General features: G+C 38.3%; 5 protein-coding genes and 1 pseudogene across 6 annotated transcripts in view; 2 read left to right on the forward strand and 4 right to left on the reverse strand.

Annotated features, from left to right (window-relative positions):
* Window positions 1–1,969: 1,969 nt before the first annotated feature.
* LOC111152205 (adhesion G protein-coupled receptor G7) lies at window positions 1,970–69,748 on the reverse strand. 2 transcript variants are annotated; one of them, XM_022510603.1, is made up of 16 exons: window positions 69,634–69,748; window positions 49,169–49,282; window positions 47,418–47,522; window positions 45,080–45,192; window positions 42,769–42,918; window positions 42,174–42,280; window positions 35,889–36,028; window positions 35,669–35,776; window positions 30,126–30,286; window positions 29,241–29,396; window positions 24,698–24,810; window positions 20,290–20,636; window positions 19,525–19,615; window positions 14,487–14,642; window positions 12,291–12,447; window positions 1,970–2,230 (listed from the first exon to the last, which is right to left on the reverse strand). In XM_022510603.1, exons 1-16 carry the CDS (start codon window positions 69,746–69,748, stop codon window positions 1,970–1,972), a joined length of 2,394 nt encoding a protein of 797 aa, XP_022366311.1. The 2 variants fall into 2 exon arrangements, with proteins under 2 accessions (XP_022366311.1, XP_022366308.1); XM_022510600.1 differs by having other exon boundaries at window positions 49,169–49,280; window positions 69,626–69,748.
* A 10,238-nt stretch (window positions 69,749–79,986) lies between these two features.
* LOC111146520 lies at window positions 79,987–81,045 on the forward strand (annotated as a pseudogene).
* Window positions 81,046–86,953: 5,908 nt separating this feature from the next.
* LOC111150779 (transmembrane protein 45A) lies at window positions 86,954–152,019 on the reverse strand. The gene is made up of 6 exons (XM_022508379.1): window positions 151,840–152,019; window positions 103,083–103,274; window positions 101,596–101,808; window positions 99,624–99,808; window positions 92,240–92,385; window positions 86,954–87,448 (listed from the first exon to the last, which is right to left on the reverse strand). Exons 2-6 carry the CDS (start codon window positions 103,270–103,272, stop codon window positions 87,355–87,357), a joined length of 828 nt encoding a protein of 275 aa, XP_022364087.1. The 5' UTR covers window positions 103,273–103,274; window positions 151,840–152,019; the 3' UTR covers window positions 86,954–87,354.
* Window positions 152,020–178,144: 26,125 nt separating this feature from the next.
* LOC111152062 (leukemia NUP98 fusion partner 1) lies at window positions 178,145–192,596 on the reverse strand. The gene is given in 5 exon segments (XM_022510350.1): window positions 178,145–178,620; window positions 183,041–183,271; window positions 191,050–191,238; window positions 192,478–192,542; window positions 192,545–192,596. Coding segments are annotated over 5 exon segments (687 nt in total). The 3' UTR covers window positions 178,145–178,470.
* A 21,665-nt stretch (window positions 192,597–214,261) lies between these two features.
* Window positions 214,262–246,017, forward strand: LOC111151676 (translocase of outer mitochondrial membrane 70). Its single transcript, XM_022509813.1, has 12 exons — window positions 214,262–214,785; window positions 225,304–225,477; window positions 227,702–227,828; window positions 229,413–229,522; window positions 233,355–233,503; window positions 235,218–235,425; window positions 237,619–237,753; window positions 238,697–238,804; window positions 239,678–239,794; window positions 242,453–242,550; window positions 243,113–243,235; window positions 245,469–246,017. Exons 1-12 carry the CDS (start codon window positions 214,459–214,461, stop codon window positions 245,620–245,622), a joined length of 1,830 nt encoding a protein of 609 aa, XP_022365521.1. The 5' UTR covers window positions 214,262–214,458; the 3' UTR covers window positions 245,623–246,017.
* Window positions 246,018–271,157: 25,140 nt separating this feature from the next.
* LOC111152144 (nitrilase family member 2) overlaps window positions 271,158–288,358 on the reverse strand; it is a 17,516-nt gene continuing 315 nt past the window's right edge. Inside the window, exons 2-10 of the mRNA XM_022510468.1 lie at window positions 284,972–285,090; window positions 283,361–283,481; window positions 282,052–282,140; window positions 278,618–278,711; window positions 277,962–278,036; window positions 276,571–276,649; window positions 275,023–275,121; window positions 272,887–272,942; window positions 271,158–272,554 (exon numbers count right to left, since the gene is read on the reverse strand). Of these exons, the coding sequence (XP_022366176.1) occupies window positions 272,463–272,554; window positions 272,887–272,942; window positions 275,023–275,121; window positions 276,571–276,649; window positions 277,962–278,036; window positions 278,618–278,711; window positions 282,052–282,140; window positions 283,361–283,481; window positions 284,972–285,090 (824 nt within the window). The 3' untranslated portion in view covers window positions 271,158–272,462. The remainder of the gene's footprint in view (window positions 272,555–272,886; window positions 272,943–275,022; window positions 275,122–276,570; window positions 276,650–277,961; window positions 278,037–278,617; window positions 278,712–282,051; window positions 282,141–283,360; window positions 283,482–284,971; window positions 285,091–288,358) is intronic.

The raw sequence follows: 288,358 nt of genomic DNA on the forward strand, positions 1-288,358 counted from the left end.
TTATTTATTTATTTGACAGACAGAGATCACAAGTAGACAGAGAGGCAGGCAGAGAGAGAGAGGGAAGCAGGCTCCCCGCTGAGCAGAGAGCCCGATGTGGGACTCGATGCCAGGACCCTGAGATCATGACCTGAGCCGAAGGCAGCAGCTTAACCCACTGAGCCACCCAGGCGCCCGAGAAAAGGAATCTTAACACATTCTTTGAACTCCTTGCTTTTGAATTATAGACCTAAAGTTTTGTATTATCATATATTTTATGTCCTAAACCAGGACACTTGAGAGTTAAAGGAACTGCTTGTAATACATAAGTCAGGATAACAGGTACAAATCAGAACCGGTTCAGGCAAACTAGGACATATAGTTACCCTACCTAAAACCAGCTCAGCCATTGGACTTGATAATTAACCGAGCCATTAAATTCTCTTTGACCCTTAACCTACTTTGAGTTGATTTCTATCACTAAACTTCCTGACCACTGCACGAGGCAAAGGTTTAAATCAATAAGAATTACTTCCAAAGTGGTAGGATTTCAGGGTAGGCAGACAAACATCAATGTCTGCTGTCTTATCCCCTATAATCTGTATGTTAGGTTTTCAAATTTTTGGTATAGCCATCCCAGGAAAATTATAGGGAATTTTGGTTGCTGTACTCCCAAGAAGACTGAAAAAGTGCAAAGAAAACTAAAATCACCAAGGGAACACATATACTCCACTCTCAGGCTAAAGAAAGCTCTTTGGCAATCTTTCTTTTCACTTTAAAGTGGCTCTTATTTAAAGTTTACTTCCATCCACATATAAATTTTGGGATATGGAATAGGTCAACCACACCTTATAATTTTTCCAACCCCTATCTAGGAATATTACTATACCATTACTAAAAACACTAACCTCTGAGAACTGCTTTTCTTCTTTATCCTTTTCCCTTTACTTTTTCCCATTAACCTGTAAGGCCTCAGTTATGCCACAGATAAAATAAGCTCTCAGCTTGTCTAGGAATCCAACAGTCATTTACAACCATTTCTAGAAAAAAACAAAAAACACATGTCCTTTAGGGTCTGGTGAGAAGGGTATGACACAGCTCACATGGCATTTACTAGTCCCTTAGTTCAGGGCACTCATAGCACTTGCCTAGCTTGTGACAAGACAAACACCACAATTCAAAAACTGTATCTCCTAAGTTCAGTGGGAATGCTCCCCAGTCTTGTAGAGGTCATTTTTTATTCAGGAAGCCATTCATAATTCAAGTGTTTGAAATTCCATCAACAGTTATTTTTTTTTTTTAAGCCGTAAGTGGTGCTTGTGACTAACTTTTCATTTTTTGAGTCTCAATGTCTCTTCATCAATAAAAGGACAGATGCATCAAGAACCAGAAGGAAATACAGAGAGGCTTTCATAACCAGCCCATCTTTTTGTGTCTCACTGTCCACTTTTTATACAGCTAAACCCTCTGGTCACCAAACATGCTCTTTTTTGAACAGAAAAAAATATCCCTTTCCAGAGGTTAAACTGGTGCAAAATCCTGAAGCAGAAATAAAAGTATAAGCACATATAAATTAAGATAGTCACAGATCAAAAGTATTATATATATAAGCAACTCCCTGCAGGGTTCATTAAGAGTCATTTTGTTCTGGAAGATACATTTTCTCCTCATGTTCTTTTTAGGAAATTGTAAAAGAATTTGTTTTATCAAAGTTTGTCACATTTATGATATAAGTAACAATGATATTTTGAATTATCTTGAATGCTGGGTGGAATTCAGGTGAGACTCTATTGAATAATAGAAAAAAACTACCAAATCCGTTATCCCGGACGATAACAAACAACAGGTTTTACCTGATTCTTAGCCTTGAGCAAAATATATTGAGGGAGACTTTCTGGGAGGACTGAGTAATAAAGGAAAGAAAAAGAATAAGCAAAACTTAACATGAGTTATGCAAAAAGAGGATTACAAAAGGTACTAATTTCACTGTCTAGATGCTTGAGTCGGCTTGGTCACTTTCAGAGGGTGTCATTTCCTCCATAATAACAGATGGCTCCAGCAGCGTAAAGCGTTCATTCAGGGCTGGAAATGACGTGAGCAAGTTATACATCCTCAAACGCAGCCTCAGTGGGGTCACTGATGGCAGTAGCTTCACTCTCCCAGTGGACTCTGACAGCGACTTCAACACTTTGGAAGCTTCACTCTGGAAGATTTTTGTTTTGACAGTGTAGAGGATAAAAATTTGCAATCCCTGGCAGATAGAATAAAAGGTTGATGTTAGATCAGATTGAAATACAGAATCAGGGAAGAGATTTATTTAACTGTGCCATCCACCCTTTTCATCATGCACAACAACTCCCCAGCTCGAGTTTGCACCCACAGCGGCTGAGCACTTTATTGTCTCAGAGGGCTGAGGTGAGGTTCTTCTCCTATGGAAAGTGCTACATGTAAGCAGTAGAGTTAGAGTTGGAAAGTGCTACATGTAAGCTGTAGAGTTAGAAGACCTTAATTCAGATCCCAGTTCACCACATGTTGGCTATATCACTGAGAGGCTCTTTCTCTTCTTGACACCAAATGGGTGTTCCTATAATTCAGCTGAATTCTGACACTAGAAACCCAGAGGTAGTGTCAGATTCTACAGGTTAAGCCTCAGTCTTACGACTGCCTTCACTTCAGATGCTAGTTGGAAATATCTGGTCCCCACATTACCCACACTTCTGTCTGACTTGACTACAAAGTCGGGAGTTCCCACAACCCACCTCGCGGCTTCAGGTTTGATAATTCACTAGAACTACTAACAAAACTCAGGAAAGATCTTTACCTGCTATTACCTGTTTATTATAGAGGATACAACTCAGGGACTACCAAACAGAAGAGATCCTAGAACAAGGTGTGGGCTAAGGGGCACCACCTTCCCAGCTCTTCAATATGTTCACCAACCTGGAAGCTCTCCAAACCCCTTCATTTAGGGGTTTTTACGGAGGTTCCATTATATGGGTTTGGTAATTATATCATTAGCCGTTGGTGACTGACTCAATTTCCTGCCTCTCTCCCCTTCCTAGAGATGGCGTTGAAATTTCCAAGCTTCTAATCCAGGTTTGGTCTTTCTGGTAACAAGCCTCCAGCCTGAAGCTATCTAGTGACCTCAGCCACCAGTCATTCATTAGTATACAAAAGACACTCATATCGCTCCACAGATTTCTTGAATTTTGGGAGCGGTGTGCCAGGAACTGAGGACAAAGACCAAATATTTACATGTTAGTATACCATAGTAACTTCACTTTTTTCCTCACATCTTTTATCTTCAATTTCTGAAGGAGGCAGATGGACTGTGATTCACTTAATACTTCTTCCAGTTCTAACATTCTATGCTTGTACAGTACTTGGTATTTTGACAAAATAACTAAAAATTTGGTGCATTTAAGAACAAAACAAAAATTGCAAGTACTTCTATTCATTGTTTTTCTGTCCTTTATATACAAAGATCAGATGTGCATGAGAAATTAATCCACAAAAGCTGAATACATTTTTTGTACACATTTAAAATGAAAACTGCCACTTAATGAAGTCTTACTGGTATCAGACATTGCTTGTCTTTTAATCCCATCATTTAATCTTTCTCATTTACTCCTAACACCAACCCTATAAATAAGCCTTACTATCCCCATGTTACAGATGAGAAAACTATAGCTCAGATAAATTAGGTAACCCCCTAAGATTACCCAACCAATAATCACTGGCCTCTGAAGTTGGACTCAACTCCATTTTGTTCCAAAACTCTTCTAGCCAATATATTACTCTGTCTCTTGCTTTAAGAGCATTAGAAGGATATTATAAAGTATATGACAACTTCTAAGAGTCCCTCATTAATTTCTCATTAATATCCTTCATTGGAAATAACAGACTAACATCTGTAGTTGAGTAACAGTATTGTGCCAATGTTCACTTCTTGATTTTGATGATGAATTAAGGTTATATAAGATATTATCATTAGGGGGCACCTGGGTGGCTCCATCAGTTAAGCAGCTGCCTTCATCTCAGGTCATGATCTCAGCATCCTGGAATCGAGTCCCCACTGGGTTCTTTCTTCAGTGGGATGCCTGCTTCTCCCTCTCCCTCTGCCTGCTGCTCCCCCTCTTTCTCTCTCAAATAAATAAAATCTTTTAAATAAACAAATAAATAAATAAATAAAAATTTTTAAAAAGATACTATCATTGGGAAAGCTGGGGGAAAAAATACCTGGGAACTCTATATTATTTTTGCAACTTCCTGTTTTAAACTATTTGAAAATAAAAAGTTACTTCTAAAAATCCATAATGTCTCCAGATTAACATCTCTAGGGCCCAAGCCTTATAAGGAATTATTTCTAGAATCATATCCTGTGAATACTGTTGTAGAAGACTCTGAGGCTCTGGTAAGATAACCCAAAGACCCTGTGACTTTAACTAATAAAATCAGTACATATTGACAAGAGATGGACCAGTTCTCTGATCAAAAACAGGAAGATTAACTTGATCATTATCCAACAGGTGGGATTTACTTCTCTGATGAAGGTCTTGATGATGCAAGGAAGGATGGATAGGACATAGGTTTCAGAAGGGCAAAAGTGGTCACTGACCATCCTGATTGTTCAAGGGAAAGAGATTTATTTTGAGGACATGAGAAATCTGGTACTCTTTGTGGAGTACACTCTTTCATTTTTAATTCTAAAGCAAAGACAGACTGGATAAAATTTCTGGTTGTGCAACTATTAAAAAAAGACCTAGACCATGGAGAATTCATAAAGACACCATCGTGTGAAACTGTGTGAGTAGAATCCCAATACTTCTATACTCCCTAAAATCCCAAAGATGTTATTGAAAAACACAAAATGTATGGATCAAACTAATTCTTTTTAAGTAGTATCTATAGCACTTAGTAAATGTCTGTTAGAATTATAGCATTCTAAATCTAGAAGGAGACTTACATGTAAACTATTCACTTTAGTGTACATAAAAATCAAATTCTTGTTTAAAGTGAAGATTTCTAGCTCTTAGCCCATAGATTGTGACTGACTAGGTAGCCCAGGAATAATTCTCACGTAGACAATAATATTCAGATCCACAGCACCAACTTTAACAACCCCCCTCCATTTTATATTTTACATAGTTCACTCAGAGAGGTTGTAAGACTTCCCTAAAAACATATAATCATTAATGGTAAAACTGGAAGACAGCCTGACTCTCCTTTTAGCACAGTGCTCTTGCCATATGACCATGCTCAATTTTACCAGATAGTACTAACATTTTGTAATGAACCTCTATTTTATAATGTGCCCTTCATATGCATGGAGGACAGAATATCCTTGATTATAATTCCTTCCAGGTACTTTCCTTAATTCTTCATCACTCTAGGCTACAAACCCATGAGTCACTGGCAATCCAGACTAAGATTATCCTATTTATTTCCCTTCTGGGGAGTTTCCATTATGTGTTAACAACAGAGAAACATTGCCTTATATTCATTTAAATTTAGTGGCAGGTACACATCCATTGCTTGAGGCAGTAATTCTCAAAAGACACTGGAAATGGGCCACCAGGAATAGAGGGTGAGGTGCTTACAAACGTAAAACGTTAAATGAGGCAGTTACAATTTAAACAGCCAAGCAGCTCCCACACCTGGCTAGACAGACTCCTAGATATTTGTGGTCCAATCAAATACATCTAATGCTTTCCAGTAGTTTCCATTTTGTATCAAAGACTTGTCTCCTCAGTGATATTTGACCAGGGCCAGAAACAACCAACATGATACCAACCACCCACAGCAGTTACTACTCTCAGTGACAACAAGACAATCATCAAACACTGCAGTTTTGTCACAAAATATTAGACAATTATAGCCCATCCTGATATCAAACAAGATGTTATCTACAATGAAAGATACACAGGAACATATTTCTTGCATGAGAGAACTGGAAATCTAGTTAAGGAAATGAAAATGGAATGCATAAAAAGTTAACTTCTGAGTACAAGAAGAAAGGGGACAAATGAAATTACAAAACTATAATAATTCTATTTAATTTGATAAGTTATATTTATTGATTTAATTCATAGTAAAATGAACAAAGCTAGAATTAAAGTTATCACTTCAAGGGTTTAAAGCCCATAAGTGAATAATCTATGTGGATTATACCAATGTCAGTTTCCTGGGTTTGACAGTGTATAATAGCTACGTAAGATGTTATTGTTGCAAAAGCTGGGTGAAGGGCACATAAGAACTCTCTGCACTATTTTTGCAACATCCTAGGAGTCCAAAATTATTTTTTAAAAAATTTTAAGGAATTGCATAAGAATGGGAAGAATAAAAAACAAAAGAATTTTGACCTTTTTACACAACATAAAATCTCAGTAAATCTACAGAATTTCAATAAAAAAAGATTACTGACAATAATTAAATTCCGGGGCGCCTGGGTGGCTCAGTGAGTTAGGCCGCTGCCTTCGGCTCAGGTCGTGATCTCAGAGTCCTGGGATCGAGCCCCGCGTCAGGCTCTCTGCTCAGCGGGGAGCCTGCTTCCTCCTCTCTCTCTGCCTGCCTCTCTGCCTGCTTGTGATCTCTCTGTCAAATAAATAAATAAAATCTTTAAAAAAAATAATTAAATTCCAACCTAATTTGTGGTTTATGTGTCATGGTACCTAAAGAAAAATTACCAGGGAGGAAAGTCCTCATTAATATTTACCAGATTCCTATAAATAATTACTCAAAAATATACCAGTGAGAGATTCATTAAGATAAAAAGTCAAAATAACAGGACATTCCAATATAAAAAGACTAGCAAAAGGCATTGAGACTATTTAAGCATAATAAACTGTAGCTGAGTGTGTCAACTATACTTTGATAAAAAAATTTTTTAAAGAAAAGAAAATATAATTTAGATAATTATCAAATATAATCAAAGTATTATAAATGTCTCTTGAAATAAAATAATGTACACACTCTAATTTAATAGTTGCAGAGTAAATTTTAAGTTGTACCAATAAAACCAAGAGACAGGAAGCAGCAACATTGTGTTAATGTTTTTACCTTAAAAAGGGAGGAATCAACATACATTGTTTTATTCTGGAAATTGAAAATTGTATCTTACAAAGCTATAGTAATGTTTTATAAACAAAGATAATAATTAACAAAATGGAAATGTCCTAATAATTAGAGAAGTTTAAGTAAAAGCATACATAAGTTTTGTAGCAATATATATATTGCTACATATATATATTATATATATTATATATATAGTATTATATATATATATATTATACAATATATATATAATTTAGGAAGAAATGGATTGATGTGAAAAAAGAAAATAAGATGACAGAATTGTGGAGGCCAAGAAAAACAAGGCTGTACCCATCTCGAGTCTAGCCCTGACATAAGTACAGCCATCTTGGCAAAGCGGAGGCTGACACCTTGCACCCCCTCTCCAACCGCTCCCCTCCCCTCGGTAGTACCGTGTGACATTCCTCAGCCACCCCTGGCTGCCCTGGGGGAAAAGCAAATAGTTAACTTTCAGAGATCACAATCCTGCAAGACAGGAGTCTTCCTTGGTTTACCAATGTCCCAGAGATTTACAACAAAGAAGCTATCTTAACAATAGCACAATTTCCAGAGGCAAATAACTCAGTTCCTCAAGCCCTAAATAAAGTTAAATTTCTCCTAACCTAAATCTCATTAACAAGGACACTTGATAGGATAAATGTGAAACTTTATCTCTAAACCTCCAAGATAGTGTCTGCGATCATTCCCAAGCATATGACCCACTGATATACATCTAGAGGGTCTCATGAGAAGATTTTTATTATTGGTAATGAATAACCTTTTCCCCAGACAACAGGTAGCCCCTCAAGGTCCTAGAGACCTCACTTCCAAAATTCCTTAGAGACTTACATCATCCATAACCCCCTTTGTCCTCACCCACCACCGAGTCCACCCCTACTCTGCCTTTAAAAACTCTGACTGTAATCTGGCTCGGGGTCCAAGTCCCTACTCCGCTGTGTCGGGTAAACTTGGGCCCAAGCTTAAGCTTGTCAAATAAACCCTAGAGTGATTGCATCGGTGCTTGGCTCCTTGGTGGTCTCTCTGATGCGAAAACTCAGGCATAACAAGAAAAAGATCAAACATATTAGTTTTGATGGCTAAAATTAAACTAGATAGCTAAAAATTTAACTTTTTTAATAAAATGAAAAAACAATGAGAAAATTATTTTAAAATACAAATCTAAATATATAGGATCTAAAAAGAGGTAAAACAAAATCAAAGTGATAAAGAAAGCTTAAAGATAAAAAAAACCTTATATAAATAGATAAGATCAAAGAAAAACAAATCTGAAGTTGCTGCATTAATATATGGAAAATCAGATTTCAAGACAAAAGGGACCAAAAGTGACTTGTTATAATGATGAAAGATGTAATATACCAGAAATATACAATACCCATAAATTTCTAGGAACATGATAATACAGCATTAAATTGTATAAAGACAAACAGTAAGACTCTATATACAGAAGGAAAAGTCTTTGTAGTATTTTTTATCAGAGTAAAAGCCATTATTCACCATGAGAGGAGGCACAGAGTTAAGAAGCAGAGAGAGAAATTCTGATTTCAAGATAAGTCTTTCAAAAATGCATACTTGTTTTATCTTAGAGTTTGACGTTCTCCATGCATATATACAAACAAAAATCCCCTAAGGTCAAACAGGATTATCTTCATTTTTAATCTAACATTTTTGTTCATTCATGTCACTATTTTTGCCATGAAAAAAATTAGAAGGTGACCATAATCCTTAGTCTAAATGTTCTGCTTCTTAGAATAAATGCCCCTAATATATTAATAGAATAGGTTACAAAAAAGAAAAAGAATATAAATCTGCATTTCCTATTTTAAAACAAAATAAGAATGGAATATTTTTTAAAGATTTATAATTATATTTGAGATAAGACTCAAGGAATAAAAACACCTTCAGTCTTATGTATAATGTTACAAAAACAACTTCATAAGGTTCTGCTCTTCAAATCAACCCTCTTGCAGATAGCAACTATAAACTTTAGACAAAATATTTTTTAAAACCGACCTGAATACACTGAAGAACAACTAAAAGCAGTCTGAAACTGGAAGGAGAATCTAGGAGTTGGAATTTGGGAAAAAGGGAACTGTAACTGGGTAGGATTCCTGTTTTGTTTTATTTTTGATATCTTTTAGCCAGAAAACACAGTCTGATCACCCCACATAGGGTGAATAAACCTGGAATTAAAAGGCTGTCTTACTAGGTTGAAGAACTGCAAAACAGGGTTTAGGGAAACTATAGAATCTGAAAAGTAAATAAGAATATTCAGAATATCCAGGAGGAAACAGAGAGGGGGAGCTCCAGATTCTGCTTATAAATTCTGCCCAAATCTCTTACTGACCTCTGAACTATAAATGCATGGAGTGAAGTCTAAGAAGCATGTCTGAGACTAAAATAACTAAGCAGAGATTTCCACTGTTGTCTTCCCTAGGAGATATAGTTTTCAGTTTTAGTCCAGCTAAATTAATTATATGCTAACTCTACTCTTGGTAGGAATAAAACAGAATGAAGAGTTGCTACAGTGTATTATTTAAAATGTCCAGGAAACAACCAAAATTACTAGACATATGAAGAAACAGGAAACATGGCTCATACTAAAGAAACAGGAAAACATGGCTCATACTAACCAAAAAGGCAAACAATGGAGATTGACTAAAATAACCCAGATGTCAGAGTTAGCAGACAAGGATTTTAAAGTTTTATGATGATATGCATAGTGTGGTAAAAGAAAATATACTCATAATGAGCCAAAATTAGGAAATATCAGCAAAATAAATCTATGAAAAATAATAAGATAAAAACTGTGAAACTAAAAAAGTACAATATCTGAAATAAAAATCACTGGATAGAGTTAACAGCAGACTGGAAATGACTAAAGGTAAAATAAATGTCCTTGAAGATGGATCACTAAGATAATCCAATCTGATGACTAGCAAGAAGGAATGAGAAAGAATAAACAGCTCTGAGACCTGTGGAAAAATATCAAATGGTCCAACATACATATAATTAAAGTCCCCAAAAAAGAGAAAAGTAAAAGAACAGGATAGGAAAAACTATTTGAAGAAATAAAGATTAAAAATTTCCACAAATTTGGTGAAAGATATAAAAAAACAGATTCTGGGAACTCGGCAACCCCAATCAGAATAAATGCAAAGGAAAATGCTAAAAGTCAGAGATAAAGATAAAATCTTGAAAGCAACCAAAGGACATAATTCATTACATACAGGGGGGGAAAGAATATAAAACATTCAGGATGTCTCATCAGAAACTGGAGCAAGTTTGTGAAATGACTTCATAACACTAAAAGGGGAAAAAAAACTATCAACCCATTATTCCATATTCATGATAATATCCTTCAAAAATGAAAGTAAACAGAGGAATAAAGAACTAGAATGGCAACAGAAAACAAATAGTAAAATGGTAGATATAAATCACCCATATTAATAATTACATCAGCTTTAAATGTACTAAACACTCTAATTAAAAGACAGAGATTGTCAGAATGAACAAAAGGGTAAGACCTGCCTATTTGTTATGTACCAGATACATACTTTAAATGTAAAAGCACAGGTTGAAAGTGAATGGATTTAAAAAATATATACAATTCAGCCAATATGCATATGAAGGTTGAAGATCATATAAAATGGACTTTATGACAAAGAGTACTCAGAGTTAAAGAGGAACATTTCCAAAGGATAAATGGTCAATTTACTCAGAAGACATCACAACCATAAATGTATATGGATCTAACAGCAGAACTTCAAAATGTATGCAGCAAAAATTGACAGAATTAAAGGGAAAATAGACAAATTCACAATCACGGTTAGGGATATTAATACTCCTCTTTCAGCAATTGAGAGAAACACAAAAATATTGGTAAGGATAGAAAATCTGTACATTACTAACAATCACTTTCACCCTACTGACATTTTTAGAACACTACACACAACAACTGCAGAATGCACATTCTTTCCAAGGATAAATACTTTATCAAGATATACCAATTCATGGCCATAAAGCAATTATCAATAAATTTTAAAGAAATGAAATAAAACATTCACACACAACTTACCAACACTGAATAACAAAGTAACAGAAAAACTGAACAGACCAATAAAAAGTTTGGAGATTGAATAAGTAATCAAAAACCTCCTGATAATGAAAAGCCCAGGATCAGATTACTTCACAGGTGAATTCCAACAAGAATTTTAAAAATAATTAATACCGGGATGCCTGGGTGGCTCAGTTGGTTAAGCAGCTGCCTTCGGCTCAGGTCATGATCCCAGCGTCCTGGGATCGAGTCCCACATCGGGCTCCTTGCTCATCAGGGAGCCTGCTTCTCCCTCTGCCTCTGCCTGCCATTCTGTCTGCCTGTGCTTGCTCTCTCTCCCTCTCTCTCTCTCTGACAAATAAATAAATAAAATCTTTAAAAAAAAAAATAATTAATACCAATTCTTCTCAAACTCTTTCAAAAAGACTGAAGAGGATGGAACACTTCCAAACTCATTTTATAAGGTCAGCATTACCCTGATACCAAGCTAGACAAGAATACTACAGAAAAGAAAATTTCAGGCCAGTATCCCTGATGAACGTAAATGCCTGAATCCTCAACAACTACGTGAGGTGATGGATGTGTTAATTATTTTGATCTTGGTAATCATTCCATAATATATATGTATATCAAATTGTCATGTTATACACTTTAAATATATACAATTGTATCTGCCAATTAGTCCCAATTGTTCCTCAATAAAGTTTTTTTTAAGATTAATGACATACTCTTACAAAATTTTTAAAAGAGAGATAAAGAAAAAAATTCAGCTAACCCCACAGGGGTCTAAGCTCCAACAGTAACCATAACATTATCCATATCAACCATATCAACTACGGTGAAGAGCTGCCATGAACCTATTACATGAGAGAAAAGGAGTCAGGAGGTGTTTGCCAAGCCAGTTGCTGGACAAAACCTCTTCTGCTAAGAGAAGAGGGACTAACGTGGTCTAACCATACAGCAATTATATCCTATGAACTGTGCCCATGAACTGTACCTTATGAAATAAGTCATAAAGAGCTTTCTTTCCTCTTCAAAATGTATTGAAAATAGTCTCCTAAAGATATCCAAGCAATGACCTTTAAAGTCACCTTTAGTTTAGCCCAGGGTAATATCATGCCTACTACTGTATGATCTGCTACCTTCAGACTAATCCACACCATACCTGAGTAGTGTTGAAAAGGCAGAACATGTAGCTGAAGATCTCCCTGACGTCATCATTACCAATCAGCATAAAGTATGCCAGAATCCAGGTAACTCCAAAAACAACTGTAATAGATAACGTACTAAGAATCTTCTTTAGGAATGAAACCTTTTTTGTGCTAGGTAAGAGAAAGCAAGAAATAAAACATGGTTTTATTTATTAATATCATTTTACTTATTAATATCAGTGTTACCCTCTAATTGTGAATATTCAGATGGCCATATATACTATTTAACAATATTATGCATTAGGTAGAAAACCATGTTAGACCTACATCTGGGTAAAATCTGATTTAGCAAGCTTCATTAAGGAATACAGTGATACTTGCTTAAAAGCTCAGGCATAAATAGTCCTTTACACTCTATTGCAAGCAAGTACCACACACACAAACATACACACACACACAAATCAATGTTTTCTTTGGAAAGGAATTTTATCTTGGTGATTATATTGTGGATCAGCCAATGAGAAACTCCTTTTCTGGGCATCTGGGACCTTGCCATGAAGTAGGTTGATATGAGAATGAAAGGTTATTAAGATATAGAAATGTAGGAATCTGAACTCAGCCATATGACTTACCAATGGGATCTTAGCAATTATTGGCACAAGCAGAAGCTTGAAAGCATTTTGCTCAGCAGAGCTGGCTTTTTTTTATTGTTCTTTGGCACCCTGACACCACTATATTGAGAAGCCTGTACTGGCCTTATTGTTGATGAAAGACTACACGGAACAGAGATTAGCTTTCCCAACTGAGCAGCTTCCACTCAAAATCAACCGCCCAACCACCACCAGCACAAAAATAAGTCATCTTAGACCATCCATCCATAATCAAGTCTGTGAAGACAAGAACAAGTACCTGACCAACACTCAAACTTACAACAAATAATAAATATTTGTCACTTTAAGCTAGTAAATTCTGGGGTGGTTTGTTATGCAGCAAAAGCTAACTGATACATGAAAGATAATTTGTTAAATTAAGTTGTAACCTGCTTTTTACTGTGACTAAGCCAATTTAAGAACCATGAACCGTCAGCCAAAATCTAGAAATAGAAATTTGTTGCTGTCTGTGGCCAAAATGATACTGTTTTGTATAAAGGAAATATAACTTACTCTGCAATTAGGCTAAGAAGATTTTACCAAGATGTTTCTGCACTGCTAATAAAACAAAGGTTTGAATGATTATCAGTTATAGTCTTTTCCCCCACATTTCCCTTCAATATGGATTACCATTCATATCGGAAAGATGATACTCACTCTTGATCAGTAAAGCACATAGTTACGATGATATTCCCACTAATGTCAGTTGTTTTCACCCAACTGTTCATACCAAATGAATCCACTTGGTGACCAACAAAGCTCACAGATGTGCATATAATAAATGTACTGGGGGTAAATGGAGTCTTATAAAATTAAACCTGGATTCATGGCCTCATTAACACTGTGTTCTAACCAATTGTGATGTTGAAGGTATGGATAAGGAGAGTATACCTGTTTAATAGTTTCTGTTCTTTACCTCTCCACCGAAAGCTTTTTGTTTACCAGGGACAACAACGAAAAGGCTTATTGAGGTCAGGAAAGTTATATTAAGAAGAACACATGGGAACTGATAGACCAGAGTACACATGTCCCACCTGCAGATATGTGGACACAATGTTGCCAGAAGTTCCAATTTTTTCAAGAGAAAATATAATTTTTAAATCTCCCAATTTTTATGTTTTAAACTAATTTAAAAACCTTAAAGCCACTATCAGATTCAAGAAACACATGCAAAATATAACCTGAAGCTACTAGTTTGTAAAATGAAATGCAGTTACCAGCATCTTCTCACAACCTTCTCATTTCCTTAATGATTCAAATCTGATTTCTTGCATATTTGGGATTGGGGGAGAAATTTTCTTTTTTTGAAGTCTTTGGATTTAGTTTTTAGTTGGGCTCATACAGCACGAAAGTGTGTTAATGCAGTTCTATATTATTGGAAGATGAGAAGATTTACTTTTCGAGACAAAATTTAAAAGAAAATCCACCCTGCAAACCACATATCCTTGTCATTGTCCCAGAAGTCTGAAAACCCTTTTAGAATCTGTGGATGCATTGTGGTGGTGTATTATGTACTGCATGAGTAATGCCTGGGAGCATCCCACTAATGGGTAATCTTACCTTGTCAGATTCTGGTTAGTCTTCCATATCACTTTGACTATAATGATAATAAATATAACAATATTGTTGATGAGGATAATGGTGATAGGCATTATGAATGACCACAACAATGAGCTTGTTATAAGACCATTTTTTCCTGAAACTGCCAGCCAGCAGCTATGAGGAGAAAAAAATGATTTTAGTAGATTAAAAAGTTATACGTACTGATTCTCTGGGCTATTAACGTTACTGAGAGAACTGCTAAAACCCAATATCTCTTTGCATTCTATATATTTGAAATGACTTCCAAGAATTCATCCACTAGGGGGAAAAAAAATACTTAGTTCTACCATATTTCCTGATATATGGGCTAGTGAAAAGAAAATACTTTTAAATCAGGCAGTCCCAAATGTAAATGTCATTCTATCACTCACTAGGTGTCTGACTTCAGGCAAGTTACTGTTTTCGCTCATTTGTGAACATGTAGCACATCAAGGTGACTCAAAATTTTAAAGGTACAAGACATCATAGAGATACAACTCTCCCTATAACTATCTCTCCCTACAACTATCCCTAGTCACCTAGTTTCTATCACCAGTGCTAAACAATGTCTCTTGTGTATTCCTCTGGATTTAGATTATGCATATGCTAGCAAATATTTTTTTCTGATTTTTAAACAAATAATAACATATTGTACTTTTATCACTTAACAACATATCTTGAAGATCACTCTAGATGTGATTATAAAGACTGTCATTATTTTTTATAGCTGAATACTACTCCATTATTTTGTTTTGGTTATTTACATAGTCACTTATTAGTGGGCATTTTTTAAAGTTTAATGTTTAAGAATATTTTAATAGTTATTTAACCTCACTGCATCTGTTTTGAGGTTTTCGTTGTTGTTATTGTTGCAAATGTTTGGGTGGTATTTTGGGGTTTTTTTTTCCCTCATCAGTAAAGTATAGTAATCACTTCTTGGCATTGTCACAAGAATGAATTCATCTATTTGGTAAGTATTAACAGGATACATGCTATGTGATATCTAGTTCTAGATATCAGATATTAGCAGTGAACAACAACAACAACAACAAAAACCCAAAAATTTCTTCTTTGTGACATGATGCTATATATAGAAAACCCTAAAGACCTCCATACTGTTTTCCACAGTGACTGCTCCAATTTGCATTCCCACCAACAATGTAAGAGGGTTCTCTTTTCTCTGCATCTTTGTCAACACTTGTTGTTTCTTGTGTTTTGTTTTAGCCATTCTGACAGATGTAAGGTGATATCTCATTGTAGTTTTGATTTGTATTTCCCTGATGATGAGTGATGTTAAACATCTTTTCAAAGTATCTATTTGCTATCTGGATGTCTTCTTTGGAAAAATGTCTATTCATGTCTTCTGCCCATTATTTAATTATCTATCTTGAGTTTTGGAATTATTAGTCTTGCTAGATGCAGGGATAATAGAAGAGCACATGCAAAAGTAAGAAATCGGCTAGGAGTTTATTACAATAATCTGGTGGCTTGGGTGAGAAGAGGAAATGTTGGGAAATAGTCTGACTCCACATATATGCAAAAGTAAGGCAATGGATTTATTTCTAGGTTGGATGTGAGACGTAGGAGGATTAAGGCTGATTCCAAATTCTTTGACCTGAGTACCGGGAAGGACAGAACTACCATTAACTGAAATAGGAAAGATGATAAGAAGAGCAAGTTTGGGAGGGAAGACCACAAGATGTCCCATTAGACACTCCAGTGCCAGTATCAGGTGGGCATTTGGGTATTAACAAAATGACATGAGAAGCCCTGGCATGTATTTGGCATTCAATTAATGTATGTTTTCTTTCCTTGCAGGTATAACAGTATTATTATACACATCAAAGGATTTCTAAATTGTCTTGTATTGGAATGTTGTTATAATTTAAATTATTAGAAATCATATTTCTAATCTGAATGACCTAGAAGGAAACCAGGATGTTCAAGTCTCTATAATGAAATAAAAAGTAAAAAGGAATGCCTATACTCTATTAACAGACAGAATAGGTCTATCCTTAAATAAAATGGTGAGAGCTAGTGAGTTTATCTTCAGGACTTCTGGCATTCTTTTCATTGCTAACTGGAGAACAACCTTCCTGTCATTCTCCATTCTGCCATCTCCTACGCAGAAGAAATGGGAGGGCACTTGATGAGAATTTAATGAAATCCTTCTGAGAAGTACTTTCAGAACTCTAGAAGCTTCTTTGGTGACTAAGTAAGTCAACATCAGAAGTTTCAAATGAAGAAGATGAACACATTTCTTATCTATGCAGCTTAGAGGGTTTAAAGGAGGAAGAAAAGATAGAGGAAGAAAATAGAATAATACAACTGTATTGGATAAAGGCAGACTTGTTAGTTATCAAACAATTAGACAAATATTTATCCTTACCTGCATGCTTCTTGAGTTGTTTCAACTTTAGACAATACCATTTCTTAGGATTACTGATTGTACTATAGATGTGTGTGTGTGTGTGTGTGTGTGTGTGTGTGTGTGTGTGCGCGTGCGCGCGCATATGCGCGCGCCTGCATGCCCGTGAATGTATGCAGGATTCCTCAGCCACCTCTTACCAGTAGGTAGACCTGGAAGGAAATTAGCTTAGATATCCATAGTGGTCAGGAACTGTGCACTAGGACAGGACTCCTTCTCAGCCCCTCTATCCTTTGTACCACTTGGAGAGATAGTCATGCTCAATTTGTTCTCATGACAGCCTCTCCTACGGTTTTTCTGAATTTAATAACTCAGATTTGAGAAATAGACTGTCTAGAAGATGGATGGATCCGAAGTCAGACTAACCCTTATAGGTATAAAGTGGAATTTCTAGAGTTAAGACTGGAGAGCACACAGTGGAGGCTAATCTGACAAACAGCTATGGAACTGACATCTAGAGAGCATTACAAGTGGAGGTCAGATGAAATGTTTAGCTACAAGTGATTTTGCCCCATGAAAAAGATCATGAAGACAGTGTTATCCCATATATAGCATACACTTGGAAAGAATTTCCCCCTCAGGCATTATAATTTCCCATGTGACCTCAACCTTTCAGAAAAGTCTGAAACAGGTTATGTGATGGTGGCACCAACAATCAGGGGAGGGAGCATTAATGAAGAGTAAGTCCTACCTTGGAGTCACCCCATAATTGGGTTCTTACAGAGGTAGCAAGTGGGTTAGGGGTTTCAGGTATGACTGGCAGAGCTGGGAGCAGTTGGGGGAAAGCATGGTATATCGTGGTGCAATTGCTGGAAGGATAACTAAAAATAATAATAATAATAATTATTATTATTATTATTATTCCTCCTTTTTCTATATATATTCCAAAGAAATGTGATCTTTGATCCACGTGTATAGGATAAAAGGTGGGGAATATGGGTCTAAGAGGAGGTATGCTACATTAAACATCCTTCTTCTCTTCCCAACTTCCCTTATTATCATCACCTTGTGTCTTCCCTAACATTTAACAGTGTACTCAGGAAAGAATCTGCTCTCAATTATTCATAGTTCAGTGTGAATATATTTAAGATGGTAAGCTTCTTTCTCCTGAAGGCTTTTTATAGGAGTAGATCTAGCTCTGTCCCAAAGTTAAGGTAGGAAATCAGTGATGCAGTTTGAACAGAACTACCTCTCCTGTGAGATGCATCTTACTCCTGATCTGTAATTGTGGAATTAAATTTTTTAAATTTATTAAAAGATATTTAACCATAATTAAACAGAAAAACTGGTACCTGGAGTATTTGGCTCCTAAAACCAAGCCAGATAGATAGCCTCTTATTCTTAAGTTGGGCATGGTCAACCTTGAAAATAGGTATGCACCCTAACACCACAATCTTCCCTTGGCTGTACTGGCACATTTCCAAGAGTTTTGTTTTGTTTTGTTTTAGTTGCTTTTAGATTTAAGGTGGAATCCAAGGGGTAAGAATGGTTGAATTATAAAAGGAGAGGGGATGATAAATTATAGAGCAGTTGCCATTTGGTAGCAGAAACACACATAAAGTGGTACCTGGGTGTCTCAGTTGGTTAAGCCTCTGCCTTTGGCTCAGGTCATGATCCCAGGGTCCTGGGATGGAGACCTACATTGGACTCCTTGCTCAGCTGGGAGCCTGCTCCTCTCTCTCATTGCCTCTCTCCAGCTTGTGCTCTCCCTCCCTCTCTCTCTCTCTGACAAATAAATAAATAAAATCTTTTAAAAAAAGTAATACTCATAAAGAGTTCAACTCAGATCTCTTCTTTCTTTTTTAAGACTTTTATTTATTTATCTGAGAAAGAGGGAGAGAGAGAGAGCACAAGGAGGCGGGAAGAGCAGAGGGTGGGGGAGAAACAGACTCCTCACTGAGCCAGGAAGCCCAATGTGGGGCTCGATCTCAGGACTCTGAGATCATGACCTGAGCCAAAGGCAGACCCTTAGCCCACTGAGCCACCCAGGCACCCCTCAGCTCAGATTTCTTCTCTCCTACCTCACAGAAAAAGCAAACACCATACAGTTGGGTATTTCCATTAATAACAACTATTCACACTATAATCTCAGGGAGAATTTTTTTATGTGTGATAAATCATCATAAAACATTCATTCTAATCATATCAACATAAAACCAGTCATAAGTACAGATAGTGCTCTTCAAATTATAAAACATCTTCACACTTTCTTGACCCTAACCATGACCTCAGAGTGGACATTACTATCATTGTTATTCCTATTTCCTAGATAAGAAAACTAAGATAAAGGGTTACTAAGGAGCACACATATTGTGTCCTATGATTTTTAGCCTTAATAAAAGAAGACAAATCTAACAAAGTTTAGGTTATAAATTTAGAAGGTAATAACTAGCTTTACAAAAGGATTTATCTTAGGAAACTTTCATGTCACTACATTTAAAATATAATGTGTTGTTTGAGAATTTGAAATACTTATGATACTTATAAAGTGGGACACATACATACAGTGACACTTGGACTCAATATCACTGAACAGTTACACTCTTATATCAAATAAATGGACATTTAAAAATATATATATAAACTCACATTTCTTCTTGTCGGTAATCTAACTCCCATTGTGAACCGCTCTGAGAAAAAATAATTCCCACTGTTACAACCACTACTATAGCCGGGACACCTATGTGGTAAAAGAGAGCCATTGAATTAATAATTTACTCAAGACTGGAATTAATTATAGGAGAACATTAATGAGTTACACATCTGACCCTTTTCAAGACTGTACTCTTCTTCCACTGTAGCCAACATACCAAATGATCTACAGATGTGGGCGGATGGAGGACATAATTTTTCGGTAACTGCTGGCCTCTTTCTTTTATTTTTGGCTATACCTACTAATCTTACACATTTCTGATTTCTTTGTAACTCTTACCACAATTTCCATTCTTAAACTGCCTAATTCCTCTTTCCCTTGAATAAATTTAAATTAGATATCATTCACACAATTCTTTGCTGGAACCCAATAAATTTTTCAAATTATTTTTGTTAGAGTCACTCTTGATGTTCTCGAAACTTTTTTTTTAAGTAGCTAGAAAGTTAATCATATATGGTCTAAATTTCAAATGAAACTAATAGAGATGTGAAAGGAAATTAACTTCTCGAGGTTAGCTTAGGATGTGACTAGGACAGCTGCGTGATCACCTCTTCCTCCTTCCCAGGAGTGTAAGCAACCAGGCAGAAGGCGCACTCCTAGTGACTGCTGGATTTCCATCTCCCCTTGTGCCATTAGGTTGTTGAAATTAGGTTATTTCAACAAAATTAAATTTCTGAGTAAGCAGAAAGGCAAATGCTTACCCCATCCGATTAAAGAGATGAACAGAATGAAACGTTGAGGAAGAGGCCTCATGGTCCTAATAAGAAGGAAATAGAGCTGTGCAGCACTGAGGCCAGTCCAGCTAAACGTCACCAACAGGAAATAGTGCAGCAACGCGGCAACCACAGTGCACTTGGGATTCGGGATGTACACAGTGTCTTGGGTCAGCATTTCATTTCTGTTAGAGTCAGGCTTATTGGTGTCACTATCACTTTCCTTTAAGTTCTTATTGGAGTTTTCAATTCCAAACACAAAGAGGAGGTTAAAAATCAACATGGATACACACAGACTGACCAACACCCAGGTTACTGAAGTTTTTCTGACGTTCCTAAAAACAAAGAAGTATATATGATTAAACAAATAAACAAATCAGCCGCAAAAAATAAACTCTAGTGAAACTGTAAGAGGACACAGAAATATTATTATCCAATGGAAATCCAACTTGTAACCCAGTGGTCCAGCTGGTAAGTCTACCTTCCCAAGTACATCAGAAGAGCTCGCTGTTGTCGCATTTCCACAAAGAGGTGAGTTAGAGAAAACAGGTTGATATATCCTTCTGTCAAACTGTGTTGTAATCAAAGGTGACAGCTAGTTTTCAGAGAGGACCCCCAGAGAATGCTACTTTCAGGTATCCATACCCTGTGTAGGCCCTCCTGGGGCCAGCCTGTGACTTCATCTAACTAATGAAATGCACCAAAAGACCAGGCCACTAGGGCGAACTTATTCAGCAGATAAAGCACTACTGGGGCCAGTGATACTTTTATGACCCACAGCAAAGTTTTAACTCCTTTTAAAACCAGAAGGGAATTGGGTGCCTGGGTGGCTCAGTTGGTTAGGCAACTGCCTCTTGTTCGGGTCATGATCACAGAGTCCCAGAATCAATTCCTGTGCTGGGCTCCCAGCTCCATGGGAAGTCTGCTTCTCCCTCTAATCTTCTCTCCTCTCATGCTCTCTCTCAAATAAATAAAGAAAATCTTAAAAAAAGAAAAAAAAAAGGGGAAAGAATTAACTTTTATAGGTCAAAGTACAAATAGGAGCATATATTAATATGTTCACCTTTATACCAGTACAGTTGTAAAACACAAGTTTTAAAACTTTCAAAGTTTTTAAATCTTTTTTTAATAGAGGAAGGATCCCATAAAGTCACTTTTCCCATGAAAGTATTAATAAGCTTTCCCCTTGGTTCTCCTGGGAGTTCTGAGCCACCAGGTAAAACATTTAGCTAACCTGCTAAAGAAACCACATAGCAGTCCTCTGGGATGATGTGGAGATGGAGAAAGACCCAGATGTCCCAGCATCCAAGATATCCAAGTGAGTCCAACTCTACCCACCACTTGATTGAAGCCTCACAGGAGACCCACGAGAGACCAACAGAAGAACCATACAGCTGAGCCCAGTGAAGCCACAGAATCGTTAGAGATAAGAAATTAATATTTTAAGCCACTAACCTTTAGGACAGTTTATTCTACCACAATAGACAATAGGTTCTCCTCCAGATTTACAAACATATACAAAGGCTATATACAGAAAGGCTCTAAATGGATTTTTTTACATTTCAAAATAGGAAACTATTGCATATTAGTAGATGAATCCATGTTCAAAGGTAGAGAAAGTCTCTTGCATTTTAAGAAGTATTTTAAATAAAAAAAATCAAGTATGGATTTTAAAACAATAAAGCCAAATATAATTTTAAACTACCTTATAAGTTTAAAACAAAATGGTATAATATTTAGCTTACATTACATTTAAAGAGTAAGGCTTCCATAAACATTTTAAATTAAGTAAAAATATTTAAAATTTGTGTCATGGTCTATTGCTGCTACTAAAGATATTTTGAGCAGACTGATGATTACTATTTCTCTGAAAAGCTTACACTCAACAAAATTTCACATGTGTCTTCTGTAAGACATTTCATAACCATTTTTCCATGGACTACCTCCCAAGGATTGGTATCTTGAGGACCATACTTTAGGAAATAACTTGCTGATAGTAAAATGGTCAAGATGTTTTGAATGAACTAGTTAATATAAAACTTGCTTGGACACTGTTCCTTCATTTGAAGAGGTAATTTCTGGGTGTGGAACCAAGTGCTCTTTAAATTTAAAGATTTAAATTTAACTTAAATTAATTATTTAAATAAATAAAATAAATTTAATTTAAATTAAAATAAATTTAAAAATTAAATTACAAATATAATTTGTAATTATATACTTAATGCTGTATATATTTGCATAACATCAGTCTTCCCCCTGGAATGTAAATACCAGGAGAGATGGAGCTTACTTGTCTCATTCATAATCATGGTGCTTGATTTGCACATGGTGCTTGGTCCATAGTTAGCATTCAGTATAAAAACTTAAAATGAATGACAAGAGACTCATTAAGTATGATAGGTAAAGAAGAAGAATCAAATGGAATTCTGGCTCTTTGAACAAAAAGCTGATTCTAAGTATGAGGCAGAGAAAGTAAAAAATGTGCTTGGGTCATCTTGCTGTATCTGAAATAAATAGGCTAATAGGGACATGCTGAAACAACATGAAGAAAGATTCCCTCTGATTACAGTGAAGAGTACACTTCTTTACAAAGGAATACAGTGACTAAATGTAGAAAGAATAATAGATAAGAAAAATCATCATTTTCAGCCATCAGTGTAGTAATATATTCCAGTAAGGACAACTGGTGGACACTGAAACCGTTGAGTAAGAATTGAGGAACAGGACAGTCACACAATCATAAGGTTTCATCCCACAGATTATCTATTACTTACAAAAGGAAAAATGTGAACCTTTAGTGTGTAAAACTCCAGTAGACACTACTGTAAACAAGAGACCAAACGTAATAGAACCAATAATGGGACAAACTGACATTACGTGCTTCTTGCTCTATCACACTGAAAAAGACTTAATGATTTAGTATTCTCATCAAAAATATTTAATCTGTATCTAATTATGAGTAACATTTCAGACAAAGCCTAAACTTAGAATATTCTATTTTACAACATAACTGACCTGAGCATCTCAAAAGATTTAATGTCCTAAAAGACCAAAATACACAAAAATCAGAGGAATTATTTTAGGCTAAATGACACTAAAGAGACATGAAAACTGAATGAATTGGAGGAAAAAAACCCAGCTATAATGAACATTATTGGGACAACTGGAAAAATTTTAATATAGGATATATATTAACACAGTAATATTAAATTAGTGGTAAAAATGGTAAATTGCTTGAGCTGAATTTCCTGAGTGAGGAATGGTATTATACTATAGAGGAGAATACCCCTGTTCTTAGGAAATACTTGAAGAATTTAGACATGACAGTCAGGATGCCTACAACTTACTTTCAAAATTTCAGGACAGAGTAGAAAGAGAGATAAAGCAAAATATTAATAATTTAATGAATCTAGGTGAAGGGTATATGATTGTTCAGTGTTCTCTCGACTTTTCTGCCAGTTCTTAATTTTTTAAATAAAACTTCAGGAAAGATTTTTAAATAGCAATGCCTTTAAAATAAACTCTGAATTTACACACCTGAGAAAACATTTATAAAGGAATTTGGTAGGGAGAAACAATTCTGAAGGAAAGATGAGTTCACCTTGAGACATCTTGAGTTTAAGAAGAAAACCAGGTAGGAATGCACAATAGACCCACTTACTCCACAGATATCCCTCCACTATGGGCCCAACACTGTACTCAGTCCTGGGGATACAGTGATCAAAACAAACAACAACAGCAATAACAAAATCAGAAAAGGTTACTGTCCTCATCAGTTTTCACAGTGAGGGGGAGAATAGTTGGACACAAGTAAACTAAAAAATAACAAGCTTATATTTATATATTCTTAAAATATAAAATGAAAAAAACACACAAGTGCTCCTTTAGTGAGGAGGTCAAGGAGGAAGGAAATATGTGTTTATATGTAATTTTTTAATTAGATTTTTTTGAACTATGGAATTCAAAGACTTTTTTAAAGTTTCACCATTTGAAAACTTAATATATATTTTAAACTAGTTGAATTTTCAAAAACTTGCTATTTAGCAATGTTTTATTCTTTGGCAAACACAAATTGGTACATATGGTTCTGTTCAACACAAAGGAATTATAGCATTAATGAGCTTTGGGACCATACTAGTTTTACACGAGAAGCTTATAATTACATGGTGTGCAATTTTTCTTCAAGGCACTTGCCACAGTTTTAATTATATATTTATTTGTATGTATTTCTTAGCTTCTCCGGAACTGAGTGTCCTCTTCTATAAAAGGAGCTTGTGGAACTAAATCTGATTTCCCTTGTAGTTCCAAAAGACTGTATTCTGATGAGAATATGTGCAGAGGACATAATATCAGGATAGCAATTTCTCTCATAAGAAGAGCATGCATCCTTTCTTACCTGGTGGCAATCTGAAATATAATTGTGAGAACCAGACCAGTAATGGACAGGGCACATCCAACGCTGGATAGTATGTTTAGTGATTCAGGATATTTATAGTTCTTTTTGAAACTCTGGAAAATAAGTTAAGACTTATATTTGTAAATAACCATTCCTGAAATGTCTATGAAAGTCATCATAAAAAGTTACATTGGTCAAAATACCAGATAGTTGCCAGATACATCTTTTTTTTTTTTAAAGATTTTATTTATTTATTTATTTGACAAAGAGAGATCACAAGTAGGCAGAGAGGCAGGCAGAGAGAGAGGGGAAGCAGGCTCCCTGCTGAGCAGAGAGCCCGATGCGGGGCTCGATCCCAGGACCCTGAGATCATGACCCGAGCCGAAGGCAGAGGCTTAACCCACTAAGCCACCCAGGCACCCCCAGATACATCTTTTTATAAAACTTGAGAAGTTTTAAAAGAAAATAAATGAACCCCTTATCTCTAAGCAGTCTATATGAAGCAGTGTTGAGAACAGTTATCTGTCAGTTAGGGAAAACATATATACTTCTCCTCAATGTCTAAAATCAAAGTTGTTTGGATTAGATTTAAGTTGGCTGAAGTTATTTCATTTATCCCTTACATTATTTTTATGTGTAATTATAATCTAAGAGGAAATCTGCATATGTAAGCTAATGCACTAAAAATAAAGTTGCAGAAATATTTTTTAGACATGGAAAGATGTTTATATGATCCTGTAATATTTTTTTAAAAGGAGATCTCATTTTTGTCTAATGTATCTATGCCAAGTATATATTCATAGATAAGTATACTGCATGTGAGTATGTACTCTTAGAAATCTGGTGAGGTAATAATCGTGGCCATTGAGTAGGATATATATTATTTCTTGCCTGTCTTTAACAATTTAAAAAATTAGAAAGTAATATTTATATAACATGAAAGTAATATAGAAGCATTAAAAAAAGCCCATAGTTTTCTCTTACCCCCATATCATACCACCCTATCTCTTAAAATCCTATCTCTTCTCCAGAGGTGATCTTTTTTATAATATATCTACAAATATTACCTATGTCTCTTGTACAAATATATAGCAGTTTGTTAACATATTTTAATTTGAATTGCCATGTTAATTCAAGATGTTATAAATGTTTTTCCATATTAGTATGTTTCTGTTTAATAGATAAACTTTCATACCTTATGCAATAAGTATGTACTGCTTTTATAGGAAGAAAACAAAAATAAAACAAATTTCATTTTAAAAACAAAGATTTCACATTACTTCCTGTGTACACTATATTGAGTAAATACCAAAAAATCATAGAATATATATAGATCATCAGACCTTAGAAATCATCTATTTGTTTAGAGCCTATCTGCTCCTACTTTATATACAATCCTAATCAGCCTTTTAAAAAATTTGGCAACCCAAAACTAATTACAAATGTAGGCACTGAGGCAGACTCAGATATTAATGAGAAGAAACAGCTGAAAGTTTGACCTCAGGAAGGAAGAAAAATAACTATGACAATGTAGTCTGTATCATTTAATATATATAGCAACCCAAGCTTTACACAGCTAGTGGATGATGCTAAAGATCTTTAAGATATCAAAAAAATTAAAATTTTATCTTTATTATTTTCTTATTAAGAAAGCAGATCTCTGGCGGCACCTGGGTAGTTCAGCCTGTGAAGCATCTGCCTTTGGCTCAGGTCATGATCCCAGGATCCTGGGATCAAGCCCCATATTGGGCTCTGCATTCAGTGGGAGTCTGTTTCTCCCTCTGCCCTGCCCACTCCTCATGCTTGCTCTCTACCTCTCAAATAAAGAAATAAAATCTTAAAAAAAAAAAAGCAGATCTCTCTGTAATATGTTAGAAAATAATCAGAATCAATTAAGAAAGGCTTTGATCATTAAAATAAGAAAAGTATAACCTCACACTTGTCAGAATGGCTAAAATTAACAACACAGGAAATAAGAGTTGTTGGCAAAGATGTGGAGAAAGGAGAACTCTCTTACAGTGCTGGTGGGAATGCAAACTGGTGCAAACACTCTGGAAAACAGTATGGAGTTTCCTTGAAAAGTTAAAAATACAACTACCCTACCATCCAACAATTGCACTACTAGGTATTTACTCCAAAGGATACAAATATAGTGATTCAAAGGGGCACACACACTGATGTTTATAGCAACATTATCAACAATAGCCAAATTATTGTAAGAGCCCAAATGTTCATCCACTGATGAATGGATAAAGAATTAAATGGTGTATATACATAATGGAATATTACTCAGCCATCAAAAGGAATAAAATTTTGCCACATGCAACAATGTGGATAGAGCTAGAGTGTATTATACTAAGCTAAATAAGTCAGAGAAAGACATACCATAGGATTTCACTCATATGTGGATTTGAGAAACAAAACAGTTGAAAATAGGGGAAGGAAAAAAATGAGAGGGAGGCAAACTATAAGAGACTCTTAACTATAGAGAACAAACTGAGGCTTGATGGAGGGGTGAAGGATGGGCTAGATGGTTGATGGGTATTAAGGACAACACTTGTGATGAGCATGGGTATTATATGTAAGTGATGAGTCATTAAATTCTACTCCTGAAACCAATATTATTCTATGTGTTAACTAACTAGAATATAAACAAAAACTTGAAACAACAACAACAAAAATTTGTACTGGAAGTTAAATCCAGTGCATTAAAAGTAAGAAAAGGAAATAAATGATAGGAAGGAAGGAAAAAAGGAAGGAAGGAAGGAAAAAAAATTTATAAACCATGGTTCTATATTGGCGCACCTGGTGGCTCAGTTGGTTAAGCATCCAACATTTGATTTTGGCTCAGATCATGATCTCAGGGTTGTGAGTTCAGGCCCTGTGTTGGGCTCCACACTGGGCATGGAGCCTGTTCCTGCTTAAGATTCTGTCTCTCTCCCTCTTCCTCTGCCTGCCCTATCCCCTCTCAAAAACAAAACAAAACAAAACAAAACAAAAACCCCACAAGTTTCTATAATTTGTTATTATATGTTGTATCAGTATGTTCTGATCTCAATTGGCTTCCCAAAGATGGCTACCTCACAGCTCCTAGGGAATGAAAACACCTGCTTTTCTCAGGAAGATTCACAATATTAATAAGTGTAAGATACTACATCCCTCCCCATTCTACTGCATATAAAATCATTCCATCAAGTATAAAAACTAACACTTTTGGATTTATAAGAATAATAGATTTCTGGAAACAGAACAAACAGGTCCTTCTCTTCAAAGAGCCGGCCCAAAAACTTTCAGAGGTGCACTTATAGCTACACACCAGAACTAAGTGTTATCAGTTATTTGTACAGAGTAGCTTTGTAGTCAAAAGGTATAAGGAGGAACGCCTGGGTGGCTTATTTGATTTTGGCTCAGGTCATGATATCGGGGTCATGAGATCCATGCTGAACATGGAACCTGCTTAAGATTCCCTCTCTCTCCCTCTCCCTTTGCCCTTCCCCCTCTAAAAAAAGATGTAAGGAATACATTGATAGATGAATGCCTAAGGAAGATGTGGTAGATACAAGTGATGGAATGTTATGCAGCCATCAAAAGGATGAGTTTGGGCCATTTGCAACAACATGATGGACCTAGAAGATTATATGTGAAGGGAAATAAGTTGGACTGAGAAAGACAAATATCATATGATTTGACTCGTATCTGAAAGCTAAAAAAAAAAAAAAAATGAATGAACAAAAAGCATAATCAGATCTGAAAATACAGAGCACAAACTGATGGCTGCCAGAGGGAATGTGTGAAGGGGAGTGGGAAATACAAGCTTCTGGGAATAAATAAGCCACAGGAATAAAAGGCACACCATAAGGAATATAGTCAATGATACTGTAATAGCATTGCATGGTGACAGATGGTAGCTACACTTGTGGTGAGCATAGCCTAATGTAGAAACTTGAGAAATCACTATGTTGTACACCTGAAACTAATGCAACATTGTGTGTCAACTATACTCAAATTTAAAAAAATTTAAGATATAAGGAATACATAAAGGAACTATGGGACAAATTGGATGAATTCAAGAGCTATTCCTCTTTTATCTTCCAGCATAAACTTAGCAACATAGATTATTCCAATGGAAAAAGCTTTGGGTAACAGGTTTCAACTGCCCATCCATAATTGAGTATGTACTGAACCCGTACCCAACACATAGCCATACAGTCTTACCTCTGGATATAACAACTTCAAGCTTCACAACATGTGAGTTAGTTGAATGGAGTCTATCAGCTCTTCTTTGCACATGGGCTCCCTTCTCATTATTAAATACACGGTACTGACCTCATCCACCCTGAGACCATACTGCAGGAAGCTCTATTTCCTTGCTGTTACCAGCACTTCCTTTTTTAGTCTTATCCCTCCATTCCCTGCTTATTCATTTAATCTAGATTGAATATCTATGCAAACTAAGCCCCAAAATCATCTCCAATTAGCACATGCCAGAATTATGTATAAGGGAAATTTGTGTCTGGAAAGAGACTACTGTGTACATCCTTACCATTAACACAGCAAAATTAGTAGTATGGTTGCAGTGACAGTACAAGAAGTCATCAGCGTTCCCATTTTTGTAACACCCACGTGTGTCCCAATCCTTTGTTGAAAGATTCCAATAGACACAAGCATAGGAATGGAGCTGGAATTCTTTTTGGTTATACTGTAAATTGAAAAGACAATTGCAACTGATCTCTTTAAAATGCTGAATCAAGTTAAAAAATAGGATAATCTAAGATAATATAAGTGTATGAGAAATCAATTAGGTAGGTACTAAGTACAACATCTTCATTAGAGATTGGGGGGGAGGGAAGGATGTAAAATTCAAATTAGCTGATTTTGCATTTAGCTAGCCTGACCAAAAAACATGGATATTTAATGGTTTCACTTATTTGTGGAGCATAACAAATAGCATGGAGGACAAGGGGAGTTAGAGAGGAGAAGGGAGTTGAGGGAAATTGGAAGGGGAGGTGAACCATGAGAGACTATGGACTCTGAAAAACAATCTGAGGGGTTTGACGGGGCGGGGGGTGGGAGGTTGGGGGAACCAGGTGGTGGGTATTGGAGAGGACATGGATTGCATGCAGCACTGGGTGTGGTGCAAAAACAATGAATACTGTTACGCTGAAAATAAATTTTAAAAATTTAAAAAAAAAACATGGATATTTAAATGAATATCTTCAAAGAATTCTTAAAAAAATTTTTCTGTTAAATCAATATGTTATATGCCTAAAACAAATATTACACTGTTTGTTAACAAACTGGAATTTAAATAAAAATTTACATAAATATAAAGAGTTCTCCTGTGGATTTCTTTTGCCCAACCAACCCCCCTTTTGTAATCAAAAGTGGCCTGAATTATTTTGTTGTTGTTGTTAGTGGAAAAACTCACCTTTGGATTAAAGACAATGTCAACGGAAGCTCCCTGACTGTTATTTTCATTAGTACTGCCTGAGATAATTTTTTGACTAAAATCTGATTTAGTATTAAAAGTTTTTGATTGGAAAAGCTTGTTGTTTTGATACACTACAAAGCCACATGCCGTTGTGTTACCTGTGAGACCAAAACAAACAAATAAACAAAAAATCAACAAATGAAACAAATGAACCCTAGGGCAACAAAAAACAAAGTCCCATGTCATTATTCAACCGCATGACTGCTTACTGTTTGAGTAAAGTACAGTAAAAATGGTTTGCTAGCCTAATATTTACTTAATTAACATGTATAACCTGTGCCTGGCCATTCTACTCACATTAATTTTTTCCAGAGGTTCAGACTCCTTACCTTCTAAATGGCTACAAAAATTTCTGCCTAATTCATCTCAAGGAAGAATTATAAGGATTTCATGTATAAAATAAACATCTTGCTTTCTTTTCTTTTTTCTTTTCTTTTCTTGTTTTTTTGAACATCTTGCTTTCTATGCAGTGAAACAGTGAATATGACATTCAGGTAGCCCAAGGCCGTGTGGTTTTCCACCCACCACTACCCAACTGTCCACCAATAAGACATCAGACAAGAAAGAGCAAAAAGTAAATAGTGAATACCGGGTTGGCAGTGCCTAGGAAAGTGTTATGAGACCTGTTTCCTATTACAAGGTACTGAGCAGGGGCGCCTGGGTGGCTCAGTGGGTTAAAGCCTCTGCCTTCGGCTCAGGTCATGATCCTGGAGTCCTGGGATCGAGCCCCGCATCGGGCTCTCTGCTCAGCAGGGAGCCTGCTTCCTCCTTCTCTCTCTCTGCCTGCCTCTCTGCCTAATTGTGATCTCTGTCTGTCAAATAAATAAAATCTTAAAAAAAAAAAAAAAAAAAAAAAAAACAAGGTACTGAGCAGAAGCCAGTCTATTCGGTCACAGAGCCAGGAGTTCACATAGTGCATATCAGGGACTGTTTCAAGGGAGATACTTTCCATTATCTCCTGAACCACTGGTCTTTGCTACTTCATGATGATCATGGATTTTTCCCAAGGCTGGGAGACTATTGTGACATATTTCTTCAGGACCCTGGGAAAAAGTGGTCGGCTGTTCCTCGGATATCCTAGAAAAACATGGCCACAGCAGAGGGTTTTACATGGAGGCAGCCATGGTGGTTGTCAAACAGAAGACCTAAGGAATGCCCCTAACGCTTTACCCAACTGCTGGTCATATTTAAGACAAAAGCAACTATAACAATTACAGGTTTGAACTCAATTAATTTTTTAAACTCTGCGTTTACAAGTGATATCAAGAAAACTGAAACAGTGGCAAGATAGGCAGACAATGCTTTGACAGTTCCGACCATCCTCCCAGACAGCCACATTCTAGCCTCTGCCTGGAAATAAAGACATTGGTTTACGGAGCGTTCTCATGGCACATTGGACTTGCCAAATTATTCCTTCTGGACACTAGATGACAAAGTTAGCCTGAAATTTGCAGCAAAGCTTCTTTTCATTATTATTGTGGGTGGAGTTTTTTTTTGTGTGTTTGTTTGTTTGTTTTTTGCTGTCGTTTTTTAAATAAAAGAAGGACATGCTTGATGTAAAAGTCGAGTCCTGGGTGGCTCAGCTGATTAAGTACCGGACTCTTGACTTTGGCTCAGGTCAATCTCAGAGTCATGAGACAGAGCCCCATGTCAGGCTCCATGTTCAGCAGAGAGTCTGCTTGAGTGTCTCTCTCTCCCTGTCCCTCTGCCCCTCCCTTGCTCATGCATGTGCACACATACACACATACGCGTGTGTTCTCTCTCTCAAATAAATAAATAAATCTTTAAAAAAAATAAACAAACAAATAAATAAATAAAAGTCAAATCCGTAGAAATATAGAGGTTAAAAAATGAAAGTACCTTCTTACCCCTCTCCTCATTCCTACAATATTTTGGTCATTTATTAAAAAATAATCACTTTCATCTAGAGATAAAGATTCATCAGAAAAAAATTCTATTTACCATTTTAATTTTTGTTAAATCTTCAAATTTCTAGATATACCTTCTTGACATTGATTTATATTCTTTCACTCTCTCCCTTTTTGTAATCAAATTTATTAGAATCTTGACTATTTTATTAGTCTTTTCATGGAAATGATGGGGGTTTTTTGTTGATCAAGCCTAGCATTTGTTAATTTCTATTTTTATTAAGTTTCTCCATCACATTTATTATTTCTTTTTAGCTTCTTTACATTCACTTTATTTTTATTATTCTTTAGTTGAATGCTCAGTTCATTTTTTAACAATTTCATTTATTTTGTAATAAATTTATTAAAGCACATATATTTTTTTAAAAAATTTAAATAATCTACTTTAAATAATTTACTTTAAAAACTAAAAACATGCAGAAGAAAATATATGAGACTATCATTATGACTTTAACATAGGGAAGAATTTGAAGAATTCTTTGTCCACATCCCATAGGTGTTGATATGTGGTATTCTCATTGCCATTAATTTCCAAGTACTTTGTAATGTACACTTTAGTTTCCTTTCTAACAACATTTATTCTTAATTTCTAACTGGGACAAAACTTTGGCTATTCTTTTGTGATACTTTCTAGTTTTATTGCATTGTGGTCAGGAACTATGTCTTACGTAACTTTTATTTTACAAAATGCATAAGCTTTTGTACATGGTCAGTAGCAAATGACCATGTAGTGACTAATGAATAGATGGTCAATTTTTGAAGGACCTGATGGCTATGTGAAAGAATTTTTATTATCTCTTTTTGGCCTACAAACAAAATTAGACACACACTTAAGTGTATATAAAGGTCAAGTCCATTAATTTTTTTTGTCTCCTTGCTCTTTAATTTCTGGGATAGTTGCACTAAAATCTTTACTTAGAAGAATGGTTTGTCAGTGTGCCCCTATATTTCCAACAACTTTTGTTTATATATGTCAAATGATGTCTTTCTAGGAGAAAAAAGAATTAAAATACAGATAATTTGGAGCTTTAATTTCTAAAAATCGTATAAAATATGTCCCTTTCAGAGGTGTCTGAGTGGCTCAGTGGGTTAAGCATCTACGTTTGGCTCAGGTCATTATACCAGTGTCCTGAGATCAAGTTCTACATCAGGCTCCCTGCTCAGTGGGGAGCCTGCCTCTCCCTCGCCCACTTCCCCTGCTTGTGTCTCTCTCTGTCAAATAAATAAATTTTTTTAAAAAGTCCCTTTTAGTCTAATCTGAGTCTCTATCTCTTAACAGTGTGTTTTAGCCCATTTGAAAAGATTGATAACTTATAAGGAATAAGAAGTTAGATCCCTATCTTTCACTAAACATATAAACTCTAGGTTCACTGAAGACCTAAATGCATACACAAACACTAAAAACATGCAGAAGAAAATATGGGAGACTATCGTTGTGACTTAAACATAGGGAAGGATTTCTCTTATAAAGTACCAATTATAGGGGTGCCTGGGTGACTCGGTGGGTTAAGCCTCTGCCTTCCGCTCAGGTCATGATCTCAGGGTTCTGGGACTGAGCCCCACATCGGGCTCTCTTCTCAGCAGGGAGCCTGCTTCCTCCTCTCTCTCTGCCAGCCTCTCTACCTACTTGTGATCTCTCTCTCTCTGTCAAATAAATAAATAAAATCTTTTTTTAAAAATTACCGATTATAGAGGAAAATACTGATACAGTGGACTACCCTATAAATTAAAACTTGGGTGCGACAAAAGATGTAAAAAGCCAAGCAAAAGAAAGCTACAGACTGGAGGAAAGATATTTGCAACTTTATAACCAATAAAGAATTAGTATCCAGAATACAAGAACTTCTAATGACCAATAAGAGAAAGACAAACAATTCAATAGAGAAATGATCATAATGTTCAAATAGGCAAGTCGCAGAGTAGAAAATCAGAATGTCTAATAAATACATGAAAAGGTGTACAAATAAAGGAAGAAAAAAGTCTAACGTATCATTGAATTTCCAAGCTGCCAAAGGAATATAACAATATTTGTAACATATTTATCAGATAGACAAAGTAACAAACAAACAAGGAACAATACTTGTAACATGTTTATCAGATAGACAAAAGTTAATAAGCTTATAACGTATGAATAAATCTCCCAAAAGTGATGTGTAGTTTAAAAAAAACAAGTTCCATGCACCATGATACCACTTAGGTAAATATATAAAACCCACAAAATAGAATATTTTATGTATGGATATAAAAACATGTAGCAAAAGTCTAAAGGCAATCATAAAAATGAAACATACCAACTTAAGAAAGATATAAGTTCTGAGAGGGAGGGATGGGAAAAAATTAGGACATGGACCTGTAATATCCTCTTTTTTTTTTTAAGAGGTCTGAAGCAAATAGCAAAATTTGACTTCTGTTTACCTTGCTCTACCTGTGGGCACACAGGTGCTACATACATCTATACTTTTCTATATGCATGAAATATTTAAAAAAAAAAAACAACAAACTTAGATTTGGTCTCTACCTTCACAAAGCATGTAGCCAAAGCAAATGGGAGCAAAATTTCACAGCACGCCAGATCCATGAATAATACCCCTTCTTCTTTATCGGAGCTATTATGAATTCTAAAATATGCACTTTCTAATTGGAGCGCTTTTTAAGTTTTATTCTTTTTAGAGGAGGGGGGGCAAAGGGAGAGGGAGAGAGAGAATCTCAAGCAGACTCCTTACTGAGCACAGAGCCAGACGCAGGGCTTGATTTCACAACACTGAGATCATGACCTGAGCTGAAATCAAGAGTCAGATGCTTAACCAACTGGCCACCCAGCGCCATACATTGGATTTTTTTTGTATTTGGGAGAGAATAAAAGTAAATGTGTGCACTTGCTTGCTTTATTATTATTGTCAAAATAATCATTATTTTAGACTTCAAAAATTACAAACATTTCAAGTTAGACACAACATTTTCTGAAGGGCTATATGCAAGATACAGGGAGCCCACGGTGAGCACCATATTAGTGGAGATAACTAATATCTGTTGCTACAAGATGATGACTGTGCCAATCATATAAAATATCCCAAGGCAGGTCCAGAGGATGAATCTGAGCCTGCAAGTGCCATGCCAAGAGTAAATATGAGCAAAGTTTATGACTGAAATTTTTAAATGTATTTTTAAGTGTAAAATTGGCTTGTATTAGCTAGATTTTTCTTAGAAAACAGACTTGTGTCCATGACCAGAGCATTTCAATTCTGCTCCAAAGGTTTTTGAAAGGGGAGGGGGGGAGAAGAAGAAATTCATCTCTATCATCTAGAATAATAGAGTTGAGATTACCATAATTTTAAGATTTTATTTATTTCAGAGAGAGAGCATGCAGTGGGCATGAGTGGGGGAAGGGGCAGAGGAAGAAGCAGGCTCCCTGCTGAGTGGGGAGATGCACATGGGGAGCTCAATCCCAGCCGAGGTCATGGCATGAGCCGGAAGTTAGATGCTTACCGATTCAGCCACCCAGGTGCCCCCAATTTGAGTGTACTTTTTAATGTAACAAAGTCTGAGACCTACTTGTTGAGGTATTGAGCAGGATTTGAAGTTCAGTCTGCCCATTTGGATTAAGGGCTTCCACATCTCTCTCCACAACTGTGGAACCAGGAATGAGAGAATCACTAGATCCTGTCAGAGGAAAAAAGTAGAGTTTTAAAAGTCTACATTTTCTTAGAGCATTATTCATGGTTGATAGCAGAATGCTGTCTGCTACGATAAGTACATGAGACAAACAACTCACCTTTCTTCACAGAGAAGCGAACACTTGTGGAATGCCCAGTGCTTTCTGAAGACAAATCTACAGACTGTACTGCCACATTGGGCTCCACCACTGTCTTGTTACCCAAAGACGTGGAATAAATTTCCATTTGCTTAACAAGCCTGTATAGGATAAAATATAACAATATAAACGTTCTAGAGATTTGTCATAAAAAGGTTTGTGTTCTCTCCCTCATTCCAGTAGAAAGGCATAACCACAGAACTCACATGATCACAACATTGATACGATCCACTTAAAATAATTTATGTTCTTCACCAGAGTCTTGCTTTGTTGTATATATGTTTTTTTCTAAAGTTCTGATGGACTGAAGGATACTGTATATATAGATGCCAGAAAGCTGGAACTCAAGAATGACAAATTTCCCCACAGAAATAGTCTCTATTGTGCTTCTCTTTCACATAAAGGATGATGTTGCTATCCGTCATTGGCCAGATATGTGCTTCTTGTTTCTCCAAGGATGAGAACCAATTTCCCCTTATTCAACTCTCTCCTCTCACCCAAACCCCTTGGGATCTAAACCATTTCCTGTCAGTTGTTTGTTCAAGAGGCAACAATTCATTTGGAACCATGCAAGAATAGAGCTCTGAGCTCACTGCCTCGGTTATTATCTCTACATTGCAGGTTTCCACAATGTTCTTTTCTACTTTGGATAACTTTGAAGGCAGATTAGTTGGAAAGTGGGATGGAGTGGGAGAGCCTGTCAGTTTGGTGTTCTACAAAGAAAAGTCATAAGACCTTTTCTTTTCCTTGTTTCCTACAAGAAGTATTTGCATTATTTCTGCACCTGATCAAACAAAATCTCTATAGCTAAGATAACTGATTCAATCAAGTTTTCCCAGAAGTGAGGAGATTTCATTAAAATGTAGTTGTTCCATATTCTAAATCTTTATTTTGGCCACTAAAGTATTTTTCACTTTTCCCAACTGACATAATAAAGAGACAAATTTTAAAATAATTGAAGATTGCTTTTATAAAGAGAATATGATAATCATTTATATGGAAACCATTTGAGTTGGCTTGTCTGTTTTGAATGTTTTCCTTTCATAACACCATTTTCTGAATTTTTAGCAATTCACACTATATATTTCCCACTTAATAAATAACAATCATATTCCAGAGCTGCTTTCGACAGAAAGAATACCTAACAGAATTCTAATCTTCTAAGAACATATTTCATATGTTTGTCAACAAAACAATATCTGCTGAGCACCAACTAAGAGGTCATACTCTATGAAACACTGGAGATACCAAAAGGCACTCCCTCAGGCATTGGAAGGCTAAAGGGAAGGACATACTAGATATTTGGGAGTGACTGCAGGGTTCACAACCACTTTTATAGGGCTGCTCTAGCCACAGCCACTTTCAAGGCCATTTTTTCCTTCCATATGATTCTTCCCTGCCCTTGCCATAACTGATTCAATTAGAGATGAGTGCCTGCTTCAGAGTACCCAGTGCAGAGGTTGGCCATTGACCAGCATAAATTCTTGGAAGAAGCAATCAGATTCTTTTCATTCAGGAATTTTCAAGTTAGTGCCATAGTTATATCAGGAAAGTCATGATATAGAGGGGACCAGAGAGGTCATTCTGTCATTTTAAGAACAAATACAAGTTTAAAATAAAATGCTTAATTTTTCCTGTTGAGAATAAAAGATGGGATGCCTGGGTGGCTCAGTAGGTTAAGTGTCTGCCTTCTGCTCAGGTCATGATCCCAGGGTTCTGGGTTTGGGTCCCTCATTGGGCTCTCTGCTCAGTGGGGAGTCTGCTTCTCCCTCTCCCTCTGCCTGCCGCTCCCCTTGCTTGTATGCTCTCTCTCTTTCTCTCTCTCTCTCTCTGTCAAATAAATAAGTTTTTTAAAAAGAAAAAAATATGTAAGTAAATTCTTTTGAATTTTTTCATGGTGCTTATCACCTTCTAACTTCTTACGTAATTTACTTATTATGTTTATTGTCTCTTATCCTTTCTCTGGAGTGTAAGTACAATTGAAGACAAGGATTTTTGTATGTCTTTAATCAACAGAATGTATTCCCAGCACATAAAATAGTGCCTGGCACATTAAGGGCTCAGTAAATACATCATTGAATAAACTTGCTTTCCTACCTTAAAAAAAATTGTCCACTTTATGATCTAGGAATGTCTCTCTCAAGGACATGGAAGCCATCCCTTTAAAATGTGAACATCAAGGGAGTTAGTTTCTCTATTTCCCAGTTCCTGTGGGGCTAGGAGCCTGATTTTAGTGGGTGGGTACCCTGGTCCAAGTTGCAAGGCTACCTCTTGTCATAAAGATATGAGAAGTTTGTTCTTCCTCTGGATAAAGTCAGTTAGCTAACACAGATGGCCACCTCAAGTACTGGGTTAATTTAAGATGAACTATGTGTGACAGTGTTGTCAAGTTCTCTTAACTGAGGACTAGTTATTGATTACCTGAAAACATATATGTAATAGATTATATCTGCTTGGCTGTATAAAGAGGTGAGATTTCTCTCTGCAATCTCTTAGTGTTTGCCTGTGATACACATCACATTCTGGTTTAGTGCTTATGCAATAAAAAGTGTTTTCTTTTTCCACTATCTTTGTGGAGAGCATTTCTGGACTGAGAAAAGATTTTCTTTTTAATTATAGCTCCCCAATGTCATAAACAGGGTTAATTTATGAGAGAACAAAATAGAAGTAAAGATGAAACATACATGTTTATTGAGTCATATTAATTATAAAGACCAACTGCTAACATTTCTTTTCAAGACTAACTATATGAAAGTCAGGTATTCTGCTAGTGATTTACATATATTAACTCAGTTGAGCCTCACAAGAATCCTACTGAAGTGAGTCTCAAAGTTACTCCTTTATTATACTGAAGAATCTGAGGCTCTTCCAAGAGAAATGAATTTAGCCAAAATCATGTACCTACTAAATAGCAATGCTAAGATCTGAACCCAAGACTGTCTGACTCCAAAGGCTGTGGCCACAACCACTATATTATCCTGGATGGAAGGCCCACAAACTCCTCTCTAGGGACCTTCAAAGCTGCCTTGGATGTCCTTCCATCTCCCTACTCCAGAATCCATAAAAGCCTGCCATGTTATGATACTGTTTTTAGGTTCCCATGAGATTCCATAAGGCTCTTTGCAATCTATCTCTTGTCAAGATAATTTAACCAGGCATCTTTTAACCAAAGAAGGCTGGCTGGAACAAAAATACAAATAGAAATATGAAACATAAATATACAAGATGGTCAGTGTTAGGGGAAGCAGTTTTGCATTCCCAAGGATAGGTAAAGATGGACAATTACGAGCCCTGAATTTGACAGCAAAGTTACAGGGTGATAGCTCAGTCTTCACAACAAGTAGTCAAAATGGTGAAAGGAAGTCTTAGATTCACTGACTGTAGTAGGATGCCCTTAACAGCAGAGACCTTGCCCAGGGCTCCTCCCAGCTCAGACCAAGAGAATGGATGAATGGATGCCAGAGAATTTCACTATGACTTGAGCCAGCTGGAGCTGGGCAGGTTTTTTCCTCCCTATCACCATCCTGTTTTACTCTCACACTGTCCACTTCTCCCCATGAGTGGAGAAGGGGAGTCCAGTAGCTTAAGAATGCAAAGAGGAAATTGTGAAGGAAAGAAGGGAGAAGCCAAAGTGAGATAGACAACAAAGGCCCAGGGTCTGTCAGGAGACAGCCTGCAGGTAGGCCCAGGTTCAGGAGACAGAGTTGGGGAAGGAAGATTTCCCCAGGGCAGCAATTAATTTTCTTCTCCAGGGAGACAAGAGTGATAGCATGACCTCTGCGGGCAGTTAGCATGACCTCTGTGGGCAGTTCCAGAGGCGTACTAAGAGCTTGGTGACCTGATCTGAGGGCTCAAGTATGAGGGGACAGCCTTATCTAAGTGAATAAGGCTCCAAGTCCAGGAGGGCTCTGCTTAAGATCACCTGGGAGAGTCAACTGCCAGGCCAGGATTAGAGAAGTAAGCAGACTAGAAATCCAGAGTGGGAGGAATTACTATGAGTGCAGTTGTAACATTTCATATTTCAGTGTGTCCCAAATTGAAAATTTTTATTAAATAAGATAAAATATAATATAATTTCTATTCACTCTCTAATCACCTCCTTTGAAGCCATTTGGATCAATCACACAGAATCAAGTTTTTCTCCATATCCCTTAAGCCAGTAAAATTTGTAATTGCTTATTATCAGGACAATATTTTCCTCTGTATCATGATGTGTGATTTTCTCAGCCAAATCTCCTACTTGCAAAACTGCAAACACAGAGCCTCCAGGTTGAAGGGAGCCCACTCCCACTCTCAAGCTCCATGTTCACTGAACAGAGACTCTGAATCCCACGGCCACCTCCCTCTCCAACTACAAGAAAAATGGGAGTCTCCACACTCCCAGTGAGAAGGGCCCAGACTCCTATTGAAATTTGAAGCCATAAAATACCAGTTAAACTATTGAAACAACAACCTCTACCGCCATCTCTCAGAATTATAATTTTTTGAATGTCCTTATCCATTTCATGCTTTTGTACTTTTTCAAAAACTTTGAGGGCTCAACACTATAAAAGTTAGAAAACTGAGAACTACTTCTAGGAATTTCTCCTAAAAAAAAAAAATAATGGGCCAGGCAAACAGAGATTATGTATAAGAATGTCCATTGCTCAAAATATGAAAAGTCTTGAAGCAATCTAAATGTCCTTCAACAGCAATTGCTTAGATAGAAGTTCACTCAGTATCTAAAATTTATGATGTATATCTATAGGTATTTATATTGAAAAGATGTTCATAAGTTATTACTAAGTGACAAAAACTAGCTATAAATCAGTAGAGTATGTAATGTGACACAAACACACACACAGAGAAAAAAATCTGGAAGAATATATATCAATAGGTTAATAAAGGTGGGACATAGAGAAGCTCTATTTTTCTTAAGGAATCTCAACACTGTTTTCCAAAGTGGCTGCACCAACTAGAAATTAAAAAGAGCGCTTCCCTATGATCCTGCAATTGCACTACTGGGTATTTACCCCAAAGATACAGATATAGTGAACAGAAGGGCCATCTGTACCCCAATGTTCATAGCAGCAATGGCCACAGTCGCTAAACTGTGGAAAGAACCAAGATGCCCTTCAGCAAATGAATGGATAAAGATACGGTCCATACATACAATGGAATATTATGCCTCCACCAGAAAGGATGAATACCCAACTTTTGTATCCAGACGGGACTGGAAGAGATTATGCTGAGTGAAATAAGACAAGCAGAGAGAGTCAATTATCATATGGTTTCATTTACTTGTGGAGCACAAGGAATAACACGGAGGACATGGGGAGAAGGAGAGGAGAAGTGAGTTGGGGGAAACTGGAGGGGGAGACGAACCATGAGAGACTGTGGACTCTGAGAAACAAACTGAGAGTTTTAGAGGGCAGGGGGGTGGGAGGTTGGATGAGCCTGGTGGTGGGTATTAAGGAGGGCACATATTGCATGGAGCACTGGGTGTGGTGCATAAACAATGAATTCTGGAACACTGAAAAGAAATTTAAAAAATAAATAAAATTTTTTTTAAAAGGTGGGACAATTTTTTAAAATTTTGCTCATCTATATATTTTCTAATTTTTCTATAATGAGCATACAGATTGACTTAATTTTTTTTTAAAAATCAAGAAAACTATATATAAAATAAAAACACAATGAGTCCTAATAAGGGACCTCTATAATAAGGTACGTATGTTTTATTATAAATATACAACCAAAAGTATGCAGAAACATAGGAATCAAAAAGAGAGAAAGCAGGTAGAGTTGGATTTTTTTTTTCTTCAATGTAGCCTTGGGAAAGCTAAAGAAAGCTTTTACCCAGATACACCAGGATCTTGGGGTTAGCTGAGTTGTGTGTAGGGAGCAGGCAACATGTCCTGCAAAGTTATTCTATTATTTTTAGCTCTGTACATTGAGCTCCTTTTGTGCATGCAGGCTGACCCCTGGCCATGCCAAATGAAGGCTAGGAAAGTAAGTTCTCATCTAAATCATCCCAGCTGGTCTCTATCTCCCAGATCATGGTCACCCCAGGAGCCAGGAGTTAACATATAACACTGTCTAGTAAATGAAAATCAGGCGGAAAGTCAAGGCTTCAGTCTGCCTTCCAGAGGACTCAGCCAGTTAGCACAGCCAGGAGAGAACTAAAGACACCATTCCTCATGTTTTAACCTAGGAAACTGGATAGCACTTTGAAAGGTTTTCCTTCCCAACAGGAATTGCGCTTACATTGCAAAGGTGTTGACATCATCAGTACCAGCTGCAGCAGCTTCCTGAAAAACACCTTCCCCGGCATCTAGAAGTTGACTCACTGTGGTTACCGCAATTTCTTTTGCCTGCCAAGAAGAAGGCAGCAAACGATCATCATAGAAGACATAGATCATATATTCTCCTCACCATTATTATCATGCACTACTACGGTATCAAGAGGCACCATTAGTATGGTCATCGAGAGGCAAGTATTTTTCAAACTTGAAGGTTTAGTTTCAGAAGGCAGAGAGAATAAAGATAAGGCATGGGGAAATTTTAAATTCAGTCGGTCAGGAAGCTTATGTTTCTGAATTTGGCCTCCCCGCAAGGTCTTTCACAGAACCTCGATCCCACCCCCAAGAACACAAAAACAGATGCTTAGATACAGAGAAGCAGAAACAAAATAAGCCTGCAGGGCTCTGACTGCAGAAACATTACAGCCCATAATACTTAGTGTAACTATTATACTCACTATTGAACTAAGTAAAGCGATTTCTCGTTTTGTCTTTCTTTCTGTGTCTGTTTTTTTTTTTTTCCTTCCCCTCCCTCTTTTTAAACACCTTGTGAGTTTTACCTCAAGTGTAGCGTTTCTCTCTGGGTTAAAGATCTCCCCGACCACTTTAGTGGCAGAAATGACGCCCTCAGGAGTTATTCGATTGACATCAGATGTTAAGATCCGCGCTTCATTAGAAATATTCAGAGACTGTGTTGAGATATTGCCTATCTGTTAAAAAAAAAAAAAACAAAAAAAACCTACGTTTATAGGACTATGTCTAAGCATTTTGCAAGCAATTGCAGGTGAATAAACTGGAATTTAGCTGACCCTCAGTCTCCTGCATCTACTCAGTTTTTCATGTTTGCTTCTCTCCTCGGGCAAAAGACAAAGTTCATGCAGGCTGGTGGCTTTTCCAGCCTTTACTATCTGCCAAGATTCATTAACTAAGACTGTCTTGGGTAGATCAATGCCACTCAAGGTGGGATCCATGAACCCTGTGACAAACAGTAACTGTTTGTTACAGGTTTCAAAACAGTAACTGTTTGTTACAGGTTTCAAAACAGGGTTTATTTGTTTGTTTGTTTGTTACAAGTTTCACAGGGAGATAAGCTCAGAAACTGACTGTAACTGGTCAGAAACTTACACAACAATTGTATGTTGTTGAATCTAATGATTTTTTTCAGGGACTTATATTTGGATGGTAGCTACAATTGCATGAGCATAGCATAACACATGGACTTGTTCTAATTACTATGTTGTACACCTGAAACTAATGTAACACTGTGGGTCAACTACATGTCAATAATAAATAAATAATTCAAAACTTTTTTATAAAGAGGGGAAAAAATGATTTGTATTTTATATATCTTTTTCTCATCCTATTTTCCTAGGAATTCATTATTATTACATTTTTTAAAATTATCAGTCTGCAAGGGGTTGGAAATTTTTAAAACTAGCTTTTCAGCACAGATTGGGAAACACTGACCTTGACCATATCTCTGGATACCAACTGGCCCCCTAGCTCTGGTGTTGTGAGGCTAAAACATCTTTAGGAGAACCAGGGGTTAACGTGTGTGCATGTGGCTTAGTTTTTCACTAGATGGCAGCATTATTTCAAAAATTATTTCAAAAATCAAACCAAGGTCACAGGCCATTCACACTTAGGGGAGGGTTGAAAACAATGTTCAAACAACAGACAGAAACAACAAAAGCTCTCATTCAATAGCTAGGTCCCTGCTCTGTGCTAGGCACTTTGCTGGATGTTTTATAAGAGCTCTCCCATTTAATACAAAACAATACTGTGAGTGGGGCATTCTCATCCTTCTTTAAAGGTGTGGAGAAGTAAAGAAGTTCACACAGCTTACAAGTGTCAGAGCTGACAGCAAAAAACTGGCTAGTCAGACTCCAGAACATGACGTCTTTCCCCCAGTCTGTGTAATTGGCACAAACTAGGCAGTTGGCAGCTATCTCCACACTCCACTCCTAACCCCCGCTCTACCGCTAACCCTGCCCATCTACAACTGGAGAGCCAGAGTGATACAATGTGGGCTTTAAAATAAAAAGTAACTCCATCACTCTTTGGCTGTGGTTCACTGCATGTGTCAGAGATAGTTTCCTCATCTCTAAAATAGGTACATTAATATCTATCTATATAGTTATAAGAATTAAATATAACATAGGTAAAATGTTAGCACAGTATTTAGTACACAGTATGTGGCTCAGTAATCACTCTAATTATCTATGAGAATAACTGAGGTTCTATAAGGACTAAATATATTTAATATATATAATATATATATATATATATTAAATATATATAATATATTTAACATGCCCTGCACTTAAAAGGACTACTTTAAGTTTCCTTTTCTCCCCCTTCTTGGCCTCAGATATTAGTAATTCCATGCATTTGCATTTAGCTATACACTGGGTCAAAATAATTTAATCTGCATGAAAAAATATCTAGTCATATATATTTCCCACTTCACCGGCTCATGGATACATCCCTAAGACTGGTATTAGGTTTTAGGTTTTCCTGTCTCAAAAGATCTCTGACGGTGGTTGTTTTTTTCTCTTTATTGTGATTCAGTTAACCAACCAAATACCTTCCTTATGGTCTCAAATGTCAGTGATCTATTTTCAGTCAGAACTTCACTGCTCTAAAAAGATGAGGCCATTTAAAATGTGTTATAGATTATCATTTGCTAAAATGTGCTGAACCAACAGGTCCAAAAGTCCTTTTTCACAAACAGATGTCAACTTCAAAAAAAAAACTTTTGTTATTTCTAATTTGAGAGTTTTAAAAGCATTGATTTGACCATTAGGTAACCAAAGAACAGAGACTTCACACAGAATCGGAACTTTTCCAACTGCCAAGCACATGGCATACCTGATCTTCCAGGGCTTCCAGAGTTTGATTGCAATTTCCTATTGTCACATTTTCTAATTTTATCTCTCCATACATAGTAATATTGCACAGCCGGGTTGCTCTCGGATTGCCCTCTTTGGTAAAAAGAAGAAAAAAAAAAAAAAGACAGCATTTGCAAAGACGGCTACTAGCTCCTGTACACATCCCCTTCTCGGTGGGATTGTGCTGCTCCTCCCACCAAGGAGTGGAGTCTGTTCCTCCATTTTCTGGATCTGGGCTGGACATAAACTTGCCCTGACCAACAGAATGTTCTGTGAGAGTTCCAGAACTTGGGCCTCAAGAAGACTTGAAGTTTCAGCCTTTGCTCTCTTGGAACACTGTCTCAAGACTATTGTAGGAGGAGGCAGCTCTGATCTATGGGAGGATGAGAGGCTATGCGGAAGAGAACAGAGTCAGTCCAGCCAGCACCAAAGTGCCAAGTGAGTAAGGATGTCTTGGACATTCCGGCAGTCCATCAACCTACAGAACTATGAAAAATCTAAATAATTATTCATTGGAGCCACAAAATTTGGGATGGTTTAATATATAGCAATGGGAAGTGAATCAAGCAGTCATTACAGGACAGTTTTAGGCAGATGTCCTTTGTCTTGATTTTTAATCTGAAATTCAAAAGACCATTCAACTATTTCCGACCTTTGAAGTCTACAAGGAAGGTGTGCCTTCCAACAACTAGAGGCATAAGGCTTTGATTTAGATGTGACGAGGGCTGAAAGATCAGAAATAATATGAAAAATTGCTACTAGATATTAAATTATATATTGATCCTTCTTTATCCAAATCTGAGTAACACCTGAAAGGCAAAGAGTTCTATTTTATTGTAGCACTTATCTGATATCTGGTTGACTCTCAATAAAAACTTTTTGAATCATTGAGTTTATATCCTGTAATTATCACTGAGCCAACCTACCTCAGTATCTTCCTGTGACTAATGCTTAAGAGCCAAAAACATAATCTGTATCAAACAAATGTGATGCCCCTTAATGAATATATTACTGATATTTTTTAACTATTCCTGATTTGGTAGCACACAGTTATTTTTTGTAGCTATATCTCTTATAAATTTTAATGAAATAAGGTATAGAAACATGAAAAATTAAGACAACAGGTATCCATAGACACACCATACAGTGTAAGAAGTAAGTACCAATAATATGAATCCCTGCTGCCTTTTACCTTCTGAGCTTTTAATCAAGAGGCTAGAAGAACCTATGTAAAGAACAGGATCATGAATATTGGAGTAGGCCTGTTTTTATATATGGGCCAAGGAAATTTGAATTCTGCAAATGAAATACTAGTCTACATAATCTCTTAGAATAAATAAGATAAAGAAACACAATGGGAAAGACCAATACCTGTAAGTAAGTGTTTCAAAGAGCGTTTGACATACACAAAAATAAATCTCTAAATAAAAAGTGAAATTCTCCCCCAGGGTTATTACTGACAGAAGATCTATCAAACGTTTTCACGAATGATCTAGAATTAGCAGTATTATTGAGATATCCTGTTCTGCAGGAAATCATGGTATCCTGCAGGGAGATGTGAGAAATATGAGGACTGGTCAAATGAAGGTCAATGCAAACAAAGTTGAGATAATACATTAAGTGAAAAATCATACAGCATAATGGGCTCTAAGCTGTCAGGAAAGGAATCTGTGCATTTTTCAGGACTACTCTCAGAAAGTATTACCCAGTACAGCATTGAAATAAGTCACCAAAATCCTGTATATCATCAGGGAGCATATTGGAAGTTTAAAAATGTTATTTGCTCCTTTATTCTTAGAATGTCTCTATGCAAGCAAGGTTGTCATGCCTCAAGGAAGGTATGATGAACCTGGAGAATGTTTCAAGATGGATAACTAAAATGACAAAGGAGATGAAGAATGACCAAGTGTGGACAGACTTAACTGAGAATCTCTACCTAGAAAGTTGAAGTCTGAAAGTAGATATGGTACTAATCTATAGTTAATGTTTAAAATTCAGACAAATTATATGACTCAATGATCAGATATTTAATATGTTCAAATTCTAGGACATAAATGAAACTGGGAAAATAAACCAGTGGAAGAAGAATTAAAAGGAATTTGTAACTGATCGATATAACAGTTTTTAGGGGAATTAGAATTATATGAGGTTGCATCCTAAACTTTGAACATGGGCATAATGAAAGGGAGCCAAACCCTTCCACTAAACCTTCTTTGATGCCTCTTCCAGGGACTTAATACTAGTTGGAGGGATGATAGGTATGACCCCCGCATAGTGATTCATATGCTTAAATAGGAGATGTTTGGAAAAACACATACCGTTTAAAGTGTCCTTATCACATCTTTGTCGGGAAGGTCCATATTTTCCTGCTGGAATTCTATCAAAAGTAAAAATCCCATAGGTACTGTTTTCACAGAAATTAGCTATCATGAAAAGAAAATAAATTTTTCATCATAAATTATACTTTTCTTTTTAAAATTTCAAACTAGATAAAAATCAAAGTTCAAAACCTATTCGGTATAATTTGAAGGCTAATAGAAGACTTTAGGACTCACTGACTCACCTGGGACTTTATACTTTATCTGGTTGAGTTGATACCATTAGAAAAACTAGTGTGTTAGATAACGGGTTCTAGTATATATAACCTAGTAGAGGTGGGATGTGATCACTAACACATCAGAAAGGATAGTGAAATCAGATTAGTTGAAATCTTGACAACTAAAGGTAAAGAACCCATAGTACCAAAAGGCATCATGAGGAGGTGGGTCAAAGCAAAAGACCAAAGTCATGGAGCATTTGAGATATACTCGCTTGTAGAAGTATAGGAAATTATTTCTAAGGCTCTGGATCCTAAGCATCCAGCATAAAGTGTACAGAGTATTGGGAAGTATACTGCAGACTGCAGATGAAGATGCAGCTTTGAAACATTATTTACAATATCCAAGACATGAAAGCAACCTAAGTGTCCATTAAAATATATATATATATATATATATATATATATATATATATATATATATATAAAATCTGTGTGTGTATACATATATGATTATTATCCAGCCATTAAAAAAAATAAGACCTTGCCACTTGGAACAACATGGATAGACTTAGAGGGTATTATGCTAAGTGAAATAAGTCAGATCGAAAAAGAAAATGCCATATTATTTCACTTATATGTGGAATCTAAAAAACAAAACAAATGAATAAACAAAAAACAGAAACATTTTCATAAATGCAGAGAACAGATAGGTGGTTGCCAGAGGGAAGAGAGTGGGGGGAATTGGTGAAATGAGTGAAGGGGAATGGGAGATACACGCTTCCACTTATGGAATGAATATGTCATGGGAATGAAAGGTACAGCACACAGAATGGAGTCAGTGGTACTGTAACAGTGTTGTATGATGACAGATGGTATCTACACTTGTAGTGAGAAGTTGTTGAATGATTATGTTGTACACCTGAAACTAATGGAACATCGTGTGTCAACTCTACTTCAATTAAAAAAAGAAATGGCAAATAAATAAATAAGAAATAAAAAAAGAAATGGCTTTGAACATTGATTCTGAGAGAGGACAGTCTGAAGTCAAACCACTAATTTAATAACATCTCATCCAGAAAAAGGATGAAAAAACAAAGACTTCATCTAAATGTATACTTGGATGGGAAGATGTACCTTGATTTCAGAAAAGTGAAATATGATAGAATTGTGATATTTGAAATGGGGTAATATAATGTATCACCAACTGAAAAAAGTGGAGGGAACCATACCACCCATTTCCCTGAAGTAGACACTAGAACCAGAAGGAAAAACATCTTTCAGTTTACAGAGAAACTTGATAGCTGGGAAATATACTAAGGGTATTGAACATATAAGTAAGTAGCCCAAAAAGAACACTACACTTTTACTATTAAACTAACAATCACATCTTAAAGCCACCATCATTAAGCCCATTGTTACTAAATCATTAACAGAAACTTCAAGAAGCTTTCCTGCTGTCCTTATTAACACAAGTCACCTAAACCTCATAGTACCAGTACCTAGTACCTAGTACCATCTCAAATAACTTACCAATTGTACATCTCCATCCTTTCCAGAAGTCTGGACAAATGCACCTGCCATTTTCCCAGGTTCCACCATTCCTGCAGAACTCCATAGGGATACTGGGTGAGGAGGTTGATAGCTCTAAAAAAACAACACAAATAGAATAGTACTTAGTACTATTAGTACTGGCTAATTAGTTTCTCTTCTGGGTCTGTGGTCCTTAATTTCTATATGGAAAACAATTACTTCGAGTACCACTGGAGAAATACTTTTTGTAAGATTATCATCAACAAAAATATACATTGAGAATCTACATAGGATATATAATGCCTACGAGAAGTTATGAAGACCAAAAAACTGTATTTGAAAGACACAATACTTTGATCAAGGAGATTAGGATCTACTGGGGAAAACAGATTATACAGATGAGATAGATGGATGGATGGATGGATGGATGAATAGACAGACTGGCCAACTAAGTCAGCATGCAGATTTGTAAATGCTATAAGAACACAGAAGAGAAATGTTGAGGACAGAGGTAATTTACCCAGGAAGTCTTTCTAGAAGAGGTGGTATCTGAATCAGATTTGAAGACTAAATCTAGAAAAGCCAGATTAAAAGGGATAGCCCCAAATAGGCAGGATACAAAGTGCAAAACCACAAAAATACATAAAGTTATGATATGTCCAAGGAACATGGCAAAGTTTAACAAATCAGGAACACTGGTTCTACGTGGAGCAGCAGGACACAAACTGATTGTGAGTGGGTTTATAGACTAAGCTAAGGAGATTTAGTCCTGTAAGAGTCTAGAGAGAGATTAAAACAAGGTAGTAACATAATAAGGTATGTGTTTTAAAAAGATACTTCAAGGGAGATGGGAAGTGACTGAGGGTAGAAGGCAAGGAAGGCCACTTAAACGGGGAGCAGATCTGGAGCAACGACTCTAAGGAAGTTAGATGTCAACAGATTCAGGAAGCATGCCTGGAACAGAATTGTAAGGATATCATGACCAAGTTATTTTAAGCTAGGCACACTGGGACTTTTTGTTTCTTAAAAAAAAAAAAAAGAAAGGTAGAAAAAAGAGAGCCAAACCAGAAACAGACTTAACTATAGAGAACAAACTGATTTTCTCCTAATGATTTTCTCAACATTTTTTTTTTTGTCTAGCTTACTTTATGGTAAGAATACAGCATATAATACATATACCACATAAAATATCTGTTAACCTTTACATTTGTTATTAGTAAGTGTTCTGGCCTACAGTAGGCTGTTAGTAGTTAAGTTTGGGGGGAGTCAAAAGTTATACACATATTTTTTTTTAAACTTTTCTCTTTTATAAATTTTTTCTTTTTTTGAGGGAGAGAGCATGTGCTAAGCAGTGCAATGGGCTGGCACCTCCTACCCTCACGTGGTTCAAGGTTTAACTGTAGATACAACATATCTAGTCATCTGATTTTAAAAAAAAAACTCCAAAGCAGGGGCGCTTGGATGGATCAGTCATTAAGCATCTGCTTTCAGCTCAGGTCATAATCCCAAGGGTCCTAGGACCAAGCCCTGTATTGGGCTCCCTGCTCAGTGGGGTAACTGCTTCTCCCTCTCCCTCCGCCTGCTGCTCTCCCTGCTTGTGCTCTCTCCTTCTATCTCTCTCCTCTTCTGTTAAATAAATAAATAAGTAAAAGCTTTAAAAAAATCAAACAAAAAAACAAACAAACAAATGCCAAGGCAGTTCAATTGGAAAGAAAACTAAAGATATACCTACCTATGACACAGAAATTCTACTTCTAGATAAATATGCACAATAAATGGCAACACATGTCCACAAAAGGATTTATACGAGAATGCAGGTTCTAGAAACATTGCTATTGTATGCCACTTAGATCCTTCCCTTCATATTTGAAGTATTCATTCCTCCAGCCTTTGTGAATTTTGGCAACTGAGAACACTTATCTGAGTCCTTTTCTAGAATTGATCTCTACTAAATAGAATCGTTCATCCAAGATCCTCATGATATGTGCCATGGCTGGTCAAAGCCAGAGAATAAAGTTTCATCCCCCTGACTCAAGGCCTCAAAGAGTATATTTTCCAAAGACATCTACACTACATATCTCATCTCTCATACTCTCCTTATAATATGATGATGACTTCTCCACTGAAAGATGGAGTTTGTGTTCCCTCTCCTTGACTTCAGCGGACTTTTATATCCGCCCTGACTAACAGAGTGGCAGTAATGATGTGACTTCCAGGCTAGATCACAAAAGATGATTTGTCTTCTACCTAACTCTCTATCACTCACAATCTATACCTTGGGAGATCTGAACCTACAGGTATCACATAAGAAATCCAGCTACTCTGAAGCCTCTAGGCTAGAGACATCAAGAGGAGAAACTACACAGAGACAGAGAAGACTAAGGAGTTTCAACTGTTCCAAGTTTTTGAATCTCCCTTGTCTGGGCACCACACATGACTGGAGAAAGCTCAAGATAACCCCAGCTCCAGCAGCCTTGTGAGGGCTACTTTATGGAAGATCCTAATCCAGAACCACCCAGGCATGCTGCTTCCAAATTCTGGGGCCAGAAAAACTATGAAAGATATTAAAATGACAATTTTCATTTTAAGTCACCAAGTTTTGGGGTAATTTGTTCTGCAGCAATAGATAACTAATACAGACATCAACACTGGAGGGCTTTCTCAACTTCAGCTTTCTTGTAATCTCCTTCTACCCAATTCTGACTCCATAACCACTCCCCCACCCTACAAGTATTGATCCCAACAGCACTTGTTGAAACTTTGATGCAGATAAATCTTCAATTCAGAATTTATCTTCCAGGGAACCCAATCCTGGCAGTTTTATTCATATTAGCAACTGAGTGGCTCAGTTGGTTAAGTGTCCAACTCTTGATTTTTGGCTCAGGGTATGATCTCAAGGTCCTGGGATTGAGCCCAGTATTGGGCTCTGCACTCAGCAGAGAGTCTGTTTCTCTCCCTCCCTCTCTCTCTCTCTCTTTGACACTCTCCCCCAAATACTCTCTCTCTCTAAAAATAAATAAATAAATCTTTTTTTAAAAGTTCATCAACTGAATAAACAAATTATGTGTATTCATATAGTAGAATATGATTATTTAGCAACAAAAAGCAATAAACACAACAACATAAATCAATCTGGAGAACATTACATTAAAAAAAGTATTCAGACATACAAGAGTAAATACTATTTAATTTTATAGATATAAGGTTCAAAAATAGCAAAACTAATCTATGGTGATAAAATCAGAACAGTGTTTGCCCAAGGGGGAGGGGGTAGGGGTGGGGTGACTGACTGGCAAAGAACACCTGCAGCTACAGCACAGAGAGAACACCGCCTAAATTTTAGCCAGATAAACATAAAACTTCACAGTAAAGGCCTGTGCCTCAATTCCTTTTACATAATACATCATGTCTGACTTTTAACCAAAAAAGTACAAATCATGTTAAAAGGCAAAAACACAGCCTGAACAGACATACCAAGCATGAGGACAGACTTGTATGTGGCAGATATTTTGGAATTATCAGACCAGAGATTTGAAATAATGATGGTTAATACGCTAGGAGGTCCAATGAAAAAAGTAGACAACACGCAAGAACAAGGGAGTAATTTATGAGATGGAAGCTCTAAGAAAGAACCAAAAGAAATGCTAGAAACCAAGAACACTGTAACAGAAGTGAAGAATGTCTTTGACAGGTTCATCAGTAGACTGGACAAGTCCAAGGAAAGAATCACTGAGCTCAAAAAAATGTCATTAGAAACTTTCTAAACTAAAAACAAAGACAAAACAGAGAGAGAGAGACAAACCATAAGACACTCTTAATCACAGGAAAAAAACCAAGTGTTGCTGGAGGGGAGGGGGTTAGGGGGATGGGATAATTGGGTGATGGACATTAAGGAGGGCATATGATGTAATGAACACTAGGTGTTATGTAGGACTGATGAATCATTGAACTCTACATCTGAAACTAATAATACATTATATGTTAATTAATTGTATTTAAATTTAAAAATAAATAAAATTTTAAAAAAATAAAAACAAGGAGAAAACAAGAATGAAAATTATAATGGAATATCTGAGAACTATGGGACAAAAGGTGTAACATACATCTAATGGAGTTACCAGAAGGACAGGAAAGGGAAGAAGGAATAGAAGAAATATTTGAAGTTTGTTTGTTTTTTTGTTTGTGTATAAAATTTTGTTTATTTATTCGAGAGAGAGTGTGTGTGCACATGACCACAAGTAGGGGGAGCAGCAGAGGGAGAGGAATAAGCAGACTCCCCACTGAGCAGGGAGCCCGATGTGGGGCTCAATATCAGGACCCTGAGATCATGACTTGAGCCAAAGGCAGCCACTTACCCGACTGATTCACCCAGGTGCCCCAAAATATTTGAAGTTTTATTGTCTGAAAATATTCCAAAATAAATGATAGACACCAAATCACAGATGTAGGAATCTCAGAGAACACCAACCAGGATAAATGTCAAAACCAAACCAAACCAAACAAACTTAAGCACATTCTATTCAAACTACAGAAAATCAAAGACAAGGAGAAAATTTCAAAAGAAGGATTAGGGGAGAGAAAACTTATCTGCAGAGAAACAAGTATAAGAATTAATTTCATTGGAATTCTCCTCAGAAACCATGCAGGAAATAAAAGAGTATAGTGAAATATTCAGTGTTGAAAGAAAAAAAAAACAATAAAGAATTCTGTATCCAAGGAATTATCCTTTAAAAGCAAATGAGAAATAAAGACCCTCAGAAAAACAAAAATTGAAGGAGTTTGCAAGAAATTTTAAAAATTCTTCAAAGAGAAGGAAATGATATAGGCCAGAAACTTAAATCTATATAAGAAAAGAAGAATATTAGAGAAGGAATAAATGAAAGTAAATAAAATTTTTTTCATTCTTAATGATAAGTTTATTCAAAATAATAATAGCAATGATAGATGAGGTGATTATAGTTTATGGAAAAATGAAATAAATGGCAAAAAAAAAGTTATAAGGGAAGAGAAGGAGGAATTGGAAACACCATATAATGAGGGCCTGGTACTATTCATTAGGCCATATATTGTTACTAGAAAGTGGACTTAGATTAGTTGGATTGGTTTTTTTTTTTAAGATTTATTTATTTATTTATTTATTTATAGAGGGAGAGAACACAAAAGTGAGGGGAGAAACAGAGAGAGAGAGAGAGAATCTCAAGCAGACTCCATGCTGAGTGCAGGGCCAGTGCAGGGCTCTATCTCACAACCCTGAGATCATGACCTGAACTGAAATCAAGAGTTGGGTGCTTAAGCAACTGAGCCTTCCAGGCACCCCAGACTTAGATTAGTTGTAAATGTATATTACAAACTCTAGATTAACCACCAAAAATTTTTTTAAATATAAAGCATATGATAAGAGAGGAGAGAAAGCAGAATTATATAAAATGCTCAATTAAAACCAGATAAGGCAGACAAAGACAATAGCAATGGAACAAACAAAGAAAAGAACATTAAAAACACTTACAAATATTATAAGATGGGGGGCACCTGGGTGGCTCAGTGGTTAAAGCCTCTGCCTTCGGCTCAGGTCATGATCCCAGAGTCCTGGGATCGAGCCCCGCATCAGGCTCTCTGCTCAGCAGGGAGACTGCTTCCTCCTTTCTCTCTCTCTCTCTGCCTGCCTCTCTGCCTACTTGTGATCTCTGTCTGTCAAATAAATAAATAAATATCTTAAAAAAATATTATAAGATGGATACTATACAGTGAATAAAGAACAAAACACAACTATATGTTGTCTATAACAAACCCACTTTAAATCAAAGGACACAGATAGTTTAAAAGAAAAGTGATAGAGAAAGATATACCATGACAATACTAATTAAGGGAAAGTTAGAGAAGCTATATTAACTTCACACAAAGCAGATTTCAGAGCAAGGAAAGTCATTAGAGATAAAGGACATTTCTTTCTTAATGATAAATGGGCTAACTCTCCAAGAACTAACAATCTTTGATAAGTGTGTACCAAACAATATAGTGTCAAAATAAGTGAACCAAATCTGACAGAAAGAAAAATAGATAAATTTGCTATTATAGTCTGAGACTTAAACATCCGTTCTTAGTAATGGTCAGATCCAGCAAACAGAAAATCAGTAAAGATAAAGTTGAACTGAAAGCACCATCAACTAACTATATCTATTTGACATTAAATTATAGTATACTTCATCCAACGATGTCAGAATACACATTCTTCTCAAGCACCCATGGAGAAGTCACTGAGATAAACTACATTCATATACCATAAATTACATCTAAACAAATTTCAAAGAATAGAAATCATTCCAAGTATGTTTTCAAACCAAGATGGAATTAAACTAGAAATCAATAATAGAAAGATAGCTGGAAAATACCCCAAATATTTGGAGATTAAACAACACACTTCTAAATGGTAAGTGGGTTAAACAAATCTCAAGAAAGCTTTTTAAAGTATTTTTCACTAAATGAAAATGAAAGTGAGATGCAGCAAAAGCAATGCTTAGAGGGAAATTTATAGCATTGAATGTATGTATTTAAAAAAAAAAGGAAGAAAGATCTAGAATTATCATCTAAGTTTCTACCTTGGGAAACTAAAAAGAAGAGCCAAATAAATTTAAAGGAAGAAAAAGAAAACTAATAATAAAAAATCAGAGCAAAAAATCAATGAAGTTGAAAACCAGAAGTTAATAGAGAAAATCAATGAAACCAAAAGATGGTTAGTTGGAAAGATCATTAAAATTGATAAATCTCTACTGAAATATAGAATATTCCTTTTTTTAAGATTTTACTTATTTGAGAGAGAGAGCATGAGCAGGGAGAAGAGCAGGGGGAGAAGCAGTCTCCCCATTGAGCGGGGAGCCCGGTGTGGGGCTCTATCCCGGGACCTCAGGATCATGACCTGAGCTGACGGCAGACCATTGACGAACTGAGCCACCCAGGTGCCCCAAGATACAGAATGTTCTGGAACTATAGTTTTCAAATCCCCCCAATTTTTTTATTCCTATATTTGTATTTAAAATACTTACCAAGGGGCGCCTGGGTGGCTTAGTGGGTTAAAGCCTCTGCTTTCAGCTCAGGTCATGATCTCAGGGTCCTGGGATCAAGCCCTACATCGGGTTCTCTGCTCGGCAGGGAGCCTGCTTCCCCCACACACACACCTCTCTCTGCCCTCCTATCTGTCTACTTGTGAGCTCTGTCAAATAAATAAATAAAATCTTTTAAAAAAATTAAAAAAAAAACTTACCAAAGTATCTAAATATGTGTTTCTAATTTAAGGCTGTTCTCTCACCATACTCTGAATGATATGTATCCTTCGAATGTAACCAGATTTGTTTTAGTCCCAACATATGGTCAATCATGTGCATTTCAATATCAAGATTATTCTGAAATGGTTGATTATGTTGTAGGTCAATGTGGTTGACAGTGTTTTTCAATCATCTATGGGTTCTGACTTTTTCCATTTATTCTATCAATTTACTAAAAGATGGGTTTATAATCCCTAACAATGATTATGGTATTTTCTGTTTTTCCTTTTAACTCTATTTTTGCAAGTGTAGTGAAATTTTGTGACTAGTCATATGTACATATACAACTGCTACATCTTCCTGATGAGCTGACTTTCTTATCATCACAAAGTATCCTTTTCCTCTATTATTAATCTTCTTTTTGACATATGTCACTTTTACTAACATAGCAACTTCAGGCTTCTTATGTATACTATAAACATGGTGTATCTTTTTACACCAATTTATTTTCAAAACATTTGTAGTTTTTTATATAACATGTGTCTACTGTAGAAAACAGTTAGGTACTGATTTTCTTTAAATCCATTCTGTTAGTCTCTTCCTTTTAATTGCATTATTTTGTCTGTATCATTTAGTGTAATGGTAAAATATAGATTCAATATCATGTTAAAAAAAATTGATAAATCTCTAGCCAGTCTAACCATGAAAAAGAGAAGGCACGAATTACTAATATCATATATGAAAAAGGGTCATCACTACTGGCCTCATGAACATTAGAAGAATAATAAAGGAATATTATGAATAGTTCTATGCCCACAGATTTGATAACTTAGATGAAACTGAACAATTCCTTGAAGGACAGACTCTACTGAACTCAAAAAAGGAGAAATAGATTTCTGGAATAGGCCTATATTGATGAAGAAACTGGATCAATAACCTTCCAAAAAAAGGCACCAGGCCCCATCTGGGTTTACTGGTGAATCCTACCAAATATGTAAGGAAAAACCGATATCAATGTTTAACACTCTCTTCTAGGAAAAAAAAAAAAAAGGCAGAAAAAACACTTCCTAACTCATTCTACGAGGCCAGTGTGACTCTAATACCAAAATCAGACAAAAGCATTACAAGAAAGAAAAATTACATATCAATATCTCACATGAATATAAAGGCAAAATTCCTCAACAAAATATTAGCAAACCAAACCCAACAGTATATAGAAAGAATTAGATACCACGATAAATTTATTCCAGGTATGGATTTATTCCATATTTATTTATTTTATTTATTTATTCCAGGTATGCAAAGCTAGTTCAACATTCAAGAATCAATTAATGTAACAATAAGAGACTCTTAATGATAGAGAACAAACTGAGGGTTGATGAAGGGAGGTGGGTGGGAGATGGCTTGATTGGTGATATATATTAAAGAGGGTCTTGTGATGAGCACTGGGTATGGTATGTAAATGATGAATCACTGAATTCTACTCCTGAAACCAATATTACACTGCATATTAACTAAGTAGAACTTAAATCCATTTTAAAGTCAATTAAATTAAATTATCATAACAGGCTGAAAAAGAAAAATCACATGATCACATCAATAGATACAGAAAAAGGATTCAACAGAATCCAATTTCCATTCATGTTAAAAATTCTTAGCAAATGGGAAACACAGGGGAACTGTATCAACTTGATACAGAACATCTACAAAAAACATAAACCCAATCTCATACTTAATGGTGAGAAATTAGATGCTTTCCCTTAAGATGAGAACATGGCAAGGATTTCCCTTCCCACCACTCTTATTCAACAATACACTGGAAGTCATAACTAATGTAGTAAGATAAGAAAAGGAAATAAAATGTATTTCAGATTGGGAGAAAGAAATAAAAGTCTTTATTCAGAGATGACATAATTACCTATGTAAGAAATCTCAAAGATTCACCAAAAAAACTTCTGGAACTGATAAACAATTAGAGCAAATTTTGAGATACAAGGTTAATATGCAAAAGTAAATTAGACTTGGATTTTAAAGCACAATACCATTTACATTAACACCAAAAAAAGAAATACATGAATATAAATCTAACCAAATATGTACAAAATCTATATGAGGAAAACTATAAATGTCTAATAAAAGAAATCAAAGAAATTCTAAATAAGTAGAGAGATATTCCATGCTCATGGATAGGAAAACTTATTATTATTTAGATTTTCAATTTTTCACAGCTTGATTTATAGATTTAATGCAATTCCAATCAAAATCCAAGCAAATTATTTTGTGAATATAAAAAAACTAAAGTTTATATGAAAATGTCCAAGTCCTAGAATAGCCAACACAATTAAAGAACAAAGCTGAAACACAGAATATGTAACTTCAAGACATTCTGAAACCTACAATAATCAAGACACTCTTGTATTGTCAAAAAAGAGACAAATAGATCATTAGAACATAATAGAGTGCCCAAAACAGACTGAGGCAGATAAAGTCAACCAATCTTTGACAAAGGAGTAACGGCAACTCAATGGAGAAAGGATAGTCCTTTTAATAAATGTTGCTGGGAAAATTAGACGGACACATGCGAAAAAATAAATCCAGACTCAGACTTACAGCTTTCTCAAAAAATATAACTGAAAATAAGTCATAAATCTAAATGTAAAATGCAAAACTATAAAACTTTGAGAAGAAAATACAGGAGAATATCCAAGTGACGTTCAGTTTGATGACAACTTTTTAGATATAACACGGAGAGTACAATCCATGAAGGAAAAAAGGATAAATACAATAAATAAGTGGAACTTCCTCAAAATGAAAAACTTCTGGTCTACAAAACACGTTGTTAAGAGAAAGAAAGAACAAGGCACAGAATGGGAAAAAATATTTCTAAATCATGTATCTGATAAAGGACTGGTATCCAAAATACACAAAGAACTCTTAGGGTGCCTGGGTGGCTCAGTGGGTTAAAGCCTCTGCCTTCGGCTCAGGTCATGATCCCAGTGTCCTGGGATCGAGCCCCACATCCAGCTCTCTGCTCAGCGGGGAGCCTGCTTCCCCATCTCTCTCTGCCTGACTCTCTGCCTACTTGTGATCTCTGTCTGTCAAATAAATAAATAAATAAAATTTTTAAAATAAAAATACACAAAGAAGTCTTAAAATTCAATAGTAAGAAAGCAAGCAATTAAAAGTGGGGGAAAGATCTGAACAGACAGCGCACCAAATAAGATATACCAATGGCAAATAAACATATGAAAATATGCTCAACATCACATGTCATCAGGGAAGTGCAAATTAAAACAACGATAAGATAACACTACACACCTATTGGAATGGCTAAAATCCAAAACACTGTAAACATCGAATGCCAGCCGGGTTGTGGAGCAACCAGGGCTTTCATCACTGCTGGTGGGAATGCAAAGTGGTACAGCCAGTTTGGAAGACAGGTTAGTAGTTTCTTATATAGCTACACATGGTTCTACCACACAACCCATCAACCACACTTCTAGGTATTTACTCAAATAAGCGGACACTTATGTCCACGCAGAAAGCTACACATAAATGTATACAGCAGCTGAATACATAATCACCAAAAACCGGAAGCAAACAAGATGTCCTTCAATAGGTAAATGGATTAAAAAAAAAAGAAGCAGCAGCTGTGGTCTATCTAAACAATGGAATATTATTTAGCCATAAAAAGAGATGAGCTATGAAACCCCTAAAGATATGGAGGAATCTTAAATACATTTAACTAAGTAAAAGAAGCTTTCAGAAGGCTGAAAAGGCTATATGCTGTATCCTTCCAGAGAAGACACTCTGGAAAAGGCAAAACTATAGACAGTAAAAAGACAGGGGTTTGGGAGAGAGAGGAAGGAATGAATAGGTGAAGCACAGAAGATTTTCAAGGCAGTGAACTATTCTGTAGGATGCTGTAACAGTAGATACTTGCCATCATGTATTGGTCAAAATCCACAAAACTCTACAACACAAAGAATGAACCCTAATGTAAAATGCATTTTAATTAATGATGTATTGATATTGGCTTATTAATTATAACAAAAGCAACCCACTAGTGTAAGATATTAAGAATAAAGAAAGATATGGAGGAGAAGGGTTGATGAGAGAGGGAAGAAATGGGAACTCTATACTTTCTGCTTAATTTTACTGTAGCCTGAAACTTCTTGAAAAATAAAGTCTTTTAGTATTAAAAAAAAAAAAAAAAAAAAGATACAGATCCGGACCTCAAAGAGCTTAAGTTCTACCAAGAGAGATTTAATTTTAATTGTTATGTGACAAACTTCTCTGTGTAACCAAAGGGAATACCTGAATCTTTTTAAATTGTAGAATGTTTCAAATACACAACATACAGAGTATAAACATCCCCCACTACCCAAAGCCAGTTTTAAAAGATAGTAACTTTCTCTCAGATTTGCTTCAGATTTAAAAAAAATATATGTAATAAAACTTTACAGAAAGAACTGAAAATCTTTGTACTCCTTTCTGTCAACATTATTTTTCCTCCATACCCAGAGGTAATCCTATAGGGAAATTGTCATTTATCTTTTGCAACATATTTCATACTATTACTATATGTAGTATAATCTATATACAGCATTTGCATGCAGTTTTGTTTAGTTTTTTTACTCTTAATTCAATTACTTTAATTGTTGCAGTTCTATATAGGTTTATTCCCTTCTTCTGGGAGTAAATTTGGTCTTTTATATGTGTGTGTGTGTGTGTGCGCGCGCGCGCGTGCATTTTTTTTTTTTTTTTTTTTAGAAAATTCCCACCTGGCCAAAATTTTTATATTAGCTAGGGTAAGGTTTGCCATGGTATTTGCTTATTATTTTATTAGGGTTTTTTTTAAGATTTTATTTATTTATGTATTTTGACAGAGAGAGATCACAAGTAGGCAGAGAGGTGGTGGGGAGGGGGAGCAGACTCCTACTGAGCAGAAAGCCCGATGTGGGGCTTGATCCCAGGACCTTGAGATCATGACCTGGGCTGAAGGCAGAGGCTAAACTAAGCCACGCAGGTGCCCCTTATTAGGTTTTCTTAATCACTGATTTATTATATATTTTAATAGGCAATACATTCACAGAGTTGGAAAATAAACATAACATACAAAGGTATATAATCTTGCTCTCATCCCTAAATAAACACAACTATTCATTTTTTCCCAATCTTTCTTTTTTTCAGTACAAGCAATTTGAATCTATAGTCTTATTTTCTTCCTCTCTTTTCTGTAGCTTGCTCTTGCAATTAACAATGAATGTTGAAAATCTTTCCACAACAGTTGGTAGAGAATTTCATCTCCTTTTACAATTGTATTATAGGCCATTGTATGGAAATACCCTAACTGATCTATTTAACTGACCCCTTATTGACGGACACTTGTGTTGTTCTCAATTGTTGTTCCAAAACTGCCCTGTACATATTCTACCTTGCAATTGTACAAATTAATCTAGAGAATACATTCCCAGAATTGGAATTCTGAGCCAAAGAGTATACTTTTGTCATTCTGACAGTTATTTCCAGCTTACCCCTTAAGGGTTATACTAATCTGAATTTTCACTAGCAAGGCAACTATATGCAGAGTCTGGGACAAACACAATGAAGATCTATATACCATTATATAAAAATAAATGTAAAACTTATAAATTAAGCTAGGCTGCCAAATAAAGTCTACGTGCTTGATTCTAATGCCATGATAAACATACCTTCATAAGGACCTGGAAGGCGGGTTTGAATTTAGGAACTGTAGATTCCTTGGAGTTCTAAATCAGAATGTGGCAAGGAACCCCAGCTGCATCTGCCCCCTTTCTCCCCAGCCTGTCTCAGTCCCACTCCCAGGATGCTTTGTGCTCATACCTGCAGATACCCCAGATTACACCACCAGGCCATGAATGGCCACTCCTCAGGGAACGTGCTGCTGTCCCCTGAGAGGCCAACCTTGGGGTGAGGGGTAAGCACCCACAATCCCTGGAAGCCCAGCAGAGGACCCAGATGCAGAGGATCACTAGAAGGGGAGACGCAGGCCCCGGGTGGGAATTCCCACCTGACTTTTGCTTAAATCTTTGTTATCATACCTGTGTTGTGACCCCCTTTATTTTTGTACATATTGCTTAATTACGCCTTTTTGTCTTGACAAATCTCACCAGATATTTACCTACTTAAATTTATCTTTTCAAAAAACTAGCTTTTGGTTTCCTTTCTTTTCTTTACTTTTTTAAAGATTTTATTTATTTGTCAGAGAAAGAGTGAGAGTGTACAAGCAGGAGGAACAGCAGGCAGAGGGAGAAGCAGGCCTGATGCCGAATGCCCGGCTTGATTCCAGGACCCTGGGATGGTGACCTGAGCTGAAGGCGAATAATCAACTGACTGAGCCACCCAGGCACCCCTAGCTTTTGGTTTTGTTGATGTCTGCTCCTGTTTTGTTTTGTTTTGTTTTTAATTTCCATTCCATTACGTTGTTCTTTTCATTGCCGCCAAATAGCCTTCCTTAGAATTGACTTTCTTTTATTTTATTTCTTTTATCTCCAGGCCTAGTTCGATGACAGATGCATGGATGGTACTCAGCAAATGTTTGCTGACTGGCCTCTTTGGCATTTGCATTTTGGTTGAGGGTATCAAGCCCAGGCTGAGCTACCATTCCTCTGTCATAATCACAATTTTAACACCTTTTGCTCCACAGTTCAAGACCCTGTCCACTGAAATACCTGAATTACCCACAAAATATAATAAAGGTAGTATTGGTATTTTTAAACCTCTGTATTTTAAGTAAAGAAAAAATCAGACCCAGAAAGAATAAGAGCTTTCTTTCTTTCATTTAACTAGTTTTTAAACCTATGGACTCATAAAAATGACATTAGCTATTCATTAGCCCAACATCCCCATTCTACATAAAGCCTATCTTCTATATAAAGATTAACTTGTTCCAGACTAGTAACTAATTGATAGCTGAGTGGATTAACTCAGATCCCTTCAGCACTAAGTGCTCCCGCCCTCTCCTAATAGTACTGCCTTTACCACAGGGAAACACAGAGGGTAAGCATCAGCTTCAAGTTACTTAAGGATCAACACACTGAAATATGTTTAATAGTAGTATTTTTCTTTTATAACACCAGTATAATATTAATATTTCCCTACATTTTCTCAAATTATAATAAGTAATATTTCCAGAAATATTAGCCTTATTTTCAATATCTTTACCACACAACATGGACAGTTAAATGCAGAACATAATGTAAAACACTTCATGCTGCCTGAGAAAGTAGCATAAAATACTAAAAATTCCAAATGGAAAACATAAATTTCATTTCCTCTCCTAAACTAGACAAATTAGAATCTGTTGTGAAAAGTCTAGTTTAATTACGTGCAAGATTAAAAATATCTTTCCTTAGTCAAAGAAATTCCATCAGAAGTCTCGAGAATCTGGCTCCAATTCTTAGGGTTTTAACATCTTGGCATCTGTCATTTGTCCCAGACCAGGAATTTGAAACATTTGGATGAGGAAGAAGATTCCTTTTAAATGAGAAGACAATATTCAGGAAAGTTATTCCATTGTGAAAAGGAACACTAAAAGTTTTAAACAAACAAAATACATAAGATTTCATTTTTTCCTTAAGGTAAAAGCTATTCAAAAAGAACTACATGGTTACATATTTCAATAAACTGGTTACGTATTTTAATAAAATTTTTCCCTGATGATGTAGCATAGTATAAATATTTTTTTAATGCAGGATGATATAGCAGTTCATAGAACTGTTTCTGTTTTAAACTGATCAGTTGAGGGGCACCTGGGTGGTTCACTCGGAGCTGGGTCTGACTCTTGGTTTCCGCTCAGGTCAGCTCAGGTCACAATATCAGGGTGGAGAGATCCAGCTCCACCTCAGACTCCACACTGCCTGTGCTGAAAGGGGAGTCTGTATCCCTCTCCCATTCACTCTCCTTTCCCCCATGTGCACGAGCTTTCCCTCTCTAGCTCTCAAATAAAAATAAATAAATCTTTAAAAATATTTTTTAAATAAATCCATCAGTTGAACCTTCAGTTTGAAAAGCTGAGTTTCAATCCAAAGGTCCAATCTAAGTCAACGGCATCTATTCAAGGTATAATCAGGGAATGGAGAAAACTATGCACTAAAAAAATTTAAAAAAAAATAAAAAAAAAACTATGCACTAAATTATCTAAAAATTCATAAATTAAAAAACGGATTTAACATTTGTTGAGTGCTTATAGTGTCCTATATGTCATCTTAAACTTGTAATTAACTCATTAAATCATTTAATGACAGCTCTGTAAGTTAGGTATATTATTGCTCCCTTAATAGGAAATCTGAAGTTCAGAAATGTTGAATAACTTGCTCAGATTTATTCCGTTGGTAAGTGGTGACATTTGAGTTTCAACAAGGCAGTCAGGATCTAGAACTTTTCCTTTCTTTCTACATCTGTATTTCCCCCCCACCCCAATTCTCAATGTGCACACTCCTAACCACCATATTTTCTACCAAATGTTCTTCAAGAAATATATTATCAAAAGATCTATGGGTGGTTATTGTATTCAGAATTTTAAGGAAAACTAATACCTGTAAATCAAGGAAAAATCCACTAAGCCAAGGTCCTAGCCTCTTAGTTTAAGAAAGTGACTTTGAAAACGGGATCAGCAATTTAAACGTCAGTGATGTTAAAATAATTCATGTCCCTTAGCCAATTACATAACAACATTTATTCCTTCCAAAACAACTCCCTTCCCTTTCGTAGTAATTGATTTATTTGTTTTGTTTTGTTTTGGTTTGATTTGGTTTGGTTTCGTTTAATTTAGATAGTGGTTACATGAGGAAGTGAGAAGGGAGACTGGTAAAGGAGCAGAATAGAGATTAAGACTAAGTAATGCTATAGCTGTCTAAAACCCAACCTTTTCCACCTGGACCTTTTTTTTTTTTGAAACCCCAAATGCAAACTGTACTCCAGGAGCAGTTCCATGAGTTTGATTTATTATCAAGTTTGCCTCTTGAGGAAGTACTGTAATTGAGTAAAACAAAAGTCAAGCATCTGTGTACAAATTATTTTCTGAGAATCAATAAACTCTCCTTGACATTTCCGCACAATCCACATTTCCTGCTATGCAAGAATTTCAATGCTATGAAGTTTGACCTTGGGGTTTGGGAATATTACAACCTACTAAAGTCTCTTGTTGGCCTGAAGCATAAGTGAATCCTGTGATAGGAAATGAAGGTCAGAGCATCTGGAGAGAGTTGGAAAGGCACTCGGGATGGCAGAGAGGAATTTTATAATCTAGAAGAGAAACAGGATATGGTTCAATAAGGCATTGTCATCAATGCTAATATGTTATGAAAAGCTATTCTCCCTAAGAGTTGAGGAAAACATCCCCTACGTTATGATTATGGACATCTGTCTATGTTTACATCAGGCCTAGTTCAAGTTGGAAAATGTCAAGAGAAAGATGTACAATGAAACTTAATTATATTTCATTTTACTTTCATCAAGTATGATTGGACCAAAAAGCCATGCTGCTTCTTGAATTACAAGGTTACATTGCTACTGGGAACACAAAGGCAACATAGATAGAACACCTTATTTTTGTCCTTTCTGAAAACACATTACTCACAGTGCATATTATTTGATAAAATGCTTAATGTGAAAAGATTAGAGCTCTGGCAAAACTTTGATTTGCTCCAACATGAAAGTATCCTACAAGATTGCTGATCACACTGCCAAACAAAAGAGGCCATACACGACTGGAGAGATCTTAATGAAGCCCAAGTTCTGGAAATGGTTAGAGTGTTGCATGGCTTGGAACAGAGGAAGAAAACTAAAATGGTGGTTGCTTAACTGCTGAAAACAAATCCATAATAACATTTATCTTAATATTTTGACACAAATTACAAGGAATTGGGAGCAATATTCTTTCATTTCTGAAGGCAACTATTTGACAATGTTTAGTCCAGTTTCTTGTTTTCATGTGATTCTTTCATTTGCTCATCAGCTATGTATTGGCAACTATATTCCAAGTACTCTGCTTGGTGCAGGGAATGCAGATTAATAAGTCAGTTCACTGCTTTCTTGGGGCTTTTATTCTAGGAATGGGGAGACATTGAGCAAACAGGTAGAATTAAGTGAGAGATTATCAGATGATAAAAGCCATGAACAAAGTACACATAAAAGAGAGCAAATAGAATGACAACCTTAGACTGAGTGGATAAAAAGATCTCTCTGAGGAGTTGACATTTTACCTGAGACCTATATGATCAAAGAGACAGCCATGCGAAACTCTGGATGAAGAGTGTTCCAGTAAACTGACATCATCATAGAAGAACTACAAGACTAGAGCTTCTTTTGGAAATTGCAAGAGTCATCAATAGTTTTGAAAATTTTCTTTACCAAACAAAACTTTAGAAGCATAGGATATCTTATTCCTGAAAGCCTAGATGGAGAAAGTGTTATACCTGACAATGTATCTCATTGTGATGCTTTGGTGGAAAAAAAAAAAAAAAAGATCATTATTATTTAATATTTTCATCAGTGGTATAAAAATGCCAAATATTATTCTGGCAATTCTGAAAGAAGTCCTCTCTGCTTCCATGAAATGCTATCAACTTCATTTGCACTAGGGCTTTAAATCATGACCTTTCACCAGAGGCCTTATTAAGCAGGAGGAGGAGAATAAAAAGCTTTTCTATACTACACAGAAGATCATTGGCATTCTAGAGGTTATGTCTCGAACCACTTGTTTGATATTTAAATGAATGATTCATTTTAAAAAATGAATAATTATACTTAGGATAATTAAAGATAAGTTCATTCATGGCTTGTTTGATGGCCAGTAGATATTGGGGCTTATGTGAATATGAGAAATCTTTCCATTAAAGTCAGTCACCAGGAGGAAAGCTGTTAGAACATGAGCAGTTTTCCAAGAATGCAGTCTGAATATAGTCTCTTTCACTGTTCTAGACTAGAAGTTTAACAGCAGATAATCTTATAATTTTGCGAAGCTGAGGGAATTATTTTGGCAAGACCTAAAAGAATGTGGCAAAGTTATAGCAGTTACTCCAAAAGTCTATAAACACCATTTAAAGACTCAGAAAACCTGAAAAGTTAACATATTAATCTACATTTTATAAGCAGCATTAATAATGTAGATCTTATTGACTTTGAAGACAAACAACGTGACTTACCAAAGTGCCTAACCTTGCCTAGCAAAACATTCTACTGGTTATTGCTTATCTTTATAAATTAGGGTTTTTGGGCAAAGATTGCCCCCCCCCCAAAAAAAGGAGAGACAGACAAATTCATTGATTGAGTTACCCTTGTCATCCCTCTAGGAAGACAGAATATGCGGGAGTGAAAAGGAAGGAACTAAAGTCAGAATAATCTAGATTTAAATCCAGACCCAACACTCTCTAGCTAAGTAAGTTTGACAACATTTTCTGAGCCTTTTCCCCATCAATTTCATGGATATAGTAATAACTGCCTCAAAGGTAGTTGTTAGGATTAAATGAGATAAGCATAAATCATAAACTTGTCAAATCATTTGTACACCTGAAGCTAATGTAATAATGTAACATTGTATGTCAACTACAATCAAATAAAACATTTTTTAAGAAAAATTCAGAGCAAGAACACATTTATCTCTTTTTTGAGGAGCTGATATGCTTTTACTGTTAAACAAAAGGGTTAAACAAGGGGTTTTTTGTTGCTTATTATGCTTCATTTGAAGTCTTAGCCCTCAGGAAGTTCAGAGATATGTCTCAGGGATTATGTTTTGTATTTGTTTTTAGCAACTCCCTCTGTTTTCTTCCTTATAATGTTTTATATGTTGGTCCTTATTTTAATGGTTCTATTGTACCTGTGTCCTTTATTACTCACCACAAATTTCCCTTTTAAAGTAGATGTCATATAATGGAAAGGAAGGAGAGAGGAAGGAAACAAAGATTCCTTGAAAATATACTCTTTAAATAAAGTCTTACAAATTTAGCAGCCTTAATAGGGTGAAACCTCTAGTTCAGAAATTTTTTTAACTGTAAACAAAACTTAAACCAACAAATAAAGAAATAAGCAAATCAAAAACACATTTTCTCAAGCTTAAATTTTATTGTTTTTGTTCTGGCAAATTTTCTCATGCTAATTATCCAAATCCTGTTAGTACAATATTTTGTAAATGATGTTCTGAGGGGTGGGGAGAGGGAAGGACAATCAGATCCCTTCTCAGCTACCACTCCATCAACAGCTAATATATTTACCTTCTTTTGTCCCCAACAATGGATCTTTGCAGCTATCCGTTGGACTTCTGCCTGCTCTCCCAACCTTCTGTCCTCCTCAGTTACCTTCTCGAGGGCAGATCACCCCTCTTTCTGCCCTGCGGATGGGTTTTATTTATCCATATTTATTGAGTTTTATTAGAGTCTGTCTCTGTTTGTTTCAGAAGGGAATACTCAGCAGACCCAGCTTTGAATCCCTTTATGGAGAACCTGTGCAGCCCAAGGGAACCAGCTCTGGGGTCATAAAAAGTCTTTGTTGTGAGTTTCGGGGGGGGTCCCGCTAACACCATTGTTTTACACACCACTGCTCCCCCTCCCACCTTCCAGGGTCAGCTCTAGCACATAGCCGTTTACTAACAAGTATTTGTTGAACAACCAGAAAAAATCATTTTCTAAGTAATCTTCATTTTTGAGTCATTTTTCACACTTGGAAAGTGAGAACTTTGTGCACAAACCATAAGATTTTATTTACAATCCTAGTGAGAACATTCCTAAACTTTCTTCTTGAGATGAAATTCCATTCTGCACATGTTTGATTAGGTGCGTCCATCTGTGTGTGTCCATAATTATTTCTTTCTTGGATTTGGCTAAACAAACCCAAACATGTGTTCTTAATGATTTTAATTAAGCTGGTATCCAGTCAGGAGTTAAAAGAACAAGAAGAGGCTAATTAAAGTAGGTAATTCCTCACCCTGCCCACTCACACACAGATATTCATAGTCATGTGTGTGCCACTATGTGCTAGCCATCCATGGACCCTTGCCTGTTGTAGTTCACACATTACACCTTGGTGGGCAGCCTCAGCCCAGACATGGCTATTTGTAGTACCGGTGCCTTAGGTGTCAGGAACAGAGGCTCAATACCTTCTCTTGACTTTAGTTCAACGTAACAAGTTAAAGATAAACATAACATAGTTAACCATAAACAATATTACCTTTCTGGATTCTAATCACAGTCGTCCAGATGCCCAGTCCCAAAACAATGGTCGTCAGCAGTCCACACACAATGGCCACTAGCACCTTGAGGTCACATGCCCGGCAGGAAGCCATGGAAGCCACAAATCTACCCCTGGCAAAAAACAACTAGTGTCTTTCTTCTTGAGCCAAGAAGGTGAATCAGAAATGATTTTAAAACATAAAAAATAATTCCTCCTTTCAGCGATCTGTCAGGCAGAATTCCTCATTTCTTAGGACTTTTTAGGTTAATCAGGCAGGATGCAGTTTGAATCATCTAATGAAAGGTACGTGCTCTCACTGCTATTTCCTCATCCTTCACTGAATGAGAATATGAAAGAAGAGATTGGAATCATGGGAAGAGAAGATAACTGAGCATCATAAAGAAGAAAGGGAGGGTATAGTTAACAGGGTCAAAGTATAAATGTTCAGATAAGCAAGAAGGTGGGGAAGGGAGCAAAAAATAAAAAAAGAAACCAAGTCACCTTCTTACACTTTGGTTTTAGGGAGATCTAGCAGAAGTAGACTAACAAGTGCTTAAGGCCACACAGAACCCTCTTGTCAACAAGGGGTTTAAGCAGTGCCACACACACACACACACATTTGTAGTCCTTGCACCTTTTTAAAGGAGCCCACATTTTGAAAGCTGCAGTTGGTGACTGGGCTTTATTAGCTCAGGTGAGTTTTGAAAAGCACGAAATCCCAGTACTGCAATCCACCTATTAAGGGCTGAATTGCATCTCCCTAAAAATTCCTATATTGAAATTCTAATCCCTGTGACTCAGGATGTGACCTTATTTGGAGATAGAGTCATCACAGACGTGAGCAAGTTTAAATGAGGCCATGAGAGCAGGCTCTAAACCAGTGAAACTGGTGTCCTAAGAAGAGGAAATTTGCACAGAGATATGCAGAGAGGAAAGAATTTAGGAAGACACACAGGGAGAAGATGGCTGTCCACAAGCCAAGGAAAGAGGCCTGGGACAGAGCCTTCCCTCCAAGCCCTCAGAAAGAACCAACACTGCTGGCACCTTGATTTTGGACTTCTACCCTCCACAACTGTGAGACAATAAATTTTTGTTGCTTAAGCCACTCAGTTGGGTTTGTTGCAACTGCCCTAGCAGCCTAGTTCACCATCTAGATCAATGTAAGTGGGTATCTTGGAAGCTGCCGCTCTGATCCTCCCCTGCCCAGGCTCTCATGTTCTCTCCCCCGACCCCTGCTCCATCATTAACTGAAAGAATGGAAGAATGAATATTCTTCACTTCAATCAGAGTCCTGTTCCTGGTGGATTAAGAAATATTTTACAAAAGAGGACACATTTAAGCTGACTTTTTCAACCCCCAAAACAACTATATGTTTCCCTATTCTCTCTAATACTTCCTTTATCAAAATACTGCTTTAGGGGACATGAACGTAGGTTCTAACCTTTGCCCCACCCAAGGAGTTCAGAAAAACACATCGATTTACCCTAACATGGAAGAACTTAGAGGTACTGCTGCAGCTGCACAACATAAATGAATTCAAATCGTTTCACTTGCTGTGAAGAGATTTTTAGAAATCTGTTTCTGGGCTGTCTGCATGTATATGCACTGAAAATGTTGGGAAGGGTACATTTAAAATAATTCCTCTTGGTGGTCTGAGCGGAGTCTGAAACTCATTTTTCATTTTATACCCTTTATGACTCGAAGTTTTTAACTTTTGCATTTATTATTTTTTCAATTATAATAATAACAAATATATCTATTATTCTTTCAACAATAAAATGGATCATTTTAAATAAATAATGTCTAAGAAAGGAAGTAGCACTTACAAAGTACCTAGAATATACCAAACACTGTGCTATGCACTTTCTGTATCTTTATCTCATTTATCCTGTAACAGGTATTTTTGCCCATTGTATGAATGAGGAAATGAGACTTGGGCGGGTATTACTCTAAACAGGAGCTCTCAGGTTATGCAAATTTGAATGACATTGGGTTACATAAAGGTTATAGTTTTCTTCAACTCTAGAATTTCCTAGAGTCTTTATTTATTTATTTATTTATTTTTAAGATTTTGTTTATTTATTTCAGAGTGAGAGAGAGAGAATGAACACAAGCATGAGTAGGGGGTGGGTAGGGAGAAGCAAACTCCTCACTGAGCCCGACACAGGACTCGATTCCAGGACCCTAGAACTATGACCTGAGCTGAAGGCAGACTCCCAACTGACTGAGCCAACCAGGAGCCCCTGTGAGAGCCTGTAATATGTTCACATACATTGTGAATTGTTGAGATCCCAGTGTTGACCACAGAATCCCCTTCTCAAGAATTTTGCAGAGATAGCAATTTTTCAGAATGTGTTTTGGAGACCCTGACATGCATGATTATCTGCAGAAAGGTCTTACTTAGTTGAGTGGAGTAACTAAAGGAACTGATGATCATGGTGCCCACGTCAGCCATATGGTGATGGTATTTTTCACTTGCTGTATTTCAAATATTTTGAAAGGGCTGTAGTCTGGTGACTGAAAAACTGACTTTAGTGGTTCTCAGACATTTTCTCTTCCTTACTCAATGGAAGTGCTGGAATCCTGAGATGTTATAATGGCTGTAGCTTCTTAGTATTTTTATATTTTCATTTATATGCCAACTATCCAGCTAGGAACTCAAGAAATTTATGGAATAGAATAAATTCCTAGGAACAGATATTTAGATGTTGACATTCATATAAGGGCATGAATTTCTATTGGTTATAAACAAATATATAGACATCAATTTTATGCCCACACACATATATCAAGATCACAAAAAGGAACAGGAAAAGGAAAAGATCTGAACAGGGAATAATTCATTTGTCATTTGTTCTACTCAATGCAGACACTGTACTAGGTACTGAGGATGACAGAGTGAACAAGAGAGGCAAGTACCAGCCCTCACACAGCTTATACTCAGGAATACCTGAATTTGTACTGACAATGTCTCATTTGCTCAGTGACCCTGGACAAGCCACATAAGCATCTGAACCTCCATTTCTTCATATTTTAAACAACCTAGCTAAGGCCTTCCCTTCCTGAAAATTTCAGCCCTAAAGTCATTAGTTGAAGAGGAACAAGGCAGTGTCTATAGTGGGGGTAGAGATGAGCAATAGACCAGAGCAGATGTCACAGCCCAATAGGGGAGGGCAAAGGGTGTTAGAGATCCTGTCATGAGATGTCAGATTCCAAGAAGAGTGAATGAGGCATCTATGTGATGGGGAGGGACAGCCTCACAACCAAGGGGTGAGGAAGACCTTCCGGCAAGAGAGAGCCAATTGTGGGAAATCAAAGCCAGAGCAGGGAGAGGAGGGCATTCCTTTAGAGACCAAGAAGGGTCCCAGGGCATCTGCATGCATGGGCTGGTTGGTGTGGGAATTCAGAGCCATAGTTAAGTGAGGAGGGTATCCACATGGAGTTGCAACCTATAATAAGGAGCACACCCCAAGCAAAGAAAGAAGAGTGTCCACATATAGGTAGGGTAGGGCTGAAGATCAGAGATTAGTTACATACAGGATGATAAATCAAATAGGTAAACATATAAGAATAATGAGAGCCAAGTTCCTTACTCTAAGAGAAGGGAGTCACTAATTTGGAAAGAAACAAAACTTGAATTCCGTAAGAATTTCAAAACAGGGGGTACCTGGGTGGCTCAGTCATTAAGTGTCTGCCTTCAGCTCAGGTTATGATCCCAGGGTCCTGGGATCGAGACCAGCACCGGGCTCCCTTCTCAGGGGGAAGCCTGCTTCTCCTTCTTCCACTCCCCCTGCTTGTGTTTTTTCTCTTGTGGTCTCTCTCTCAAATAAATAAATAAAATCTTTAAAAAAAAAAAAAAGAATTTCAAAACAGGTCATCAGAAACATGGAGAAAGAAAAGCTACAGGGAGCTAATTCTGAAGGAAACAGTATCTTTTAAGGGAAATGGCTATCAGATAAATGCATGAATATAGTCATGAACTTCTTATCCAAAAGAGGAAAACTGATGACAGCAACAAAGTCAAGTGTTTCAAGGGAAAGAAGGGGTGTGATATTACTTCTTATTTCTAATTTTGAGCTAAATAACTTTGTTGTGACTTAAAAAAATAGAAACTTACAGTGTTGTCTTGGAAATGGATATATGTATCAATACAAACTCTTGGTTTTCTATATATGTTAATAATAATATCTATTTCAATATATATTTAATAAATACATTTTACATAAAAATAAATAGATGCAAAACTGTGTATATACACATATGTATATGTGTGCCTGTTTGATATATATCATACATTAACATACATATATTCTCTAGTTCTGGCCTCCATAGGCCCTGAAACAGTGACATCCCATTAATCTTAAGCACACATATTGTACACCTGAAAAAAATATAATACTGTGTGTTAACCATAGTAGAATTAAATTTTTTAAAAACAGGGAACAAAAGAAGCTAGAATTCTTCCTTTAGAAAGAGAACAAAAGCTGCTGGTTTGATCAGGTTTTCCTTCCTTTCCCATCAGTGGATAGAAGCGGCAGTGAGTGATTCAGATGTATGTAGCTGATACATGCTCACGGCTAGTGCTCAAGTGTTTGGAACAGGGCGGTTGTACAGTAGTCTTTGGATCTAGGCCAGCTCCTGGGGCATATTACACATGTGTGAGCAGTCTGCTCTTTGGAATGAAGGTATCTCAGTCAGCCAGGGGTTGGAGACATGTTAGCCAACCATTACAGCACTTACTCCAGCAAGCCAAGCACCAAGCCCTCAGTGGCAGAACTGCAGTCTTTCCCTTGGTATATCAGAACCTGTTGGTTCTAGGTTAACACATCGTGAGCGCTCCCCACCTCTTACTTGGGTACCTTCTGTGTGAGTGATAGCCCCATCTCCCCTTTCTGGGACTCTGGAAAAAATTAGAAATACAGCAAGGGGATAGGAATGCCAACACCGAAGGCCTAAGTTTTTCGTTCCACATGAGAATTGGATAAAACTGAATATCAAGGAAACAGACAACAAAACTAAAAGGCAACCTATGAAATGGGAGAAGATATTTGCAAATGACACTATAGATAAAAGGCTAGTATCAAAGGTCTATAAAGAACTTCTCAAATTCAACACCCAAAAAACAAATAATCCAGTCAAGAAATGGGCAGAAGGGGGTACCTGGGTGGCTCAGGTACCTGGGTTAAGCCTCTGCCTTCAGCTCAGGTCATGATCTCAGGGTCCTGGGATCGAGTCCCACATCGGGCTCTCTGCTCCACAGGGAGCCTGCTTCCTCCTCTCTCTCTCTCTCTCTGCTTGCCTCTTTGCCCACTTGTGATCTCTCTCTGTCAAATAAATAAAATCTTTAAAAAAAAAAAAAAAGAAAAGAAATGGGCAGAAGACATGAATAGACATTTCTCTGAAGAGGACATACAAATAGCCAATAGACACATAAAAAAAAAATGCTCCAGGGGCACCTGGGTGGCTCAGTGGGTTAAAGCCTCTGCCTTTGGCTCAGGTCATGATCCCAGGATCCTGGTATCGAGCCCCGCTTCGGGCTCTCTGCTCACCAGGGAGCCTGCTTCCTCCTCTCTCTCTGCCTGCCTCTCTGCCTACTTGTGATCTCTATCTGTCAAATAAGTAAATAAAATCTTTAAAAAAATAAAATGAAATAAAATAAAGTAAATTTAAAAAATGCTCCACATCACTTGCCATCAGGGAAATACAAATCAAAACAATGAGATACCACCTCACACCAGTTAGAATGACTAAAATTAACAAAACAGGGAACGACAAATATTGATGAGGATGTGGAGAAAGGGGAACCCTCTTACACTGTTGGTAGGAGCACAAGCTGGTGCAGCCACTCTGAAAAACAGTATGAAGATTCCTCAAGATGTTAAGAATAGAGCCACTCTATGCCCCTGAAATTGAACTACTATACCAAAGATACAGATGTAGTAAAAAGAAGGGGCACATGCACCCCAATGCTCATAGCAGCAATGTTCACAAGAGCCAAATGTGGAAGAAGCCAAGATTCCCTTCAACAGATGAATGGATGAGGAAGATGTGGTTCAGGTATACAATGGAATATCACTCAGCCATCAGAAAGGATGAATACTTAATGATTTACATCAACATGGATGGAACTGGAGCATATTATGCTGAGTGAAATAAGTCAATCAGAGAAAGACAATTATCTTATCGTTTCACTTATATGTGGAATATAAGGAATAGTGCAGAGGATCATATGGGAAGGGAGGGAAAACTGAATGAGGAGAAATCAGAGGCGGAGAAAAACCATGAGAGACTCTTGACTCTGGGAAACAAACTGAGGGTTGCAGAAAGGGAGGAGGTTGAGGGGAGGGGTAACCAGGTGATGGGCATTAAGAAGGGCACACGATGTGATGGGCACTGGGTGTTACACACAACTAATGAATCACTGAACACTACATCAAAAATTAATGATGTACCACTATATGTCAGGTAATTAAATTCAAATTTTTAAAAAAACACACACTAGAATCAAGTGTCTAGGTCCATTTTCTCTTGCCCCCAAAGTGAGGCAGCTTTCTTCCAATACCTCTGGCAATTTGAACATCAAAATAATGTTCTAAGATTATAACCCATTAAATAAGATAGGAAATTACTGAATCTGAAAGTCTGGGAGTGGGCTAGCAATCTGTGTTTTAATTAGTCCTCCAACTTGATGCCCGCTTAAGTTTATAATCACTGCTCAGGGGTAATTTTCCCAAAGAAAGAGAATCAAGTTTGCAGTAAACCAGCAAATGACTGGATATTAAATGGCCTGTTTGTGTCCTAGAACATTCCTTTGTTAATGTTTATGGAAATCTTGCCAGATTTTCAGATAAGCTTGCCCAAATTCACAAAAAGCCTATATTTCTGTCATCTGTGAAACCACTGAAATTCTTCATTTTATCTTATTTAACAGATTCTTAGTGACTTTATACCCAGAAGCACCAAGAAATTCTGAAATCTCTTTTCTTTCCCTACCGTCTGGACTGTGACCCCAACAGAAAGTTAATTACACAGAAACCTACTTACCTTACCTCCCGTGACACTAATGACAAAGGCCAATCTCAACTTCCCCACCTGCTATTCCTTAGAGAGGAGCCTGAGTTTCTCCACTGGAAAACCTCCCAGTGGCCATTTGCCACCCCTTTGTTAGTGAAAACTCTGAGCCACTGCTAACAGAGAAACCCTTGAGCTCACCCATTTGTTTATCTATACAACCTTACCCACCTCTGTTTCTACGAGGTGTTCAATGGAGGGTGGGGAGAAAGTTATCAAAAAAGCTTTCCTGGGCCAAGTGGAAGTCAACAGCTCACAGACCTTTCTTTGTGCCTTTCCACTCTCCTCTCCTCTAGATGCCTTTGTTCTTCAGGTGCCTCCTATGTTCTCCAGACCCAGGTGTTCTAAATCTTGAGGCTCTACAAGGTCTTGAGGGCTGATTGCTCCATAGAGGAAAAATCAGCAATCATTTTGTGGAAGTAATTCACTTAACACTAGCTGAAGTTTGGTGCCTTTGAAACTAAAATATGTATCCATAGAAGATTCTGGACTCCAATTAATGTAACTCTGAATTAACCTTTTGTGCTTCAGAAGATGAAAGAAAAGGAATCCTCAAATTCTTTTTTAATTTTTTTTTAATTTTTTTTTTAAGATTTTATTTAGTTATTTGACAGACAGAGATCACAAGTAGGCAGAGAGGCAGGCAGAGAGAGAGAGAAAGGGAAGCAGGCTCTCCGCTGAGCAGAGAGCCCAATGTGGGGCTCGATCCCAGGACCCTGAGACCATGACCTGAGCCGAAGGCAGAGGCTTAACCCACTGAGCCACCCAGGCGCCCCAAATTCTTTTTTAATTTGAAGTTTACTTCATCTTGATCCAAAGAACTTCAATTCCCCTCTTCATCCCTTCTGACTAGTTCCCTTATCCTTCTTCTCCCATTTTCTCCTCTTTTATTCCTTACCTTCCATATCCCCCAAATCTGAGCTGATAGTCACAGGTGTGTGTTTAAGATTGAAAGAGGAGAGAATCGGTCAGTTATGGGTCGGTTAAGAGGCATAGTGTAGGAAATAGTTTAATTTTCTTCTTTCCTTTCCAAAAAGCCTCATTCAGATGAAAGGCAGACCCAAAATTTACAGTAAATAAAAAAGAGCCTCTGCCAAAAAACACTAGTCCCATGTGAACAGTAGTCCTTCTGAAAATAGTAATATGAAATCATAAGATTATCTGAGGGGAGATGACTTGGTATTTTCAATATCCTGCATAAAATCCCACTATTTTTTTAAAGATTTTATTTGCTTATTTGAGAGTGAGAGGGAGATGCAGAAGGGAGGGGGCGGAGGGAGAAAGTGAAGCAGACTCCCTGCTGATCAGGGAGGCCGATGTGGGACTCAATCCCAGAACCTTGGGATCATGACCTAAGCCAAAGGCAGACACTTAACTGACAGAGACACTCAGGTGCCCACATCCCACTATTTTTATCTTGACAAGATAGTATTCGGGACCCTAAAGCTCTCCATTTAGTATAATTATTTTTATTATTAATATTTAATTAATGATTATTAATTATTAAATTATATGACCTATATATCCTTTTTTTTCTGGAGAACTCTGAATAATACAGGAGTCACTTTGCAACAGGAACACACATTTTCCAGATAAGCGCGATAATCCCCAGAAAGTTTAATAATAGTATCTGATACTCAAGGAGTTTGTGATCTAGTTAGAGAACAGGCATATAATATGTTAAAGCACATCAAAGATAATAATGCAGAAGTCACTACTTGGTAAATGATTTATTCCACGAGTGTTTACTCTACATTCCAACCTAAGGAATATTGGAATGAATGACAGACCAATTAAGGAAATTTGCCAACCTGTGTGGGGCCATAAAACAGCATAAAGGTATTAACCAAGCCAAATTATCAGCAGGTTTCTCAATAAGCTGACTATATTTTATAGCTCGTGATACAACTTGGGAGAGATAATATTTTCATCCCTGGCATTTGCCATGTTATGTTCAGCATACATTTGCCAGTTCAAATATATGCCTTTTTTTGAAGTCTAAAACATTACGCTTAAAACTGATGTTAAGCTTAAGCGCAAGTAAAGGGCATAGTTTTTTTAATTTTAAAGTTTTTAAAAATTAAGATTTTAAAAAATTACCCAAACTCTACCTCTAACAATGTTTGTGGTCTGACTTGTTCTTTTAGGATGTGAACCTGGTACTTTGTCTTATGAGTTGTGTTGCCAAGCTCTGCCACTAGAGGGTAGCATCATTGTGAGTGTCTTTTCTGCTGTTTATTATACAGTATATTCAGTATTTAGCTGTTCATCCAGTCTAATCCCCAGTGTGATTCTATTTGGAAGTGAGGCTTTTGGAAGGTAATCAGATAATCAGAGAGGGGCCCTCATACTGGTATTAATTCCCTTATAAAAAGGTACTAGAGGGAGACAATTTCTCTCTCAACATGAGAAAACGAGACAAGTCTTCAAACCAGGAAGGCATTTACCAATTTTCAGAAGGACTAGTGTTCACGTGGGACTCATGCTTTTTGGCTGAGGCTCTTTTTTACTTACTGTAAATTTTGGGTCTGCATTTCCTTTCCTTTTTGGAAAGGAAAGAAGACAAACTATTTCCTACACTATGCCTCTCAACCGACCAATAATGGACCAGTTCTCTCCTCTTTCAATCTTAACCACACACCTGTTGGTACCTTGATTTTGGACTTCCCACCCTCTGGAACTGTAAGAAATAAATGTTTGTTGTTCACACCACACAGTCTATGGTGCCCTGTGACAGCAGCCTACACTGACTAACACGATGTCTGACCAAATATTTGAACAGAAGCAGTGTGGGGAGCGGGGATGGGGGAAGATGGTCTTTAAAATGAAGCAGGTCCTTCCAAGAAGGAACCGAGTTATTCACTATGCAGTAGTATCCCCTTTAAAGTGGAAAGATCTCCAATTCTTGGTGTCAGAAGACTTATACTCCATCATGGGCTCAGCAACGAATCGACTGCACGATCTTGGGCAAATCACTAACTCTCTGGTCTCTGAGTCCTCACCTATAGGCAACATTTTAAGACCTATTTTCTCTAAATAATATCTTCCTTTGATTTTTCTCTCTTTATTTTGTTCCTATAGCTCACTTTCCAAAGCTACAAGTTAAACAGGATTCCTTAGGAGTTACAGAAGAGACAAAAGAAATATGGTTGCTGCTGGTGGGCCGGGCCAGGCTGGGAGTAGGAGAGCAAGCTCAGGCTCCCAGGTGCCCTGATCCCACCGTGCCACAGCACGACCCGGTCAGTGGTGGTCATACTGGTTGCCCAGTGTGGATACCAGATGGGCTGCTGCTTCTGGGATCTGGCACTAAGGGAGCATGCCAAGGCCATCCAGAAAGGAATTTATAATGAGGCAATAACCAGCTTCTTTAGAAATGTGGATGCCAGAGAGGCTGGTAACGGTGGCAGTATTTCCAAGGGGAAACTTTGTTCTTTGAAAGCGCCAGCTGTCTTGATTGACATGGAGGAAGGAGTAGTAAATGAAATTCTGCAGTCATAACCTTCCCTTATAACAGGATCTTGGCAATGAAGGGACTTAATGAGCATGCAGACTATGTGTTGCCCACTGACAACTAATCTTTATTTGACATCATTAGCAAGATTGACCTCATGTTGAATTCTGGAAAGCTGGGTACAATAATAAATAAAGTCTGGTTACTTCAAGTGCCAGGGCTTTTTGAAAAGTGGACCAGAAGAGCTTAGATGCAATGAACACCACTGCGGCAAATTTGCTGCTGAACTTAAGAAGTTCTGCAAGGCTGGAAGGGTCCCTTAATATGGACTTTAAAGAAATCAGCAGGAACTTAGTACCTTTTCCTTAAGTGCCTTATCTTGTGTCAAGCCTAACACCTCTATATACACTGGCAGATATGAACATTCCCACTGGAAGGCTCAATCAGATGTTTTCAGATGCCTTTAGTAAAGATCACCAACTCATCAGGCTACTTCCATAGTCTCTACCTTGCCCGTGCCTTTATGGTGAGAGGAAATGGACGGTTTCAGGTCTTCACAGACATATGGACCATTAAAACCTTCTGTGTGGTTTGTCTCCTGGAATCAAGAAGGCTGGAAAACCAGACTGTGTTTGGGACCTCCTGTGAGCCATTCCCATTATTAGCTTCAGCAAATAACCCATGCATGAAGCTTACCTTCGTGGAACTGAGAAATTCATGAGGTTCCACAAGAGCAAGGCTCATCCCCACCCACTGGAAGGGATGGAGGAAAGCTGTTTCGTGAAAGCTGTTCATCTTTATCAGGGCTCACACAGGACTAGAACCAACTGTATGCCGCAAAACGCATGCCTGTGGAAGGCTTACCTAGACGAAGCATAGATGTGTGAAAAAGAATCCCCAGAAATACAACTTTCACTTTTCTTAATTTCACATTGGGATTTTTTTTTTTTTTTTGGCCACCTTACCTTTCTGTTTCAGAACTCTTGTGATTCAGAAAGCCTAATTTGTACTTTTCCTATTAGAAAGCATTTTTGCCTTAAAAAGAGTAGTAGTTTCCATTTCATCACAATCTGTTGATGATACCAGCGTGTGAAATTAGTGAAGTCCTTGTACTTGAACTTCAAACATTTGTCTTCAGAAAATTCCCCTTTTCTCAAATTGAGAAAACCAAGTCCTTTACTTTATTTATAGTCTCCCTGTCAGGCATTTATGCAATGGTAATCATGTCTTCAATAAAAATCTTATACAGGTATATTTTTTATATTTATTTATAATAGCTTTTTTCTTTTTTCTCTTTTAAGATTCTATTTATTTGACAAGCAAGAGAGGGAACACAAGTAGGGGGAGTGGGAGAGGGAGAAGCAGGCTTCCCGTCAAGCAGGGAGCCCAATGCAGGGCTTGATCCCAGGACCTTGAGATCATGACCTGAGCCGAAGGCAGACACTTAACGACTGAGCCACCCAGGGATTCCATTGATTTTTTTCATAATCTGTTTAAATTCTGATTCTCTAAAAGCAAGCATGAGTAGTAGAACACAATATAAATATTTTTGTGTAATACCTTCTAACTTTTCAGGGATAGGTTTTATTACAACTATTAAGGAGATCTTGTTTCTCCTTTGGGTAACCACTCGTTTGCTCTCAAAAGAATCACAATTTATATTTATTTTAACAGGCATGCATATTAAATTATCTTTAAATATAATGCTTTTTTATTAAACCAGTTGATTTTATAATAATAAGTGTCCATGTTTTTAAACACGTACACAAAAAGAAGTATGATTGTCTTCAGGGATTGTAAAATACTAAGAAGGAAGAATTTATGTATAAAGATAACTACAGCTGGGACACCTGAGTGGCTTGGTCAGCTAAGGGTCTGCCTTCGGCTCAGGTCATGATCCCAGGAACCTGAGATGGATTCCCACATCAGGAACCCTGCTCAGCGGAGAGCCGACTTCTCCAGACTCTGCTGCTCCCCCTGTTTGTGCGCTCACTCTATCTCTCTCTCTCGCTCTCTCTCTGTCAAATAAATAAATAAAATCTTTTTTTTAAAAAAGGTCACTACAGGACTGGATGGAATATGATCTGAAGTCACTCTGGACTTAGTACTGCGGGAGTACACAGGCAGAGAATAGTGGGATGAAGCAGTCGAAAAGAAAAATTTTGAACTGAGCCTTAAAGAATCTCCAGAAGTCAGTTGCAAGGAGCCAGGAAGGTAGGGTAGTTAATAAAACATAGTTACGGAAATTAAACATATTTGGGGGAACAGAAAACAAGTCAACCAGCGGGTCCAAGGGTTTTGTTGGATAGTATGACAGCATAACTGCATAGTGAATTAAGCTCAAGAGAAATGATTTTATTTGAACATGATGCTAATTAACTTGGACCTGATCTGAGAGGCAAAGGAACCCGGGGCAGTTTCTCATCAGAGGAGAGAGCTCCATTTTAAATTGCTAAGCAACTTGTGTACTCGGGCGAGCTATGTCTATATGTTTTGGAAACTGTATGTATTTTAGCTTAAGACAGAAATCCTCAAATAGGGACTATTTGCATTCCATCCCAAGCTTCTTACTTAACTTCTTAATCCTCCCCTAGGACATCTGAAAACAGGCAGAACATGTTTATGAGAGTAACCAGGAAAAAGGTATATTCTCAACTATTTAACATTTCCTGTTAGTCATAGTAATTCCTCCCACAACACATAGACGCACTGCTCTAAAGCAGTGAAGGTTAAGATACACTGACATCTAATCTCAGAGCTGTTAGTTGGAATTGCCTTTAAAGAAAGTGACCTAGAATTCATTAGACTATCACCTTAATATATGTAAAAATTGAGGAGTCATATCCAATAAGAAATATATATTTTTTAAAAGTGCAGGATAACATCAAGTTCCAAAAGTCTTTATACTTAGAAGGAAATATATTTAAATATCTTTAGAGCTAAAGAGTAATGAAATTCCATCAAGTGGCATGACAGACTGGGTGAGGGTGGCAGATTTTCATGAGTAGGTGGAAAAGATGGATAATTTTAAGGATGACTCTAGCTCAGGATGGTGCCTTCCCTGTGCTTTAAAAGGCCGGGAGACAGCTTGTGTGGAGAATCTGGTAGAGAATGACCATAAATAACAGGATTCAGCATGTGCTGTTTGGGCCACTGTCGAGAATCCTATTCCATTCAGTATTCAGGTTCGAGAGCTCAAGGAGTAGACTAGGTATTTCCCAACATTGCCTATCATAAATATATCACTTCCTTGGGGCGCCTGGGCGGCTCAGTGGGTTAAAGCCTCTGCCTTCAGCTCAGGTCATGATCCAAGATCCTCCTCTCTCTCTGCCTGCCTCTCTGCCTACTTGTGATCTGTCAAATCAATAAATAAAATCTTAAAAAAAAATATGTCACTTCCTTAACAGTAAGCCTATCTTATCGTGGAAAGTCTTAGCATTAAAGTACGGTAATTTAAGAGAATCAAACTCATAAAGATATTTGTGTTAAGAAACTGTACATGCGTAATATTTTAGGTATTTATAATTTTGAAAATAGTTTTATCTACACTGATTACTCTTGCAGGTCTAATTTATAAATGTTTAATTAACAGATTTAGGCTTGTGATTTTCACTAAGTTTACATACTACAGCAGAACATTTAAGAGAACTTATGCTTTGGGGCACCTGAGTGGCTCAGCCAGTTGGGCATTCAACTCTTGATTTCAACTGAGGTCATGATCTCAGGGTCCTGAGACTGAACCCTGAATCAGGCTCCGCACTGGGTGTGGGACCTGCTTGAGATTCTCTCTCCCTCTCCCTTTGCCTCTCCCCTCCACCCCCCAGTTTTTTTTTTTAAAGACACTTATGTTTCACCACATTTATAAGCTTAACACATTAGATTTGCAAGAATAACTTAACAACTTGGGAAGATTTGTCAGTTAATTGAAGTTTCCTTCTTAAGAATAATACAAAAAATATTTAATTCATAGATACAATTCAAGATGCTTAAAGGGAAATCTAATTATCTAAATGTAAAATTGTGCCCTAACCTCAAAATCTCCTTAAAATCGAGTGTTTAAATTTACAAGACTCAAAAATAGAATAATATTTATAAATTGAACTCAAAATATAAAAATGATTAAGTTTTCCCATTTTCACTGGGTTAGTCCAGAAACCCAGTCACTCATCACTGCACATCTCTTGAAGTACCTCCTTAAGCTTAAAACAAAAATCTCTCCTCATTGTCATTTACATGGGGAAAATTCTTTTATTCTATGCTTGTCCTCAATTCTCTCAATCTTCTCTAGACTTCACTCACATTCAACAGGATATAGAATTTCTGGATCTGTTCTCCATGTGTACAAACTTTTCTTTCATGGCTTTTTAATCTATTCACTCCTTGAATTTTAGGAGAATTCATCACTTCTCAGCTTTTATTTCCATTATCCCTTAGTCCCCCAAGTGACTCCTGCACCACTTTATGAATCCACATCCCACATACAAACAATATAGCCTCAGTTAATGAGCCCTGTAGTGACAAAATGATGAGGAGTATACCACAATGGTCATGACCCAATCTCCCCTTTCAACAATGAGCTGGAAGGTAATGCAATCAGAAGTTGTACTGCACATTCCCCAAGCAAAGGAGCCTGGAAGTTATAGAAATCACTGATGAGATGGTGTCACATCAGCAGCCAATGTTGATAATGGACTGGATTATATAAGAGTTTCTTTACTTTGTTTATGGCGAATGAAGCATGAGATACCCATAAAGGAAGTTTGACGAAGGCTTAGGAATTGAGATTCCAGGGTGTTGGAGGAGTTGAGATAAAATACAAATAGAAATAAGGAAGGGCATCCTCTCCTATTCCTTCCTTCGTGAAGGCTTCCTTAAAGTTACAGCAATGGTGTTCAAATGTATTGTTCATATCAGGGACTAGAGGCAGATAGCCTCAGGCTGTGGCCTTGCACTGGAACCAAATGTTCCTCCACAGACAACTCACCGAGTTGCATCTCACTTGCATTCTTTCCGTCCAGAGACGGGAGGAAAGGATATTTCTGCTCTCTCATAAAGACTGCGAGAATATTTGCTCTTATATCAGTTTTCAAAATTGTAGCCTTAATATGGTTTTGACTCATTATTCTTAGAGTCGGACCTATATCCCAGCAATGCCATTTTCATGAACTGCAGCTGACAGCTCACTCTTTTGAAACACAAACTTGCCAAAGTTCTAAAAGCTTGCTGGACTAGAGAAGATAGAGGATGACATGGGGCAGAATGCCATAATCACATGCTGCCATCACGTTCTTGTGGGCAATTCATATGCCAGAATCAGCTTTATCGTAGGATTCAAAATTAGTCTTCGGGCACCCACATCAGTTCTTTGCAACCTTTATGTAAAAAAAACAATGAATGTGTCCAGTTCTCTGGCCTGAAGAATCTACTCACCTCTCTCTCCAGTATCACTGTGATAATACCAGACAGGCTTCTGCATTTGTCAGTGTCTCTAGAATGCCATGGAACTGCAGGATTTAATTGCCCACATTTCTCCTCCAGCTTCCCATGAGGCTGCTTCCTTTCTTCTATATTCAATCAGCCCTCAAGGATTCCTGAAACCCTCCTTACCTTTGGTGTCATGTCAGAGACTGGCCTTTCTGACTAACATGGTACTAAATCAGCTGTCAGCTTCACTTTGTCTCAAAGATTCTAGATTCATAAAATGTGATAGCCAGAAAGTGCCTCATGCAGCTCAATTCCCTTACTTTAGAGAGGACATGGTGATTGCTAAAGTGCTAGAGGCCGGTTAATTGTAGAGCCAGAATTAGAAATAAGATTTCTTGACTCTCCACTAAGGGCTATTTAGTGCAAGATGAGGTAAGAGCTCTGACTTTTTACCCAGGTAATCTGTAAAATATCTTTCCTTATTTTAACCCTCCACTATTTCAGCAGAGGGGATAGTATGGTGGCCATGCTATGCTGTGGTGATGACTTTTTGTTCTATAGATAACATCATAACTCCCCTTTCCAATCTCTCATAGCTTTGCATCCACGCTAGGGATCACTTCTCTCATCTTCTCTAAAAGACTGCACAACTCAGGATGACTGCTGTGTTACTTTTCTCAGGGCACAAGTCAGGTGCTACAAAAGGAGATGTCTCACAAAAAGGAATTTGTCACACTGCTCCTTCTTCATGATGCAAGGGTGAGGTGCAGCTGAATTTAAGAAACACATGAATGAAACAATATGATAATTATCTTTCTCTGATTGACTTGTTTCACTTAGCATAATACCCTCCAGTTCTATCCATGTCAACGTAAATGGTAAGTATTCATCCTTTCTGATGGCTGAGTAATATTCCACTGTAGATATATACCACATTTTCTTTATCCACTCATCTGTCAATGGACACCTCAGCTCCTTCCACAGTTTGGCTGTTGTGGACATTGCTGCTTAAAACAGTGCAGAAGATCATAGGAAAGGGGAGTGGTAAAACTGAATGGGAAGTAACCAGAGAGGAAGACAAACTATGAGAGATTCTTAACTATAGGAAGCAAACTGAGGATTCCTGTAGGGGAGTTAGTTGGGGGGATGGGGTAACTGAGTGATAGGCATTAAGGAGGACACATGATGTGATGAGCACTGGGTGTTATATGCAACTGATGAATTATTGAACTCTACCTCTGTAACTAATGATGTACTATATATTGGCTAATTGAATTTAAATAAAAAAGAAAGAAGGAAATGAGAATGTAAAAAAAAAAAAAAAGAAAAGAAAAGAAAAAGACTCGAGATGTCTCTACCAAGGTTCCTGCATTCATTTATTTCTCATTGTAGCAACAGGATAAACAGGTGTAATTTCATGTTTAATGAGTTACAAATGGTAGTAAGCCCAGGAACCTTGAGCATATCTATAATGCAAATAAAAAATTTTTCTTAGCGTGGATTTTAACTTTAGATGATCTGAGAATAGCCGCTCCAGGCCCCAAATACCATGACTAATGTGCAAAATGCATTTTTATCACCCAAAGTACTTACAAACCTAAAAATAAAATATTTGAATTCAAATACTTTAACCAAATTGGAAATACAAACAATATACCAAGAATCACCTTCAGCTGTCTGTTCTCCAAGCAAAAGGCCAAAAAACAAAACCATGAACAAAACTAATCCAGAAAAGAGAAGTTCATCCAGAAAAACTAAAATGCCCATCAAAATCACATCTCTTCTTCTGATTCTTGTTCTCGTTCAGCATTTTTCAGGAGTCCAACTTCTGAGGGGCAGAACCTCTGAAGTCGAGATTTAACCAACCTGAGGAGAATGAAAGGTATCTCATGTTATGCTGTTTAAGAAAAAACCAGAACAACGTCTATCTATAATACAACAAACTCCCAATTATCTGTGCAAATGGGAGAGGCGATCCAAAAGAGAAAATCACTTTTATTTGGCTTTGGAGCTACCTGAAAACTTTTTGTGGATTGAAACAGGGTATAAGTAAATAAGTAAAATCAGTTTTTAAATGTACAACATGATTGTTCAGGTTTCAGAAAATGCCCAATCATTCATAGCTTTGATCATTTCTAAAACAAACAAGAGAATCTCTGGGCAGCAGCAAGCCAAGATGAAACCAAGTTCAGCTGAGAGCTTTTCCATCAAGTCCGCACCTAGGTATGTATTGCAAAAAGGAGTCCTCTCTTGGAAAGTGTATAGAGGCATCTCCTTCCCCGTGTCAAGCCCCATGTCCAGTCCTTCCCAACGTGTGCCTTCAGAGGAGTGATTTTGTGCAGGCCACGGACTGCTCAATTGCATGTGGTCGATGGTCCGTGTGTGATCCATGGTGAACTAGGAAGTTGGAAGAGGTGCCCTCCCCCAATGTGATTGTTTTCATAGATTAAGAGATCTGTAGGTCTGGGGGAAATCAGAGTATCATTTTTGACCCTGGAAGATACGAAGGTTCTTATTCCCAGAAACTCAGCAGACTCTCCACTTCTCTGATGTAATAAAATCTAAGCAAAGCTTTCCAGTGCATAATTATTCGTAAAGACACAGTATTACGACCATATTGATAGAACACAGTTAAATTCCAGAAGTACATAGGAATGTACAAACAAATTTGATACACCAAGTCATCACAATCATTCTCATTTTGTGAAAAACTTCACCAGCCTATCTGCATCCCTTATCTTCTGCCTCTCTTTTTCCAGTGAAGGTCTGGCCTTCCCCCATAAATATGCAGTGACTTTATTGTGCTCTGGATCCTATGGGAATATAAGCTTCGTAAGAGCAAAGACTATCTTATTTAGTGCCCTACCACTAGCCAGAGCCTAGACCAACTGGTGCATAACAGTGGCTCAACACACATCTGACAAATCAATGGCCTTCAGAGCAATCTGCCAGGAGTCCACATCACTCACTTATTCATAGAGGTTAATTCTTCAGTCACTTTCAACTCAGCATTAACTCCTCCAATATATAACAACTGAGTAGTACCAGTAACAACTATTGACTCATCAAGATCAAGGAAACCAATTGAAATAATTTGCCTTGATTATTAATTGACTACTGACATTGCTTCTGATGTCCTCAGCTCTTCAAGGCATTGTACTCATGAAATACTAATAGGCTTAAACAATTTGAAGGCGGTAACAGTGTTTGTGTCATATCTCAGATCCACATGGTTATCTCTACATTGCACAACCTCAATACATGCTCAACAAAATGGATTAACTGTTAATTCAGTAATTAGATACATTCCTGATGGCTCATGTGGAAATTAAAACAAACATATGGTTACTTATTACAAATTAATTGTTAACACAGGCCCTTCCTGTTTCCCACTCCTCCTTCATGGGTGACTCTTTCTGTTTCCCACGTCTCCCTCCTGGGTTGTGTCTGCTGTTACTATAAGCTCCCAAGCTGAGACATGTTCAGGCTCTGTCTGCACCCTGTAGACCTGGGTATTGGCACATGCATAAATGGGTGCTGGAGACAGATTAAAGGCTGGAATGATAAATAGGAAGTGCAAATAATTGCTAGTTCCTGGAATGATGTTAGTCCAGGATACTAAGGTTAGCATGAGTGAGTCTGAGGTTGTGCTCCCATAGGTTTTCTTCAATTAATAAGAGAAAGAGCAGAACTGACACTCTGGGTGTACTTCCAGAGTCCATCTGGAAATCAAACTTCCAGAAGGCAAACTGTCATATTCCTGGGATTTGGACATCTCTATTTTGTTCTTCAAAATGAGTCACCTGGATTATTGCTTAGGAAACCAACCTGAACGTGGGCGTACTTCTCTACCCATAGAAAGGGGCTTTTGAAATATTTCTATGAACAGTAGTGTTTAAATATGAAATACAGTAGAATATCTAACAAAATTTCCAAACAGGTCAGTCTCTCTTACAAATTGTTATTTCAGAACTGCAGGTATGGGGCTGAATGAGGCAATCTTTGAACCATTATTCTGGAAAGCTGGGAAGTACAACTTCATTTTTCTGAGATTTGGGGGGTTGTGGTTCCATAACCTAGTTTTGTTTCCATCATGGTCTTTGCACTTTGTCAAACAAATTCTGATATAATGTCCTAAAAATCCATCACCTGTGACTGACTTAGAAACTACTCCGGTCAAATCCTGAAAAATAGATTGTCAAAACTCCTTATGATTATACAACTGAATTAGCCTGCCATGTGACCTCACTGAAAGTCAGTACTGAATCTTCATTATATTTTTTAGGTTCTTGCTTAAGTTTATATCAATATACCTCACAACATGAGCTCTTGTTTTTATATTTCCAAGAGCATTATGAGAGCAAGACTGAAAAGCATCTGAAACATGATTTCCAAACAAACAAAGCCCATATTCATGTAACTCTGAAGCAGATCTATTAAAACAGTAAATAAATGTTTATTGAGTACCTACTCATTAAATGGAATGCCATTTGACAACATCCCAAGATCTGTGCAAAACATGAAAAGGGTATTTTCCTCAAGCTGCTACAATCTAGCTAACAGGTAAGGCTGACATGAGCTAACAGTAAAGATAGATTGCGATTACAAAAAAGGGTAGTAGTGACTAATGTGCTAGAAAACTCATGAAAGGAGATGAGTCTAGAACAGTCACAAAGTTTTCATAGAAGAGATAAGCATTTAATTTGAATATGCCGGGTAGAGGGGACTAAGTGGTCAAAAAGGTAAAGGCTGAGGAAGTCAACATGGACTTTCTGGTTTCTAGAAAACTGTAAGTGGATAAGAGAGGTCTGAAGCTTTTTGAAACAGGAAGAGACAGTAGTCTTCTTTTGACTCTGGAAGGGAGCTGACATGAGCTAGAGAGGCTCCTTGAATGTTGCCATTATTCTTGGAGGCTTCCCAGCCCCTAAAGAGATGAGGCCCAGATGTCAGCCTAGAACAACAGAGGAAGAAGCCAAGTTTCACTCAGTGGCAGAGCCAGTCTTACCAACCATGTGCATGCTTTGGAGGAATGAAATAGGACTAATAGAAATCAGTCAATGAGAAGCTAGAATCTCCTAGTACCCAAAGCACTTAGACCTCTAGAAGGAGGTATATACAGATCAAAGTAAGCTGACCCAAAGCCTAGCAGAGACATCTGGAGCTAAACAAGGAAATGGTTCTCTTACTTAGAGACCCAGCACCAAAGCTGCTTCAGCAGTGAAGCTCAAAGAAGCACAAGGCAAGAGAGGTGACCTGGGAGAGAAGAGTAGAAAGCTAGTTTTTGAAGAGGCTGAGACCCCACTGAGCCTAAAAGCAGTTACCACATTTTAGGAATCCAGAGAACCTACTAGACATATACTGCCCAATATGCTAGACACTATGCATTTACAGATATTTAAGTTAATTAATATTAATGTGACATTAGGCACATGCCAAGTGCTCAGAAACCACAGTCAAGTAGCTCATGGTCACCAAAATGAAGACTGCAGATATAGAACATTTAGGTCAGTGCTGAAGTCTGAAGAATTAAGTGTGGATCCTGCATGCCTAGTAGTTGGAACTAGCCAGACCCATTATGACTTGGTATTAGCTACCTTAAAGACAGGAATCATGTTCAGCTCCTTCTGTTTCTTTTCATCCTTCAAGCTAAGGCTTAATTCTCAACTGCGAGGAAGCCTCCTCTGGGCTCCAACAGTACTTTCTTCTACTATTTCCACCTACTGCACTGTATTTAAATTGTCTATCTCTGGTGACTAACCTAACATAATAAAAATAATAATAAAAAATAAAAATAAATTGTCTTTCTCTCTTCCTTAGGGTCTATACATTATGTCTTTTGTGATACAGAAGGAGGAGGAGGGGAGGAAAACAAGAAAAGTAACAAAAAGAACAAGATCAACAAGAAGAAGAATAACCTCCGCTGTGCCCTCGTTATGTCCTAAGCAGTGTAAACACCTATCTCATTTAGGTACTGTTATTATTCCCATTTTGTAAACAATAAAACTGAGACTTAATGTGGTTGCATAATTTGTCCAAAGTCATATAGCTGATAGGTGGCAGACCTAGAAATACATATTTTATCAATCTGTTCTATTGTTCTTCATCCACTGTGAGACATTGTATTGGGGTCTAAAAATATGATTTTTCTTTTTTATGATAATAAATTTTCTTTTTAAAAAATATGATTTTTCAACTGACTCTTACTTTTAGAAATATTAAAGCAAATGTCAAATTAATCATATACTCAAATTTAATGGGAGACATAAATTTTGGTCAAAAAATGACACCAAGCTTGTGAATTGCTATGATTAATGTACATGTGAGCAAGTGGAGGGCTCCCTGAAGGTATGGAGAGGACCATCTGGAAAAGGAGACAGCATATGCAAAGAGACAAAGGCACAAAAAAGTGTGTTGAAAGGTGACCCACAGGTCAAAGACACAGCTGAGACACAGTTGAATGAGTCTAACTTTAAACCAGCATTTATTCTTTCAAGGGGGACTTTCTGGGTTTGCAGATAATTTTCTGCTGCATTACCCTGTCTTGTGGAATACTAAGGAATGGAGTCCCCCTTCAAATCTAAAGTTCAATACTTTTGAGTCTTGATGATCATATACCAAGAAATAGAACTTACATGAACAAAAAAATCACTAACTTACCAAGTGACAAAGGCATAAATCATTCCAACAACAACAATGTTTAATGCATAATGCCAACAAAAGCATATGGTAAGAAACATGATGTTGTCATGATCCATTGCATCCCATGCAGGAGCTCCACTGGGGGGATAAAGGACAAAACCAATCTGTAATTTAAAACAAAAAACATATATTAAAATAATCAGCCGCATTCCCAAAGAGAGTATATTTCAAAATGTTTGGTTCTAAGATTAATCTTAACTAAGGTAACTCCAGTTATCTGAGATGTTACAGATAAGACATTAGGTCTTACTGCCTGCTTTAGTAATACAGATAGCATCTACCAGGCCACAATTTTGAAAAAAAAAAAAAAAGTGTTAAGGGCATTTGAAGAGCAATTTTCAAAATATAAATAGTAATCATCTCTGTGGGTTAGTGGACTTTCAGAGAATGTGCCAGGTTTCTAAGCTGTGCAGTTTCACTCAGTTATTTCAAAATTGGAGTACAAAGAGGTTTGTAAATAAATAAATGCTCACAGCTAACATTATATTCAGTGATCAAAGATTGAAAGCTTTTCCCCTAAGATCAGCAACAAAAGGAGGGTGTTGGATTCACCACTTTTATTCAACATTGTCCTAAAAATTTCTAGCCAAAAATTAGTCAAGTAAAATAAAAGGCATCCAGATTATAAAGGAAGAAGTGAAACTATCTATATTCACAGATGATATGATCTTATATATAGAAAACCCTAAAGAATACACACACACACACACACACACACACACACATCCATTGGAGCTAATAAATGAATTCAGCACACTTGCAGGACACAAAATCAACACACGAATTCAGTTGTATTTCTATACACGTCTAATGAACAACACAAAAATTAAATTAAGAAAACAATGTTACCTACAATAGCACTGAAAAAAATAAAATACTTAGGAATAAATTTAATCAAAGAGGTTTAAGACTTGTACACTGAAAATTGCAAAACATTGTTGAAAATTTTAAGACCTAAATGGAAATACATCTCATGTTCATGGACTGGATGATTTAATATTGTTAAGATGGCAATAACACCCAAAGCAATCTACAAATTCAGTGCAATCTCCATCAAAATCCCCATGGTCTCCTTAATGCCCATCCCCACTCACCTCCCCTTCCTCGATCCTCAGAGGGCACGTGATGTGATGAGCACTGGGTGTTATATGCAACTGATGAATCACTAAACACTATATCAAACACTAATGATGTACTATACACTGGCTAATTGAATTCAAATTTTTAAAAAATCCCAATGGTCTTTTTTTACCGAAATGGAAAGCTGATCCTAAAAATCATATGTAATTACCATGAACCCAGAATAGCCAAAACAACCTCAAAAAATAAAAACAAAGTTGTAAGACCCATGCTTATGAATTTCAAAACTTATTATAAAAACTGCAGTAATCAAAATAGTGTGGTATAGACATCATGAAATACAGATTGATGAGATAGAACTGAGACTCCAGAAATAAATCTATATGTCTGTAGCAAATTCATTTTGACAAGAGTTCCAAGGCCATTCAGTGGGTAACTCGGTAGTCTCTACAACAGTGCTGGGACAACTGGATATCCACATGCAAAAGAATGGATCTGGACCCTTGTCTCACACTCCATATAAAAATTAACTCAAAACAGATCAAAGACGAAATATAAAACTAGGGGTGCCTGGGTGGCTCAGTGGGTTAAAGCCTCTGCCTTCGGCTAGGGTCATGATCCCAGCATCCTGGGATCGAGTCCCACATCGGGCTTTCCGCTCAGCGGGGAGACTGCTTCCCCTTCTGTCTCTCTGCCTGCCTCTCTGCCTACTTGTGATCTCTGTCTGTCAAACAAACAAATAAAATCTTTTAAATAAATAAATAAATAAATAAATAATACTCTCAGGAGAAAACATAAGAGGAAAGCTTCATGCCCTGGGATTGGGGATTTCTTCTTAGATCCTACACCAAAAATACAATCAACCAAACAAAAAGTAGATAAATTGGACTTCACAAAAATTAAATAACTTTTGTACATCAAAGGACACTATCAAGAAAATGAAAAGAGAGCCCACAGCGTGGGATAAAATACTGCTGTGTCATATATCTGATAAGGAATTAATCTTTACAATATATAAAGACCTCCTACAACTCAACAGCTAAAAGACAAAAAACAAATATTTTTAAGTGAACAAATGAGTCGAAGAGACATTCCTCCAAAGAATGTATGCAAGTGGTAAATAAACTCATGAAAAGATGATGAACATTGTCACTTATTATAGATATGCAAATCAAAACCATAAGGAGATACCACTTCACACTCACTAGGATGGTAAAAATAATAAATAACAAGTTTTAGTAAGAATATGGAGAAATTAGAATCCTTGTAAATTGCTGGTAGGAATAGAAAATGGTGCAGTCACTGTAGAAAACAACTGGTCAGTTTCTCAAAAAGTTAAATGCAGCATTAATTATCATATCACCTGGTGATACCATTCCCAAGCATATACTCAAAAGAACTGAAAACAAATATTCAAACAAAAATTTATAAACAAATGTTCATAGCAGCATTACTCATAGCAGTCAAAAGTTGAAAACAACCCAAATTGTCTGTCAACTGATGATGAATAAACAAAATGTGGTATATCAATATCATGGAATATTGAACCATAAAGTCATGATGCACTAATATGTGATATAACATGGATGAATCTTGTAAACATTATGTTAAGGGAAAGAAGGCAGACACAAAAGGTCACATATTGTATGATTCTATTTACATGAAATATCAAGAATACATAAATTCATAGAAAGAAAAAGCAAATTAGTGGTTATCAGGGGTTGGGAGGAGAGCGAAAGAGAAGGATTGCTTCAGAGTTCCAGGGTTTTCTTCTGGGGTGATGAAAATGTTTCAGAACTGAATAGCAGTGATACTTGTACAATATTGTGAATGTCCTTAAATGGCACTGAATTATATACTCTAAAATAGTTAATTCTGTTATGTAAATTTTATCCTAACCAAAAACAAGATAGAGAGAGAGAGGGAAGAATGATGGACAGATGGCGGGATGGTGAATGGACATAGGTCAGGTCTCTAGAACTAAATAAAATATAATACCAAGATAATTACAAGGATAATTGTATGAATGTCCACTGGCTAAAAAGAACGGTAACTGTCAGTTACAGTGGTTGGGAGTTTCCTGACAATGGCCTTTAAATGACGTATTATTACCCCCACTTTAATGTACTATTGTCTTCATCATTCAGGTGAGAAAATTGGGTGGTTTTATAATTTGCCTAGGATCACACATCTAATAAATGAAATTTTACAGGAACAACAACAAAAAAAAGCATTTAGTCCATAGTTATGAGTGAAACTTTAATTCCATTTCTGTTTGAAATTTCACATAACCTGATTAAATTAGGAAAAAATAAGACTTGGGTCTTAATCACTTGTTCCTATTTCCCATTCTAAAGAATTCTCTTTGTACCACCCAATATATGTATCACTAGGTGTGGGGCACCTTAACCTCATTCATGCACATAAACTTCACAATAATTCTCAGTCCTCATCATAACCCCAAGAATAAGATATCATTATCTTCATTCCCCTCATGCCCTCCTTTTGAAGCAACTTATGAAAGGTAACAAAGAAATTGTGTCAAGTAAGTTTCTTTAAGGGAGAGTTGAGTGTAATGAACTATGGACCAGCTCCCCAGTTCTTACCTACTGGTCCCACCGATGTCCTTCCAATGCCATCCACCCATCTATCCCTGCTTGGGGAGTGATTTGCTACAGCTCCCAGAGGTAGAGGTTAGCAGTTGTTGTGAGTTATGTTGTGTGCCTCCAAAAGGATATGTTGATGTCCTAACACTTGGTGCCTGTGAATGTGACATTATTTGGAAATAAAGTCTCTGCAGATGTCATCAACTCGAGATGAGGTCATAGTGTTTTAGAACTGGCCCTAAATCCAATGACCGGTATCCTTATTATGGAAGGCCATGTAAAGACACAGGTACACAGAAAAACACAGGCGTGACTCTGGAGGCAGAGGTAGAAGTTACGCTTCCATAAGCCAAGTTATGTCAAGGATTGCTGGCAGCTCTCAAGGAGAGAGGCATCGCACAGATTCTGCCTGTGGGCCCCCAACACACTGACACCTTGATTTCTAGACTTCTGGCCTCCAGAAGAGTGAAAGAATAAATTTCCACTTGAAATATAGAATCAGCCACTACTCTCTCATTGGGTATCCTAATTTGCTTCCTAATGTAAAATTCTAACCAAAAAAAAAAAAGGTCTGAAAAAGATTTTTTTTCTTGCTGTATCTTCTATGGCATTCCTGAATATCTGGTTTTGACTAGTTCAATATCACATTTAAAATGTAAATAATTATCTTCCCTAATACACAACAAGCCAGGGGCCCATTTCCCATAGGTTAAAGATAGAATTTCCTGGTGTATTATGTCTTATGCTCCAATCACTTATTTTAACACTATTAGTCTTAAACAAGTGTATGATCTATCATACCAGACTTCAGACCATTACTGCTTAGTTGGGTCTTTTTAACATCTCTGAATGAACTTTTATCTTTTCTTTTTTTTTTTTTTCCAGTGTTCCGAGATTCAGAACTTTTATCTTTCTTAAAGACAAAACAAAGCTGCATTTACTTTAGGCTCAGGATCTGGGAAGTCATGGGAGGAGTCCCTGGGGCATTAATGAGGGGTGGGTGATGCATCAGATACTGTTCAAAGTAATGGGAAGTAAAGACAACAGAAGTTATCTTCCTCCTGCATGAAACAGTGATGGGGAGGAACTTGGAAATGACAAAGTGCAAAAATGAGCTTTAAAAATACTCTCCCACAGGGGTGTCTGGGTGACTCAGTTGGTTAAGCATCCGACTCCTGATTTTGGCTCAGATCGTGATCTTGAAGTTGTGAGATTGAGTCTTCCATCCCGCCAGTACCTCTAGTCTGGGCTCGGTGCTCAGTGGGGAATCTGCCTGAGATTTTCTCTCTCTCTCCCTCTCCATCGCCCCTCCCCCTCCCCCATTCATTCTCTCTCTCTCTCTCTCTCTCTCTCTCTGCCTTTCTCTCTCTCTCTCTCTCTTGCTCTCTCAAATAAATAAATAAATCTTAAAAAATAAAAGTATTTTCCCACAAAGAGTCTCAGATAAACCATGTTTCATGGAATGAATGGGCCTGAAGGATATCTTTTTCTTTTTTAAATTGCATGATATGGATAGGTTTTCAAAGAGAGCAAAATGGAGTCCCTCATGACAAGCAGGAGCTAGGCAGTATGGCGGGGACCCCAGAACTGATAGCGAGTAGAACCAGAGGAGGTCTGCAGGGACCCAAAACCAATTAAATCCCTTTAAAAAGGGAAGGATTTTGGCAGCAAACTGTCAGACTCTTCAGATATTAATCCCTCTCTGTCTCACCATTTTAAAAAGGCAGCTGCCATGGAAGGCTCTGCCCAGCGGATCTCCAAACAGAACCGAGATCCTTCACTGCTTGAACATAAGCAGTTAAGTGCGGAGAGCTGACACGGACCAAACCGAGGTCGACAGAGGCCTTATCTCAACTGTGTGCCCACAGACTGACATCAAGTTTGGTTCTTTAATCTCCTACACCCTTTTGTTATCTTGCTTGTTGTGTGATTTGTCTTGTCCTGCTTTGTGTGCTGTGTAACAAGCCAAGTTTAATCTCACGGTGAAATGTCATCAAGTTTGGAATCCCGAACCTGCTTTATCATTGCGATTTAACTTTGCTTCATGATTGAATAAAGCTGACATTGTGGAAAGACACAACTCCTGTGTGTGCCTTCATAGTGTGCTCATGACAGTCTCTGAGAAAACATACCTGACTGTAATGAGCTTCGGGAAAGAAACCATTCTTAAAGATTGGGAGCATAGTTCTCTTGAAATTTGCCTATTACCCCATCATTTACGTATGAGTTATTAAAAAATGGCCAATCTGAACATTTGCCTCACTCATTTCCCAACTCCTTTATAGTTCCAAGAATCTAGGTGTGCTAATCTGTCTACATATTGTTTATGCACTAGTATTAACCACCTGTGGACAAGTAGAGAGAGAAAAAATATGGTGAAAAGCAATTCACGATGTCCTATTATTAGCTTATGACAGAGTTTTGGCCATAAACATTCATTTACCACACATAACATCAAAATAAAAGCAGAATAAATTCATCTACGTCTCCAGACATTTTTGTTTCAGAGGAATCTGAGGGTGGAGAGAGGTACTACAGCTAAACCTTCATTTCCTGCCAGTGTGTGTGTTTGTACTGGTATTAAATGTTCATTTTTCTTTAAGCCGCCAAACGTTATTTAGTCTAGCCACCAGGTAAAAAAGGAAACTAGTCTAGACATACTCATAGATGGAAAAGATTTTTAAATAGTCACAGATTTATGCCCAAAGATTTTTTAACCCCATAGCTCTTTCCTAGAAAAGCTTTTGGTAAAATGTGAAAACATTATTTCTCTGGTCTCAGTTGTGACAGCCCATGCTTCTTCCCTCAGATTCTTAATAAATCATTAATTATTAATGGAACACTAATAGCTTGCAAATCCCTGCGATAACCTCATCCCAAGTTTCTGCTTTCTGATGACGAAATATCTCCTCTAAGAAGTCATCCCCTATTAAACCACATTTGCCTTTCATCTCAGGATTTCCTTATATCTATATGTGCATATTAGAGTATGATTTACCAGTGTCTATAAAATATAAGTTCACTAATTGGAATATATGTTTTTGACAACACGCCAAGCTTAGGTAGTCAACAGAGTAAAATGGAAAGAGCCCGGGACTTGGGGTCAACCAGACCCACATTTAGATGCTAGTTCCATTACTGTGTGAGTCTGGGATAGTCACATTGTCTCCTGGAGTCCTATCCATAAATTTGGGATGATAATACCTAACTTCCAAGTCACTGTGAGGACAAAATTGAAACAACATGTATGAAATAGTCCTGTAGGGTCCTTGGCACATCATTGTTTCTCAATAATTAGTCATTTCCTCTCCTTTCTGCTTTTCATGTATTTCTCAAGCCCATTATTCATTAGGCTGTAAATTGCATTAGCATTAGCACCTGCTGCCCACAACAAGCAATGGCCCAGAATTCCTACATTATGGATATCCAGGTGTGTGAGGAAGATGGCCACACCCCACTTACTTTCCAGCCGCTCTATCAGCACTCCCACTAGGGCCTCTGGTCTACTCAAAGAAACATCACCTCTCAAAGACCCACATTCTCCCTACAGGTGGCACATCAGAAGGAAGTCCCTGATTCTGGATCAAAATACCCCATTAAAGAGAGAAGAGTACAGATGGAAACACCAGATGCCTTCACTGGAGGCCCCGACTCACCTGCCAAAACCAGCTCCCCTGAAGCAGGATAAAGCTTGTCCGAAGAAGTTCCACAGTGACATTGGTCCGTATGAAGAGCTCCAAGAAGGCAATCAGGCCTGCCACAAAGACAGCCAAGACCAGCAGCTGGTGCACAAAGATGTCCAGCATTTCCCGGCCATGAGTGTGATTGTACAAGACAAAAGCTGATAGAGAGGGAAGAAACAGTTTCTCTTATTCAGTGAAACCAAGGGACATCTACCATTTCTCTGTCAGAGAGTGAGCACAACCAGGGGGAGAAGCAGTCTCCTTGCTGAGCAAGGAGCCTGATGGCAGGACTCAATCCCAGCACCCTGGAATCATGACCTGAGCTGAAAGCAGAAGCTTAACCCACTGAGTCACCCAGGCCTCCCAACATCACTACCTCTTAAGAATAAGGATCAATCATTCCTTTTCCCTTTCCTTGTCTAACATATCATACTTTTTTAACTAACTATATTTCAAAGCATCTTCTATGCAGGAGGATGAATAGTAAGGGTGATGGGACAGGAGAAAGAGTTAGGGTGAACACACAGATGAATGAAACAGAACCTAGCCTGAAGGAATTCAGTCCATTGGAGTAAGCAAATACATATATGTACAAATCATAAGAGAGGACTTTGCTAGGTATGAAAAGATGCTCTGGAAGCTCCCAAGAAGTAGTAACTACCTATATTTTTTAATCCCATGAACAGATTCCAGCTTTATCTTCAACCTTTTCATGTAGATGAGGAGGAAAAGATGTTCACCCAAAATATGGTAACACCCTGAAATACTGAGAATCTTGCTGTTGGTTTTTGATGCCCATATTTTAGCTAGCCTTTGTTTTCAGAGAGGGGTTGGCAAAAGTCCTTATATTCAGATATGGGAGGGAAGGTGATCAGTTAGGAAATGGCCCCTTCTGATAATCTGGGGCCTTTTAGTTCTTTTTTTTTTTAAGATTTTATTTATTTATTTGACAGACAGTGAGAAGGAACACAAGCAGGGGGAGTGGGAGAGAGAGAAACAGGCTTCTTGCTGAGCAGGGAGCCCAACGAGGGGCTTGATCCCAGGACCCTGAGATCATGACCTGAGTTGAAGGCAGATGTTTAACAACTGAGACACCCAGGTACCCCATGGGCTTTTTTAGTTCCATAATTAATCTATTCCTTAAAAATACAATAAATGAAAACAAGTTACTAAACACCTATTTTCCCTACACAGTAAGAGGGACATCAACTGAATAAAAAGTATTTTTCATTAACCTTTCAAAAATAGGACCTCCTATTTTTAGTGACTGATTTTTGACTCCACTTATCATGTAATGGTGAAGCTTCATTATATCAATATGAAAATAGCTAGTTAGCAGGTTAGTAGGTTGCTGTGAGTGGTCTCCTTGTTTCAAGATACTCATGCTACGGGGTGCCTGGGTGGCTCAGTGGGTTAAAGCCTCTGCCTTCGGCTCAGGTCATGATCCCAGGGTCCTGGGATGGAGCCCTGCATGGGGCTTTCTGCTTAGTGGGGAGTCTGCTTCCTCCTCTCTCTCTCTCTCTCTGCCTGCCTCTCTGCCTGCTTGTGATTTCTGTCTGTCAAATAAATAAATAAAATCTTTAAAAAAAAAAAAAAAGATACTCATGCTTCACTACCCTGAACTCAGTTTCCCTTGTTAAAACAGAAATAATAATTTTCTCCAGGATAACCTAGAGATAAATAACCATGGCAGCTGGTTCTTTAAGAATGATCTGAAATGTGAATAAAGCACATCAAATGATGGTGCTTTTCTTATTTTACCGTATGAGTCAGTAGGGAGGGAAAATCCTTGGCATCCTATGCAGGACATCTGACGATCTCCCCATGGCCCAACCAGATGGCTCAATTGATCAAGGAGGCACCAAGACACTAAAGGAATATTATTGTACAGGCCTAGATAAGTGTCCAAGGATAGTGAAACAGGAACATACTCACTTATACTTACCCTCCACGAATAAGCCATTCGACAACATTAACTTGGTTAAGGAGGTGGGAAGTGAACTGATGATAAAACACAAGATGTTCGCCACACCCAGCAGCCCAAAGAAGAAATACATGGTGAAATGATGCCAGCTCAAGAGTTCGACCCACTGGCCCTCTTTATAGTCATATAAGGCTAAGTGGGGCCCACCAGGAATAAACTGCTCCCCGAGCATGCCTGCAAAGGAAGATATCACAGTTTTAGCAACCCTTTCCATGACTTCACAAAGAAAGCAGGAAGATACCAGATGAACCCATGGCTTATCAAATCTAATGTCCTTCTATAATGCTGATTCTTCATTCTGGGCTGTTCCTTAACAGCTAAGTACTGGTGCTTTCAGCTGGTTTTAGAGGTTCAAACACTGGTTTGGATGATCAACTTTTAGTCAAAGATAACCAATTTAGTCAGACAGCTAGTTATTTCAGATCTTCAAAATTGATCATTTCAGTTCTTCATAGTTCCATGACCAGTTCCACTGATGGTTTTAGTTCCCATTTTCATGTAATGACTAGGTAAATTGTACAAAGTCTGATTACTTCCTTCTGACACATCCTACATCTTTGTGTAGCATCTTTGGGTAGCTACCACGAAATGGAGAGTTGTGCTTGATTCAGAATCAAAAGACTAGGGTTCAGCTTTTCCTCAATTAAGGATAACTGAGAAAACACAGATTATAGCACACAGTCTGGTCAGGTACAGAAACAATAAAACTTTCTTTAAAATACTGACGTATGTGTCAATCTATGGAATCTGGCAAGGCAATTCCTCTCTTTGGAAATGGTTGCTCTGTAATTTCATGTCCATAGCAAAGACCTATTGCCATGAATAAAGTATGAAGAAATCCAAAGGGAAAGGAGAAAGTTCTGCTTTTCACAAAGGAGAGGCTACCAGGGAATTCTAAAACCACAGAAAATTTTCTCAGAACCTTATAGTCAATGAAAAGTCCTTAGAAGTCATCTGGCCTAACTTCCCTTTTCAATTTAAGAATAACGCAAAAAAGGATGAGTATATAAAGCAAGGTCTTCTTCAGCCTGACCCCTCTGTACAGTCCATCAGCAACAACTTACGACTAAGACTTTCCCACAATAACTTGATTATTTTGGCATCATTTTGAAAAATGGTTTCTGATAGAGTTTACTCTTTCAGGCATCAGAATAAATATTATAAAAGTAGTTCAAAGGTTCCAACTAATTCGATAAAGGAAAGTCACCTTGAGTGGTCAGGCAAGTTAATATCCATGACTGACTCATTAAGGAATAGGCTTCTGTGTAAACATGAAGTATCCCCTTCTAACAAATTATAATCAGATAGAAATTACAATTAGAATATGTGTTCAGAGATTTTTTAAATAAAAATTCATTTTAGCAATTTCTTGATTTGATATTTAATTTTCTCTTTGCATGTAGAAATACCCAAAAGGAGAAAACAGAACACAGAAATGGTGCACTCACCAGTGATGGCCATGCCAATTAATACCATTCCCTCAAAAATTTCTATTCGATGGAATAATGCTTTGGAGCCAAGGTAGGAAGTCCTTTTGTGCTTTTTGAAGGCATACTTCAGAATGCACTTGATGGTCCACCAAATACCCATGATAATGAAGAAGGTTCCAGGGAGGGCATGACCTTTGAAACTCCCCATGTCTACCAAGATAAGAACATATAGAAGATGAAGACATTTGGTTTCCAGAACTTAGCCAAAACATCACTCATTCTCATAAAATACACTATTTTCTGATGATAGTAGATATACCGTTGATTTAAGAGGAATTGATATTACTGTCAATCACTGCAACGTCAACAATACCAACAAGAAAAACATGCATATTCATTGAACGCTTACCTTGTGCAAGGCACTATGTCAAATATTCTGCACACAATCTCTACGACACACAATCTCTCCATTTTCAATTGGGACACAGGATTAGACAGGTAAGTGAATTGCCCAAATATCACACTATTAAGCAAGAGTTATGTTGTTTTTAAAAGGGAGCTCAAGGATTTCTTAAAGTGATAGCATGTGCAACACCGTATATTTACACTTTAAGCATATTTGGAGGAAAGTAATATGAAAATTTTATCTGTATGTTTAAAACTTGAAATGATATAAAATTGCCTACAATTTTTTAAGTAAGTAATTTCAAAGTATCAAGCCTTGAGTATACAAAAGAGACCATTAGTGCTCATCAAATATTCAAGCATTTCTCCTAAGACTTTTCCTAGCCTCTTATCCAGGTGAATCAAAACCATGTTTCTAAACAGTATGGAGGTGCCTCAAAAAGTTAAAAATAGAGCTACCCTATGACCCAGCAATTGCACTACTAGGTATTTACCAAAGTGATGCAAAAATACACTCAAAGGGGTTCATGCACCCTAATATTTATAGCAGCATTAGCAACATTAACCAAACTATAGAAAGAGCACAAGTGCCCATCAACTGGTGAATTGCTAACAAAGGTGTGGTATTTTTCTACAATGGAATATTACTCAGACATCAAAGAGAAGGAAATCTTGCTATTTGCAACCATGTGGATGGAACTAGAGGGAATTATGCTAAGCGAAATAAGTCAGTCAGAAAGAGACAAATACCAATGATTTCACTCATATGTGGAATTTGAGAAACAAAACAGATAAACATAGGGGTTGGAAGGAAAAATAAAATGAGATAAAAACACAGAGAGAGGCAAACCATAAGAGACTCAACTATAGAGAACAAACTGAGGGTTGCTGGAGGGAAGGTGGGTAGTGGAATTGGCTAAATGGGTTGATGGGCATTAAGGAGGGCATTTGTTGTGATGAGCACTGGGAGTTGTGTGTAGGTGATGAATCACTGGATTCTACTCCTGAAACCAATCCACACGGTATGTTAACTAACTGCAATTTAAATAGAAACATGAGAAAACAATTTTATCCTACCTAAAGAAACAAACAAAAACCATGTTTCTAGTTCTGGCCAATGGACAATGGCACGTCATTTCCAGGCTGAGTGAGTTAAGGGCCTACATGACTCTTTTAACTCACCTGTCCCTGCCGTGGCAACCTTTGCATGGCTTTTCCAGAACATAGTGGATGGCCAACCAGTCTGCTTCAGATTAATTGTGCCAAATTAAGCTGGCTTAAAGAGCTTAACCCAGCCTATCCAGATGGATACCAAGCCAAATCAAACTGTAAATGGTTTATACAACTCTTATGTTTACATGGTGCAGCAAATAATAAAAAGAACTATCCTCCATTTTTGGTCAGTGCTATAGAAAATCAGTCTTGAATTATGTGAGCAGTGCTTTGTTCACAAGTACGGTACCATCAACAGAATAATGAAGAGAGAATGCAGAATCCTCTTAATGAATCTCACAGTAGGCCAGACGTAGGAGTACTGATGAAAGGAGACTTCAGGTTCCTCTGGCCCAGCAGAGGGCTTTATCTCCTTGAGTGGGTACCAGGCATCTCAGCTCAGGGAAGACCCCTTTGGTTGACTTCCACATCCTTCACAAGTGTGAAGTTTCAAGGGGGAACTGTGAAGTTAACTCAAACAGTGTGAGTCTCTTAAATTTCTAGTCGAGCCTCCTAGCAGACATTTTGGCATGCCTCTGAGTCAACCAAACCTTCTAAGAGACTCTGACTCAATATAGTTGACTCTTAGACAACACAGGGTTGAACGGCTTGGGTCTACTTAGATGCAGAATTTTTTTTACACATCCTGGAAATGTATTTTCTCTTCCTTATGATTTTCTTCATAACATTCTTTTTCCTCTAGCTTAGTTTATCATAATAATAAAGTCCATGATATATATAGCAAACAAAATATGTGTTAATTAATTGTTTATATTATCAATAAGGCTTTCAGTCAACCATAAGCTGGTAGTTCAGCTTTGCGGTAGTCAGGAGTAATACATGGATTTTTGACTGTGCAGGGGGTTGGCACCCATGTTATTTAAGGGTCAGTTGTATATCACATAATGCCAAGTGCCCATTCTTGTCCTAACTCTGACTCTAATTAGGGTTGTGGTTTGGGGCATGTCCATTAACCTCTCAAAGCCTTAGTTCTTAATAAAAGAAGGAGGTGGCCTAGGTGACACCTGATGTTCCTTTCTGCTTGAACATTCTGTGATTCTTCATCCTAACCACCATATTTAGCAGCGTCACTGAGTTCTCCTCTTTGCCTTGGCTTATGAAGCCATATGGTGTTAAAAAATGCTTTTATGTGGGATTGAAAAATACGTCCAGACTGTAAATTATTTGTACTTTTCTGGAGAAGAATTTGATATGTCTTAAGAAGACTTGAAGGTTTTATATTTGTTGGTATAGGAAACCCATTTCCAGGAAGTTATCCTAAACTTATTAACCAGAAATACAGGCACTAAATTAAAAATATACATTGTCTAAAATCAGAAGAATGATTTAAAAAATTTTTACAGCCACTTAACCCACTGAGCCACCCAGGCACCCCTACAGCCACTTAAAATAAAGTTTTCAAATAACTTAAGTGATAGGGGCTATATTTAGTGAAAAGAATAGCATTTTCAAACCTGAGAAGGGGCTTTGGATTCAGGCTGACTAGAACTGAATCCCAACTTTATTATTTACTAGCTAAGTGACTTAGGCAAGTTATTTAACTTCTCAGTGCCTCTGTTTCCTTTTCTGTGAAATGGAACAAAGAACAATAGCTAACTCCTAAAAGTAAAATAAGTTCCTCTAAAGCAAATAACCCATAGCAATAAGCAAGCTCATGTTATCCTCAACTCACCTCAAACTACCAAAGTAGAATAAAAGTAAAATCAAATGAGGAATTCTACTTGGACAAAACTGCTGAAAAGCAACAAGCATCTCTTTAATTCTCTTGGCAGTCATGCATGTACTGCTTGTAACATTTCTCCAACTATTGTCTTAGAAGGTTACTGGAATCTTCTGTAGTTATTTAATTCCTTGACTGCATTTAAAGAATGAGCTTCTTGAAAGCAAGAAGAAAGACCATAAATCTATTCTTTCTACCCCCTACCATGAACCTGGATAGCATCTTATACACTATGAAATTCCAAATTAACAAGAGTAACTAAGTCCTTCTTATAAGGATCATATATTTATAAAACATCTCTACTCTGATGTCTCAAAACTTGCTCATACTCAACATACCCACAAATTGAACTAATCATCTTATCTACCCACCCACTACCAGAAAATAATTTTCCCCTAGTCACTGATTTTGTAACACCACCACTACCATTCACTTACTTGCTCAAACTCAAAGTATGAAAATCATCATAGAGGCCACCTATGTCTCTGAAAACTAATTGATTATTAAGAACTATTGCTTCTACTGTCTTAAATCAACACTCCCTTGCCCCAAATCTTGCTGACTCCCTTGCTCTTTCAATTTCATCTGCTTAGGGAAATCCTCCCTGATGGTCCAAAGAGAAGACTTCCTTAATACCTTCTCAAGGTACCCAGTTCTTCTTTTAATGAATTCTTTGTGTGATTAGTTAATCAAGATCTGTCCTCTTCATTAGTCGTTATGTCCATCACTATTGAAAGCCAGTGTAGCACTCCACTGGGGCCTCAGAGGAGGCCCAGGAGCCTGGGATATCCTCCATTTTTAATGCCCTGATAAATTTTTAAAAGGTATAAGATGCCAAAACAGAGTTACATAAACCACAATTGCTTTTCAGTGTTTAGATTTACCTAATAAATACCTTCTTTTTAATTTTTTTTATTTTTTTTATTTTTTTATTTAAATTTAATTTAGTTAACATATACTATTATTAGTTTCAGGGGTAGAATTTAGTGATCCATCAGTTGTATATAACACCCAGTGCTCATTACATCAAGTGCCCTCCTTAATGCCCATCATCCAATTATCCCTTCCCCTAACCCACCTCCCCTCCAGCAACCCTCAGTTTGTTTCCTAGAATTGCCTAGAGTTCACTATCTCTTGTGGTTTGCCTCCTCTGTTTTTATTTTATTTTTCCTTCCCTTTCCCTATATTCAGCTGTTTTGTTTCTTAAATTCCACAAATGAGTGAAATCATATGCTATTTGTCTTTCTCTGACGGACTCTGCTCAGCATAATACCCTCTAGTTCCATCTATGTTGTGATAAATACCTTCAACTCACATGCAAAACATATTGCCCATGTTGGAGCTAACATGAAAATTTAAATTTGGGGCCCTTCTTACATGTGTGGCTCTGGCCAAATAATTTTCTCGATCCACCTCCATGACCAGCATTATAATAGGTTCCTGCTGCCCCAAAAGCTGAGTGAACCAATATATCTCAGCACAGCCACTGGGACATGACAGGGAGGCAATGGGGAGTAGATGAAGGTTTTTGAAGAGAGATATGGGGTGATCAGGGTAGCGAAAGAAATGAGGCATTGCTCCTAGCTCAGTTATAGAATTTTTGCATTTTAGCCTTTTAATCTGAAACAATGTGATGGCTCAATTTTTCTCTGTTTTAAAAAACTCAAACAAAATGAAGTCAAGGCAGGCTTGCTATATTTGCCTAGCTAAGGGACTCAACAGACCCAGTTGCTCCTGGCAATGAAAATGGCATTCTTTTTTTTTTTTTTCGGTTTCATTGTGGAAAGAAAAAACTGCTCAAATTCTCAAATATCACTCCATTGTGATCTCCTAGAACACCATTATCCATAAATTTATCTTTTGTTCCTTGCTTTACTATTGCCTGAGATTGTAATTTACTGATCATAAAAGCCAAGTAGTCCAGAGTTTGATTCAATCTAAATCCAAAAAGAAGACACATTTCCCTTGGAAGAAAGCTTTTCTCACCCACAAAGCAAATCATACTTGCCTGAAAACCAGCAGATAACTCAGGAAGATCACCAAAATAGGAAACAAGAAGGTCCTTCCTCAATATATTTCTTGCCTGATCTTGGCACTTAAAATAATCTCATGGGGAAAGTGGTTCATCCAGGCCTGAAATGGTGGGTTGCAATTCAACACCAGCTTCCAGCTACAATTTATCCTAAAAATTCATACTCCTCCCCCATCAAAAACAAAACAAAACCCTCTACGCTTAATGACACCAAACACCATCCTCTGGGCTAATGACAAGTAATGGCTCCTAATATACTGGTTGACCTCTTTTTTTTCTCACTGTCCTCCAAATTTACACACTCACTCACCAGCCTAAAGGGAAATATTTTAAAACTATAATACTTAGAGATAATAATGGACAAATCCCAAGATCTAACTTAGGTGTCGCGTGTTAATGCCCAGGGTTACAGACACATAAATCATAGACCAGGCCAACGCACAGAAAGAGGAGAGAACTCAAAATAGTTCACGGAAAGAGATCCTACAGTTTTCTTGGTGGAATCTCAACCAAATACTAACTTCAACATAGAATGAATACCATGGGGAAAACTTAAATTAAAATTTCATCCTGAGCCACCACCAAAATAAAGTATACCTAAATCTTAGTGACTCCTTTCTAAGCACATTTATAAATCCCAATACACTAAAAAAATTTTAACTATTTCTTGAACTTCATTTTACCATTTGCTTGACACTCAAAGCAAAGTATATACAAGCATTTGTAGCTTTAAAGTTCTCCATCACTCCATCATTCCATACCAGTACATTCTCTCCCAAATTTCAACTATTTCAAGTTTCCTTAGTAAAATTACCCTTACCTTCACACTTTCCTCAATGTCAAATCCAACTCAGTTCCCTTCTCCCAAGAACTTATAATGGTTCCTGCTTCAAGAAGAAAAAGCAGATACTGACTGGTCTAAATCTAATTACTCTCCTTCTTAGAGACGAAACCAATGTGCTTATGTTTTTCCAGCATGAAGGCAGCAGATAAATCTTCAGAATATGTCACAATGCCTCCATAAATGTAAATATTAGGGCCACACCCTTTTGAAATCCTACTTCATATCCAAACATTGTGCCATAGAGTAATTCTCAAGAACTCACCTTGCACCCACCCACATGACCACTAGCCTCACACATGTGTTCCCTGCTGTGAGAACCAAAGCCCAATAGAGCATGTGTGATCTTTGCTATCTCTTCCAGGTCATCAAGATGGACAGAAGACAAGCAGAATGGTATGGGAGCAGTAACATACAGAGCAGATCCAATAAGTCCTATGAAGACAAACCATTCCCTAATAGGCAGTGCCTTGAAGAGAGATTGTCACAGGGGGTAGGGTTGGAGTCATAGCCAAAACCAAAGTTATAAGAATAAGAAAAGATGAATAAAATTGCTGTAGGTCATCAGTGAAGCTCAGTTGCCCTCAAGGAATACACAAACTAGTAGACAAGAGCATTCTAAAACAACATGAGGTTTACACAGAGTGAAACGGGAAGAAGCAGCAGCAGTTTGACTCTAACCTGAAGAGCTAGCACCTGTTATCCTGTCTGTATACAAGTCTTATTTCCCCTCTCAATGATAAACCCATGGTGAGTGAGGGCCATATCCTCTATCATGCTTTGTACCTAATTAGCACTCAATAAATCACAATGAATGATGGGCTTCTGCCTGGAACCCCATCACCCCGAATCACTGACCCGGGTGGCAACCAGTTTCAGAAACAGCTGATGTGGTTAATTAAATGCAGATTCTTGGAACCCACTTTAGATCTACTGAATCAATCTGGGGGAGGCCCATGAATCTGCATTTAAAATAAGCACACATCAGTTATTTTTTTATATTCTTAAATTTTGAGAACCAAAGGTTTAGACCATGTGGAGACAAGCAGAATGACACCAAGACACTGAAATTTAAATTGACTTCCCTATCACCATACCCCAGAGGCCATCTGTCTCCCATCAGTGTCATAAACTCTGCTGGGCTTGTTCACATCAGCTTCATACTGAGCGGAGTTGGGTGGCTCAACAACTGTTCCTGAGGCCAGAATGATAATCTGGCTCCAGAAGAAGATAATAACCATTCTACACTGCTGCCATCCTGTTCTATTTTATTTTATCATATATTATTAAGATATTTTATTTTATTTGGATCTCTTTTACACCCCAGCCTCTTACACCCATACCCCTATCAATCTTTAAATACTAAAACCACCCATGTCACATGGGCTAGTCTTAACCAAACACCCAGAATGACAAACAGAAATCTACATTAAAAAAAAAAAGTGACACAGGATGAGCCAATCCAAAGACATACGTATTGAAAAATAAAACCAATGAACAGAAAACAAGAACAAATGTTATATTAAATCACCTGCCTGTGATGAACTCTTCAAAGTAAATAGTGGCCTGGACTGTTTCTGTTAGTAGTGGTGCATCTGAGATGGGAAGGGAAGGAAGTTAGCATTCATGGAACATCTACTTCATGTTAATAACTTCTCATCTATCTGTTTATTCTATTTTTGAAACAACTCAAGGAAGTATTATTATTTCCACCATAGGTCTGAAGAAACTGAGACTCCAAGAGATCTTCTGACCTACTCTAAGTCACAGAGTTAGTTAAGATCAGAGGCAGGATTTCAAGGTCCTTATCTCAGACTAATCCCCTAGATAAGGGCAAAGACCAGAAAAGGTTTGCGAATAAACCCAACAGTACTCACCAAGTTCCTTTGACTAGGTTAAACACCAGAAGAAAAAAGGCTGCTTCTTTTGGGAGTTTCTACCATTGAGGCGTCTCTGCATGTAAAGGAAGTGAAGATCTGCACGTAGCTTGAATAATCTGCCACTATTATAATCAGAGTCAGAGTGCACAAGGATGCCAACCAAAAGGAAAGCTGGTCTGAGTAATCTGCCATGACTTCACTTGACAAAATGAAGATGCTAGAGATATGATTGGTGCTGTGATAAGAACCTAAAGAAATCATTCTATGGTTCCCAGCTTCATACCGCTTCACAATTCAAATCAATGAACAATTTCTGAGCACTACATACACATCCAACAATCTCCTTCAGGTATTAGGGGACTCCATGTTAAACAAAAGTATCTACAGCTTAGCTGGCAAATGTTCTCTAATTTTAAAGACCCAGATGATTATACTGGGCCTGACAAAATAATCTCTTCATTTCAAGATCACTAATTTTATCGCCTCTGAAAAATCCTTTTTTGCCACATAAAGTAATATAGCCACATGTTCCAGGAATCCAAATGTGTTGGGATGAGGACATTATTCTGTTTATAACAACACATAAATGTTTACTGTTTGGCAGAACAGAGAAGGCAAAAACATATGACTATGATACCAAGGAGACGAGCCAAGATTTATGGTAAAGGAATAAACCACTTAAGGTATGCTGAGCCCCTCCATTTGATTCAGAGGAGTAAGAAAGGCATATTGCAGGATCCTATAAGACTATAAGGGACATTTGAGCTGGACTTTGAAGAATGATTGGGATTTTGAAAGGTGGAACTGAAAGGGAAGAGCACTCTAGACATAAGAAACAGCATGAATAAACTCTTGGTGGCAGAAACTTATAGGAGATATTGAAGTCACTTCTACTACAGGAGTTGAACACAACAGAAAATGCATCTGGAACTGCTACATATATGGGAAGTGGGTAAAAGGCAAAAATAACAATATAAATTACCAATCAGTAAAAAAAAAAAATTACTAGTGTTTTTAAAATTGAGTCTCTAGTAATGAATAAAAATCAAACTAGATCCCCACCTCACACCAGATTCAAAAATATATTCCAGGTGGATTAAAGACCTAAATGTGAAAATAAAACTTCAAAATTTTTAGTAGAAAATATTTGAAAATATCCCTATGACCTTGGGATAAGAAAGAATTTTTTAAACAAAATACATAAAAGGAAAGTAATGAAAGAAAGGACTGATAAATTTGACCTCTTCAAAAAATAAGGTTTTTAGGGATGCCTGGGTGGTTAAGCATCTCTCTTTAGGTCAGGTCAGGATCCCAGGGTCCTAGGATTGAGTCCTGCCTTGACCTCTTTGCTCAGTGGGGGAGGGGGGATGGTGGTGCTATTTCTCCTTCTGCCTGCCACTCCCCCTGCTTGTGCTCCTCTTACTCTTTCTCTCTGACAAATAAATAAATAAAATCTTTTTTTAGAAAAAGTATTTTTATATGCGAATGGCAAAGAAGTGTAGGAAAAGATGCTCAATATTATTAGTCTATTAGAAAACGTTAATTAAAATTACAAATACCCATACTCATCCACCAGAATGGCTAAATTTAAAAAGACTGACAATACTAATGATATTTGCAAGGCTGTGAACCATCTGGACCTCTTATGCACTCTAAGTGGGAACACAAAGTTGTACAGCCCATCCAAAAGCAGTTTGTCACTTTTTATAAAGTTAAACATGCACTTACCATTTGACCCAGCAATTCCACTCCTAGGTATTTATCCAAGAGAAAATGAAATTATGTCCACACAAAGACATTTAAATGGCTGCTCACAGTAGCTTTATTCATAATAACCAAAAACCCAGAAACAGCCCAAATGCCCATCAACTAGTGAGTGCATGAACAAACTGATACATCTCTAAATAAATTTCTTCATCTGTAAAATCAGAGTGATAAAAGTATTTATTTCAGAGGTTTCTTGGGCAGATTAAACAAGTATAATGCAAAGTACCTGAATGGAAACTGGTAAACAAAAAGCAACCAATAAATATTAGTTATTATTTTGACATCTGAAGTTTTAAGATTTTTCTGTTGTCACACAAAATAAATTTAAATATTTTTGCTGACAGCTTTGTGGATCTACCGTTCTATCCGTGAATACTCCATTTTCGTAACGATTTTAATGTGATATGGAAATGAAATTCTATCATGTGTAAAAGCCTCTTTCAGTTTCCCTGATCCTCCCTCGCCTTCAATATGGGGTTTATCCTCATAATCTAAGATAGCTGTCAAAGCCCCAGCCATCACAATCATGTTCCAGGCTGCAGGGGAGAAAAAAGGGCACAAGGAGACTCTGTGTCTGCTTTTCAATGAGTTTTATTGAAGTATAATTTACATGCAGCAAAATTCACCCTTAAATTTTACAGAGGAAGAAACTGAGACAAAGTTAGAGATGAACTAAAATGTCCAAGGTCATGGAGATGATAAGTAATGGAACTGGGACTGATATTCAGCCCTGGGTCTATAGTGCCTCTACAACAATTGTACCATAAATAAAGTTGAACGACACATGGCAGACATAGAAGATATTTGTAATAAAGTTAACTGATAAACACTGAGTAGTCACAATTCATTTGAGTAAATACCTAGGAGCATAATCTCAGCTTATATGGTAAGACTATGTTTAGCTTTGTAAGAAACTGCCAAATTGTCTTTTTATTTTTATTTATTTATTTATTTATTTATTTAGAGGGGGAGAGAATCCTAAACAGGCTCCACACCCAGTGCAGAGCTCTATGTAGGGCTTGATCCCATGACCCTGAGATAATGACCTGAGCCAAAATCAAGTCAGATGCTTAACCAACTGAGTCACCCAGGTGCCCCTGAAAAATTGTCTTCTAAAGTGTCTGCACCATTTTGCATCCTACCAGCAATGAATGAGAGTTCTTTTTTTTTTCCATATTGTCTCTAACATTTGTTATTGTCAGTGTTCCGAATTTTGACCATTCTAATAGCTATGTAGTATGTAATGTTATTGTTGTTTTAATTTGCAGTTCCCTAATAATATATGGTATTGAGGAGCTTTTCATATGATAATGTGTCATCTGGATATCTTACTTGGTAAGTAAACTGTTCAGATCTTTTCTCACTTTTTTTTTTTAAAGATTTTATTTGTTTATTTGACAGATAGAGATCACAAGTGAGAGAGGCAGGTGGTGTGGGGGGGAAGCAGGCTCCCTGGGTGAGCAGAGAGCCCGAAGAAGGGCTCGATCCCAGAACCCTGGGATCCCGACCTGAGCTAAAACCGGAGGCTCAACCCACTGAGCCACCCAGGTGCCCCTTTTCCTCACGTTTTAATTGAGTTATTTATTCATTGTTGACTTTTAAGAGTTCTTTGTATACTTCAGATGTTAGTTCTTCACCAGATGTATGGTTTGAAAATATTTTCTCCCAGTCTGTGACTTGTCTTTTCCCTTTTTTTTAAAGGGCCTTTCAGGGGTGGCTAGGTGGCTTAGTCAGTTAAGCACTGGACTCTTGATCTCAGCTCAGGTCTTGGTCTCAGTGTCATGAGATCCACCCGCACACTGGGCTATGGTCAGCACAGAGTACGCTTGAGTTTCTCTCTCCTTCTACCTCTGCCTCTCATGCTTGTGCTTCTCTATCTTTCTCTCTTTCTCTAAAATAAATAAATCTGTGCCTTTCACAGAGTGGAAATTTGAATTTTCGTGTGATCTAACTTACACATATTTTCTTCCATTTTTAAAAAAAGTGTTTTTCACAAGTGGAAATTTTTAATTTTCATGTGATCTAACACATACTTTCTTTCAAGAATTGTGTACTTGACACTGCACTTAAAAACTGACCATCCTACCCAAGGTCTCACCATTAAGCATGATGTTAACTGTAGGTTTTGTGTAGCTATTCTGTATCAAGTTGAGGATTTTCCCCTATTTTCCTACTTTGCTGCTTTCCATATTTAAATGTTTTTCTTAAAAATACAATGACAACAACAACAAAAAAAAAAAAACCTGAGAAGGTGGTTTAGAGCCAGATAATAGAGGACTTTAAATGCCAGGTTAAAAAGTTTAACCTTTATTCTATGGGCAATAAGAAGCAACTGAATGTTTTGAGCCTCAGAGCGTTTAAATTTTACATGTTTTGAGCATCAGAACTTAAAACTTTTAAAAAGTTTAAAAGTTTTATTCAAAGATGTAAAGATGTGGGGTACCTGGGTGGCTCAGTGAGTTGAGCCTCTGCCTTGGGCCCAGTTCATGGTCTCAGGGACCTGGAATGGAGCCCTGCATCAGGCTCTCTGCTCAGTGGGGAGCCTGCTTCCTCCTCTCTCTGCCTGCCTCTCTGCCTACTTGTGATCTCTCTCTGTCTGTCAAATAAATAAATAAAATCTTTGAAAAATATATATATAAATATGTAAAGATGTCCAGAAAAGGTGATTCCTCCAACTCCTTCACTAACCCACTCTGGTGAAATACAAATCTCGGTCTCCATTAAGCCTGCTTCATAATAAACTTGAATCTCTTGGAGTCCAGAGGAGGATGCAGAACACTCACCAATCTTGCTGACTGTTTCAGCAAAGACATGACTCCCACCCGAGTATTCAGCTACCCCACCTCCCACCCACAAAAGAAAGCTATGTCACTGTGGTTCAAGGGAGACGCCCAGGCACCCAATGGCCCAGACTCAGTATTAAGCATACACAGACAAAATGCAATAACCACACCTGAATCAACAATGTTGACATATTCCTTTGTATCACATTTTCTTCCAGGGTAGCTGGCTGTTGTCAAGGGCTCTACTAATAAGGCCATCTAGATGAATCCTTGGCCTCTCTACAGAGAACACCTTGTAGCCCAGTTCTCATGACCTTGGCTGCCTCACTTCTTTACCCACCTTTGGGCATCCTGCTCTTCTCTTCCTTTCCCCACTTCTGCCTATCACAACCAGTTCTCAGAAGGGCAGCAGAGACGTGTCTGGATTCTAAGCAAATTGACTTCCAGGGCATAGGAACCATCTTGGTTCCTGATCCAGGATCAGATTCCAAATTTTGTTTGGTTTGGATTTCTGTGTGTGGAGGGGTGGCAGAGAGAAGGTAATCAAAAGGAAACCAGTGAGTCAAGAACATATAAAAAGGAAATGATTTGCCAGCTGGAGCTAATAAAGTTCTGAGTTCCTGAGGTTCACAGGCTTATAAACTACAGAATCATCCCATTCTCCATACAGCATCCACAAGCTCCCCCCAATAGATGTCCATCCTTCACCAGGCAATTGTGTGAAGTTCATTCCAACCTGGTTTTCCTCTAAAAATCTATTTTAGTTATCCACTTCCTCTTTTCCTCCCTGCTATCAGCACACACATAAATATAATTTGATCTGGATCCTCTTCCCTTGGGGCAGGTTCAGGTGTAGGGCCAGGGCTGCAGCCTCCGGTTTTTTTCCACTGTATCCAACACACATTCAGCCTTGGCAACCACACAAATAACTAACCTTCACCCTGTGTCAAAAGGGACAGTATAAGACTCAGAGAAAAAGAGTTGTTTTTAATTTGAGGAAATCTGTCATGCCCTGGACGTTTGGTGAACTGCTGGCTTTGTGGAAAAGACTTTGGAATAAGTGTCTCTAAGGATGCTCAGACATATGTATAGGAATGACCACTAGTGCTCTTGGCTGCCTCCTTATCCATCCATTCCCTTGGTTCTCCATCTTTCCATTCATGCTTTCAACAACTATTTATTAAACAACTACAGTGTGCAGCTCACTGGGGACATGTGATGGAATCAGAACCCTCATGTTAATCAGATCCCCAGGTGATTCACATGCACATTAAAGTTTGACAAACACTGGCTAGGGCAGTATTTCTTAACAGCAGCACTAACTGACATTCCAGGCCAGATAATTCTTTGTGTGGGGAGCTATCTTGTGCTGTGTAGGATGTTTATTTAGCAACATTTCTGGCCTCTGCCCATGAGATCCTGGCAGTACTTTTCCCCCAGTTGTGAGTCAAAAATATCTGCAAGTATTGATAAAGGTCCTCTGAGGGGCAAAATCATATCACTTCCCTAATTAAGAAATACTGGTTTAGATGACCCTAGGTCAAATCCCTGTAAACATAAAAAGGATTTTTTTTTCTTTTCTTTTAGGAAAAAGAGAAATATAACAGATTTAACTGTTAACTATTGTATCAAAATAAGTCCAATCAAGATTATGTATACCTTTCTCAGAAAGATAAAGTATGCATTATTGTAACTAATAAAACAAAAAAACCATCATTTGGAAAAATAGTGTTTGCAAGATTCCATGACCTTTTTGACAAAAATCTTTCAAGCTTGCTGTTTAATATTATTATTAAGGAGAAAGAGGAGCCTGGCATTGAATATGACATACATGAGGTCAAGAACGTAGCACTGGATGTCATCACTGCTAATTATATGTGGATCAGGTAGAAACAAATAAAGGTCTATATAGAACAACTTCCCATCTTGAAAAAGATGGTTATTGTGGTCATGTGTCCATCCTCAAATAAAGGAAGTGGTGGCAAAGGAGGAGAAGTTATGTTCAAAGCCAGTTTATGGGAAAATAAATGAATAAAATAAACACAAGTTGAAACCAGTATGGTGATATCTGAACATTGTACAGTTTTAGTTGGCGTAGGGGAGGAAATGTCAGCAAAATCATTCTGTGGTCTTTCCGCCTCTTGGTGTCAGGAAATTTATGTCTCACTGTTTATTTTAATTTTTTAATTAAAAAAATAGGTTCAATCTTAGAAATAATGACTCCTGATTTTGGCAAGAGCCTCTGACAAGCAAAGAAAGAAACAAGATCATTTCAGCTACTGATAAAATAACGCAGAGTCATGAGAGAGCGCTCAGGTTCAGTGTGGGATGATGGGGACGGGGTTCCACTTCTGAAGTTCTGAGCTAGGCTGGGCTGAGCTACAGCAGGGAATGCATGTGAAGGGCATGAGGCCATTGGCCCAGTCCTGCCGACAAACACATGCATTTTTTACTGGTTCCACTTCACAGAAAAGGCGTTAGATATTTGACAGCTTGATGGAATGTCTACAGCCAGTAAGTGGTAGAAGACAGAAAAAAAACCCAGCTCTCTGGGATACAGGTTGGCGATTTTCTCTCTGCAACACCAAATACCCCTGTTTTCATTTCCTTTTGGTGCTTTAACAACTTAACGCAAGTTACAATCAAATTTAACATCTTAGAGGTCTGGAGGTCAGAAGTCTGAAATGGGTCTTCCTCAGATCTCATTCTCTCTTGCTGACGCTGACCCCATTCTTCCATCCAGTCATCCTTCCTATTCGTATTCCCCTGACTCACTCTTATAAGGACCTTTGTGATTACACAGGGCTGGTCTGGATAATTCATAGTTGTCACCTCATCCCCAAATCTTTAACTTAATCAAATCTTGCAAGTGTCTTCTGCCATGGGAAAGAAACCAGAATATGTCACCTCAAAATACATCTCTTTGACATAAAAATTATTTTGAGCTGAAGGCAATGAGGAATGCAGGAAAAACTCTCTTTAACCTCCCTTTTACTGACTAAACACAGGATATAAGTTCCCCTTTACCAGAGATGGCACCAGAAAATCGGCAAACCAACCTTACTCCAATAGTGCCCTTCCATATGTTTATCTTCCTAAAGTTTGTTGTTCTTGGAAGCTTAAAACTGCTTGACTTTGTCTTGTCCTGTCTCTACAAATTTCTTGCTCTTTGCTAAAAATGTTTTAGAAGCCAGAATTCTAAGCTGATGCTTGGAGTCGCTTTTGGTTAAGGTTTCTCCCAAGTGATGTGCACTGCACATGTTAAAAAACTTTCTTCTCTTTTTGTTTATCTTTCTGTTAAAGAGTACCGCTAAAAGAGGCGCCTGGGTGGCTCAGTGGGTTAAAGCCTCTGCCTTCGGCTCAGGTCATGATCCCAGGGTCTTAGGATGGAGCCCCACATCAGGCTCTCTGCTCAGCGGGAAGCCTGCTTCCTCCTCTCTCTGACTGCTTCTCTGCTACTTGTGATCTCTGTCAAATAAATAAATAAATAATCTTTAAAAAAAAAAAAAAAAAGAGTCCCGCTAAAAACCTAACATGGGTAGAGGTCAACTTCTGCTACCCTGACACACATAAGGTAACATCTTCCAGGTTTCTGGAGATTAGGGCATGGACATCTTTGGGCGGCCAAAGCTTACCACACCCCCTTAGGAATGCCAGTCACAAGAAGGGCCTCTGACAACCATAAAAATAAATCTTTAAAAAAAAAAATCACTGACAGTGGGAAAGAAGAGAACAGGAATAGAAGGAGCCTTCAACAGACTCTCAGGTTCCGTGTCATGAGGGAGACTCAAGAGTGTAGTGTCGTCTACTTCTGATCCTGGCTGTACATAGAATCCCTTGAAAAAACAACCAGCGCCTAGGCTGCAGCTCCTAGAGATTCTGCTTCAATTAGTCTGGGTAAACCCAGGCATCAGCATCTTAAAATTCCACATAAGGCAGAGCACCTGGCAGGCACAGTTGGTTGAGGGTCGGACTCCTGGTTTCATTTGATCTTGGGGTCATGAAGCTCCGTACATTATCTGCATGGGTTTCTCTCTCCCTCTCCCTCTGCCCCTCCCCCACCTCTAAAATAAATAAATACATCTTTAAAAAATAAATAAGTAAAAATAAAATTTCCCCTAAGGGATTAAGAACCCAGATTCTAGAATCAGACTGCTTTCGTCCAAAGGCCCGATCCACAGTGTGTGTTTGACTTGAAGCATATTATTTAACTTTGCCTATTAATATAAAATGGGTATGATGCTATTAATAGAGCCACCTTGTAAAGCTGAAGATAAATTAATATTATACTAGTAAAGCCACATAGTAAGCACTGCATAAATATCTCCAAGCTCTCCAGAGGGCCATCTGGGAACTCCTCAGGCTGGCACCCGTGTGATTTCTGTGTGTGTCGAGGATGTGAAGAGTGTGGGATTGCAAGGCACTGCAGGCACCATCTCCCCTGCCCTACCTTATTGTAATGGGCGCCGGACAGACGTGCTAACCCCAGTGTGCCAAGGGAGGGGCAGCAGTGGGAGCAGAGTTGCAGGAATGCATGCAAATTAGACAAGTGAATAAGAAGCAACCAGAAAGGCTGGTGCGCGGGTGGAAGAGGTGTTGGTGGGCCATGAAAAATAAGAGAAATGCTGAGGGCTGTGTGATAGTGATCAAGGTTTCACTGTCTGCTAGAGCAGTGGTTCTCTGTGGAGCTAACACTGCAAAAAATCTGGGAGCCAAAAAAATGCTGAGTGTCTAGTTTCCACCCAGACCAATTTAATCAGAATCTCTAGGAGTGAGGCCTGAAAATCAACTTTCTTTCTTTTCCTTCTTTCTTTCTTTCTTTCTTTCTTTCTTTCTTTCCTTTCCTTTCCTTTCCTTTTCTTTCTTTCTCTTTCTTTTTCTCCTTCTTCTTTCTTTCTCTCTTTCTCTCTCTTTCTTTCTCTCTTTCTCTTGCTTGCTTGCTTTCCTTCTTTTTTTCCTTTTCTAAGCTCTCCAGATGATTTTAGTTAGCCAGAGTTGAAAGCACTGTGACTTTCTCTTATGCAGACTGTCCTAGGTTAGTCAGCCTCACCAACTGCAACATGAAGTGAAGGGAGGGGAGAGAAAGGCTCACAGTGACTGGATTCCAATTATGTGCCAACACAACTGACACACACCAATTAATTTCACCCCTGTAATTACTATCCCCATGTTAGAGATAATAATAAAGAGGTGCATTTCACAAGAATTGTAATGCGACTTACAACAGAGTCTTGACCCAACCCAAGACTCAACCCAGTGTCTCTGTCCAAAAGGGACAAAGGAAGAAAAATAACTATTTAGAGCATCCACATCTCTCAGAGCCATTTAATGGCCTCTCAATTCCATGAGGTAGCATTTTCCTCCTCACTTCATATTCAATAGGACAGAAACTTGAAAAGCTAACTAACCTGCCCAAGTCAAAGGTCTTGTAAACAGAAGAACTGGAATCTTGACTCAAGCCTGTCTACCGCTAATCCCCGTCCCATTTCCCATCATTTCTGCCCTTCATGCCTCAAAAGCTATCATTTACTTAATGCTGACTCTGTCTCAGATACTGTACTCAGAACTTCATATGCATTGCCCATGGAAAAATCAAGTAAAATGACTGTAACACAGAAACAAAATCGTTACTGTACAGGGTAAAAGTTAGCAGCACCCACTGGGAGGGTTAGAACTGGAGCTTCTCCAGCCCCACCCCTGGCCTGCTGAGTCAGAATCTGCATTTTAACAAAATCCCCAGGCAATTCATTGGCACGGTAAAGTCGGTAAACTTGGAGAAGATGGCTGCAGATGGTTTGAGTTCTGCTTTTTATCTTTCCAGAGTTGTTTTGGTAATGTGTATGCTTTGCCTAAGAGTCTCCACTTACCAGACCTTGCAAGGCTCCACTGAACAATATTCAAGGAAGCTTGTATTTCTGAGCTTTCATTGAGATGAAAGTGCAGAGTTAGATTATTATAATACAAAGTTTACAGACTTCTTTCCCTGCTCAGAAGAATATGTCAGCAGATGTCTAGGAATTAGCAACTTCAATTTGGGAAATGCTGGGATAAAGAATTAGGAAGAACTATACCTCAGTAGTTAATGAGGGGAATATAAATTTTTATATAAATATTTCAGCAAGTAAATGCTGAAGAAATGATAGAATTTAGAATTTCACAAACCCTAGTGAATTAATAAATTCAGCCAATAACAATATGTGCCTAAAGTATTCTTGCAAAAAGAAAAGAAAAAATTCAATTTGGGTGTGATTCAACCTCTCTATATAATTACCAACCGACAGGAAATTCAGAGGCACAAGAGCATCGTTAAATGACATCATGGGGATACAACAAGTAAAATCCAGATGATGCAAAATTCTACAGGACAAACTCGTTTCTTTAAAAGATAAATTTAAGAAAAACAGAGATAAAGGGAGAACCTGTATACCAATAGAAAACTCTGAGTAGTATCTACAATTGCAATGTATAGACTTTATTTGGATCCTAATTCAAACAATAATAATTCAGGATTTTAAAATTTATAGGGGTCATAATAGCATTGTGTCTAAGTTTTTTTTTTAAAGAATCTTTATTTTTTAGATAAATATACTGAAATATTATGGACCAAATAATATGACTTAGATTCGTTTCAAAATCATGATGGTAGATTTTATGTCAAACTAGCTAAGTCCATGGTACCCAGTTTCCGGTCAAACATCAACTAGATGTTGCTGTGAAGGTATTTTTTAGACCCAATCAACATTCAATATTTAAATCATAAACATTTGAGAAAAGTAGTTACCCTCTACACTGGTGGGGGGAGTCGAGGAGAGCTCATTGAATCATATGAAGGCCCTAAAAGAAAAGAAGTAACTCTGCCTCCAGATTGCTTTCCCAATAGAAACTGTAACATCAACTCCTCCCTGGGTCTCCGACCGCTGGCTTGCCTTACAGATTACAGACCAGTGGGCCCCGTAATTGCAAGAGTCAGTTCCTTCAACCTCCTCCTCTCAATCTCTTCCTCTCTCTCTCTGTCCCCTCCCTGTATAGTTATATACACATACACATACAACTGTTTGGTTCTATTTGTCTGGAGAATTCTCACACAAAAATGATCTGGGGGAAGAAAACGTGGATGAGGAAATAGATCAAAGAAAATTGGCCCTAAGTTAGTAATTGTTGAAACTGGCTAACAGGTACATCATACTCTTCTCTCTACTTTTGGAAGTTCTTAAAATTTTCCATTTGAAAACTTGGGAAGGATGAAAACAAATGCAAGAGTTGGACAGAGACCCAGATTTTTGTCACTGGGTCTGACAACAGAACAACGTATTAGAAATCAAGGCTATCCTGAGAAATCCAAGGCTATGACTCTAATACTCACAAGGGAGCAATTAGAGCTGGGAGGGCCTGGCCTCGGAGGTGACTCCTCTTGATCTTGAACTTATGGTCTCGCTTACATTGCACCCTCTCCTCACTGGCACATCCCTTTACCACAGCACTTTCTCACACTTCTACTCTCAGTCTCTTCTCTCTAACCAAGAGCTCCTTCCTCATCCAAGCACCAAGCTTACCCTCAACAATGTTGGATGAAAGAATGTAAGCAATGCCTACTCTTAAGCCAACTCACACTACTCCTTTCTAGTTCATATTTTCTTCTCATTGTTAGAGCCTACCACTAAATGCTCCATTTTTAATTGCTGCATAAGCTCTGCTTCTAAATACTCCTCCTTCACAACCAAACATTTGAGGTCTCACTTTGAGGTGATGGTGGGGCAGTGGGCTTTGGTATTCTCCATCAGAGAATTTCGTAAAATGAAACTTCAAAACCCCAGTTCCTGGGCAGAAAACAAAACCCCGTGCAACAAGTAGCCTAATTTGAAGTGCTTTCTTTCCAACCTCTTTTTTTTGTTTAAAGATTTTATTTATTTATTTGACAGAGAGAGAGACAGAGGGAGAGCATGCACAAGCAGGGGGAGTTCGAGAGGGAGAAGCAGGCTCCCCACTGAGCCCAATGCGATGATGGCTCCATCCCAGGACCCTGGGATCAAGACCAGAGCAGACCCAAGGCAGACATTTAACTGACTGAGCCACCCAGGCACCCCTCTTTCCAACCTCTTTAAAGGAAAAACTCTCTGACTTAGGAAAGAAAGACATTCTTTTACACAGGTCTGCCATGACGTGGCAGAATTTTGATGTGAATATTCACTCAAATTGGCTGTTTTTTTTTTTTTACTTTGTCATTGTAGTCTGCATGGTTTTGGAACACAATAATTGATTCTACAATTGGAATGAACACAAACCCCAGGATATTCCATTTTACAAATTCAATATGTGAAAACAATTGGTCCAATGCCAGGTTTTAGTTTGAATCTAATGTACAGGAGACAGAAACTAAGAAAAAAGAGAGACAGAAATAAGCATTTCTTCTTTTTTTCAGCAAAATGGATATTTTAATTTGAAAATTTCATTAGAATGTTTTTCACATTTCTAAAAATTCAATTTGCCAACACATTTGGTAATAGAATAAAATGATCAAAAATTTAATACATTTCTTTTTTTTTAAGTAACATATAATGTTATTATTGATTTCAGAGGTAGAGGTCAGTGATTCATCAGTCTTATATAACACCCTGTGTTCATTATAACACCTACGTTCACCAATGTCCTTCATCCCATTGCCTCAACGCCCCCACCACCTTCCCCTCCAGCAGTTTGTTTCCTAAGATTAAGAGTCCCTTATGGTTTGTCTCCCTCTCTGATTTCATCTTATTTCATTTTTTCCTCCCTTCCCCTATGATCCTCTGCCTTGTTTCTTAAATTCCACATAGGCATCTAAACTCTAGCCTCCTCTAAATTCACATTCAGACAAAAAAAAAAAAAAAAAGTGGAGCGTTTGATAGTTCGCTATGCTCCATGGAAAATGCTCTCACTCCTGTACAGGAACAACAGGAGGGGTCAGAGGGAGTTGAAGTCTCCTTCCCTCCTGCTCCTTCTCCTGCTCCCTGATTTGATGTTTAAAGTCATTACTTTAACCCAAAGAAATATCCACTGTTGCTTTTGACCTCACCTTACAGAGGGGCAGGGCCCAAGTTCATGACAAAACCTCAAGGTAAATGAGAATGAACGAAGAGAATAGAGAAGAATGAGTCAACGCTGCCTGGGCTGCCAGCATCACAGTTGGGCTGCATGACCATGAAGAACTGCAAGGTTTCTGGGAAAAGTACACACATACGTCATAGCCTTTGACAGAGATCTGAAAGGTCCTCAGGAAACATATCAGTAATTGTTAACAATGTTGACAGCTGTGCAGGAACATCACCCACATTTTCAGTTCCTGCCCTTCAACATTTGGTACTTTGGACATGTGGAGGTAGATATGCCATATTCAGCAGAAACAACAAAAGTACAGGATACCAAGTGACATTGGAATCCCAGATAAGCAGCAAATAATATTTTTGGCATAAATATGTCCCATATATTTCATGTGTTAATTGACATTCAAATTTCACTGGACACCCTGTGTTTTATCTGGCAACCCATGAAAGGATTTCCACTGGGTAAAGAACATTGCAACAGCTCAGGGTAGAGGTTTCTCAGGCAATACCCATGAAGCTGGGAAAGAAATTGACACTGAAGTGCCCCATGAAAATAACAGGAAAGAACCCAAGACTATTTGTTTCCCCAAGCGTGAAATCCGTTAGAAGAGACTGCCACGTTTCCCTGATTAAGAAATCTCAAATTGATTTGGCTGTGACTTCTAGAGTCAGATGTACTACCATTGCACTACAAGGTCACAGGCTGTAATTTTGAATATTTCCAAATCTGTCTTTAAACATCCTATGCTGGGACACCTGCATGGCTCAGTCAGTTAAGCATCTGCTTTCAGCGTGGATCATGATCCCGGGGTTCTGGGCTTGAGTCCCTTATCAGGCTCCCTGCTCAGTGGGTAGCCTGCTTCCCCCTCTGCCTGCCACTCCCCCTGCTTGTGCCCTCTCTCTCTCTTTCTCTCTCTGACAAATAAATAAATAAAATCTTAAAAAATAAAAATCCTGTACTCTCCTGAATAATATCCTGAGTATCTCTTAACCAAAATTGCCCCTGTGCCTCATTAATGCAATGAGAAATTTGGTCTGAAACAGTGGTCTCATCAGGTAAGCTGAGGACCCCTGGGCCAATATTCCATTGTAAGAGGCCACCTGAGGTGGTATGAATATGTCTTTTTTTCCTCAATCAATAGATAGCAAAAGTACAGCCATAATCAAATTGTTGGATGGGGTAGAAAGGGATCCTAAAAGTCCTCTGATGTTAAAATTAGGTCAATTTCATTTTGACAAGCTTAGAAGCATTGGTCAACGATAATTTTCAATGTTTCTTCCAGCCTCTTCATGATTCCTAGCATCAGAGCCACCGAATCATTAGTTCTTTGCTGGTTCTTCTGAAAATCAGTTCTGAACAACTAGCATAAGAATCTTGGGGCTCAAAGTTGGAAGGAGTGGTCATATAGGTGGTCAAGTATGATAGGAACTATATTAACCTTGTTATTCCCTTCAATGGATTTAACAAATACAAGATATCTTCTGAATTCCGGTTGGTATTTTATCTCTTTTCCTATAAGCACATACCACAATAATTTAGATGGGGTAATTTGTAGACATTTTGGTGTCCATAAAGGAATTGGTTAAAAACTTACTTTTATTAACTTTCCTTTATTCTCACTTCACAAATATTTACACTGCACTAGATCTAGACCAGGTATTATAGTCTATTCTTGACAACAAACTACTGCATACTGCATTTTCCAAAGAAATAAATGCAAAGAAAGATGAAGTCTCTTGTTCAGTGATTCCTGATGTGGATGATACTCCCAAAATCATAGATACCATAAATTATATTTATGTATTTTAAATACTTTATTTTCAAATACTAATAGATGATACGAGATTTTTATGGCTTGGTCTAAAAAAATTGAGAAATATTATTGGAGCCATCCTTACTCATTTCTGTCTTTGACTGTAAACATAAAAGTCAATGTTGAACCAAAGATTTCCTTCCAATTAAAGCTTCCTATTTTTAAAAAGACTCCTTAATTACTTAGGGGACTCTGAAGCACAATGTGTTCTTTGTAACCCAATTTGTTTGAATTGTGACCTATCCTGTTGTAATGTAAAACTAATATTTTTTTTAAAAGTCAGACTGTTTTGGTGATTTTTGTTGTTGTTGTTGTTGTTTTTATTTAAAATTAGAAGAAATCTGGGGCACTTGGGCGGCTCAGTCGGTTAAGCGGTTAAGCGGTTAAGCGTCTGCCTTCGGCTCAGAGCCTTGCATCAGGCTCTGCACTCAGTGGGGAGTCTGTTTGTCCCTATCACTCTCCCTCTGTGCTTTTTTTCTTTCTCTCTCAAATAAATAAAATCTTTTTTAAAAGTGGGAAAAATAAAATGAGAAGAATTCTTAATGGTTAGTTTCCCTTAAGTCTACCTGCAATACTGTCTAAATGTTTCCTGTGAGACTTCACTTTGCCTCATTTTAACAATAAGTCTTATACCAAGTCCAGAAATAATAAAATGTGTGAGGCAAGACTGGCTAATAATAGCACCTTAAATTTGTGTGAAACTTATAATACTTCCAAGTCCATGATCAGGCTAATTCCATGAAGGACCTTATAAAATATGATCAGGAAAAAGAGAGGCTGGCCTGAAGGTTCGCAGCTGAGGTGTCACTAAACCACCAGTCTCTGATATCCCCAGCTTCAAGCCCTTTTTTCACTGTTGCTCACTGACAGATGTCAAAAAAGACATCTAATTAAAAGTGGCCACAAGCGAGTGATACACCAGCAATAACAGGACTTTGAGGAAGGAAAGCCAACTAGAGGCTGCTGTGAAAGAAAAATAGTAAGCCCCAGGAGGGCTGATGGTATTTTTTGAGTAACTCCTTAAAATCTACTTGAACACAGCGAGTGGCCTCAGGGTCCTACATGGGTTGGACCCTTGAGGTCCCATCTAGCTCCTTGACCCCACTATTCAGTGTCCCGCCGGCGCCGCAGCTACACAGACGTTAGAGCACAGCCCATCACCCGCTTTGAGGAGGCTGCTAACTGGCATTAGGGATGCAAAAAGAAAGCAAGTTCAGAGTGGACACAGCACCGTTAATCAGCACGTAAATGGCTTATCATTCCCTTAATGCATGGATTAAGGGCTTTAAATCAAGTAGACAACAGACCTGCAGAATGCCCTACCTACAGTGTCTTATCTTATCCACCCTTGTCTCTCCAAGAGATACAAATTACTATGAGCCTCCTGGTATTAACAGAGGAAGAAACTAAGGCTTAAAAAAGATTAAGTAAGGATTCTCACAGTAGTTAAATGGCAGAACTAGGACTGGACCCTGGTGTGACTGACTCTAGAACACAGGCTCTTACTACTATGTTCTTGTTCCTCCCTAAGATGCAGAGCAACTGAGTGCTGCGAGGACAATTAGGGCTCCAGCATGCCTGGCCCAGAGGGCTATGTAGGGCAGAAGTGGAAATACAGGAAGCTAGAGGTGAGGCTTCAAAGGCTGCTCAGTGTCAGCTGAAGAGATGGGCCTCCCTGTTATAAGCTGCACTGCCCTGGGAACTGTCATTATCCATAGCAGGAAAAGGTTAAGTGTGCAAGGTGAGGGAAGGGCAGAGCACTGGTACTACTGCCCCTCTGCCAGTATCAGGAAGCTAGTAAAAGCCTTGAAGAAAAGCAATTAGGTGGTGTAAATGATATTTCAGGAAGATTCATTTGCCAGCCATCACAGAAGATATTAAAGGGAGCAAGAAGCTGGAGGCAAGGAAGCTGGTTAAGAGGCTATTGCTGGCACTCGTCTCTGAGATGACGAGTCTGAGTCAGAACAGGGCAATGAGAACAGGGGGCAAAAAGGACACATGTGAGAGTTACCCATGGTGAAGGAAGGGCTGCAGGAGAGCTGCAGAGCCAAGGTTGTGGTCTGTGATGGTCTGAGGCAGCCAGAAAAGAAAGACACTACCAGAGCCAACAGTGGCTTCAACCCTGAACACTCTCGGGAACCTGCCTCTTCTGTCTCCTCACCAGGCCACAAGCTCTGAGGACCCAAGGAATTTTCCTGTGCCTGGCAGCCCCACAGCTCATCCCTGATGGCTACCAGAGGCCAGGCATTGGGTAGACCTCATAAATATTGACTGGCAGTCTGTTTCCCCTGCTTGGAACTCTATTCCCACTTCTGCCTGGAAACTACACATGGGAAGGCCTTCCTGAAGGCCAGCAAAACATGTCTTCCTCAAAGAGGCCTCCATGACGAGTTCATCTCAATTAGATCCTCCAGTTTTCCTCCCCACAGAAACTTTTCTTCACAGAACTTATTACAATGCAGAATTTTATACTTGTTTTAAATTTTATTTTTGTATTTCCTTTAGTTGCTTTTGTTCTTGATGGTAGTTTTCCACCTTTCTCCACTACACTACAAGCTCCACAAAATCAGTATTTCTTTTCACCATTGAGTCCCCAACATCCAGCTCAGTGGTATCCCATAGAGATAAAATGCAAGCCACAAATGCAATTTTAAATTTCCAGCAGTCACATTTTTTTAAACAATAAGACAAAAAAGAAACAGGTGATATTAATTTTAAGAATATATTTAATTTTATTTAACCAAATATATCAAAAATGTTATCATTTAATGTGTGATCTATTGAAAAAAATTGATGAGATAATTCACATTCTTTTTTTTTTTTGTACTAAGTCTTTGTCTTCTGTATTTTACACTCATAGCACATCTCAGTTGGGACTAGCCACACATCAAGTCACATGCGGCTAGTGGCTACCATAATGGATAACACAAATCCTTGCAGGATGCTTGACATAGATCACTTAATAAAAAGTTAATTCATGAAAAAGGGAAGGTGGGATTGAAAACAAGAAGAAAAAAATGGAGAGAAAAAAATACAGAAAAACTAACATTTCTTGGGTATTTTAAGTTAAGTTCTTTCATATTTGAATAAATTATGTGATTTAATTCTAACATCAACCCTGGTGAGGTAGGCGAGAACCATCTTTATAAATAGGACACTGGTTTGGAGAAGAGATGTAACTTGCCCAAGATCACATTGCCTTATGAGTGAAAGAACCAAGATTCAAGTTGCAATTTCCCTTACCCAGTTGTGCTGCCAGCGCTCGCAGAAGCCATACATAACAAGTCCGGTCAGGCCCAGACTGCTATCTAAATCTCTCTGTCATCGAGATTAAATATCCCAAGGCTCTTCTTATGTATTGTTTTGAATCCCACAGACACTCATTTCAAAAGTATGATCTGATTATTGCAGGTTAACATGGGAGTCTCCCCTTCCTCCTCCAGAAATGTTTTAGAGGGATCCTTATCACACTTACTGCTGTCCATTAGGACACTACTATGGCCAGACAAAATGGAGGCACTTTAAGTACCCCAAATATGCCAAGCTTGCTAACATTTGCCTCCTAGCTCTATATAATTTCCCTGCTACCTAGAACCCTCCCTGCCATCACCTGATTAACATGTATCCTACATGACTCAGTTCAAGGAAAAAAAAAGTAACAAAGAAGTGAAAAAAAAACTCATCAGTCATCTCATCTCAGCCAAGGAATCTCCCTGACCCACTCTCCAAGTGGGAGGGCCCCCTTTACTGTGTTCATAAGATACTCATGTGGAATTTTTCATGTAAACCATGATTATATACCTTGGGTCTCCCTCACAATACTGTGAGCTTCTGGAAAGCAAGAACCATATCTTTTATCTTTATACACCCATTGGACAACATTTATTGAATGGGTTGTTAAACAAGTTGATAAAGGAATCGATGTATCAATGAGCATGCTCATAACCCTGTTTAAGTATAAGAAGCAATACCTGGTACCACACAGTCCAAATATTTAAAAGAGGACTAAAGTACTCTTGCAATATCTGCACTGCACTCAGGCTAGTGGTCAAGGTGTGGGTCACAATGATATGAGTAGAAGGCATGAGCAGAGCACCCTGTGATGCTTCCAACTATATCATAAGAAGCATTGTTTTCAGCTGTGCAGAAGATCTAGCAAAATTGGGACTTGTCCCATTGTTAGCTCCTGGGAGGTAAGGGACACATGGAAGTCATGAAATAGGAATATGGTGGGTAGGAAGAAGCATGCTAAGCATCAGAATGTGGGCCATAGAGCCAAAGACCCAAGGCGTGCCGACCTGGAGGAGACAGGGGACATGCAGTGTTGGTATCATCAGAAGGATAGATGGTGGCAGACTGCACTGAGCAAAGGCCAAACCTCAGGAACTTTATTCTCCCTAACTCACACCATTCTTGACAAGTGTGTTCACCCTCTGGAAATATCTTGAAAGATATTTATAGCTTGGAACTCTTGGCTGCACCTGAGATTGTGGTCTGTAGTGAGTGTTAGGTCAGAGCTTCACATCTTTGATGCACCACACTGGTGTGCTCCTGGTGGATTCAGTAGTGTCAGAGGAAAATACAAATTCCCTCCATCCTAGGAACAGCCAGATGAGTGTAAGGGAGGGCCAAAGCTTCTGGAAGCCAGAACCTACCCCCAATCCCTGGCCTATTGCCTAGAAATGAATCTTCTAATCCACATGGTCTCACGTTCTATATAAACTCTGCCATAAAAAATGTTGGAAAGTATTGAGTTAAACTATATGAGGTGAATAAGCAAGTTTCAGAGACTTAGGACTTCTAAAAAGTATTTCATTTTGACAGGGCAAAGTGGGTAGAGGATAATAGATATGATAGCAACCAGGATCTGACCCAATAGCCTTGCAGGATTATGAGCTCTCAAGTGTAAGTACAAACTAAGACAAGCCTTTTTGTGTGGGTGTTTCTGAGAATTCAGGTGGAAGGTGGGATGCTAGCACACAGCACTACTGAAAGTAAATTAATAATAATAACCCACAAGAAGAAGGCCCAGGTCCTCAACAAAGGCACACTCCTAAAAAACAAACATATCAAGGTGAGTGACACTTCATCCCCCAAAAGCCCATATTTCCTAATTGAGAGAGGCAGGTCAGGGACCAGAGTCAGCCCTACAACCACTGCCTGGCACCTCACTACCTCTCCTCCTAGCAGGGTATGGCCCAGGGAAAAATTGGCCCTTAGACATTAGAAATGCTCAAGGAATTTCTCATGCATACCATCGTTAAACCCTCAAAAGCAAGCTGGAAGATGAGGAGGAAGAGGGCATGATTGTCAGTGAAGATGAGCTCAGTACCCCCATGCCCCAAATTTATTCTCCTGCCCCTCTTTGCTTGTCTTTTCAAGCATAGATCTGAACCTGAACTCAGGGTTGGGTAGAGATGGGAAGGCACATAATCAGACAATCCCAATAATACCTAAAGACAATTATAGGTATCAGGAAAGCATGGCTTCTATTGAACTCTTACTTAACCAGAAACCACAAATAAGGAAGAACAAACACCTCTCCCCACACTACTAAGTTGCTCGGAAATACACTTCACAGTCACAGCAAATGGGCCTAGAGCTGTAACAGGACCAGGGTACAGGAGAAAGGCAAGAGCTGAATGTGGTGAGGAGGCCTTCTTCACTCTGAACACGTGGCAGACCAGCCCCACTTCTCAGCATGACTCTGGCTGGCATCATGCGCCTGTGGATCTGAGTGGGCAGGAGAAGGCCAGACCCATTGGCACAAACATGGAGTAAATGGCCTCAAGGGTGTGTGTGCGTACGTGCTGAAGCTACCGTGGCACCTCAGCAGCCGGAGCCAAGGAGAAGCTAACATCTGACATCTAAATAAGCCCTGCCAAGGTAGGGCAGACACCAAAAAGAGGAAACTAAAGTTAATCCCCACCACACCTAATCTCCACCAGAGATGCAAATGTCACCTCAACTCCATCTGTTCAACTCTGTCAGTGGGGAGCTGAGCACATGCCAGAGGAATTTAAGCTCTACTAAATACTAAACTAAAAGGCATCCAAGGCATTTATAGAGCTCCACTCTCTAAATTTTGCTCCCAGCTTCTAAAGGTGTTCTTCAACAATTAGAAATGACTAGAAAGCAAATATCTTCCTTTTTGAAGGCTAAAAAAATGCTCATTCACTTATCATCTACCATGGGCCAAAGAAGAATTAAGGAGTCTCCTTGATGTGAATCCCACCTTGTCACTTCAAAGTAGCATTCAGGTCCCAGCCTGGCAGTAACATCATGATAATCTCAACTTTTTTACTTCCCCTTACTCCCCCACTTCCTAGAGCAAGATAGGAAAAGTGACAGGTCTTTCTTCATGTTGAGATACTCTTGCTCCCATTGACTTAGGGACAGGAAATGATGGAGGCAGAGGCTGCTGTTGTCCAAAGGGTTGAAGCCAAGTTGGCAGCTGTGTCTGCTTGTTTCTCCAAAGGATATAAGAAGAAACACTAGAACCAGAAGTCCAGCCCCACCATGGTTCACTTCAAGCTGCACAGAGTTGGATGTTCCTGTGGAGTGAGTGTGTCTTGGGGGTGGGGTCGGGGAGGAACAAGATAATATAAAAAGGCATTGCAGGTAAAATCACACAAACTGTAAAGAGCGGAAGACAAAAATAGGAACAAAGAGCAAGGACAATGAATAGAAAACAGTAACAAATATGGTAGGTATTAAACTATACCAATAATTAAATAGTAATGGTCTAAATGCACCAATTAAAAAACAAGATTGGGGGTGCCTGGGTGCCTTGGTCGGTTAAGTGGCTGCCTCCAGTTCAGGTCATAATCCCATGGTCCTGGGATCGAGCCCTGCCTCAGGCTCCTTGCTCAGCAGGAACCCTGCTTCTCCCCTGCCTGTTGTTCCCTCTGCATGTTCTTGCTCTCTGTCTCTCTCTCTCTCACTTGCTCTCTCTGTGTCAAATAAATAAATAAACTCTTTAAAAAAATAAAAAACAAGATTGTCAGAGTGGATTAAAAAAAAAGACCAAACAGTATGTCAGTATGTTATCTATAAGAAACCCACCTTACATATCAAGACACATATAGATTAAAGGGATAGAGAAAATTATGCTAACACTAATCAAAGAGAATAAGAGTAGATATATTAATTTCAGACAGAGTAGACTTCAGAACAAGGAAAGTTGTCAAGAATAAAGAGGGGCATTGCATAACCATAAAGGGGACAATTCCCCAGAAAACATATCATGTATGGGCTTGACAACAGAGCATCAAAATACCCAGGGCAAAAACCAATAGTATTGCAAGGAGAAATAGATGAAAACACTATTCTAGTTGGAGGCTTTAACACTCTCTATCAGAAATGGACAGATCTGGGGCACCTCAATAGCTCAAATGGTTAAACACCTGCCTTCAGCTCAGGTCACAATCTCAGGATCCTGGGATCAAAGGTGCTGGGATCAAGCCCCACATGGGGCTCTCTGCTCTGCAGGGAGTCTGCTTCTTCCTCTCACTCTCCTTCTGTGCTCTCCCTCTATCTGAAATAAATAAAGCCTTTAAAAAAGAAGAAGAAGAAACGGAGAGATCCAACAGGCAGAAAGTAGGGATATAACGGAACTCAAAAGCACCATTAATCAAATGGATATAACATCAATAAACTACTTCATCCAACGACAGCAGAATACACATCCTTCTCAAGCTCAAATAAACCAGTCACTAGGGTAGATCACATTCTGGGCCATAAAACACACCCTAACATAGTTAAAAGAATAGAAATCATACAACAAATCATCTTACACCACAGTTCAGTTTAATTATAAATCAATAACAGAAAGATAGCTAGAAAATACCAAAATACATGGAGATTAAACAGCACATTTTTCAATAACACATGAGAAAAGAGAAAATCTCAAGAGAGATTTTTTAATATTTTGTGTTAAATGAAAATGGAAAAACCAACTTATCCAAACCTATGGGATACAGCAAAAGTAGTGCTCAGTGGGAAATTTATAACATCTAATGCATATATTAAAAAAGAAGAAAAGATCTAAAATGAATAATCCAAACTTCTACCTTAGAAAACTAGAAGAAGAACAAATTAAGATCAAAATAAGCATAAGAAAAAAATAATAAGAACTAGGACAGAAATTAATGTCATTGAAAACAGGAAATCAATGGAGAATAACAACAAAACCAAAAGCTAGTTCTTTGAGAAGATCAATAAAAGTGATAGGCTTCTAGCCAGGCTAAGATAAAAAAAGAAAAAGAAAAGGAAAGAAAGAAAGACACACATTACTAACATCAGAAATGAAAGAGGGGACATCATTATAGATCCCATGAACATAATAATGGTAATAAAGGAAAACTATAAATAACTCTATACTGACAAAATGGATAACCTAGATGAAATGGACCAATTCCTTGAAAGATACAATTTACCAAACTCACATAAGAAAAGATATAGGCAATCTAAATATGCCTATGTATATTAAAGAAATTGAATAAATAATTAATGACCTTCCAAAACACAAAGAACAGGCCCAGATGGGCTCACTGGTGAATTCTACCAAACATTTAAGGAAAAAATTGTATGGATTCTGTATTCTACTTCCAGAAGACAGAAGTAAAGGGAATACTTCTTAACTTACTCTATGAGGCCATGTTACCCTAACACTAAAACCAGACAAAAACATTACAGGAAAACAAAACTACAGACCAATATATCTCATAAACATAGAAGCAAAACTCCTCAGCAAAACATTAGCAAATCAAATCACAAAAATGTATTAAAAAATTATACATTACAACCAAGTGAGACTTATCCCAGCATGGTTTTTGAATGTTGTCAATATTTTAAATGTTGTTCAACATTCAAAAATTAACTAAATTAACAAATCACAACAATAGGCTAAAAAAGAAAAATCACATAATCATACCAATAGATGCAGAAAAAGCATTTGACAAAATCCCACTCATGATTAATTAATTACTTAATTTATTAAAAAGAAAAAACCTCTCAGCAAACTGGAGTGATGGGGAAGCTTCTTTAACCTAATAAAGAATATCTACAAAAATCTACAGCTAACATCATACTTGATGGTGAGAAACTAGAAGTTTTCTTGCTAAAATCAGGAATAGACACCATTGTAGTAGAAGTCCTAGCTAAAGCAATAAGAGAAGAAAGGGAAATAATATGTACACATTGGGAAGGAAGAAATAAAACTGTCTTTGTTCACAGATGACCTGAAAATCTATATAGAAAATCCAAAATAATTGACAAGAAACTAGAACTAATAAGCAACTGTAGCACAGTTTTGAGATACAAGGTTAAAATGCAAAAGTAAGTGGCACTGCTTTTCTAAGGCAAAGGAAACCATCAGCAGAATGAAAAAGCAACCTATAGAATGGGAGAAAATATTGGCAAATCATATTCAAAATATATAAAGAACTCATACAACACAATAATAAAAAAATTAAAAATCCAATTTAAAAATGGGCAGAGAAATTGAATAAACATTTTTCCAAGAAAGACATACAAATGGTCAATGGGTATGCAAAAAGATGTTTAATACCACTAATCATCAGGGAAGTGCAAATCAAAACCACAGTGAGATATCACGTCACACTTGTTAGAATGGCTATTGTCAAAAAGGAAAAATAACAAGTACTGTGAAGGATGTAGAGAAGAGAACACTGTTGGTGGTAATGGAAACTGGTACAGCCACTATGAAAAACAATATGAGGTTCCTCAAGAAACTGAAAATGGAAATAGCATATGATGCAACAATTTTACTACTTGGCATTTACCTAAAGAAAAAAAAATCACTATCTCAAAAAGATATCTGCATCCCCATGTATATTGCAGCATTATTTACAAGCCACGATGTGGAAACAACCTAATTGTCCATCAACAGATGAATGGATAAGGAAAATGTAGTGTACGTGTATATATATATATACACACACATAAAAGAAAGAAATCCTGCCACTTGGGACAACACAGATGGAACCTGAGAGCATTATGCTAAGCAAAATAAGTCAGACAGAGAAAGATAGGGAGTGTATGATCTCACTTATATGTGGAATCTAAAAATTAAAAAAAAATTAAAAAAACAAAACTTGTAGATATAGAGACCAGAGTAGTGGTTGACAGAGGTGGGGGAAGAAATGGTGATAAAATAGGTAGAAGTAGCCAAAAGGTATAAATTTCCAGTTATACAATAAACAAGTCCTGGGGGTAAAATGCTCAACACAGTTACTATAATTAGTAATACTGTATTGAATATTTGAAAGTTGCTAAGAAAGTAGATCTTAAAAGTTCTCATCACACACACAAAAAATCGTAAGTGTGTGTGGTGATGGATGTTAACTAGTAATCATTATGTTATATATACACATACCAAAACATTATGTTGTATACCTAAAATTAATACAATGCTATCTGTCTATTATATCTCAACAGAAAGGAAAAGAAAACCACAAATTGGCCCAATTAAAAAGTGGGCTAAAGACCTGAAAAGACACCTCACCAAGGAAGATATGCGGATTGCAAATAAGCATGTGAGAATATGCTCAGTAAATATGTTGTTAGGGAATTATAAATTTAAAAACAGTGAGATACTACTATGCACATATTAAAATGGCTAAAATCCATAACACTGACAGTACCAAATGTTGGTGACAATGTGGAGCAACAGGAACTCTCATTGCTTGCTGATGGGAATGCAATATGGCAACTTTGGAAGACAGGCAGCTTCTCACAAAACTACTCATATTCTTACCGTATGCTCCAGTGATCAAACTTTGATATTTAGCCATAGTTGAAAGTGTATATGCACACCAATACCTGCATATGGAGGTTCATACCAACTTTATTTACAACTGCCAAAACTTGGAAGCAACCAAGATGTCCTTCAGTAGATAAATGGATAAATAAAATGTAATACATCCATAAAATGGGATATTATTCAGTGGTAAAAGGAAATGAGCTATCAAGCTACAAAAAGACATGGAATAAACTTAAATGCATATGACTAAGTGAAAGAAACCATTCTGAAAAGGCTACAATACTACAAGATTCCAATTACATGACATTCTAGGAAAGGCAATAACCACAGAGACAGCAGAAAGATCAGTAGTTGCCAGGGGTTAGAAAGGAGAGAGATGAATGGGCAAAACACTAAGGATTTTTAAGGCATTGAAACTATTTATATGATACTATAATGGGGGATATTTGCCATTATACATTTGTCAACCCATAGAATGTGCAACACTAAAAGTAAACCATAACATAAACTAACTTTGAGTGATATTAATGTGTCAATAAAGGTTCATCAAAATGTATCTCTTCACTGAGAGACACAGATTGTGGGGAAGGCTGTATACTTGCAGAGATAGGGGATATATGGGAATTCTATACTTCTGCTGAATCTTGCTGTGAATGCAAAACTCTTCTGAAAAATAAGCATTATTTTCCAAAAAAAGGCACTGCAGGTAGATGCCCAACGTATAAAGTCACATGAACAATGAAATGAACAGTATCACTTTCCAGAACTCAGCAAAAAGGGAGAACTCACAAATTTATTCTGTATCTGGCATCTAATGAGCATCTTAACACAGCCCCAAAAGAAAAGCCAAAAGTCATATTCTGTGCTTCCAAACAATTTTTGTTTTCATGACCCAAAGCTGATGAGGACTCCTTGAATCAACAGGAGGGAGTGGAGGAGTCAGCAAGCACTCCTACTGACTGGAGATTGTGTCTAGTACACTGCAGGGGAGTCCTCTTGGTACCTTCACAGAAGCCAACTATGTCCCAGCCAGCCGAGTCACCCTCTGGCCTTGGCCCAGGAAAGAGCCTCCCAGAAATAACTGCCAAATTCCACAGTCACTTTCAGCTTCTGGAGGCCTATTTGTATGATCAGAGTGCTAAAGAACCACAGTCACAGCTGGAGAAGCTTCTTTGTGCGTGCCAGTTTTTTCCTCTTTCACTACCATGTTGCTCAATTCTGTTTCCTTCTTCTGAAATCCCTCTAGTTTATCCTAATTTCAAAAGCTCTAGGGGTGCCTGGGTGGCTCAGTGGGTTAAAGCCTCTGCCTTCAGCTCAGGTCATGATCCCAGAGTCCTGGGATCGAGCCCCGCATCGGGCTCTCTGCTCAGCAGGGAGCCTGCTTTCTCCTCTCTCTCCCTCTGCCTGCCTCTCTGCCTACTTGTAATCTCTGTCTGTCAAATTAAAAAAAAAAAAAAAATCTTTAAAAAAAAAAAAGCTCTATTTCCCTGTTCCATACCTATAATAAGACAAGTGCTAAAACATAGTTATTGCTTGGGCCTCACCAATAGGAGACAAGAACAAGCATTAACCAGCTCCTCATGATCATACCCCCAGTGCATCCTCCTAGAAGGGCCTGAGTTTCATGTGAAGGCAATGTGCATAGCTGTTCTGAGAGCACCCCGGCTCAGAATGCAGCCACATCTCTACCACCAGATGTGAAGGAGGTAATAACAGGCTCTGTGGGTATAATGGTACCCCAACAGAAGCCGAAGAGAACCTACCTGGGGAAGTATCCCATAGTGTTTGTTTGCCAGCCCATTCCAAAAGAATTTAAGATTGCTTATGAAGATTGGGAACATAAAATAAAAAGGAATGAGGAAAATGGGAAGTTGAGGGGCTTGCAATTTCTGGATTGGGATTGAGAAAAGATTAGCTACAACTGAATGACCTCTAACTTCACAGTTCCCCACCTCATTCTGTCTCTTCTTTACCAGTCCTGCATGATTCTAGCTTTCTTGTCAAGGTCACCAAAGACCTCCATATTGCTAAATTCAATGGCCAATTCTGTCTCCGCTTACTTGAGCCACTAGCAGAATTTCACAAAGCTGATCACTGCCTGCCCCTTGGAATATATTCTTCCTATTATTTTTCCTCTTCACTAGCCCCTCCTTCCATTCTGTTTTCTCCTAATCCCTAGCTTCTTAGAATTAGAATGTCCTAGGGCTCAGTTTTTAGCGTTCTGCTCTATCTCCTCAGTACTGCGGAATCTCATCCCTTTTCACATTCAACAGTATGCCACATGCCCACGGCTCCCCAATTTTTATTCACAGCCCAGACTTCTCCCCAGAACCCTAGACTTCTTATGTCCACCGGCCTACTTGGCTGTCCAACATACATCTCAAACTCAAAAGCATCCAAAGCAGATCTCTTGACACCCCAACCAGATCTGCCTACTCATGGTTTTCCTCCAGTCAATGACAACTACATTCTCCCAGGGTCACCAAAAATTTTACAGTCATCCTTGACTCCTCTCTTTCTCTCATTTCCTACATGCAATCTGTTAGAAAATCCTGTCAGCTCTATCTCCAAAATATGCTCGGGATCTGACCTCTTCTCACTACCTCCCCTGATGCCACTCTGGCACAGGCCTGGATTATTAAAATGGTCTCCGAACTGGATTCTGCTTCCACCTTTGCTCCTTTCAGACTATTCTTAACACAGAAGTCAGTGTTATCCTGTTGAGATGCAAGTCATGCACAACTCCTTGCAATAGCCTACATTGTTCCATATGATTTAGCCCCCAACACTTCTCCAGCCCCTCTCTTCTCATCTACTCCCTATCAGCCACCCAGTCTCCCTGCTTCTTCTTGAACACACCAGGCTCTCCTTTAGCTTCAGGTCTTTGTATTTGCTGTTCCTCCTGCTTGAAATACCCTACCCCCTCATCTCATCTAAACCTTTGTTCAAAGACCCTCTCAATGAGGCCTTCCCTGATCACTCTACTTACAACTTCCCCATCCCCTTTTCCCGTTTTATTTTCCCCATAATACAACCTATTCTAACATACTTCATAACTTACTGACTTGTTTTGTTTATTGCAATTAGAAGAAAAGCTCCATGAATGTTAAGATTCTTTTCTATTTTACTTTGCTGTTTAGAACTGTTCCTGGCATATAGTAAGTGGTTCAGTATGTAAGTGTTGGATAGATGAACAGAGGCATAAATAGATGAATAAGTGAATGGATGGATGGATGGACGGATGGATGAATTGGTGGATGGAAAGAGTGGATAGCAGGACTTGTGCTTTGGCTGCCAGATTCCTGAATATCCCAGAGGGGGGAAATGTCACAAATCAAGCAGAAATCAGCATGTAAGACACAGATCTCCCCACATCTACTCTGCCTATGTAACTGCAATGCTAGATCCTAACATAAAATGAAATGAAATGTCCATTTAATCATTAGAATTATACTAGGCTTAGCTTTGTCTCAATCAGCCATAGCCCACAATAAGCTGGCTGAGAAAACACTCATGAGTACAGGAGTTGAGAATGGTAAGCCAAGACTCCAATGCTAGGGAAGGTGGCTAGAGGAGGTGTTGATAACACTAAAGGTACCAGTTTCTACTGAGTTTCTAACGTGTGACAAGTACAACACAAGGCTCTTGGCTAACTTTATCTCATTAACTCCTTGCCACACTGGGAAGAAGGTATTATTACCCCTATTTTACAAATCAGGAAACTGAAGTTCAGAGAGGTAAGCTATTTTCACAATATCCCAAATACACAGTAAAAGTCGGGATTCAAACTAGATCTATATAACTCAAAAGTTCTTATTCTTTACATACTAAAGGTTACTCTTGAAATGATGAACCAACCTTTGACTGTTTCAGATCAATTCTCCCTTCCTAGTCCTTCACCATACTTAGTCTCAGTATAGCAAACATCTTAGAATTGGAGCAGGAAGATTAAGAAAGAAGAAGTTAAAACTGAGTCTTTGTTTCTTAATTAATGCTGAAAATTTACCAACAGAATAAAAAAAATCAGTATGCTGAAATAGGACAACTTTCAGTCAGTTTTACACACTTTCACACACCCACATGCACACCAAAGACAACTAATAGGAAAACACAACAGTTAAACTTACCACACTACCCTCATCCAAATCTCTCATGGGTTGTAAGAACCAAAGATGTGCCGATTTGTAGCTAACAATCCTGGCAGATGCTGCTTAATACTCAAGAAAGAAAAGCATATTTCATCAGCATCAGCCTTGCAACAGCCCCAGAGAAATCTCTTTTTCGCCTCCCGCTCATGTTTCTCCCTAAGCATTGTATACACTGTCAGAGGCCTCCACCTCCACCCAACTTACAGAAACCTGGCCCATTACACCCTGCAATTAATATCATCAGACTTGTGAGTCTGATTGTCAACCTATTGGGCATGTTCTCACTTACCAGAAGACACTTGTCCTTCACAGTCAGGGAGGCACTACTGACTTACTGTCAAAGTATTTCTCTAAAACCTGCAAGGTATTTACTTTCATTTATTCCCACTGTCACCAAGTCTGCCTCTGGATTAATCATTTCTATAAAATTGTTCAACCAGCCAACTTAGGTGTTCCGTGTATAAACACAGCAAATGTAGAAGGTTCCCACAGGGATTAGGTCCACCCATGACTTTGTTTCCCTTACATGAGCCAACCCACCAACTAGCTCACACCCACCCCTACCCAAGGGCATCTATGAAGACTAAGAAAAAAAAAAGGAATGAATATTCACAATCATGATGCTAGTTTTAGCATTTGGACCCACCAACCAATAAGAATATTTCTTGGCTCTTGCTTTAAAAATAAGACCCACTATAGTGTGTGTAGAATGTACCTGTGAAATTCAAGTTGTGCTATCAAGAGCCCGTAAAACAAGGAGATTTAGAAAATACTTCTTTTCAAAGGATGGAAGTAACCACATGTTGCCAACTCCTGACTCATCCTTTTAACTCCAGGCTCTAAATTAGTACAGAAATTGTTCCAGAAATGCAGAAGATCCTAAGACCTCCTATTAAAGGAGATTTAACATTCAATCAATAAAAACAAGAGAATGAGTAACAGTTTCATTAGGTGCTCATCTGGATACATAAACTTGGAAGAAAGTGATGAAACAGGCCTCTGATTTTATTTTCTCAACCTTGTTACACCTGAGTGACCCTAAAAGCCGAGAGAGAGAACCAGCTATATGATTTGTAGGGCCCAGAGCAAAAAGAAAATGTGGAGTCCCTTGTTTATAATTTTTTATAATTTTTATAATTAATTTATAATTAAATTTCAAGATAGTGACAGCAGAGCATTAATACAAGCATGGGGCCCCTCTAAAACTGGAACCCTGTAAAACTATAGAGGGTTGCACATCCACAAAGTGGGCACTGCAGAAAAAGAACTTGTCCTCTGAGTGCTGGAAAGAAACCTGAGAGAAACTGTGGCTGAATTACATGCTCTCAGGCATCATTCCTTCTGGGTGGAGTGTTCTAGAAAGCTCAAAGTCCCACGAAGTATTATTCCATTCTGACTGGATTGATCTGGAAAGATAAATCTTGCAGGAGTGGACTCAGTAAGAAATCTGAGTGCTTGCTCGTAGAAAATTTCCTATAATTTTGTTTAGAGAAGAGATTACTTTATCAAGTTGGAAGAGTTCTCTTTGGTCATCGGCTTAGTAATGGTTGGATTTCATAAGAACTGATCACAAAAAAATATAAGACTCAACTTTATGGCTAAGGGAGTAAGTCTTCAAGCAAACTTTCAACAAAATTTTTGAGAAGACTGGTTCAGTCATTTCTTTTTTTCTCTTTCTGCTTCTTAACTAGTCTTAAGTTCACTTTTCTTCTTGCTTTTTTAGTCAATATGGACTCAGAACTGCCCTTAATGAATTCCTTCTCAAATCATACCCACAGGAAAAAGACAAAAAGACAAATTTTGATTTGGGGATAGTGGAGGAGAGGATATTTCTAAACATCATTTGTTAACTGAAACATGGAAAAGTAAAGTGATGATGTGCCAAACAATGAGGAAAGAAGATACCCTTTGAGCCCACAGCCTTTCCTGAAAATTCACTTTTTCAGGCCTTAACAAGTTCCTCATTAACAACAGTCCATTTCCAAATCTGGAAATATGCTTTATGATTCAGCATAAGCAGTGATTGATAATGTACCAAAAGGAAAATTCAGAAGCGTGAGTGGGCTCAGTAAGAGTCAAAGCTGTTTTTCATAAAATGTAGGACTGTGCTCTCTGAAGGTAGTAGTGGATGCTTTTTCAGTGATAGCCCCAAACTTTTTTAAAATTATTTTTATTTGAATGTAGTTAACACACAATGCTATATCAGCTTCAGGTGTACAACACAGTTTATACATTATGCTATGTTCACCACAAGTGTAGTCACCATCTGTCACCTTACAATACTATCACAGTACCATTGACTGTATTCCCAATACTGTGCCTTTTAGTCCCATGATTTATTCTTCCCATAACTGGAACCCTGTATCACACTCCCTTTCACTCATTTTGCCCACTCCCTCACCCCCACCCCCCACCCAATAGGGAACCATCAGTTTGTTCTCTGTATTTACAGGTCTGACTATGCTTTTTGTGTGTTTATTCTCTTCTGAAAAACTCAACTCCCATCCAAGAAACAAACAGAATGTCACCACCTATCAGGGTGCAGAACCAGTTTCATCCACTCACCCCACCCTCTCTTACTCATTACCACCATGAAACATAAATAATTTAACATAATGCCAAAAGCAAAACCAACAACACTTAACACAATTAATAAGACAACAATTAGATATTATCAAGCTTTTTATACATTTATCTCCAGGAACCAAAGTCTTCGTCCTGAATTGCATCTTCCTGGCAGACTAGTGGCCTCTGATATACACAGGAGTACAGAAGGTGCTGTAGAGTCCTGAGCTCATCAGATAGAGGCAGAAGGCTCTCACCCATGATCTCTTAATCTTTTCTGAATCTCTCTCTTTCTCAATGGAAAAAATGAGAGGAACAGAATCTCCTTCAAACAATGCTGATTTGGTGGAAATTAAAGTGGAAAATGGACTTCACCTATCATCTAGTGTGGCTGTTCTTACTGCTGTTATTATTGTTAAATAATGCAAATGAATCATTTCTGCTATAAGAACCATCACAGTGACATGGGAATACTGACCATCATCCATCCCTACATCCTAATCATTAGTATGGTCATCGCTAAAATTAAAGTAACGTTTTCTAAAACTTCTGACTGAAAGCTTCCTTTCTAGATGAAAAAGTGACGTTGGTACCTCTCACTTAAAAGACAAACTGACTTCCAGTTTTCCCAAAGACTGAGCTTTTAGTCCCTATCCTCCAAAGAAAGTAAGATCTCTACATGATAGTAATAATATCCTGTTGTCATCTTAAGTAGGAGCTTTCCCAATAAATGATCTGGACTACAACAAACTGAAAAACAGAGTTTCCCAGCATCTGAGATATGTGTAAGTTGTATGAAGCAACAATATATCTGCATAGACAAAGTGGGAAGGAATGACAAGGTGCTCAGCACCAGCCAAACTGAAGAAAACTCATTTTATTCTATAAACTTGTCAAGTCACTAAGTTGTACACCTGAAACTAATGTAACATTTCATGTCAACTACGCTCAAATTTTTTTTTGTTCACCATTTCTTTGTCTTTTTTTTAACTTTATTTTATTTTTTCAGTGTTCCAAGATTCATTGTTTATGCATCACACTCAGTGCTCCATGCAATACATGTCCAGATTTTTTTAAAAAGGAAAATTTGTTTGTTCTAGCAGCAAAGCATCTATGCAGAGATATCCAGATGGGGTGTCGGACTGGACTTCAAGGAAGCAGTGGAGCAGAGAAACAGAAAATGTCCAATTCTCAGAGGGAGAAGAGACAGCCCAGGCTCAAAGCCTGGACCTAAGGTATGAACCTCTAGAGCTTTAAGCCCATGCCTGACTCCAGGGCATCCTTCTCTGACCCAGCCTCCTATCTCTAGTAATGAAATCAAGCCCTGCCCTTTCAACTTCACAGTTTCAACTGGACTTTGTGAATTCATTCCCCATGTGCCTCTGTTGGGTTTCAAAGGCTTCTGGTTCTAGATTCTGGCTTAGTCAAACCCCTTAGACCTATCAGCAGATCTTGGCAGCCCTGTTTTGGCCCTTGCTTCTCTCCATGAGGCCTTCAATTCTGAGTCATCCATTAGCCTCAACAAATTAGCTTCATCTCATCCCCCACCCATTATCCTCTACTCCTTGCTCCAGCCCTTAGGATGCATTTGGCCAGTATAACTCTTAGCTGAGTTCACCTCACCATAATCCAATGTGGAGGCTGGTGTTATCAAGCACAGAAAAATAATCTTAAAAAACAATAATAGTCATTGAAGAAGAACTTCTATCTCAGAAGCCAAGGTAAAATCAATACAGACCATGGTTTGGCAAACTCTGGCTTATTACATACAAAATGTTACCATAGTGAAGACCTCAAATGTTTGACTTTTTAATAGTACAAATATGTGCTTGTAAGTACACCTTCAGGACAGTCGGGGAGAGTGTATTTATTCCCATTTTAAACACAACTGCTTCACTATTTTAGGGTGCCAGACATTGTGAATTTTACTTTGTTTGGCACTGAGCATTTTTTTATTCCTATAAGAATTACTTTTTTTATCCTACAATTCCACTTCTAGGTTTATACCCAAAAGAACTGAAAGCAGGAATTCCAACAGATAACTGTACACCGATGTTCGGAGCAGCACTATTTATAATAATTAAAAGATGCCATATTGGTTAAGGTTCTTCAAAGAAATAGAATCAATAGGATATCTGTCTATATCTGCACAACTACATGTCTATGTCTACTCTATATATATAGCTAAATCTATAGCTATATGATATAGAGAGAGGGACTTATTTTAGGAATTGGCTAACATGATTATGGAGGCTGGCAAGTCTAAAATCTTCAGGATAAGCCAGCAGGCTAGAAACTCAAGGAAGAGATGATGTTGCTGTTTAAGTCCAAAGGCTGTGTGCTGACAAAACTCTCTGTTGTCAAAAGGAGGTCAGTCTTTTTCTATAAGGGCCTTCAATTGATTAGACTAGCCCCATCCACATAATGGAGACCTATCTACTTTACTCAAGTCTACTAATCTAAATGTTAATCTCATCTAAAAAATACCTTCTCAGAAACATCTAGAATAAGCTTTGCCTTATTTGGTTAGTGTGGCCTAACCAAGCTGATGCAAAAAATTAGCCATCAGAGATGGAAACAACTCAAATGTCTTTCAACCAATGAATGGATAAACAAAATGTGATATACACATACAATGGAATATTATTCAACCTTAAAAATACCTTCAATAACATGGATGAAACTTGAAGACATTATGCTAAGTGAAATAGGACAAACATTGTATAATTCCATTTATATGAGGTACATAGGGTAATCAAGTTCCTAAAGACAGTATAATGGTGGTTGCCAGTCAGGGAAGGTAACAGGCATTGTTTAATGACTATGGAGTTTCATTTTGGTAAGAAAGTTCTGGAGATAGATTTGATTCTGCACAACAATGTGAATGTATTTAATGCCATTGAACTACACATTTAAAAATGGTTAAAATGGCCAATTTTATGTTTTTTACCACAATAAACAATGAATTGCTTATATGCTTAGGCTTTATTATGAGCCAGATACTATGCTAAATTCTTTATATGGATTTTTCTCATTTAATGTCTATTGTTATCTCCCAATTTATAATAATAAATGCAACATAATAAATCCTCCTAGAGAAAGTGACTTATTCAAGGTACACTAGTAAGAAGCAGATCTGGGATTGAAACCCTCACAGTCTGACTCCAAAGTCTATGTGCTCAGTCAGAGTGCTATAATGAAAAGACTGTCTCCATTAACATAATGAAGTAAAAAGCAAATTAAAATATTTTTCAAATACTAGTTTAGAGTTGATCCAAGACTTAAAGAATATAAAAGACTTAAAAAATGAGGTATCAAAAAGATGTCAAATCCAGGCTAGGTATAATGGGATACCTAAAATAATCCTGCATCAATCTTCATCATGAGAAGTTCTTATCCCAAAACCATAGCATCTCCAGAAATAAGAGAATAAACTTTGATGCCCAAGAAATAGAAGTAGAATATTTACCTGACACCTGCCCCATTTTCCCACAAGCCTTAAAACATTTCAGTTTCTCTATTTTTTTTTTAATAAATGTGTTGTGGTTCTAAACCACAATATTTTCAATGATGAAAAACAGAGCTTTTCCACCATTTTCATGAATAAAATAAGGTTGTCCATTCCTGGTATTTTTAAAAGATTTTATTTATCTATTTGACAGAGAGAGAGAGACAGTGAGTGAGGGAACACAAGCAGGGGGAATGGGATAGGAAGAAGCAGGCTTCCCCCTGAGCAGGGAACCCAATGTGAAGCTCAATCCCAGGACCCCGGGATCATGACCTGAGCCAAAGGCAGACACTTAACAATTCAGCCACCCAAGCGCCCCACTCTTGGTACTTTAATTCAACATAGTACCAGAAGCCCCAGCAATCAGACAAGAAAAAGAAATAAAAGGCACCCAAATTGGTAAGGAAAAAGTAAAACTTCCACTATTTATAGATGACATGATACCCTATATAGAAAACCCTAAAGACTCCACCAAAAAAGTACTAGAATTTATAAAGAAATTCAGTAAAATTGCAGGATACAAAATTAATATACGGAAACCTGTTGCGTTTCTATATACTAATAATGAAGCAGCAGAAAGAGAAATTAAGAAATTAATTAAGAAAACAACTCTAATTATAATTGCATTAAAAAGAATAAAATACCTAGGAGTAAACTTAACCAAAGAGGTGAAACATCTGTACTGCAAAATATCAAATACTGCTGAAAGAAACTGAAGAAGACACAAACAAGTGGGAAACTATTCCATGCTCATGGATTGGAGGAACCAATATTGTTACAAATACTATGTCATTTCACTCATATGTAGAATTTAAGAAACAAAACAAATGAACAAAATATAGGAGTCAAACAAAAGAATAGACTCTTAAATACAGAAAACAAATTGGTGGTTGCCTGAATGGACATGGATGGGGGAGGGGTGAGGTAGATAAAGAAGACTAAGAGCACACTTACTGTGATTAGCACTGACTAATGTATAGAATTGTTGAATTATTTTACACCTGAAATTCACATAACACTGTATGTGAATTATATTTCAACTAAAAGAATTGTGGTCCCATTTTTATTTTCAAATGGTCCCATTTTATTAGATCTATACCTGTGAGTAGACCCTTACAGAAGGACTGAAAGGATACAGACCAAACCGGTAACAAAGTCACCCTCTGAGGAGAGTAGTAAAAAGAGAGGAAACCAAGTAAATAAAGGGGAAACCATTGCTTCTGACTCTTAAACACTTTGTTTTCAAAAAGGATAATCATTTGGCTGACATTTACTGAATATCTACCATACGTCTGAGTATTAAGGTGGGTTTTGTTCAAACAAGATGAAAAGACAGAGTGCTGGCCTGCAATGTGCCCCATCTAATGAACGAGCAAAATGTCTTCTGTCTCCAAACACAGTATATCCCATAGACATGATTCATGTTGATATTCTGGACCCTCCAGGGAAATTTTACCAGCTCAATTCTTCAAATGTGCCCTTCCCTTCCCATGATCCTACTCCCATGGACTTCTTGACTATCATCATAACAAGCAAGAGTAGAGTGTAGCCTAGTAGTTAAGGCTTGGGCTCTAGAGTTAGACTGGCTGTGTACTTGCCATTTGTTCACTGTGTGACCTTGGGCAAGTCTCTTAAGATGCCTGTGCCTCTGTCCCCTCAGTCAACAGGTAAGAGGATTACATGAGCTAAATTACATTAAGGCCTCGGAATAACATTTGCCATGTACTAAGTGGCCAAGAAATGTTAGTCACAGATGTCTTAAAGAGCCATCTGCAAACAACAGACTGTCCCAGAAATGAGGAGAGAAGAAAAAAAGATCATCCAAGAGAGCTAGAACCTTAGAGATAATTTTACAAATGACAGCACAAAGAAAGGCATAATGGCTCCATGTCTTGCCCGAGGTCACACAGGTGGTCAGCAGCAGCGCCAGGGCCAGAACTCAGGTTCTCTCTGCCCCAGCACAATGCCCTCAAGGAAGAGAAAGCAGGAGAGTGCCAGCCTGATGCATGTAGGTTTACCTGACAAGTCTTACCTACTTCCATAACTGTGAACTACAAAGTTACAAGTATTAACATGTGAAGAGATGATTCTCTCAGCAGGGGGAGAAAGAGCTGCTCTGCAGACACAGTGTCTATGGGAGAACGGGAGAGCTGGAACAATCACATCCATACCAAAGACTTTAGGGCAAGGCCTATCTCTAAAAAGTGTCAGGAATAATCGCCCGGAATAGCAGACTACATCAACAGAGCTTCCAGACAAACACCATGGAGTCTAAAAGGAACGGCCCAGGCTCATTGCTCAGTCCTAACCACACAGCCTGCTGGCCCTGAAGAGAGGTCACAGAAGTAGTGGAGTGGACAAGGAGCACATGCTGGGCAAGAGGTGGAGACAGGACCCCAGAAAGAGATTGTTCCAGAAACACTTCCACCATATAACTGCTGCCATTTCAGCTTACCATCCCCCACCCTTCTACATCCCAAGCCTCCCCTTCTGCACCAGCCTCTCCATACTGTCCTCTCCTGCTTCTCCCACCTGTCCAACCCTTCCATCCATGCACCTTTCACAGATTATCTTGCATCACAACCCATTGTCCCCAAGGATAGACCCATATTTTCCAGCCTTGGTGCTTTGCCCATGTTTCCCCTTTCTCCTAGAATGCCTGCCACCTGCTGTTCCATGAACCCTTTACTTTTAACCAAACCTGTTTGGCAAAATCCTTTCCCAGAAAAACAATCTTCTATGAATCCACCCTACAACAAGAAGTCCTCTTTCCATTCTTTGCACTCCCAGAATCTTCTAGCTCTCTCTCTGGCACCTGATAAATTCTACTCTCCTCTCAAGACTCTCTCTCCTTTACAGCCTTATATACTGCCTTATTAATAAGAAGTCAGCACTCAGTAAATGCTAGTTGCTAATCTGGGGGGTCAGAATGGTAGCTGAGAACCTGACATGAAGCTGAGGAAGCCGAGAAGGAAGGAAAGGAGAGTACAACAGAAAAGACTTACAATGTGCCAGAACTATTGTTTAACCTATGTTAACGCACTTAGTCCTTGAGACAACCCATGAGGTAGGTAGGTAATAATATCTACACATTACAGAGGAGGAAACTGAGGCACAGATGGTCTCAGTAACTTACCCAAGGTTCAAACAGTGGGGTTGTGAGTTGAACCAAGCCAACAGGCTCTTTCTATTGTTTCTCTGCAACTCTGTTCCTTCTAACCCTGCATCCCTGAAAACCACTTCAACTGTTCCATCCACTGTTTGCACCACCGTTCTGACTCAAAAACACTCTGCAACTTGGCAATTATGGCACTAAATCTCCACCCATTGCTTCTGAACCAGAAATTACACATCAGTTTTGGTTAGATCTGCCATGACAATAAATAATATATGACAATGTCTCAAATCCAAAACATTGTTTAAACAAATTATAGATATTTGAATGGAATGAACCTCAGGCCATTCACCTAGCTCAACATTTGCCATCATTTCCTTTTCCAAATTCTGAAATATGTGTCACAATTATCTGCAAGTATACACATCTAATTATCACTCTAAATATTACTTTGATAGAATTAGAGATTAACATACAATTATAAGTTATCGACGCACACAATTGTCTGTCACATATTTAATGAGTTTTTGACCAATAGTAAAGGATTTTGGCCCCCTACTATGGATAAGAGAACACAGAAAAGATGTATTTCGTTACAACCACATTCACATGTATGTGAAACAGCAGTTACCTATAGAATTCAGAATGTAAGTTAATATTAAACATCCTATTAACAGAAGCAAAAGTTTTGTTAATTCAGAATAAGTCTGGTAACTTTCTCAATCTTGTATCCAAACAGGGAAGGTGGGGGTGGATAAAGATTTCAGCTTTACAAATATATATTCTGTTCCCACAGAAAGAAATAGGAAAATAAATTTTTCAGTAGATTCCACTTTGGGATTTGGAGAGGCTTACAACGGGATGCCAGTTAAATTTCTGTTCCCAGGAAATTTTTGAAAATAACACACACGTAACCAAAAAAATGAAATTAAATTGTTAGCAAAGCAGAAGGAAAGGAAGCCGGGGGTATGTGCAGTTTGTGGCAGCAAGCGATCTTCTCATCTCCCTGATGAAGAGTAGATAATGAGAACAGCAAAAAGACGCAGGAGAGAGAGATCACAGCGGGAGAAATAAGATATCCAGCACGTCTCCAGAACTTACCCAACTTGATCTGTTTACTCAACACTACTTTTCTCACTTTGCCAGTTTTAAATCAGACTGCGGCTGGGCTTTTGTTGTTGCTGTTTCTGTTCTTTTGATCCCAGAGCCCCATGAAAATTAAACTGTGTTGGATGGGATCTGGCCCCGTCTCAGCGGAGGAGAAAAGTTTAAGCTTGGATCCTCGGTTGCTTCTTTGGGAATATGAATAATAATAAATGGCTAGCAGGAGAGAACGTGGGGGACGTGCCCAGCTGACGTCGGGCCCGCGAGGGGGCCGCACAGTTCCCCAGCGCAGCTGTCCAGATGTGCTTCATCTGGTTCCCCCGCGGGGCACGAACCTCGGCGGGCCGACTACCCGAAGCTCCAGCTAATTGGTGGCTGCGACTCCTCGCTGGCCTCCTATTGGTCATCCAGCCGGCCACTCTCGAGTGTTTCGGCCCGCCCCCACCCGCCGGGCTAGTTCGCTCCATCCTCGAAAAGAACCTGGAAGTGCAGCGCGGGCGCTGATGTGGCACTCAGTAGCGGCAGCGGGCCCGGGAGGGGCCCGGGATCGAGAGGGGCTCCTGTGCACCCCAACTTTACCCCTGCCCTGGCCCCAGTTATACCCATGCTTTTAGGCCGTTAGGCTGGTCTGTTCAAACATGATGATTGCAGTCTGTTCTTGGGATGAAATTAAGGCACGCCAGAGTTGGCTTGAAGCCCCTGCATTTCCGAGTGGAAGGGACTGGGGCCCCGGGATGCCCACGCCCCCAAAAGGCGTTCAGGCCACGCCTGAGGACTTCACTCTTGCCGCTTTCTCTGGAGAGCCAATAATAAAATTCAAGAGACTGTTTCTTGGGGACAGTATTCTTTTGTTGGGGAAAAAAATTTTAATGAATCCTTCATTGAAGTCATTATTAGCCGGGAAGGTGGCTGTTTCCGCGGGGAAGCCCAGTGGTGGTTACAGGAGTGCTTTGGAAGACTTGGTTGGCTTGGAGTTTTTTGATGGGTGTTGGTAGTTGTGGAAAAATGAGAAATATTGCTTTATTTGTGAGAATTAAGATAGAACTGCACAAAAGGATACTTTGATCATGGGGAAATCATTGGTTGATTAGCTGGGGTGGAGAGGGGTGGTCTGCAAATCAATTGCAATTATAATGTAAGGACATGATAGAGATGTGACCTCTCTAAGTCACTGAGATGCCAAGAGCATCATTCATTTGGGCCACACACCATAAAATGTCCCAGGCCTTGTACTAAACTGCTTTACTCACATTATCATATATAATTCTTACTACCATCTTATCAAGTCAATGCTATAATTATCTCCATTTTCAGATGAGACTGCCAAGATGCAGAGAAGCCTATTCTAGCATGCTACCAAGGTCTCCAAATTATGTTTGTGGTACTGCATCATGGGGAATTACCATTATGATCTTACCTGCCATTTGTCAGGGAGGGGAGGAGTGGATCAGAATTTATTGAGTGCATACCTCTACCTTCTGATGTCCAAAGATTTCACTACACATATAATGTTCTCATGGTTGTTAAATTTGTTACCTATTGTTGTGTAACAGATTACCACAAATTTAGTAGCCTGAAACACCACACATTTATTATTGCACATTTTCTAAGGGTCGAGAGCCCAGGCATTGCTTAATTGGATCTTCTGCTTAGAGTCTCACAAGGTTGCAATCAATATGTCTGACAGGCTGCATTCTCATCTGAAGGTTCAACTGGAAAAGTATCTGCTTCTGAGCTCCCTTAGGCTGTTAGCAGCAATCATTTCTTTGCAGTTACAGGGATGAGTTCTCCGTTTCTTTTGGGATGTCACCTAACAGCTACCCTTACTTTCTAGAGTCTAGCTCTGCAGTTCCTAAAAGCCAGGAGGTGAAGATCATGGCGGGGGGGGGGGGGGGGAACCACCTTAAAGTCAGTCTGAGTCCATGGATTAATCAGACACTGTAGTCCAGGTACCTGATTACTATGTAATCACACCTCTCCACAAACCACAAACCACAAACTCTCCAAAAATTTAGGACCCTGCTCACCAAGTAAAAAAAATATTTGAGTGGATTAACAATATTCTATCCATCTGGGAGTCATGGAAATCCACAAAGAAGAGTTGGCCAATGAAATTAGTCATGAGTGTGGCTTTTTGGAACATTTGTAATCTGGTGATAGTGCACTTTTTAATCTAAAAAGCCACTCAACAGTGGACTGATGGTCAAGGTATATATGATCAACCTTCCATACTCATTACCACTGACAAGAATCTGATATTAACCATTGGAACAGTTTCCTCAAAAGTCTACTGAAAAAAAAGATTCCTGGGAAATTCTACTTGTAAGAAAATGGAGTAGACATAATTTTCTAAATTTGCCCTGCTAGTACAACTAAAAATCCTGACTTAATATCTGGAACACCTTGTTTTATTGTGCTTTGCTTTGTTGTGCTTCTCAGATATTGTGGGTTTTGGTTTTTTTGTTTTTGTTGTTTCGTTTTTGTTTTTTCAAATTGAAGTTGTGGCAACCCTGTGTTGAGCAAGCCTAGTGGTGCCATTTTTTCAAACAGCATTTGTTCACTCTTTGTCTCCAGGTCACATTTTGGTAACTCTCAAAATATTTCAAACTTTTTCATTATTATATTTGTTATGGTGATCTGTGATCAGTGATTATGACTTGCTGAAAGCTCAGATGGTAGCATTTTTTAGCAACAAAGAACTTTTAAATTAAGGCATGTACATCATTTTTTAGACATAATGTTATTTAATAGTTAATTGACTATAGTATAGTGTAAATATAACTTTTATATGCCCTGGGAAACCAAAAGATTCATTTGACTCACTTTATTGCAATATTCACCTTATTGCAGTGGTCTGGAACTGAACCAGCAATATCTCCAAGGTATGCTTGTATATATAAGCATATGAAGACTTTGAAAGTTTGTAAAAAGCAGGTAGACAAGCTAATAATCTAGGGACCCAAGGAATGACATGATGGTGAGTTCCCTGGGTTTTCTTTTTGTCTCATTGTCTCAGTCTTGGAAAACTACAGACAAATTTCCCTCATGAACATAGATACAAAAATCCTTAAAATGTTAACAAACAGAATACAGCAATATATAAACATAACTAAGTATACACCATGACCAAGTGGGTTTTTTCCCAAGGATGGAAGGCTTATTTAATATTCAATCAGTGTAATCCATGATATTAACAGCCTAAAGAAGAAGCCTAAAAATCACACAGATATATCAGTGAATACAGAACAAACGTGTCACAAAATTCAGTACCATAAAAATGCTCAGAAACAGAGAAATAGAGAGGAATGTCCACAATTTGTCCCACAAAAAAAAAAAAAAAAACTATTGCTAATATTACACTTAATGTAAAAGGCTAGGTGTTTTCCATACATATGTTGTGACTTTATTTCTATAACATCCTTTACAATGACAAAATTATAGAAAGGGAGAACAGCTTCATGATTGTCAGGGGTTAAGGAGGTGGGAAGTGGGGTTGGGGATGGAAATGAGTATGGCTATTAAAAGGCAACTCGAGGGATCCTGTGGTGATGGGTATGTTCTGTAGCTTGACTGTATCCATGGCATATTGTGCTATAATTTCGCAAAATGTTACCATTGAGGAAAACAGCAAATGGTACATGAGCTTTCTCTGTATTATTTCTTATAACTGTATGTGCATCTACAATGATCACAAAATAAAAAGCTTAATTAAAAAAATATTTTTGACTTTACCTCCCTCACCTCCTTCTGGTCAACCTAGTGAAGCAGTTTGGTCACTGAGCAAAAATGCAGCTCTCTCCAGTAAGGGATAATATCCTCTCAACCATTTCCTGGGTCATGTTTGGGATGGAAGGGGTGGAGGGTGATACAGAAGTATTTTGAATATTCAGAAGTCTGCCCTGGCCATTCTTGGGCACGAATGTTTCATTCTTTCCCCTAATGGCAACACTAGGCCATCTAGGTTGGTATAGCTTCCAGGTGCAGACTGGCCAAAAGAGGGCCTGGAGGATTCAAATTTCATTCTGGTTCAGCCACCTGCTTTCTCTTGTTGGATTGACATGGTCCTAGATCATAAGAATAATGAACACTTGGTTAAGTACAGTGCTCACTGAGTCTCCCATGCAGGCCCAACTGGAGGACATAAGGGATCTCTCTGTAAGTTAATATTATTAAGATGTGTTTTTCCTTCTTGCACCTGACCATCTAGACAAAAGATGTGGGTATGAAGAGGGTATGATTAGAAAAGAGGTGAGGTTATAGCTACTGGAAGGGACACACTGATTTTGTAGAGACAAAAGGACAGCAACAACCCTAGGGAAGGACATCATAAACCCTGGGACATAGGGAGGAGTAGATGGGAACATTAATTATACATTGTCTTTCAGAACTGCTGCTGGGGTCTGTCTCCTCAAGGAAAATGCTGTGACGCAACTCTCCTAAACTGTGCAAGCATCTTAGATGACACAGTGGGTACGTCATTTGCTGTCAAACAGCCCTGACCACAATTTAATAACTGTTCCCTTAACCTCACCATAAAGTTTATTGGAAACAAAGGGTGAATCCAGCTCCTACACATTCCCTGACAACACATGTCAACACCTCTGAATATTTTCTTCCTTCCCATTCTCAGTCATCCCATGAGCTAGTGACATAGACAAACAGGACAGGGTAGACTGACTATCCTCGGCTAGTCTTTCCAAACTAGGGACTAGCTTCAACTATCCCTAAGGCCTAACAGCTCCTGGCTAGGAGGCCACATTGGAGGCACTGTCAATCTATGCCTCCTACCCCACACTGATGCAGACTCCCCTGAGTTGATACAACCATGGTCTTTCCAGGGACACTGTGTGCATCTCCAAGAGTGTATTTCTTGAAGTGAAGGCCAGGCACTAACTTACCTCCCTCCCCAAAACACAGTGAGTTGCACCCTAGGAATTATGACAAGAGACCTATAAGTGTTTAAACAAACACCACCAGCAGATCATGTAACTCTCAGACCAAGAAGAAGATCTCTCAGAACTGAGACTATCCTTAGTTACTTGAAGATGCTTCCTGGAGGAATAAATGACTCATTACTTATGTGGAACTTGCTGGAATCTTCTTCTATGATGGCAGTCATCCAATTAGAAAAAAATGGCCCCAAATTACTCTAGCTAAAATGATATTGTTCCTCAAAGGCATTCATATCCGGATTATTAAGGATGATAGACTCTCTCCTCATGGGCCAAGGCAGTCTGTACAATCATAAATATATCCTCGGATACTCACTTCTCAGTCAGGGCTCTGGTTTTAGCACAGGAGCCATATCAAGACTACTTATTCAGTTTCCTTCACAGGTCTATTAAGTCTTCTACTAAATCCTGGGCTTCTGATTTTCATCACCATGTATGGATCCCTGCAAGTGATGACTGTCCCTTTAAACACCGCCTTTTGAGGTCTTCCTGCTTCTACAGCCTAGATCAAGTTTATAGCCAGTTGAACTGAGCCTGTCATTCTCTTCTTTGAGTTTTTCAAGGCAACCAACAAGAGCCTGTCGACTCTATAATTCATATAATCTAATCTAATACTGTGCAAGTGCTGACCCTATGGTGTAATCCAGTGTTTCCTCTTCCACTTATACTTCATCCCAATGCATGAAGAGAAAGAATTTGTTTAACTGTGATGCTACACCAGGCCAGAGATTATCCCTGCCCCTTCTCCACAGCAATGGGATCCTTGTTGTCATCTCACCAGTAAGTGATCCACTTCTAGAGGCCCATCCTAATTATCAGGGTTCCAGTACTATTTCCAGTAATATGTCTTAGTTTGGGTCCCCTCCCAAAAAAATCAGAACCTGGGATGAGAATTTGGTGCAGGTAGTTTAGTTGCTAGGTGATCTCAGGAAGCAGAAGCCAGGGAGAAGAGAGAACAAGACAAAGAAGGAGGAAGAGCCATTAATAGGGTGTGTTATCAAGGTCACTATTGTGGCTAATAGAGATTAGCACAAGAAACACCTGAGAATCCTACAGAATGCTTCTCATAATTGTCTTCCTGAAGAACGGGAACCTGGAGCATTTATTCACCAGTTCCTCTTATCCACTGGTTGAGAGTTAGCCCTGAAGGTGTTAATTCTTCTGCTTTTCCAGACCGTACTTGCTCTCCTCTTCCCTCAGAGAAGTCTGAGGCCAAAAGTGAAAAGATCCACATTCAGTACTTGATGCGAGATGCTGTTCACCTGAGGTAAGATTGTGTTCACAAGGAATTACCTGCTATAGTTGCCTTAGAAATCTGAAGTGGCCTCAAGGGACGTGACATGAGGCACCAGAGGCATCGGCTATGACTACCAAGCTAACAGAAGAGGGAAATGGAATGGCAAAAAATACTAAACATTTTTGCAAGTCAATAAAGGGGAGAAAAGAAGACATAGAACAGATGGGATGGATAGAAAGCACATAGCAATATGGTAGATTTCCATTACATATGGACTATATCAGTCGTTACATTACATGTAGATGAACCAAACAAAAGATGTATTATCTGAGTAAACAACACACACACACACACACACACTCACACGAAACTATATGCTGTTTACCAAAAAAAATCTAAAATAAATGTGAACACTAACCAAAAGAAAACTAATACAATTATATTAATAACCAAACAAGATAGACTTAACTGCCAAAAACATTAAAAATAATAAAGATATTTCATAATGATAAAAGATTCAATGCACCAGGAAGATACAGCCATTCTATCATACACACCCAATAACACAGCTTCAAATTATATGAAGCAAAAACTGGCAGAACTATAGAATAGAGGGACAAATCCATAATCATATGGGATATTTTAATAATCTCTCTCTGTGACTTATAACACAAATAGACAAATCAAAATTCTAAAAGTGCAGAAAATTTTAAAATACACAATTAATGATTCAACATTTATAGACTGCACCAAATCATACTAAACATCTGCATAATACATATTCTTTTCAAACACACATGAATCATTTACAACAGTTGATTGCAAACTAGTCCATGAAATAAGAATCAACAAATTACAAAGATACTGAAATCAAACAAGTTATGTTTTCTGACCACAATGAAATAAATCTAGAAATCAATAGCTGAAAGTAAATATAATATATACACTATTTAGAAAATTTGAAAAATATACTTGGGCCAAAAATGCAATCACAATGGGAACAAGAAAGTGTTTCAGCTGAATGATAGCGTATCAAAACTTTTGGAATGTAGGGAAGTTGAAAACTGATAGTATTAAATACATATTTAAAATATTAGAATGGATGGAAGATCAATGATTGAAGAAGCATCTGCCTCAAGAACATAGCAAAAGAAGAGCAAATTAAACCCAAAGAAAGTAGAAAAAGGGAAATGATAAAAGCAGAAATACATGGGATAAAAAATGAACAGGCAGTCTGCTTGAAGATTCTCTCCCTCTGCCCCTCCCTCTCTCCCTCTTTCTCTAAAATAAGTAAGTCTTTAAAAAGAAAAATTAAGTAAATGCCAAAAGTTCAGAAACAAAGTAAAACCAATGAATCTCCAAAGCAGTAATTAGTAAAAAGCTTATTGTGCACACACCAAAAAGATAATTTGTAAAACAGGACACTCAAACATGGAATGAGGCTCACAGGCATGTTGTTATAAGGCAGCTTATATAGTGCGAAAGCAGTTTATTCTTCACAGTGATTGGCTACATCAGAATTTTCCTATCTGGTGCTCGCTTCGGCAGCACGTACACTAGAATTTTCCTATCTGATAGGGAGTTAGTCAATGGTTGCTTCATACCAACCTTGGGAAACAGTTTAAGTTTTGCATATTGTTTTCAGAGGCATAAGCAAGAAATGACTCAGGTCAAGTTGGTCTTACAAAAGAAGCTAAACCAATTTTTGTATGACTAAAACTGGTTTTGTCTGCTAGGGGATTTTCAAGGCTAGTCTCTTTTTGTTTTTTATTTTAACAATGTATATATAATGACATGAAAAGATGTTCACAATATATTGTTAAATAAGAAAAAGAGTAGAATATCAGTTATTTTAACTGTTTATAAATGTATAGAGATTTTATGTCAGGAGATTGGTACTAGGTATGACTTTTACTCTCTACTACATATACTAGAATGCTATTTAGATTTGTTTTTACAATGAGTATTCTTACATTATGCATTTTCAACTTTTAATTTTTAAATAATTTCAAAATTACAGAAAGATATCGAGATCAGTACAAAGAACTCCTGCACATTCTTTATGCAGATTCTGTAGTTATTAACATTTTACTACCAAATTTGAGCTCACTATCTCTATTTCATATATATATTAACATAGTATGAACATATTGTGAACATACGAACATACATATGAACATAAATATATATACGTGTTTTCCTGAACCATTTGAGTAAGCTGATATAATGTTCTATTACCCATTGGTACTTTAATGTATAGTTCCTTAAAACAAAGTTACTCTCCTGTGTAACCTCAGTATAACCATTGAAATCAGAAAATTAACACAAATAAAGTGTTACCATTTATTCCAAACATTCAAGTTTCAACAACTCTTCCAACAATGTACTTCATAGGTCAGGATCCGATACAAGATTTTGTATGCATTTGTCACATTTCTTTGCTCTTCTTCCATCTTAAACAGTCCTTCAGTGTTTCCTTGTCTTTTATTACCTAGATTTTTTTTTTTTGAAGAGTACATGTCAGTTAGTTTGTAGGATCTCTTCCATTTGAAATTATTTACACATTTCTGGCAGCAATACCACGGAAATATTATGCCTTTTCTCAGGGTGTCAGATCAGGAGGCACACGATATTGATTTGCCTTATTACTGGTGATGTTAATTTTATCCCTTGGTAAGATGATGTCTGACAGGTTTTCTACTGTGAAGTTAATTATATATATATAGATAGATAGGTATAGATATAGATATATATCTACATATATATGTATATTACTTCTTACATAAGTAATATATATAAGATAATATATAATATATGTAATATATTATAATATATATAGCATAAGTATATATATAGTATATATATACTATATGTATAGTATAAGTATTAAGAAGTAATATATAATTACTTCTTACATAAGTAATAAGTACTTTGTGGGAAAATACTTTGAAGCTATGTGGTTAGCTTCTACTATAAAATACATTTTCCCTTCTTTCCCACTTATTTGCTTATTTATTAATCTGTATGGATTAATTCATTCCTATTTTATAATGGGTAATATTGTGATCTTTTTTTATTTTGAGTCTTAAATTGACCCAGACTTGGCAAGTAAAATTCCCTTCAGTGTGGTTCATGTGTCCTTTTGACATGTATCCATTAGTGTTTGTGCATTTCTTCACTTTCTGATACATGATGTTCCCATATCAACTGACATTTTTATCTGCTTTAACCCTGGAGTCAACTATTTCTCTAAGTATCTCTGGTTCCCTGTCATGGAAAATGGTATTTAGAAACCAAGACAGGAGCTAGATGTGCTCACTGCTATTGTGTCATCGCTTCTAGGCCCTCTTACTGGAGTAAGTACGTGTGTTGATGTTTGTGTAAGAATATCATCATTATATATGGTAATATTTTCTATTATATGTATGGTAATATTTAAACAATGTTAATTTCCTTATTTTAATGGCTACATTATGATTATACAGCGGAATGTTATCTCTTTTTTTTGAGGTTTTTTATTTATTTAAGAAAGAGAGAGAGGGAGAGAACACACAGGGAGAGTGAGAGGAAGAAGCAGGCTCCTCATTGAACAGGGAGCCTGATGAAGAGCTCCATCCCAGGACCTTGAGATCATGACCTGAGCCAAAGGCAGAGGCTTAACCCACTGAGCCAACCAGGCACCCCAATGTTATCCTTTTTAAAAAATACACATTGAGGGGCACCTGGGTGGCTCAGTGGGTTAAGCCTCTGCCTTCAGCTCAGGTCGTGATCTCAGGGTCCTGGGATTGAGCCCTGCCTCAGGCTCTCTGCTCAGCAGGAAGCCTGCTTCCGCCTCTCTCTCTGCCTGCCTCTCTGCCTACTTGTGATCTCCGTCTGTCAAATAAATAAATAAAATCTTTAAAAATAAATAAATAAAAATTAAAATACACGTTGAATTACCCAGAGGTAATAGGGCATCATGTCTGCCATTTGCTCTCAAATGGTTCTGAAAATAATAGCAACATGTGAATTATCTAGAAAGAGAAATTTATGTATATATGTGTGTATATATATGCATTTATCCATATATATATGCACATGTATATACACACGGAGAGACTTACATACATATTTGCTTCAGTTTCAGTCCAATATCACAGGGCTTACTCAACACCCTCTCCCACTTTCCATATTTTAACCTCATTCCTGTAACAGTGAGACAGCTGGTTCTCATGAATCTCAACATATTTACTTATTAACTCAATCCTCCTTAATGTAACTAATCTTCTGGCTACACCCAGCAGATTCCTTAGTCCTAAGACCTGCCAAGCGGTACACATACACACCCTACACATACCTACCCATGCATGTGAACCAACTACCATAGCTCTAACCCTTAGGCCTGAGGAAGGGAGAAAGAAGAGGAAGGAAGGAAGAGCAAAGAGAAGAGAGGAGAAAGGGGAGAGGGGGAGGAAGAAGGACTATCAAATGACCTTTTGACTAAATTATTTACGTGTTATAGAAGAAGAAAAAGGAAGGAAGAAAGGAAGGACAGGAGGAAAGAAAGAAATAAGACCACTTGTTATATAATTTCATAAAAGATTTAAGGTTTCTTCCTAACATAAATATGAAAAAATACCTACAAAAGACTGGAAAATATTGCTAAAATACTAATCACACATGTCTAGGTAGTTGGGTTTTGAATTGTTTTTATCTGCTTGTCTTCCAGTTTTCAATAATCAACATGTAGTATATTATACTATTAAAACTGGTGTTTTAAAATAAAACAATGGAATACGTCAATGTAACAAAACAGAAAGTCAGGAAATAGATTCACATGTATATACTTAATTAATGTTTGAAAAAGATACAAAGAAAATTCAATGGAGAAAGGATAGAGTTTTCAACAAATTGTTGGAACAATGGGGTGAATTCATGTGCAAAAAAACAAAATTTTTTTCCAAAACCTATCTTTGTCCATACTTTGCAATATGTACAAAAATTAACTCAAAATTGATCACAGAATTAAATGTAAAACCTAAAACTATGTAATTTCTAAAATACATAGCAGAAAATCTTTTGTGACCTTGGGTTAGGTAAAGATCTCTGAAATATACCGAAAGCACAACCCACACACACACACACAAAAATTGAGAATTTGGACTTAGTTAAAATAAAGAAATTCTGCTCTTTGAAAAGCGCTATTAAAAGAATGAAAAGACAAGCCATCTATTGGGAGAAAATATTTGCAAATCACGTACCTGACAAGGACTTGTATCCAGAATATATAAGAAACGGTTAAAACTCAAAACAATTTTTTAAACCACCCAGATATTTTTAATGGGCAAAATATTTGAACAGAATTTATTTTAAAAAAACTCTGATAGCAAATAAACACCTGCAAAGATGTTCAATATCATCCATTAGTCATTTGAGAAATGGGAAACTAGCACCACAGTAACTTACCATTACGTACCTGCTGGTGTAAGAGCATTCCAATGGGTCTTGAGGGTTAACCTGCTTCAAGCTGACACATTCTGCTTGCTGACTAAAACCCCAGGGTTTGCAGCAGAACTAGCCTACTTCCCTTGACATGTTGCAGACTGCTGGCCTTAGGAAAAAGGACCAGACTTTCCGGAAGGTAAGGCCTGACCGCACTCAAAAACAGCCACCACTGACCATGGTATCCTCAATAAGAGATTCTGGGTACAGGGTGGCTGTCGTGACTGCCTTGTCAGGGCATGGCATGTTGGACTACAGGGATAGCCTTCACTGAGAGACACCTGGGAGTTTCGATTACTGGCAGAGGGGAGGAATCCGAAAGGACAAACGATCAACTGCTCAGTACCAGCTTCTCCCGCATGTAGCCCTGTCACCATTTCCCATGCTTCCCTCCTTGAGAAGCCTCCTGCTACTCCTAGACTGGAGAGACAGTTTGAGGGATGTTAGTCCACCATCTTCCTAGGTTTCCAGCTTCCTGAATAAAACAACCTTCCTTTTCCCACCAATGTGCATCTCTCTAGTGTTGCCTTTCAAGCAGCAAGCTGTAGAACCTGAGTTCAGAACTGGTCCTCTATCCAGTAACATTAGAATGGCTAAAATTAAAAAGATTGGCCCCATCAAGAGTTGGTAAGGATGTGGGGCAACTAGAATTCCCATGTATAGCTAGTGGGGATATAAAATAGTACAACCGCTTTGGAAAACAGTTTGATAGGTTCTTAAAAAGTTTTAAAAAAGTTAAAACTACACTTACCCTGTGGCCCAGAAATTCCATCCCTTAAAAAACGAAAACATATGTCCACAGAAAGACTGGTACAAAATATATACCAACCTTATTTGTAATAGTCAAAAATTAGATACAATGCAAATGTCCATCAATAAGTAAATGGATAAGGGTGCCTGGGTGGCTCAGTTGGTTAAATGCCCAATTCAGCTCAGGTCATGATCTCAGGGTGGTGAGATTGAGCTACCTTGGGCTCATGCTTAGCGTGAAGTCTGCCTGGGATTCTTTCTCTCCCTCTGCTCTGCTTCCTCTCTCTCTTTCTCTAAAATAAAATAAATAAACTTAAAAAAAAAAAGTAAATGGATAAACACTGTGGTACCTCCATAGAATGGAATACTACTCAGCAATAATCAACATGAATGAATCTCAAAATACTTGGGCAGAGTGAAAGAAGTCAGATCAAAAAAATTCTTTCTGTATAATTCCACTAACATAAATTTCTAGAAAATGTAAGTTAATCTTTAGTGACAGAAAGTAAATAGATATGGGGCAGGGTGGGAGGGTTATGGGGAAAAGAAAGGGAGAACTTATGAAAGGCCACAAGTGTGTACATGTGTCCATATTTATCAAATTGGAAATTTTATGTGTATTTAACAATAAGAAAGAAAAAGTATTAAATTGTACAGTTTAAATATGTACAGTTTATTAGATGTCAATTACACCTTAATAAGGTTGTCTTAAAATGGTATTTTTAAATAAAATAATGTTGTACAAAATAGCATTATGCAAAAGTATTTTATTCCACATTATTATTTTTTAAGAATAGATTTTTTTTTTTAAGATTTTATTTATTTATTTGACAGAGATCACAAGTAGGCAGAGAGTCAGACGGCGGGGGGGGGGGGGGGGGGGGGGGGGGGGGGCGGGGAAGCAGGCTCCCTGCTGAGCAGAAAGCTCTATGCGGCGCTGGATCCCAGGACCCTGGGATCATGACCTGAGCTGAAGGCAGAGGCTTTAACCCACTGAGCCACCCAGGCGCCCCAAGGATAGATTTTTATGAGGAAATTTAGTAGGTCAAATAGTGATGATATTTTAATGATCTTGAGACAAAAATTACTTTCAAGAAAGGTTAAACAAATTATTACTTTTAATATCACATCTCACCTTCCCCAAGCTCTGAGAATTAATTTTTTAAAACATCTGTGAATTTGATTTTTAAATGACCTCTTGTTTTCATTTACATTTTTATGGATGCCACCTTTTTTTTAAAAGATTTTATTTATTTATTTGACAGATGGAGATCACAAGTAGGCAGTGAGGCAGGCAGAGAGAGAGGAGGAAGCAGGCTCCCTGCTGAGCAGAGAGCCTGATGTGGGGCTCGATCCCAGTACCCTGGGATCATGACCCGAGCTGAAGGCAGAGGCTTTAACCCACTGAGCCACCCAGGAGCCCCTGGTTGCCACATTTCAAGGAGAAAATTGACAAACTAGAGAGGTTAGAGGGAAGGCACTTAGAGTGAGGGGGGCTGTGGAAATCAGGTTTTCTGTGAGGGATGTTGTGGGGCACAGGAATGTTTGCCTGAGGAAACCCCAAGGGACCAGAGAGACAAAGAAAGGCTCTCCCCTCTCAGAACTGTAGTGGTAGCTTTCAGGAAAAGATCTAGACCCATGATGAAGGGTCCTAGAGGAAAAGAAAAAGATCAAGTCCTGTGTCTCCAGAGCTCTTCCCAAAGGTAGATTGTAGGTTGGGGTGAGAAACGACTTTTTCTTTCCTTTCTTTTCTTTTTTTTTTCTTTTTCTTTTTCTTTTTTTTTTGTGGGGAGAAGACAGTGGCTGATAACAACAATGTCAACCATGTGAGCTTTAACACGGGGAAATAGGCTGCCTTTCCTGCCCTAGCAATCATCGAGAAAATCCTGGAACACACCTGGCAGACCCACTGCAAAAAGGGTTCTTGACTCAAGTAGGAACTTGGAGGGGACAGTCAGATCAGACAACCTTTGTTTTCCCCACTGTTACTGACATGCAAGTGGCCTACGTCACCAGATAAATTTCAGATGTACAGCATAAAGGTGCGACTTACGTATATTGCAAGATGATTACCACAAAAAGTTTAGCTAATATCCACCGTCTCGTGTAGATAAAATTAAAAAGAAATGGAAAAAAAATTTTTTTCTCCTTGTAAGGAGTACTTTTAGGATTTATTCCCTTAGCATCTTTCATATATATCATACAGCAGTGGTAACTAGAACCATCATGTGTACCTTACATCCCTAGTACTTATTTATCATCTGACCTTTAAAAGTTCTCTGATTTTTAAATAAATAAATAAATAAAAGTCCTCTGGTTTTGTTTCTCTCATTCCTCCTCCTCCATTTTGTTCTGTCTTTTTTTTTCCCCTATTTGCTTCTGCACTTCCCTGGAAATAGTGACTTGTCATTATCTTGCTATGTTTGCAAATTGAGGGGTGAGAAATAAAGCCACTTGTTTATAAGAACCTAGTGAGAAGCCTTTAAATACATATTAACTAATCACAGGTGATGGATGTATTTCAGAGATGAGAAGAGAGATTCCTGAGAAAGTATTTGGCTAGCTCCATAATCATATTAAAATGGCCCAGGACCAGCACAACATTATTATTACCTCTTAATGAATGGCTAACCAGTGCCCATCCCAAACGGAAAATCCAAACAAATAGACACAATAGTCATTATGAAACTTCATTAGTTTGCACTTATCCCTCCACCAAAACACTTGAAGGCAATTTATATAATAGCAATGAAAACACGTGCTATGAAGAAAGATGTATCATGCACCGAGGAAGGAGGAAGTGGGAGGGAAGGAGGTAAGAAGAGTTGGGCACAGTGTCTTCTTCATCAAAGTCTGAAAGCAGCTGGATGGGGTGCTTGGTGCCATGCTAAAATGTTTTGATTTAATTCTGTAAACAATGAGGAGCCTGCCAAGTTCTTCAAACTAGAGACTGACACAATCATCTGTTTTTTAAGAGTTATCTTTGCGGAAGTGATGTGTTGATTTTTGTCTACTATCTGTCTTCCTCACTAGAATGTGAGCTCCTGGAAAACAGGGTGTTCTATGTTTTGCTCACTGCTCTATCCCCAGCACAGCACCAACAGTCAAAATTTTTTTTGTTGAATGAACAAATGAATCCTGGCAATTAGTAGGCAAGGGAGAGACTCAGAGATCATGAGGCAAGGGCAAGGTGCGACTACGCTTTTTGGGTTTAAGCCACTCGAGAGCTGCTGGGCATATATGCATGCATAAGCTGGGGGACAGAGGCTGAGTAAAATAAAGGGGTTTCACAGTTTACCATAGCTTTTTATTTTGGTTGGGTGTTTATTGAGATACGGCTGACGTATAATATTACATTAGTTTCAAGTGTGCAACATAATGATTCAGTATCTGCATATATTGGGAAATGATCACCAAAATAAGTCTCATTAACATCCATCACCATACATAATTACATTTTTTTTCTTTTGATGAGAACATTTGAGATCTATTTTTTCAAATATGCAATACAATATTGCTGACTATAGTCATCAGTAGTTGGGGGGGGGTTGTTTTTTTTGTTTTTTAATAGTCTATATATAAATGAGATCATATGGTTTTTGTCTATCTCTGAGTTATTTCACTTAGCGTAATCCCTCAAGACCCACTCATGTTGTCATAAATGACAAGAGTTCCTTCTTTTTATGGCTAAATAATACTTCATTGTAGATAGATAGATAAATACCACATCTGTTTTATCTATTCATTCATCTATTGGTGGACATGGGTTGCTTCTATGTCTTGCTATTGCAAAATAATGGTTTCAATAAATATGGGGGTGCAGACATCCTTTCAAGTTAGTGTTTTCATTTCCTTTGGATAAATACCCAGAAGTGGAACTACTAAATCATATAGTAGTTCTAGTTTTCATTTTTTGAGTCATCTCCATACTATTTTCCATAGTGGCTGCACCAATTTGCATTCCAATCAACAATGCACAAGGGTTCTCATTCACTATTGTTTTTTTTGCCTCATACCCGCTATGTGAAGATGGGGCAGAAACGTGCTCACCAATTAATGTGGTAACTGGCTGCAAAGCTATAGCAGTTCAGCTCAAACAGCAATATATAATCCAAGGTTAGAGTAGGATATTTAAAACTCCAAAGAGAAAATTAGAATTTACAGTCGCCCCCCCCTTTACCAGTTTAAAAGTTCCCATTGTACCAAATGCAAATTCAAATCATCTGCACAGTATTTTAAGCCCTTTTTTTCCTTTTGTGCCCCATAGTTACAACCAGTGTGTCACCTTCCTTCATGGACATGTAGCTTTAGATATATTCTAAATCACAAAAATTACCCACTATTTATTTTGTTTAATCCAGCCTCCAAGTGTTTTGATAAGAAATGCTACAGTTCTCTCTATTTGAAAGTAAGGGTCGTGGTTTTGTCATCAGTCTGCCACAGGTTTCCCTGTGTTGCATGTCACTTATCCCAAAGTCAGCTCAAGTCTGCCCCCTAGAGCAGAGTAGACCAGAGTGCCCTGAAAGTGATGCTGAACAATATTAAGATCCAAGTTCTGACCCTGGGCTTTCCCAGAGGACTGCCATTTTCTATGTTATATGCTTCTGCATTATTTGAAAGTGTGCCAGAGATTACTTTTATAAGTAAAAAAGAGTACCCATTTTAGGGAGGAAATACTAGCTATAAGAGAGTAATATATGACAGTGTCTTGTCTAAAATAAGCGAAAGTCATTCAAGTTTTCGGGTCCTGGTTGTTTAGAATGATACCCTCAAACTACATACATGTATAGCTGCTACTATATTAGAGGAACTTCTGGATTTGGGGAATGCAAAGAAGATGAAGACATGAAGAGTTTACAGTATAATGGAAGGACAGACATGTAATGAAATCATTACACCATATGATAAAACCTACCTGAATTATACTATATACAGAGAAGAATATGAATGGACAGAGGCATTTTTATTTGGAATGGGTAGAAGGAAGGGAGGGAGGGAGGGAGGGAGGAAGGAAGGAAGGGGAGAGAGAGAGAGATAATAAACTTCGAAATGTTGTACCAACATTAGGCCAGTTAACCCAAAGTCACACTGTGGATTAATTGAATGTTAATATTTCTTCAACTGAGTAGAACTTAAAAGCAAATCTCAAGTAATACAAAAAGAAGCTTAAGAGTTATTCTGCGTATAGGTCAGTAGAAATATGACACATATAATATATGTGAGTTTAAATTTCCTAGTAGCCGCATTAAAAAAAAAAGGGAAACACCAGATAAAATTAATTTTAATAATATATTTTATTTTACCAAATATATCCAAAATATTATCATTTTTGTTGGAATGAAGATGAGTTAGAAAGAGCCTGAAATAGGGTAGTGGCAATGAGAATGAAGAGAATTGGGTAAATCCAAGTGATATTTAGAGGCGAAATAGGGACAAGTTGATGATTATCTGGATGGAGAAGAAGAGGAGTGGGAGATGACTTCAGACCCAACCAGGTTCTCACATGACAACTGGTAAATGATGCCATCATTCACTGAGATAGGGAACATGGAGGAGAGGCAGAACAGGGGCAGACCATGCAAGAAATTGTTGTTTGCTTTTAAAAGATGAGTTGGAGATGCCTGTGAAACTTGCAGCTACTTCTGTGTCCAAGAGCCAGTTGTATATGTGAGTGTGGTAGTCTGGGGAGAGGTCTGCCCCACAGGATAGATTGGGGGACCTTCCACTTGTACACAGCTGATGCCAGGGGAATGCTTGAAATTCCCCAGAGGGAATAAGGAGTGAGAGAAGTGCCCAGGCAGAGCACAGAGGAAAACCAGCATTCCAAGGATAAGGATCCCTCACCAAAAACCAACCAAGAGTGATCAGAGATCCCAGGAACCCCGAAAGAGTATAGGTCACAAGAACCAAAGAAAAAATTTCAAAAGGGACAGAGTAGACAGCGGTGTCAGATCCTGCCACTTTTAAGCCCATAAAAGGTAAATAATCAGAGGGGTATTTTCATAGCATTTGACAGTAAGGAGATCATGGGTGACTTTCATGAAAACATTTTCTATAGAAGGTAGACTGCCTCTATCTACCTTATGCCACAGACTGGAAATTGCCATAGACTGAAAACTGAAAAGGAAATGTAGATAACTCTTTAAGTTCTTTAGGAAAGGTAAGATAGCTCAAATGTTAACTACTGGATATTAAGAAGGATACCTATTAGCATATTATGAGAGAAGATTTTTAAGATAGAAGGATCTTGAGCATGTTAAAGCTATTGGAAAGAAACCATTAAAATTGTGCACTAGACTGACTGATTTGAAAGGATTTTAAGGTTATTATATTGGTAACTGAAATGAGCTCATGTCTGAAAAAAAAGTTTTTTATGTACATGTGTGTATACACACAGATAATACTTTAGATGGACAAACACAAAAGTATTAACCATGTTTATCCCTGAGCATGTAGAATAAAAGTTTTTAATTTTTATTCTTTTCCTTTATCTGTATTTTTATTATAGGAAGTGTCATTTTAGGATATAAAAAAGGCAATAAGCTTCCTTTTCAGAGTGCCCACTTTTCCACGTGCTATGGTCCTGAAAATGTGTTGAATAGACTTCCTCCCATTTTGATGAAATGTACTATAAAATTCCCTCTCGTGATTTTTACAGGTATTGCTATCCTTGAATGTAGGGAAGGGAAGAACCTTCCCAGGTAACCTGTGTCAGCCAGCCAGCCACTCCATCTAGCTGCCTCCTGTTCCCATGGATGGGCCACCTCCACCCAGGACTTTCTACATTCTATGAGCAGACCATCCCCAAATCTGAAAATTGGTTGTCAAGACTGAAAAGCATATGAACCAAGGATAGGGAAATAACTGTTTTCTTTTTTTTTTAAGATTTTATTTATTTATTTGATAGAGAGAGATCACAAGTAGGCAGAGAGGCAGGCAGAGAGAGAGGGGGAAGCAGGCTCCCTGCTGAGCAGAGAGCCTGATGCAGGGCTCGATCCCAGGACCCTGAGATCATGACCTGAGCCGAAGGCAGAGGTTTTAACCCACTGAGCCACCCAGGCACCCCAAGAAACAACTGTTTTCTTCATAACTATAGCAGAATGCAAACCCTGGTAGTAGGTCAGGCCCTATCCTCCCCCTCAGTGGTGGCAAATAACAGTCAAACAGCACCAGATAATAGCTTGATGTCATCTTTACATGTGCGAAAAAGAATCATACTGCATTAAAAGACCACATAAGGGATGCCTGGGTGGCTCAGTTGGTTAAGCGGCTGCCTTCGGCTCAGGTCATGATCCCAGCGTCCCGGGATCGAGTCCCACATCGGGCTCCTTGCTCGGCAGGGAGCCTGCTTCTCCCTCTGCCTCTGCCTGCCTCTCTGTCTGCCTGAGCTCACTCACTCTCTCTCCCTCTGTCCCTGACAAATAAATAAATAAAATCTTAAAAAAAAAAAAAATACATAAATGTGCCAATCAAAAATGGGTGAAGGTACAAGTTGTATGAAAATTGAAAATTTTCACTCAACATCACTTAGTATCAGGAAAATGCAAATCAAAACCACAATGAAAGTGGTCCACTTTTTTACACCATACACAAAAATAAATTCAAAAGGAATGAAAGACCTAAATGTGAGATAGGAAACCATCAAAATCCTAGAGGGAACAAAGGCAGCAACCTCTCTGACCTTGGTTGTGGCAACTTCTTACTAGACACGTCTCTGGAGGCAAGGGAATCAAAAGCAAAGAAAGAACTATTAGGACTTCATCAAGATAAAAAGCTTCTGCACAGCAAAGGAAACAATCAACAAAACTAAAAGGCAACCTTTGGAATGGGAGAAGATATTTAGAAATGACACATCTGATGAAAGGTTAGTATCCAAAAATCTATAAAGAACTTAACAAACTCAACACACACACACACATACACATAAAGACACACACACACACAAATCCAGTAAAGAAATGAGCAGAAGAGGGGCGCCTGGGTGGCTCAGTGGGTTGGGGCCTCTGCCTTCGGCTCAGGTCATGGTCCCGGGGTCCTGGGATCGAGCCCCGCATCGGGCTCTCTGCTCGGCGGGGAGCCTGCTTCCCTTCCTCTCTCTGCCTGCCTCTCTGCCTACCTGTGATTCCTCTCTCTGCCTGCCTCTCTGCCTACCTGTGATCTCTGTCTGTCAAATAAATAAATGAAATCTTTAAAAAAAAAAAAAAAAGAAATGAGCAGAAGATACAAATAGACATTTTCCAAAGAAGACACATGAAAAATACTCAACATCACTCATCATCAGGGAAATACAAATCAAAACTACAATGAGATACCACCTCACACCTGTCAGAATGGCTAAAATGAGTAACACAGGAGACAACATGTGTTGACAAGGATGCAGAGAAGAAGGAACCCTTATGGACTATTGATGGGAATGCAATCTGGTACAGCCACTGTGGAAAACAGTATGTATGTTCCTCAAAAAATTAAAAATAGAACTACCATATGATCCAGTAATTGCACTATCAGGTATTTACCAGAGAACACAAAAATTCAAAAGGATATATGCACCCCAATGTTTATTGCAGCATTACTTAGAATAACAAAAGTATGGAAACAGCCCAAGTGTCCACTGATAGATGAATGGATAAAGAATATGTGGTGGATATATATACATATACATATAATTTCTATACAGCCATAGAAAAGAATGAAATATTGCCATTTGCAACAACATGGTTGGAGCTAGAGAGTCTAATGCTAAGCAAAATAAGTCAGTCAGAGAAAGACAAATACCATACGACTTCACTCATATGTGGAATTTAAGAAACAAAACAAACAAAGGGAAAAAAGAAAAAAACTAAAAAAATAGACTCTTAACTGAAGAGAACAGATGGTTACCAGAGGGCAGGGGGATGGCAGGAGATGGGTGAAATAGGTGAAGGGGATTAAAGTGTACACTTATCTTGATGAACACCAGAACAGAACAGAATTGTTGAATCATTCTATTAATTAATTTAACATTGTATATTAACTATACTGGAATAAAGATGAAATTTTTAAAAAGAAAATTGAAAAAATACAAACCAAATATAATTGCTACTTTACTTTTCCCTCAGTTTTCCTCTTCCTTTTTTTTCTTTCCCTTTTCCTTCTTTTCACTCTCTATGACAAAGTTACTTTGTGCCTTACATAAGCAACAAATCATAGTTTAGGACTAGAGTTTGCGGAGATATTATTTACAAAATGGAGACTCTGGCTGTCCTTGGGCATTGGAAAATGGGCAGAGGAGCTGAATAGACATTTTCTCCAAGAAGACATACAGATTCCGACAGACACATGAAAATATATTCAACATCACTAATCATCAGGGAAATAGAAATCAAACCACAATGAGATGTCACCACATATGTGTCAGAATGGCTATTATCAAAAGACAAAAAATAACAAGTGTTGGTGAGGATGTGGAGAAAAGAGAACAATTGTGCACTGTTGGTGGGAATGTAAATTGGTGCAGCCACTACAGTAAACAGCATGGAGATCCCACAAAGAATTAAAAACAGAACTAGCATACGATCCAGCTAGACATCTATCTGAAGAAAACAGAAGCACTAATTCAAAAAGGAATTGTATCCCTGTGTTCCTCGCAGCATTACTTACAATAGCCAAGATACAGAACAAACTAAGTGTTAACCAGTGGATAAATGGGTTAAGAAGATGTGGTGTATATATACAATGGAATGTTATTCAGGCACAAAAAAATGGAAATCTTGCCATCCACAACAATATGAATAGAACTTGAGGGCATTATGCTAAGTGAATAGTAAGTGAAGCAGAGAAAGACAAATACTGTATGATTTCACTTACATGTGAAATCCAAAAAACAAAACAAATGAACAAATAAAACAAAACTCATAGATACAGGGAATAGATCAACTGTTGCCTGAAAGGAGGGGAGATAAAGGAGTAAAATGAGTGAAGGGGGTCAAGAGGTACAAACTCCCAGTCATTAAATAAGTCATATGAATGTCATGTACAGCATGGTGACTATAGTCAATAACATTGTTTCATATTTGAAAGTTGCTAAAAGAATAGGTCTTAAAAGTTCTCATCATATAGGTCTGCAAGGAAAACTTTCTCAAACATACTAATTTTGCCTTAAGTAATTTCAAAAAAGGATCCATACTGGGGTACATGGGTGGATCAGTCAGTTAAGTACCCAACTCTTGATCTCAGCTTGGGTCTTCAGCCCAGGTCTTGATCTCAGGGTCATGAGTTCAAACCCTACATTGGGCTTCATGCTGGGCATAGAGCCTACTTAAAAAAATTTTTTTAAAGGATCCATACTAAGAAGGAAGGACTTGTATGAATTGTGGAAGTAGTTAAGAAATGCCATGCTTCAGAGCATTGTTGAGGAGTAAAGAAGAGGGATTGATGATTGGTGGTAATAGTTCCATGGGTGTACACATATGTCCAAACTCATCAAATTCTGTACATTAAATCTGTGCAGTTTGGGGATATCAATGATACCAAAATGGGAAGTTGGGTTGGGGTTTTTTCTTTTGTTTTTATTTTATTTTATTTTATTTTTTCAGTGTTCCAAGATTCATTGTTTTAATCCTCCTTTGGTCCCGTCCATGTTGATACAAAAGTTGGATATTCATCCTTTCTGATGGAGGCATAATACTCCATCGTATGTATGGATCATATCTTCTTTATACATTCATCTGTTGAAAGGCATCTTCGCTCTTCCCACAGTTAGGCAACTGTGGCCATTGCTGCTATGAACATTGGGGTACAGATGGCCCTTCTTTTCACTACAACTGTATCTTTGGAGTAAATACCACATAGTGCAATTGCAGGGTCATAGGGTAGCTCTATTTTGAATTTCTTAAGGAATCTCCATACTGTTTTCCAAAGTGGCTGCACCAACTTGCATTTCCACCAATAGTGTAAGAGGGTTCCCCTTCTCCACATCCTCTCCAACACTTGTTGTTTAATGTCTTGTTAATTTTGGCCATTCTAACTGGTGTAAGTTGGTATCTTAATGTGGTTTTGATTTGAATCTCCCTGATAGCTAATGATTATGCAAACTCTCTCTCTCTCTTTGCAGATGACATGATACTTTATATGGAAAACCCAAAAGACTCCACCCCCAAACTACTAGAACTCATACAGCAATTCAGTAATGTGGCAGGATACAAAATCAATGTACAGAAATCAGTTGCTTTCTTATACACTAACAATGAAAATATAGAAAGGGAAGTTAGAGAATCAATTCCATTTACTATAGCACCAAGAACCATAAGGTACCTGGGAATAAACCTAACCAAAGAGGTAAAGGATCTGTACTCAAGGAACTACAGAACACTCATGAAAGAAATTGAAGAAGACACAAAAAGATGGAAAAGCATTCCATGCTCATGGATCAGAAGAATAAATATTGTTAAAATGTCTATACTGCCCAGAGAAATCAATACTTTCAATGCCATCCCAATCAAAATTCCACCAGCATTTTTCAGAATGCTCGAACAAACAATCCTAAAATTTGTATGGAACCAGAAGAGACCCCGAATTGTTAAGGAAATGTTGAAAAAGAAAAACAAAATGGGGACATCATGTTGTCTGGTTTCAAGCTTTACTACAAAGATGTGATCACCAAGACAGCATGGTACTGGCATAAAAACAGAAACATAGACCAGTGAAACAGAGTAGAGAGTCCAGATATGGACCTGCAACTGTATGATCAAATAATCTTCAACAAAGCAGGAAAAATATACAGTGGAAAAAAGACAGTCTCTTCAATAAATGGTGCTGGGAAAACTGGATAGCTATGTGTAGAAGAATGAAACTCGACCATTCTCTTACACCATACACAAAGATAAACTCAAAATGGATAAAAGACTTCAACGTGAGGGGGTGCCTGGGTGGCTCAGTGGGTTAAAGCCTCTGCCTTTAGCTCGGGTCATGATCCCAGGGTCCTGGAATCGAGCCACGCATCGGGCTCTCTGTTCCACGGGGAGCCTGCTTCATCCTCTCTCTGTCTGCCTGCCTCTCTGCCTACTTGTGATCTCTGTCTGTCAAGTAAATAAATAAAATCTTAAAAAAAAAAAAGACTTCAACGTGAGGCAGGAATCTATCAAAATCCTAGAGGAGAACATAGGCAGTAACCTCTTCGACATTGGTCACAGCAACTTCTTTTAAGACATGTCTCCAAAGGCAAAGGAAACAAAAGCAAAAATGAACTTTTGGGACTTCATCAAGATCAAAAGCTTCTGCACAGCAAAGGAAATAGTCAACAAAACAAAGAGGCACCCACAGAATGGGAGAAGATATTCACAAATGACACTACAGATGAAGGGCTGATATCCAAGATCTATAAAGAACTCCTCAAACTCAACACTTAAAAAACAGGTAATCACATCAAAAAATGAGAAGACATGAACAGACATTTCTCCAAGGAAGACATACAAATGGCTAACAGACACTTCTTTTGTTTTTACTTTATTTTATTTATTTGAGAGAGACAGTGAGCAAGAGAGAGAGAGAGCACAAGCTGGAGTGAGGCAGAGGGAAAGAGATGTGGGACTCCATCCAAGGATCCTGGGATTATGACCTGAGATGCTTAACCGAGTGAGCCACCCAGGTTTTTTTTAAAGGAAAAAAATGCTCTCATCAAAAAACAAAACATTGTAACTATGTGTGATGTTGGATGTTAATGAGACTTACTGTGGTGATCATTTCACGAAGTATACAAAAATCAAATCATTATGTTGTACTCCTGAAACTAATAGGATGTTAAATGTCAGTTATACTCCAATATAAAAAAAAAGAATAAATAGGGAGAGTTCTAGTATCTTTTCTTCTAGAAAAGAAAAATAGTGATAGCATATGGCTTCAATGTGTTAATTAACCTGATTGTGGTAATCATTTCACAAAGCATAATGTGTCAAATCATCATGTTTGTACAATTTAAAACACAATTTTGTCAATTATATCTCAATAAAGCTGAAAATTGGGGGAAAAAAGTACTCACCTCAGCAATATATATGCTAAAATTGGAATGATACAGAGATTAGCATGGCCTCTACACAAGGATGACACGTAAATTCAGGAAGCACTCCATCTTTTTAAATAAGTCATAGGATATAAGGTAAGCTTGGTGACTATAGTTAGTAATAATGTATTGTATATTTGCAGGTTACTAAAAGAGTATATCTTAAAAGTTCTGATCATAAGAAAAAATTTGTAATTGTATGATAATGGATGTTAACTAGACTTATTGTGGTGATAATTTCATGATCTATTAAAAATATGAAATCATTACGTTGTACACCTGAAACTAATATAGTGTTATATGTCAGTTATGTCTCAATATAAAATTTAAAATAAGAAATAAGAATATGGTCACATAAAGTTAAAACCCAGAGCATAAAGCTGACCTCAGGGAATCAGTCTCCAACCACATAATCAAAATCATAAGCTACTCCCAGCTCCTGCTTTTCTCATTCACATCCACTCATTCCATGCACATCTCTCTCTCTCTCTCTCTCTCTCTCTCTGTCTCTCTCTCACACACACACACACACACACACACACACACACACACCAAGTTAGGAGCCTGGGCTAAAGGGAAATGAAAGTCCTGCCTCAGGTTAGAGGCATGAGTTGGAATGAACCGGGCTCTGGCCCTAACTCTGCCACCTCATCAATGAATTTCCAGATGATCTAAATTTCCATTTTCTCAGCTAGCAAGTGAAGATAATAGGTCCCACCTCAGAGTAGTGAGGATTATTTTAGGTAAGAACTCAGCATAGTGTTTGGCACGTTAATTACCAGTTCCCCTTAGATGACGGCCGTTAGACACACTTACATAATTCTGATAAAGAAGTAAACTTAGAGGCACATCAATGACTTTTATTTAAACTTATTTGCAAGGTTGATGCAGAAGAAGAGTTAGTGAAGATGCGTTGGGGGCTCTTTAAATATCTTTCTTTACATTTTTAAGAATCACTTCTTCTATTAAAATACATTTTATTTTCTTTATTCCCATAAAAGGACCACATAGCAGATCACACTCTCAACTAAGATATCAGAAGCAGTGGGAGTCAGGTGCAAGTCATCCTGGGGAGCCCTGCACCAATGGACCACTGCAGTCACTCAGCATTTGCGGACACTCCTTCACAAGTGCCACCAAAACCTGGCATCTGGAGACATGATGTGGAAACACTATTTGGACTCTCTTTCAACCAAGGTGGGCATGTGTGCTTCTCCGTGTTCTTCCTTCCTAGAGTTCCTTCTTTCCTCCACTTTCTTTCGAGATTTTATCTCCATCCTCAGGCATTCCCTTTCGTTCCTCTCCTTCCTGCTCTCAGGTCCCTGAAAGGGAAAGGTCAGAGAAAGGGTAGAAGTGTGCTGACAGCTGACAATGAGCCACATTTCTCCTAACTCTCAGAAATGAAGAAAGCCCTGGTCATTCAGTAGATTTCCACATCTTAATTTCTCATAATAAATTTAGCAGAAGCCCAAGGGTGTTGCTAAAGGTTTTAGTCATAAATAAAAGGAATGGGGCCTCGGGTGTTAGCACAACCATAGACACCCATGGTCTATGGTTGAAACTCGACCTGTATACAACTCTGACCTATAGAGGGATGTGATTTCACAGTACAATATAATTAATAGTCTCCTGGTGCTTTCTGAAAAGGAATATGGCAAGTGAATCATATATGGGATGATTCTAACCTTCCAGTGTCTACTTCTTTAAATTACATTAACAATAGGGTTTGCATTAAGTTCTAAGGTGAGGGCTATGTGAAGAACAAAGTGTTGAGGAAATGATATCCAGGCACATTAACGTTCCCCAGCTGGTTGCTCAGGGGTCCACATTCACTGATTTATTGAACACATACTACTGTTCTAAGATTAAGAGATACAGCACTAACTAAAGAAACCCTACTTCTTCAATATTACCCCTGCGTCAAGAGTGATAGACAGTAAGTCTAAAAGGAAACAAGAAAATCACAGATAGTGATAAGTGCGATGATAATGAGCAAACAGGGTGATATGTTAGGGAAGTACAGGGTGGGAAGGAGGAAGGTTTCTTTCATTTCCATGGTCCAGGAGTGTCTTTCGAAGGAATTACTGACTAAAAGATGGCATTGATAAATGTGGTGATGGCATCTACTTACACTTCTATTTTTAAAAATAAACAAATAATCTTGGCCACTCTAACTGGTGGAAGGTGGTATCACGCCTCCATCAAAAAGAATGAATACCCAACTTTTGCATCAACATGGATGGGACTGGAAGAGAGTATGTTGAATGAAATAAGTCAAGCAGAGAGTCAATTATCATATGGTTTCACTTACTTGTGGAGCATAAGGAATATCACAGAGGACATTGGGAGATGGAGAGGAGAAGTGAGTTGGGGGAAATTGGAGGGGGAGACAAACCATGAGAGACTGTGGACTCTGAAAAACAAACTGAGGGTTTTGGAGGGGAGGGGTGGGGATTGGGTGAGCCTGGTGGTGGGTATTAAGGAGGGTATTAAGTATTGCATGGAGCACTGGGTGTGGTTGCATAAACAATGAATCTTGGAACACTGAAAAAATTAAATTAAATTAAAAAATAAAAAATAATAAACAGATAACATCATGACTCTCCCGCTCTTCCATTTGAACTGGAAACCCTGGGGAACACCTGAGCGTCTGTCAAATGAATATGCCTGGGATGCATGCCAGTCAGAGGAACCACCTCAGGACTCAATCCCACAGGCTGAGGTAGGAGGGTGTCTGGTTCCTGTGGTCGTGTCAGCTACTCTTCAGTGCTAAATTGTTTTGATACCTAGATAGTTTCATTTCTATCTATAATGGTCTGGTGGCCAAAGTCAAAAAGTGAAACAAATGATGAAGCTGAGATGCAGGTTAAGAGAAACTTAAAAACTATAGTTGTTCTGGGACGCCTGGGTGGCTCAGTTGGTTAAGCAGCTGCCTTCGGCTCAGGTCATGATCCCAGCGTCCTGGGATCGAGTCCCGCATCGGGCTCCTTGCTCAGCGGGGAGCCTGCTTCTCCCTCTGCCTCTGCCTGCCATTCTGTCTGCCTGTGCTTGCTCTCTCTCCCTCTCTCTCTCTCTGACAAATAAATAAATAAAATCTTTTAAAAAAAAACAACTATAGTTGTTCTGTAAATGTGCCTCCAGATTATTCTCATTAAACCTAGCAGTCGTATTAGATCTTGAATGCTTATAAGAGCAATATAAAAAAGAGAAACTATAATAAGAGAAAAAATAAGAGAAACTATAAAATAAAGTGATGGCTTTTCCCTTATTGAGAAGAAAGACTATCTGAGAAATGCTTGTGAACAATGAATTGGAATCTTTTTTCTTCTCTCATTGCTTATAAACAAAATGTAAAAATTATCAAAATAAGACTATCGAAGTTTTCAGTAACAAAACGAAAGAATTTGATGTTATTGGTCATGATCAGTTCACGAAACTAGCTTCTGTATCTTTTTGATGTTTACACATTACTCAACATTTGGTCCCCAGCCAAAATAGAAATCAGTTTTAGATTTGCTGATCAACCACACTTTTAGTGTAGTTAGCTTTAGAAAAGTATGTCAATTGTTAAATAAGAACAAGTTTTAAACTGTATGTATATTCTAAATTTTTAATTTTACATAATGATAAAATTTATAAAACTTAAAACTGTTATAAAATATTTAAAAAGTTATTTATTCCATTGTTTACATAGGTAATATGAAAAAAATTAAATGATTTTGTAAATTCCTAGCAGGTTTCTGGTTATTATATGGAACTGTGAAAAGAGTTTTTGAGTCAAAAATTTGAAAATGCTGTCTTGATTGCCTTGGTACTCAAAAGAAAGAGCTTGGGAAATGAAATACTAGCTAACATTTGATATTTTAGGGATAATGTGATGAGTATCCCCTTAAATAAGAGAACTGATTTCATGTTTATACACTGTTAGGGCTTATAATATTAGCAAATGGTATCGTGTAAGCAGTTACATAAGATATGTTATTATATGAAATTTTTTCTGAGGACATCAGAATCAACAAAGAACAGTTCAGATTAAAATTCTTTTCAAAAGACACTTATATCATAACTTATTCCAGAAAAAACTTATGGCCAATATATCTCCTGATTAATATAATTAGTGACTTGATCATGTAATTTATTCTAAAACAGGAATTCTTGCACTCCTCTTAAATTCCTACTGGAAGTTCATAATCTAAATCTAATCACAAGGAAATGTCAGCTAAACCCAAATGAGGCATCACTTTAAAAGATATCTGGCCTGTATTCTTCAAATGTCAGTGTCATGAAAGACAAGAAAAGACTGTTCCAGAATAAAATCAGTTAGATTATTTTATTCTTGTCTTTATTTAAGACAAGAAAGACTGTTCCTGAATAAAATCAGTTAGAGGGATGTGAAAATTGGTTGCAACACACAATCTGGAATTTCACTGTAGAGAATATTGTTGAGGCAACTGGCAAAATATGAACAAAATCAATAAATTAGAGACAAAATTATTGTATCAGTATTAATTTCCTGAGTTTCTCTTATGATCAGGTGAAGAGAGCAGCCCCCTGAAGGGAAACCATACACAGTGTCACTCTCTGATGAAAGTGAGGTGCCACCTAGAAGCCAAGGATGCATGGTGACAGTCCCAACAGCCATCACTGCTAAGCAGAAAGCATTGTGTTCAGATGGGCAATGAGGTAGGAAGCAGCCACATGTCTTCCTCTGTATGTTCACAGAGCAAAGCTCAAGAACCAGGTGGCAATACTCCTGGTCACTTATTCATTCTGCCTACTGCATGGCAGAGACATGTAATTATTCCAAAATAAAACAAAACTGGGGGAAAAAAACCCAGAAAAAAAGAAGTTATTTTGCTCAACGTGACTCAGTGAACATGTTGTGGAGTTCAAAAACTATCCCCAACTTAATTGATCTCTAGTTTATTACTTTATGTAACAAATTTAGCATTATCAATGGAATTTCTACTCTTCCCCGTGTCATGCCTATCTCTGCTTTGTGCTTCACTTAAACTCCCATAGGCCCCTGTGAAATGCCTGGACACCTCCTACTTTTGGATACTTACTGATGTTTAGAGAATTCCTTCTGCATATTTTTTAGAAGTACAGGGGAGTGTGCCTGGGGGGCTCAGTCAGTTAAGCATCTACCTGTAGCTCAGGTCATGATCTCTGGGTCCTGGGATCAAGTCCCACATCAGGCTCCCGGCTCAGCAGGGAATCTGCTCCTCCCTCGCCCTCTGAACTTCCCCCGGCTTGTTCTCTCTCACTCTCTTTCTCTCTCTCTCTCTCTCGATCTCTCTTTCTCTCAAATAAATAAATAAAATCTTAAAAAAAAAAAAGTACAGGGGAACAGACCACCATCATACACTATATACTCCTAGATTAGATATGAAAAGACAGCACAATTGGGATAGTTTTTTCCTTCTTCAAATAGTGAAAGAAGAACAAGTCACAATTATTTATAAGACTGACAAAAATAGTCTCAAAGAAGCAGAGGACCTCAGTAACAAAAACATTCCACCTATGGTCCTCTGGTAATTCGTCCTACACCAGCTATCTCCAATAAAAATAATGAAGAAAATTTATATACATCTGAGCTATCTAAAACAGTCATTTTTCAAAGACTTCATCACTAGACTATAAACGAAGAAGTTAGATCTATCCTCCTCAAACTTGGGGAGGATGAACCCTTCTGGTTTCCTTTTCTAAAGTGGTTAAATATTCAATAACTCCATTACATACCAAAGAGACGGAGCGTTTGGTTCTAAAGCATAGTTTCTGTTCAAAGGACTCTGAAAATGCTTGAATTTTGGACTGAGATCTTCCTTTTGATTCCAGTGCCTCCTTGAATGACTCATCTGCTGAGCATTTTCTGTAATCCAGCATGTGGGTATGGCATTGAAATCCCTGGTCCTCATGAGAATGTCTTCTGGGATGGCTGTCAGACGATGTGATTCTAGGAAGCGCAGGAAACTGGGAATACAGAATGCAAATTTTGCAGTATAAAGAGACAGTATAATATTAACACAGGGACAAAATATCCATAAATAACCAACTAAGCAAATCTCATGTTGAACTGAAATTTTATCTTTTTGATCAGTAGGACCTTCCTCCTACAATGAAGTAGAGTTAAAACATTAACCAGAACATCCCAAGACTAGCTTTGTTCATCTTCTATCATTAAGGTAGAATAATGAAGCATTCCAAGCCTTAAATTGATATGTAAAATAAATCCCAAAATTATAAAAAAAAAAAAAAACTACAGTGAAGACATAAATGTTAAAGAAATAATGCAAAGGTGAGTATTTATGTGACTTCTATATGAAGAACGAATTTTTAAGCAAAAGAGCAGTGAGAAAAGTCATAAGGAAAAAAATCAATTTAACCACATAAAAATAAAGCCAATGTGTATCATAAATAATATAAACAAAATCAATGGTAGATTTAAAAACTTTAAAAAATATTTGCTACATGTTAGTAATGTTTAATAGATCTCCTGAAAATAAATAAGTATAACTCACATGCATACAGGCAAACAGAGAGATCATATAATACAATCACAATGTTAAAATCTCTCCTGGAAAATAATCAAAGGATAGACCCCCTTAGAGAAGCCAATCTTGAAACATTGTCTCAATTTCTCTCACTTCCCAACCCACTCCAATATAACTTTTGCATGCAAGACTGGTTTTGGTCAGGATATTGATCTTAATAATGTTTCCAAATTCTGCCCACTTTTGGTTTTGAATCATTCCATAGAATTCAATCCAGTAGCCCATATGGCCCTCCCGGAAACAATCTTTCCTTGTCTTCTACCACTGCAACCTCAAGGGTGATCTTTCTGCCACTGTGTTTTAGACATTTTTGCTCACTTCTCCAGCTAACAGCTCATAACTGCTGGAGTTCCTCCAGGTTCTAAACTAGTCTTCCTTCCCTTCCTTTCCTTTCTCACATGACACCGCCTCCCTAAATATCTCATCTTCAGGCTTTAATTTCTAGCTATCATCTGATTTCCTAATTTATATTGTTAGCCAGACATCTCCTCTAAGTTTCTTCCCCCTCAAGTTCTCCCGTAGTATCCCACTGGCACTCAATCTGACTTGTGCAAATCTGAACTCACACCTCTCCTCCTCAAAACTTCTCCCCACGTGTCCCCTAACTTAGAAGATGACAGACCATTCACTCACTCAGACCTGTAACTCAGGAGTCACTCTTCACAATCTCTTGCCGAGTCAGTAGATTCCATCTCTCAAACGTCTCTCAAAAACTATCCACTCTTGGGGCGCCTGCGTGGTTCAGTGGGTTAAAGCCTCTGCCTTCAGCTCGGGTCATGATCTCAGGGTCCTGGGATGGGGTCCCGCATCAGGCTCTCTGCTCAGCAGGGAGCCTGCTTCCTCCTCTCTCTCTCTCTCTCTCTCTCTCTCTGCCTGCCTCTCTGCCTACTTGTGATCTCTGTCAAATAAATAAATAAATAAATAAATAAAAATTAAAAAAAAAAAAACTATCCACTCTTTTCCAGCATCACTGTTACTACCGTAATCCAAGCCACCCAGGTAATCTTTCACCCATATGATAGAAGCAGCCTCCCCGTAGTGGATACCCTACCTCCACTCTTACCATTTGTTTTGTCATTCCCACAGCAGCCAGGGTAGTTAGAACACCAACCAAGTCACATCTGATCATGTTTTCTTTTATACCTCTTCTTGCCCCACCCACCCTTTCAGGGATGGCCTCACTGGTTAGTCATTTCCTCCAGCTCACTTGCTCCTCCCCAAAACAGGCACCTTCACAGGGGGTCCTCTCTGCTCATGACCGTTCACCACCCTACCCCTTTACCCCATGAAATGGTGAATCATGTTTTAGTCATTCTGTACTTTCACAGAAACCCTTCCCTACCACCCTGGGTGGTTCTGGTCCCGGTTCAATGCCCTGCTGGGGTCTTGTACTTCTCCTTTATGATATTTAGCACAATCATGATCAATATTTTGGGTAATTTTATTACATGTCTCTCCTCCATTAGACTATATGCCCCATCACATCAAGGGCTATGTTTCATTCTCTGCTAGAACCCCAGTATGCAGCACTCTGCCCTATTCATAACATGAGTTCATTAAATATATACTAGATGAGGGGCACCTGGCTGGCTCAGTCAGAAGAGCATGTGACTCTTGATCTTGGAGGTGTGAGTCTGAGCCGCATGTCAGGTGTAGAGATTATTTAAAAATATATATGATGGGGGCGCCTGGGTGGCTCAGTGGGTTAAGCTGCTGCCTTCGGCTCAGGTCATGATCTCAGGGTCCTGGGATCGAGCCCCGCATCGGGCTCTCTGCTCAGCAGGGAGCCTGCTTCCTCCTGTCTCTCTGCCTGCCTCTCTGCCTGCTTGTGATCTCTCTCTGTCAAATAAATAAATAAAATCTTTAATATATATATATATATATATATGATGAACAAATGTATAAAGAATAAAAGAAAAAGAAATAACAGCTGGTAAAAATTGTTTATGCTTAACTAATAGTCAAAAATTATGGAAAATGAAATAATACACAATTTTATCTTTCAGTTTAGCAAAAAAAAAAAAAATGTTATTTAATGGCACTGGCAAGAGTGCAGGGAGATATACACTGTCTTCCTTGCTGGTAGGACTACAAATACACACATCCCTCCTAGAAAGCTGTTGGTGATATGTGTCAGAGGACTCAAATTATTCCCCTCCTTGGATCCGTCCCTTTCACGTTATTATTTACTAAATTGTGTCCCCCTGCCCCAAATTCATATGTTGAAGTTTTATGTGAGAATGTCAGATTATGACTGTATTTGGAGATAGGGCCTCTAACAATTAAGTTAAAATGATATTATGGTGGGTCCCACTGGTGTGACTGGTGCCCTTATAAGTGAAAGAACTTTGCATACACAGAGAGAAACCAGGAATATGCTCCCACAGAGGAAGACCATGTGAGGACCAGCAAGAAGGTGACCATCTGTAAGCCAAGGAGAGAGGCCTCAGAGAAAACAAACCTCAGACTTCTAACCTCCAGAAGTGTGAGAAAATAAATTTCTGCTGTTGAAGTCACCCAGTCTGTGGTGTTTTGTTACGGCAGCCCAAGCAAACTAACACACATACCTAGAAACTTTCCCTCAAACAATAATAAAAAATATGGTTAAAGATTTGTAAAGCTACTAAAAGATAGTAGGTAAATTTGTATATATTATTCCATTTATTATATGTAAGACATGGTACTTGGTGCTTTGGACAAATTGGGAGACAAACAGGCACAGCATCCCCCTCTTGGAGATTATGTTGGGAGACAAACATTAAACAAAGAGGGCATATGTCTACCGCTTTGGCCAAGTGCTATAAAGGGAAAGTTCAAGATACACAGAGAGACTATAACAAGGTAAAATTATGTATGTTCCAGTGGATGTTGGCGTGACTAGGAGGATAAGGGGAGACTTTTGTGAAGGTGTGATGATGAAGATACAATCTGAAGGATGAGCAGGGTTAATCCGGGAACAGGGAACACTGTTCTGCCTCAGGACAAGCCCCATATGTTCTGAGGCCCTGCCACAGAAGAGCTTGCTGGAGTGGAAGGAAATGAAGCCTTCTGAGCGTGAGCATCTGCGGGGAGGGAGGGATGGGTGGGACTTGAAGTAGGGTAGTATCAAAAGATGGGCAATCTTAAAACATACCCAAATGTTTTGAAAGGTTTTCTTTGTCCTGTGGAATTGTTTTTTTTTTTTTTTAGTACTTTTTTTATCTAAACAGGGGTATTTTTTTATCAGGAAAAAAGGGGTGCTTTCAAAAATTGAGACAGACACAGAAGGACAAATACTGAATGATTGCACTTACATGAGGTATCTAAAATCGTCAGACCCAAAATGAAAGACTTTTTGTAGTAATTAACTGAAGCGTCATCTGGAAAAAAATTTCTGACTTTCAACACTTCCAACACGTGACAATAAGAAGCATAGGTGCTTATTAGGTACCAGGCAATGTCCTAATGACATTAGATAAATTACTCATTGAATCTTCATTATACCCTTAAGCAGTATCTGCTATTACCATCAATCCCCTTAACATACGGGGAAACTGAGGCAGAGGGAGGTAAGTAACTCAATCAGTTATGCTGCTAGTGGTAGACCCTGGAAGGCTGCATCTGAAGCCCTCCCTTCACACTTCTTAGCCACCCTACTCGGCTGCCTTCCCAGCGATTCCTCTACAACTAGTAGAAGACAGAAAACAAATCCATAGAACATTATGCTAAAAGTCCTTCCACAGAGTTGTCACTGTTGCCTGAAACTATCACTAGTTTTGGGGTGCCTGAGTGGCTCAGTTGATTAAGTGTCTGCCCTTGGCTCAGGTCATGATCCCAGCATCCTGGGATGGAGCCCCACATTGGGGATGGGGTGGGCTCCCTGCTCAGCTGGGAGTCTGCTTCTCTCTCTCCCTCTGCTGCTCCCCCTGCTTGTGCTCGCTTTCTCTCTCTCTCTTTCTCTCTCTCTCTCATTCTCTCTCAAATGAATAAATAAAATCTTAAAAAAAAAAAAACTACTATCACCAGTTTCACATCAGGGATTAAGGCATTGTCTTCTATTGAAATTAAATAAAAACTTAATCTGAAAAACAAGAAACTACATTAGTCATGAAGTTAGATTTTTTTTAATTTACTTTAAATCAGCAGTCACAGATTATTATAATGAGTCTTGCCAAAAAGTAGTGTTCTCTGAGAAGGACCAAGTTCTACCCCTTGCCTGCCTTGTTCTTTCTGCCAGATTTGTATTTTCCACTAGACTGGAAGTTCCACAAGCATAGAGATCATGTATGTCTTCTTGTACCCTCTACATGCCTTGCGTAAGTGATGCCTGTCACATAGTAGGTGGTCAATAAATATAGTCAATGAATCAAGGCTCCATCACTTTGCAGGAATCATCACGAGGCTAAAAGCCATATTAGAAACCACATTCAAATGGAAAAGGAAGGGAAAGTTCTTCTCTTCCTATGCATGTAATATGGATGGATATAGGTTCTTAATAGGTTGTGAGAGGGAAGAGCCTCAGCTGGAAGCAGTGGGGAGAGAAGAAAAGAGACAAGGCTGAAAGTAAGCTTTTCTTTTTAAGTCATTGATTGAACTTAAAGCAAAACACACACAATGAAAACCTAATTGTTCTCTGATCTCTAAAGTAAGAAAAATCTGAGCACATTCTAGACTTAGAAAAGTACCCAACACAGGCTCTTGTCATGAATATATGGCGTTTTGTGACTGGAGCTGGACATTCAGACCCTGACTATCTCCCAGGACTCTGCCCACATTGCCCTGGGTCTCCTGCTCTGTGTTCTGCACTCACACGGTCTCTACTCTGTTCAGTCAGTTGCTCATTTTTATTCCATGCTTCATCTCCTCAAATAAACACATACTTTCTGCAGGTGGTCTGATAACTGTGGAATTCACTGTTGACTTAGAGAATCTAAACAGGTTAATTCAGGCAAATGCCCGAAGCTAGTATGAGCAGGAAGAGATATATGGACACTGTTTAGAAATGCATTACATAACAAATTCTGCTGGTCCCAATAGTTTAAGGCAAACAACACTGCAACCTAAAACTGGATTCCCTGAAAAGGGTGGATTATCTCAGTTTTACAGGTATAATAGATGCTAAGATGTATTCAACAAAACTGTCTTTTATTAGTCATTTGTTTTTGTTTCATGTTTTGTTTTCATATTTTCAACAGTTCCAAAGGACTGTAGAGATAAATAGCAAATCACAATTTTTCTCTTTGTTTCTCCCTGGTTCTCACTATCTGGAAACTGGAAACTAACTGTACTCCTGGTTCACACACTGTGAATACCTCATTTGAAGTGGAACATAAGAGATTAAAATGAGAGCGTGATAAACAGCTGTTTATTTACAACAGAATCATGGATAGTTAAGAGTTAGAAGAGCTCCCGGACATCATCCAGTACCCCCTCTTCTTTTTTACATAAGGAACCTGAAGCTCAAAGACCTGTTGAAACTTTCCCTTTGTCCCTCAGTATGCATTTGCTAAGAAATCTATTTTCAAGGGGTGCCTGTGTGGCTCAGTCACTAAGCATCTGCCTTTGGCTCAAGTCATGATCTCAGGGTCCTGGGATGGAGCCCCACATCGAGCTCCCTGCTTAGTAGGAAGCCTGCTTCTCCTTCTTCTGCTTCCCCTGCTTGTGTTCCCTCTCTCACTGTCTCTCTCTTTGTCAAATAAATAAATAAAATCTATAGAAGGCACGTATTGCATGGAGCACTGTGTATGGTGCATAAACAATGAATTCTGGAACACTGAAAAGAGATTTAAAAAAAATTTTTTTAAATAAATAAAATCTAAAAAAAAAAGAAGTCTATCTTCAAATATTTGTGTCTTAAAGAGGTCTCATTCCTCAAATTTGCTGGTCACTGAAATTAAAAAAAGATTTCCATACCTACCATAATATCCCTCACAAGCATTATGCTTCTAGGAACTCTGAGGCTAAAACGGAAATAAAATAACACTGTCCCAAAACATACTGGTTCTGGGGTTGACAGAAGCAGAAGGTTGGGGAGACATTCTCTACAGCTAGAATCCTAAGGGACTTGTGGAAAAGAAAAGCTACATTCTCACTTTTCTTTTTTTAAAGGTTTTATTTATTTATTTGTCAGAGAGAGAGAGAGAGAGAGCGAGAGGGAGCACAAGCAGGGGGAGAAGCAGAGGGAGAAGCAGGCTCCCCACAAAGCAAGGAGCCCGATGCGGGACTCAATCAGGTCCTGAGACCATGACCTGAGCTGAAGCCAGATGTTTAACTGACTGAGCCACCCAGGCATCCCTATATTCTTGCTTTTTTATTTACTATTCTATTATAGTAAATGACTGTGAAGCAGAGAGAACCAGGGCCTGTCCCTGCCGCTGAGTCCTCACCTGGCCAGCCCCTCCCGTTCAGCCATTAGAATCTTCCTCCTGCTTGCATCTTGCTCCCTAGACACTGGGTACTCTGCCTCCCTGTGGAAAAGTAGTACTGAGGACAGAAAAATGTTGGTTTCCTCTCCCCTCGGGAAACCAAAGGGGAACCAGAAGAAAAAGTGTATCAAATTTATCAAAGGGGCACCTGAGTGGCTCAGTGGGTTAAAGCCTCTGCCTTCAGCTCAGGTCATGATCACAGGGTTCTGGGATGGAGCCCCGCATCGGGCTCTCTGCTCAGCAGGGAGTCTGCTTCCCTACCTCTCTCTCTCTGCCTGCCTCTCTGCCTACTTGTGATCTCTGTCTTTCAAATAAATAAAAATTAAAAAAAATTATCAAAGGTAATGATTTATTATGTGGAATCCCCACGGGAGGGGCTGATTTGAGGTCATCAAATTACGGAGCTATTTTCAGTATTCCAAAGAGAGTATTGGAAATCACACATTGATCCACACCTGATGCTAAACAGACTAATTTATAACATCAAGTGTCTTTCCTTTGACTCAAATCCTATTAACCCTCAGGAGGATTGCCTCAGGTTTATCAGGAACTCTGAATAGTAGTTAAAGAGATCTTAAGCTACTAAAAATGAAGAAATCTTTGCCTACTAAATGAAAATCAGGTCCCAGGAGGACAAGATAAAACAATAAAAAGGACTCTTGTGGGTATAAAAAGGTTTAGAAGTATTGATTTTGAACCAAAGATTTTACACCAAAGGCCTCTTCAAAAATTATCTAATAGAAATCCCCCTCCCCTAGTCCGGCTCTCCCCTGGTTCTCTGATCATAACTCACTGGGCAGGGCAGGGAGGTTTTCCTGTGAGTAGCATCTTTTGGCCCATGATGGTCCCGGAGTCCTCTCTCGTTCTCTTCTATCCAGCTGTGACCCCAGAAGCTGCTCATCCATTTGGCAAAAGACACATCATCGTCGTCATCATCTTTGTGCTCCATGTGTAGGTGATTTAAGTTGTCGAAGGCCTGTCCCTAAATTTGAGAAAGAGCAATATCCTCTGACAGAGCTGACTTGATGAGACCCAGGATCTCCCCCAAAAGCCAAAATGAAACTGTTATTTTCAAATGCTCTCCGCTAATGGGATCCTTAAGGGAGAAAGATTTACTAAACAACCACTTCACCATCAGGCAGCCTCGGGAATGTCTATTTATAAATTGTACAGCCCACATTCCCTCCCCTCCCCCTGTCTTTTTAAATTGAGGCTTTTTAATCCTTCCATGGCTGGGGCTTGCGCCTCCAAGCCTGAGGGTGGGAAGCACACTCCACTGCCTGGTTTTCCCTGTGCTTTGCTGCCGATGGCATGTGGTCGCATCTCCAGCTGTCCATGATGATGGAGCATGACCCTTATAATGTGCCTGTCTGCTCCAGGATAGCTCTGAAATGGGGCCACTTACAAGGGACAGACTGACTACAGCCTGCAAGATGGCCAGCTATTGGTATGTTGTATCTATTGCCAGATACTCCCCTAATAAATGACATTGATTTTGAAACAAAAATCCAGCTCCTGTGTTTAAGGGAGCAGTTTTTTTTTGTTGATGTATTATTTATATCTGTAATAAACAGTACATCTGTAATGTACAAACCTTAAGCGTATAGTCTGATGAATTTTTACATACATGTACCAGTACATAACCACCACCATGCAGGTGAAGACTAAAACATTTTTGGCACCCCCCACTGGTTCCCTTTATTCTTCTTCCAATCCATCCTCTCTCTCCAAAAGGTTATGACTTCTGGCCACTGTCACTATAGATTAATGTTGCCTGTTTTCGAACTTTCTTTCAATGGAATTATACAGAATGCAGTATTTTGTGTCATTCAACATTTCATCAGTGAGATTTATCCCTATTTTTGTGCAAACAGTAGTTCATACTTTATGATACTACACTGTATGACTGACTATCCCACATTTAAAAAAATTCAGTCTACTACTGATGGTCATTTGGGGCTGTCATTTGGGTTGTTTCCAGGTGGGGTATTATAAATAAAGCTTCTATTACCATTATAGTCCTTATTTTCTAGTGAGCATTTTTTTGAGATAACAGGACTAATGAATTTATTAAGCTCTTCCTTTCTGCCAGGTATGAAGTCAAATATTTTACCTCTGCTATTTTCATTATAACAACACTGTGACATTATAACAAATCTGTGGAGATTTGTATCACAATTTATAGATAAGGACATTGAGATTCCAATAGATGGCCACTTGCCTGATGTGAAATTACTACTAAGCAGCACAGCCAAATCTGAAGCAAGGAGTAGAATAATGAAGTCAGACTCTTCCCACCATTCCAGCAGTATTCCAAGAAACCTTTGATAAAGCTTGCATTCTTAGATGGAGGTATTCCTGACCATTTTCTATATGAAAATTCTTCCTTGAGCTACAAAAAGGTGGGCTTAATAATTGTGACCAGTGTTTGTAGAGCATCATACCACAATTTCTAAGTTACTAAGGAAAGTAACCAAAGCATAAAATAGCTTGCAACATTTTTATTTCTTGTCTAAATAGTGAGACATGAGGGCTTGTTACTTTGTAATATTTTTATTACAGAATGCAGAAAGTCTGCTTCTCAATGACCCACATGAGAAAGGAAAAGTTATAACTATAACCGTATGTCACCACTGTTGGAGGTCTGTTATTAAAGAAAGAAAGGTAACTCCTCTTGGGGAAGCAGGACCAGGTATGTCCACAAAACTTAACAATAGATAAACCTCTTCTTTTCTATTCCTCTTAAGACAGAAATGTCTTTTCTTCCAATTTCAGAAACAAAAACAAATAAATCTATGATCAGGGGATGGAAAAACCAGAACAGGTCATACCTAATTGTTGCTTAGAAGTATTTTGAAGAAAATACAACTTATTTTCAAACCTCTTTGAGTGACATTTATCTCTTGGAGTTCTGAATCTTTCTTTTAAGGTCTTATAGACAGAAGCTATTTAAATATGGGAAAATGTGCATATATAAATATGGAATTGGCTCATGTAATTATAGAGACTGATAAACTTCACGATATGCCATCTGCAAACTAGAAACCCAAAAAAACCAGTGGTGTAATTCAGTCCAAGTCCAAAGGCCTAATAACTAGGGAAGCTAATGGTGTAAATCCCAGTCCAAGGGCAGAAGAAGTTGAGATGAGATATCCCACCATAAGCAGTGAGGCAGGGCAAATTCCTCCTTCTGTCTTTTGTTCAATTCAGACCCTCGACTGATTGGATGAGGCCCACCACACTGGGGAGGACAATCTACTTTATTGAGTCTATCATTTCAAGTGCTAATTTCATCAGGAAGTGCCTCCAAAGACACATCCAGAAATAGTGTTTAATCTGGGCTCCCCATAAAATTGACATGTAAAATTAACCATCACAGGCACTAATCCCATTCATGAAGGCTCCACCTTCTCATCTACTTATCACCCAAAGGCTCCGCCTTCAAACCATCATATTGGGGATTAGGCTTCAACATATGAATTTTGCAGAATCACAACATTCAATACATAGCAGGGTACCACATAAACAGCACCCAGTAAAAACTGAGGGCATGAAGTCTCTAATGAGCACATAGACAACATTTCACATTTGTTGCCAAAACTCATTACTGGAGGAATTAAGCACAGCCTGTAAGACTTCAGTGGGACAAACAAAACAAAACAAAAAGAAACAACAAAAGGAACCTTTTGGAAGCTTCTCCCTGGCTTTCTTCAGACTTAAGCCAATATCCCTTCCCCCTTTTGGATTCTGCTCTGTATCCTTTCAGTGTAATAAATCTTATCCATAAGTATAACTATATGCTGTGCATTCTTCTAGCAAATCCTTAAACTGGGGGTGACAGTTGGTGTCAGAAGTGTGACTTATTAAAAACAACCCTGACTCATTGAAATATGGCTAAAACAGTGGTCAGAGAAAGAAAGTATGAAGGGGATACAATTATGAACCTTCACATACCAATGGTTATCTAGTCATGTGGTATGAAACAGCAGCTGAGATGTCTTTTCTGGAAGGTGAAGGTTACCTATGGAACTTGAAAATGATAGCTCCAACCCTAGGAGAACTGGATCCATAGGCCACTTTTGGCCAAGGTAGCTAATGTAAAGGAATTAAAAATTATAGCCTGGCTGATGTCTTTAGGTTTTGTTCTCCCCTTTAGGTGGGAGGAGAAAGGGTTTGAACGCTGCCAAAAAACATTTCCCAAAATGTAGTATGTTTGTACTGCTCACTCCTCCAAGTGAGAGGAAATAAGATTAAGTCAATTCCAAGGCTGGCACAAACTTTAGACAAATCAGAAAAAAAGAAGAGCAGAAAAATAACACTCTATCCGCTGGTATAGCAGCCTGTTGCATTCCAGCTGGGATCTCTCAGTAGTTGTAACATTAATCCTGAAAGTGTTGAATTTCCTGCTAAGGTTTGAGTAAACTTGCAAAAAAAAAGAGAGAGAGAGAGATTTCTAAAATGGCTTTTTATTTTGTGCCTATTGCTTCTGGGTATGTGATTTTAAAAAACAGTATAAATTATATTCTTGTAATCTCATAAATGCTAACGGGATTATTCCAACATGGAAAGCTGCCCAATAATAGGTGTGAGTAGAACAGGATTTCTTGCTTGGATGGATTAAAAATTTTAAATCCTTGAAAATCTGAGTATTGAAATCTTCATAGGTGATTATTGTTCCCATGATTTTTACCTATTGGGGCCTATGAGAAAAGGCAGACAACATAAAAGGAGAAGTAATCTGCACAGGAAAATGCACTTTTAGAGTTTTAAAAAGCAGTTTTAGTTTGATAATAAGTTTCTGTAAAATCAGATGTCTGACTCTTAGAGACTGATGATTGTCTAGACTAATTGTGCATATTTTTGAGTAGGTCAATTTGGACTCTAAGACTGACAAGATAAAAGGGGCTTAGCAGAACTTGGAATTCCACTGTCGGCCCCTGTAGTCTCTCATCTTTGCTGCTGCCAAGGAAGAAAAGTCACTAGCTTCTGGAATCCTGAATCCAGAGATCCTAATTGCCTGGACCTGATGGTAGCCTGAAACCTAATAACATCTGTAACAGATTAGTTCAATCTTGGAAAACAGACATAGGCTTAATGAACAGAACTGAGATGCTGGGACTACTGCAGACTTAAGACACCCTTCCATGGGGCCGTGGGCTATAAAAACATCATGGGTGCTCTCTGGACCACGTGGGTCACCTGCAGATGCCCATAAGAAAGGGCACATTCCCTGATGGGACCATCTGAAACCAAGCTGCTGGTGGCTGTATATTTCTAATGTAGGGACTAATTGCATTTGAGATGAATGACCAAAAGGAACCTAAGCTGTGATTCCTGATGAAAGCTGCAAGTTGAAAGAGAACACAGCATGGAAGTAGGACGTCTCTGCCCACTCCTGACAGAAAGGACTCTCAACCCCTGCTCAGGAATGTCTCACTGCTGTTGACTTATGTCTGACTTTCAAGAATATTTGAAATTTGTAACAAGAGACTGATGGCCTGATTCAACTTTACTCACCTTCCTCCTAAGTTAGGCAGCTTGATTATTAAAAACAGCTATTCCCAAAAAGGGATTATTCTTTTTCAGGCTGCCTACTGAATAAATGATCAGGATGAAAAGGGTGGGAGCTATGTAAACATGTTCTGAAAACTTTTGAAAATTCAAGGTTTTGTCCTAACCAGTTCCTGACCATGCTGTCTTTCTGGTTAAGTTATATTAACAGTGTTTTTCTATGTACATTCTTCTGTCCCTCTGTTACAAATTCCTTAAATCATCACTTATTAAGTGGGCCACAGGATGTCAGAGAGTGAACTGTGGCTCAACAACAGACATAAGAGGAATTAAAATAGGGAAGTTTACTACTTACAAGTCCTGGAGGAAGTGCCTGGCACACCTTGAGGGGCCATGTGCAGAGGTCAAAGCAGAGTGCAGACAGAGAGAGGTAGACATTGGGGCACATTTTTATTAGAGTCTGCAGGTGGAGTGCTTTGGAGTTCCTGGGGCTAAGGTTAGGTTGGTCAACTGAAACCAAAAGGGCAGGGTTTGCAATGCCACACTGAAGTCTTATCTAAGGAGCCACGTGAAGAGAAGGCAATGGGGGCAGGGCAAATGGTTGATCATGAGGGATGTTGGGGAAGTGCCAGCAGGAACTTACATGTGCTTGTGACTCTGTGGACTACTATCTAGGGCATGTGCTTAGGTGAGGGGACTAGTGTCAGTTTCAGGACACTGCTTGGCCAAACAAAATGAGGTCAATGCAGCAATACCATGCAGTAACTTAACTAAATTCTTGACACCCTCTTTTTACCCAACGCTTTTGGATTATAGATGAGAATAAAAATGACTGGGGAAAAAAATGTAAAGTAATGACTATTAAATGAGACACACTGATTTTGTAATAACATGGGGTGGGGGGGAAAGCCCAGCATCTGGGAGATACAGGGAAAGAGGATGTTAATGATCTCATTTTCATAACTTCTCTGTTTTTCAGAACTGTTCCTGAATGCCACTGTTGCCTTCCCAGGATGCTGTGAGGTCTTGAATTCGAACCACTACTGAGCCTGTGATCACACCTGACAGCACTGACTGTGGGACAGCAACGGTGGGCCCAGGTCCTATGTTCCCATGAAGAACAGCTCTAGATGTTGTCCACATTCATGAGGCAAATGAACTGATGTCAAAGACAAGCAAAATTGGTGAAACTGCCTTCTGGAAGTCCTTCTAAAACTAAGGACTCAACTGCATTATTTCAACTGGACAGAGAACCCTAGGGCAGAAGGACTCACAGCAGGAAGCCAAACTAGGGGCCCTCTTTACCTCTAATGCCTACTAATGTATGTCTTCATTGGGTGACCTGCCAGTTGCAAATTTTTTGTTTCCAAGGGTACTCTCTGGATTACTCTTCTTGAATATGTACCTTCTTAACGTTCATGGATCGCCTCAGTCCTGGAAGGCATGCAGCTCAGCTTCAACTTACCAGGCAGAGTCCTACTGTGTTTGAATGGATAGTTCAAGCCAGGTAAAAAGGCAAAACTTTTGAAGGCAAAAACTTTAGGAGAAAACCACCAGGCTTTCTAAGATTGACCTTTATTGTCGATGGGATTTGTTTTAATTGGCTAAATCCAGGACCCTGGAGGGCATACTAGCAAGATGCTTTCTCCCTGCCACAGGGGGTCCTGTTGACAATAATTTTGCTCTAAAAAAGCATCAGCCAAATGGGGTGGACTTTGTAGGAAGGAGTTAACAAAGTAGCCTGAGACTACACATCCTTAGAAAAGCCTTGCTTGATCCTTGGCTGGCATATGGGATCTTGACTGGTAAGCAGTTCTACAGTAATATAAAATTTACCCTAATTGATGAATGGCTTAAACTGCTTATACAACCAATGGTTTATTCTGAACAACTACATTTTTTTCTGGAAGTCTGGAATTTTTTGTACAGGCTAGGCAGTATGTGTCTGCATGACCAGCTTCCAGTAAAAGCCTTGAGCTCTGAGTCCCCAGTAAGTTTCCCTGGTAAATAACACTTCTCATCACTGGAAGAATTAAGCATGTTCTATGTGACTCCACTGGGAAAGGACCAGTTTTCACTTTGCTGACTTTTCTTTGTGTCCTTTCAATGTAATAAACGTTAGCTATCAGTATAACTACATACTGAGCCCTGTGAGTCCTATATGTCACTGAACCTAGGTCTGGTCTTTGGGACCCCCAAGACAGGAAGGAAAAGGAACTCTTCAAATCTGGGCCAAAAATTCTCCCAAAGCAACAAGATATGAAGTTACCCCCAAAAGAAAAATAATTTGGCCTACAGTATATAAAATAAATCCACCTCCATTTTTCTCCTAGTTAAGCCCATTTCCTTAAATGTATGAGAAAAGATGGCTCCCCAATTTGCCTGGACTCAGGTTCTTATAAGAAACCTGGAGCAGCAAGGCAACAGCAGTAGTTGCCAGATTTTTGGGGGCTGGAGAACTGCTCTTCTAGGCCTGTTTCTGGAGCCCTCGCACAAGAGGAGGCCAATCCGCCCCACCCCAGTCACCATGAGCCTGCCCTGACCTGGACACCTGCCCTGAACAGATGCTGCCAGGGGCAGAGGACCAAAGGGAGCTGCCCTTTTGACCCTGCTCCAATGCTCTACCTTGCCAAGCCCATGGTGTCAAAAGTGTCAAGTGGCTTGAGACAGCTGTAGTTTTCTAAAGAGCCTGCCTGTGTATTTTCTTACCATGCTCAACGTGAAAGGAATTACCTTCTCTTAGAGGGTAGGAAGCTTGTAGCGCTCATGTTCTCATAAAGCAGACAGACATCACGGACGCTCAGGTAATCGGTGAAAATAATCCTTCGGCTGTGTATAAATGAGGTGGCTTTTCAATGTCCTCTTTCACAGTCCCTGCTTCAGGAGACTGTAATCCTGGAGGGAAAATGATTTTCTCTCTATTTCATTGTCTCTTTCATTTATTTAACTCCCGTTAGTTATTTCAGTGCATTCCTTTTACTTAGTTCATCCTCCATAGCCCCTATTGTTACAGTAATTTATTTTTTTCATTCATTTTTTTTTCTTGCTAGTTAAAGGGAAGAATTTTTCCCACACTATTTTCAAGTTTGCCTAAGCCACTCTCATTCCAGAAAAGAAATGCTATGTACAGAAAAACTAAGCTGGGGCATCTTTATATATTTATATACAGTCAAAATACATCAGTGGTTTTTACACAGTTTTTACCTGCCAAAAAGCAGTGCTTGAATACTTGAAACTGTGAGCTGTTAATTTAATATCCTGATTGTCAGAATGTTCTTTTACAGGTAATATGTTAAAGCCCAGTCATCCATTTCCATGACTGTTACAAGTTACACTGTGAAGTTTGCCACTCTGTTGCTTGGTGTTTAACTAAGTGTCTGAAAGTATGTATTACTTGAGCATACCTCATCATCACTTCTTATTCTAAAAAGCTATACCATTTCTATTATGAAAGTACTGTTGATGTAAAAAATATCTGGGGGGGTTGTGTTTTCAGAGGTCTGCCTATTGGTTATATAATATCTAGTTACTTTGGCAGTAAGCATCATCACGTTCTGCAGGATTTGGGCTAATGGTAGGCTTGACAACAGTCAAAGTCGTCAGATGTTGGAATAGGTTTTTTAAGACAAGATATCATCTCTTCTACAAGAGACCTTGAAGCATAGTATTGATTCTCATCTGTCAGAGATGGAATCTACGCAGATTTGCCTCCAGCAGTGTTATGCCTTATATGGCCTCTCAAGGTCTCCTTGATTCCTGGGCAGCTATTATTCTAAAACAGATTGAACACACTATTTGTTAAAATTTACCACTCTGGGGGAAAAAAAAAAAAAACTACCAGTTTAGCTCATCAATGTGTTATACTTCAGAAAAGGCTTCGTCCCAGTTACTAACTACAATTTCATAGAATCTAAGGGTAATGTCTCAGCACTTTTTTAAAGTCCGAGTCTACAAGCCTCCCCATAGAAGTGCCCCAGAAAAGAATTGAGAGAATTTAAGAATCCTGTGAGTCTCACTTCTAAGAGGGGGAAAATTTTGCCAAGTACTATAACAGAGTGGATCACCAAACATTTAAAGGAAACTGTGACAAAATACTTATGACATTTAGAAAAAGAAATTGGAAAGATTTAAGTTTGAGTCAATAAACAATGAGCAGGGGTGCCCGGGTGGCTTAGTTGGATGGGCATCACACTCTTGATTTCGGCTCAGCTCATGATCTCAGGGTTGTGAGATTAACCACCCCTGCGCCTCACTTGTCCCCCACCCAGGTGCAGCTCAGCACTCAGCAGGGAGTCTGCTTAAGATTCTTTCTCTCCCTCTCCTTCTGTCCCTCCCCTCTTTCCTCCCCTTCTCTCTCTCAAAGAAATAAATCCTTAAAAAAATAAAAATAAACAATGGGTAATTTTCACACTGTTATAAATAAAAACTTTAACAAAGCTCCAGAACGATCTGTTCTGAGGATCAAATGCCATACACTCTTAGTATAAATGTGGTCTTTCTGGAAAGAAATACAGCAAGATGTATTAAGAAGATTTGTTTTGAATATTCATGTTCCTTGGCCCAGAAATTTCTCTTCTTAGAATTGTAAGTATATAATCAGAGGTATGCAGAGGAAATTTGTTCATCATAACATTATTAAAAATAGCAAAAATGTGGGGTGCCTGGGTGGCTCAGTTAGGTGTTCCACTCTTGGTTTCGACTCAGGTCATGATCTTCGGATTGTGGGATCAAGGCCCCCATCTGCTCTATGCTCAGCACAGAGTCTGGAATCTGCTTGTCCCTCTCCCTCTCTCTCTGCCTCTCCTCCCCACGTACACACACTCTTTCCCAAATAAATAAATAAATAAAATATTTTAATAAAATAAAATAAAATAGCAGAAATGTGGAAACATCTTAAAAGCACAATTGGAGACCATGCTAATAAATTATGGTATCTTCATACAACAGAATTCTATGCAATCATAAAAAAAATCAAGGGATTTAATGACACAGGGAACTTCTCAAAATAAAATCTTTGGTGACAAAATCAAAATATAATACACTGTGATAGTTAATTTTATTTGTCAACTTGACTGGGCCATGGTGCCTTGCTATTTAGTCAAACATTATTCTGGATTTCCATGAGAGCATTTGTGAATGAGATTTACAATTTTTTTAAGTATAAATTGTTATTTATTTATTTGTGGCAAATCAAATTTTTAAAAATTTTTTCATTTGAGTATAGTTGACCCATAATGGTATATTAGTTTCAGGTGTACAACATAGTGATTTAACATCTCTATATGTTATGCTATGCTCACTACAAGTGTAGCTACCATCTGTCACCATATGATGTTCTTACAATATCATTGACTGTATTCCCTGTATTATACTTCTTATTCCCATGACTTGTTCATTTCATAATTGGAAGGCTATATCTCCCACTCCCCCTCATCCATTTGGCTTATCCCTTTGGCAGCCATCAGTTTGGCATCTTTTCCTGTAAGTCTGATTCTGCTTTTTGTTTGCTCATTCATTTATTTGGTAGATTCCACATATAAGTGAAATCACGTGGTATTTGTCTTTCTCAATCTGACTTATTTCACTCAGCATAATACCCTCTAGGTCTACCCATGTTGTCACAAATGGCAAGATTTCTGGATGAGATTTATATTTCAACTGGTGGATTTTGAGTAAAGCAGATTGCCCTCTATAATGTGGGTGGGCCTCATTTAACTAAATAGTTTGAATAGAAAATAAGATTGACCTACCCCAAGCAAGAGAATTCTACTAACAGACTGCCTTTGGACTTCAAGTGCAATATTGCTTCCCCTGGGTCTCCAGCTTCCTGACTCACCCTGTAGATTTTGGACTTATCAGCCTCCATAATCACGTGAATCAATTCCTTAATAAATCTCCCCCTCTCTCTTTCTACATGACACACACCAACACAAACACACACACACACACACACACACACACACACCCTATTGGTTTTATTTCTCTGGAGAACCGTAATAGATACAGTTTATACTAGTATGATCTCAAATATCAACTATGAATCATGGGATTTCAGATAATTTTTTTTTTGTTCTTTCTATTTTTCTCTACATTCTCTCTCCTTTTTTTAAAGATTTTATTTATTTATTTCACAGAAAGAGATCACAAGTAGGCAGAGAGGCAGGCAGAGAGAGAGGGGGAAATAGGCTCCCTGCTGAGCAGAGAGCCAAATGCAGGGCTCGGTCCCAGGACCCTGAGACCATGACCTGAACCGAAGGCAGAGAGGTTTTAACCCACTGAGCCACACAGGCGCTCCTTTTCTCTACATTCTGTAAGTGATCATGTAGCACTTTTGTAATCATGAAAAAATGTTATTTTAAAATGACTCCTGTACGTCATACCTAATGGTGAAAGGCAGAAAGTTTTCCCCATGAGATCAGGAAAAAGGCAAGAATGCCCACTCTTACCACTCTGATTCAACACAGTACTAGAAGTTCTAGCCAGTGCAATAAGGGAAGAAAATGGGAGGGGGGTGAGGGAAGGCATACACATTTTAAAGAAAGAAATAAAATTGTCTCTATTTGCAGATGATTGTATCTAGATAAAACCCCAAGGGATTTACAAAACCACTCTGAGAACCTATAAGTGAGTTTCACTAATGTCCCAAGATACAGGTTTAATACAAAGAAAACTTAATTGCATTTCTACATACTAAAAATGAATATGTGGAAATTAAAATTTAAATCACAATACCATTTATAATTGCCCCCTAAGGAAAGTGAAATACTTAGATACAAATCTAAGAAAAGATGTACAGAATCTGTATTCTGAAAATGACAAAAAGCTGATGAAAGAAATCAAAGAAGACTAAAGAAACGGAAAGGCTTATTCATGAATAAGTCATGAAGCAAAGATGTCAGTTCTCCCCATACTAAACTCTAGGTTTAATACAAATTCCTATCCAGGTGTTTGCAGACATGGAAAAGCTTATTCTAAAATTGATAGAAATTCAAAAGACATGAAATAGTTAAAACAATTCTGAAAATGAGGAGTAAATTGGGAGAACCATGCTATACAATGTTAAGGCTTACTGTAGAGCTACAATAATAGAGATGGTATTGTGTTGGTAGAAATACACATAGAGCAATGGACCAGAATAGAGAATACAGGAAAAGATACAGACACAGATATCTAAACTAAATTTTAAAAAGTGCAAAAGCAATTCGAGTAAGGAAAGTTGAGTAAGGAAAAACCTATTTAACAAATGGTGCTGGAACAATTAGACATTCACATTTCAAAAAATGAATCTTTCAGCAGCCATCCAGCAGGGCGTGTGCATCTGTGTTCACCATGTTTAAAAAAAAAAAAAAAGTAAAAAAAAAAATGAATCTTGACCTATGTCTCATACCCAATACCAAAAATTAACTCACAGTGGATCACAAACTCAAACATAAATTATGAAGCTATAAAACTTTTAGGGAAAAAAATGGAGAAAATGTTTGAGATCAAGAACTAGGCAAAGGGGTGCCTAGCTGGCTCATTTGGTGGAGACTGTGATTCTTGATCCCAGGGTTGTGAGTTCAAGCCCCATACTGGGTATAGAAGTGAGATTATTTAAAAATAAAATCTTTAAAAAATTTTTTTTAAAGAAACAAAGCAAAGAGTTCTTAGATTTCATACTAGATGTGCAATTCACAAAGGGAAAAATGGATTAACTAGATCTCATCATTTCAAAATCTTTTGCCCTTTAAATGACCCTGTGAAGAAAATGAAAAGACAAGGTGAAGACTAGGAGAAAATATTTGCGTTTGCCAACATATCCAACTAGTTTCTAGAACATATAAATAGCTTTCAAAATTTGACACTAAAAGAAGAAAGAACCGAATTAGGAAACGAGCAAAAGACATTTAAGACATTACATTGAAAAAAACAGACATCAAATAAGCACATGGAAAGGTGTCAACATCATTACCCCTCAGGTCAATGAAAATTAAAACCAAAATCAGATATCACTATAAATACCTATCAGAATGGATAAAAAATTTTAAAATAATGTCAACACCAAATGTTGGAGAAGAAGCAGAGAAGTTAAATCCTTCTTATTATGGTGCTGATGGGACTTAAAAATGGTACAGCCACTTTGGAAAATGGTTTACCAGTTTATTTTAAAACTAAAAATGCAGCTACTATATGATCCAGCAATGGCACTCTTGGGTATTTATCTTAGAGAAATTAAAGCTTTGTTCATGCAAAACCTACATATGAATGTGCAGATTTGATGCAAACAACAATTTAGATTGCTTTTAAGAGAATTATGCTGAGTGAAAAAGTTTAGTCTCAAAAGAATACATACTATGTAATTTTATTTATATAGCATATGTGAAATAACACAGTCACAGAGATGAAGAACAGATTAGTGATTGCCAAGGGTTAAGGATTGGAAGCCGGGGGTTTTGGCTATAAAAGTTCAGCATGAGGGAGTTGGGATGATGGAATAGTTCTACATTTTTATTGCAGTGGTAGTTACATGACATTTGTTAAAACTGTGCAGAACTGTAACTCCCACATACAACAAGTGCGTGCATAGCTGATGAAAGCTAAATAAATTCTGTGGATTGTATCAATTTCAATTTCCCGGTTTTAATATTGTCCTATAATTGTCAATATGTGAAAAGTGGTGTGAGACCCCCATGTGCATTTATTTGCAACTTCCCGTAAAACTATGATTATTTCATAATAAAGGTAAAAAGAAAAATGTCTAGTAGTAAGAAAAAGAAACTTCTCTAAATGAGTAGCTACAAGATTAAAGTGCTGTTGATCTAGAGGTATTCTGGGAAGATAATAATGAGGATAGCATAGATTTTCAACCTCTCTGAATCCCCACATAAAAACCAATAGAGCAATTGTAGAGGAAAATATCCATGGACAACTCTACAGCAAATACTGGTGACAAGGTGTACTTCGCTCCCAAGTGGACAGTGTGGGGACAAACTTCCAACAGCTAAGACCTGGGATAGTTGTTCATGAAGGAGGAAAAGAAAACAACAAAGCAACTGCCAGACCTGAGAACAGGAGAACCACAAAATAGCCAATACTTTGGAAAACATAAGGGACCAATTTGAGAATAGCACTAATGTTTTATCCAGCAACATTGCTAAATTATTAGTTCTAGTATATTATGCTTTTTTTAAATTTTCTATGGAGACAACCATATTATCTATAAATAATGAAAAGTTACTTCTTTCCAATCTTCCTTTATTTCTTTTTTGTCTAATTATTTTGGCTAACACCTTCAGTACTATATAACAGAACCCAGAATCCCTGACTGGTTCTTGGCTTCAAAGAGAAAAGTACTAACGTTTCACTATTAGGTATGATTATTTATTTAGATTTCCAGATTATCTTTATCAAAGTTCTATAATAAAAATGTTTTTCTAACTGTGTCACAGGCAAATAGGGCAAGACTGTGACACTGGTTAAATCTTAGTGGAAGATGGTGGTAGATTAAAAAGAATTGCAACTTTTTTGCTACTTCTCCCATTGAGAGTTGGAGTCTAATTCGCCTCCCCATGAATCTGTGCTGGCCTTAGTAACATACCTGGACCATAGAAGGTGGCAGAGCAATGTTTTAGAAAGTTATGCAGCTTCTGCTTAGGGCTCCTGGGACATTCTAGGAACCGTTAGCTGTCACATGAGTCTGACTGCCCTGATTGCCATGCTGGAAAGGCCGCAAGAAATTGTCCCCCTATACAGTCTCAAATTAGTCTAGTCCTCAAGCTCTTTGCACCAAGGTGTGAGACCCTGAGTGAAGCTGTCTTGAACTCCCCAGACCAGTCCATTTGTCAGAAGAATAAACTATTGACACCAAGACAGGAGTCAATCAAGCCTGGGCAAATTCCTGAGCAATAAAACTTTAAGATGTAATAAAATAGCTGTTTTAAGCCACTAAGTTGCTTTAAGCCACTGCCATTGGGATAGTTTGTTAAGCAGCAATAAATAACAGGAACCTAGGCACAGAAACTATTTTTTATGGTTTTACTTTTTTTCATAATTTAACAAGGGGAACCCTCTTACACTGTTGGTGGGAATGCAAGTTGGTGCAGCCACTTTGGAGAACCAGTGTGGAGATTCCTCAAGAAATTAAAAATAGAGCTTCCCTATGACCCTGAAATTGCACTACTGGGTATTTACCCCAAAGATACAGATGTAGTGAAAAGAAGGGCCATCTGTACCCCAATGTTTATAGCAGCAATGGCCATGGTCGCCAAACTGTGGAAAAAACCAAGATGCCCTTCAGTGGACGAATGGATAAGGAAGATGTGGTCCATATACACTATGGAGTATTATGCCTCCATCAGAAAGGATGAATACCCAACTTTTGTAGCAACAAGGACAGGACTGGAGGAGATTATGCTGAGTGAAATAAGTCAAGCAAAGAAAGTCAATTATCATATGGTTTCACTTATTTGTGGAGCATAACAAATAGCATGGAGGACTAGGGAGGAGAAGGGAGTTGAGGGAAATTGGGAGGGGAGGTGAACCATGAGAGACTATGGACTCTGAAAAACAATCTGAGGGTTTTGAAGGGGCGGGGAGTGGGAGGTTGGGGGATCCAGGTGGTGGGTATTGGAGAGGGCATGGATTGCATGGAGCACTGGGTGTGGTGCAAAAATAATGAATACTGTTACGCTGAAAAATAAAAAAATTTTTTTTAAAATTAAGTCTCCTCCTCATTGTTGGATTTGAGGCTAGTTTTCACTGATTTGGAAAAACAACAAAAGGTAAAGAAAGATAGGGGAGAACAGCCTAGAGGACTTCAGGTTCAGTGCTAGATCAATGCTAAGATCAAGTCTGCATAACAAACACTCCTAGTCCAATAGGAATGAATTAGTCACTGGCACCCTTTATTGGTGGCTACTCCACTGCAGGCCCATCATTTAGTGATGGACCAGTATCTTCATGCAATTCAGATGACGGAATACCTTTCTCTAGGCAGACATAGCCTGATACCAGACGGTGAGGAGTAAAGTACAGGTTGGATCTCTGCCCCCACTTGCTCCAGCATTCTTGTGCGGGGCACAATGCACATAATCTATATGTAATATCTTTAGAAGTATAAGCAAGGCAACATTTCTACATTTGCAAATGACACAAACTCTTGTGGGTGGTAATGAGCTAAGTTGATAAGGATTGATGAGATAGATCTTACAAATTTGTGAGTGGGCAGAAAGGTGGAAAGTGAGTGCCTAAAGTATACATATGTGCCATCAGTCACAGCTAAGGAGAGGGAGCTAGGCTGACTGTAGATTGTTCCCTGAAGATAAATGCAGAGGCTCCTTCTGACAGCAAAAAGAACAGCCACTTGATTGAATCATCAAGTGACATTTCCCCTGAGAAACAAAAAAGCACCACCCACTCAACTAATGCTTTGATGGAAGTTGCACAAGGCAAAAACCATCAGGAGAAAAACTGGCGGAAAATTAACAGCATGAGGCCTCAGAGGAAGCACAGACTATATATCATAAGTGGGGTATGAAGGACAAACCAATCAGATCCCAATGGAAGAAGCTGCAGTGATGCAGGGGGTAACTGACTACAGCATGCTTGGGACTAGAAACCAGTAGATAGGATGATGGTGGTAATGGAAGCAAACTATTCCTGGCGGTGGCAGCAGTGGCAGCACTCGAGTTGGTTTCTTAGCTGATGTAGGTGTTGGACAGCAATGGTGGCACCGGATCGTTCAATATTGGCAACAGGAATGGAAATGAAGCAGCAGTCAGGGAATTGGTCAATAAACACTTCATCAACTCTTTACTCAGCACTGACCACATTTCAGGTATTATGCTGCATGGATAAATAAGTTAACAAACAATTATCGTGTGCCCAGCCTTGCAATAGATACGGGAGCACAAAGACGACTAGAACATGATTCTCACTGCTCAAGGACTCAGAACTGAGTATGGGTGGCACATGATAACAAATAATTATGGCAATGTGGGAGTTGTGAGGAAAATATTTATACTGTTGTATAGGCCCAATGCAGAAAGAAAAAACATAGCCCTTTGCTCTCACATATAGCTTTACTAGAGACACTATGTTAGGCACCATAAAAGGTAAAAGGATAAGTATGGGACATAGCTTCTGATTTGGGATGCTATGGTCTAACAGATGAGGCAGGACAAGTATAATTCTGTAAACCAAGGTAAAAAGGGCTATGTTTTAAGAAAGTTCCAGAAAAGTATTTGGGGAGTTTAAAGGAAAGCTCATAATATAGTGGACACTCAGTTTTGCTTAAAGTAAATGAGGAACCTTTTTCTATCTCATCCTACATGTCATTTTTTCCATCTTTGATACCCTTCAATATCAATTACTTAAAAACAATATCTATTGCATGCTTACTATATGCTTTGGACTGAATGTTTGTGTCTCCCCCACAAACACCAAATTCTTAGGTTGAATTCCTAGCTCCTAATGTGATGGTGTCTGGAGATAGAGCCTTTGGGAGGTAATTAGGGTTAAATTAGATCATGAGGGTGGGACCCTGGTCCCACGGGATTAGTGCCTTTCTAAGAAGAGGCACTAAAGAGCTTGTGTGCATAAGCTCTCTCTCTCTCTCTCCCCTAGTTACCACAAAAAGAGAGCTAGACAGAGACAGAGACAGAGACAGAGACACAAAGACAGAGAAATCATGTGAGGACACAAGGAGAAGGCAGCCATCTGCAAGCCAGAAATAGAGCTCTCACTAGAAACCACATTGACTAGAACTTTGATCTTGGACTTCCCAGCTTCCAGAACTGTGAGAAATAAATTTTCATTGTTCAAGCCACACAGTCTGTGGTATTTGGCTATAGCAGCCCTAAGAGGTTAATACAGATTTTGGTACAGTGAGTGACACCCCAGTCTCCCCCAAATTCATGCCCTTACATGTAAAACAAGTTCATTTCATCCCAGCAGCCCCCAAAGTCTTAACTCATTCCAGCACCTACTCTAAAATCTAAAGTCCAAAGTCTCATTTCAATATCATACAAATCAAGTATGGGTGAGACTTGAGATATGATTTATCTTGAAGCAAAATTCCTGTCCAGCTGTGAACCTATGAAATCAAACATGTTATTTGCTTCTAAAATACAATGATGTGACACACTTAATTATAGACGTTTCCATTCCAAAAGGGAAAAATATGAAAGAAGGGGTAAGGGGTCCCAAACAAGTTCAAAATTTAATACAGTCAGTGCCATTAGATTTTTGTTGTTGTTGTTGTTGTTCTCTTTAGTCCCAGCTGGCAGTGTTTCTTCTTCTGGTATCATCCTTTCTCTATTTCTGGCCTCTGCTGAGATGGCTGATGAAGCCCATGAGTTCCATCAAGATCTATCAAATCGTTGTTCAGCTATACCATTAGTGTTCTCTTGAGAACAAGCTTTCTTGTTTTTTGCAATATGGACAAACTAAGAATTTTCCAATCTCCAAGTTTTCATTCCTTTTCACCTAACGGTTCCATCTTCAACTCATCTGCCTCCTCTTCCATTCTACTATAAGCAATGGGAAGAACTTTCAATACTTTGCTTAGAAATCTCTTAAATATCCAATTTCATCACTCATAATTTCTACCTTCTACAAGATACTAGGACAAAATGCAGCCAAGTTCTTTGGCACTTTATAAGAAAAATCACTTTCCTCCAGTTTCCAATAGCCCTTTCCTCATTTCCTCTGAGACTTCACTGAAATAGGCTTTAATATCCATATTTTTACCAACATTCTGTTCATGATTATATATTTATGTAAGAAAATGAAAGTTTTGTCTCCATCTCTCATTTTTTCTTTCTGAGCCCTCAACAGAATTGCCTTTAATGTCCTTATGTCTACCAACAGTTCCTTCATGGAAATCTCAGCTTTTACTAGCACACAACTCAAAACTCTTTCAGCCTCTACCTATCACAAGCCCAAAGCCACTTCCACATTTTTAGGTATCTTCTAATAGCAGCACTCCACTCCTAGTACTAAAATCTGTATTACTTAGCATGCTCCAGAGAAGCAAAACCAGAAACTACTAGACATACATATTTATAAGATTTACTATAAAGGAATGGACTAATGCAATTATGGAAGTTGAGAAGTCCCAAGATCTGCAGTTGAGAGAGAACTGAGAGAGCTGATGGTGCAAATTCCAGTCTGAAAGCAGGCAAGCTCAAGCAAGACCCAAAAGCCAATGCTGTAGTACAATTCCAAAGGCATGAAAAAACCAATGATCCAGCTCAAGGTAGTCAAGCTGTGGAACATCGCTCTTACTGAGGGAAAGTGGGCCTTTTTATTCTTTTCAAGCCTTCAGCTGATTTGGGCTTTACTCAGTCTATTGATTCAAATGGTAATCTCATCGAAAAAACAGCCTCACAGATACACCCAGAACAATTTTTGACCAACTATCTGGGCACATGTGGCCTAGTCAACACATGAAATTAACTATTACAAGGACTATCTTCTGGGCTCTGGGAGTATAAGACAAACTAAGTTTCTGTCTGCATAGAGTTTATATCCTGTGACGGGTCCCCTAAATAATTTTAAACACTGCTAAGTGCTATGAATGTGGACCAAGGAAATAGAAGAAGTGTATAGGAGGAGGGGATGGCCAGACATTTAACCTCATAGGAAGTGGAGAGGGTCTAAAAGTTTTTGAGCTCAAGAATGAAACTGGGATTTTGCATTGGGAAGAGTAATCTAGTATCTAAGTGCAGAATGACACATAGAAGAAAGGTACTGGAAGCTGGGAAGCTGATACAGCGTTCAGTAAAGATAAAATAGAGAAAAGAAAAAAAGAGAAGAAACAACTATTTATTCAGCATCTATTATATGTCAGACACACTTCTAAGTGCTTTCATGTATTTGAACTGGGAGGTGGCAGGGGGCATGAAAAGAAAAAAAATATATATTACAAGTGAATCAGTAAGACTTCACAGAAGATTTTGTGTTTACATATGTATATATTGGTACATTCACTTGTGCTAGGTAAGTAGAGTTGTAAAAGAGAAAGGTCCAAAAAGCGTAAGCTTTCAAATATGGGTAGCTAGTAAGGTAACAGTGGCATTGTGAGAAAAAGGGGATTTACAAAGGGAAAGACTGAGGAGGGAAGATGATGAGTTATATTCTTTAAAATGAGGCATCCAGGCATTTTCTGCTCAGAAAATAGTAGGAAATTATAGGGCTAGGAGGTGTACAGATACGTCATACTAAGAAATACTTAGATATTGATGATCTTCAGAGAAATGGTACCTGAAGCAATGAGACATACTTTGGTTACTAATGGAGAGATTGCAGACAAAGAACACAAATTCTTTCAGATTACTATACTTGAGGGAAATCTGGAGCTGTGCTGTCCAATATGGTAATCATTAGTCACACAAAGCTATTTAAGTCTATTAAAATGAAAACAAAATATTTAGTCACACTAGTTGTATCTCCAAGTGCTCAATAGCTACACATGGCTATTGGACATCAACAGATAACAAATCATATTGGATGTCACAGATTAAAAAAACACTTCCAACATCACAGAAAGTTCTATTGGACAGCATTTATCTGGAAATTGGTCAGTGATTAGAAGAACCAGGAGAATTTAGTCTCCTGAAAGCCAGGGAAAACCATGTTTCAAGAAGGGAAAGACCAATGATACCAAATGCTTCAGTAAAATCAAACAAAAGTCAAAAACAAACAATGAATTCAGTGACCTTTAAAGTAGTTTCAGACTAGTAACAAAATTAGAAACCAGATTATAAGAGATTTTGGATGAAATGGATGATAAGTATAGATAACAGGCATAAACAATTCTTCTCAGTATTTTGCAGTGAAGAAAAACAGAAAGGAAACCTAAGGAAAAACTGAAAGAGAATCGAACTGTGTATGTATGTGCTTAGTATGTCTATGGACTCACTGGAAGCCTTGAGCACCAATCAAGCAGCTATCTACCAACTCTATCAATAAGAAAGCCTTTCATGTAGCAATGACAATTGAGGGGCTAGAATCATACAATTTCATAGCTAGGAAGAGACTTAGACATCATCTAATCCACTGGTCACATTGGTGCCCACAGTCACACACATGGCTTGTTAGTATTAAAATCTAGAATAAGAACTCAGATCTCTTGCATACCAGTCCATTAGATGTTCTACCTCATTTCAACTGACTCCCAAGATAGACCACAGAAGAGGTGAAGACATCTATTGAATTCCGTTAATCTAGCAGGAAAAACAAAATGTTTATGCTCACATATACAAAACTTCAATTTTCTTAGAGACAATTTTACTTCTCTCCTTTAAAATTAAGAAAAACAGAAAACTAAGCAATGAATGTATGCTATTTTGTAACAATATACTAAAAAGAAATTAAATGTTATCTAATTAAATCTTTCACATATAGGTGTGAGAGGAATGTTTTCACTATTTCACAGCTCAGAAATTTATGCCTTAGGTCAGCAAGGTCATAGAACTAATGACATTCTTACTCAGTTCTACACTACAATCAATAAGGAAATGATGGAAAAAATGGGAGAAAAGAGATGAATAGGCTAGGGAATGAAAATGTTATGTTCAACAAATCACAAAAGTAACAAGAACAAATTCATTTACTGATGCCAATCTCAAAACCAATAAAAGCAGCCTTTTAGATAAATACTAATTAAACAAAGTGTTTCAAGAAATTCTAACACTGATCACCTTTGGAGAGGGGAACTGGGTAGCTAGGGATACAGTGACTTTTCACAGTAAACCCTTTATAACTTTCGGATTGCAACCATAACAACGTTATCTATTCTGATAAGTTTTTTTTTTTAAACTTCAAATGACTTAGTTCCTACCAATAGAACTTACTAGCATTCTACAATCCCCTGAGGCTGCAGAAAAATGGAAACTGCGGTAAAGAAATATCCTAACTCTATTCTAAAACAGCAAGGGAGAAAGAGCATTAAGGGACAGAAGACTTTCCTCTGAGGGCTGGGAATCAGGAAGGAAGAAAAGACGATTGCCTGCAACAATCCCTATTTGATCAACTCAGTTCTGTTGCTATTATTTTTAGCTTACCTTTTGAGTCTGTTGCTGAGGAACCCTGTTACCTGAAAGCAGTTTACTAATAGGAACCTACATGAAGCAGAAGAAAAGCAACGATACCGAAACGTTCGAATTGGGCCATTCTAATTTAATCATTCTATTTTAAATAAATAAATTTTTATTTTAAATAAACTATTTTTAATAAACTATTTAAAATAAACTATCTTTCAATCATTATGTAGTTCTACTGTGATGCTGAAAATCCTGTTGCGCCCAAAAGCAAAATGAACCTTTGTAAATTTTCAATATAAGGGGCTGCAGACCAGTATACTTGATATGCGGAGCCATAGCTCTGGATTCATCCTCTATTAATACTAGTCTTTTCCTACTGAAAATACTATGAAATCCGAACAATTCCTTGCAAGGGAAATTCTTGTATTTTAAGACGTCTGGTGCAGAGCATGGGGAAAGGACTTGACGAAGCTACTCGATATATGATAGCTATGAATTGAAATTTCGTTTTGGGAATGAAGCAAGAAGACTGAAGACAGCTAATGCAAAACTCGCAAGGCGGTGGGCGGATCAGAGCACTGCGGAGGGCGCGGGTGTTCCAGGGATCGAGACGTGGGCTGGGATGTCAGGAGAAATCCAGCACAAGGCACAAATATGTACAGGAAAGCTGCAAGCAGGTGGGAACTCTGGATCTTCACATTTCTACCCACTCAGTTCAAGAACTTCATTAACAACACACAGACGTCATCGCTTTCGTAACTGGTGCAGACGGTGAACCGCGGGGACTCTGTTAAGCCGTTTTGGCGGAAGCCAACTTAGATTAGCCCGTTTCCACCCTGTCTGATTTCTACCATCTGCCGTTGCCCCCAGCAATCTCAAATTCCTCCATACTACAATCCGGCCACGGTAGAAATAAGGAAATCGATGATACAACGGACTAGCTCTAGCTGAATTCTTCCTTCACACACTTCTAACAGTCCTTTTAATCCGTTGGTTTCCAGGACTTCATAACCAAACTACCTGCCCCAAAGGTCTACGAAGCGCCTACGTGGCGGTAATGGGAGAACGAAGCCAAATTCCACCAATAAACTGGGCTACTCGGGCTACGCCCCGTCCACCATTCCTGCCAACCAATAACATTCACAACTCTTCCGCTACTCCCGCCCGTTCTTGGGATCGCTGCGGATTCCGCACTGCTCGCTTGCGCACCATAGATCCACCCTATGTGCGTCCCTCCTCCGTTTCCCCAGATAAGAGATCCCTCTGAAGGCGGAGGGAACGACAGTGGCTACCACCGGAAGCCCAAGATCCTAGAAGCTAGTCTCACAAACAGCAGCGCCCCGAAAGGGAAGAGAAAGGGCCACTAACGACGCCCCCTCCCGCCCTGTTTCCCTCTGACCCGGAAGTAATTTCCCCCCTTCTCTTCACTCCCCCCCCCCCCCCCCCCCCCCCCCACAGTTGAGACGGGAGGAAAGGGACGGCCGGGTCTGGCCCGGCATGCCCTAGGCTTCCGGTGACCTCCGGCCCTTTTCTGTCGTCCGCTCTCGCTGCCTAGCGTGCTCGCTCGCCCACGGCTTTCCTTCCCTCTCTCCGGTGTTCCTTCGCACACTACCTGGTGACTGAGGCGCCCACGACCAGCAGGGAGGCGGCGGCGGAGGACACTCGTCATGGCCGCCTCTAAGCCTGTGGAGGCGGCGGTGGTCGCGGCGGCTGCGCCTAGCTCCGGGAGTGGGGTGGGCGGCGGCGGCGCGACTGCGGGCCCTGGTACTGGGGGCCTACCGCGATGGCAGCTGGCGCTAGCAGTCGGGGCGCCCCTGCTGCTGGGCGCAGGTGCCATGTACCTGTGGAGCCGGCAGAGGCGACGCCGGGAGGCTGGGGGCCGAGGTGATGCTGGCGGTTTAAAGCGTAACAGCGAACGGAAGACCCCAGAGGGCAGGGCCAGTCCGGCCCCGGGCAGCGGACATCCCGAGGGCCCCGGTGCTCACCTGGAAATGGTGAGAGAAACCGCCCTGGGCTGTGGAGGTGGAACCCAGCGGGGGAAGGCTTTCCTTGACTAGTTGTGCGGGTCAGGGGGCTTCCCATCAGACGAAAGCTGCCGGGCAGCACATGGGTTTAGGGAAGCACATTTCTGGCTGCCTTTGTAGGGATTGGGATAGCCCGAGGACACAAGTTAGTGTTCTTCTTTGATATTGTATCCTTTTGGTTTCAAAAAAATACTTGTCTTTTTTCTCAGTGACACAGCATTTATCACTGGCGTTTTGGGTACGGGGGACTTTTGCAAATACGAAGATTGTATTTAACTAGTAAAGGAAGCCAGATTCCATTTATGATTAATACATTGTGGTTGATAGGAATTGTGGTTTCCAAGGCCTAGAACTTGATCCATAATAACCTTTTAATAATAAGCCACCCCTGTTTTATGAAGTCTCTCAAGGTAGGGGATAGGTAAATACAGTGACTGTTGGTTGGCAGAGTGAAATGGTGTTGAGTAGCTTTTTTTTTTTTTTTTTTTTAATCTGTGGGAGCGAATTCTTAAACTTTTTTGGTAGAAGCATGTTAAGTTCATTTTCTAATTTTACCTGAAAATTTACATGTTCAAGCCTGACATGCGTGATAAAGATTCTTTGATGTTAGGCCAAGCATCAGAGTATTTGGCGAACTGCTTTGCATGGTTTTGTTACCTACTGTTAAATCCTTTTGGTATCTGACAGCTGTGGGGAGTAAGCCTGGCTGCATTTAACAATACTGGGATGGGGTGGGGTGGAAGATTTTATTTCCCTCTCGGATTGTACAGTGATGGTTCAGAGTAAATCAGAGTTCAGAGAAACCTTTGGTCAAATAGCTCCCAAATACATTTGCAAGTCATTTCCATGTTATATTATTCAGGTTAAAGACATGATTTTACTAAGTAGTCAAATAAGCTTTAAAGGAAGTTTTGATGTGGGAGTGAACTACCATAGTTTAATGCCCACTATTATGTTAGGCTTTTGCTAGGTTGTGACAGGGCCAGATAGTCTTCGTAGTGGGAGAGTAAAACATTGCCGCCCTTTTTTTTTTTTAATGTAGAAAAGATGCGGTATGGTATGCTGGAAGAGCCCATGGACTCTGAGAACTAGGAGATGTGCACTTTGTTGTGGACTCTCTAGCATAGTTATTTTATCTCTCTGGTCTAGTGTCATCCACCTACTATAAGAGGATTACAATATTTTAGGTCTCATGACTTTGCCAGCCCTAAAAATTGTTGCCTCTGAGTGCTGCTAATGAGAGTGTTAATCGGGAGATTCTTTGAATTCGCACTTGTGTGTGTCATTTTCATACGTCTGAAATTCTCTGATCATTTCCAATTTCATTTGTTAGTTTAATTTTAATCACAGAAGAATAGTGAATGAATGAGAAACAAAAACTTTTAGTGCTATAATCACTAAACATAAAAATAATTTTTATACATGAAACTTTGTGACATACGCACAAAGTAATGATATTCTGGTACACAGACAGATGTAGATGTCTTAGGCATTTCTTTTTTCAAACTTGGGACTCTTGAAATGTGCATTTCTTTAAAACTTCATTGAGTATGGTAACTTTTTTATCTTTTTTTAAAAAATCTGGTTGTTTTTTAATCTGATAAAATATATAGTTATTCTGGTATTCAAGTTTTTTTAATGTTACACAGGAGTTACCCCACATGAAATGGTTAGGAACCACTAATCTAAGCACTCTAGAATGGGAAGGGAGAAATGTACTTAAACATTTTAATTAGGGGGTCACAGACTGAGTAATCTCTGTTTTCAGTCATTTTTTCTTGAAGTAAAGTAATTCTCTCCCCTTAAACAAGCTTCTAGTTATTTTTTAAAAATCAGGATGACCAATGACATTCCTATATAACTAAGTACAATGAACACCTTTCAGTTTTTATCTCACTTGATCCTTGGTGATATTTCACATTGTCTTCTCTTAATTTTCATAACTTCCTGTGGCTTCTGACATAGTATATTCTGGTTATCTTTGCTTTTTAAAAAATTTCTTGATACCTCCCTTGCTGATTGTTCTCGGTGTCCTTTCCAGGCTCTTTTCTCTGCCTCTTCCTTTTCTTGATCTTCATGTTCTATCATAAGCATTCTTAACCTTCCACACCCTCACTAGATGCTTGCTTGCTGTATGGGAGTTTTATCTCATATACTGATAGCTCCCTAATTTCTTGTCTATAGCCTAGACCTCTCAAGAGACCCAAATTTAAGGAGAATTTTCATTTCATTACTTCACAGATATTTCACATCCAGACTCCCCTGTTTTTCCTGAGAGTACCTCTTATCAATGTTTCTCATCTAACTAGTTTCCCAAGCCAGAGACTTGGATATCATCTTAACTTTCTGCTCCTTGCATGTTTTCCACATCCAGTCCAGGAAAATATCTAGAAAATTCTTAAATCTGACTACTACATTTCCACTGCCATTATTTCTCAACTAAATAACTGCTCTTCTTATTGCCTTCTAAATCCTTTTTGTCACTGCCAGAATTTGACAGCCCATGCTTAAAATCATTAAGTGGTGTTCTGTTATTCCCCATAACATAAAGTTCAAACCCGTCATCATTTAGGACCTTCCATAATATTGATCCTGCTTACCTCTTCAACTTTATCTCTTCTTTTTTTTTTTTTTTTTTTTTTTTTTTAAGATTTTATTTATTTATTTGACAGAGAGAGACACAGTGAGAGAGGGAATGCAAGCTGGGGGAGTGAGAGAGGGAGAAGCAGGCTTCCTCCCTGCCCAGGGAACCTGATGTGGGGCTTAATCCCAGGACCCTGACACTTCCTCATGTTTTTCACCTTTGGATATTCTGTGAACACTGCCCAATACGCCTACCTTCTCATCCTTCAAATAACATGTAGGTATTTTAATCTTTTCTGAAACCCTTTACCTGGGCATACCACTATGTGATTACATAACAATCTGAACTATGCCCTTCCATAGCACGTACCACATTGTACTAGAGAGTTGCTTCACATATTCTATGGAATATGTGAAGGCTAGGACTGGCTCTGTCTCACTGTTGTCTTCTCAGAACCTAATACAATGCTTGGTAGAAAGCAGAGGTTGAGTAAATCTACCAGTGAAGCTTCATTGTTTGCAGGTGTGTGTGTGTGTGTGTGTGTGTGTGTGTGTGTGTACACACACACACATAATTCCACAAGTTGAGTATTCAGAACTCCAGCTTTTCATTTTTATTCTACCAGTCAATCCTAGAAGTTGCTATAACAGTCTTAAACCTTATTTAGGCATTCTTTTTATAAATCACTTGATTTTGGATCAACTATAGCCATAATCCTGCAGAAGCTGTGTTCTTACAAGTGGGTTCTTAGGTAAAGTGCTCTGTACTGTGATTTAGTAGGTGGGGTTGGTTGTAGATTTTTAAAATATAATATGGGAAAGAACTTTATTATTATTTCAGGTATTTTCTTGTTATCCTAGCTTTTATTCATATAAAAGTAACAGTTGGTTGATAGAGTATTTTAAAAGACCGTTGCTCATGCTATAAGTTTTCCACCATTGATTGCTATTTCTTTTAAGCTGAAACTCAAATTTTAAAATATGCTCTTGGAATTTGGTAAATTTAAGGGAATGAAACCATTGAAAAGAAACACTATCAAACTAAAGTGTCAAAGGTATATTTTAACTGGATATAAATGTGTAATTATGAGGATACCCATTTTATTTTCTTATACACAGATTCCAGTTCATTTCCTTTCACAGTGACTATATGTGATCATCAGAATAATACTTTATAAATACTTGCTAGAAATTTATAGTGAGTTCTTATTGCCAAATGTATATCATTGAAAGCTTTCTGTAATGTAGTTAATGTTACCATTGCAGGACTTGTTTTAAAGGACTCTTTTAGGTCTCCTGAATTCCTTGTGTATGTAAAGTAACCTTCACTGACTGTCAAACCTTGATTTTTTTTTTTCTAAGTTTGTATTCCACTAAATTTACTGGTATTACACTTAAATATCTGTCGCTTTTGTCTTTAGATGTTAATTGTTTTCCAGAACAGATATGTCTCTACAAAAGGTGTGAGGCAGATTCCTAGGTTTTGCCTCTCATTTGACAAGTTCTAGCAGTGTTTGTAGAAGAGAGGAGACATACATACTACTTTTCTCATTGTTTCCTTTTAGATTTATTACCTGAGTTATTTGTTTTTAATTCTTGAGTCTTAACCCACATAGTTTAGATGTATGTGTGTATACATATATATGCAATTGCTCTTTGGGCCTAATAATTTTCTGGTTATTACACGATATACTCATCACCTAATGTACATTTTCCTGATGTGAATTGGGATTTCAGGTTTTTTAATCAGTAGTAATTCTGAGAGAAGCTGCCAGTCTCCTTGTTTGTTTCTTACACTGCCCCTGGTATTTCTTCAGAATAAAGACTATCCTGTTGGTTGTTGTACAGTGGAGTTACATCAAATGTGCTTTTAACTAAAATGAATTCAGTTATAATAGCTTGGATTAAAGAAAAAGGTCTAATTGTGCTGATGATTCTCTTTGTCTTTTCATATAAAGACCTTTTGCCCCTAGAGTCAGTACTGAGCAAGATAGGATATCTGAATCTGTTGTCTTTGATTTAGTTCCAGAAGGCAAATCTGGGTGTGATTCTAATGATATTCTTGATAAAACATGGATGATGATCCATGTAGTACAGAAGTAAAGTTTAGGCAACCTGGAGTCAGATTGCTTGAATTTGAATCCTCCCTTAGGCAAATTAGTCTTTCCAGCCTTCAGTTGCTTTATATGTAAAATGAGGATAGTAATAGCACCTACATAGCATCCCCAGTGGAGTACTTTGTTAAAGATTCTTCAAAAGTAATTTTGGCTTAATGCATTGACTTCAGGATTCCTTATAAGATCTGGTGCCAAATATTTGTTGAATTCATTTAGCGGAATCACATCAAGTCACGGAGTTGACTCTGCTGGGCAGTTAATAGGAAGAGATGAAATTTAAAGTGTGGGTGGAAAAAAACAAGTTTTCTAGTAGACTATTGTAAATTATACTTTATGTGACATACTGGGCAGATGCAAATATCTTTTTCATAATCCATCTGTATTCTTACCAGTATTCACAGAGTTTGAATTTATGCCCATTTATGGAAATAGAGTATATGGCTGAAGTAAAGTTTAAGAGTCCTTATGTAGGTAATAGTAGTGGAAAGTTATTGGAGGGTTTTGAGCAAGGAATGACGTGATACAATTTACTTGTTAAAAGAATTTTCAGGGCGCCTGTGTGGCTCAGTCAGTGAAGCACCTGCCTTCAGCTCAGGTCATGATCCCAGGGTCTTGGGATCGAGTCCTACATAGGGCTCCTTGCTCAGCAGGAAATCTGCTTCTCCCTCTGCCCATTGCTCCCCCTGCTTATACTCTCTTTGACAAGTAAATAAATAAAATTTTTTCAGATCAATTAGAAAATAATTTGTAATAAATGCAGAGAGGTGCATTTTCACAGAGTTTTAGTGTAAAATATTATGGAATGTTAGAACCTTAAAAAGACTATCCAAAGCAAAACTGATTTCCAATAAGGTAAATGGCTTTATAGTCTTTTAAATCTCCCTAGTAGCTTTTAGATATGCAAATGGACCATATGAAAGATACTAGCATTTCGAGATGTTCCCATTATGTTTTAGATCTGCATATCTTCATTTCTCATTTATAAAAATATGCTTTCAAAATTAATTGTCTTTGGGCTTATTTCCTCACTTTAATCTTTAATTCTGAAAGTTACTATTGTAACTCGAGAATGTAGACTGGTGGCAGAGGGTGGGAAGTGACTGAAAAGTAGTACAAAGTATTCCTGTAGGATATAATTAAAATACCTCAAAAAGAATTGTTAGTTGTGTGTTTTCTAATATAAACTTTTTGTCTGGTGCATATATTTTCATTTCTGCCTGGTTTTCACCTCAAAGCTTATGAAAATAGGGTTTAGTTCCTGACATAGGAGAAGACTGACATTATGTTAACCAGCTTTTTGTCCTAAATTTTATCAGCAGGCTGAAATAATTAGTTTTTCTGTACTGTCCCTGTTGTGATTCCATTCTTTCTCTGCATTTTTATCAACGAAGGGAAATAGTTGGACAGAAAGTAATGCGGCAGGCAGTGAGCTTAGGGTAATATGGATGTTAACCAAGATAATCTTTCCCAAAAATACAGTTTGGTTGCTTTCTGGGGTGGCAGTGGAGGATAATTTGCAACTTAGTGATTTGCCTATGTAATTTGATCCTTTTCCACGGTGTCATTCAGATCATTGTGGGGATTGGGTTTTGTTTCTGTTTTTGTGGGGTTTTGTTGTTTTGGGGGGGTTGTCAATGGGGTTTTTGTTTTGTTTTGTTTCTAACAGTATAATAAGGAAGGGAAATTAATCAGTCTGGTCTTGGCCTTAGGATTTAAAGAATCTTTTTTTTTTTTTTTTTTTTTAAAGTAATCTCTACACCCACTATGGGGCTTGAACTCAGAACCCCAAGATCAGGAGTCGCATGCTCTAATGACTGAGCCATCCAAGCACCCTAGAGTAGAAAAATTTTTAGTAATTTTAAAAGGAGCTATTATAAAATTTGACTAAGTGGAGGAAAATAGCTAAGTGAAAGATTCACTTGATTGGTTTTAAGTTGATTTAGACTATGCTGAATAAATGTAAGAAGTGTCTATCCTAAGCAGAAGAAGGAAGCCTTGTGTACTCATTTTTCTGTCTTTTAAGTTGTCAGTCCTTGCTATGACTGCTTTTTCTGGTATTCTGTATGGTAGTATTTAGCCTTAAACTTCTAGTAGACGGGAAAGAGTTCATTGCTATTTCTCCTAATGAAACAAGGTCATTAACTCTGTCCAGAAAATGTTTTTTATCTAATCTGCAAATCTTTCTTTAAAATACTAAATAAATCTTCAATAGGACTGTAGTCAAATATACTTCTCACATGCTTTTAATATGCCACATTATTTTCTACATAAACAGTCCCTAGTATTTAAGGATGTGTATTAGCCATATTCTAAATGACTTAGAAACATTGTAAACATTTTGCCAGGAATTGGAAGAATGTTTTTCTTGATATATAATATCAAAAGTATCTGAGTTTCATTATTTTGAAGTTTTATTAGGCACAGAAAGATTTGTAATTATGATGTATTCTTGGCAGATTGTGCCTTTTATCAATATAACTGTCCTGTGTTCCATCTGAGACTTCTTAATAGTTATTTGTCTGATACTCCTTTCTGTTTCTTAGTGTTTGCCTTCGTAACCTTTTTGACATTTTTTTTGACCTGTCACTTTGTTTTAGGTCATGAATGGGCAGCATAGTTTTCTAATATGGAGATTTAACCTTTTCACATTATTGTTATTATTAACATATTTAATGATCTTGCTATATGTAAGCTGCCTTTTTGTTTCTTTATCCCCACCTTCTATTTGTATTGGTCATTTGTCCCACTTTGGGGTTCATTTTTAGTGGTAAGGAAATTGTAGCACCTCTATTTCTGTTCTTGTGTTCAACCTTGAAAGCTAGTTTGGCTAGGTATAAGATTGTAAATTGAGGATAATCTTTCTTCAGAACTTTAAGTTGTTATTTCATTGTGTTTTTTAGTACCTCATGTTTATGACATTCTAATACCAGTTTGGTTCTTTTTCCTTTGTGGATAGTCTGTTTTTTCAATCCAAAAACTTTCAGGCTTTCGTTGGGAGATTTCACTGTGATGTGTCTGAAAATGTGTCATTTCAGCTCCAGAAACTTTTCTAGTATTTCCTTAAACACACTGTTCTGTGCCTCCCTTTCTAAACTCCAGATAGATAAATGTTGGAATATCTGAATTTATACTCCCATGTCATTTAACTTTTCCTCCAAACTTTTCACCTCCATGTCCTCTGTTTTCACTGCATTCTGGCAGATACCTTTGCTTTACCTTTTACTTGTTAATTTGCTCCTCAGTTATGCCCATTCTAATATGCAGTCCCAGACCATCTATTAAGGTGATTGCAATAATCCTTTTTTAATTTTTAAGATATCTAATTAGTGCTCTGGAAAGGCAGCCTCTGTTTTCCAATTTTTAGAGGGCAAGGGAGAAAGAAAATCTTAAGCAGGCTCCACACCCAGCACAGAGCCCAACTTGGGGCTTGATCTTACTATCCTGAGATCATAACCTAAGCCAAAGTCAAGAGTCAGACACATAACTGACTGAGCCACCTAGCCACCCCAAAAGCAGCCTCTTTTTTAAAATGACTGTGATAGCCTCTTATTCCTCTGATACTAAAGTTTGTTTGCTTGGTTTATCCTGCTTTTCTCAAATACTAGTTTCTATTTGAGTTGGGAGCCTCTCTCTCATGTTAGCAGTACTCAGTAGTGTGGTCTCTTGGAAGACAGCTTTCTTGGAAGACAGCCCAGGTATGCCTGTCACTAGTCTCTTGGGTGTACTCGATCCTTGCTCCTTCCAGATGACTGAGCCCTACTCCAGTCTGACTTCTGCATCTCTCAGTGGAGTGGAAGTTCTGTTGAGGTTGCTTCAAATGCAGTTTTCTAGCAATCACCATGATAGTTGTCCTCCTGTAGTCCACAGTCACATAAGAGATTCCTGGTTGTCTACTATGGATATTTTCTGCCAAGGATTTTTACTGTCAAAGTTTTTGGAGGATGATTAAGGCTTTTGACAAATGGAAGATTTTATATTCATCTTTTAATTAATTTGTGGCTTATTTGGTTCTTTTCATCCTCCTACATCCTAGTTTTAAAATATGTTCCTTATTGACACTAGCCAGCTTAAACTAACTGTTTAATATTCTGAACTTAGGAGATGCCTGACTGGCTCAGTCAGTAGAGCATGTAGCTCTTGATCTCAGGGGTCATGAATTTAATCCCCATGTTGGGTGTGGAGCCTACTTTTAAAAAATGTATTAATATATCTGAACTTAGATGAATGCAGTTTCTATGAAATCTTTGGATGCTACTAAAAAGTAACTATAGTTGTACTCAGACTAAAGGAGAAGGGGTTCAAAAGGTAAACGAGGGGAAAGCCACAAAGAAAAATGAAGCAAGAGTAAGGAGAAAAAGAGCACAATTCCTAGTAAGTTATTTATAAGAGCAGCTACTTTTGCTTTTATTTTTGTCAGTGCTTACCTGTTGAAGACCTATAGGTTCTTCCATAATCACATATTTGTTAAAGTTGGATGATGCTGACAAACAATAAAGTTTTGAGGAAAGATGTGCCACAAAGCTCTTGGACTTAGTAGCTAGAAACTAGATAACTGGAATTGTCTCCAGAATGCTTCCCAGGTGTTGACTGAGGTATTCACAGCTGTCCTCAGTGCTAACTACCAACTCTTCCATATTGTATATGAATGAAGTATGTGTGAGTTGGGTCCCCCAGAGAGATTCTAAGGCAAAGATGGGAGTACAAAAAATTTGCTGATGAACAAAGATTTGGGATAACAATTGTAATGAAGATAGCAAAGTGTTTTTATTATCTGTTCTACACAGTTGACAATAAGCCTGAAAGAAAAAGAGCAAGGCACATGAATAAATGGTTTTCAGAATAAGAAATGGTCATGGTCAATATGGTCATAAACATGGTCAATAAACATGAAAAGATTTTCAGATTCATTAATAATGAGGAAAATGCAAATCAAAATATTGGAATCTTTATATCATAGTTTTCCAATGAACTTGGCACTAATGACATTTGGATCTGAAAATTCTTTGTGTTGGGGGGCTGTCCTGTGCCATCACAGAATGTTTAGCAGCATCCCTGGTGTCTACCCACCAGGTTAATAATAGCAGCTATTCACCCCTGCCTCCTGCAGTTGTGACAATTAAAAATGTCTCCAGACATTGTGAAATGTGTCCTAACCAGTAAAATCACCCCTTACTGAGAATCCATTAGACTGGTAAAAATTAGCTATCCCAACTCTTGCTTGACAGGAATGGCAGGAAAGCGGATCTTTACATTTAAAGTATTACAGCAATTTTTTTGAAATTAAAAATACATAAACCTTGTGGAATGTAAGAAAGAACACAGATGAATAAATGGGGAGGGGGAAAAAGAAAGAAAGGAGAGAAGGAAACAAGCCACAAGAGACTCTTAACGATAGAGAACAAATGGAGGGTTGATGGAAGAACCTTGGTGGGGCGGGGTGATGGACTTAATGCATGATGGGTATTAAGGAGGGCACTTGTGATGAGCACTGAGTGTTGTATGTAAGTGTTGAATCACTGAATGCTACTGCAAAAACCAATTGCACTGTATGTTAACTAACTAAAATTTAAATAAAATTAAAACTTGTAATATGAAAAATAGTACATAAACCGTTGGTTTAGCAATTCTAGTACTGAGACTTTATCCCATGAAGATACTTACATGAAGCAGTGTACACTGTAAACAGCCACTCTACCTCCCCATTTTTCTTCTGTCAGTTTATCACTGTTTTAATCACTGATCTGAATCTATTCTGTGTATTGGTAAGTGTTATTTCCTCTCATTTTAGAACTCTCTTGATAGAGCCCAAGCAGCCAAGAACAAAGGCAACAAATATTTTAAAGCAGGAAAATATGAACAAGCTATTCAGTGCTATACTGAGGCGATCAGCTTGTGCCCTATAGAGAAGAACGCTGACCTTTCCACATTTTATCAAAACAGAGCTGCTGCCTTTGAACAGTTGGTATGTATCTTAGGGTTTTTTCCTTCTTTTTGCTTGCTTTATTTGCATAGTGTTTCATTTAATACCAGCCAAATCTAATCAATTTTCTGAATACTTTCAATTGTTTTGAAATTACAGGCTTTTTGTTTTCATATCCTTTAATTACATAGCTTTTTTAAGAATAGATTTTAGTTTTGCTGGTTACAAATATAACCCAAAGTTAAATATATCAGATTTTATAAAACTAGATGATACAGGAAGCTACAGTTTTTGGTGACCCCAACCTTCTCAATAATTTGAGGCTGTTATTTCAACTTTTTGTCTCCATATGTGGGGTTGGGGGAGACCATGTATTATTGTAGAATATTCTTTCAGTTGCCACTATATCTTGTGCAGTTTTTCTTAGCACATGCAGATTTGTCATTCTTTCTGAAATGCTGTATATAGTAGCTGTTGTATAGTTGTGTACGGAGAACATCTTCCTATTGATGAACATTTGGATTGTTTCCTATTTTACCTATTGCATTCAGTGTTTGAGTAAATATTCTCCTAAGTATTTTTTGCATACTTTTGGGAGGATAAAATTCAAGAATAAAATTCTAGAAATGGAAATATAAAGAAATAGCATCAGTACCTACTCCCAACAATAATATATGAACATGCTTGTTTTCTGTCATTCTCACCAACTTATATTCTCAGTCTTGATAATAATTGCCATTCTGGTAGGAGAAAAATACTTCTTTTAATTTACACTTCTTAAGATGTTGCTAAAGTTGACTATCCTTTTCTGTGGTTATTGGGCATTTGTATTCTGCACATTTATTTGTTCAACCAAATTTTATGGACCATCTCCTATACAGAAGGTTACGGTGGTACAAGCTGGGTTTATAAGAGCAAACAGTTATGCATGGAGCTCAAGTTTTGCTAAATAGCAAACTACTAAACAACATTTTCATAAATGCTTTAAGAATTAACCTGATCTTTAATAGAGGAATGACTGGAGATGGGGTTGGAACATAAAACAGTAGAGAAGACAGTGTTAGAAATAGAGGAAACCATATGTGTAATTGCTCTGAGGCAGGAAGAAGTTTGGTGTGATTAAAGAATTGTAAGGGATCCTGGTGTATAGAGAGATCCAGTTGGAGAGGTAGCAGAGGGCAAATGAGACAAAGTCTTGCAAAGGTAAGGAGATTGGATTTGATTCTGAGTGTAAAGGGAAATACTTAAGGATATTAAGTAGGGCAGGAACATCCTCTAAAATTGCTTTCAGTGTTCTGTCAAGAATATATTATAGGGAGGCAAGAGTGGAGACAGGGAGACCAAATAAGGTTGCTGTTGAAGTAGCCTAGGTAAAACACCAAAGAAAGCTGAGACCAATGACTTGCTGTTGTTGTATTGGATATGAAGGATAATGAAAAGCAGGAATGTTAATAATGGTAGAATGGGGAAGGAGTTAGCTAAGTAGAAGTTGAATTAAGAAATGTCTATTTTAAGGAGAGTGGTTTGCTCTAAAGAGAACCATCTAAATTTAGATTTTATATAATGCCAGGACAATAGATATAATCACCTAGGAGAAAGAGTAGAGATGAGGCCATGAATGTTCCACTTGTAGAACTCGGGGAGGAGGAGAATTTAACAAAGGACATTGAGAAAGAGCACCCATTGAGGTAGGCAGAAATCAAGTAGAGAGGCTATTCTTTGGAGGTTTGGCAATAAAGAGGAGCTGAGAAGTGGGGTAGTAGCTGTAGGGAATTACAGAATCAAAGGAGGATTTTTAAAAGATGGAAAATACTAGAGTGAGTGTTTTTATGCTCATGGGAATGCTTCAGTAGAGATGTAGATAGATGCAAAGGAGAAGTAGTGAACAGGGTGAAGTCCTTGAGTGGGGACAGTATGGATCCCAAGTGGAGAGGTGGCCTTTGATGAAGAGGGGCACTTCCTCACTTTTAACAGCAGGGAAGGAGATGATATGAGCACAAAGATGCAGGTAGGTTTGTAGATTTGGTGGTAGAAAGATGGCCTAAGTAGGTCCTATGCCTATTTTTGAAAACCAGGTTGCTTTTCTTTATTACAGGTATTTATATGAGCTGTTATAATATATTGTGGATATTAACTCTTTTTATATATTGGGAATATTTTTGTGTGTTCTAGGACTCTTAATACTCAGCCTGTTAAGTTTCCAAAACTAATTTCTCTTGAACAGTGCTTCCTTTAGTGTGACTTTTTTTAATACTTTCAATTACAGCAAAAATGGAAAGAGGTGGCACAGGATTGTACAAAGGCTGTTGAACTTAATCCCAAATATGTGAAAGCTCTCTTTAGACGTGCAAAAGCCCACGAGAAGCTAGACAATAAGAAGGAATGTTTAGAAGGTGAGGGCATTTTTGTGTTTACATATGAAAATTACTAAAGGCTTTGTAGTCATTGATAAATTTATATGAAACTCTGCTTGTGAGTAGAGAAATCACTTGGATTTAAAAGTTAGATTCTTCCCCAACTGAGAGTTTGTTTTCTAGTTTAAATTGAGATTGCTGGTGCTTGAGTATTTGTTCTCAATTATGGAATTAAAAATAGTATTAAGATTGGAAGTTTACATCCCATACATTTTTAACTGGGCAAATAATGAGCCTCAGTGTAATTCCATGAATAACAAAATAGGTTTTAGTAAGTGATAGTGTTGCTAAGATTCTGCATATTTTTGGTGATTATCCTATATAAATGTGAAATACTTTTGAGATGAATCATTAAAGAAAACATTTGGTTTTTGCTCTTGGTATTTTCAAACGTGATTTTATACCCAGTTGGAAAGTATGTAGTTGGTGCAAAGCATCAGGTGAATTTCCATTCTCAGTAAATGCTCTAAATATTCTGCGGCCTCTAATTGGCCATATTTGCTTCCAAAACTTCAATTAGAATATATAGGCCACTGGCTTTTAAAGTACATTTTTGTAGGTGACATGGAGCTTAACCAAAGTGATTTCTGCAAGTTTAAACTACTTTAAAAGCATCAGTAATCAGATTTTGCCAAAACTATTTTTTAATAACTTTATTTAAAAGGAAAAAGCCATTTTATTTATAAAGTCTGGATTACCAAGTGAGGGTGGTTTAAAGAACATTTTAGAAAAGTTAGGTTTTGTGTGTCATGTACTTTGGTGGTGGGTGGAAGGACAGTTGCTTTGGAAAAGAGAATTCTGAGTTTTCAGCCAGCCCTTGAAGTTACTAACAGTTAATAATTGGTAGGAAGGAGGCTAAGTGGATTTTAGATAGAAAGAAGGGGTGGGAAAAAGACATTGGCATTGGCATTAGCCAGGTTATTAGGGGAACATACAGCAGATTGACTTGTTTGGAGGATTTGGAAGTTTAAGAAACTGAGTTCAGAAAGAGTGGGAACAGCCAGTGTGTGAGTATTTTGAAAGGTTGAGAGTTTTAGGAAACACTGATCTTTTAACTTTGAAACCACTTTAACTTGAGCTGTGGCATAACCAGATGAAAATGGTATTTTGCAGCAGATTTAATTGAGAACTCTTGGCCAGATGGCTTTGGACACAAGGAGTAACTCTGAGGCCTATAAAAAGAATCAGACATGAGAGAGCCACATTTCATTGATTTGGCCTTTAGGTACTGGCCAGAAGAGAATCTTCCTGGATTCCTTGTTTATTTACTATGTAGAATGTGAGAGTGGTGAGAAACATCACAAACCATGCAGTATAGTCCCTTGGATTTCACAGGTGAGGAAAGCAAATAACCAGAGAAGTGGAATGAATTTATGAGCTTTGAGTTTGATTATAGCGTATATAAAACTAAAGTATTGAACAGAATCAATTTATTGGAAATGAAATTGATAGCTATATCAGGCTATCAGTTTGGTTTGGCTTTCTCTGGTAACGTAATGCCCATTTGATGCTGCTGATCATTTTGCAATAATTTTATACTTTCATTTTTTCCATCATTTCTAGATGTTACTGCTGTATGTATACTAGAAGGGTTCCAAAATCAACAAAGCATGCTGTTAGCTGATAAAGTTCTTAAACTTCTTGGAAAAGAGAAAGCCAAAGAAAAATACAAGGTAAGTCTGAGTTGGTCAGTAGAGGGAACATACATTATGAAGGGTCATTTTTAATTTACACTGCTTAAACTTGGATGTGATAGTAATGGTAACAACTGAAATTAGATCCGGATTGTATTTCTTTTCCTGTAATTTCAGGTTTTTGTGGCTTATCTTTTCAAAATAAGAATGTTAATGTAGGCTATATCCAATATGGTATCTGGAGGATATTGAAAGATCTATATTAGGGGTCACCAAAGAAGGCCTATGGGCCACATCCAGTCTGCCCCCTGTTTGTATAAGTAATGTTTTAACTGGGAAACAGCACTCTGACATTGTTTTTGGCTGCTTTTAAGCTTTAACAGCAGAGTAGAGTGGTTGTGACAGAGACTGTATGGCCTGCAAAGCCTAAAATACTTATTATCTCATCTTTTACAGGAAAAATTTGCCAACTCCTGCCTATATCATTAAAGTTTTTAAAGGTATAATATGTAAATTGGCATTGGTTTTATGCAATCTGTAACAGATGACTTAATTCGAGAAACATTTATTGAACAAAGCAATTTTAGGAGGGTGGGTAGCTATTGTCCTTGCCCTTATAGAATTACAATTTAGTGAGAGAGACCATTAATAAGTGTGAAAGGCATGATACAATGAAGTGTCATGGAGGTCTGTAAGTAGAGTGCCATGGCACTACCACAAGCATCACTAAATATCACTGGAGATTTTCTGCTAAACTTCAGTAATATTAAGGTAGTTGTTCCTTTTTTCTTGAAGGAAACTTTTAAATTGACTTCAATAAGCTGTATGTTTGTTTTTTTTTTAATTTTGCACTCCTGAATATTCACTGAGTTAAACAGTTAAAACAGGTTTCTTCACTGCAAGACTTTCATGTGCTAGGATACATTGTGAATCTTCAGGAGGAATGTAGCTGTAGTGGTGTAGTTGTTCTCAGTCTCTTTAACCTCTAGAACCCTTTTTTCCCTTGATCATTTCTTAGAACAGGTTCCTCAAAACACTGTGTAAGTACCATGTAATAGTCTCCCAGCCTCAAAGGAGCCTAGTTTCCTTGTGTGTATTTATATAATGCTATTGTTGAATGATTGTACTGGTTGGACTTCGGGGTGGTAAGAAATATAAGATAACCCACATTTACACAGTTTCCAAATCAGTTTCCACTTAAATTTTCTTTCTTTCTTTTTTTTTTTAAGTTTTTATTTGTTAAGTAATCTCTTCACCCAACATGAGGCTCAGATTCACAACCCCAAGATCAAGAGTCACACACTTTTCCAACTTGAGCCAGCCAGGTGCCCCTCCATTTAGATTTTCTAATCTGTTTGTATGCCACCTTTGTGACACAAAATCACAAAATACTTTTTCTTTTTCAAGATTTTATTTATTTGACAGAGAGATCACAAGCAGGCAAAGAGGCAGGCAGAGAGAGGGGGGACACAGGCTCCCTGCTGAGCAGAGAGCCCAACGTGAGCCTTGATCCCAGAACCCTGGGATCACAACCTGAGCCGAAAGCAGAGGTCCAGCCCACTGAGCCACCCAAGCACCCCACAAAATACTTTTTACATTATTGTTTTTATTTTTACAACAACTCTGTAAGATAAATAAGGCAAGTATTTTTATTGCCATCTGGAGATGAGAAAACTGAAAATGACATGTACCAGGTCACATGGCTAATAAGTGGCAGAGCTAGAATTTGTATCTTGTTTCTTTGATACTTATTAAGTCCATGTTTACATTGTTTTCATTTTAAATTTGTAATTCTCTGAGGAAGGCGGGGAGGTGCCTTTTCCAAGCTGAAATAGTAAACTAAAGACATTAATGATGTACTCAGTCTTTAGTCCTGCTTTTTAAAGTGGCAAATGATTGCCACTGTATATTCCTGTGCACAGTCTTTAGAGAAATACTGAAGTTAAGCGTACTTTTCACTTGATGGGTGACCATTTGATTTAAAACATTAACTTGTATAATCCTAGAATAAGAAACTGAATCTCTTCCACAAAAATACGGTTTTCCCTTAGATTTCCTGTGTTTTCTTCCCTCCCAATCTCATCTATCCTAGATTAGGTCATTTACTTACAAAGCCAAATTCCCTTTTTTTTTTCCTCTTTCAAATATAAAAGTATTAAATCTACCAAAATAACAGAAATGGTATTTGTTATGCATATGATCTAAAAAGTCATATTTCAATTTAAAAATCTTCAAGTTGAATTCTTAAGCTAAAAGATCCAAAATATGTGAGAAGAGTTTTATGTCTATGTTATTCTCTACCCTCTTTAAAACTTTATCCTAATTAGACTAAAAGGAGAAGTAAAATACTTCCATAATTATGAATCAGGTTGCCATGCCAAAAAGTGGTAATTTAAGTAAGAAATGAAATTTCCCTAAAGATAAAATGTAGGGATCCGAAGGGGCACGTGCACCCAAATATTTTAGCAGCAATGTCCACAGTAGCCAAACTATGGAAAGAGCCTAGATGTCCATCAACAGATGAATGGATAAAGAAGATGTATATATATATTTACACACACACACACACACACACACAATGGAATACTATGCAGCCATCAAAAACCCCAAATCTTGCCATTTGCAACAACCTGGATGAAACTAGAGGGTATTATGTTAAGCGAAATAAGTCAGTCAGAGAAAGACAATTATCATATGATCTCTCTGATATGAGGAATTTGAGAGGCAGGGCAGAGGGTCGTTGGGGAGAAGCGAGGAAAAAATGAAACAAGATGGGACCGGGGAGGGAGACAAACCATAAGAGACTCTTAATCTCATGAAACAAACTGAGGGTTGCTAGAGGGGGTTGCAGGGTAGGGACAGGGTGGCTGGGTGATGGACATTGGGGAGGGTATGTGCTATGGTGAGTGCTATGAATTGTGTAAGACTGATGATTCACAGACCTGTCCCCCTGAAACAAATAATGTATGTTAATTTTTTAAAATGAGCCATCAACTTTAAGAGAAATTAAAAAAAAAAAAAAGAAATGAGATTTCATTCAGACTTTCGATGGCATTTACTGTGATGGAGACACAGTACAACTGGAGGACAGATAAAAGCCTGTGGTAAATAGACTTAACATTACCCCACCTGTGTAAGATGTGGTCTTGAATGGTTAATTAAGATGCTGATCTTCTAGGACAGAGACCAGAGAGAGATCATTTTTATTTTTAAGATTTCATTTTTAAGCAATCTCTGCACCCACTGTGGGACTCAAACTTATAACCCAAGATCGAGAGTTGCACACTCTACTGACTGAGGCAGCCAGGTGCACTAGAAGGAGGTAATTTTTAACTCAACAGTTATTTGCCTCCTGTGTTACACATTTCACCTTTTTAACTTTTAGTGAGTAGTCCTAGGGGTTCTTGATACTTTACATCTTTCAAGAGAGGAAGTGTCATTTAATATTTATTTATTTGAGACAGTGAGAGAGAGAGAGAGAGAGAGAGTGTGTGTGTGTGTGTGTGTGTGTTTAGGGCAGAGGGAGATGGAGAGATAGGCTCTGAGCTGAGCGAGGAGTCTGCTTGAGACTAACATGGGGCTCGATCTCATGACCCTGAGATTATAACCTGAGCCGAAAACAAAAGTTGAATGCCTAGCCAATTGCACCACCCAAGAGTCCCAGAGGGGTGTCGTTTAAAATCTGCTTGGGATGGGTAACTTTACCTATTCCACTGTCTCTTGTCCTGTGGTTTGGACCCTAATATTCTTCAGTTACCTGAGAATGAGATTCCAGTTTTTATAGCAGTCATTTTCAGTGTTGTACAAATGTACCTGCTTCTATGGTCAGTGTCTTCTCATTTTGATATATTTAAACATGATTTTATTTCAGAATCGTGAGCCTCTGATGCCATCTCCACAGTTTATCAAATCTTACTTCAGTTCCTTCACAGATGATATTATTTCTCAGCCCATGCTTAAAGGAGAGAAGTCTGATGAAGATAAAGACAAAGAAGGAGAGGCCTCAGAAGTTAAAGAAAAGTAAGTATATCAAGCATTTTATCTTTATATTCCTACATGATATTCTCAAGAGGATTCCCAGTGAGTCAAGTGGTTGACGGTATTGGAACAAGGGCACTAACTTGAAAATTGTCATGTGGCTCAACATCCAGATGTTTTAGTGCAGGGAATATTATAAACTATGAGGAGCTTAGGAGTGCCCTGAAGAGTGACTTCCTTCAGAGTTTTTTCTTTGTTTTCTGCTTGCCTAGCCATTCTTTGGGCTTCTTGTGTTTGCTTCTATGGAGAATAGAAACCAAAGTACAAGATGCTATGTTTACAACTAGAGGTCAAGTGATGTGATGTGGTATGTAAGTCACATAGTCTGCTTGTCCATTTATATTTATCAGTATTGTGTTTTGGTGGTAAAGCTGGCTCTCCTTTCTAAGAGAAGGTACAATATACTACCAACATAGCATTTTTTTTAATGAGTTCTAGAAAAATGGGAATATTGTTCCTCTAGCAAAACAGAGTTTTACATCTATAGCATATTGGAAAGTTTGAGGAAACATTGCTTTTGATTTTTGTCTCCTAATTTTTCAACCATCGTTGGCCACCTTTTAAGGAAAGATACTATGCATAATTGTACCAAGATATTCAAACTTTAGTTAGTTGATACACAGTCTTTGCAGAAAATTGTAGTTGAGAAGTAAATGTTTAAGGCAATGCCAATAATTTCCTCTTCAGGTTAGGGAATAGTCCTTGCTAGAAAAACTACAATGAAGTTAAAATGCGGGGAATATTAGAATGTAATTATTAATTAAGATAAATTAAGAGAGCTTATAAGATTTTGACTGATAAAGCTTAAATTGCTTGCCAGTTTTCTCTACTTAGGATGTATAACAAATGAAATGAGAAAATGTACTCTTAACTTACGGAACCTTATATTTGTAAGACCCCATAGAGGTTAGTTAGTATAAATTTCCTTTTCACGTTAAAAAAAAAAAAAATCCCTTCTACAAGCATCCTCAATAAAAGTTGCCATCTTAGAAATAACGATGTTAGAAGAATAATCATGTATTTTAAAAAGTAAGAAAGTGTGTGGTTTTTTAAATGTACTTAATAGAAGACTCTTCCTTTAAATTTTCTTCTTTGATATTTCCACCTATTCATTCTGGGTCTGTTTATTTAGGTGAAACACCACAGCTTCTGGATGAGAGCCCTTCAGATAATTCTCTTCCTCCCGTCTTACTCTTTTACAGTGCGTTTTCTACAACAGTGTTTTTTACCAAGCACAGATTGGGTCATGTCTCTTCACTTGGCTTCTGTGACCTAAACTTAATTATCTCTTATTTCTCTTTTCTTTCTGTTGGTCATAAAATAACTGTTGAGTGACATCAGTGTGCCATATGTTTGAAGGTGAATAAGACCAGATCCTTGTCCAAGTTGCAGATCAGTCAGTCATTAGTTCATCTTTTAACATACATAAATGCTGAAGCCTAGGCAGTAACCCTAGGTTTCTGCTGTTGATTCTGCTGTTAACCCTTTTTTTAAACTTCCCAAGACATCAAGAAAAATCCCAGTCCACGTCAGGAAGCCTGATCTGTTATCCCTCTCCCTACTGCCCCATTCCAGTCCTACACTGGAATAAGGGGAAGTGGGCAGTTGCTTAACTCTAGTAATGCTAAGTGTGGCAAGTTTCAGCATTTGATCCTTTCTTAGTAAATAATTTCCTATGTTCATTTTTTTTTTCCAGTTCTGGATATTTAAGGGCCAAACAGTATATGGAAGAAGAAAACTATGATAAAATAATAAGTGAATGCTCAAAAGAAATAGATGCTCAAGGCAAATACATGGCAGAAGCATTATTACTACGAGCTACCTTCTACCTGCTTATTGGCAATGCCAATGCGGCCAAACCAGATTTAGATAAAGTCATCAGTTTGAAAGAAGCTAATGTGAAGGTACCTTTTAAAATGTGTGTGTGTGAAAAGAATTAACTAAAAAGTGCGGCTTTTGCATGTACTGCTAAATTTTTCACATTGATGTTGCCATTCTCCAAAAGGCTGTTTTTATTTTGGAAGCAGCTACACCTAATGATGATTCGATACAGTGAAAATGAAATGTAAATATCGGTGATAGTTATCTTTAACCAGAAAAGGAGTTTTTTTCTTTTTTCTATGGCCTCTGGTAACTCAGCTTCCTTTTATAGCCACTGCCTACTGTATTAGACTATATTTAGATAGGAGTACGGGTGATATATTAATGCTATAGGTCATACAAGATTGTAAAATGCATTTAACAAAGCACATTTAATCTGAAAGATTTTATGTTACATGAATTTTAAAATGGGTTCTAAAAATATGATATAGAGATATACTGAAGTAGATCAAAAATTTCTATAGTTGTGTGGTTGGAACAGCTTTTTATGTGTATATGATTATTTTCATAATTAAGATTTAAGGGGATCTGTTGAATTATATGAGCCTTTTACTCAGTGTTTTAATAAGACAGAGCTTAGCTACCACTTAACTAAATTCATTTATTAGTTTGTTAGCATCTCTGTTGTTTGTTTCCTCATTAAATTCTGGCTTTTTTACCTCCAAATGAATCATTCATGTATTTTGTGGATTGTAAAAGTTGTTTTCAAGGCCTAAGTATTTAATAAACTATCTTAAGCTCTTATAAACAAAAGGCATTACAACTAAGTATTTGTTAGAAGTTCCTTTCAAAATGAAGTTTTCAAATTGAAGATACCCTAGTAATATGACTTTGCATTTTATTTCCTAGTAGATTACAAATATCTTCTGGTTTTGTTATAATTATGGGGGTATTCTTACTTGTTTCATTGAAAGAAAATTTACATGTACTTTTGTCTCAAAACATTTTTTTGGAGAAGAAACCTATTTTTTGCTTTCATGACCATGACTTAATTGTTTTAATGGCAAGTAGTAATGATTACTATCATATGCCCTGTACAAAAATTAACTCAAAATGGATGAGAGACCTAAATGTAAGAGTTCAAACTATAAAACTCTTGGAAGAAAACTTAGGAGGAAATCTTCCTTACCTTGGATTAGGCAAAGATTCCTTAGATATAGCAACAATACAAAAATCATCAAAACTAAAAACATTTGTAATGCAAAAGACACCATGAAGAAAGAGAAAACACACTCCACAGAATGGGAGAAGATATTCACAAATCATGTATCCAATAAGGTGCTTTTATCCAGGATATATACAGAACTCAGTAGTAGAACCCAATGTAAAAATAGGTCAAAGATCTGAACAGACTTTCTCTGAAGAATATATAAATGGTCAATAAGAATATGAAAAGATGTTCAGGATCACTTGCCATAGGGAAATGAAAACCAAAATTACAATGAGGTATCACTTTATACACACCAAGATGGCTGTAATCATAAAGATGGACAGTTAAGAGTATTTGTGAGGATATGGAGAAATTGGAACTCTTACACATTGCTGGTAGAAATGTAAAATGGTAAAGTCCCTCTGGAAATCAGTTTGGGAGTGCCTCAAATTTAAATATATTGAGTTACCATATGACCCAGCAATTCCCCTCTAAAGTATATACCCAAGAGAAATGAATATATGTATCAACACAAAAATTTATACATAAATGTTCATAGCAGTATTATTCATAATAGCCAAAAAGTGGAAGCAACTCAGATGTTCATCAGCCAATGAACAGATAAATTGTGGTCTGTCTTTACAGTGGAATATTATTCAGCCATAGAGAAAAATGACGTATTGACACACGCTATAACATAGATGAACCTTGAAAACCTTACGTTAAATGAAGGAAGCTAGACACAGAAAGGCCACATAATGTACAATTCCATTTATGTGAATGTTAACATACAAATCTGTAGAAATAGAAAGTAGATTGGTTTCCAGGGGCTGAAGATTAGGAAGGAAATGGGGAATGACTGCTAATGTGTATGAGGTTTCTTTTGGGGGTGATGGAAATGTTTGGAATTAGTGCTGATGGCTACACAGCTCTGTGAATATATTAAAAATGACTGACTTGTACGCTTTTAAAGGATGAGCTTTTGATGTGTGAATTAGACTTCAAAAAAGACTGTTTTAAAAGACTAAATTCTAGTAATGGCAAACCTCTCATTTTGGTTATATAGCTTCGAGCAAATGCTCTTATCAAAAGAGGCAGCATGTACATGCAACAGCAGCAGCCTTTGCTGTCTACTCAGGATTTTAACATGGCTGCTGACATTGATCCTCAAAATGCAGATGTTTATCACCACCGAGGACAGGTAAATTAATTTTCTTATCAGGAGTTCTGACCTTTGGATTGAGGAATATGATGCCATTTTTGAGAATGCTGTCACAAGTTTCCTTGTATCATTTCTGATTGCTGGGAACAAAGCATAGTGTTATAGTTTGGGTTGGCATTTATTTTAGTCCCATCTTAAATATTTGTCCTTTGAATTTTGGTATTTGCTTATTTAAAAAAAAAGAGAGAGAGAGAGAGAAGCCTACAGATGTTGCCAGTTCAAATTTGGTTTTCAGGTATTTCTGGCTCTTAGGTTTTCAGTGACACTGAAAAATTTATTGAACATTTGAGTTAATGCTAGAATCAACAGGGTAATTTCTGTGGGCTTCTTGCTGTAAGGAAATTTTGTCCTGGACTACCCAAATAGTACCAAAAAAATCTCTTCTGAATGGAGTTTTATAATATGCATATTTGGTTTTTAGTAAGGATATGTAGTGATGAAAACCATTCCCAGTTTCAGCCTCACCTGGGGAACATATGGCTTTATTACCTGTTTAACATGGATGGTTTCTTGAAATGCTTTAGGGTGGAATGTATAGGCTATCCATATAATAACAGAAAAGCAACTGCCTTCGGCTCAGGTCGTGATCCCAGAGTCCTGGGATCAAGCCCCACATTGGGTTTCCTGCTTGGCAGGAAGCCTGCTTCTCCCTCTCCCACTCCCCCTGCTTAGTGGTATTCCCTCTCTCACCATCTCTCTCTCTGTCAGATAAATAAATAAAATCGTTTTTAAAAATAAATAAATAAATGATAGGATTTTCTAGTTCACTGTTTCTAGAAAGTAATTCTATACTGAATAACTACTACATGCATAGCATGATGTTAAACCATGATTAAGAGACACTGTACTCAACTGGTGTGCCTATTATTTTGCATTGTGTATATTTGTTGTGTGTGTGTGTGTTTTGTTTTGTTTTTCTTAGCTGAAAATACTGCTTGATCAAGTTGAAGAAGCAGTCGCAGATTTTGATGAATGTATTAGATTAAGACCTGAGTCAGCTCTGGCACAAGCTCAGAAATGTTTTGCATTGGTAGGTTCTACTTTATATTGTGTTTTCCTAAACATCATTTTTATTTCCCATTGTTAACAAAAAAAGTATCTCACTGTCTACAAAACCATCATCTCTTTTTCCCCCAGAGGATGACTACAAGGGAAAAATGTGTTTTGGGAAATAGAAGTGTATTTGCTAATTGAGGTATTGCTCCTGTATTCCTCTGGATGTTTTATTTCAGTTCATCTTGATAGATGTTTCTCCCTGATTTCATGCTCCCCTAAATAGCACTGTTCTCCCTGTTTTTTTTTTTTTTTTTTTTTTTACCATAAGCTAGCACAAAAAAACAAAAGCATTTGAGGAAATACTCTTAAATCATACCAAATAACTGCTCTCTAATCTCACGTTGTTAATATTTAGAAACACAAAGCTGAAAATCAACTAAAATAAGTTCATTTTTAGTGAAATGAGGTATTCCGTTTAACCCTATAGCCTGAATCCTAAAAGACTTTTTAAAGAAAGAAATTGGTCACAAGCACATTTAAATTGTGGATGAAAAATGTTATTAGATGAAGCTTAAGAGTAACTTTGGTAAAGTGTAATAAATTATATTAGATTTAAAACTCCCCCATTTATATGCAAAGTTAACTTCTTACAAGTTAGTATGCCTTCTTCTAGATTATTGAACATCTTGAAATTGTATAATGGCAATGAAGTCATAGTTGTACATAGCCTATGGATCCCTGCTCCGGAGATATTTCCTTGGAACCCTTTTAGATGCAGCAAATTAGGTTAGCAAATCACCTGCTTTTCTGGAAATATTTATGTGATTTTGTGTGACTTGTAATATGTTAAATTCCTTAAGTTTTTGAGTTCTTGATTTGACAGGCCTGTTTTGATTGTTTTAAACAGTATCGCCAGGCATATACGGGAAACAATTCTTCACAAATCCAAGCAGCTATGAAAGGTTTTGAAGAGGTCATAAAGAAATTTCCGAGGTGTGCTGAAGGCTATGCACTATATGCTCAGGTAAATGTGATTTTTCATATTTTTTCAGTTGGCTTTTTTTTTTTCCCCCTCAAAATTTTTTTTTCTAGAGATGGGGGAGGAGCAGAGGGAGAAGGCGGGGGAGAGCATCTCAAGCAGGCTGCATGCCCAGAAGAGCCTGATTCGGGGCTTGATCTCATAGCCCTGAGCTAAAGTCAAGAGTGAAGCTTAGCCATCTGAGCCATGCAGGTGCCCCTTAAAGATTTCATTTTGAGGTAATCTCTGTACCCAACATGGGGCTCGAACTCAAAACCCCAAATTCAAGAGTTGTGTGCTTCACTGAATGAGCCAGCAGAGCTCCCAGTTTGCAGTCTTTTTAAAGAACTGCATTTATATGCTAAATTTCAGTCTGGAAATTAGAAAACAGTTCTTCCCTGGTTGCAGCTTCTGTGAACATGAATGGCTTCATTCCTGTTATGATTCTCCTGGCTCCAGAATGGTCTTGAATCAGCTTAGGAGTGACTCCTGTATTAATACAGTTTGAGAACCCTGGCCCTAAACTCAACATGGGGAAGCTCAAGTTGAGTATTTCCCTCAAGTGTTCATTTGGATTGGATTAGCAAAAGTTAATTACCTGAGGAAAATTTACTCTGTGCAGTTGGTAGGAAGAATGTGATGGAAAGGCTTTTCTTCCTATTTAGATCACTGTCCTTTTAAATGGTTAGATAGGCTGAACAGCTCATTTTAATTCCTCTGTGGTTTGCCAAATCTGAAACTTTCCTTGCTTTAGGATTGAAGGTATGGAAAGGAGAATGTACACTTAAGTTATTTTCACCTTTTTTTTTTTTTTTTTTAATTTATTTGACAGACAGATCACAAGCAGGCAGAGAGGCAGGCAGAGAGAGAGACAGGAGGAGGAGGCAGGCTCCCTGCTGAGCAGAGAGCCCGATGCAGGACTCTATCCCAGGACCCTGAGATCATGACCTGAGCCGAAGGCAGAGGCTTTAACCACTGAGCCACCCAGGCGCCCCTTATTTTCACCTTTTAATTGTAGTCTGAAGTCTTTGAAAACTTACTAATTTTAAGCCATCCATTTGAATGAAAATGGTTAGCTTTTTACAGCCGCAGTTAGACTTTCTTCTGTAAGTAAATCATCTCAGAATGTTTTCTCTTAGTCTTTACATTGAAAGTTGCTTTTGATATATTCATAAACCAGATATCTCAGTATGCTGTGTAATATCTTCTCTTATTCTTTTTTATTCCAAAGAAGTGTTTTTCTGCTACCCCAAACATCACAGAAATAGGAAACATTTAAAAATGACCATGGGCACACCTGGGTGGCTAAAGTTGGTTAAGCATCTGCCTTCAGCTCAGGTCATAATCTCAGGGTCCTGGGATCAAGTCCTGCATGGGCTTCTTGCTCTGTGGGGAGCCTGCTTCTCCTTCTGCCTGCCACTCCTACTCTCAATCTCTTTCTGACAAATAAAATCTTTAAAAAAAATTTTTTTAATTAAAAATAAATAAAAATAAAAATGACCGTCTGTGATAGATTCCTACCTCCAGACCTTTCTGAAAGTTGTTTTTAGTTTCTTCCATGCATTTTTTTTTTTAAGATTTTATTTTTTTGACATAGAGGGAACACAAGCAAGGGGAGTGAGAGGGAGAAGCAGGCTGGCTTCCTGCTGAGCAAGGAGCTTGATGCGGGACTGGATCCCAGGACCCTGGGATCATGACCTGAGCCGAAGGCAGACGCTAATGACTGAGCCACCCAGGTGCCCTGGGAGCTTTTCTAATTGCATTTTTCCCTGTCACTCTGCTGCCTTCAGAATAGCTATGGCTTATTGAGCTATCTTCTTATCCACACTAATGTTACTAGTCTAAAATTTCTGTCCTTTCACCCTTGTGATTTTTACTTCATGAAATAACATATATATGTTACATTATATATAAATAAACAGATATAATGTAACTTTTTTTTAACTCTCAAGTTTGAGCTTAGATGCAGGCAAAGTCTCAAAGTTAGGTTCAGTGTGAACTGGTATCCATAAAAGCAAGCGTTTCATTTCTGCCATGGGATTTGCCCTAAAATAGTTGACTGTAGCTGCTTTTTTTTTTCTTTTAGCAACTTTTTGTTTTTTAAAGATTTTATTTATTTATGATAGAGATAGCAAGAAAGGGAACACAAGCAGCTGAAGAGGGAGAGGCAGGTTCCCCACTGAGCAGGGGCCCCGGAAATGGGGCTGTCTCCCACGACCTGAGCCAAAGGCAGGTGCTTCATGACTGAGTCACCCATGCACCTCTTTCTATTAACATTTTTAAGGAATGACTCTGATAATAGTTACCACATAACTGAATTTATTCTTCCAAATGAGTACTGTCTTTAAAAATAAGTCCCTAAATTATGAATAAGTGACTTGAGTGTACCTGTGGGAAACTGATTATTAGAACTGGAATTGGCACTAAAAGTGGGACTTCTCTGGTATCCACTATACGAGATCATCTGCTGTTGTATGTAACCACTTGACAAAAAGAAAGAACAGGTAAGAGTTCATATTTACAACAGTGCTTTGTTAAATAAATATGTAACATTTAAGTTGGTAATGAATGGATAAGTAAATTTTAATTACTGAACAATATACTTTTAATTGCTTAATAGGCTGACAGTTACCTTAATATAACTGAAGTTATCTCCTCACATAGGCATTAACAGATCAACAACAGTTTGGTAAAGCTGATGATATGTATGATAAATGTATTGATTTGGAGCCAGATAATGCCACAACATATGTTCATAAAGGGTATGTATGTTTTTGTATACCTCTTTGTTTCTGTAAGAAACTGTGTATCTTGCATGTAATATGGGTATCTTCTGGTCATTAAGAAAGGAAGTGGGGGGACTGATAGTATTAGTGAGTTAACTAACAAATTTCTTAATGCTGTAGATGCTTCATTGTTAATTTTCAAAATTTTATGTTTCATTCTTACACAGCAGTTGGTAAATATACTGTTTTCACTCTAAAGATTTCAGTTCTGAACAACCTGTCAAATGTTACCTATATCAAAATAAGTTTTCCCAGTACTTATGTACTTATCATTTAAAAAAAAAAAATGTAGAAAAAGTAAAGCAGCTTTGCGAGGTAAGTTAGTAATAAGAGTCTAGACCTTTGGACACTTTTTTTATAATAAGGAATTTGGACTATAAAACCAATATAAAATTGAGAGGAAAAATGAATGCTGATTATATACTGTTTTAGATTGTCTTTCCTTGTAAATTCATTGAGGGCAGAAATGGAGTTGCGTGCTTATATTCCTGTTGATACTAAGCCATAGTTACATCTGACTGCCTTGTTGCATTTGCAGTTTACTTCAGCTTCAGTGGAAGCAAGATCTGGATAGAGGTTTGGAGCTCATCAGCAAGGCTATTGAAATTGACAATAAATGTGATTTTGCATATGAAACCATGGGAACTATTGAAGTGCAAAGGTAACTTCTATAGCTTATTGTAAAGAAATTTAAGTCAGCTCCATAGATATTTATCTTTTCATTCTTCTCATTACAAATAGGTTATTGTCAATACCCATTAAATTCTTAATATGTCATGACTTTTGAAGGAAGCTTCCCTCAAAACTATATAACTTTGATTTGCCTTCTTTCATTTTTTCCTGTAAAAGTTACACTTAAAAAGTTCTGTTTTAGTCAAGCATATGCATTAGAAAGGAAAATTTGATCTTTCTCTAATATCTCTTACGTGTTCTTCCCTCTTTTCACCTATATTATTTCTGTTGGTGGAAAAAATACCTGAGTGTGCTTAGGCAGTGCAGTGCAGCATAAGGGTTCCTCCCAGAATACAGGAAGATCTAGATCCTGCCTCAAATAAGCAACCAGCCAAGTAACTGGACATGTTGACACATCATCCCTGAGCCCATGAGTTTTCTTAAAAATCAGGGAGCTAGATAAGACTTTTTGCAACTCTTACTGCTCATAACTTCTTGTTTTGTGAAATTATTTTCCCAGCGTTGCATTTGGGGACCAGCATTAACAGGTGACAACTGTTTATACCATAGAATTTAGTGTCATATACACCTGAATAGTGGCATTGCTGTCCATTTGAGTATCCACTCTAGGCCAGGTACTGAAGCTTGCTTGGATGTTTTTCCAAATTTTATTTTAGATGATCTTTATCCCAGTCCTTATAAAGGTAGGGAGTATATGATCTTCATTTTAACTAAAGAGGGTAGAAACTGATGCCCAAACTGGTTAACAGGGTTACATGATGATCCAGTAGTATGGATAGGATATTAGCTCCTGTATTTCACTAATACCAAATTAACTGATCTTATAGGAATCGACAGGGATATCTTAACTCCCTGTCATTCAGCCCCTCCTGGGTCCTCTCTTTTTAGTGGGCAGAATAGATATAGGCTGATGAAATTTGTAAAAATTACATGTAAATATTATTTATTTGCCAGTTTGTTAATGTGAATATTCTTGCACTAGGAAAGGATGGGATACTGGTTCTTAATCTTTTTTGAGGAAGGCTATAAAGTTATTTGTAGAGCCTGGGTTAAGACCCCCTGATACACATTTTGATGGGTTTTCTTGGTATATTAATTATACTTTAAGGAATCCATTCTAAGTCCTACCTTACAGATAAGTAAATGAATGTAAATAAATGAATCAGATTATTCATTATCCTAGGATTTAGCCAGTCTACTGTCTACCTAATAAGCAAACATGAACTCTTAAAGTTATTTTTTAAAAAACAAGTCTTTAATATAGCCAGATTTGTGGTAGGAGGTTAACTACAGTCACTCCCAAAGTCTGTTGTATTTCTTAAGAGTTTATTTATTGTAAGATTACAAGCATATATTCATATATACATGGGTAAGACAAATTAAAACAGTTCTTGATTCTTGGCAAGTATGTAAAGCCTAACCACATCTAGACTGTAAGAGGTAAATTACATTTTTTTTGACCAAGCATATTCATCCATTTACTCAAAAAACAGATACTAATTACCAGGCATTGTACTAGGTTCTGGAAATTGAGAAGTGCCTATTAAGGATGTAGTTAAGAATATGAATATGTATTCATCTGACTTGCACAGAATGATAGTATGTCTTTGGGAAGACTGGGGATGGAAGGGGAAGATATTTTTCATAAGGATATTGTACTTGAACTGGGCCTTAGAACAGTGAGGATTTGAGTAGAGTCAGGCAGAGATGCCATAAATCATCTCAGTATTATGTGTAGGTAGGAGAGCCAGGGGCCTGGGGGGATCCTGTGTAACTGGAGTGGAGGTGCATAGGTGGGAGTATGGTGGTAAAAGATGAGGGGAAAGAAGAGGAGTTCACAGAGTGAAGGCCCCTGAATACCATTTAATGTTCTCTGAAGTTACGCCACTGCTTTCTAAAGGAGCCTATATAGTATAGAAACACACAGAATTTAGGAACCAGACAAGATTATAATTTCAAATAAGTCATTTAATTTCTCTAGTCTCCCTGTTCTTATCTGTAAACAAATACTACAAAAGGTATAATGTAAGTACATAGTATTTGTAATAGAAGCTGATATTCATTGCTTTCTATGTGCTAGGCACTATTTTGTTTCTTACACAGAACCACTTTTTTAGAATCATGAAACTGGGTGGTCAGAAACTTCATTGTATTCTGTGAAATGCTTGTTGGATGTGAAACATTTAAAATTGTTCTTTTAGAGGAAACATGGAGAAAGCCATTGATATGTTCAACAAAGCTATTAACCTGGCCAAATCAGAAATGGAGATGGCTCATCTGTACTCACTCTGTGATGCTGCCCATGCCCAGACAGAAGTTGCAAAGAAATACGGATTAAAACCACCAACGTTATAAAATCAGGGGGAAAGGAGAACGACCCTCTTTTTAGAAGTTTACTCCCTTTTCAACTGAACCCTAAAGACACTGTCATGAACTGTGTTGAATGGTGGAACTTCGTATTTCTGTTTGTGCTGTTGTCATTTGTTAACATGTTTCATGTTTAGGTGTTGTGGGAGTGGCTGTGGAAGGAAGTTTGCAGTGTTGCAGCTTTATTCCCTGTACAACAAAAGCTTAGGACATGTTAAAGGGATATTAAAGTTGCAAAGAGTACAAATGATAATTGGCCATGCAAATAAAAACTTTGATTTGTTGATTTGACTTTTTTTTTTTTTTTTTGGGAGGTTGGGGGTTATGTTCTGGATTACTTCATGTGTATATGTGTGTGTGTATGTGTGTAATTATTTTACAGCATGTTGGTTTTTAAATTAACAAAGTAAGTGCTGTAAAATAGTTTTCTTTTGGTTTCAGTTAATCCTTTTTAGTTTTTCTTTTAGAAAACAAAACTTAAATGGGGATTTTTGTTTTGAAGGCAGCAAAGCAGACCCTTTAAACCACTGTCAGCATCTACAATATCTGATTCTACAAAAGGTTAGAATCAGTGGCAACTTAATCCTTTTGAGCCCATGCAACTCCAGTGGATAATGCACATTGTTCTTAACGCAGCTGGCTTTCATATGTAAATCACACAGAAGCAATATACTCTGGTATACATGCTGGAAGACTGAAAATTAATAGGAGAGTGACCCAGACAAGAGGTAAGATGAAACAGGAATGGGTTTGTAAACTGCCTGTGGCTATTTTCTGTATTAAGTACACTATTTAATAGTGTATTTTTGAAAGAAAATTCAGGTTGGTTGTGTGTATAAAGATGAAGTGTGATGTGTGAGAGTGTATATTAACTTAAAATTTGTAGTGAAGAAAATGTGATTAAAGGTTCCACAAGGATGTAAGTCATGGAGCCAGAAGCATAGTATTCCTGAGGTAATAAGTTTAGTGCTTTAACTATGGCTACATGTCCTTAAAGAATATTAAACCAGTATTTTCAAAGGTGCTGAGGAAATGTGGAATGCTTTACAGTTTTAAGCTAACCTTGGTCTCTAGGGCCTGACTGCCCATGTCCAGGTCTTTACTTAGGAATACTGACAGATTTTTTTTTTTTTTTCTTACTTTACCTTTTTACTTAGAAATCACTTTGGGTTTCGTTTTGTTTTTCAAGTTGTCACTTATAGACCATCCTTTTGTTTATATGCTGTATTTTTCTGGTGGGAGAAAGGTTGTGTTCTTAAGATCTCTCTTGTTTTGAGATATTTGGGGTTGGAAGAGGTTTATTTAGGTAAGTTTGAGTATAATAAAAGAGCAAGCACGCCTTCAGTTAACATTTCAGGAAATGAAATCTAAAGTTTACATTTTTGGGAGTAAAGGAGCATTTTACCCCTCTGTAAGAGGGTACTATATCCCAGTGAAGTAAAAAAGATTTTGTCTTTAAATGCTATCTTCTTAGAAACTATAAAATTACCCCTTCCAGAGTCAGAGTTTGGAGGCCCCTAGTGGGGACAATTTAACATAATTTAAGATGGCTTGGATAACAGAAGAGTTTGAGAACTCTGTATTTTAGTTCTTAAATTATGTACCAGCTATTACAACTCCTGGATACAGAAATGTTCTACATCTCCGAATAACCTCTGACTTGAAAGTTTTTATTTGCATGGCTGTATTTACATTAACACTGGTATTTTCTTCAACTGTTCTCCCTTCCTACCCTTTGGGGTTGGGTAGAAGAAAAACACACGAAAGAAACTGAAGCATGTGCCATTCAATACTATCATTCCAAATCCTCATGGACTATTGCTCGTTCTGAAAAATATTTGAAACTGCACTGAAAGTTACATCTGTCTGTATCTTTTCTTTTGTAAATGATCTCACATGTAAATTCACCAAATAAATATTACATTCAAGCTTTTCTATCTGTTCTTTAAATAAAAAGGTAATTTATTCATTTATCATAGTATAGAATAAAACCATAATCATTCTCTGTGGGCTCAAACTAACTGAAAGGAGGTCATGTTAGTATATGAAGCAAAGTAAGTTTTTGGTATGACTAGAGAACATTTTTCCTTACTTGGTGAAACAAAGAGCTGCTGAGAGCTAGCAGATGGGGAGGGAGACAAACCATCAGAGACTCTTAATCTCGGGAAACAAACAGGGTTGCTGGGGGGTGGGAGGGGAGGGATAGGGTGACTGGGTTATGGACATTGGGGAGGGTATGTGCTGTGGTGAGTGCTGTGAAATGTATAAGCCTGACAATTCACAGACCTGTAACCCTGGGGCAAATAATAAATTATATGTTAATTTTTTTAAAAGATCTCAACATGTCACAGGGGGGAAAAAAAAGCTAGCAGAGCCAGCTTCCTTTATTCCTACCTATACTTGCGTGGCAGCCTAGAAGTTTGTGAACCAGACCTGAGCCTTGTGACTAACGTGATCTTCAAACTGTTTTCACCAATGAGTTTTGATCACAGTTTGCAACCACTCTGTAGTCTTTCAGAAGGGATGCCTTAAGTTATCTACCCTTTATTAATTGAGGTCTAAATAAAGGCTACGTTTCAAAACAACAAGCAGCAGTTTTGGTTTTAAAACAATTCAGATAGAATACCAGGCCTCTGGAAACTCAAAATTGTAGTTTAAACTGTCCCGGTATATCTCAGCTGTCATCATCTTAAGGCTTTTTACAGGCAGGAGAACCATATAGTTAACAAAACCAGGAAACTTTTGAGTATAAAAATACTTAAGTTATGGGGCGCCTGGGTGGCTCAGTGGGTTAAAGACTCTGCCTTCAGCTCGGATCATGATCCCAGGGTCCTGAGATCGAGCCCCAAATCAGGCTCTCTGCTCAGTGGAGATCCTGCTTCCTCCTCTCTCTCTCTGCCTGCCTCTCTGCCTACTTGTGATCTCTGTCAAATAAATAAGATCTTTAAAAAAAAAAAAAAAGGTATTAAGACTTTCTGGGTACCCTGGGTTTTTCGCTGTATTTATAAAGGAAATAGCATAGAGTAATTAATTCTAACCTCAGTCCTTTATAAAGTTGATTTGTGAATAAAGTGATAGAACTTGATCTATTTTCAAGCCTTAACATACTGTAATAGAATAATACTGGTCCCCTGAAAGATACCCACATCTTGATCCCTGGAACCTGTGAATGTTAATTTATATGGCAAAAATGAACTTTGCAGATATGATTCAATTAATGAACTTGACATGGGAAGATTATGCTGGATTGTCTCAGTGAGCCCCAAATGTAATCCCAAGTGAGCTTGTGAAAGAGAAATCACAAAAGAGAATGTGATCACAGGGAGAGACTGGATTGATGTGGCCACAAGCCAAGGAATTCTGGCAGCCACCAGAAACTGGAAAAGCAATAAACAGATTCTGCCTTAGAGCAGAGTTTGACCCTGCTAACAGTGATTTTAGCCCAGTGAAACTGATTTTGGGCTTCTGGTTTCCAGTACTCTAAGTAAGATTCTGTTGTTTTAAGTCAATAAATTTGTGCCAGTTTGGTTATAGGAGTGATAGGAGACTAACAGACTCTTCTTTGGCTATTGTATACAAGGTGACTTACGTTTAAAGGAATTCTTCTGGGGCGCCTGGGTGGCTCAGTTGGGTTAAAGCCTCTGCCTTCGGCTCAGGTCACGATCCCAGGGTCCTGGGATTGAGCCCCGCATCGGTCTCTCTGCTCAGGAGGGAGCCTGCTTCCTTCTCTCTCTCTGCCTGCCTCTCTGCCTGCTTGTGATCTCTCTTTCTCTGTCAAATAAAATCTTTAAAAAAAAAAAAAAAAGAAGAAGAATTCTTCTGAGTATCTCAAAGTACATACAGCATGTCTTCCCGGGCTCTTAAATTTTGACTAAAAGTGGTTTAGGCAATGAATGTATATACCTATGCTACAGTGTTGAGGTTTAATCAAGAACTGGGGCATTTGTGATGTAAAATGTATGTGATCATGGTATACTCACCAGACCAAAAGGCTGCTTTTCATGTATGTGGCAAAAGTTGACACACCAATATTTCTGATGAATATACAAAATTCCTCAACAAAATATTAACACCAAATCATATAATACATTTTAAAAAATCATCCACCCCAATCAGGATTTATTCTATGGAGACAGGATGGTCCAAAATTTGCAAATCAATTACATTAATAAGAGGAAAGATAAAACTGATATCTCAATAAACGCAGAAGAAGTATATGACAAAGTACAACATCCATTCATGACAAAAATTCTCAACAACGTAGGTGTAGATGGAGCATACCTCAACATAATAAAAGCAATTTATTAAAAAAACCTACAGCTAACATACTCAAATGATAATGAATTCATAGCTTTTCCTCTAAGATAAACAAGGATATCCACTCAACACTCTTGCGTGTCCAGCACGTTACAGGAGGCCTAGCCACAGCAATAAGAAAAAGAAGAAACATCCAAATTGAAAAGAAGTAAAATTTAGACTTGTTGTGGATGGCACAATCCTATATACAAAAAACCCTAAAGACTCCACTGAAAAATGACTAGAACTGATAAATGAATTTGACAGAACTGGGATACAAAGTCAACATACAGAAATGTTGTATACACTAAATTAAGTAGCAGAAAGATTAACAAAAACAATCTCACAATTGCATCAAAGAGAATAAGATAGCTAGGATTAACCTTAACCAAGTAGGTGAGAGACATCTGCTCTGAAAACTATAAAACAATGATGAAGGAAACAAAATGCCACAGATACTCCATGCTCATGGAATGGAAGAACCAATCTTGTTAAAGTGTGTGCATACTACCCAGGGCAATCTACAGATTAAATGCAATGCCTATCAAAATACCAACGTTTTTCACAGAAGTAGAATAATTGTAAAATTTGTATGGAACCCAAAAAGACTGAACAGCTAGAGCAATCATAACAAAATTGGAGATGTATCACAATCCCAGACTTCAAATTATACTACACAGCTGCAGTCATTAAAACAAGACCGTACTGGCACAAAAAAATAGATCAATGGAACAGAATAGAAATCAGAAACCAGAACCAAATTCACCCTTATACAGCCATTTCATTTACGATGGAGTCAAGAGCATACAACATGGGAAAAACAGTCTCTTCAGTGAATGGTGCTGAGGAAACTGGACAGCTACATGCAAAAGAATGAAACTGGGCCACTTTCTAATACCATACACAAAAATAAACAAAATGGATTAAAGATGAGACCTGAATGTGAGACCTGAAACCATAAAACTCACAGAAGAAAACAGGCAGTAATTCTTGGACATCAGCGATCACATTTTTCCAGATCTGTCTCTTCAGTCAAGGGAAACAAAAGCAAAATTAAACTATTGGGACTACATCAAAATAAAAAGCTTTTTCACAGTGAAGGAAACCATCCACAAAACAAAAAAGCAACCTACAAAGTAGAGAAATTCACAAATGATATATCCAATGGTTAATACCCAAAAATAGACATACATAACTCAACTTCCCAAAAATAAATAGTCCAGTTAAAAATATGCAAAGGACCCAAACAGACATTTTTCCAAAGACAACATACAGATAGCCAACAGACTCGTGAAAAGATGCTCAACCTTACTAATCAGGGAAATGCAAATCAAAACCACAATGAGCTACCAGCACCTCGTACCTGTCAGAATGGCTAAAATCAAAAAGAGGAAATAAAAAGTTTTGGCAAAGATTTTGGCTGGGGGGGGGGGGGAGTCATCCTGCCCTGTTGGGAAACTGGGTGTAGCCACTGTGGAAAACAGTATGGAGTTTTCTCAAAAAATTAGAATTACCATATGATCCAGTAATTCCACTCCTGGATATTTATCAAAGAATACAAAAACTAATTTGAAAAAAATATATACACCTCTATTCTTAATGAAGCATTATTTACAACAGCCAAATTATGGAAGCATAATTTATTCATGATAAATGAATAAAGAAAATGTATATATATACAGTGGAATATTACTGAGCTATAAAAAATGAAAGCATACCATTTGTAACAACATGGAGAGATCTAGAGGCTATAATGCTAAATGAAAGAAGTTAGAAAAGGACAAATACCGTAAGATTGCACTCATTAAGAATTTAAGAAACAACAAAGAAAAAAGAGACCCAAAAGCTGACCCTAACTATAGAGACATAGTTACCAGAGGGAAGGTGGGAATTGGGGGGTGGGAAGAGATGGGTAAAATAGACGAAGAGGATTAAGAGTACACTTACCATGATGAGCACTGAATAATGTACAGAATTGTTGAATCACTATATTTACACCTGAAAGTAACACTGTATGCTAACTATACTGGAACTAAAAGATTAAAAAAAAGATGCAGTATATATATGTGTATGTACATGTATATATGTAATTCCACACAATGGAATATTACTCAGCCATAAAAAATGAAATCTTGCTATTTGCAACAATATGAATAGACCTAGAGGATATAAGCCTACGTGAACTTAGAAACACAAATAGCACGATTTCTCATATGTGGAATTTAAGGGAAAAAGGTAAGAGTTAAACAAAACAAAATGAAACAAAAACAAATTAATGATTTCCAGAGGGGAGCTGGGTATTGGGATGAGTGAAATAAAAGGGATTAAGACTACACTTAACTTGATGAGGACTGACAAATGTATAAAATTGTTGAATCACGGGACACCTGGGTGGCTCAGTGGGTTAATAAGCCTCTGCCTTCGGCTTAGGTCATGATCTCAGGGTCCTGGGATAAAGCCCCGCATCAGGCTCTCCGCTCAGTGGGGAGCCTGCTTCCTCCTCTCTCTCTCTGCCTGCCTCTCTGCCTGCTTGTGATCTCTGTCTGTCAAATAAATAAATAAATAAATAAATAAGTCTTTTTAAAAAAATTGTTGAATCACTATATTGCACATCTGAAACTAATATAATACTTAGTAAAGAAAAAGTTGAGCTGTCACTGCCAGTACATAGAAGAAACATCAAAAGGAAGACACTATTTCCAAACATTTTAAGAAGTATTAAAATTAGGTGATATGAAAATAACTATGTTCTGGTTTATTTTAAGGTGACAGTGCACAAATTCTTTTGTGGGGTGGGGGGCATTGAAAGCTATTATTCTTAGACCATTCTAGATGGTCTTCATGCTAGAGTTCATTCAAGATCCTGCTCATCACTGGGACAGAAATGGTGGTGCCTGGCCCCAACCAAAGGAAGGGAGGGATTTAAAAGTGGGAATAGGTTAAGGAACAACATGACTACTGCCTTTCAGAGCTCAGACAGCTTTATTTTTCCAGTTCTTTTGTTGGCACTAGAAGAAAACAGGACTCTATGCAAGGGTTGTCCTAGAGGCCAAGGGAGGGCTCAACAGAGAAAGCTCATGGAGCAAATGTGGAGGAAAAAGACCATGACTAAAATGGACTCCTGGGCATCATTTTGGAGGATGGAAAGTTTAAAGCAAAGGGGACTAGATAGAACAGAGGAGTTCTCCGCAGAGATGTCCCCATCACCTAAATTATAAATGAACTGCTACATTAAACATCTAGTACCCAATTTTATTTCAGCATGTCTGCTTTGTATCAGGAACTATGAAGGATCTAAGATTTTACCATTCTCGCAATTTGCCATTCTCATAAATTAGTTTCACGAATGATGGCAAAAGACTTGAGATCCTAGGTCAGAGACAATGGACTTAATTACTTAAGAATGGCAAGCAACATGAGCTTCATGTTTGCTTTGCTTCCCTTGTACCCCAAATACTATGGAGATGACTTGAAGTAATCTAGATGGATGCTGCACAGGCAGTGGGATTGTGTCACAGATGAAAAACTCTGAGCTTAAGAAAGAATCTTAATGAGCTGACTACAAGCAAATATGTCTGACTTTGGGGGAAACATTTTTCTTACACTGGTTTGTGAACAAACCCGTCCTATTCTACAAAAAGAGACAGTCTCTACCTTCCCAAACCGTTCACTATACAAACTTTTTTGAAAGGACACTCTGGAAGAAAAGTTATCAATGCCTCTGTTCACAAGACAGAAACTTAGAGACTCACCAAGAAATGACTGCCTATCTGTACATGTTTTTACCTTTAATTCATCTCAAGCTTTATCCTTCACCAATTATAATATCTATCTTGGACAATAGCATGGTGCAGGGAAAAGTATTACTGGCGTCAGTATGAAGTGACCTAAGTTCTAACTAACAATGCTTTTCACTGCCTGTGTGATCGTAAGTAAATAATTGTCCTATCCATCTCTAAATTATGTGAAGCTACATCATGTCCCAGATCTTACCCAATCAGAATCCCTTAGGGTAAAGAAAAGATTCCAGAAAATGTAGAAGTCATTTAGCCAGAAAACTTGTACATATATTAGTGTAATCTGTAGGAATAAAGTCACTCCAATTTAACATGTTTTTACTGAGCACCCATCACAATGAGGACTAGCCATAAAAAGATAAACATAAAGGCTTTGAGGATCTCCAAAACTAAGACAACAAAATTGGTGCCATAAAGCTCAATACAATGTGGGATGGAAACATACAACAGTAGTGAATTCTGCTAGAACTTGAGGGATAAACAGATTTAGGTAAAGATTCTTGCTAGAAAATGGGGGAAACCACCAGAATTTAAAAATAAAACCAAAGTGAAGACACATTATGAGTATGAGCTGGAAATAAGCCACCCAAATTAAAAGAGTCCAGCAAGATGAAACTGTTGTTTTTATTTTAACTGGTGAGGAGATGCCAATAGTATACTATCAGCATATATTTGTGACTTCAGGGCACCTGGGTGGCTCAGTTGGTTAGGTGTCTGCCTTCAGCTCAGGTTATGACCCCAGGGTCCTGGACTGAGTCCCGTATCAGGCTCCCTGCTCAGTGGGGAGCCTGCTTCTCCCTCTGCCTCTGTCTCTCATGAATAAATAAAATGTTTATTTAAAAAAAGACTGCTTATAGATGAGATTACTTCAGGAGAAAATAAAAAGGGCTAAAAATAATGGGAAACATCAATATCTAAAGGACAAACAAAGGTGGCAATGAAAAGTTGTTAGACCACTAACCACACACAGTAAGACCAAGGTCACAATGACGGTGTTAGGTTTCAAAGAGGTCAAACGGACAGGTCTGCAAATAGATTATCAGTAATCTTTGCCAAAGAAGTGTCATTGGAATGGTAAAGGCAATCTCTGGCTACCAGGCTCTGAAAAGTAACTGAAAGACAAGAATGGACTAGTGAGCAGAAATGACTCCTTTAAGAAATGGGGTAAAAAAAGTTCTAAACTAGGTGAACCCAAGGAGGTCCATTCCAAGACATAATTAAAATGGCAAAGGTTGGGGCACCTGGATGGCTCAGTTGGTTAAGTATCTGCCTTCAGTTTAGGTAATGATCCCTGGGTCCCTACTTGCACAACAGGGAGCCTGCTTCTTTTTCCTCTTCCCTCTGTTTGCCACTCCCCCTGCTTGTTCTCTGTGTCAAATAAATAAATAAAAATCTAAAAAAAAAAAAAAAAAAGGAAATCCCATAAGGCTATCAACTGATTTTTTCAGCAGAAACTTAGCAGACCAGAAGAGAGTAGTATGATATATTCAAAGAGCTAAAGGGAATAACATATAACCAAGAATATTCTAGTAGGCAAGGCTATTATTCAGTACTGAAGGAGAGATAGTTTCCTGACAAAAGTAAAAGGAATTCATCACCACTAAACTGGCCTTACAAGAAATGTTAAAGGGATTTGGGGAGGGGGCATAAATAGAAAAGTAAGAAAATTATGAAGAAAGATGTAAAATATGACAACATACAAATAAAATGTGGAGGAGGGAATAGAAAAGAAGAATGTGTCAAACTTAAATGACCAACTTAATGTAATTTGTTATATACTTAGGATCCTATATATGAACCTAATGGTAATCATTAACCCAAAACCTGTAATAGATACACAAAAATAAAGAGAAAGAAAGTCAAGCTTAAGAGTACAGAAAGTCATCAATCACAAGAGAGCAAGAAGAGAAACAAAGAACTACAAAAAACAAGAAACAACAAAATGGCAACAAGTACATACCTATCAATGTATACATTAAATGTAAATGGTCTATATACTCCAATCAAAAGACACAGGGTGGGGGAATGGATGGAGAAAATAAAATCCATCTATATGCTGTCTACAAGAGACACATCAGATCTAAAGACGTATATAGACTGAAAGTGAAAGGACAGCACAAGATATACCATGCAAATAGAAGTGAAATAAAGAAAGCCAGAGTAGCAATAGTTAGATAAAATAGACTTTAAAACAGACTATAACAAGAGGGACACTTGGATGGCTCACCTGGTTAAGCATCTGCCTTTGTCTCAAATCATGATCCCAAGGTCCTGGGACTGAGCCCTTTGGCAGGCTCCAGGCTTAGCCTGCTTCTCCCTCTTTCCCTCTGCATCCCTCTCACCACCCCCCACTTGTGCATGTGAACTCTCTCTCATAAATAAATAAAATCTTTAAAAAATAAAAATAAAACAAAGACTATAACAAGAGACAAAGACCACTACATAATGATAAAGGGATCAATCTGACAAGAGTACATAACAATTGTAAATATGTATGCACCCAACACCAGAGTACCTAAATACATAAAGCAAATATTAAAAGATATAAAGGAAGAAAATGATAGTAATACAATAACAGTAGGGGACTTTAACACTCTACCTGCATCAATGGATAGATCATCTGGCAAAAAATCAATAAGGAAACTGTATCTTTTCAGTGACACATTAAACCAGATGAACTTAACAGATATACATAGAACATCCCAACCAAAACAACAGAATACACATTATTTTCAAGTGCACATAGAACATTCTCCAGGACAGATCATGTTAGGCCACAAAACAAATCTCAATAAATTTAAAAAGACTAAAGGCATATAATACCTTTTTTCCAACCACAACGGTATGAAACAAGAAAAATCACAAGAAAAAAACTGGAAAAAAAAATACAAACATGGAAGCTAAACAACATGCTACTAAAGAGCCAATGGGTTACAAAGAGAGAGAAAATCCAAAAACTACATGTGGACAAATGAAAATGAACCTACAGTAGTCCAAAATCTTTGGGATGTAGCAAAAGCAGGACTAAGAAAGAAACTTATAGCAATATAGGCTTACCTCAAAGAATAAGAAAAATCTCAAATTAACAATCTAAACATATACCTAAAAGAACTAGAAAAAGAAGAAAATCAAAACCCAATATTAGTAGAAGGAATGAAATAATACAGATCAAAGCAGAAAGAAATGAAATAGACTGGGGGTGGGGAGAGAACAACAACAACAACAATAAAATATTCATCAAACCAAGTCAGTTCTTTGAAAAAATAAAACTGATAAATCTTCAACCATACTCAGAAAAGAGAGAGAGAGAGAGAGAAGACAAAAATAAATAAAATTGGAAATTAAAGAGAAGTAACAAGTCAACATCACAGAAATACAAAGGATTACAATGCTAGGAAATATTATATACCAGTAAACTGGACAACCTAGAAGAAATGGGTAAATTCCTGGAAACATGTATTCCTCAAAAACTGAATCAGAAAGAAACAGAAAATCTGAACAATTATTAGTAATGAAACTGAATTGGTAATCAAACTCCTAACAAAGTCCAGGACCAGATGGATTCACAGGTGAATTCTACCAAACATTTAAAGAAGAGATAATAGCTATTCTCTCAAACTATTCAAAAAATAGAAGAGGAAGGAAAGCTTCTAAACAGTCTACAACGCCAGCACTGCCCTTGTAACAAAACTAGACAAAGACACTACTAAGAAAGAAAATTACAGGCCAATATCTCTGATGATCATAGATGCAAAAATCCTCAACAAAATATTAACAAATTGTATTCAACAATACATTAAAAGGATCATTCATTGCAATCAAATGGGATTTACTCCAGGGATGCAAGGATGGTTCTCTATTTGAAAATGAATCAACATCATACACCAAATGAACAAAACGAAGGATAAGAATCATATGATCATCTCAGATGCAGAAAAAGCATTTGACAAAATTAAACACTCATTCATGATACAAACTTTCAGCAAAGTAGGTTTTCAGGGGACATATCTCAACATAATAAAGGTCATATGTGGGAAAAAACAAAAACAAAAACAACCCTACAGCTGAATCTATAGCTGACATCTTATTCAGTGGTGAGAAACTGGGAGCTTTTCCTCTAAGATCAGGAACAAGACAAGGATATCCCATATTCTCACTGCTTTTACTCAACGTGGTACTGGAAGTCCTAGCCACAGTAATTAGACAAGAAAAAGGAACAAAAGACATCCAAATTGGTAAGGAAAAAGTTAAAATGTCACTATTTGCAGATGATATACTGTGCATTGGAAACCCTAAAGGCTCCACCAAGAAAAAAACATTAGAAATAACACAGAAGTCAACTGTATTTCTATACACTAATAATGAAGTAGCAGAAAGAGAAATTATGAAGACAATACCATTTACAATTGCATAAAAAAGAAAATACCCAGGAATAAATTTAACCAAGGAGGTGAAAGACAGGTTCTCTGAAAACCACACCAAAAAAAAAAAAAAAAAAAAAAAAAAAAAAAAAAAAAAAAAATTGATGAAAGAAACTGAAAATGACACAAATGCAAAGACATTCCATGCTCATGATTAGAAGAGCCAATCTTGTTAAAATGTCCATACTACCCAAAGCTATCTACAGATTCAGTGCAATCCCTATTAAAATACCAGCAGCATTTTTCACAGAACTTGAATACTAAAATTTGTATGGAACCACAAAAGAACTTGATTAGCCAAAGCAACCTTGAAAAAGAACAACAAAGCTGAAGGTATTACAATCTCAGATCTCAAGACATATTACAAAGCTATAGTAATCAAAACAATATGGCACTGGCACCAAAAAAGATCAATGGAACAGAATAAACATCCCAGAAATAAAACCACACTTATGTGGTCAATTAATCTATGACAAAAGAAGCAAGAACATACCCTAGGCAAAAGATAGTCTCTTCAATAAATAAATGGTGCTGGGAAAACTGTACAGCAACAAGCAAAAGAATAATACTGGACCACTTTCTTAAACCATACACAAAAATTAAGCTCCAAATGGATTAAAAACTTAAATATGAGACCTGAAACCACAAAGTCCTAGAAGAAAATACTGGCAGTAATTTTGCTGACATCAGCCATAGCAACATTTTCCTAGATTTGTCTCCTCAGTCAAGGGAAAGAAAAGCAAAATTAAACTACTGAGATTACATCAAAATAAAAAAGCTTTTGCCCAGCTAAGGATACCACCAAAAAAAGGGTGGGGGGCAACTTACTGAATGGGAGAAGATATTCACAAATGATATATCTGATAAGGGGTAATATCCAAAATATATAAAGAACTCCTGCAACTCAGCCCCCAAAAACAAATAAGCCAATTAAAAAACGGGCAAAGGACCTGAGGAGACATTTTTCCAAAGACAGACAGATGGCTGATACATGAAGACATGTTCAACATCACTAATCAGCCGGAAAATGCAAACCAAAACCACAATGAGATATCACCTTATACCTGTAAGATTGGTAGAATCAAGAACACAAGAAATAACAAGTGTTGGTGAGGATGTGGAGAGAAAGGGACACTTGTGTGCTATTGGTGGGAATGCAAATTAGTGCAGCCACTGTGACAAACAGTATGGAGTTTCCTCAAAAAAATTAAAAATAGAATGCCCTTATAATCCAGTAATTCCACTACTGGGTACTTAGCCCTCTGCAAAAGCAAAAAACAAAAAAAACACAACCATGAAAACACAAATTCAAAGTTACATGCACCTCTACGTTTATTGCAGCATTTACAATACCCAAAAACTGGAAGCAACCCCAGTGTCCATTCACAGAGGAATGCATAAAGAAGATGTGATCTGTGTATACAATGGAATACCAGTCAGCCATAAAATGGGTAAGAGCCTGCCATCTGTGACAACATGGAAGGACCTAGAGGGTATCATGCTAAATAAATCAGAGAAAGGCAAATACCATATGATTTTACTTATACATTGAGCCTAAAAAAGCAAATGAATAAATAAAGAAAAAGCAGAAACCCATAAAGAACTGATGGTTGTATGGGTGTGAGAGAGCAAAATGGATGAAAGGGTAGGAGATACAGACTTCCACTTACAGAATGAGTAAGTCATAAGGATGAAAGTTACAGTGTGGGGAATATAGTCATTGATATTATATCAGCATCGTATGGCAACAGATGATTGCCACACCTGAGGTGAGCATAGCATAATGAATAGACTTACTGAATCACTATGTTGTACACCTGAGTTAATGTAATATTGTGATAGACAAATTAACAATAATAAAAAGAAATGTGGTAAAAAAAATAGGACTACTTTATAGGATGGTATGGTTTTAAGGGAGAAACTTTGAGAATGAATCTACAGACACAGCAGTAATAACACGAGCACAAAGGAACACATTTATAAGGTTTTAAATATTTCAGGAAGAGCTAGGAATCACAGCACTTAAAATATTACTACAACTTGCCCACCGTGCTCCATTTTTCCAGATGCTTGTTCACTTGGTGAATTATGAACCAGCTATGAAGTAATTATTGAACAAGAAGTAATCTCTTCCTTGCCTGATTGAGTTTTGGTTATTTGATGGTAGATCTGGAGCTTAAGTTGGTTGTTGTTGTTGTTGTTATTGTTGTTGTTTAAAGTAATCTCTACACCCGAAATGGGGTTTGAATTCACAACCCCAAGATCAAGATTTACACATTTCACTAACCAAGCCAGCCAGGTGTTACCCCAGTTTAACTTTTTAATTCTTGATTTTTAACAAACCACTTTATTCTAAAGTGCATTCTCTCTTCCAATAACTAGCTTTTACTTATTCTTCAATCTTTGCTCAAGAAGAAACAGAGCTGAATGAAAATAACAATTTAATAAGAAATATGGAGCTACAACACAAAAGTGGTTGTAAGGCATAACAGAGAAAAGCCCATATGAAACCTGCTGCACTGGCAATATTTTTGGCCAGTGCACACATCACAAAACACACAGCTTTTTCCTTGCCATCCCCTGGCTTCACAAGACCCATTCACCATCAAAACACACCCCACAGCGCCTAGGAGGTAGCATGAAAGACTTAAAACTACTGCCAGTAGACGAAACATTGATCCTGAAACCTAAACTCTTGTCTAAACCCTTTTTCATTTGGTAGACCTTGCATAGACCTAACTTTTGGTGGCGGCAAGAAATCCTTCCCTAAACAACTACTGGATGTCACAATCTAACAGTTAGTTTAAAACCCTGTAATGTTAGTAATTTACTCATTTGCAACCAATGCAAAACCATTATCTTTTAGCTCTCAACTTTAAATAGTTAGGCCAGTGTTTAGCAGCACTTTCATAACTACCTGCCATATCTGGACTTACTTCAACAAAAGACATCATTACTGTAAGGGAGTCACTTCAATTAGTTAAACCTGCTGCCTTATTTGAACTGCAGGAGAAAGATTGTGACATGTAATGGCAAATTTCAAAGTATAATGCAAAAAAGTATCACTGCCTAAGTCCACAAGAAGTGAGGGACTACAGGCAAATGTAATGTGACCTTTATGTAGCATTCCTATAACAGATAAAGCACATGGATGCTAGACTTATTTTCATGGCCTTGAATGCAGTATTCTACTGTTTCAAGTGGACCAAATCCAGGGGTCATTTTGATCAAATATCACTTTTTTAAAAGTGGAATCAGGGGGGACATTACCACATACTGTTTAAGAATAAAGTGTTACATACTAATGTAGATGCCTACTTCACTCATTCATTTTACAGTCTTCGATGCATCGGAAGGCAAGATCACCCAAAACACCACCAAAAGGACAAGACAGCACGCACTTAATGAAAAACAAAAATAAGTCTAGCATCCATGTGCTTTATCTGTTATAGGAATGCTACATAAAGGTAAAGTATCTTTCCCTTTATAGTGAGGATGGCTTGTCCATTGGTTTTTAAACTATTCTGAACTGTTCTTTGAAGGAAATAGCATAAAGAGTTGTCTGGGGACTAAGCAGGAATTCAAGGTAGAGGGCTCCTAGGCTTGCCACACCCACATCAGTCAGCTCATTCAGATGTGGGGTTTACTGCAAGATTATCTACCAAAAAAATAGTTTCATACTAAAATTATGAAGTTTAAATATTTGCTGTGGGCCTACTAGGATACAGAGCAATGATTCTCAAAATATAGTCCATGGTTACCTGAAAGTTCCACCATCCTTTAAAAGGATCGATGAGGTTTAAAGTATTTTTATAAAATATTAAGAAGTTATTTGGGAACTTCTAGTTGTGGCCAAGATGGGAGTTATAGGGATCAGATTTACCCTCCCATCTAAAATAAATGAAAAAAAGGACCCCATATGAAACAGTATTATTCAGACATCAGACCTCAGGACAGTGATCCAAGAGAAGGTAAACAAAAGAGGCAAATCCTCTAATTGCCCTAGCTTGAGTTTCCAGTTTGCAGCATAGGGAATGGGAACACAGTGGGAAGTTAACAGTCTCCCTGAGTTGAGAAGACGAAGTTGAAAACCCTGGGAAGCCAAGATGGTAAGAGTTCACAGGGCAGAGGTACTGGAGAGGAGAGAGTTGCATACAGAGGAAGCTCAAGAGATCTGCAAAGGGCTGTGCTCTCATCCTCAGCTGAAGTACTGATCAGCATATGGATATAAGGAAACCACCTAAAGCATGGGCAGGAACCACCTGACAGTGACAAAGAAAAGACAGCCACTGATACATCAGACAATGATAAAGAAAAAAATACACCAAAACACAGAAACTAGCCAAAAGGAAATACACAGAAAAAATACCAGGGTGGTGTGCAGCGGGGAGGACAACAATAGTATCATTATTGGGAAATTTTCAAGTAGCCTGATGCATATGTAATTAGGGAAGGGTTCATAACAATTTAAGAAATCCTACCTGAAAGACACAAAGAAATGGGAAAATGTTCCATGCTCATGGATTGGAAGGACAAATATTGTGAAAATGTCTATGCTACCTAAAGCAATCTACACATTTAATGCAATCCCTATCAAAATACCATCCATTTTTTTCAAAGAAATGGAACAAATAATTGTAAAATTTATATGGAACCAAAAAGGTCTTGAATAGCCAAAGAAATATTGAAAAAGAAAACCAGAGTTGGTGGCATCACAATTCCAGACTTCAAGCTCTATTACAAAGCTGTCATCATCAAGACAGTATGATGCTGGCACAAAAACAGACACATAGATCAATGGAACAGAATAGAGAGCCCAGAAATGGACCCTCAACTCTATGGTTAACTAATCTTCGACAAAGCAGGAAAGAATGTCCAATGGAAAAAAGACAGCCTCTTCAACAAATGGTGTTGGGAAAATTGGACAGCCACACGCAGAAAAATGAAAGTGGACCATTTCCTTACACCACACATGAAAATAGACTCCAAATGGATGAAGGACCTCAATGTGAGAAAGGAATCCATCAAAATCCTTGAGGAGAACACAGGCAGCCACCTCTTCAACCTCAGCCGCAGCAAACTTCTTCTTAGGAACATCGCCAAAAGCAAGGGAAGCAAGGGCAAAAATGAACTATTGGGATTTTATCAAGATCAAAAGCTTTTGCACAGCAAAGGAAACAGTTACCCAAACCAAAAGACAACAGACAGAATGGGAGAAGATATTTGCAAACGACATATCAGATAAAGGGCTAGTATCCAAAATCTATAAAGAACTTAGCAAACTCAACACCCAAAGAACAAATAATCCAATCAAGAAATGGGCTGAGGACATGAACAGACATTTCTGCAAAGAAGACATCCAGATGGCCAACAGACACATGAAAAAGTGCTCCACATCACTCGGCATCAGGGAAATCAAATCAAAACCACAATGAGATACCACCTCACACCAGTCAGAGTGGCTAAAATTAACAAGTCAGGAAATGACAGATGCTGGCAAGGATGCGGAGAAAGGGAAACCCTCCTACAATGTTGGTGGGAATGCAAGCTGGTGCAACCACTCTGGAAAACAGCATGGAGGTTCCTCAAAAAGTTGAAAGTAGAGCTACCTTACAACCCAGCAATTGCACTACTGGGTATTTACCCGAAGAATACAAATGTAGTGATCTGAAGGGGCACATGTACCTGAATGTTTATAGCAGCAATGTCCACAATAGTAAACTATGGAAAGAACCTAGATGTCCATCAACAGATGAGTGGATAAAGAAGACATGGTATATATATATACAATGGAATACTATGCAGCCATCAAAAGAATTGAAATCTTGCCATTTGCGATGACGTGGATGGAACTAGAGTGTATTGTGCTTAGCGAAATAAGTCAATCGGAGAAAGACAACTATCATATGATCTCCCTGATATGAGGGAGAGGAGATGCAATGTGGGGGGTTTGGCAGGTAGGAAAAGAGTAAATGAAACAAGATGGGATCGGGAGGGAGAAAAACCATAAGAGACTCTTAATCTCACAAAACAAACTGAGAGGAGCCAGGGGGAGGGGGGTAGGGAGAGGGTGGTGGAGTTATGGACATTGGGGAGGGTATGTGCTATGGTGAGTGCTGTGAAGTGTGTAAACCTGGCGATTCACAGACCTGTACCCCTGGGGCTAATAATACATTATATGTTTATACAGGGAAAAAAAAAAAAAAAGAAAGAAATCCTACCTGATAATGTTCTAAATTTGATGAAAATTATAAAACCAAGGATGCACAAATCACAAAGAACTCTAAAGCATAAGACACATGGGAAAAAAAATACCTGCACTAAAGCACATCATAATCAAGTTCTATGAAATTAATGATGAAGAGAAAAATCTTAAAAGCACACATAGGAAAAACAGACATTACAGAAAGGGAAAAAGAATAATAATGACAGTATACTTTGCCTCTAGAATGCAAGTCAGAATATAGTAGAGCAGCATATTTAAAGTATTGAAAGGAAAGAAAAAAAGGGAATTCTATAATCAGTAAAAATATATTTTAAAAAGTGAAAGCAATATAAAAACTTTTCAGATATACAAACGTTGAAAGAATAAATCACCAGGAGACCTACACTACCTAAATGTTAAAAGAAGTGTTTCAGACAGAAAAAAACAAAGGATCTACTCTAATGAAGAGTACCAGAAATGGTAACTATGTTGGCTACAAAAGATGTTTACCCGTGTTTTTCTTTTTTTTACCTTGTTCTTTAACTATCTTTAAAAGATTACTGGGTGTTCAAGACAAAAAATAGCAATGTATTGTGGGGTTCACACACATGCTAAAGTACAGTGTATGACAATACAAAGGAAGGAATAAAATGAAGTATACTACTTTAAGATTCCTACATGTCAACTGGCATACTACTTGAAGACTAACTGTGACATTAAGAGTATATACTATAAGCCATAAAGCAACAAGTAAAATAACATAATAATTATAATTTATAATCCAACAAAGGAGATAAAATCTACCACAGAACAATATTTAGTTAATCCAAGAGAAAGAATAGGAAGAAAAAGGAAACAAAGAACAAATGGGATAAATACAAAATAAAAAGATGGTAGATTTAAATCAGCCATATCAATAATCACAATAAATATAAATGGCCTAAACACCCCAATTAAAAGAAATATTGTCCAACTACATAAAAAGGCATGACCCAGCTATGTCGCTTAACAGAAACCCACTTTAAGCATGAAGACACATGGGGCACTTGGGTGGCTCAGTTGGTTAAGCATCTGATTCGATTTCAGTTCAGGTCACAGTCTCAGGATCATGGGATTAAGCCCCACATTGGGCTCCATGCTGAGTGTGGAGCCTGCTTGAGATTCTCTCTCCCTTTGCCCCTCCCCCAGCCAATTCACTCTTTTTCTCTAAAATAAATAAATGAACCAACAAACACGAAGACACAAAGAAGTTAAACTTGAAAGGAAAAATTGAAAAACACAAATCATGTTAATCCTAATCAAAAGAAAGATGGGCATTATTAATATCAGACAAAGTTACTTTAGGGCAAAAACAGATACTTGCTTCATAATGGAAAAAAGGTCAGTTCAGCAAGATGATATAACAGCCCTAAATATTTATGCACCGAATAAGAGAGCTTCAAAAAATATGAAGCAAAAACTGATAGACATATGATAGAAAAATCCACAATTATAATCAGAGGTATCAACAATTATTTAATTATTTGAAAAATTAGAAAATCAGTACTGATATAAAAGACCTAAAATATTATCACCCAATATGACCTAATTGACATTTATAGAATACCTAAGAGCAAAATATACATTCTTTTCAACTGCACAGGGAACATTTACTAAGATAGAGCATAAACAGTCTCAATAAATTTAATATGATTCAACTTATACAAGGTATGTTATTTGGCCACAATGGAATCAAATTAGAAATCATTAACAGAAAGATTTGGAAAATCTCCAAATATTTAGAAACTAAATAACATAAATAACTCTTGGATCACAGAAGATAACAAAGAGAAGTTAGGATTTAAATTGAATGACAATGAAAACACAACATATCAAAGGTTGGAAATTCAATTAAAGCAATCCTGGGCCATTTATAGCACTAAACACCAATCCTGGAAAGAAGGAAAAGTCTCCAAATATCCTCAAGTACACATGTCAAAAAACTAGAAAAAATAAGAGCAAATGAAATCCAAAGTAAGCAGAAAAATATAAATGAGCAGAAAGCAACAAAATCAAATCTAAAAAAATATATTTTTAAAAAAAATCAATGGAATTTAAAAATGGTTCTATGAAAAGGTCAATAAAGTTGATAAAGCTCCAACCAGAATAATCAAAATTAAGAGACAAGATGCAAATTACTGCACAGTTCTCTCAGACCACTGAAGAGGAAAAAAAACTTCCCAAGTCATTTTTTTAAAATGTTTTAAAGACTTATTTTTTTATTTGAGAGTATGGGGGAAAGGGACAGAGAGGAAAGAGAGAGTCCCAAGCAGACTCCCTGCGTAGAGGCGCATATGCAGCCCAATCTCCTGATCCTGAGATCTTAGCCTAAGCCAAAACCAAGAGTCAGATGCCCAGCCAACTGCACTACCCAGGCACCTTACTTTCCAAGTCATTTTAGGAGGCCAGCAGTCCCTGATATCTAAACCAGAAAGAGGTATTACAAGAAAACTACAGACCAAACTCTCTTATGAACATAGATGCAAAAATTCTTCAAATGTTAGTCAAACCCAACAATAATTCATTATGGCCAAGTGAAGTTTATCCCAAGGATGGAAGGCTGGTTTTACAACTCCAAAATTAATCAGTGTAACTCACAACATAAACAGCCTAAAGAAGAAAAAAGACATGTTTGTCTTAATAAAGTCTGAAAAGGAATCTAAAAAAATCCAGCATCCTGGGGCGCCTGGGTGGCTCAGTGGGTTAAAGCCTCTGCCTTCGGCTCAGGTCATGATCCCAGGGTCCTGGGATCAAGCCCTGCGTCGGGCTCTCTGCTCAGCAGGGGGCCTGCTTACTCCTCTCTCTCTGCCTGCCTCTCTGCCTACCTGTGATTTCTGTCAAATAAATAAATAAAATCGTTTAAAAAAAAAATCCAGCATTCTATCCTGATAAAAACTCTCACCAGACTAGGAATAAAAAGGAATTTTCCCAACCTGATAGAGGGCATATATGAAAGGCCAAATTTTTTTCTCTAAAATCAGGACCAACACAACTTACAACCACTCACTACTTCTATTCAACACTGTTCTGAAACTTCTAGCCAAAGCCACAGGCCAGAAATGGATGAATTAATGAATGAACAAACAGGAACCAGACTGGAAAGGAAAAAGCCCATTTGTTTTACAAAAGGCCTTTATTTGCAGACATGATCATCTATGTAAAAAAAAATCATATGGAATTTACCCCCAAAAAACTGCTTGAGTAAGTGAGTTCAGTGAGGTTCGAATACAGGAATACAGGATACAGAATACAGGAATAAAATTTATTTTTACCAGCAGTGAAAAATTGGAAATTAAAGTTTACAAAACAAGACTACTGCAACAAAAAATCTGTAGTCTCTATGGATAAATCTGACAAAAGAGAAGTTTTTTGGTTTTTTTTAAAAGATTTTATTTATTTGACAGAGACAACAAGAGAGGGAACACAAGCAGGGGGAGTGGGAGAGGGAGAAGCAGGCTTCCCACTGAGTAGGAAACCCGATGTGGGGCTCATCCCAGGACCCTGGGATCACGACCTGAGCCAAAGGCAGATGCTTAAGGACTGAGCCACCCAGGTGCCCTGACAAAAGATACATATTACCTTACAGAAGCAAACAAACATTCCTAAGAGAAATTAAAGGCCTAAATAACTGAGGACATAGCTCATGTTCACAGGTTTGATATTAAGAGGTCAATTTTCCACCAAACAGTTCTATAGCTTCAATGCAATCCCAATCAAGATTCCAGCAGGCTTTTTTTTTTTTTTTCTGTAGAAATTTACAGACTGATTCTGAAATGTATATGGAAATACAAAGGACTTAGAAGTTGGAGGACTAATACCATCAGACTTTAATATTTATTTTAAAGCTACAATAACCAACATAGTTAAGTTACTTTGTAAAAATAGATGAATAGATTGATGAAACAGGAGAACACAGAGGTAGATCAAGATATATATAGCCAATTCATTTTTCATAAAAGTGCCAAGGCAGGGCGCCTGGGTGGCTCAGTTGATTAAGCATCTGCCTTCAGCAGCTCAGGTCATGATCGAGTCCCACATTGGGCTCCCAGCTCTGTGGGGAGTCTGTTTCTCCCTCTGACCTTCTCACCTCTCATGCTCTCTCTTGCTCTCTCTCCCTCTCTCTCAAATAATTTTTTAAAAAGTGCCAAGGCAATTCAATGGGAATAGGGTAAGCTTTTCAACAAATGGTGCTGGAAAAAATAATCTTTTTTTTTTTTTAAGATTTTATTTATTTATTTTAGAAAGAGAGAGAGACGGTCCAAGTCCCTACTCCATCGTGTCGGGTATACTTGGGCCCAAACTTAAGCTTGTTGAATAAATCCTCATGTGATTGCATCGGTGTTGGCTCCTTGGTGGTCTCTCAGACGCGAAAACTTGGCCATTACATTTGGAGCTTCCACCAAGATCTGGGAGACTCCCAGGACCCCAACCCGGAGGGTCTTGCACTGGCTGGACACTATTGGAAACATTGGTTATTTTACCAAGGCTTTGACTGGAATGTCATATTTGCAAAGACTCAGATATGACCAGACAGCTTAAAGGAACTAAGGTTGACTTTATGAAACCTGGAGCTTTAGGAAACCTTGCTTACAGTGTTCCCAGCAGCCTCACCAGGTATTGACCTAAGACTGAGGGCCCTCTACGAGACTGAGCCACCCCCAGACTCCCCCATCGATATCGGCCAGGTGACTGGGTATACATCCGGAGATACCAACACCAGACACTTCAACCACACTGGAAGGGACCCTACATTGTGATCCTGACCACTCCCACTGCTCTCAAGGTCGGCGGGATTACTCCCTGGGTCCACTACACCAACGTCCAACCAGCTGACCCACACGCTGCTCTCAAGGACTTTGTCCCAGAATGGAAAAGTCAACCCGAGAAGGACAACCCCCTAAAGCTAAGACTGCACCATTCTCACTTACCCCACTAATGTTGCTTACTTTTGTCAAAGACACAGTCAGTACAGTTCAGCTCATGGTACTCAGGAATACCAACCACTGGACCTTGTTGCTGAGACCAGCCTGGACCCATGATTGGGTCCTTCCTTAGGTTCCTCTGAGAGGGGGAAATGTGGAGGCTGAGAAAAACTAAGGCCATCCCACCTCAGGTTTAGCCTTAGCAGAAGTACAGCCATCTTAGCTTCGGCAGCCATCTCAGACCCCTGTGCCCAAGGGCTGAACGTTCCCCTACTTTACTTTAGTTCTAAGGGCCCCCACTCTGCTTTAGTAACAAGAACCCCCACCCTGCTTTGGTAACAGGAACCCATGAATACCCCTGCCTTAACTAAGCTCAGGGTTCAAGTCCCTACTCCGCTGTGTCAGGTATACTTGGGCCCAAGCTTAAGCTTGTCGAATAAACCCTCGTGTGATGGCAAAAAAAAAAAAAAAAAAAGAAAGAAAGAAAGAAAGAAAGAGAGACAGCACCAGTGAGAGGGGCAGAGGGAGAGAATCTCAAGTAGACTCCAGGCTGAGTGCAAAGCCTGACATGGGGCTCAATCCCAACCCTGAGAGCATGACCTGAGCTGAACCCTAGAGTTGGACGCTCAACCACCTGTGCCACCCAGGTGCCTCGAAAAGCATCCTGACTCTTACCTTACACCATATATAGAAAACCAACCATTCTGAATGGATCCAAGACCTCAATAAAAGAGCTAAAACGATAAAACTTCCAAAAGAAAACACAGGATAAAGTCAGTGACATCAGGTTTGGCAATTTCTTAAATGCAACATAAAAAAGACAAACTTTAAAAGAAGAAAAAGCAATTAACTGGCCTTCAGGGTAATTAAAAAACTACTGCTTTGAACTATACTTTTTAAAAAATGAAAAGACGGGGCATCTGGGTGGCTCAGTGGGTTAAAGCCTCTGCCTTCAGCTCAGGTCATGATCCCAGGGTCCTGGGATCGAGCCCTGCATCGGGCTCTCTGCTCAGCAGGGAGCCTGCTTCCTCCTCTCTCTCTGCCTGCTTCTCTGTGATCTCCGTTTGTCAAATAAATAAATAAAATCTTTAAAAAAAATAATAAAAAATGAAAAGACTTTTTTTCCCCTCAGATTTGGAGAACCTATTTGCAAAACATAGTATCTGATTTTTATCCTGAGCATAGAAAAAACTCTTACTAATCAGTAAGAGGATAAATAACCCAACACAAATATGGGAGCAAGCTATGAAGAGACACCCCACCAAAAGGGATACACAGACAGCAAACCACATGAAAAGATGCTCAGCATCAGTAGTTATTAGGGGATTACAAAATGAAAAAACCGCAATGAAATAACATCACACACACATTAAAATGGCAAAACTTAAACAGTCCTCATTACCAAATATTGCTGAGGATGTGGAGCAGCTGGGACAGTGACAGACCGAGGTGACGAAGTTAAATGGCACAGTCACTTGGGAATACAGTTTGGCCATGAAATACACATAGGACCCTGCCGTTCCACTCCTAGATACCTACTCAAGAAAAATGAACAACTCGTACAAAATGTTTTTAGCAGCTTTATTTCTGAGACCCAAAAACTATCCCATTACAGTGTATCCGTATAGCGGACTGCCAATGAGCAAAACAAAAGAAATGAGTGATACACACAGGGATGAGTCTCCAAACACGATGAGTGAAAGATGACACAAAGTATATACATGGTGTGATTCCACTTAGTAATTACAGAAAATTCAAACTCACCTACAGTGATGCATCTAATCAGGGGAGTAGCTGGACGGGACCATACAAGAGCACAAGAAAACTGCTGGGGGTTGGGGGAGGCCGGGGGGAGCGAGGGTTGCTCATTACCTTGATTAGAGTGGTTTCATGGATATATACATGTGTCAACTTTTACCGAATAATACACATAATTTTAAAATGTCATTTCCCTTTTTCACTCCTGTGTTACTCTGAGTATACAATGCTGATTTCCAAAGGTTAAATGACATGATAATGTCGTCACTCTCACGGCTAATAAAATGTGTGCTCATGCATTCTTTTGTTTTAAAATTTTATTTTATTTTCCAGGATGGTAAATATATATGGAAACAGTGGTGTGCAAGAGCAGGACTGCCCCAGCTCACGAGTGCCAACTGTGCTTTTATTTCCAGCTCTGTTTAGAGGTGTTGTACTGATAGTCTGAACCTTGGCCACAGGGCAAAAGTATTAACACCATGGAAACTGGCAAATGCTACTGCAAAATCAGGGCTTTTGGGGGGACAGCTGGTTGTTAAACGTTTACCAGCCCAACATATAACATAAAAATAAAGTGCACTGGAATTCTTAACTTTTAATTGTGGAAAAGGATACTGAAAAACCTCCAGCTAAACATTTGCCTTTCTCAAGCTAGAAAGTGTTACTAGGGAGAAAAACAAAAAGAGATTTTCAGGCACTCACCCCATCAAGAAAATCTTTTGCAGAGGCTCATCTTTAGCTGCCTTGACCAAATGCCACCACTGCATTCTCCCGTAGGACTCGCAGTTGACACAACCCTTCCCCTAAGACCAGGAGGGTCTGGGCTTGATTCATTAGCTCCTTCTTGAATTTCAAGAAAGAACCCCCAGGCAGCTAGGAAGGACTGGGACTGCCATCTCCTCCAGCAAACACCAAGGGTCCACTGCCTTGCTCCCCACGGCTGCGCACAGGCTAAAAACGTAACTTGAATATCCTCCTCGGAAGAGCACTAGCACTAGACCAAGGTTTCTCCATAACAGACGCCCAACCCCAGCAATGAGGTAAGAGGCGTGTGTGACACAAACATATTTGTACCACGTGAGTCAACCTGGATACCAAGGTCTGGTACTGTTACCAACTACTAGGAGGCAACCTAGTCTAGAAGGTGTCCAGTCATCCTCTCTTCCTCCTCCTCTCAATGCCAGAGGCCGAGTCCTTTTTAACTATTTAATATGGTGTGAAAAGTACCCTGTGCTGATGCTCCACCATCTCATTAGAGAGTTCCCAGGAAGGGAAAAAGCTGAATTAAAAAAAAAAAAACAAAAAAAAAAACTCTGAAGAATTCATCAGGGAGAGGATTACATTGCAGAAACATATCCTCCTGTTCCGTGACATGTTAGAAACATAAACCTTAGGGCTTTTTCGCCTCCACTGCATAGAGGTCTGATCGTTTCTGGCTAAAAATGGGGATTTGCTGGCGTATTTCAGCCAACTTCTTCAGGTCTGCAAAAACAGGAAAGTGTACCATTACTAAGATGTAACTCCTCACAACCAATGAGAATTTCTTCCCCAAACAGTATAAAAACTACCAGAGTCTCAGAGTCTCAGCAGGTAACTCAGTAATATCAGCCTTGTCCAGAGGCCCAGGTGGCCTGGCATGGCCCCTGGAGTCATTTCAAACCAAACCAAGAAATCCCAAGCTGAGCTACAGCCCCCGGGGTCTGGCCAGAGAACCAAGGATAAATGAGAAGGGGGCCCAAGGGAGCCCCTCCAGGGTACAGCTCAGAGCTACAGAATCACCTCCCACGGACCTAGCTATGCCCCACAAATCTCACCTATGTCTGAACACACGATGGTCTCTTCAGTGCCGGCTTTGGCAAGGATGTCCCCCCTGAAAGAGATTGAGGAGGGAGTGAGTGGGAGGCTGATGCTTGTGGGCCCCAAGGGTAGGAATTGGGAGGTTAAAGACAAGACAGGAGGGGCATAAATTCCTGCTCTACCGTTCAGGTAGCTGCGTGGCCTTGTGGAGAGTCATCTGCTATCTCCATTCCCTAACCTATGAAGCAGAAGTAAGAGCTCTGTGAGAACTTAGAGGATTATGCAATTGGTTTTGTAAACAGCCAGTGGCTAGAAAATGGGAGCTATTCCACTGTTATACACCTCCAGAAGCAGAGCTCCCTATAAACAATGGGAAGCTCTGTCTCATCCTTCCTGAGTGTGGCAGCAAGCCTTTTGGGAGGGTAGTCCGGCTCTCCACACCTACCAAGGCTAGGGATAGCGAGGCTGGGGCTGAGCAGAGCCCAGCAAGGCCTGGGTCTCTGGTCTCATGCTTGTGGTCCCTTGTTAGCCCGTCACTGGGTTTCAGTTTCTGAAGGAAAGAAGTGGTGGGGAAACCATACCCCAATAGGAGAGGAACCCCATGCTTAGAAATAGCAACACTCCTCCCTAAATCTGGGGAAAGCCTGATCTGGAAAACCTTCCAGTCCTGAGTCTCTTGGCCCAAAGCAGGACTTCAAAGATATCTAGTGAAATGAAATTTCTCCAATGCACAAAATAATCTGACCTAACAAACAATCTGACACAGTGACTGGTTCCATCTCCCAGATGGCCACAAATCCATTTCTGGCACAAATGAGCTACAAATATCACCATTAATGCCATTTAACTGAATTCTTCTTTTTTGCTCTGGCATTCAAAGATCTCTCTTTGAAGAGAGATCATCAGGCACCCATCCTGATGATAATATAAGCCAGAGGGCCCCCAAATCCTACAGACAGATTTCTGAAAAGGAACAAAGATAAATCTTGTACAACTACTTCACGTCAGAAGCAGCCAGCTTGATCAGTCACAAAGTTCCTCGGGAGAACCAGCAGGGGAGCAGAGTGGCCCAAGAGGCCAGGAAGCCTATGGCTAACATCTGGACAGAGGAACTCGAACCAAGTTAGAGGAAATCTTGAAGCCAAGTTATTCATTCCAGCCTGCCAGAGCCTCCCCAATCCTAATGTGCCTGAGGCTCCCTGGTCATACTTCCAAGGCCTTCCCCATCACACACTTCAATCTTTGGGTCCTGTAAAATCAGAAGAGGGAACTTCAGGGATCCCACAGTAATAGATAATCCTTCTCAGCCTTGTTGGTATATTTACCCTGAAATTAGAGAAATACACATCAGTGTGTGTGTGTGTGTGTGTGTGTGTGTGTGTGTGTGTGTGTAATCATACAAATATGTGAGAAGTGGCATGGCAGAAGTCCAAGTTCTGAAGTCAGGAGTCCCGAGTCTGAACACCAGTCCTAGCCACTGTGTCCCGTGAACTTCAATTCTGCGACTATAAATGGAGCTTAATTTAGGAAAAGCCTCTGTGAGTTCACACAGAGACCACGAGTGTGAAAGGACTATGAGGACCACACAACTATAGACCTTGAGGTCCGGACAGTGACAAATGACATGCCTGAGCAGCTGGGCAGACTTTCATGCTGGTTTCCCTAGGACGATGCTTTTCCCTCTCACAGAGGTCAAAGTCAGAGTTTTCCTTAATTGAACTCATCCTCCTCCATCCTCTATTCATCAGGCAGGGAGCAAGATCCTCACCCTGTAACTAATTCCTGCTCTAGAACCAGTCACCCAGCCTAAATTTTAACCAAAGGCTAAAACTGGAGCCCTTTTTATTAAAATCACCCACCCACCTGTGCTGCCCTGTTGCCCCCATGTGAGCCAAGTCTGACTGACAACAAAAGCCACTTGGAAACTCAGAGGAGGGCCAAGGCCAAGCACTCAATCAGGACAGCAGGACCATTTCTTTCTCACATGGTTTTTAGGTGGCAGTGTCTCTCAAAGACGAGGCGCAGACCTGGTGAGCGTGAGGATATGGGGGCGGGGGGAGGGGCAGGGCTGGTCAGGAATCAGAAAAGCCCCCCAACCCGAGTGCCGCCTCCCTTAAGCTCCTGGTGAGCGTGTCCCTGCTTAGCCAACTCACCAAGGACTCACAATAGTGCTGTGTCCCCAGGCAACATACGAGGCCTGATCATCCCGGGCAGGAGATGCTGTGGCCACATACACCTGATTATCAACAGCCCTGTGGTCGACAGATAAAAAAGAGGTAATTCAAACCTTACAGACCGGCAACATCTTTCTATTCCAAAAGTACAGATCCTTCTTTTAAAAACTAGGACAGGACAGGCTGGCTCAGACATGGAAGGAAACAACCAAAGCCATGAAACCCTCTCTTCCTCTTCAAAAAGTATGTATCTTAATGCATAAACCAGTTCTCAGCTGGGGGTGATTTTGCCCAGTGGGGACATCTGCCAATGTCCAAAGACACGGACTTTGACCTTCGTACTTTCACGATGGGGGTTGCTACTGGACCTGGTAGGTGGAGACCAGGGATGCTGCTAAACATCCTACCATGCATGGGACACCCCCACAGCAAAGAACAATCTAGTCCAAAATGTCAAAACCACCACAGTTGAGACCCTGGCCTGAGCCAAACCATTCGTCTGAAAAAGAGCGAGTCAAGGTAGCCAGAGATAATGGACTGGCCTTGCTGGGGCCATATGCCTTGCCGGGCCGCATGGCACTTCCAGGCCTCAATGGCTGCAATCTCACCAGCTCAAATTAGATAATAATTTTGGGTGGCAGCCTGGGTACATCAGGCCACCTCACCTGGGAGCACTCTGGGCTCAAACAGCAGATCCAGGCTGGGCCATTCCAATGTCTCTCAAGCTTTGGTTACTTTCTACAAGACTGCATTAACTAATATACAAGGTACCAGATACCCCACCCCATCTTCCATGAATCACCCAGCCAAACACCTCTGCTGCCTCCTCTGATAAATATATCATTTATATATATGTCACCATCATTTATAGACAGTGAGAACAGCGGCTCCATCTGAGCAAACAAGGAAAGGGTTGTTGGAAGGAACAAAAGGCAGCATTCTAGAGATCTGGAAATGTTCTGTGTTGACCTTGGTCTCAGGTGAATACATGTGTAAAAATTCACTGACCTACAGACTTAAAATTGCTGTTATCTTTCTCTAAGTACATTATACCTCAATTAGCAAAATTGTAAGAAAACCAGCACTTCTGACCAGTATTTCATGGTTTTCAGCACACTTTGAGCACGCTCCTCTTCCCTTCCACGTTACACTCACCTCTGCTATCTGCCCTTTACTGCTCACTCCCCAACCTTACAGGTCTCGGGATACAGCTACTCTGACATGCCAAAGACACTATAAAATGGCTCGGACTTGCAGATTAGAAAATAAAAGAGCCTGTAACAAGTGTTGTGGCAGAGTATTCCAGGATGGGCAGCATGGTATAAATGATGGGGCAAGATAAGCACCCCTATCTGAACAGCACCGTCAATGGGGTGACTCATCTCTTCCGACTGCATTTAGATGTCCAAGCATGCTGGGCCAGGGGCAGCATTCTGCATCAGAAAGGCTGGTACTTCCACCAAACTGGAAATCTTTGCACAAAGCAACACCAAGACACCTGAAGGTCTGCCCAAGATGCTTTCTTACCGGCCTCGTTGAAGCAACTCCCAGTGGGCTGGTCCAGTGGTCATATTAAAAGCTCCGGGATATACCAACAGCTGGCAGCCTTGGGAGAGAAAGGCCAGAGAAGAGTGGGTCCAGGTCAATACCCCACCACACTAGCTCCCCATTTTGTTCCTTAGCCAAGGGGGACCAAATTCAAACTTTCCCAAGCCTAAAAAGAGGTCAGCCAAGCCAGACACTGCCAGGAGTATTAAGCTATGGCTCCGAATTCCTTTAGAGACACACACATGTTTACACATATATACAAAAACGGTGGTACTGATGACCCAAACCACGGTATGTGACTTCACTTTAAAAAATATATATCATTCAAATTTCTCGCAGCACCATATGGTCAGCTCCACACGGCCAAGAACCACGTTTTTTAAAAAAGATTTTATTTATTTATTTATTTGACAGAGAGAGAGCGAAAGAGGGAACACAAGCAGGGGGAGTGGGAGAAGGAGAAGCAGGCTCCCCGCTGAGCAGAGAGCCCAATGCGGGGCTGGATCCCAGGACGCTGGGATCATGACCTGAGCTGAAAGCAGATGCTTTAACGATTGAGCCACCCAGGTGCCTGCAAGGACCACATTTTGTAATGCTCTTCAAATGAAACGGAGGGCAGAGTAGGTGTTCTAATGCTTACTGAGAGAGCTTGAGAGTGTCTGCCAACACAGAGCCCATGGTCTTCCACCTTTTTTGCTGAGCAGGCCATCAAAATATTTGCACCCACTCTCTTGTTAGGTGAAAGTCAAGTCCAATCAGAGTAGCCTGGACAGTCTAGTAGGGATGCTCACAGTTGTTGAGTACATACAAGGAGCTAAGTTCTCCCTCCTTAATCTCCACACCATGGCTATGAAAAAACTGAGATCCACACTCCCCTAAAAATTAAATAATTTACCCAAAGTATCATGTCAATTAAGGAGAGTTGGAACCAGAACGCAGATCTTCTGACTTGGTCAGTGTTCTTGCAGGCCAGCAGGACACTTCTCCTCTGGACCGGAAGGTCACAGACTAAATTTCTACTGTACCCAACAGCTAGGATTACTGAGTGTGAAATCCAGGACAGACACCATAGACCACATCCTTATTTCTAGTGGTCTCCAAGTGACTCTTTCCAAACACGGTAGCAAGAAGGGCTCAAAGAACAGAGCAATTTAGGAGCACGGTTCCTGCCTTAGCTGCACAGTGTGCTGAAATACAATCTCCGAAAAACCATACTGCCCACATGCAGCAAAAGTCTCAGCAGCCGGATGGGGTGGAGAGATGAAGACCTCTTCTCTAGTGTTTCTGCCTAAGGCTCCCTCGAACCACAGAGACCAAGGCAGAATCCCATCGCTAAGCACCTCTACCACATAGCCAGGCGGCCATCTCACCTCTCTGTGCGTAGACTTGTGCGAGCTCTGCAAAGCGCATGTCGTAGCAGATGCCTAGGCCCACTCTGCAGTAAGCTGTTTTTCAGACAGAAAATGAACAAATGAGAAGTCAACTTCTTGCAACATGGTGTGGCAGAGTAAAGCCTCTGTCTAAGATCACCAAACACTGATGGCAATCCACGAACCCAGGGCCATGGATGGAGAGACTGCATATGCTTAGTCCTGCTTGGATCTCACCTCATAAAGACATCATTTATCTCAGATTAGAAACGAGAAATTCATTCTGACTGAACGCTTAGTATCTATGTGGGAAGTGTTCAATCACAGCCTAAGAGGTAAACTCTGGAAGCGATCATGCGAATAGCATGCTGTGACCAAACCATAGACAAAATCCAGTCAAACCCTTAGTTTTCTGGTCAGCCTGCCCTTTCTAGATCTCTGACTGGTCTCGGCCCATCTCCCTCTGGTCTTGCAGTCAGGGTGTGTAAAGAAGTGGGGTGGGGGCGCGGACCACAAGAGGGAGAAAAAAGGAACACATGATCGTCTTTCTTTTTCCATTTTATTTTATTTTATTTCTTTTCAGTGTTCCAGCATTCACTGCACATGATCGTCTTCTACTGATACTACTAAAACAGGTGAACATGTCTGGTACTTACGAGTATCAAATGTGGAGAAACTATCACCGGGACTCAGTGTTTCAGACTCTTGAAATGTAATTTTCCCAGGCACATCAATGTCAAACAGATGGAGCTGCACCACAAGTAACGAATTTGGTTACCTCTTCTCCAGCAAGGCTTGAGACAGTCATAACAAACATCTTTCCATGGCCAAAAGCAGGGAAGCTGAGATCAACCACGCAAATAGAAACCCCCACCTGCCCACAACCCACCCCACAAGCTGACATATTATCAAAATAAGTTCTAATACGCAAAATGGGAAAATCACGCTGTAGTTACGACACTTCTTTCCTAGGTGGTGCGCAAGCTGAGGTCTAGGTTTCTTTTGGGAAGCAATTAGCATGTTATTCTTTTACTCAGTGTAAATGCTCAATGAAGTCTTCACAGAATCATAATCAACCTGACAAACTGGCAGGAGAGGTGGAAAACAGAACAGTAATTAAAATAGGTAAAATTCTCCAAACTAAATACAGCAATATATAAAAAGAGTAACACATCACTTCGAAATTGGGTTTATTCAAGGAAAGCAAATGTTTAACATTAGGAAATCAACCAACGTAATTTACCACGCTAACAAAATGAAGGAGAAAAGTCACAGGATCATCTTAAGAGGTACACAGTGAGCATTTGGTAAACTTCTACATTCATTCTTATTCTAAAAACAAAAGAAAAATACTGCTAGGAAGGGAACTCCCTTAATCTGATAGAGTATCTAAAAAAAAAAAAGGAAGGAACATCATACTTAACGGTGAAATATAAAAGCCTTTCCACACTGAGATCAGGAACAAGACAAGGACACTGGGTGAGTTTCCTGTTTAGACCCTTTAGCTGGAAGCAACGTCCCTGCTGTTGCTAGGAGTGGTGGTAAAAATCACCTATAACCATACTGGCCCAAGGAACCAGAGGACAGAGTTTCACAGCAGCTCGGAAGTGAGGGAGAAATCCTGAAAAGGAGAAAGCCAAAGAGGAAGAGCCCTAAATTCTACATATAAAAATCTGTCCAAGTCTCTGGCTAAGTACTGAATTAAAGATGTGCAGGGCTGACTCCAAGCAGCCCAGCTTAAGCTAAACAACTTAGAACAGAGTGGCCGAAGTTGCTGCCCACCTCCCAGAAGAAAAAAAGTAGGGTGTTTGAGTACAAGCAAGTTAACTACTTACTAAAACAAAAAAATACAACATTTTTCAGATAATAGAAGCTAGAATCTCAACAATATATAATCCAATATGCAACTCAAAATCACTAGAAAAAGAAACTAGAAATGTTACTGAACTTTAGGGAAAAGGCAATCAATGAAGCAGACCCCAGCAAGACCCAGATGTGATAATTACCAAAAGCAACTACTGAAACTAAGCTTAAGGGTCTAAAGAAAAATAAACTCTTGACGAATGGACATATAGGAAATATCAGTAGAAAAATAAGTTTATGTGACTTTATGTGAACTTTTATGTGTTTACGTGAAATTTTAAAAGATTTCACTGGGTTGGCATATAGGAGACTGGGGCTTACAGAAGAAAGATTCTGTGAACTTGAAAACAGATCAATGGAACATGTCCACACTTTAGAATACTGAAAGAGAGAGAGAAAAAAAGGTAGGAAAAACAAAAACAAAAAGAAACAAGTCTTGGCGACCTGGTTTAGTGGAACAGTATCAAAACTGAAGTCCAGTACGAGAATGGAACAAAAAAATATTTATCAAAATAATACCCCTAATATTATGAAAGAGTTATAAAGAAGCACAAAACAGGACACATATAAAAAAACCATATCTAGGCAGGCACATCAGAGTCCAAACACTGAGAACTAAAGATTATGAAAAAAATTTTGAAGACAGACAGAAAAAAACAAGAATTACATACAAGAGAATAATACAAATCACCACATATCAGAAAAATTTTAAAAGGAGGCTAGAAGATACCTGAAAAACATCACTCAAATTGCTAAGAGACAAAAGAACAGTGTCAACCCAGAATTCTATTCCACTGAAAATATCTCTTAAGAATGAAGACAAAATAAAAAACTAAGGGAATTCGTATCTAGTACAACCTCACTACAAAAATTCTAAAGAAGGTCTTTCTGTTTGAAGGCAAAGATACCAGATAGAACTATGCTCTAAGGGTGGGGGATGGTGGGTCGTAGGGAAGGAAAAAATGAAACAAGATGGTACTGGGTGGGAGACAAACCATAAGAGACTCTTAATCTCAGGAAACAAACTGAGGGTTGCTGGAGGGGGAGGTAGGGATAGGGTGGCATTGGAAAAGGTATGTGCTATGGTGAGTACTATAAAATGTGTAAGCCTGATGATTCACAGACCTATACCCCTGGGGCAAATAATACATTATATGTTAATAAAAAAAAAGAAAGAATAAAAGAAAGAAAAATATCAGAAAGGTAAACATTCCAATAAACAAAATATTTTTATTTCTTTAAAATACACAAAACTACTTAAAAATTGTGTTTTTACAATCTATGTAGATGCAACAGGTATGTCAACTATAACAGAGAAAATGGGGTGGGGAAGGAAATGACCTATACAATTGGGAAGCTCTTAAATTTCTCAATGAAGCAGTATAATAGTAATTCTAAGGAGACTGTAAAAAGCTAGGGTGCATGTTGTAATCCTTAGGGCAACACTTAAAAAAAGCAAAGAGGTATAGCTAAAAGCCAAGAGATAAAATGGCCTTTTTTTTTTTTTTCAGCGTAACAGTATTCATTGTTTTTGCACCACACCCAGTGCACTCAACTAAGCCAAAAGAATGCAAGAAACAGGAACAAAGGGAAAAAAAGAAAAAGAAAAATGTCTAATACCTAAATCCAACCCTATCAATGATTACATTAAATATAAGTGAAGTAAGCACTCCAGCTAAAAGGCAGAGGTTGTCAGAATGAAGACAGTAACAAGACCCAACTGCAGGCTATAGGAGGCTATAGGAGAACCATGTTAAATATAAACACACATACAGGTTGAAAATAAGGAATTAGAAAAGGATGTATTATACAACACTAAGTATAAGAAGCCTAGAGTGGCCAAAGGAGTATCAGAGATAAACTTTAAGACAAAGAGTATTACGAGGGAAAAAAAAAATGGATTTTATAATGCCAAAAGGATCAATTTACCAGGAATATTTAACAATCCTCAATGTACATGCATTTACTACAGCAAAGATGTCAGCTTTCCCAACGAGATCTCTCTATATTCAATGAAATTCTAATCAAAATTCCTGTAGATTTTTCCTTGGCTGAAATGAACAGGCTCAGTCTAAAATTTATATCAAAATGTCAATAGCCAAGATTCAACAAGTTGACTGTACCAATTCATCTAATGCCCCATGTGTGTACAATATGATGAGAGGGACTAGGGAACTTTACAACAAATTCTCAATCGGTTATGCGACTTGCCACATTCCCTGCTTACCTTTCTGTATTTTACCAGTAAAGTTCCATCAGGCCCAAACACAGCGCAGGTGTTATATAATTTCCCAGCATCCTTTTCAGGAATAGAACCTTTCATTGAGAGGAGAAACAGACGGGCAAAGATTCTAAATAAAGCATTCTTTGACGTATGATCAGTGGACCAGCACTTGATAAACAGTCACTTGGGTCCAACAATAAAGTATACTATCTTCTAAGGGTTATTAATGTTTTTTTTTGTCTTTGTGAGGATGATCTTTCAGAGATAAACTCCAGACTACAGACGAAGTATAATAAAGTCGGCCGCCAAAGGCAGGTTTCAAAAATAAACAAACTGTTTCTGAATTCTGCTTTGACCTTGGCCCTACATTGCATCTCTAACACTAGAGCAACATGGAGGAGTCACTGTTATGCAACCTGAATCCACCAGGCCCTGCAACATAACTGTATCCAAAAGGCCTCGAGATGGGAATGTAAGCCAGGCCTGCCTTCATGGAATGCAGTTCCTGCATTTCCCTTTTCTTGCTTTGTCTTTTCTTCACCTCTCATTCATTTCTAATTCTTAATATAACAGAATAACTTTGCTATATTTATTACACAGTTTTACTGTATTCTTTCTTTAAGCAAACAGAACATTTTAAAATGTATTTCAAAACCACTAATATAAAGCTACCTTGATGTATATGTATATGGCCTCTTTGTGAAAAAAACAAATTTCTTAATGTTGTATTAGTACAATGAAAGACACTCCAATATGGTTTTTCTTTCCACATTTCCACTTGCCCCTGTATCCCCATTGTTTCTCCAGGGAAAACCATCATCATCAGTTTGGTGTGTCCTTATACAACACTTACTCTGTGCTACATATGTAAAGACACATGGAAACACATAGCCTTTTGTGTGAGGGATTCATCTGAATGAGAGTACCTGTTCACATCATATTGAACTTTCCTCTTCCATGTAACGGTGTGTCCTGAACATTTTTTCACATTATTATGTAAGATCTACTACATTCTTTTCTCTTTCTTTCTTTCTTTTCCTAAATATTTTTTATTTATTTGAGAGAAAGAGAGAGAGCGCGCACAGAGAAAGAGGGAGAAGCAGGCTTCCCACTGAGCAGAGAGCCCAATGTGGGGCACGATCCCAGGACCCCGAGATCATGACCTAAGCAGAAAGAGCCACCCAGGTGCTCCCACCTCATTCTTTTCAATGCTAATTTACATGGCTTGTATTTCATGGTTTAAATGTAACAACAGAAATTATTCAGAGGTTTTCAATGTTTAGGCCATTATACCTTGAGGATAGGAAGTTACCTCCAATGAGATAAATGCTGCACTCCTTTGCTACTTCAGAAAGCTTCTGTGTGGATTCACCAGGAATTTTTTCCGCATATTCAGGAAAATATTTCGTGCCATATGGAGAATTAAAGCATTCCTAGAATAATGTTGGTGGAGAAAAAGGGGGAAAAAAACACAAAAATATCCAACTCACTTTAAAGTTCTGCTTTAAGAAAGCAGAGCTGCCTCTTGTAGCTCTGCTCTCAAAGGGGTAAAATACAACTGATAAGAAAAACAACAGTCTCCCCAAGCTAAAGAGCCTGTGGCCATAAGCAGAACACCTGGGCTGGTTCAGGTGGGGCCAGCGGACACAAGTCCAGTGTGCTCCCTCAGGTCCTTGTCAACCTAGCAGATCTGCCTCTTCCTCACCATCTGCAGAACTACAAGCTCCCACCCTTGGGCACCCAGGCCCCGTGACAGCTCGGCTCAATCACAGGACTGTGGGTGTCAGAATGAATCCACAGGCTCAGAATTATCATCTGTAGAATGAGCGGTTTCTGACTCCCTTCCAGCACTATCATGCTGATTCTGTGAAATCTCATTCCCCAGAATATGTCTGTCTTCCACGGCTCCGTGATAATGGAAAAGCAGAAACCAGACTTTGACTCTCATTCATTCATTTGCATCCATGGGCACGGTGCACCGCGCACAGTGCTAGGAAACTCAAACCAGAGGACAGCCGGCTTATACAAGCCACGTGTGAGAGAGGGCACAGGCAGAATCCAAGCGCTTTCACTCCAGCCCCCAGCAACTGAAACCAACAGGAGACCATGGTCGGGATACCGGTACAGGGGGTCCCAGAAATGTGGCTGTAAGGCAGGCTGGATTCACATTAAGATCTTGTGTTCCCTTGTTAAAGATTCTTACCCACTGGCCACATCTCTCATGGACTGGAGCCTAAAGTACGAATGGTCCTGAAAATTCTCTAGTTGACCGAAGCAGGGTTTACAAAGGGCTACTTCCTCCCCAGAGTGGGAGCAGGAGAGCAGACAAGGGGGCTGCCTGGAGTAGTTCCGCCTCGGATCCTAGCGGTCCTCAGCCACAAGATGCAGTACCCACAGGCCCCAACCTGTGTGGGCCCCTTCTCTGGGGCTCACCCTCCACCTGCTGACAAACAAATGGGCTGCAACCTTTCCCTGGCTCTGTTCTGAAAGCCGTCACCTAGGAAACACACGCAGGGTCATATGGGCTTGCTCCAGGCTCCAGCATTTAGGGAGGTGCTGCAGGCTTCCTCCATGTCTCTAACAATTTCCAGTTTTCTACAAATGTGGGAGGCTTAGCACTAAACTCACTCTATCATGGTCCTGTAAGGACTTCATTTCACAAGGAAAGAAGGTAAGTATCCAAGGCACTGACCTTTAAGTAAGTCTTACAACCTCCCAGGATTCTGGAGAGAGTAGATGATCCTAAAGTTAAAGACCTATAACCATGCTGGTACATCGTATCTCGAAGACCATTGCTAGGATCATCTTCCAGACAAACACGGAAGGACCACCGGACCCAAGAGCACCACCAGCGCTAGCAGGCAGGATTCTACTCGGTCCAGAGAATCCAGAAAGAGGGGGCCACCTCCGCCTCCATACTTACTGGCAGAGAAACGATCTTGGCTCCTTGTGTTGCTGCTTCCCGGACAAGGCCGCAGGCTCGAGTGACGTTATCTGATTTGATAGAAGAAACCTGAAGCTGGATGAGGGCCAAGCGGAAAGCTGAGGATGAAAAGAGAAAACTGTCAGAAGATCTGACTGCCGAATCCGAGCAATTCTCAACCGGAGGGCAATTCTGACCCCAAGGGACATGTGGCAACAGAGACATTTTTGATGGTCACAACTGTTAGGGTGCTATTAGCATCTAGGGGGCAGAAGTCAGGGACGTGGCTCAACATGCCACAGGCCGTAAGACAGTCTTTCACAATAATTATCCACCTGAAATGTTACTGATGCCAAGGCTGAGAAACCCTGGGAGAGAGCAGCCCCCACTCCGGGCCACATCCCCACCGAGGCCCCCCGGAGCCTCAAGTTGGGGAGGCAGAGCCAGCTTCTCACATACTAATGAGAACATGGCTTGAAGGAAGGAGGCTGAGTTTGAACATGGAATTATCCCTGTTTGACCTTGGGAATCAACCTACCCCTGATCCAAATATTGAGCCCATCTCACTGCAGGTGAAATTCCTTGGAAATCACCCATTCCTCGTGAAGTAGGGCAGTGGGCCCATGGGAAGGAGAGGCTCCTGTCTCTGCTTCCCCAGCACCAGCTGGGACCTGGTGTCACCAGCCGGCTGGGTGCAGGAGGGATGGGGGGTGGGGAGTCTGGCAGCTGATGAGCAGCACCTGTACTTAGTCACAGGCAGGGCCTCCGGGCACCTGTGAGATTTTGCACTCACTGAATATTCCTGTGCCCCAAGGAGCACAACAGTAAGTAGCAAATAAGAAGCACCAGGAGGGGCACCTGGGTGGCTCAGTGGGTTAAGCCTCTGCCTTCAGCTCAGGTCATGATCTCAGGGTCCTGGGATCGAGTCCCGCATCGGGCTCTCTGCTCAGCAGGGAGCCTGCTTCCTTTTCTTTCTCTTTCTCTCTGCCTGCCTCTCTGCCTGCCTGTGATCTCTCTGTCAAGTAAATAAATAAAATCTTTAAAAAAAAAAAAAAAAAAGAAGCACCAGGAGAGGCTGAGAGAGAGACTAAAGAAGGAAAAGTCAGCAGTTTTTTCCTGCTGAGTAAGGGGCTCCACATTTCCCTCAGAGACTGAGTCCCACGGATTATGTGGCCAACAAGAAATGCTGTCAGCCAAGGAGGTCAGGGGCTCTTCCAGGCTTCTTCCCTCCTTGAAGTAATAGCTACAGCCTACACGAGCTTTTCCTATATTCTTTAGAGTTCTCTTGTAGCTCTTAAGAATAATCACCTACTGGTTAATCATTCTTTATAATAAAATTTTCCCCGTTCAGGGGTGCCTGGGTGGCTCAGTGGGTTAAAGCCTCTGCCTTCAGCTCGGATCATTGGTCTCAGGGTCCTGGGATTGAGCCCCGCATTGGGCTCTCTGCTCAGCGGGGAGCCTGCTTCCTCCTCTCTCCCTGCCTGCCTCTCTGACTACTTGTGATCTCTGTCTATCAAATAAATAAAATCTTTAAAAAAAAAAAAAAATTTCCCCGTTCAGATGACCAGTGTGGTTTCTGTGTCCTGTCTGGACTCTCACTGATGCACAGTTTTCACTCATGGTGTGATGGACAGGGATATTAAAGGTCCAAAGCATGTGAGAACTCATGAGGCTCGGCAAAACTTCAGGAATTATCAGTAATTATCTTCAGGAATTATCAGTAATGGCCTTCCCTGGCTTCCCTACCCCACTTCTGCTCTAGAAATCTGAAAAGCTCTGGTACCTGGAAACCATTAGAGAGTTCTCCCCTGGGTATCACCTACAGTGGTGCAAATGTCCCCAGAAGAAGCAACACTGACAGAGCCTTACCTCTGAAGGCCTGTTTGGCTAAGTGTTAACCCTAAAAGTAGGAAAACTCAGATGTTCCATTCCTTGGTTTGTCCTAAATACAGTGAGAAGAGCTCAATTTAACCCTGAATGCAGTTTCCTGAGTAGTTTCAGAACCTGAGTGAAAAGTCAGTGGCACAAACCAAGCCAAAATTTGGAAGTGTAAAGCAGGATGGGAACTTCATTTGTTCATTTTTGGATGGGTTAGGGGGAGGTCATGTAACCTGAAAACATTCCTCAAAAATCAGACATCACCTTCGACCCCATCAGGAACCACAGCTCTCAAGTCCACCAGCCTCTGTCATGCCCTGCATCTTCAAAGATACTGTCACACACAGAGGGAGGCGTGTGCAAGGACTTCCTGACCCAATCATTAACATTCATTCAGCCACCAACTCTCACTGAGCTCTGGCAGGTTAAGACGAAAACAGCACTTCCACAAACCTTACCATCTTCTAGGACCCTCCCAAGACTCAGCAAGGGCAGATTATGTCCATTTTACAAGTCAGAAAACAGGTTCAGAGAGATTAAATGACTTGTTGACATGGACTGAGGCAAAACTGTAACAATTCATGTCTCCAGGGTCGCCTGGGTGGCTCAGTGGGTTAAAGCCTCTGCCTTCGGCTCAGGTCATGATCTCAGGGTCCTGGGATGGAGCCCCGCATGGGGAAATCTCTGCTCAGCAGGGAGTCTGTTTTCCCCCTCTCTGTCTGCCTGCCTCTCTGCCTACTTGTGATCTGTCAAATAAATAAATAAAATCTTTATATATAAAAAAAAAATCCAGGTCTCCAGACAATGAGTCCAGAGCATTTCAAAGCCTCCCAGAAATGGGAGAGCAGAGCCTGGGGGCAGAGATCGCTAGAAACGTGCCCCTGGGGCCGATCCAGGGTAGAGATGTGTAAGTAACATGTAATACCTAACCCGAAAGCTCAATGTCCAGATACAGAAACAGCCTGTCCAGTTTTCTTGATCAGAAGAGAGCACTGTCCACTGGCTGTGGGGGTGTGCACCAGGGGGCAAGTTAACCAGTCCTCTTACCACACAGCCCAAACGAAAGAAAACACATGCTTCATTTTCACGTGACAGGGTTCCAACCACAATCAGGGTTGATGTCTTTGCAAAACTCAAGTCCAAAAATCAATCTGGGAGGAGAGTGAAAGCGACCCCGCTGGAGAGGCGCGCTTTCTGATGCAAAACCAAAGAGCCTCCAAGAATCCCACCAGGCAGAGGTTCCCACAACTGAAGTATCGTAATCACGGAAGGCTTTACTGAGAGTGCAGTCTTCGAGTTGGGGCCGGGAAAGGGGGGTGCGGAACTTGGATTTTAAGTGAGCACCCGTCTACCCGCCTTTTCCCGCGCAGGGGAACTTGCAGTGGGAGGCCCCCGAACGCACCTAGAAGCACCGGACGCAGGAGCCCAGCGAGGAGGAAAGCGCGGGCCCTTCTGGCCGGGAGGCTTGGTGCTCCCGCGGCCGCCAGGCCCTCTCGGAAGCCTCGAGTC

The sequence above is a fragment of the Enhydra lutris genome, unplaced genomic scaffold, assembly GCF_002288905.1.
Source record: "Enhydra lutris kenyoni isolate GAN:26980312 unplaced genomic scaffold, ASM228890v2 scaffoldscaffold2, whole genome shotgun sequence".
NCBI lineage: Eukaryota > Metazoa > Chordata > Mammalia > Carnivora > Mustelidae > Enhydra > Enhydra lutris.

Excerpts from the sequence above, each read along its gene's own strand:
- LOC111152205 (XM_022510600.1), bottom strand. The coding sequence starts at position 69,748 with ATGGCTTCCTGCCGGGCATGTGACCTCAAGGTGCTAGTGGCCATTGTG. Across the intron at positions 19,616-20,289 it reads CATCTCTTTAATCGGATGGG|GTGTCCCGGCTATAGTAGTG; the intron begins GTAAGCATTTGC and ends TTTACCACATAG. Across the intron at positions 14,643-19,524 it reads GATTACCGACAAGAAGAAAT|CTGCTGGCTGGCAGTTTCAG; the intron begins GTGAGTTTATAT and ends TTCTCCTCATAG.
- LOC111150779 (XM_022508379.1), bottom strand. The coding sequence starts at position 103,272 with ATGGGGAGTTTCAAAGGTCATGCCCTCCCTGGAACCTTCTTCATTATC. Across the intron at positions 101,809-103,082 it reads AATTGGCATGGCCATCACTG|GCATGCTCGGGGAGCAGTTT; the intron begins GTGAGTGCACCA and ends CTTCCTTTGCAG. Across the intron at positions 92,386-99,623 it reads AGGGGAGCTGGTTTTGGCAG|ATTGGTTTTGTCCTTTATCC; the intron begins GTGAGTCGGGGC and ends TTTAAATTACAG.
- LOC111151676 (XM_022509813.1), top strand. The coding sequence starts at position 214,459 with ATGGCCGCCTCTAAGCCTGTGGAGGCGGCGGTGGTCGCGGCGGCTGCG. Across the intron at positions 229,523-233,354 it reads AAGCCAAAGAAAAATACAAG|AATCGTGAGCCTCTGATGCC; the intron begins GTAAGTCTGAGT and ends ATTTTATTTCAG. Across the intron at positions 243,236-245,468 it reads GGAACTATTGAAGTGCAAAG|AGGAAACATGGAGAAAGCCA; the intron begins GTAACTTCTATA and ends TTGTTCTTTTAG.